Source organism: Solea senegalensis, linkage group LG16 (genome assembly GCF_019176455.1).
Source record: "Solea senegalensis isolate Sse05_10M linkage group LG16, IFAPA_SoseM_1, whole genome shotgun sequence".
Lineage (NCBI taxonomy): Eukaryota > Metazoa > Chordata > Actinopteri > Pleuronectiformes > Soleidae > Solea > Solea senegalensis.
Genome location: NC_058036.1, coordinates 13507324 through 13795681, shown reverse-complemented (window position 1 = coordinate 13795681; position 288358 = coordinate 13507324). Strand labels below are relative to the sequence as shown.

The following is a 288358-nucleotide window of genomic DNA, read 5'->3' as shown; positions in this document are numbered from 1 at the left end:
TTGATGTGACAATGTGCAGGCGATGATTAGAGAGTTGCGTTGACATCTCTTTACTGACATTGTGTGTGTGTGTGTGTGTGTGTGTAAGTAATATATATCAAGACAGACATCTCTAAAGCACTTTATTGTAGTGCGTTGTGGTTAATATGCTGCCGCTATCGGTTGATTCACGACGTGCCACACGTCATTAACTTGATTGATTTGATTTACAGAAAGGAAAAAAGAAAAGAAAAGAAGCATTTTTGTATTTTTTTTTTACTGGTGTATACAAGACACAGAACAAGTGAGCCAGACACAGACGGACCAAGAGAGGAACTGTGATGTTAGAGAGACGGAAATAAAACAGAGTGGTGCCCTAAAAGCTTTTCCTGAGAAAAGAGAACACAAGTCTACCTCATTTTCAACGACCATACCGACATAATGAACAGAAATGGCCACCGCTACGGCTTTTCTTCATTATTACATTAAGAAAATAATAAAAAACGGGACCGAACGGTTGCTATCAGATGCAAGATATCACTTCTACTGAAGTACTGTTTTGTACTCACGTCTATTTTTATTTCTAATTAAGTGCGTTGGTTAATTAAATCGTCACATCGCGGTGATTGATCGTGTGAAACTCTGTGTCAGGGCAGAATATGACGTGAGGAGCTGCTATTATGATATATTCCGTATCACTCGAAGGTATATATAGTTAAACAATTGTACGGCATACACGGTGATATCTTGGAAGATCTTTAACTATATTATTGTTTGTTATTTCTTTAGAGAGAGGGGCTAGAATTCTAAATCTTCCTCAAGAGACAATAAATGCCACGAGCAACAGGCCAGCTTATCGTTCCTCATAAAGTGCCTTTCCCACCATAGCTCCCCCCTCCCCTCCCCCCCGAGATATAAACAGTGCTTAGCGATACAGTTCTCCTCTAGCGCTACATTTTTTTATGGTCAAGTGATGTGAAGATTGCCAATCTGGGTTCTGATACAAAAAATACACACATTTGCAGATTCTCATTGCTGTTGGCACACAATGGGCTAAATAAGTTTCTCGGTGTGGAATTTTACGCTCTTTTGCGAGCGATTTATTGATAAAAACACACACGACGGACTTTCTCTTTAATGGAGGGTTGGAGATTATTTATTTCCATGAGATTTCACGTCCAGATGTATTCTGGACTGGAAGATAATGGAGTTTCTCAGCCGTGTTTCTTGTGTAATTCACTGAGGCTTAAGATAGCTTTCGCTATACTGCGCTGTTGTGTTGCCTTGACAGGTTGACGAACTGTCCCTTCGTGTCCAATAACGTTTATTGCTTGAGAGACACTCGACAGAATTGCTCTCTATTCGGAGCTGCCAAATCACAATTTTCAGCGCTTTTTGAAAGGCCTAAAGGACTGTCCTTTTGAGATAAAACCTTCAAAAAACTTGACTCCAATTATGTATGTATTTTCCCCTTTTGACGTTGGACCGTCTTCAAAGGTCAGATGTGGAGTTCATGCTCAAAAACATAGAGTTTTACCCGACTGGACTGTGTGGTTTGCCAGGTTTTCATCACAACGTAATGACCAAAGTATGAGGTGAAAAATAGACCCAGAAATCCCTTACGTTAAATCTTAAAAACTACTCTAGCTCGTGCAGAAAATATTTTAATGTTATCTCCTGACTTACAGTGAGAAGTTAAATATATATATGTGTTGCCAAGGCCTTTGAGTCTCATTACCGATCCCTCATTAGCCGCCTGTCTTTGACCCTTTAAGAACATCTCTACAACCGGTCTTATGTCCCATAATTTTCTCTACCTGTCTCTGGTGACTTGAGTAGAAGCACTGTACACCCAGGGTTAAACATAAGGTTAATGTGTCGTGTGAGCTGCAGTGGTAATTAGTTCAGATATAATCATATTGATTGACTTCCACACGCAGCCGTCTATTGAAAGCACTTAGACTTACCTGATTGTCCCTCTCTTACCTTTGTTGGATGTCGGAGCTGTTCACCGTTTAATGCCGAATAACCCCAGCGTGTCCACTGTGTCACTTCTTAATTGTAAGCTGATGCAACTCGTTTCATTTTCTTTCCTCCTTTGAGAATATTATTTCCAGGTAATAAGAAAAAAAAAAAAAAGAGATGGTATTTTACAGAGAAGGAGAAAATAACAGTACAAAGACAAAAAAGTCAAAGATATATTGGGTGCTTAGCACAGCAAAGACCTGAGATCAAATAAGATTATCTGCACGCAACTGTGTATAATAAAATAAAAATAAAATACAATGAAGTCTGCCTGTGTCTGTGTGAGTGCTGAGTGAACGGGGAGACTTGGTGAACTTTTTGTTGCGTGAAACTTGGTGTCTCTTTGAGCTGGCACGTCCTATAGGCCTGTGTCATCCCGTGACGTCTGTTTGTGTCTATTACGTCTCGCAGCTACTGTTTGTGTCCCCCCTGTGTGACACTCCTCCCTTCTCTCTACCTCCAGGGAAGCTGGCGCGGAAAACTGGGGCACAGAAGGCTGCCAAACGCTCGCGTCAACCACTGTCCAAACCAAATGCTTGTGCAGCAGGATATCCACCTACGCCGTGTTAGCACAGCAAGCTAAAGACCCGGTGAGTCACACCAATGCATAGCCTGATGTTCTTTTGTGAGAGTCTGGGGTGTCACAATGCAACTTTTACACCCGCGGTCAGGTCAGTGAGCTGGTGTATGTGACTTCCATGGCAGCTGCATTGCATAGCCCTTTAGAGCATTCTGTTAAGGTTGTCATTTATTATCTGTATGAATGAATGAATGCATGCTTTCTTTGGAGACAATGGGAACTCTAAGTGTTTTTTATTCACATTTTGAATGAGAGAACACTTGGTAAAGGAGTTGTTTCCGTGAGCTACTCCCTTGTGATGTAAAGGGAGAAGAGGCATCTAGAGGCAGATTTGGCTTAAATGTTTGCATCCTGCACATAACCTGTGTCTCTATAAATAGATTGTGTGCCTTGCGTTGTGTGTTTGACAAAAGTAAAGAGTCTTTTAGTAGTTTGGGATAATGTCGGATGGACACCCTTAGAAGTGACTTTGTGTTCCTGACCATAATTCATTAACCGTACACTACCGTTACACATAACCCAATTTCTTACTGCCACTTCCCTGCACACTTATTACTCCAATTTTTGCTCGTTTTTATCACCCCACTTTTCCTCATATCCCTCGCCCTCATTGTCACCTTGTTAACACTTTCCCGTCGCTCTCACTTTCTGCCACAGCTCTTTCCTGTTGCGGCCACAAAAATGTTCCCCTTTAGCTGTGCCTGCTAATTTGTCCCCACGCTTACTTGCACCTCATATATATACGCAAGGCCAATGATTGCATTAAATAATCAAGGAGAAGTGTAAGCAGATGGAGTTTGGCCAAATTTCTTTTTGGCCAAACAAGAATCTATGAAAGGTCTTTTTTCTTTCTCTCTCTCTCGCTCACTTGCTTAATGGTTAGTTTAGAAAATTGAGTCAGTAAAACAGATCCCTAAGCACTGGCGGTTAACTCCAGGTGTCACAGAGATGAGAAGTGATCGCAGAGGCACGGAGGATGTTGGAGAAGAAGATGTTTGACCGAACAGAAACGGCAGTCTAATCTTAGCTGGAAGGGAGAGCCGAGAGAGAGAGATGGGCAGTGCTGGCTGTATATGTAACGATGCATTACAAGCGGAATAAAGAGCTGTACGTTCATGCAGGCATCTATTATTGAGTGACCTTTACATTGTGTAACACGGCTTCCACGTGGCATTCACCGGTTGCTGTAGACATAGCATTTGACATGATTGTTAAAATGTCCCTGCCGCTGACATTTACTCTGCATTAAACACGGAAACTACATGTGATTTCACATGTGTGATTATACATGTTCTCTTATTTTTTCCTTGTTGATCTTTGATCTTAGTCACGTATCTTTGGTGTCCACGTGTCTGTGGACAGCAGTTTATCTGTTAGTGTTATATGCTGCTGGCATGAGGGTAATTTTTCTCCCCCATTATAAAATCCAATTTGACACATTTTCTTTGATGTGGCTCTTATTATTTTTTTTTTTAAAAATAAGAGCGTATGAAAGGACAATGTAGCTACTAATAAGCGAGATATATCCCTCGGAAATGGGGAAAAGCAGACTCACAATCATGAAATGGACACGAACGTTACTGAAAACCAATCCCAGCAATAAGGACACATGGCTAGCCCTTTAGTTTTTAACTCATGAATTAATAACATCTAATAATATTGTGCATTGAGGTTCCTATATCATACTGGATATGATTTTATTTCTTCTTCAGTATTCCCTGAATACCTTCGCCTCATTATTTTTTAAAGAGGGTTATACAGTAATATGGTGATGGCCTTTGGATGTGTTACTGTGATTGTTCATTATTGTGTCCCTCAAAGCTTGACTTATTTTTAGGAGGCTGCAAAGCCTGATAGGTAATTTGTGCAAATATCACTTCCTGTTATACTGGCAAAAAAACAAAAAAAAACAACAACAGGATAACTGTGACCTACAGTAAACAGCCAGATGTGTCACCCCAGCCTCCATTTCCGGTTCATTCTTTTTCCAACTGAGCTATATTGAATTTTTTTTTCCTCGCCACCCAGTTAGCAGGTCATCCGTGTTGAATGAAAGAGCACTAGGAGGGAAAGCACATCGACTTTTGTGACATTTTTGACACATCTCTGCAGAGAGACGTGTTAGTCATTAGTGATGTATCGTTAAACCGGTGGTACCGCCGTTAAACACAACGCCAGGAACCGGAAGGGATGGGTCACTGTTTGTGTGTCACTGGCACTCAGTCAGTCACAAGTTGTGGCTAGCGCTACTTGGTTGCTTTAGGGTGCTCTAGATTTTGCTTTTTTTCCAGCAGAAATTGGATTCTATACAAGAGGAGAGTTTGACACTGCCAGCAATTAAAATACAGACTACTATAAGTATATGCTTACACATAAAAACACACACTAATATACTGTGTCCAGGCTGTGTGGCTGTTGGAGTAGAGGGGAGTATCAGCAGCCCGGCTCTGACAGCTTATCCCAGGCCACGGCGCTGGGGACGGGGTTGGGGGGGTTGGTTGTGGTGGTGGTGGTGGTTTGGGCGGGTGTGGATTAACCTCTATGTTTAATAGAAATGGGAGGAGGGGTGGAGGGATTTAGAAGCAGTACTGCCATTATAGGCCATTTTTACAGTGGAGTGAAGGATAGCCAGTTAATCCTGTTTACTTTCTATATCCTCTGAGATTCGTGTGTGTGTGTGTGTGTGTGTGTGTGTGTGTATGTATACACATGCATTTTCCTGTGACTATCAGACACAATACAGAGGTTGCCACTTTACAGAAAACAGTGAAACAGTTGATTAAGTGAGGTCATGGAGCCATACAATAAGCCAAGCCACTTAATCCCCAGAATGACTACATTGGGAATACCAATCCTACAGATGGACTCGGCTGGAAGACGATCTTGGAGACTGGCTTTATTAAAGTCAGTTTAACATCTTGCATCTTTATAGTATCGACTATAAAGATGAGTTTATACCCGTTTGCACGTTTTTTTTTTAAATGAGTCACAGTTTTTATGTGCCACTATTTATTTATTTTAAGTCCCTTTTTTGCCTATTTTAACCATAAAAGGACCAGAAAATGTCCTTCGAGGAAGTGCTTTTGCCCATTTTTCCAGAATAACCGTCAATATCTGGCAGTTATTTACAATTGACCGCATGTTAAAATACTTTTTTGACAATTTAAAATGAAGAAAAACAAGTGGTTGCACATGAACACCATGATTTTGAGTGTTCAATTTGAAATTGGAACAGTTTAACTCATCTTTAATACAACATTTATTTGAGTCTTTGCCTCAATGCACAAAAACAGGCCAAAACAATGTTACAAGCTCTGACTTGCCGGCTTCCTGAGACAGCGCCAGTCAAATTACCGTTATAACCACACGTTGGCTTTGACATTACATTACATGTCATTTAGCAGACGCTTTTATCCAAAGCGACTTACAATGGAATTGAGTACAATCAGCCAGGGGTGGAGTTGAACTTGTGACCATTGCGACCATGGCGTCACACAGGGTACCGGTCTTAACCACTGAGCCACTCTACCCCCATGCAACTTCTCAGCTTTCAGAAAACTGTTGGAATTTTTCCCGACAGCACAAACTGTCGCGTAATTACGGTAATGCAAAGTGCACTTGTGCAAACGTGTTGCCTGCGATACGCTCGGTGTTAAGGGGTTTTAAACTTTTAAGCTGCAGTGTGAATCCTTAGAAGGTGAACAGGAATAAAACAAGGCAGACAGGGAAAGGTCATTACGCTGTTTCCATAAACTATTTACATTCTTAAAGCAAAGCAACAACATGTGAAGTGGTTTCTGCCTTTCCTGTCGGGAGCTTCTCACGTCCTCTTTTACCTGCCACGACGACTGCCTTTGGCTCAGTCATTAGATTAAGACTGATATCTTTAGCACCTCATCAAAATGGGAAAAAACCTTCACGGGTCTGTCTATTATTTGCTCTCTCGTTATCTGGAATGTGTATTTTGACTGGAAGCGGTTGAATTTGACGGGGGGTAAAGGACGCACCGCGCGGTGGCATGCTGCCCCTTTTTGAATGATTACAGCTACAACAGGAGATATGGTTTCAGGAGAAAACATGACGCAGGACAACAAGGATACAGTGGCCAAATACATTGTACTTGTCAACTTTAATTAACTAATGGGGCTTGCTCAAAATCTACAAGGGACTCTACAAGGACTTGCCTTAAATTTTTTAAAACCCTCATCATATTAATTGAGGGTTCGGTAGAGACAAGAAATAGGTGATGCGCAGTGTCTCTCTCCGGCTGAAGATGTATAATGATGGAGCATGGCTACAAGGACAGGTTTAGAGCTTAGTTAGATATTTATAAGTGTAGTCTTTTTTCGATATGTCGATGGATAAAATATGGTGATATTAAAGTATATATAAAAATAAAATAAAAGCGAGGGGGGCAAGAACAGGTTTGACATGACACTGTGTGTTATACAGATGGTGCCTCAGAGGGCACCTGAAGAAAATGTGTATTTTGCTGGATTCAGGTCTTCTAGGTGATTTTTCTACCTTTTAGCTTTACCGTCACTGAATAGCGTGTAAAACAGGAGAAAGAGCCCGAGCATAAAGCCAGCACTAGATGTGATGTATTCACATTTTAGTCACCGTGTCAGCTTTCTATGTTGTCACACGTTGACAGAAGACTCGCGGCTTGTCTCGAGGCCACTGAAGTCAGTGTGTCAAGCTGAATCATCCCGAGTCGGCTGAATTGATTCCATTGAAGCACATCACAGGTTATATTTACCTCCCACTATCACAGCTTAGCGGGGGCAATTGAATGGCAGGAACATAAGATTAGTGATATGTAAAGAGTTAAAGCGCTCCAGTGGCAAAGTCTGCCGGTGTGTGTTTCTGTGCCTGCACCTGTGTGAGGACGAAAGGAGCATGTGGATGCCTAGAAGTTTGGAAGTGCCATCTTTTCAAGGATTATATGGATAATACTACAAGGATTAATAATATAATACATTATGTATCCTGCTGCTGTATTTCACAGACTGTACAACACTTCTGCAGGTCATTTTAGGGAAAGCAGTTGAGTCAAAAGCACTCTTTAGCTCTTTAAACACTTAAAGGAATAGTTCACCAATTTGCATTTAGCTTTGTATGACGAGAATAGGGCTAGTATATTTGAAAAATGGTGCTTTCCAACCTCAGTTTCCCCTGAGTTGAGAAATATCTTCATTCTTTTTCTTTGTTACGTGCCCACCAGTGACACTTGGTCCTGTTAGCATAACTGTTAGCAAAGATGGCGGACACTGTTTACATTCTGGTAATGAGGTCCCGTCCCCCTACGAGTGGGTCTGAAAAGTGCGGAATTAGCGTTGCAGTTTCAAGGCTCGTACCAAGTGTCACTGGTGAGCACGTAACAAAGAAAAAGAATGAAGATATTTCTCAACTCAGGGGAAACTTCAAAAATACTACCCCTATTCTAGTAATACAAAGCTTTATCAATTATCAACCCTTTTTTTATGTCCATTGTTCATAATTGAAATACCAGTTCAAGTCATCAACAGAGCCTAATTTATCTTGACCCTACTAATAAACAAGCAATAAATACAGTGCACTTTAATATCAGCACTGTGCCATCATCATCATCACTGAATATTCTCTTTTTTTTGGTAATTCATTTATTGAATAAATCATTGTTTCCAAAAATGCTACCATTATAAAATAAAAACAAAAAACAAACAGCTTTTAGTGTATTATTACTGTATAACAAAACAAAAAAAAAATAACAAAAGTCGAGTGGCGTTGAATGCACTCAAGGATACACACTTCCATTTGCCTCAGTTGTCGTCCTGATATGAAGGACGATGGGGGGAGTAAGAGCAAGACAAGGTAGGTGGGGAGGTATGGGAGGAATGAGGGATGCAGTGAGGGAGAGAGAAAGGGAGTGGTAGAAAGATAGGTCGGAGTGGAGGGAGGAGGATTGTCAGCGAGAGGAGATAAGTAGGTTAAACTTCCTGAGCTCAAAATAGCTATCTTCTCCATCACATGGTAGCCAGGCTGCCCAGGGGAACCTGGTCTTCCACAGCAGAGCCTCAGCACACTCTGGTCTATTCTCTCTCTCCCTCTTTCTGTTTTTCCCTTTTCTCACCATGTTCACACACAAAACACAGCCTCATGCTGTACCTCCTCCGACTGCAACATGGTCTCATGTGTTTATGACAAGGCATTCTCCTTCTTTGTGGCGTCATTTCACACGACAAAACAGACTCTAAATCTAGTCGCGTACTCTAAGTGAACCAATAAAGAAAACACCGTTTGGCAAATTCTCACAAAAGTTACACATGTATTAATCGTAAATGTCAAGTAAGAATGTAATGAATTCATTTCCGTTTTGTTTGTATAGCTCCGATTTGTAATATGCTTTGTCTCGAGGCACTTTACATTGTAAGATCGAGACCTTGCAATTACACAGTGAGCGAGCAAGCGAGCAACAGTCGGGAGAAAATGAAGGCTACAACTATCTGCCTCGACCGGTTTTGGGTAGGAGAGTGGAGAGAAAGATGGGTGAAAAGACAAACGGAAAGGAAAAGAAGATGATAGAGCGGAGATAGAGAGGAAGAGTTGCATGCAACAGGTGTATTTCAGCAAACAATAACATGACTAGCAATTATGGATGGATCCAGGATGTGACATGCCTCTGGGATAGGTTTCAGCTTCTCATGTGATCCTCAGAAAAGGGAAAGCCGCAGATGAAGGATGGATGAGGATACTCATAAAAAAAAAAAACATGATATGAGCACAAACTCGGGGGGGGATTCTGTCACTTGTTGGCTAAACGCTCACTTATGACAAAGAACGAGAAAGAAAGAATGAAACGGAATTGGCTTTGTGTGCCAGTGTGTGAGAGAGAGAATGTGTGTATTGTTCTAATTCCCCGTGCATCCTCATGTTATATACTTTGACCCTTCACTCCACATAATATCAAACACGGAGCCTTATTCTTTGACCTTTCTCTAGATACAGATGCTTGTCTTATCTTGTCTTTTTTTTTCCCCTCTTTTCTGTGCCTCTTCTTTCTCAGTTTTGATCATATTTCACCTCCGTTCTTCTCTAATGTGTCAGTTTGTGCACAGTATTGGTATTCCAGCCTATTTCCTCTAGAGAAATTGACTTCCTTTGGTCGGGCCACAGAAAACCACTAAAAGGGAATCTTTTGCTCTCTCTTTTTTTTTTTACCTTCATGTTCTTTTTTTACCCTCCTGCACTCTGCTCTCTCTCTTCCTTGTGCTTAACTCTTCCCGCTCCATCTCTTTCTTTTCCATTTGCATTTATTTATCCTTTTCTCTCTTACTTACTTCTCTCCTCTTGAATAGACACACACACGTGCAGGTTCAATTGCTTGGCACACCTCCCTGGTCGTGCCTTTGTGTGAGCGTGTACTTTATTTCCAGTAAGCAACACCTTGGCTACGTCTGTGTAAATCTCTAATGAGAGGGACGTTTAGCCACCCTAGGAGGAAAACCGCGTGATTGAGAACTTAAAAGCAGGCCAACTCTCAAGCATGGCGGGGCGTATGCTCGCCGTGCAGCTTCATCTGTTCCACGCCTCATCCTTTCAAAGGCACCTCAAGAGAGGCAAAGTGTATGTCCATTGTACACCATGACCTAAAACAGTTAATTATGTGCTGCGGTCTTGGGCTTTTACCCTTGTACATGTGAAATCATGCAGCGGTAGCAAATAGGTGAACAGTGGGGTGCAAATGAGGATTTTGTTTGGCTTGTGTTACACTGGCTTGGGCATATTCTCGCCCGGCAGTGGAATGAAGTCCTTAACGTGATATTGTAAATGAAATTCTGGTTTACAAACTTACAAACGATGACTTAGCACATACACATGCCTACACCTACTTTAATTAAAGGTTATTTTTGAGTCCGCTCAAAAGGGCACCTTCCACGTACATGTTACTTTCGCTTGGATTTTAAGGTGCTTACTAATAGCTTGAGAATATTTCGTATTTTAGTCTGCATTCGTGAAGAATGGATATATACGGTTTTTGCGAGGAGGTCATTCTACGAAAAACCTCATACGGTTTTACTCTTCTACACATGAGCCGTCAAGAAACAGCCCAGTGGCGAGGCTCACTGTTGATGCAGAGAATGCACTTGACAGAGTGGAGTGGGAATTTTTAACATAATGCCCTGGAAGCTTTTGCTTTGGGGCCAGGATTTATCAACTGTTAATATGTTATCGAAATAGAACATTCGTCTTCAGCAAGGGACACATTTGTCTCATAGATGGTATAGATAACTGTTGCTTTCTCTGCTTTTATTTTGAAATCATTGAAAACCACTAGATTTAGATTTATTATAATCTTTTTTTCTTTTTTGCTGCTTATTTTAACCATAAAAGGGCCAGAAAATGTCCTGTGAGTAAGTGCTTTTGTTCATTTTCAACACCTGGAAGTTATTTACAATTTACTGCATGTCAAGAAGGTACAGTTAAAAGTCAAGGAAAATTGGATTTTAGCCTTTTATTAAAAAAAAAACCAAAAAAAAACCACTGTAGTTGTACGTGAATATTAGATTATGACTTTTCATTTTGCAATTTGACCAGTATAAAACATACTTCCATTGGAATTTGTGATATTTGATAAAAAAAACGATTAACTCTTTGAGGAAATTTTTAATTGCATTAAACATCTACATTTCAGGGGGCAAAAGTCGCCCCCTGGTGCCGATAAATACGACTAGGCTAACTTATTAGAGTTACAGGTTCAGTACAAACAGGCCTTATCACTGCAACTAAAATATCGGGCACAATAAATGTGCATGGTCATGTGATACTTGGATACGTCCAACACGCTGCAAAGAGAAGCCAAAACGATATGATCGGTGTACTACTTTTGACAAATAACACCTTTCACAATAGTGTCATTATATTTTATTCGGCTCCATCAAACAGACTTGTGCAATTCTAATTAAAAAGGTAATTGCACATAATTAACAGGCTATCATTAAACGGAGCTAGCAAAGGGGGCTTGCAACTGAGGGACTGTAACCGTTAATAGATAACGTAAGTGCAAAGCTGGAAAAGTGCCAACGATTCATTTAATCTGCGCTGGCAACATCAAAGTAGCCAGATTTATTCCAAATGTAGCTATCACTTTCCCTCGCTCATCAAATCTGTCTATAACTAACAGATAAGCCTGTGCACAGCACTGCATCTTATGGTAAAACCCTACATTTGCAGGCAGCAATTCAGACTGTTAGTCATGGACAAACACGGATGACTAACGCGCGGTGTTGTTTGCCTTTCACTGTGATTTTGCTAATGAGAATGTTTTTGTTCAGGAATTTCACTCGTCAGAGGAATATTGGTGGTCTGATTATGATATTTATGTATTTTTGAGTATTTGTTATTCACGATTTAAGCCGAGTAGAGTGCAAATACATTCAAAGAGTAAACACGCATGTTGACTTTGAGTAGTTAAGCGAGGCACAGTCACAAAAGAATTCCTTTTTACCCGGAAAAAGGCCACACCATAGAGAGTGGATAACACTCAAGGTCTTGCAGTCAAATATTAACTATCAGTTTTCCTTTCTCTGTCTCTCCTTTTCACTCTCTTCAGGACATGGGTCCTTCAAGTATACCCTCTGTACCCCTCATGGTGGGCTGTGGAGTTTCCTGCACCGCTCTGCTCATCCTGCTGCTAATCTACGCTGCCTTTTGGAGGTATGAACACACACACACACACAGACACACAAGCCACGTTGTCATACATGTGTCCTCAGCTGTGTCAGGACTGTACCGGGGCCTGAGGAGCAAATGGTTGAATTACAGCAGGGGTTAGTAATTAGATTTTTTTTGTAACACATGTGGCAGATGGCAAAATAAGCTAATAACTCTGCCATGTCCAAAAGAGTTGTTGTTCAGTCCATCACTGTGTCATTAATACTTAAATCACACGCCTGTCCCCTCTGGCTCTGTTTCTCTCTCTCCCTCTCTCTCCCTCTCTCTTCCTCTGCTGTGTAGGTATATCCGTTCAGAGAGGTCCATCATCTTGGTGAATTTCTGCCTCTCCATCCTGGCCTCCAATTTGTTGATTTTGGTGGGACAATCTCAAACACTCAGCAAGGTGAGGCACTGAAATGTGCCAAAAATTGCGCTGTCAAAAGATCTCAAAAGTGCATTAACGCAGCGAACCTACTCGCATGATTCCAGTAACACTGCTTGAGACTAAGTAGAAGCCCACATTTTCTTTGGAAAGGGACTGTGTGACGGTGACAATCGATCATGATCCTTTCTTCTTTTCTTTTCTTTTTTTTGTGTAAGGTCTCCGAATGTTTTTTTTTTTTTAATCTTACTTTTGCATTGTTTATCTTCTCTCTTCAGGGCCTTTGTACTGTGACTGCTGCCTTCCTGCATTTCTTCTTCTTGGCGTCGTTCTGTTGGGTGCTGACAGAAGCGTGGCAGTCCTATTTGGCCGTCATCGGCAAATTGAGATCGCGGCTCATCCGCAAGCGTTTTCTGTGCCTCGGCTGGGGTGAGCGTCCACGAGCCCTTGCATCACACTTCCCACCGAAATGTCTGCGGTGTCAATTTTGGCGACCGCTCTTTGAAACAGGCGTGTATTTATCTTTATACAAAAAAACTAATGGGTTATGAAAGCTTCCTCCATTTCTGACTCAGACTGATCTTTCCAATAGAATGAATTCTTCAGAATTCAATAAAACTGAACTTGGTACAAAGGTTATTTAAAGATTTCAGACATTTTAATCCAGTGTTGGTGAAATTTCAGCATAACATTTGTCACGCAGTATAGCTGCACCTCATACAGGTGCAGTCCGCGTCTGTTGCAAGGTTCGCAGAGAGAACGCTGTGTTACCCTTGATGCCTGGAGCATGTTACATCAAGAGAGAAGCTCGCAATTCTAAGCCCAATTCAAATTTTTGTTACCCCACTGATGCACTTTCCATTCCAGCTCTGCACTTAACACCGCTGCACTTACATGGTCTCGACAGCAGAAGCTACATCCACTTACCGTTCTTGAGACTAATGTTCAGATTTACCTTGAGACGAGATGAAAATCGTATAATACCATGAAGACAAATGATTCCGTCTGCTTTGTTCTGTTTTATCCCCCAAGATATCCCACAATGATATTCACTGAGCAAAACAGGCAGGGACGCTTTACTCGAATTATGCTTAAAATTCATCAGTATTGTCCTTTTTTTCCCCCTCTTTGCTGTATGTTTTGTTTTTGCGTGTTAAAGCAAACGTTTCACTGCGCTGTTCATTTAGAGTACAGACACCAGTCAGCCTCTGTGTCACTTCATTGAGCTGCCATTTCATTGTTCCACAACAAGCACCATCTTAGGGGACAATCAAATTGTGTGATAAAAATCTACACAGGCCTGGCAAGATGCTTTGAGATAGCTCGAGAAATGACAACTGCTAACACACGCAAGCACGCATGCACTCACATGCTGTCTGTTCATTTCACTTGATATTGATCCCACCTAGTCTAATCTGCCAAGTCACTGATGCCCTGATACAGATCAGGGTGAATGTATAGATGTTGAACAGTCACAGATAGAGAGATACTGACTGTGTGTGCGTGCGTGTGTGTGTGTGCAGTGTCAGCTATAGAACCACCCTGCAGACGTACAAATGCTCATGAAATGCATGAGCAAGGTGGAGGGGATCAAACAGCCTATCCTCCTCTCATCCCTTTTTGCAATTTTCCCCTCAAATTATGTGATTGAAATCTGTTGCCATGGAAACAGGAGATGGGGGTGTGCGTGTGTGTTTGACTGCATCTTTGTTGGTTTAGAAGGAAAGTGTGCATGCCTGATGTATTGACACGCGTTTCCCGTTTTTAGACACGCAAGATTTGCGTTGTTGTGCCACGGAAACTTTGCACTTGCTAGTTAGTGGACCGCCTTGGCTCCCCACCATCTTATTTGTTAATGTTAATGTGACTTTCTCTAATTGCTTTTCATTTGCAACCATAATCACAGCTTTGTTAATTGCATAAATGTTTGCGGAGCCGAGCTCGTTACAGGCCGAGGGTTCCTTCTTTTCCTGGCTGCGCCCTCGCTGACACTCAGTCTCACTCACATTTACACTCACACCCACTCCCCCGCGCTCACATACAGATTGCTTGAGTTAGCTAATTAATGCGTGACTTATTGACCACACCAAGCTCTTTCCTCACACTTTCATAAACTCGCTCTGCCTCACGTGCTCTCACCCCTCTGTGTTTCGCACACTTCAGGCGGCGGGCGGCGGCGTGCGCATGATGGCAGTCGCCGTCATGAATTTTAATCCTTGCCCATGTTTCTTGTCTGTGGTAAGACCTTTTAGAGCACATGCAGAGCACATGCAGGCTTACCTGCTGCAGTGCAGTGTCACATATGCACATATTACACATTATTGCATGGTTACTTGGCGTTTGAATAGTCCCATGGAGTTGTACACACCGGAAATGTATTATCTCCATGCGTCCCTATCTAGGGTTCCTTTCATTCCCTGTTTCACCACTTTTGATCTCACTCTCTGTTCCTCTGCAGGTCTTCCAGCTCTCGTCGTAGCCGTGTCGGTGGGTTTCACCAGAGCAAGAGGTTACGGCACAGCCAGCTAGTGAGTAATGTTCCCTTTTACTGCTTGAGCTAATATTGAATGAAGGTTTCAGGCTAAGGTATGGTTTTGTTTTACAAATTATTAAGGAGCGAGTGTCGCTGAACCAGTGAATCAATAAAGCTCAATGTCAATTTGACATTCGGTTTTCGTTCCTTCATCGGTCTATTCGGTTTCTTTTCTTTTTAAAAGGTGTCAAAGGGCAACTAGAGACTCTCCCAGCATGCAGTTGGTGAAATGCAAAACGTGATTTTAGATTAGTTTGTGCTCAGCTTTTTTTTTTTCTATTCATTAAAGACCCTGAAAACCAGGATTGAAATATGTTTAAGCTTTTCTCCGTCATGTCAAATAACCATCTTGTAATTTAACACTGGAAAAGAAGCACAAGTATCATTTAAATAACATCGCTGAGTATCATTTATGAGATTTCAATCGTCCAAGGCACTAAGGCCAAGGTCTGAATCTGCTTCACGAGAATTTTGAACCGCCATTGGTCGTCCTGTTGAGTAGACAGTAGTCTTGGGAATGGTATTGAATTTGAATAGTCAAAACCTCTGTGTTAGTTCCTGTTACACACGCACACAAAATCAAATTCACGTCATGAACACAAAGCAAATTCCAGCTTAGGAGAAAAGCACATGTGAACAGCTGACTCGCGCACACATCTCATTAAGATTGGGGGTTTTTATTCCCTGTAGAAAAAAAAAATCAATATCATTCAGGTGAAAGCATTATTTACCTTTCATGTTCTCAAAACATGCTGGTTAATGGTGCTGTTGACTGCATGAAAACACATTAAAATAAGCTCTCAAATGTGCTCTCTCTCTCTCGCTTAACGCTCTCTGTCTTTACTCAACATTTCATTAATAAGACTGTGTGTGTGTGTGCGTGTGTGTGTTTTCCTCCCTTTGCCTCCTCTTTATTCGGCCGCAATTACAGGCAAAGCCCTCACTTTGCTCTCGTGACATTACTGGAGGACACATTTAGACTTGTTAAGTCTCAATGGCTTTCGTACCATGTACAGGTTGAGAAAATGTTTCAGGTAGTGTGCATAATGACTTTGCTCAGCACTTCTGGCAATATTTACGGAAATAGGCACTTACCTGCCAATAGAAGTGACTGCTTTATTGCTCACAAAGGCTATTTGAGTAAATGTGTTTTGTTTGTTTGTTTCATACTTGTGGTTAAGAACGTAGAACCTTAAGTTATAAAAAAAAAACGTAAGCTTCCTTTATTTGAATGTGTATTCCCTCCGATAGTTGTTTTTATGGGTAAATCTGATTATGCAGGAGGAACAAAGCTGAAGGACTGAGTTATGACACACATGCATGTGCCAAAGTCATTTTTTGACTACATTTAATAAACATACATTGAGTTAGACCAGAGTCAGTGGAGTGATGTTGTTCATACCAATGATTTTTACAGTTTCTGTGCATAACAACATTTGCTCTGTTCTATTCCCTTAGCTGCTGGTTATCCTTAGAGGGCGGTCTGCTTTATGCCTTCGTTGGGCCTGCTGCAGTCATTGTGTTGGTGAGTCTGCCCAACATAACTTCTCTTCACTCTACAGTGGCACCAGTCTCTCTGCCTTTGCATGTCACATCATATAACCCCGTGAATATTCTGCCAAGTGACCCCCCCAAGCTTGTTGACCTCGGACAATTTTCCCCAGCCCCTTCACTTCCACACGCACGCGTGAGCGTACACACGCCCCGGGTATCCACGACAGAACGATAAGCTGACTCTTTTGACCCTTGAGTCAAAAAATGTCACTCCAAAAAAAGGCAACTAAAATCCCGCAGACACACAGGCTCACCCAGCAAAGCAACACATGTTCTAGCCCAGCAGCAAAAGCTGTCACTCACTTTATTTCATAAAATCAAATGTTTTGGGTTTTTTTACGAAAAAACTGCTTTTAGAAACAAATGTGCATTTAACAGTGTGTGTCTCAATTATGATTGTCTTTGTTTTTGTTAATTGCTGTAAAATTGATTGCGTCTCAGTCGTGTTTTATTCAGCTGACACTGTGGCTGTTTCTACTGTTAGTTCACTATTTGCCCTGCATAAATCCAGAGGTGGACATTTTCACCAGTGGGCCTAAGAAGTCTGGATTTTTAGCTAATAGCTGCCACCGGTGGGGTGCAGCGACGGCTACACATTGGCAAGCAAAGCTGCAGAACCGCTCTTGGGAGAGGAGTAAGGATTAATATAATGAATGTAATAACTACAAATAGAACCAATTTAAAATGCTTAAGGTATTGTAAATCATCAGTACGGTTAATAAAGTCCAATCCTAAGACATAGCATCTCATCTTATAAATGAGAGATTGACCAGTGGTACCTCATAGAAGTGAAACAGACCAGTGCAAAATGTCTTCTGGGTTAAAAGCAGTCCTACCTATTGTACATAAGATTATTGTTGCAAACCAGGCCATGTGAAATTAGTGAGACAGTGTCTTCCAACTTGGTTGTGATTTCTATCTTTCTCTTGCTCATCAGTTTAAGTTAGCTCATTAGTAATGAGTTAGGATTAGGGTTAGGACACTCCATTACAAGCCCCAGAGTTTGGTCAACAGGACATATAAGTTTGACTTGAATATTGTTGAAATCATTGTTTGTTTGTTGCCCATCACAAGTGAAATGTTGCTTGCCTTGGTTTGACCAACAGCATGTATGGTACATGTTAGGAAGGATGCATAGATAACGCTGAAATATTACAATACTATTATTATTTAAAATAATACACACAGTCAAAAGATTGTTTTGCCTATTCGCAATACTGCGTGAAAGTATCCATAGTTGTTGCTTTATGCTTAATGCGATCTTAGAATTCTAATGAAATTAAGGTTGGGGGTGTGTAATCTTCATGTGAGGGAGATGAAAAGTTTTTAGCTATCAAACCAAAGGACAGTTTGGTAAGTTTTTTTTTGTTTTGTTTTTTTTTTATCGCTGTCTGGTGTTTATTGGGAGGTTTCCAGCTCCCATCATTTCTGCCTCCACAATGTCAATGTGTACTCCACACCCCAGCTGTTATGTGTTGGTCCCTAGCCCCCTGGTGTTGTTGCTGAGGCCCCACTCTAACAAACAGCTGTAATGAGAGTAGGGCGTCGGGCAGAGAAACACAGACCTTCCCACAGGACTCTTCTCTAATTAATGAACCTGGCCTTGGGCAAATACCAGAGCAAGATGACGCTTACTCACATAGCTGTGGACAGACATGACTGGCATAACAATGGCGCTATCTGGCACATCGTAGGTAGCTGTCAGCAACAGCACATGAGAGGGAACGAGATCAGAGATACGGTTTCCAGCAAATTGTACAAGCTGCCAGATGCACCATACCGTCAGATGTGGCAAAGAAATAGGCCTCAAGTTTAAATGTGCTTTTGTGCGAAAGGCTTCAAAACCTGAACATTTGAAAGTCAGAGTTAAAGCTGCTCAAATACTCCTTTCTAGCAAATGTGTGTAAGCAGACACTCTGATACAGACCTTGATTTTATGTACTGGGAAATCAGAGGGAGATGTGCGATCACACACGTGGGATGTCGCATTATTTCCTTTCTCGCTTAATCGATTGGTCCATAAAATATCAGAAAACCTTAATCCATGTTGATCGGTGTTCGTCAAACCTGAAAATGAGGACGTTCTCAAATGTCTCGTTTTGTCCACAAACCAAAATGAGTCACTTTTAATGATTTATTTGTTATCAAGAGCAAAGAAATGAAGAAAATATTCGCATTTAAGAAGCTTAAACAATCGCAAATCTTGTTTTAATCATGAAAAAAGCTTCAAACCGATTCATCAATTATCAAAATAGTTGACAATTAATTAAGTAATCGATTAATTGTTTCAGCTCTAACTAGTTCTGCAACAGTAATATATCTTGATATAACCTTTAATATTTATGTATCTACAGTATATATACACATATGAATAAAGTATGTGTCGCACAATCAAACACGCTTAGAGGTAGAAAACATGCAATCACTTAAAATGTGTGAAATCATTCTGTTTTAATCAAGTGTTTGTTGTTTTCCGTCCCTAAAAATGTCCACTCAAGAGCAAAAATCTGTCTTTTGACATTGATCGCAACAATGATCGCCATCAACCGATATAAAATTGCTTTATCGTTTTCTTTTTTTCCCCCCACAGCAACTCCAATGAAAGCAGTGACGCTACACAAGGTCACAAGATTTGCTGACGAGTGTTTGTGACGAGTCGCGCGTCTGTCGGTGTCGCGCGGTAACGCGTTTGACCCTTGACAACTTAGCGGAGAGCACCACAGGGGTTAATACCCATCTTTCAGCGGATTCGGCCATCTGTCCCCTCACGCGTTCCACTCACATCAACAGCGATCCATATAAAATGTGTTGTTTTATTAAAAACGCTTCACAATACACTGGTGCCAGTGTTGTCACGTCATCGCGCCAGAGTTATGGATGTGACAGGAAGTGCGCCAGAAGTAGCACAGGGTGAGTGCAGATGTTACAGGAAATCCTGCGCTGGCATCTGTAAAATGAATAGCACCAACAACAAGGACAGCGGTAACATGATAGTCAATTCCGCACTGGGTCCAATTGACATAACGCGATAATGGTGTTGTGTAATGGCTACAATGTCAGCACTCATCAATACATGCTGTAAAAAAAGAGCGGCCGAAGTGGCGGGGAGGAGTAAGAACAAAAGCGAGGGAGATAAGGGGGATAAGTGGGAGAGATAGATGGGACAGCGTCAGAGGGTGGATGCTGGTAATATATACAAGGTCATCAGGCTGCAGTGGCAATGTGTAGCACACTTTAGCACACACACACACACAGAGTACAGCCCATAAATACACAAACAATAACACAGCATGAGCTTTTCCTCACTCATCTCTAATTACCATGTCGTCATCACACAACTATTCCCACACTCAGAAATAGTAACACATCCTATCCAAGTCCATACTTCCTGCTTCCTGTATTCAACGTGTCTGTCCTGTCGCGCAACGCACACATGACCTTAAAATGTAAACACTGGTGTGAACTCATTTTTAACGCCACGCTTAAAGGAACACTTCACCGATTAGCATTTAGCTTTGTATTACTAGAATAGGGGGTAGTACTTAAACGTGTCCGCCCTCTTTGCTAACAGCTACGCTAACAGGAGCACGTGTCACCGGTGGGCACGTAACAAGGAAAAAAATGAAGATATTTCTGGACTCATGGGAAACTGAGGTTGGGAAGCACTTTTTGAAAATAAATAAATAAAATACTACCCCTATTCTAGTAATACAAAGCTAAATGCTAATCGCTGAAGTATTCCTGTAAGCATCACGCTGGTTCACATCTAAATCCTTAGCGAGGGCATTTATGACAAGTACATGTGTTTAACTGCTGTTTTAACAAAGTGACACTCACACCGTCAGTCACACTCCACTCTTATGTTACATTTTGCTGTAATACACAACACGAAAATGAAAATTGTTTCTACACACGGATAATGATGATGATGAGTCAGTCGGGACTGAACCTTGAACATTAATGTGGTCATAAAATTCAAAAGAGTGAGGTGAAAAAGACAAGCCCTTCCCTACTTGATATAGTGTTAATAGAAAATGTCAAGTTTATGGCATAGTAACATAAAATCAATAAAATGGTGATAATAGAAGAGTGGTAAAAACTACATAGACTATTTTTACCCTGAAGTGAAGGCCAAGGAGAAGAGGGGAGTCTTTAAAGGTGATTTAAATGTTTAATGGCAACAGATTTCATTTCGCTCCAAAGTTTACCCTCGTACGATCACCCTCGGATTCTGGCTCATCTAAAAGCAGCCAGTTATCAGACCTCAGCGCTCAGGATTGAGCATGAAGAAAAACGAAGTTGACAGAGGTGAGAGGGTGCCAAACTTTAAAAACCAACAGTGAAATTTAAGATAAAATGAAAAAAAAAAAAACACAAAAACAAAGAGGAATAAAGAAGAGAAGATGACAGTGTGTCTACAGCTGCAGATAATACGACACTTTACTTTAACATTTAAGTCACTATGACATGTACAGATCTTGTCTGGGTATTTCCACAGGTGATACAGCTCAGTGCTTTTATCAGCTCATTCGGTAAAGCACGGACAATAAAAAGACATGATCCCAACGCGTGCAGTTTGGCACCGTTGCTATGCAACAAAGGTCAAAGGTTACAAGTGACACTGAAAACTGCTGAGATGCAGAAATGGATGAGGAAATACAAAGAGAACACAAAGACATGAATGCACTGGAGGGAGGTTTTTATGACACGAGGAGAGAAATAAATAAAAAGGGACAGAGCTGAGAGAATAAAAAAAAGAAAGAAGGATGCATATTAATGAGTACCATACATGATGAGCAGGCGGGGTCTGAACATTTTCCTTAATCAACCCCGAGAAGGAGACGCGTGAAACTATGGCAACTGGTTTTTTTTGTTGTTTTTTTCCCTCCGTCTCCATCTCACAGAAATCGTCTTGTATGACGAGAGGTGGTGTGAGAGGCAAGGACACACACACACACACACACACAACAATGTTAGATGATGCTTCCAGTAACATTTGCCAGTATCTGTCTTCACAAATATGAGCAGTTCTACTTCAGTATGCAACTTGATGCCAGACTCACACACACACACGCGCGCACACACACAGCATCTTGCAGAAGACAGGATTTATCTGTATTAATTCTGTAAGGTGATTTATGATGTTGGCCTCTAAAGGTTGGCAGTGTTCCTCTAATATCAGGGACCTTTAAGAAAATACACTTATCTTTAAAGACACAGACGCTCAGATGACTAATGGGACAGACTGTGATCTCACAGTGATCGCAACGGTAACTGCACTGTGCGCGCGCGCATGCATTTCACACCCAACTGCTGCATGAATGAAGATCCCTGCGCGTGAAGTGAGGAGCTCATGTGTGTGTGTGTGTGCATACGTGAGTTATTCTAAGCTTTATACTGTACCTCCTGGCAGCACAAGTCACATACAGGGTTTAGTGATGCCAAGGACACAGTAACCATGACAACTAGTCCCACACCAGCCATGAATGGATGGATGGAGAACAGTGAAGTTGTTTCCTTTATTTCTGCTGTACACTGAAAACAAACTTGCGCGTTCTTTTTTTGTGACGATAAAACAAATATTTTAGAAATCTAATGGCTTCTCTCAAAACTGCAACCACTAAAGTAAAAAACTATGATTTGACATCTTTTTGTGTAAAACTGTAAGATTGAACAATAATAATTAGATTTTAGCATGAAAAACATCATTTCAAGTTAAAGAGCTTCTACATACTGGCGTATTATCCGTTACATAAAAATAAAAAACTGATTTTTAAAATTACCATTTATTTAAATTTTAACCTTATATTGGGCGGTGGTCTAATAAATGTGTTAAGACAATAAAGAGCAGAAAATACGTAATTATGTGAATTCATTCAGGTAAATTCTCAGAGACTGGATCCCAGTTTCCATAGTTTGGGCATTGGTAATAACTGACACTGGAAAAGCAGCATTATGTTATGAGACGATTGCTCAATCAATCTTTTCACACACTTTTTTTTTTTTATCTTTGCAGCAAAGGAGGTCGTGTAAACTGAACTTCATGTTTAATAAATAGAGCATCGCTCCCTCCGGGCATGGAATACTTGAGATTTTCCTTGGAGAGGGTGTGTTAAAACAAACAGCAATCCGGTAAAAGACGGAAGTTAACAGTTCACAACACAAGTCAAATCTTGCGACTTTGGTGAATCCGACCTTTTCCATCACCAAACACAAGGAACATGACCACAGTAGACTTTACTCTTCTTTGAAAATAAACAGATTGCAGTGAGATGACTTGGAAAAACGGGTTGGATGGAGAGATAAGGATTAGTTTGACAGCATCTCTAGGAAACGGAGCCGAAATAATAACTGTATGGCTGAGAGGCAATAAGCGGGACAGAGGGGAGTAACCGAGGTTATATTGTTTAGAACAGAACCCAAAGATTTAAAGCCCCCTTCTAGCACAGCAGCAGGCTGGGCAATTGGGCAGTAAACCATCTCCCAACCTCTCTCGTGTGCATGTGTGTCTGTGTGTTTTTCCGTGCCCACCAGCAGCCAGAGCCACATTAACAGCGTTTCTGCTGATGATAAACTCAGATAAGAGGATATTCACTTGACAGACAATTCAATCAGATGCCACCGACACCTCACCACACACACACACACATGCATGTACTGTACACACACACACACACACACACACACACACACACACACACACACACACACACACACACACACACACACACACACACACACACACACACACACACACACACACACACACACACACACACACACACACACACACACACACACACCACACCCACACCCACACCCTCCAGGGTCTGCAGATGCAATCATAACAAGGTCTGATCGCTGCTGCAAAGAATAAGAAGCCATTTTAATTTGCGTTAAACCCTTTTAGAGAGGCTCAATTAACTTCCTGCATAAACACAACACAGTGACTCACACTTGATAAAATGTGAATGACGGTAAGTCTCGGAAATGATTGCATTTATTGTACTAACGCACACACACACACACAATATTTTGTGTCTGCCTGTGTGTGTGCGTGTCAGTGCAAAGTCTGTCTGGCTCCGATTTTCCATTCCACACTCTTGTTAACTGACTAACCTGCAACAAAAGAGCAGGAACACACAGGGTTGTTCATACATAACAGATGAGCCGCAAACCATTCACTGAGAGCAATTGATTTGCAGAACGCCGTTCAATCAGACTTTGCAATGTCAAACATGTTTTTTTTGGGGGGGGTTTTGTCGCTAAATCTCTTCGGTGCGACCTTGCCGTAAAAAGCGAAGCACGTATTCAGCACTTGGACAAAAGGGCGCTCAGCTGTACTCAACTTGAGGCCGGCGGCGTCTTTCAGCGGCTGACTCGCAGAGGGGGAGAAGACGTTTGGCGGAGAAACTTTCGCAGAAACGAAAAATCAAGGCCACCGGATTGACCAATTGCCGCGTAACCAAGGACATCGCGATGAATTAGTCTCGACAAAGGGGAGCGGAGAAGAAGTGGTAGCGGTGATGGACGACGGGGGGGGGTTGAGGAAGAGAAGAGAAGAGCATGCTGCGATGAAGTCGAGTCTACAAAGTAGAATGATGAGGGTCAAATGGAGGCGGAACATCTTCAAGCCTCAGTGCTTTTTCTCATCTGTGTGGATGTGTGTGTGTGTGGTCCAGGTATTACTCTTTATCGGTCATGGTTTGCCCTCTGGGTATAAATCACAAAATTCTTAAGTCCAGTGCCAAAGGTTTGCGTTGAGACGAGGTCCATCCGTCCATCTCCTACCACTTTATCCCCGATGAGAGTCGCGTCAGCTGACATAGGGCAACAGGCGGGGTCACACCGTGGATAGTTTGCCAGTCCACTGCAGGGGCCACACATGGAGACAAACAACCATTCACTCTCACACCTACGGTCATGTCCAGTTCACCTCATCCCCATATTGCATGTTTTTGGACTGTGGGAGGAAGCTAACTCCAGTTTGCAAACTCCAGTTTGTTCCTGTGATGGACTCGCGATCTGTCCAGGGCGTGACCCACCTTTCACCTTATGTCAGCTGAGATTGGCACCAGCGCCCCCTGTGACCCTCATGTGGAGGATAAAGTGGTAGAAGTTGGACGAATGCGCTTATTTTGCTATATTAGCAAAATCATTTAGAGACTGACTTGGTTTAGGTTACCAGAACATGAATAGAGACAGGAGGACTGTGTGTGCGTGTGAGTGTGTGTCAGTGTGCGTCATCACTTTTCCCTCCCTGTCATCATCTGACGCGCTGCTGGAACACTGCAGTCCACTCTACGTGCAGTGTTTCCACTTGCAGTGATTTTTAACCGTCCGATCAAACGCGAATGAGAAGCAGTGACTGACGGCTCTGGTTGTCCTTGATCAGATAACAAATAACTGATTTGAACCACAAAAAAAGAAAGAAAAAAAGAAAATCACACTATTATAATCATGTGTAAAATGAGGAACTGCTGTGGCAGAGTGGCCAAAAGTGACAAAAGAATACTAATGATATATAATACTTATGATATGGCAACTAATTCATAAATCAGACCACATTACTGCCAGTCACATAAGATATTTCCCACGGTTTAATGTTCTGCAGCTCAGATGCCAATAATGAATGAATCAGTGAGTTCTCGGATTATTCTTACTTTCTGAAATGTGAATATTTCCTTTGCCTTCTTTGCACAATGTAACAAAAAAATGATATATTAAAATGAATAAACCTGCAAAAAAAAGAAAGAAACAAGGGACTTGCATCTGTAAATCCTCCGTCCTCTGACATAATCATCAAAATCACAAAAGTCTCTTTGAGTGGTTTGAAAGTAACATGGCTTCTGGCGTGGCAACTCTGGGGTCTTTCTTTAATAAACGGCTCTGCGCTCTTTCTAACTGCCTTAGATGACAAGCAGCTAATCACACACCCAGGAAATCAAATGAGAATTTGAGGTATTAAGTGGCAACAATGTGAAAATGTTGCTAAGAGAGGAAGCGAGGCCACTGGGGGAGCGAGAGCGACTTATCAGCACAGAATAATTTCCGCGGTTTGTGTCGGAGTCGTTTGTGTGTGTGTGAAGATGAGCAGGGCATATAAATATTCTTCCTTCAGAAACAGACACTGCAAAGTGTTTGTGTCTGGGTTATATCTAGGCCCACTCTGTGTGTGTGTGTGTGTGTAGACTGCCTCCAATGTGCCCTGTAGCAAAATGGGATCCAAAAACAATGCAAACTACTGGATTATATAATGACAGCGCTGTCGGCAAAACAAGCCTACAAAAATACACACCCTCACGCTCACACCCGTTACATTTTTATGGGTTGTCATGAGAGGTTATGCATGTGTGTGTGTGTGACGGGCACAACCAATGTCACGCTGTCTGTGCCACAGACAGCGCTGTCAATCAGCAATGTGCCATATCAAATACATGTCATTTTCACTGCACCCGCTTTTAGTCAACGTCGCATATTCTTTTAAGAAGCGCGCACAGACGCCCCTCCCCCCGAAATAAAGAGCTAGAACTAGAATTAAACACGGAGCTGCAATTGTGGCGGATTCATTTAGCAACAGGAAGAACAAAAACGGACACATGGTGTATTTCCGTCCGAGTTCAAGTGAGTTGAACCCATTGTCGGCACTAACAGACACAAACACACTATCTGTATGCACAGACTTGACAATAGTGTATTCTTCATCATATAAGTCAACAAACTGAGGTCCAAACTGAGATAATCAGTCACCGTGCCCTCAACCTCACTACCCTGCTATTAACCCCTCCCGCTAACCCTGCTTTGGAATGTGAAGTGTTCAGCGCCGTCCGTGCAGAACCAAAACATGTTCAGAACTTGCTATAACAAGCATGCGCTCAGTGGGGATCACAGTCAGTGTGAAATAACGCAGAACGCATCACTCCTCTGGCGACGTTTGCGAGACACTAATGAAGACTATTCGCAAAAAAAGAAAAAGGTTTGATTGTTAGGTGATGATGTGCAGATCAGGGGGGAAAAAAGAGACAGGACGGAGCTGAAAGTACTCTGTGTCTACAGTCACTCCTCCCATAAAGTTCAATTGTATTTATTTTTAACCTTTATTAAACTTGACCCCGCCCACTGGGCAGGGATGTCGTTCTCTCGTAGTATCCTTTTTCCACGATACAGACGAAGCTGGCGTTACTATTCACACAAGACATTTGACCAAAAAAGTTTTTTTGTGTGTATTGACGCCGTGTTTGGGTTTGTTTTTTTTTTTTTTTACACTTTTCACAACATAACAGATCTCTAATTTAGAGTTTTATCCTGTTGCATCATAGCAGAGCTGTGTGTAAAAGGTCTTGGCACGGATCTCTCTCTCTCTAACACCACCCATCCACCCACATTTTTGCACAGCATACCGAGTGAGGGCATAATGCATTCCACAGCACTCTCACCTTAAAGAACACAAACTAAATGCCAAAGCCAAGCCTTACCTGAACTCAAACCTAAACCCAATTCTTACCCGGAGCCTAAAACCACATCTTGAACCTCAAAAAGCCCTTTCAAGTAATTAAGGATTGAATCATGTGTCCTCACAGCCCGCTACAGACATGTATACACACACACACACAAATACATTGACCTGCTTGTCATAGTCAGACTGGCCATAGGCAGCAATGGGAGGGAGCCTCATATGTCAATGTGTTGGTGGACTACGAGAAAATCCATAAAGGTTTTATCATCCACAGCAGGCAGAACTCATCAGTGTACACACACCAAAGAGAGAGCGCTTCCAGATGCTGCCACCTTCACAAGACAATGTTGGCAGAGTGCTTCATTATAACCACAACAACTAAAAGTGGAGCTTTTTAATTTGATGAATACAGCTGCCTACAGAAAAACTACATACACAGAGGGCCACAGGATAAGTTATGGAATCATTACGTGCCTTTTAATTCTGATATCAACACAGCAGCGAGAAATAGATGAAACTAAATGTGTAGAATTGGACTTTTGATAGTGTTATCTTGGCAAACAGGCGCAGCAGATGGTCAACGAATAGTACCATATTCGGACCGTGACAGGTTATTTATTAAACACAGTTAAAAACTGATCTCCGTGTTCCATGTTGCAATCTTCAGCTCACTTGGATTTCACAAAAGCGCCAAGATTCGATGAAAGACAACAGCAGCTTCAGTCGCAGAGCGAGAGCAAATATCACGAGCCTCTGCTGCAAATGTCCTCGTTTTCTCTCACATAAACATTACTATTAGTCAGCAAAAACCTAAAGGGCCATGGGAGTGCAGTAAAAGTGGTAAAAATGCAAACAGCCACTGCTGGGATTTGAGCCAATAGAAAAGCAGACGTGGAGAAATGTTGGAAATGTCAAGTGAGAAGGGTGAAAGGAAACGTCAACCTATATGTTTCCACTGCCTTACTGCAGTCAGCTGCTCAGAGGGAGCGAATTCACTAGATTCAAAGCCCTAAAAAGGTTAAAAGAATTCGCTTTGTATCAACAAAGGACAGACACAGGGAGGGAAGAACTTCACTGACATCATTGGTCACTCTGAAAAACAAGATCATCTGCTTTGTCTCTGAGAATCGGACGACATAATTCGTTTATTTCCAGTAAATATGAATCGACAACAAGCCAGAGATTCACAGCAAAGCCTCGACAGATTCCTGTTATATAAATTACTGATAAAGAACGGGATGTGGCTCGGCACTTCAGGCGTCCCCTGTATTATCTGCGTTTATCTTCCACAACAATATTCTACCGTCTTAATTAGTGTCACTTAGCAACCACGACTATTCATGTAGAGATAGAGGAAATTTACACTGGGTTTACTCTCACATCTGACAGTAACGCAACATTTCAATCACATACAACGAGGGGTGTTAATTGCAGTTAATTCATTACAGTCATATCTAGCGCGTTATGTTTCTTAATCGCGTTAAAGGACACTTTATATGGCCCTATTTTTAATTTATGTTTGACAAAAGAACACAGTGGAACGTAAATGGCTGCATCTGTTCAAGTTTGTCAACAATAAATGACTTTATAAAGCCATTTTTTTGTTATATATCAATCTTCTGATCTGCCACAATAATGTAATAATGCATTTAAATGAAAATACCTCAAGTTGAGGGCTTTTCTAAGTAATTTTTTACGTGCCATTAAAAAAAAAAAAGAGATCAATTAATTACAATTAATCTCCTGACAGCACTACATACAACCCCCTTGCCAGCGTGGAGTAGATTACATAGATTATGCCACCACCATGAAAGTGATGGTACACAACAGCTCACTGCAGGGAACAGAGTGTGTACAAGTGCCGTCTGCCAGGATTTCAGACTGTACACGGACCGCTTTACAATCGGTCTTACAAACGCATGCGTGTGTATTGTAAATCACATAAATCAAGTGCGAGGTCAGGTTTGTGTAAGAAAGCGAGAGCAGTTGCCATGCCGACTCCATGCATGTGCAAACAAACAATGGCTGTTGGCAACAGGAACAGGAACAGAAATGGCTTGCGAGCCCTGCGGGCATCTGTAGCAGCCTAGAGGTCAAAAAGATCATCGTGTAAGCTGCGATCCCGTCCTCCACTTTATCTACGCTGGTAAATATTTAATCAGCCCGGAAAACACAGGACACCAAGGCAGTGCTGAGCCGTCCTTCTTATTAAAACACACACGTGAACAACAAGGCAAGATCGCAGGCCTGTGGTTAAAGACAGATTAGCTAGAGTTACTTTGGATCCCACTTCACAGGGAGTGTGAATTTGTTTGATTCACAACAATCAAGGAAAGTCACAGTGTGCATCTGAGGTGCCGAGTTATTCTGCCGCTTCCCTTTTTTTTGGCATCTGAACGCCAAGTCTTTGTCACAGAGCTCTGACATGTGTCTGTAACTAGAACTAGAAGTGACTGAATGGAGGGAGAGTTAAAGTATGCCGGGGCTGCCTCTCTGTAATCCATTCCTACAGTCTTTCTGTGCTCTTTGCTCCTCCCTCTGTTCCCTCACCACCACTCATGCTCTTGACAGTACCCCCACTCCGGCCTTCTCCCCAATGTGCCCTCTTGTCACTCGCGCAGTGAAGCACAAACGGCACTCGCTGAGCACCTAGCCGCAGTGAAAAAGCCATTATCTGCACTACAGGGACTACAAAAATGTCACTGACACCATTGGAAAAGACATTAGCTCTTTCGGTCTCCTGCTCTCGTGCTTGGCAGGTGGGAGTTCACATTGGAGTGAGAATTGTACTAATTGTCAAATTAAAAGATGAATGAACCAATAGGTGTACCCTTCTTATGTTCTCTGCAGATAAATCTAGGCTGCAAAGCACATCAGTTTCCTTCTGACAGTCCTGAGTCAGACAGTATGCCACAGGTTTTTCCAAAACACCTAATTCTAGCACCGCTTCCCTTGAAACCGATGCTGTCATATCCATTGTTCCAGCTTTCTGAGAGCACATTTTCCTCCGAGCCATCCCAAAGGGCAAAGGAGATAATATGATTTGTTTCCAGAAATGGGCAAGTTTCCCACATTCTGAACATTTTTAAGCCTGGCTTTGTGCCACGGAGTGAAAAGCAGTGGAGTGCAATTATGTAAAAAGACAGAGCAATACACTGGAGGCCGCTGTAGCACTTCTGGTTTCGAGTCTAATTTAAACTGCACGGAGCTGACGTTGATGCAGCTTTCGCTGTCTCGTGCTGGACCATCACGCAGCACCTGACAGGTGTCACAGCATCATGGGTGAAGTCACAACTGAGTAGGTTGTTGCAGCCCTCAACAATGGAAGTTGATTTTTGATCTCATTTTAGTCTATTTTTTATGTTTCCTGTCCTGCAACTGATGACAAAAAGCGGCTTCAAGAAACAACAATGAAACCACGTGAAAAGTGACCTGACAGAGTGTCCTTATGGTCACATTTACCATAAGGTTAATGGCTCAAGAAAAAGCTCAAAAAAGAGACACAGGCAGGACGCATAGCTGAGTAATAGGCTGTTTGGGTGCTTATTAGGTTTCAGGGAGTCAGGGAGAGAAATGTCAGTAGACAGAAGAAATGGCTCATTAGTCCTGTGGATGCTTTCTCCAGGGACAGAAAACGGACTATCTGACCAACCCCATATGAATGTCTCTCACTCAATGCTGAGGACTTTCACTTAACGGACTTTACAGGTTATAACATCATGCAGCAAAAGCAGCGGTCACCATTGCTACCTTGATCCCCTCCCCCTCCTTGCTTCTCAGTTGCTCTCATTACCTCTGCTGGAGCCAGGTAACTCCCATGGCTAGAGTAGATAACAGCAGCCATTATCAGATTCCCAGCATTTAGAGAGAAGCTCAGCATTGATCACTGCGCAGCCTGCATGGTGCCACAACGGTCTGGGGGGTGAAATCTACCCCTAAAAAAACCCTGGATCTCACAGTGAAATATGTATATATATATTAAGAGGCTATATAAAAAGAACAAGCTGATTGATTGAAACATACGTTATCGTCTTACCCTATCTCACACTGTTTCTCAATCTCTTTTGAGAAACTTGAGCTAGCACTCTTCCAGACACATCAGACTGTTTGAGGACAGTAGTTAACAGCATTACACACGTAAACAGATTAGAGAAATACTCCTCAATCAATTAGCACAATATGTACACATACGGAATCACAATGCAGCGCAGGCTCCTGCTATAATTAAATATCGACTTAAATCGCAGTATAGTGATGATGATGTGATTAGGGGCGCACCGATCCCACAGGAAGAACTGGCATCAGAGTTGATACTGAAGCCAATAGAAGGATGGCCTATCTGCCGTGATGTGACAGTCCTGGCTGGTTTATAGTGTCAGTATAAAACTCAGTGCTTCTGTTATCAGCAGTCATAAAAGACCGGTAACTTTATTTAAGCGGCTCAGCAACTCCTAACCTCATAAAAAAAATGACTCAAAACACTGTGAGCTACCTTAAACCTTCAAAAAAAAAACACAAAAGCAGACTATTGAATCAGAGTTAAAGTATGAAAATCAGGATAACTATTTTACACACATTTACCGTAACTATTTTACACACATTTGGCAAGAAAACTGATAATTTACGATAAACTGGGATAGGGCTGCAACGATTAGTCGATGTCAATTGTTAAAATTTAAGGATTGGAATTGGTATCTATCAGTATTGGTCTGATATTGATCAAAAATCACTGGCTCGGATATGGGACAGATAAAAATGTAAAATCTGATACAATCCAAAAATCCTACATATCGCATGCTTCACTATGCACAGACTGTAGTAATGTACAAATAATAGCATTTCAGCCGAGTCATGTTTGGTCATTGTTTATTTCTTCTTTTTTGGAGAACAATATTTACAGTTGGAGAATTATGTCTTTAAGATGACTCAGCAGAAATGTAGAGTTAACAGCATAGTTCATAAATAATCTAAAACGACTGGATCGGACTAATATTGGACGAGGTTTATGATATCGGACACAAAAAAAGTGGTATCATCCGATCCCTAAAATTAAAATTTGTCAGATGCAGAATTTCACTGGTGAAGCATTGTCTACACAGCATATTTAAAAGACCATATTTGGCAAACCATGTTCAATAATTGCAATGCACTACAGGAATTGCTCACGTTGTACAACTGCTGTCTGAACCAGGGAAGAAGAAGATTCAATAAATCGTCTTATTAGTCAGCGATTTAAAAAAGTTAGTTGCGGCCCTACTAGGATAAAAATACTATTAGAAAATACTAAATCTGTGTTAACAGAGTTTTATGTTTCTAGTGAGGGGAGTCGAAGAGGAGGAGATGATGACCCAAACCCTACTGATAAACCAGCAGCTCTCAGACCTAGACCCTGTTCAGACCTGGTATTAACATCCGTCCTCAGTGATCCAATCACGGCACAAACAAAGGTTTTTAATAAGTGTGATTGCACAGACGTGTGTGCGACAGATTTTGATGCAAGGTCAGACATTAAACAGTAAAAGGACTGATCTTTTCATGTTAATGGTCAGTGCAGTGTAAAACCAATAAGATCAGTAGAAGTCCTTTGACTGAATTCCTTTCTAGTGCACTCAGCTCTGCTTCAGTCACAGCACACCGTTCTGGAACTCAAAGAAAAGGCTGCATGCTCTCCAGAGACTTTTTCCTCTGAGATGAGGCCAAATTGAAACAAGAAAGAACCAAAAGCAAGAAGTAACATTTCCTTGTCCTCTGCTACACGTCTTGAGTGTAATAGTCTACACAGCAGGAAACCAGGATCATGTTTCAGGGCAGGACAATAAAGCACAGAGGCACAAAGGCAGAAAACGAGCTGACTCAGTGATTCTCAGTGAGGGTGTGCACTTTCGTGTGCATTTGTCGCCGCACGCAGTGTTAACATCTCCGTAGGACATGCGGCATGCGTAACCCTACAATATTGACCCGGGCACATCACTATCACAGCCTCACTAGACAAGTCTTCAACATATTAAACTCCAGCCAGCTAATGCCCTCCGAGGGCCGTCAGCACAATTGCAAAATGAATAAATCAATGCTTAGGCACTCATTTGCAAGCCTGAGCATGATGTCGTTGGCTCAGAATGACGCGTTTCATTTTCACTTGTTTCCTGTTTCTGACGCATCTTATATTTAACGACAGGAGTGTGCAGGACCGACACATTTGCATGCATGTGTGTATGTGTGTTTGTGTGTGTGCTCCTGCCACGTACCTTGACAGCAGGTGTGACTCCATCCTCTCCAGTGCTCTGCCCATTCTGTCAAGATAACACAAGCAAGAACCAGTCAGTGTGTGTTTGATAAGTGTGTGTGTGTGTGTGTGTGTGAGAGAGACACAGAAGGGGGTAAAGATACAAGAGAATATTTGCAACAGCGTGTGGGAGGAAGCGGCGTCTATTGTACTGTATGCAGCACTTTGCTCCTCCACTGACAAACCTAATAATCTCAGGCTGACACACAAATGTGCATCCTTCTTCAGTTACCCAGTAGGTACAGTAAGCCTCATCGGAAAAGATAATCATTGTTATTTGCACAACGATACAGCAGAGGTGGGCATTTAGCGGTGAACATTTTTAAATTAAAAAGGAATATGCGTGTATTTATAGCACAAAGTACAGAAAGGAAATATTACAAAAGAAAATACACAGGTGAATTTCCAAACAAGGAAAGGCCATTACTATGTCAAGTCAAATTAGTGCATCAAATTGATGCACATTCAAAATCAAGTCTACAGAGGCCACACACACACACTACAGCAGAGCAGTTAAAAAATCCATCACAACCACACACACTGGAACGGAGGCGGAAAACACTGTATGTTAAACGCATAAAATCAAAGGACAAACAAGTGTAATAATCACTTCATTAATGCTGTTTGTTATCAGAAATGTAGTTAGATTTTGCACCACTGTGACGTTTCACCACCATTATTTATCTCGCTGAAAAAAAAGTGTGTTTTAAAGACCATGTCACACATTCACAGGCAAAGTACTTCAGGGATAAAAGATACACCTTTTGAATTGGATATTTACAAATTCCTTCGCTATAGTATATTGTGGTTTTTATAATATATAAAAATAAAAATATCAGACAATTCAATATTAAATGAATAATCAAAAATCAATAATCAAAACTAAAGCTTTTTCAACAATGCAGCTTAGCTGAAACTAGTAAACAAATGCTAATGTAGTCACTGATGACTGTGTAAATAAGTCTCTGATGATAAGAAACAGTCTCCTGATGAAAGAAATACACAGTCAAGTGTTCTGGCCAAGTGTGAGCACACCCAAAATTAAATAATAAACGCCCCCCTTTTTCCGCTTCATGCTTTATTTTTCCATTACAGAGGGGCGACCCTGACTTTGTCACTTCCTCCATGCCCTCTTCCTCTTCCTCATCCCCAGACTGCACAAAATCAGTCAGGCACTGCAATGACAAGCAGTGGCCTTAACAATCAAACACTAAAATGAAAGGGTAGAGAGCGTATGGAGACATGAAGAGGACATCTGAGCAGCTCCACTGGGCTCTAGTACACTGAAGGGAAAACTATTTTAAAAACAGATAGAACACAGACTGTGGATTTAATCTAATGTCATTTTAATGCCTCACAATTCTTATTTGCCTTTCAAGATTGGATTTGTTTGGCTATGGGATGTTCCGAGTTTTTAATACAGTAATACACATACTTTATTTTCATGTTGATATGTTATGTTAGATCATAATGACCAACTAGCTATTTTCTGTTTGTTTTTTATTGTCCAAGAACAGAAACAATAAAACAGACCACGTCACATCGTCAACACAAATGGACCCTCCCTCTCTGCACATTATGTGTGTATATCAGAATGTTACTGTTACAGAACTGTGTTTGGGCTTCAGTTTCTTCAGTTTTACAACATTCTATGTGTTTAGATTTCAATGATGGTGTCAAAAGAATGCATCTTTTACCAGAATGTTCTGTCATAAAAGTTGTAAAAGCTGTAAAAGTGAGGTGAAATGAGAGAAATGGAATGTCAGGCACAGATGTATTTTTTTTTTTAGAACACCCTAACTTAATCTGAACTTAAGAAACACGCTGTTCTCACTTCATCTCTTCTTTTATTTAGAATCCAAGTGAGGTGTGGTGATGACCTGCAGTCGGAATCTTAAGTGAGTGAGTGCAACTGTCTGTGTGGTCAACAAAGCCTTCTCTGCAGTGTTGCTCAACACATTTCAACCTCATTAGCTCTGCATGGCTGATCCAAGTGGCCCATTTAATGGTGCATTCCCTCCCCTGCACTTCCTCAATGAAAACACAGGCATGCACACACACACACAGTCAGTATATTGCCAATGTCAAAACAAAACATACTTTTTTGAAGACACACAAAGAGTCATCATTGCATTGAAAGAGCAGCCGAAAAGTATGATAAAAGCAACAACAAATTATAGAAAGATGTGTATGAGGTGATCAAATTCTGTTAAGCTATGCAAGGTGCCATTCAAAGCTGTGGATTTACGACACTGATGCACAAAGAAAACATCGTCTTCAGTGCAGGGTTGTGTTTTAATGCATACATTTAAATAGGCTCATAGTGTTCAAAAATCATCACTAACTACCACGAGGAAATATTGTGGTTAAAAAGTGACAACAAGACGTACAGCACAAACGTTCACGTGTGAGGATTTCACACCGCTGTATTAAATAAAACCAAAGCTCAGGCAGGAGAAGATTTCATTTCTCACAGCAATCCTGCATAATAATCTATCTCAGGGCACTGCTGATCAGATAAATATGTGTATTAACAGTGTGATTAGAGCAATGCTTGTCTGTATCTAGGCAACAAAGACACACCATAATCACTCTTTGTCTCTTTCTTTGTATCTCAGCTGCTAGGTAAGTATTGACAGCAGGTCACATGACTAATGTCCTCTTTTGGTCGAGGCCATAAAGGTTTATTTGTCTTTTTTTTTATTATACTCTGTCTCACGGAAATATGAACTTTAAACTCTGAACGTGAAAAGGAGAAAGAACTCATTTTCTCAGGGCACCGTTCATGGAGAGGGTTTTGTTATCACATGCCCACCAAACCCTCCACATGCTCCCATATGCTCAGGTGCTCCACAGGTCACACCCAGATAAACTGCAGCTGTGCCTACTCGCATGCACACACACAGAGCGGTTTGTGTGGCTATTCTTCTTAGGACACTCCATTGACTTCCAATCATTTTGACAGTCTAAACAAAGTCTCACCTTAACCATAACCATAACCAGTTAATGTCTAACTGGAACACAATTCAAGTATTGGGTCTGAATTTAACCAGTTTCTCATAAATGAGGTTCTACCTAAATGAGACCAGGTTTTAGTCTCTGTGTAAACTACTGGTCCTGACAAGGTCAATATTTTTGTTCCTACATGTCCTGGGGACTCTAACATTAACCATAACTACTACTGACTTAACATTAACCTAACCAGCATGTATTCATCTTAAAATGTAATAATCTACATTATGGGGACTTTTGACTTTTTGACTATTTGTCCCCATATGGAAAAAGGTCCCCATAATGTGAGTGCGTAAACAGATGTAGGTCCCCCACAACACACAGACAAAGCATGAATGTAAAGTGAGCCTGCACGCTCACACAAGCTCTTGACTGTACACTGCTGACCACACCTCACTGATAAAACATGGCTGTCATTCCACCTATTATCCCTACTTTCTCCTCTAAACCTCCTATTATTTGAGATAAAAATGACTTCCAGTAGCTGTTCAAAGTCTCTCTGTATGTCTCCATCATCATCAGCCCTTCACTACAAACACTGACTTGTGATATCACACCATACATTTTTCTTTTGATATACAGTATGAACAGAATACATAAATGTTTGAAGCCTCTGCTCAGCAGGCAAATCTGGGGCAAGATCTGGACCAAAATACGTAACGCAGAGCAGGCTAAGTACTAAATTACTGTGTGATACCAAGAAGTGAATGTCAAGCAGTGAAGATAAAGCGAATAAGCAGGAACAGGTTTGAAAAATAACACGCAATGAAAGAATTGCCATTGTTAAGAGTGGTGATTAAGAGAAGCTCATTCTGAAGAAAAGATATCCCCACAGATGCAACAACCACAAATCTAGCATCTTACTATGTAATTGTATATGAAGATCAAATTCACAGCAAGATCAGACAATAATGAGCTTACCATCAATGAGAAAATAAGCAGAAAACAATCTGAACATCTGGTTACAAGTGTTGATTCTTCCATTAACTGTTGGGTACATTTGATTTCCTGCACACCCAATGAAATAAGATTTCATAATTTCACAATCGCCTACGTGAATCAGTGAAATGAACAAAAAAAGAAACACCATTATTCAAAAAGAAAAGCTAATTTTGATTGGTCCATTTTCAATGTGAATAAATAAATTTAATATATACCTTCTCTGCAATGTAATCGTTCAATGCCAATTTAAAAAAAATAAATTAGAAACAATTCACATCTTGCATTCTTGGATGTAGTCGTCAACATTTGAATGGTCTCATGCTGTAATCTTGCTTCACACCTATATCACAGTTAATATTGAAGCTGTATTTAAATGACATTGCAAATCAAATCACAGCAGCAATATATGTCGGAGACAAATGCAGTTTGACATTTTAGCAAAATCATTCAACCTTGAGCTGTTGAGTAGAAATCTAACTAAACAATGACATGAGCATGATTCAGCGTTTTTAGTGGTAGCGACCAGTGCAGGTGGTAAAGTGACTCAACCAAACCAGGATGGAGTAGATTTGCTGAAGTGCCTTTATCAGAGATGATTCATTGAGGATTAGTTATTTCACAAAAGATGTGGTTTGGTGACAAATGAAAAAGCCTTGTTTAAACAAATATTTTTTGAATAACTCGGCAGTGAGCCGATGGTAATTTTCCGAGTCTGTTCTCTATGAGTCTCAACCAAAGTGTTTCTCTCTGTGCCGTCTCTTAATACGGTTAATATGTTCATATTACCAGGCTCCAGTGACTTATTTGATTTAGATCTGTTATGTTCAGGGCTGTGAGCACACAGAAATCAAATCACCAATTCCAATTTCCAAATCAGATTCATGTCAGTTCAGTATTGGCCCTTTTCCACTAGGGACCCACCTCGCCTTGGCACGGCACGGTTTAGGTTGCATATCCACCACAAAAAAAAGTACCTAGTCAACGTGAGCAGGGTCACTGCACGGCTGCATAAAACTGTGGTGACTTGGAAAGCAGTTGCTTTCAGTGTTACTGAATCACTAGAATCAGTTCATTAAAAAAGTGCTCAGTATTTGACCGGAGCACAGACTCCATCGGACTGTCAACGTGATCAACGGTGCTGTCGCTAAATACACCAGACTCCTCTGTTAAATATTGAGATTTTAGACATTTCCCTGGTAGTTGTTGGAGATTAACCCACAAGTTTTTTTAACTGATCTACAGTTCGGCAATGTTCAGCTCGATTTCTGTGTCGGACGTCTCTTTCTGTGATGGCACTCGGACCAATCAGTGGCCGGCAGTCTGGAGACGTCATGCACTTGGAACCTAGCTAGAGCAGGTACTAAAAAAAGTACCATGCTAGTGGAAACGCAACTGAACTGTGCTGTGCGGTAGAAACACGCCATGAGATTATTCAGAACAATCACATCAGAATTGTCTTTGAGCAGCACTGGCAGTGCACATTCACAAAATCAAACCACAATGGGGTCGAAGGCCGTCCGCTAGAACCAAATCTCAGCCACAGACAGAAAACTCTGTTTCTCAATTTCTTATCTTATGTTGCCGCAAACAAATAAGACATTTTCCGTACGTGTGCACATGTAGTTGTTGATGTGAACCGAAATCTAATCCAATCTGCAAAGAATCAGATTACAATGGATTTTGAACAATGTGACTGGTAATCTAAGACTTGTTGGACTCCCTCTGTTGTGTCTCTGCCCTCATGTTCGCTGGCATGGCCTCCAGTCTAACTATCTCTTTATGCTTAATCAATCTGAGCCCCAAGACATTTCCCTCTCTCTGCTATTAGGAACCAAAGTGTGCAGCTGGCTGGTAGGCTGGTGACAGAGAAAAGTGGCACTGGTCCCACTCTTGACTGGCAGTGACTGGTGGGATCCAATTCATTACTTATATTAGATTTTGGGGGGGAAATAATGATATACTGATTTAGCAATGTGGACTGCAAAGAACCTAACAAATGTGTTTTTCAAAGAACTGCGGCTATTACACACACAAAGGTGGGGGTATTTCTACAATATCAAACTCAGCACTCTTTGCAGTCTCTACACAACCATCTGTTAAGCTGTGAAATGCTACTCAGCCAACACAAATGCTGCAAAAAAAAAACCTGTGAATAGAGGAATCTGATGAACAAACTATGCCAGAAGAAGAGTGCTCAGGGAGCGCAGACCTCCGCCAAGGCTTAAACATGTTTTTACATTACAGAAGACTTTCAGTACTCCGATCCTGCACATACACGCCATATGTCGTTCAAATGCGTTGTTTTCACAGAGATGTAATGTTTTTGCAGTTTTGTCCACAATAAGAGATGACGATCCCTTGAAAATGTGATCATTTTTTGGTGGCATCATCAGTGGGCGGACTCCTGGGGTGGGATAATCATAAAGCGATACATCACGATATCTGTCTACCTGAAGAAAACAAAACGTCTGCTAAAGGTTCAAAGTGCACAGAGGGCAAAGGTCATAAAGTCTACGCATTGAACGTGGATGGATTTCTTAACGTAGCTTTCTCCACCATTATCAAGCTGTAAACTCCCTCTTCTTCAGCCAGGTCACTTCCACCCATGTTTCCCTCATTCATTTGAGCAGCGCCACCGCGAGGAGACAGGAAGTAGTGACGCCCGGGCAAGTGTAACTGGCAGTGACTGTTTGAAAACGATATATCACCAAATCGATATTTTGACCCACCTTGCATAGATTCTTACTAAAATTTGATCCGAAACATATCTGGGTGATCACCTACCCGTCACAAATTCAGATTGATCCATCAAAAACTGTAGACAGGACGTTGCTACGAGAAGGACAAACTTACAGATGACAACAAAAAACAATTTCCAACAATAGTAGTATTTATCTTCTCTAAACGAATCAATAATTTCTTCCTCTCTGGACAGCAATTGCTTTGCTTAATGACTCAAGATTCATTAACGTTGCTTAAGTATTTCATCAATTTTGGCCTCAGGTTTAACAAGCAACTGCGGTGTCGACAAATCATTTTCTCTGCATGTTTTTTTTTTTGAGCTGCATTCATTAAATTTCCACACCTGTCAAACCCTGGTGGCCGGGAAATGAGCATCACTCACAATGAATTGTGGAGCCGATCAAAGACATCTTGTGATAATGTGCACAGATTGTGCATCAGTGCAATCATGGATAAAAAATGTGTTAAAAAAAAACATATCGCAAAAGCTTTATAATCACAGGAAAAGTGCAAGTATGTCATCTTTAAATTAAGTAAGTAACCTGTGCCACGAGTTGCTTGGATGCAGCTCACGTCTGCCAATCAGTGCGAATGATGCATATTCACCAAGCAAACCAGTCTGTTCAAGAGGCAACGGAGCATCATGAATATTCTAACTGTATCAGAATAGCGAGGGTGCGGGTACACCACTGACAGTCAAGTAAAAGTACTTTCTCCTCACAGTCTGAGCTTGGAGGTGGGCTGATGATGAACAACTTTAAGACAAACATTATGTTTGGATAATCAACAGGTTCTAAGTTCTTTTTCTTTGACTTGCGTGGATTTGTTCTTTCGTATATTGTTTGGACCTACATTTTTTTATCTCGTTGAGTCAAGAACTGGGCAGTTTCAATAACAAGTTGGATGATTGTCATCCCTATACACCCGTTATCTTTCCACACCGTGTACAAGTGAAGCCTAAGTTCAACATTTACAATGTTCAGATAGATCATCACACAAGATTCCACCAGGATATTTACTTTCTACACTCACACACAAGGGAGAGAAGAGGTTTCTAACATGACGATAATGTTTAATTGAATTTCCATTTTCTCTTTTCTCTGAGGCTCCCAGCTTCATGGAAGCTGCCAAAAGTCCACAGTAAACCAATAAAGCTGGGGTTTTTTTTTTTTTGGTAACTTCACTTGGCAGCAAGTGCAGCGTGAGCACCTTGTCTTTGGTGCATGTGAGCTTTTATTTCACCTGCATTAAAGTGAACGTGGACACCTCACATAATCATAATTACCTCTGTCTCGAGCTGCACTAGTTCCATTGTGGGCCATGGCTCCGGGGTTTTCAGCTCAGCAGCTCCTCAGAATAGTCTCCAGGTGAAGTCAGTGAGAGGCAAGTGAAGTCCTTTTGTTCGGCTCTTTACTCAGATTAGATCAGATGAAGGTTCACTCAGACTGAGATTTACAAACAACTGTAGTCCTTCGTTTGGTTACTTGTTGCAAGTGATAATCCAAGTTGAAATCAAACAAAAAAAAAAAAAAAACAAGAACAGAAGTAGCGAGCGTCTTCTCCTTCCCCAGTACGCGCAGTGGCTTCTCGGGATTTGGGGTTTTTAAAGAGAGCAGTGCCCAACAGTGCGTGATCCAAGCTGCTCCACCAGGAGCTGTGCGGGAGTCCGATGCCACCTAAAGGAATTAAACACGAGTCCGTGGTGTCTCGACGGGTGACGTCTTTCCTCCCCCTGTGTGCTGTGCGATTTCTCCCGGGCTTCGCCGCGTTCCGCCTGCTCGGTGTGCGATGCTTGTGCGCAGAGAGAGAGAGAGAAATCTCAGTGTGGCTCAGTAGTACAAGCAGCACGAGTCAAGGCGAGCTGTTATTGGCAGACTCCAAGCAGGATTTCATCCTACCCCCTTTTTTCTTACTGGTTCCGCCCAGGTCTGATCCTGCCATCGTCTGGTGGAGGGAAGAACTGCAAATACGTAATGCAGGCATGGATGGCACTCGCTTCTCTGGGATGCTCGTGGTGCAGCAGGTGCACCAGAGGAGCAAAAGAATAGAAAACGGCATACATCTCGTAACTTTGATTAGATGGCACTGCAGGGTAATGCAGACTTTTACATTTTCGTGAAGCTTTAGAACCACATCACTACTTCATTTAGGCCAAAAAAACCATCACACAAACTGTTATTTGATGCATAGATATGAAGAGCTATACAAAGAAGGGAAATAATCAAATATAAAAGTGGAAAAAAAGAGAGAATAGGGAGTAAAAGAGAAAGCAGCTGTGCAGTCTGTGCGAATACAATATTCATGTAACTGAATAAATCAATTACAAAACCACGTATATGTTCAGTGTGTGCAGTATATGTTCAGTGTGTGAGGTAATAAACGCCTGAGTGGTGCAGTTACATAATGGAGTGTGTTCGCTGTCTGACAGAGAACAATAGTTCACACTGTAAAATGTAAATAATAGAACAAAGAATATCAAAATAAACGAGGACGAGGTCGTGAAAAGTGCTGTTTGCTTTTGTGTTGACGCAGTAATCCTTCCGCTGACAACAGTCATGTCATGGCCCCTGTAATCTTCAACGTATAAACAACCCTCCACCATCAGCACTTCTCTGCTTCATTCACTGCCGAGTGGATTTTTTGCACTTGGCCAGCCTTGGTTACTATTGGCAACTGGAGTGCATCAAACCGCCTCACCCTAGATGGATGTGATGCCTTTTTTGATTCAAATTAAAATAATAGAGGTGCGCATGCACTGAAGGGGAAAAAAACCCAAAAACACAGACTAGTGGCTTATGATTTGACACCTGCCATCTTGTGTGCGATAGCTTATCGTGTTCTCGACACATCCTCGGACTTTGTATCCGAGCTGTTACTATGCAACACGTTGTCTGCTCACTTCTGGAGTCCATTCATTTCTGAGGGTTGTTACTGCAGCTGTACACACTTTTCTATACACACAAAGTGTGCATGTGTGTCCAATTTCTTATGGATGGAACTCGTTGCCCTCCAAAGCGCCTGACAAATCCACACCACCCTGCAGAGAGAGTGCTCGTAACAGTGAGATGATGAAGGCTATCCATCATGCTCACGTTGTAGTTAATAATATTGAAGTCACTGCCATCCCAACGCTCACATTAGCCCATTGATTTGTTTCTATGATGGACAAGCAGCTGCTGAGGGATCACTCATAATGCTGCAGTGGTGTTATTTAGTGCAGCCTCTCTCTTCTTCTCTTCTCTTCTTTAGTTTACTGCTGCTCTCCCCTCATCTCTCCTCTCCAAGGACACCAGTAGATTAGCGTCACTCCCTCCTCCTACCCCACACTTTACATTTCGACCTTGCACTTGCAAGTTAAAGTGTGTAATTAAGACAATGCATAGGAATAAAGAAAAAGAAGACGATCCAGAGACCAGAAGAAAAAAAAACACTGGTGCCATAATATACAACATTATTGATGTATATTTGTTGTTATTCCGACTGCAGGGAATCTCTGCTTCTATTCATAGAGCGACAATGTCAACACAGATGACAGAGATGACTCAGAGGTATCTCCCGACCAGCGACAGAGACTGCAGGGATACCCCCACCCCACCCCCTCCATTGGCTAGAAATGAAGCATCATGGGAAATAATATGACTCAGTCCAGCTTAACATGGACACGCAATTGAGATTTCACCTTGTCTTGTTGGCGTACTGCTGGGGATACAAACGAGATTAAAGCAGATTTAGTTCCCGGGTGACAGTCAGCAAATTAGATAAACACGTTCATTTTCAGTGTCAGAGGATGTGGTGTGACGGCAAACAATGAATAAATACAACATAAGGATAAACACTTGGATGCAAAGGCACGTATATCTCTGCAGTGAAATGTGCAAACTGCATCACAAATTGGATTAGCTCATTTAATGGTGTTGTCGCTTTTCTCTGATTGGGTTCCTGTTGTTGAGTTATTCGCCTCAAATGTGATATAAAACAGTAATGGCATGACTGATTTCCCAACTTACTCTACGTGCAAACAGCCTGAATGTCTGCAGATATGCACCAAAATAAGATTAGCCACAAAATACAGAGAAATGATTTATTTTGAGAAGGCAGCAGCAGCCTGGAAAAAGTCTTTCTAAGAGTGTAATCCCCATGATATGGCTCAGTAGACCTGAAGTGTATCTAAATCAGATTTTTTATTTTTAGTCCACACGGAGACGAGTGTTCCCCAGCATTGTAGCTGAAATACAAAATACTGATGCTGGCGAGCAACACGGGTTAGACAGAATTCATTTTAGTTCTGTATTTAACAGAATGGGTTGGTCAGGTTGCATCAAGAGCACTCTCAGACCTTTGGTAATAATAATAATAATAATAATTTGTGCTTAAGTGAACACATGAATGAGCACATGTCTACAGAGATTCCCGTCATCAGTGGGGCTGCAGCTTGGAACAATTTAATTAGCCCCTCAATCGCGAAGCAGGAGTAATCATCCAGTCTCAGTCAACTGACGATGGCAGGGGAAGATGATATTATAGGATTTCAAAAGTCACCCCGTCTCACAGAGATGATGAACAAACACTGCTATTGTGTTTCAAACATCAATGGAATTATCATTTGTCACAGAAGCGGCTGATGGGACGGCATGGCAGCAGATGGACTCGAGTAGAATCGATCTCGGCAAGAGGAAAGAGGAGGACGAGAGGAGCAGACTGGCTGTAGATGCAACGCGTACTTAAGTACACATGCAGGTTTCTGCGGCTTGTTGTCATGCTACACCTCACCTGCTAACACAAGTGTAGTAATGGTGCAGTGTCAAGCGAACTCATGCATGTTGAGGCGTGAGTTTGTGTCTCTGGTATTTGGGCTGGGCCAAAAAGGCGGGGCTAAGCACAAGAGTCTGTGTAGGAAACTACGACAGAGGTCAAGTTCAACACAAACAAGCTGGATTACCATCACTGTGCTAGTCATGAGCTCCGCCAGTTAATATACACGTTCTCATAGTGACGGCCTTTTTTAAAGGCCTCCCATCACTTTAAAAAGTTAAAGTCAAATATCAGCGATGTTATATCAGTTCTGAGTCACCAATGGGCATCACTATTTTTAAGCATATACTAAAGTTACAAATAAAAATCTGTGACTTTTTATATATATATATACACACATATATATATACATACATACATAAAGTATGTATGCAATTTTCCTGTTTTTATCAAACTGAAATCTAGCTAAAATGTTTAAAATTGTGGAGAAATGACTGAAATTTGGCAGAATTTGTAGCTAAAATGTGTAAAATTGTGGAGAAATGACTGAAATTTGTCAGAATTTGTAGATAAAATGTGTAAAATTGTGGAGAAATGACTCAAATTTGGCAGAATTTGTAGCTAAAATGTGTAAAATTGTGGAGAAATGACTGAAATTTGTCAGAATTTGTAGATAAAATGTGTAAAATTGTGGAGAAATGACTCAAATTTGGCAGAATTTGTAGCTAAAACTAACCACACCAAATTCTCTCAATTGTATGAATTGCTGTTTTTCATGACCCCAGAGTGAGCCCTTTATATTCATAATAAGAACCTCCATCTTATCACAGTAGCAGTTAGCAGTATCATATGGGACAAACTAAAGATCTGCTGAGTCTTGACGCTAACTTTCAGCATTCAGCTGCGATATGCAACTTCAAAAATTTTATCCACTTTCAAGTCAAATCAGAGATTTGCAGTTCAACAGATTTTCTGAACATATTTGAAGGGATTTCTTATAAACCACATGCATGAGGACACTGTGCCATTTCCCTCCCTCCTCTGTCTTTGTCTTTTTCTCTCGGTTGAAAGAGAGGCAAAAGACAGCAGGGGGTGCCAGACGAGGGCAGTTCTTTCATGACTAACCTTTTCATCGTGAGGCGATGGTGACCTTTGCTTCTGAGGAAAGCACTCAACGCCACATTTTGTTGTTGTATAATATGAAATGGGAACCAACATTTTAAGCTCATGGCATAGAAATCCTCCTCAATCATTTCTCAACGAATAAGAGATTATTATTAATATCTGTGGAAGAAAATAGGACGTGAACATTATTTTGAGACTTGGTGTTTTGTCATTTGTTATTTTTTCGACAGTGATTCATTATTCATGAAATAAATTCCTCGAGCTGCATCAGACACAGTTATTGCTACGCAGTAAAACTATTGAGCATGAATAAAGTATTGTTTATTTGAATCAATGTCTTTAATCAGGAAGTCACACGAGTTCAAAGGATGACGTAAGAAAGATTTGAGCGCTGGATCGGATCACTGCTGGATTACACGCGCTGGTCTGTGCAGGAGAGAACTTTTTTTTTACTTTAAGTCTTGTGACAATTCATGAACTGTGAAGTTGCAATATCTGATAATGTGATTGTTGGTGTATATACTGTACTGTACTGCATGTTTCTCTCCTCTATATTCTGCTGCGTGATCAGGCTCTGCATCCTTTGCCATGACATGATTGTGCATGTGAAAAGGTGATGAAAATGTGAAGGTATGTCTAACATCAAACCAAACTCAATTTAAAGATTTTATCTTTAGTCCTGTAACAGAAAAGCTCCAAAAAACCTCAACATTGTGCTTGAAATGTAATAATATATTATAATATTATATAATATGTTGTTTTGTTTCCTGCAGATGCAACATTTTAAAGGTCCAGTATGTAACACTTAAGTGGGTTTATGGGAAGAACATTTACACTTAAGTAAGTGTAAAGTGTAAGTGTATAATCACTTTAAAAGTTCTTGTGTCTATTATTTTTTGCTCAGTTTGTTGATTTCTATTTCATTTTTTACAGGTTTAATGGTTGGATGTGTGATCGACATGACCCCCAGTGAGCCGTGACGGTACTGCAGGTGCTAAATACAGTCATTTAAATCTTCAAAATAAATGTAGTGTAATATAGTAAAATATCCCAATATCTCACCTAGGGCACCAAATGCATAGGTCCGGCCCTGTGTATGCAGTTTTACTGGACCACACACACCACACCGCTTTAAAATGGGCTGTGACTATGTTTGGGTTAAGTTTGGGAATGTCTGATCCAGATGAATATTAATTCTCAAGAAGAGGAGGAGGGGAAAAAAGCCTTAAAGCTGCAGCACCTTTTTTTTCCCTCCAGGTAAGGAGAAGGGGTGGACCGGTGGAGGGGAGAAGAAGGGAGCGCTGACACTTTTGTATTGGCTGACAGCGGGAGGTGAGGTGGAGGTGGTGGTGTTGGTGGAGGAAGGTGTGTGTGGGGTACTTACCTTTTACCTGGGAAAAGGAGTGCCACTCACTGTGTCATCGTCCGACTCGAAATCAGGATCGACTTCTCCTTCCTGCTGCAGACCGGAGAAACGCACAGGAGTGTGAACTGGTGGAACCCGAGCGAGCGAGCGAGTGCAGCAGCGGCTCCGAGCATGGAGCCTATCACGGCCTGGAGCGAGCAGAGAGTCAGCGAGTGGCTCCAAGGTGAGGTGACAACGTTTATCTGCCACGACACACACACACGCACGCACACACGCAAGAAGAAGCGACTCTGGCTCGGACGCTACAGTCACAAACAGAACAGAAGCGCCACATTAAATCCTGTTGGAAGAGAAAGGTGAAGGTGGAATGAGGAAGTGGCCTGAACTGAGGGAGAGAAGCCACAACAGTGTGTGTGTGTGTGCGCGCGTGCTGTTCACAAAACAAACTAAACTGTGAGCGTTCTACTTATCGACCTGTTGTTGTTACTATATATACGCATGTATATTCTACTTAGATCATTTACAGATTATTCTGATTTATTAATAATTTTAAAAAAGTACACGGATGTATATGAGCACAAATAATGTTATTATACTATTACACTTTTGGTGAGTAGTAGTTAATGTGAGAATGCGTATATTCATATATGTATGTTGTGCATTAACTGTGTAATTACTAATGACGGTACATATTAGTAAAACAACCCATAAATGACAGTGACATCAGTATTTTACGCATTATACTGTAAATTTCGTGCAGAAATATCTGTTTATACTGTGAAATATATTAAAATATCAGTTTACTGAAATTTAAATTAAATCTCTACTTTATATTTCACTGGTTTTTTAACAAATGTTTACTTTAAAACGACTGACTACTAATGAATTGACATATTTGTATGTTAGAGGAACACAAATGACAACATTTAAATAAGAGTAACATAAAAATATGAATTATACTGACAAGAATCACTTACATGCAGTGCATGGATACTTTCCTGCACTTTTATATTGTGGAATATATATATAAATATTGTTACAGTAAATGTGAGCTACATATTTGAGTCGTTTTTATGATACAAAGTAGCAAACAGTATATGAAATTGAGTTTTTCTGTAGAGCATTTAAACATCTATTGTATATCAATACATGACACTGATGTTGATTGAATTATGTTGTGAAAAAAAACATTTGAAATGGAGTATTACTATTATTAATATTTTTATTAAAATTCTTCTTTATTTGTAAATCACAAGACGGCATTTCAAACCTTTTTCTGATTTTATTTTGAAGTGATTTACAAAATGATTCTAAAACTATAAACTAAAACGTCCTATAGTTTATAGCTTATGACTACAAGTAAATGTATTCATAACGTCAGCATTGCTCACCTTATACCTCTGTTATGCCTGATGCTCACGCTGCATGTCTCTGCCTGTCATGTATGTGTTTTGATGCATGTGCTTGTGAACTGTGGCCAGGTCTGGATGCACCTGTGCATCAGTATCCAGTCACAGAGTGGCACTTGTCAGGTGTGGACCTGCTCCAGTTGAGCTCTCGGGACCTTGAAAAGCTTGGAGTTTATAAGATCGGACACCAGGAGCTCATACTGGAGGCTGTGGAGAAACTCTGCTCCCTGGTGAGTGAGGAAGCTGGTTTGTTTGTGTGTGTGTGTGTGTGTGTATGTGTATATATATATATATATATATATATATATACATGGTCTTGTGTGTTTGGTCTGATACGCACGCACAGATATATATTTCCCTACCGCTTTGAGATCCTGCTCTTGTTTGCTGTTGGACAAACAAAAGTCTAGAGCTGTAACTCTGTCGATTATTTTCTCGATTAATCGTTTGGTCCATAAAATATCAGAAAACCTTAAAAAATGTTGAGCGGTGTTCGTCAAACCTGGAAATGATGTTCTCAAATGTCTTGTTTTGTCCACAAACCAAAACGATTCACTTTTAATGACTTCTTTGTTATCCAGAAGCTTTAACAACCGCAAATCTTGTTTTAACCGATTATCAAAATAGTTGTCGATTAATTTAGTAAGCGATTAATAATCGATTGTTTCAGCTCTACAAAAGTCCTGCTTCACTGAAACACAAAACCTTGCTTTATTTTGCCCTGTATTTTCATATCAAAGTCAGGCTGCAACTGCAACCAGAGCACATTTGGACCACCAAAGCTCCGTCGGGAATCTCTATCATGTTTTCCTTCACTTAATTAAATTCCCTCCCCTGTCATGTTCCTAGACGTAGTTCAAAGAACACTTAAATATACATGTAGGTGAGTGTGTGGGGGTCGTTTTGTGTTTCCAGAGGGGCCCTTGTTTTGTTGGAAGGACTAATTAAGCTGGGCGGTGGTGGTGTAACGGCATCAGACTAAAGCTCACATTCAAACAATGTTAATACCAAGTGGCAACCGGTTGTAATGTCACACATTAGAACCTGAACTCCGCGATCAGCACCGTGTTGAACGTGTCGGGACGTTCACAGACGATGCCAGCTGTCAGTCACGGTGGTGTCCCACTCATTTGTGCCGTGCGTTATCGTCCATTTTGTTCTAAATGGGAAGATAAATGACTAAATTTAACATCACGTTGTATTGAAGAAGACCTGAAAGCATTAAAACCTGGCTCCTGAAAAAGAAAAGACAACCAGGTTATTAAGTTGTCTGACGACAGAAAAAAAGTTTGTTTTCTTTAACTTATACCACAGTTTTGCTGCTGAACAAATTGAGTCGGTAAGGTAGGCCGTCACTGTTTGTCACACTTTTAGACTCACAATTGTGTCGTCCTGTTACATAATAAATAATCCACTAATACTTGGAAATAAGTATCTCATTAAACACTAGGATCGATTAGTATTTGAGTGTCCATTTTTTTGCTAATCCTTCAACAGTAACAGCTCTTAATGCACTTTGAAATGGTTTAATTCGATTCTCAGAACAGGCAAATGCACTAATGTAGAACGTACAAACGACTGTTTCTCTTCCTCCCTCGGTGGCTTTATGAGGCGCCGACACTGAGCTCATTCACAAATAAAAAATAAAAAAAAAACTACCATCAGGATCTCACATGAAACGGAACAAACACGTTCAAGTAGACGGTTACATAATTAACAAATGCAGCACTCAAAAGGCCATGAAAAATTCATGGACACTTGTTGACGGTGAATTGTTCTTGCTTGTCCACCGGTAACAATAAAGCCTAATGTGTCCAAACCTCTCGGCCACTGATGAGTGGTCACCATGAAAAAAGCCAGCTGGAAAAATGAACAAAACATGAGAATAGTTTATTACCTAGGTCTATAAAGTACCGTCTTTCCTCACTGACATTAGGCGCATTGACAAAATATACGATGGCACGATAAAGTTGGCAGGATAAGTCAAAACATTACCTCTCTTGTTTCTGACAACCATATAACAATGCAGCAAATGTCACTAGAATAGAAAAGTACCTCTGACAGTAGGTTTCTAGGTCCATTAACTGTGATACAGCACAAAAACAGAAACACTTAGTAAAATGTCACGCAATTATGTCATTCCTCAAAAAATCTCAGCAGAGGAAATTGCCTTGAATTCTGCAGACTGCTCTACATGATCTTAAATGACTGCATTTTGTGAGAAACCACACTGCTTTTCCCCATTAATGGTCCAGTGTGTAACAGGCCTTCTGGTACACATTGAACACACTACCCATAGAAATGTTTGTGTCTAAGTGTGTTGTTCTTTTGAAAGGAAAATAGTTTTTGTAGCCTTAATTTAACTTGTGTTAAAGGACAGAAGGAAGAGGACAGGAAGTCCTTTAACCGTCACAGATAGGTTACTCATCATGGAATTTCAAGACAGGAATGCTCCTTGGTGACTTTTACGTGTGCGTCCACTCTCCAGACGTATGGTATCGGAGGCGAGAACCTGCGCGGACGGACCGAGAAGCTGCGCGCCGTCGCCCACACCCTCCAGATGGGCATCCAGAGCCGCTGGCGCCAGAACAGCTACGATGGCCGCAGCGCCACCAAGCTGCCGGGTGGAGTCCTGAAGGTTGTAGTGGAGCTCATCACCTCTGCCAAAGGGCTCTTCTTTCTCCTTAACAGGTTTGTAAAGGGTGGTGGGGTGTTATGTAACTGTTCCATCTACAGCACTTGAAATCCTATTTTGTCCTGCTGTTATTTTTACTCACACATGTTCTCTGCAGGGTTATAAAATACGGCTGTAGTTTTTGTTCCTGTTGGTTTAACGTAAAAAAAGAAAAAGAAAAAAAAAAGGGATGGCTGTGGGGTTAAGCGTATACGCTGAGTGGTGTTTACGTACTCTTCCTTCTCCTGGTTCTAATGACCTGTGAAGTGAAAGGACTGAACGTCCCGCAGTGAGACCTCACAGGCCGCGCTCTGAACTAACGTGAAAAATAATCCCTTTCCTTCTAGGTATCAGTTCTTACAGCTAAGTGGACATGCCACCACCAAGGACATATTCAGCTACTGCAGAGAGCTCGGAGAAATCGTCCAAAAGGTCGGTCCACTCAAACAAACGTTTCAATGTCTGTCCATCACTTTCTTTTTTTTAAATCAAATGCCTGTATTTCACATTTTATAAAAGTGTGACGTGTTTAACTGAAGAGGAACCACACATGAATGCTTGTGTCGTGTCTCTGTAGCGTTATTGTCGCGCGCGCTACATTTCAGAAGAGGAACAACAACCCGTCGCTGTCCGTTTCATTTATAAATCGAAAACCCCTATAACGAAAGTAGGAAAACAGAAGCCATGTTCTGCGGTGAAGTCTGAGTAATCCATTCTTTATCTTTACATTCCTGGCATATTTGGAGGCGGCCGTGTGTGTGTGTGTTGAAGATGTTTCGGTTTACACGTCTGTCAGAGCTGGGGTTTGTTTGTGTGTGTGTGTGTGTGTGCGCGCGTAGCCCTTTGTGATACAAGGAAGTTTTGAAAGAAACAAAGAGGAGGAGGAGGAGGAGACGAGTTGCTTTTTTTATATCTGGATGAGTAGTGAAATGGGTTGGAAGTTCTCACAGGTAGCAGAGCAGACAGGCCTGGATATGTTGCGGTGCCTAGGGGAGGGAATGAGAGAGGGAGGGAGGGAGGGGGGTAAGACAGAAAGAGGGAGGAGTCTCAAAGAGATTTTCACTGTGGCAGTTTTAGATGACTTTTGACTCCTGGGGGAAGGTGTGTATCAAACTCTCAACAGAGAGCCACTGGCGGAGCAAGAGGTAGACTCTGTTGCCACTGCAGTAGTGATGTTAGCGATAAAAACGATAACACAGGTGAGGAAGACAAGAAGAAGAAGAGGGGTTTAATTAGAGAGGAGCAGTGAGAGGCGGCAGGCGGTGGAAGGAGGCTCAGGATTTAGTTTATATATAGCACGACCACAGCCTGCTCTGCTCTGGACACCTGCCCAGCATGACAGGTACAGTCTCCAGCGCCCTGATTGGATAACTCGCGACAAAATGATGCTGCTTTTGGACTATATTTGACCATTCAAAATGGCGTAAGTGAAACTATTCTTTTGATTATTCATTACAACACAATATCTTAATTCATATTTCCCTGGAAAATAACGTTTGACACGTTTTAAACTTCGTTTAAGTTTTACTGCTTTATGAGATTGTGGCTTGAACCAGGTTTTTTTCCAGTTACACAACAACTGCCATTCACAGGAGTAACACCAAGCCTTCAGGACTTTCGTGTCAGTTTCTGTGCTGGTTGTATAGGAACAGTAACATTACTCTCATTGTGGGCTTGTAGGAACAGTGGAAAAGGAAGGAAGGGAGTATAAATGTCAGAGAAAGATGTAACTTGTTGCCTTCATTTGGAGGTTTGTTTTTGCCACCATGATGCAAATCAGATTTGAGCCACATCTGATACATTGTTATGGAGATGGAGCCTTTAGTGGGTTACATGTAAGTTAAAACCTTCATTGCTTTTTGTTGGCAAACTCGCTCAGAGAGGTTTGATAATGGCTGGCTTTGTTTTCTCAATTCCTGTAATTTAACTTTAGGTGTGTTTTTAAATGCAGGTGTTTTTAGAAGTGACAAGTAAAAAGTAAATTTATTCCAACAGCATATTAGTCCAGTGAGTGGGAGGTCATGTGTCATACGATTTAGTTTCGGTTGTGCTGACCTGTCAAAATGGCATGAGTCCTTGAAGATTTTTTCACCTCACCTGTTGCCAAACTTCACCCATTGAACGCGTTCAGGGTTTGAATTACTGCATTGTGCTGAATTCCATTCACAAAACAGCAGGTAATGGATATGGTAGATAGGTAGATAGATAGTAGTGCTTGGGCCGATAACCGATGCCAATACATTAGTGCTCTCAGTGACAACGTGTTAATTTTGGCGATTCTTTTAAAGAATTTAACACATTAAAAAAACATATGTATGTATATATATATATATACATACACACATATACACACACACATACACACATATATATGCATATATACATATACATATACGTATACATACATATATATATATATAGATACATATATATATGTATATATATACATACACACAAACAAACATTTGCTTTACCCTGTGTCCAACTACAGAGGTTGTTGACAAAACACAGAGTCTGCAATCACGTCAACAGCATCACAGTTACATAAAAGCCCATGCAGAATTACACACTAGAGCCAATGTGACTGGCTGAAGTTGACTCCGGGGCTGATTTCACTGCCTCTTTGTGGCATGTGACGCGTTGCCAGGAGGGCCACGACTTCACTCTCGCGTCCTTTTTTGAAGGAAACGTGCTTTCACGTCATGTAACCTCACATACTTCACATCAAAGAATGGCCGCTTATCCCGTTTGTGTCCAAGTGTGTGTTGTGTGTCCGCTCGGCTCGAGGGCAATCTAAGTCATCAGTCAGCTGGTGTTGTTGGTGATTGCACACTGGAGTTGTCGGGTCTTCACAGTAGCACACGCTCAGTCTGCTTTGAAGGAGGACAGCAGTAAGCAAAGCTCAGCAGTGAGAGTGAGAGAGAGAGAGAGAGACATACGGAAGGAGAGAGGTCTGTGCTGTGAAATGTGAACTTGGATTTGAGAATATGATGAATTTGGACGCAGTGCGCCAAGGTATGTGAGATTAAATGGCATTACAAAAGGAGAAAGCAACAGCTTTTCTGTTACAAACTCAGACTTTGACACAACAACCTTCTGGTAAAAGTATAACTAAGAGATTTTAATGTTTAACCTTGACTTCTTTTTTCAAACTACATTCTCCTGAGCCAAGTCTATGACTGGTGTTAACAGTGAAGTTATTATGAAGTTATTAAGACAGCAACACATGACAGGGACACTTACCACCGAACAACGGGCTCACTGATTTTGGGCTGCTGTCAGATGACCAGATTAAATGTGCGAGGATGGGAAATTAATCAGAAATGAGAGAGACTGGCAAAACAACCATCAACTTTTGTCATGTTTTGGGGCTAAAAAAAAGAAAAAGAAAAAATAGAGCATGGGAGAATGGAGTGGAGGTTTAAAGGGAAAGGGCAGAAAATGAAGAGGAGGATTTGGATGGAAAGATGAGAAGCAGGTGTAAACGACATCTAACACAGACACAGTATGTCCTCCAGTCTTTTTATAGCACGTCTGTGACCTGGTGGCAAATAATCTACTGGTGAAGTAAACAAGTTCGCAAACCAGCAAACACGACGGTCCTTGATATTCTGTTTTTCATATGTTTATAGAGTTGGCGATAATTGTAAAAAAAGAAAGGAATCAAATCTGGATCACGTGGGCCTTTGATCACAGTCTGTGTTGTCACTGCATCTTGATCTCTTAGTTTCGGGGATTTTGTGTTTTCTACATGGCTGCATAAATTCTTGGTGTCTTTTTTTTTTTCCTCCAGAATGCAACACCCACATAATAGCTCGTCTTTGTCTCATAGACAACGATGGAGAGAATAGCTTTCAGGCACAGGGCTGAAGTTAGCTTCACAACACAACACAGACCTTTCTTTTAATCAAGTAAAGTAGATGCAGTGCAGCGGAACCAAATGAAGTTAATCATCTTTTACAGCCGTGGGTTACCATATTAATTCGGTTGATTTAGATTTATTCGATGTATAGCTTGCACTGGAACGTCCCACATTTGTCACACAGACCCTGAACAGGATTGTGGCTAACCTGAAGTCAAGGCTGCACTCGTCCTATTATTTCTATTGATTTTATAACGTGTTTTGTGTCCAGAGCTGTATTTCTCTAACAGCTCTCTGACTTTGGGTCTTTTGTTCCGCTTCAGTAGAGAATTGAAAATACAGGAACCGCACTAGGAACCGCACTGATAGATGAGACAATTTCTCTTTGTTTTCGAGTCAAGTTTTGTTAAATCAACGTCTTCGTGAGAGCAAAATGAATCTCCTCTCCCTCACATGTCTCTGCCTCAGAGTGTGAAACACTGTGACCTCAAAGGCATCATATGCTTGATAAATATACCATCCAGTGTGTGTGTGTATACACAGACAGAAAGCGACGGTGTGTGTGCAAGCACGCAGACACAGCACACCATTGTGTCTGTAAATCATACGCTGAAAATCGGCGACAAGTGTTGGTTTGTGCTCTGTTCCCACCACGCCCTCCTGACGTTACATCAGTTTCAAGGCAGAAGTGCACCTGTTGCCAACTTCACAAAAGGTGTCATTTCCTTTAAAGACGAAATGCAGAAACAGGTTGTCCAGCTGCACGAGGGCCTCACGTGACCTCCGAAAACACAGTGCCCGTCGCACGTCTGAGTCCTGGTGAGCTGCGGGATGTGGCGTGTGTTGGGAGGTGACAACAAACCTCAGCTACGATTAGCACAAGTGCCATTTACAATGTGGATGTAGCCAAGGGTTGTAATTCAGTTGAGCATTAACAGAAGTGACCTGCTTAACAGGAAGTGCTTGTTTTGTACATGACATAGTCCATGTTTTGGTTATGTTAATGTTCTAGGCTTTGACGTGGACTGCACGTTGCTGGCTAACCAAGCGGAGGAGGTCTACAAGTCTAAAAACTAGGAATTGATTTTTGACTGAATTTATTTAGGATGTAGGTTATGGCCCATTAAAGAAACAATCCTCATATTACCATTATGGATTTTAATTTTGTTAATTTTACAAGTCAAAATATCAATTTTGGGGATATATCTCGGTCCTTCCGCGTGTGATAGGAGAATTGATTCGCCAAGGCAAATATCGATTATTTTAATGAAAAAATGAAGGCACTCTAAAGTAAAAAATAATTCTTGCACTATATTGATTATCACAGAATCATCATATTGTGATATTATTGTGGACCATGTATCATATCGTGATTCCCACCCCTAGTTTTCCCACATTTTTACACTTTTATTTACAGCTCTGGTACAAATGTAAGTATTCTTTTATTGAAAAAATTGTTATATATATCTTTATTCTTATTAACACTGTTGGAAACTTTACCAGCTCGGACCCTCATGTCGAGGATAAAGCAGAATATCTTTAAGCGCGTACAGAAGATTGTGCTGTGCTGTCTCCAATACTCGGACTAACACCCAAAGGAAAACAAAGCAACACAGAAAAACAAACAGACAAAGTTGTAATGACCAGCAGTCTTGACAGAAACCTCTCAGAGTCGTTCCCCTCCCTGCGGCCTTGTGTCACAGCCTTTAATTAGCACAGGAATCCAAACGGCCTCACTGTTGATCCCTTGTTACACTGCACAAAGATTAGTTTCAGCCATGTTAAAATCAAGCATTTCAAATGACGTCATAGGCTGTAATGGTATGTTGCATTTACGCTATTCAACAATATTATATAACATATACCATCCTCCTTTTTAACCTTTCATCATCCTCCTTTCAAATGTCTCATAGTCTCAATCAACACCACCATTTCCACTTCATTTATTCTAATGTCAGGAGGACACTAGCATTCACATACTGTACATACAGAGTGTGTTAACGTGTGCTGTTGGGGGATTAGTGTGAATCCTTGGATTAGGTGGATTTGGGGCACCGTTAGATGTGTTAATCTGCTGCTGTGCCACTAATTTAGTCAAATACTTGCAGTGTTCTGTGTGTTTTATTCCTTTCTCCAAGAGCATTGGTCTGACAAAAGCCTGGTAAAACACCACGAGACGTCTGATACGTTAGCTTTTTTGGCCGAAATGTGTGGCCTTTCACTTCCAGACTCTGAAGAGTTTCCTGTCAGATTGCCCCAATCTCACAAATTAATACATACTGTAAACTGCTGCATTTTGGTAAAGATTTGTGAAACTGAAACTGAGTTTGTGTCACTCATCCTACAGAGCGCCACAGTCTATGAAAAGGAAAAGGACATCATCTCGGTGGTAAGTGTGTTAACCACTCTTATTGTGTATTTATTTAGTTTTCAAGACAGATTTTCATTCATGAATTATGACGTTTGTGTTTCTCCCACCAGTGCCGTCAGTTAGTGGCAGTGTGTGACCAGATCCTGAACTCCAACGCCGAATCACTTCTCAGCCACACTGCTCAGCTCGAGAGTGTCGACCTAGTGCCCGTGGCGCCTGGTGATCAGCTGGTAAACATCGCCGTCTTCCCTTTCTCTGCTCTCAAGCTACGAAAGCTTGAACTAATTAGAATGTTATTTCATGTGAAGCAAAGACGCTTTTAGCATTTAGCTTCGTATTACAAGAATAGTAGTTTCCCCTGAGTTGAGAAATATCTTCATTCTTTTCTTTGTTACATGCCCACCAGTGACAGTCCTGTTACCGTAGCTGTTAACAAAGATGGCGGACACCGTTTACATTCTGGGAATGAGGTCCCGCCCCCCTACGAGTGGGTCTAAAAAGTGGAATTAGCGGTACAGTTTCAAGCCTCGGACCAAGTGTCACTGGTGGGCACGTAACAAAAAAAAGAAATATGAAATTACCTATAAATAAACAATTTGATTACGTGTAAAAAGAAACAGGTGGCTAATCAACAGGGCAACAGCTAATAACTATTTGATCTTAACTTGTTTGTCATTTAACTAGATAAGACTTAAATCCTCAACTGGGAGATTATGGTTTTGTTCTTTTTTTTAGGGTTCTGGATGAAAAAAACATCCATTTCATTAACATTATCCTAGGTTTTTGGGTAGATATGTTTTCTTTTATCAGCTCGCTCTTTGTTCTCTCTGACATTTTCCACCGCCATGGTCACAAAGACGTTTCCATCATCATTTGCGTCCACTCATTACTTCTTTCATCCAATTCAAGGTTCTCACTGAATCCACTGTTCTTTTTACCAGGGTAGAAAAAAACAAAACATTCTCTCACATCCATTTGTTCAAAAGAACTTTTTTTTTTGTCCTTCCTCTTATGCTCTCCTAATGACTTCTCCTTCCGTAGGTACACTGAGTACAGCAATTACAGCACTCCTTCTCGTCTGTTTTCTTGTATCCTTTCATTTTTCCATTTCTAAAGAGCATTTTCCTCCAGTGCATTTGTGCAGCTACCTTCCTCTTTGAGCGCTGAAACCACGACGTAAAACTCTGACTCGCCGTTTCTTATTGACCTTCCCAATCCTCTTCAGTGTGTATAAATATGGATGTTTTTAGCACCACTTCATCGCCACTAATGGTGTACATCACCATGAATTTCATTATTTTTCTTTTCCGTGGATGCACAATTGCCTATAATATACATGTACATATATAATATTCGTGTTGCTGCAGGCTTGTAAAAGGAGTGCAGTTTAACAAAACCCTCAGGAGTTACTTACTAGTAGAAGAAAAACCTGATTATCCTCAATTGACAGAGAGCAATTGATTGGTGTCCATCACCGATAATGAGGTCTGCCCTCCAAAAGATTGAGCACAGATTTAACTAAAGACAGGAAGGGAAAAGAGAGGCAGTAAAGAGTGAAAAACGTGATGCATAATTCATGACGAAGATGTAAATGTGCATTTAAAGGCTAGTCACAAAGGAGAGAGTGGAGATAAAGAGAAGAGATGCACTGTTATGGCCTCCCTTAAACAATATAAGCACGGCACGACCGAACAGAGAAGTTTACCCAATGAATAATTTGTATTTTTGTTACCAAACTCGTCATTTCAAAAACAAAGTGTAGATCATACAAACTAAACCCGGTAATAGGACTGTCGAGACTAAACCAACCAACCAACTTGAATTGTGAAGTGATGACAACTGAGGAGGAAGCCAACTTTTTACGTCATTTACAGTTCAAAAAAATGCAGCAGACATTAAATCAAATCAATGGTTTATCACACAGCTGAACTTTGTAGTGTCATTATTGTTAACTACACTGTCAACGATAATATCATGTTAACACATACAACAATAGTGTAAGTTCATATCATTAAATGTATATGCAAGACAACATAAGGAAGTGAAAGTGTGGTCATTACCACTAAAGGCATCACATCCACTTTGACTCATGCAAGACAATGGAATTCCATGACATTTTAAAGGCTCATTTTGGCATAGATTTTTTTTCAGTTCTTGAATTTCAAAGATTAAATCCCTGCATGATTCTGTTCTCACGTGATATTGATTATGTGATTATCAGGCCTGATCTGGGCTCATCAACCATCAGTTAGGGCACGCTGATGGCTAATTACATGCTGAATCTTGAATACATCAGGAGGGAGCAATGTACATTCTAAATGTCAAAGATCCTATTATATGCAGATGTGGAATGTATATAAAGTCATAACACAATCTCTCTCTCTCTGTTTCTCTGTAAATCAGGGGATTGAAATAGCGTCGACTGGCTCCAGTAACCACTACGTGACGGGAACTGCTGCCGAGGTCAGACTCTCTCATTTAGCTTTCTTCCTTCACTGTTGACTCACAGGCCACAGAGTGAACCATCGCTGCCATCGCAGTGCTTTTAAACAACCGTCTGAAAGGGCGGCAGCAGCAGCATGACTCAGTCCTCTGCTCCTCTTGAACTCTTACATCAGAACTACTAGAAACTACCGTTTGTCTTTTTGCAAAGTGCCATTGTTACAAATCTGCATCTCTTTGGGTCAGAACCGTCACTTATTTCGACACGATTACTGGGCTATGACTGATCAGACATTGACTTATCTCTCTGGAAGACACTATATAATGGCTGTAGGTGAAAATGCTGTTCTGAGATCATATTAAGGAGCGATATCACTTCTAATGGATTTAGATGTAACTGGGTAAGCACTGATGACCAACCACTGATCCATAGATGTTTTAAGTGTCTTTTTTCTTTTTTGTTTTATTTTAAGAAGGTAAATCAATGCAATGGGGCCTTTGTCTGCTATGACTTCTGCTGTGCAGTTAAAATGATATCATGAGCTCTCACAGGCAGAAATCCAGTACTTTTGTGTGACATGTTATTTTTAGTTTTTTTTTTACCGTCTTGAAATTGAAACCAATCTGAGCTCTTGTGCTGTAAATAACCTGTGGCGCCTTATTCCAAATGGTTCAGACAACATGTGAACAATCAGTGGTTGAAACATCTTGTTCAGCCAGTATTTATAAGCATCTATTAGTTCATTAGTGTATTCATCATTTATGAACGTATTTGTTGTTGCTGAGGGCTGGAGTCATGTAGCTACTGTATGTAGGACCAAGATTTTAAAAAGGTCAAAAGTAAGGAAATCGCCTTTTATGTTGATATTGTTCATTTTAGTTTAACTTGAAATACATACATGCTTCTTTGGGGAGAATTAAACCATCCTGCTTTTTCTGGGAAAGACACAGACCTCTCAAACCGTGGGGCTTGTAAAATAAATGAGTGATAGGAGGATGGAAAGTAACTATATAAGGAGGGCTTGTAAAGGAGGTAAGGGAGGTTTTTCAGTGTCTGAGAAAGAGGGAGTCAGATGTTGCTTTTCCATGACGTCAACATTAAAAGTACCCTGATCTCTCCTGCTCCTGCATCACCATGTTCTTGAGTAAGAAACACAACCACTGCCAACACACTTTGTACCACCACACACACACACACACACAGAAACCATCTGTATAATTATGATGTCAGCCCATTCTCACTGTTTCTCACGTCATAAATATAAATATCCTTAATTTAACCAGGTAAGAAAAGTCTCAATGAGATTAAAATCTCTTTTTCAAGAGAACAGACAATACAGAAAACGTCCACAACACGACACAAGCAAACCGCTCACTAATTAGATCTTCAATTAGAGCGGCTACATCCATCAAGAGACTGCTTTTCCTGTCATTTAGAATTTAAATTTAAATTCACCCAGGGTGATCAGTTCAGACATTATCAAGTCCTTTTGTAAGTCGTTCCAGGATGACAGGCGGCGTTCTTACTCTCAGAAGGTTAATAATAATAATAGTAATAATGCATTTTATAAGTGCCTTTTTGACCTTCAAGGACACATTACAAAAGGGGGAGCGGTCCAAGAATGCATTTATACATAAAAGTTAACCCGTTAACAGCGTTCTGATGTTTGGCAAACACAATACAGCGATGAATGTGATTTCTAGAACGGTGATGAAACAGAGGGCACAGTGATTTACAGTATTTACAGCTTTTTGAGGGATTGATTAGTTGTGTTCATGTAAAGTAAATCAGCATAATGGCTCCTGTGCCAAAGGCCCTTTTTATCAGGTCCATGGTGGCATTAGGAATGGACAAAAATGTAATATAATTACATTTAGAAAAATAGAGTTATTATTACCCATTTGGAGAATATAATTGTTTTGTGTGTATTTTTCAGCTTTCAGATGACGTCTTTGTGAAGATCTTGGCTGGGGATGAGGTGATTCAAGTCAACGACCAGATAGTGGTGAGTGATGCACCTTGTGGGTTATTACATTTGCGCATTTACTGGAAACTGTCTCAGCTACAAAGTGACCTACACAAAGGTTTGCCCCACGGTGCAGTAATGACCTGTGTCGCTGTATCAGGTGGGCTGGAGCAAAGCAAACCTTGTGAAGAAGCTGCGGGAGAATCCTAATGGAGTGACTCTGGTCCTGAAGAAGATCCCAGGCTCAGTGCGGCGCAAAAACCCTGTCCTGCAGGTCTCCTCTGTTCAGGTTAGCAATCCTTGATGTCCTTCTTGCCCTTTAAAGTTTCAAAAAAGAGAGAGTTGAGGTTCATACTGTTAAGGAACTTTTTTTTAATAAAAGTCAGGAGAAGAACAGTGGAATTATCACGGTTAGGTTAGCTCAGTATTTGATAAGCAAATATTTATCTGGATGTAAAGAAAACCAGGGGCCACATAGATTTGGATAAAGGTGTATAACATTTGTGATTACATCATTTACATGTTACAAGCACAAAAAAAAAAACACACTGAATATCATTATTCCAGATTATTCTTCACAGAAACTGAACATGTTTCTTACTCGTTAGCTCCTGTGCATCACAAGCCTGTGTTTCCTTTTTAATTATTTGTGAAGCCATAAAGAGGAAACCCCCCCCCAAGTCAATAATTTTATTGCTGAATACATACAGATTTAATTGTCTGTGTCTCAGTTCAGGATAATTACATCCAAGGGTGAAACATCAAAATCACGTGTGCACAGACTGGACTCACAGCATAGTTCATGTCTTGGGGAAGCTTCACTTTGACATCACATGGGAACCGTTTCCATAAACACTCGCTGCAGTCACTATGCCAACTGTTTGTCTGTCTTTGTGCTACAAACTGAATCACACTCTGCACACACACACTTAGCATTTCACACCCCCCTCGTGACCATTACCATGCTAATCTCAGATCTAACTGGTGGAGCAGAGTGTGAGGAAACATTAGATGTGAATCAGCTGAGTGTATCATCTCTTTACTTCTCTCACAAGATGCCCTGTGTGCCCGCATGTGTGTGTGTGTGTGTGTTGTTGTTGTTGACGACGACTCGTCCCCTGAGCCACAGAGTGCACGGATGGAGACCAGGAGAAGGCACCGCCACGATGGACGGGACATCCGCCTACATTCTCCCATACACTGGCTCATGAGTGCGCACATGTGCACAGACTTGTGGTCACGCTGACTTTGTTTGTTTGTTTGTTTCAGGAAGAGGAAGAAGGAGAAAGATCAGGGGAGGAGGAGGAGGAGGAGAATCCAAGGCACTCCATATTTGAGAGAGTAGCAGCTTCTGTCAGGTCTTTGTCTTTTAGGTGAGATTTCCTTTAATTATTACCTGTTCCACTTAATTAATCAAGGTCAATTTGGCCGTTGTAGGCAACGGTGGATTTTAATAATCAGTGCGATAAAGTTTCTTAATACTAATTCACTTAAGCGGAAGTAATCACCCGAGTATCGAACTGTGTAAAATTAAATAAACAGCGATTCATGATTACAGGTAATTATTGATTTCCTGTGAATAACTCTCAAGCTCAAACTGTTTTAATTTATTTGATTCAGTTATGAATCATTACATCTTCGGGTTAAACATTGAATCGACTCAATTGAATAATTTAAGGAGCGTGCGCCTGAGCCTTTGTTTCAAAAGAATCCCCAGCTTCCCTGTTGCTTAGTAAATTTGCTTTTATTATTATGAGAGTACTAATCTTCCTCGCTTGTCTAAATCAAGAGACTGCACAGAGAGTGATGACTCAGCATTGCTGTACAAAAGGTGTGTCAAAATGAAAAGGTACCTTGGAGGATTTTTGGACCTACAAATACAGTAGTGCTAATGAGCTATGTTTGAGTAGGTCTCTCATGCACCTATGCAACTATAAGAGATATAGTGTTTTAATTCCTCAAACAAGCAGGAAGGAAGGAAGCAGCCAGGGCCCAAGTTTGGTTCAATAATTTACCAGATTTACACAATCATTGGGCCTGAAACCATAGGAACAAACCCCTGTGGATTTTAATCTGGCAGCAGCAGGTTAGGTTTGCGATGAGGTCACACTACAAAATGCCTTAAATTCCAGCAGGCACACCCGCTGCCCACGTCTGACAGGAAATGAATAAATAAAAAGGAGGTTTGGAGTGTTGAAGAAAGAGATAGGGGCTATAGAGAGGCAGAAGGAGTTAGTGTTAAGTGATGGAGAGCAGACATGCTCCGATAAATGGAGGGAGTAGGCGGGGATGGTGGGGTTAGGTTTGTAAATTATCCCGTCATGTCCTGATACACCACATCAGATGGTTACATTCTTCTCCAGAGTTTTTTTTTTTTCTCTCCAGTCAGTCATTTTGTTTTCCCGTCACAGGAAAGCCATCCACGGGCCAGAGGTACAACAGCCTCCTATGGGACAGGAGGACTCTGAGTTACCCTTTGACAAGGAGCTGGAGGGGAACCTGAGTCTTTCTTCATCTCAGAACCAACAAGAGAGTTTGTCACCACTGTCAGCCTCAGGTAAACAACATGCTGCAGAGGAAACCACCACAGCACCGTGTGTGTGTGCAACTGTATGTCAACATCTCTTCAATAACATCATGCAGGACACCCTAGAGCACCTACTGGCCATAAACTGCTATAGCACACGAATATCACTCAATACAAATACGAATCAGTAAATTCACAACTCACGTTCTTTTACAGTCGCAGTAGGAAAACTCATGTGTTACAGCAGGGGTGTCAAAGTCAAATGATCTGGGGGCCAATGAGTGTCTAGTGTGGTCAAGAAGGGGCCGGCCTAGAGAACAAAAAGTGGGGAAAAAACAACTGTTGAAAATACTATGTATGATGCAAAATTAATATCAAAAACAGAGACATTTATATACGTAAATGATACTGTGGACAGCTGTAATTAAAACACCAAACTAGGACTGCACACAGACATGAGGCCGACTTCCTGTTGAGTTGAGGCCGTTTCGTCCCTGCCATTTGTGGCTTGGGCCCCAACATGCTTATTTACATATGTAATTGAATGTTGTATGTGACACATTTAATAATGTAACAATTATAACCGAATGTCTTATTATTACTATTATAAAAACATTGCTAGCAAACATATATTATTTTATATTCTATCACCTCGCTGGCAGCTGTGCCTCAGCTACATACTGTGGTCGTGGGCCATGTTTTACACACCTGTGTGTTACAGTTTTCACTCATATGATCAAAACAACCTCCCAGAAACATGAAGGAGATTATTATTTTAAATCAAACTGAAAGGTAACTTTTTAAATTGCAAATATGATAATTTAAGTGGAGCAGTGGTCAGTGAGGATCTCAAACTAAAACTAACAACTAAAATAATGTTTTTCATTTTTTTAAGTTTTATTTTTTTTACAGTGAATTACGACGAAACCAACCTCAGTTCACAGGACAGTACAGTATAGATCAGAAGTGCACAGCAGTGAGGTATAGACACAAATATGCACATATGGTTTTGATGAAAAGTATAGATATGACGTTATATACAAGATTAAGTAGATGAAAAACAGGTTGATATGACTATAAATGTGGCAAGAGTTATACCCTTTCATAAGTTTCCATTATAAACTACAGTATAATCATGTCTTAACTTCTACATCAGTAAATCTGCGATCGACCTCTGTGAACGCACACTTACCAGGAATAAGTTGCACGTGACTTCGCCAAGCCGCGTCCTCTCGCCCCGGTTTGAAGTCCGTGAAACGGTTTAAGTCAGGGTTAACTTAGCAGCAAAGGTTAACGGCCGCGTTCTCCCATCTTAATTCGACTTCGGTGCGACATAAAAACCAGAGAAACAGACAGAAGTGACGTTAAATCGCCCGGAACAAACAAAACAAACCAACACACACGGAGAGGCAGACATGGCCAATCAAACACAGGTGAAACACATCAGGGCGGGGCCTCAATCAACTGGGAAGACAGGACAGGAAGTCAAGTTAAACAAGGTACACACAGGGGAAAACTTCAAAATAAAACAGGAAGCAAAAGACGGAACTAAAAATTCAACGTAAAGAAAACAACAAAAAGTCCCAAATAAATGTACAATGGAAAATCCAATGTACATATGAAAAATATGATAAAATAATTTTAAACTATGTAAAGAAGAAAATCCACAGCATGTAAACATAATAACACACTGTAAATTTTTATTATTATGAGGCAAGTATAAGTCTTATTTGATGATGGTCTGCATTTAGAAATGAGTTAGATTTTCATAGACTGTTGGGTGCTGTATATGTGGGTCAGACTGGTGACACAAATTCAGTCTTGAATTACAAATGTGTGTTAAATCGAAGCCTCGTTTCTGTCAACACACAAATGTTCTCAGGTGACTTTGAGAGTCTGGACATCTCGAGGCTCTCGCCGAGACGCAGGAGTCCCTCGCCCATTTCCTTCGGGCCGTTCAGAAGTCCTTCACCCCGCAGAGCCAATCACGAAAGAGCGAGCGTCAGTTCCTGTCCTGAAATGGTGGGACACACGGTGAGAGGACTAATGAATGATGGTCTCAGTGATAATGGGGAATGGAGGTTTTATTAAACTGCATCTGAAACAATAAAAGACCTCGGATTGTCTTTTTCAGGGAAATAAAGAGACTAAGAAGAGCTCTACAAAAGGTAATGTTGTTATTTTTCATATTTATGTCCAGGTTCAGATAACGGTGTGTCGAGGGTCTTTCTGTGTGTGTGTATGTGTGTACATGTTCTCTTGTGTGTGTTCTCTGTAAGTATAAAAAACAAAAATTAAATTAGCTGTAAGTGTTTGTTTGTCTCTGTAATGCAGGCGTCAACCTCAGCATTATACCATTGTTAAATATTACTAGGTTTTAGTTCCAGCATATGATTTTACCACCACAGATGCTGTGGCAATCTATGGAAATTAGATTTGTGCCAATATTTTCAAGCAGAAGCAACTTATTGTTGCTTTGCTTCATGAAAAGTGTTGTTTGTTTGTGTTCTTCCTAAAATAAAAAAGGGCCAAGTGAAAGCAAAGGAATATTTTGTGTAGTGTAGTGCGCTATACTTATTAAATGTATTTAAATTATTTATTTCACGAGGATAATATATTCTATTGAGATTGTAATTTCTTTTTTCCCCGAAGAGCAACAAAGAAAAGTCATCCAAATTACAATAAGACAATAGTTTGAGAGTCAGGTAACTACAGAAACCTAAAAGCAGTGACAGACCAGTGATCCGTTATAAAGAATTAAGCACTTGTATCGAAACTAAGACCTCATACCTGACTTTGCCACCACATTTCATTCTCTCACAGGAATGAACACGGCTTTGAGTCGGCGCCGCGTTTCCTGCCGTGAGCTCAGTCAGCCCGACTGTGACGGCTGGCTGTGGAAGAAGAGGAAGGAGAGCAACGTCTTCCTCACCCAGAAGTGGCAGCGCTTCTGGTTTGTCCTGAAGGCGCCGTCACTTTACTGGTACACCAGCCAACAGGTGGGCGCGCACATGACAGTGAAATCAATTATGACGTCAATATTTTTATTACAACTGAGTGTTGTATTTCCAGCACGTTTTAAAACGATATTTATAAAACAATGACACAGCGGTTTGTTATTACTTTAACCGTTCTCAGTCAGTCTAACTCAAATGTTGTTTTTCTCTGTGCAGGAAGAAAAGGCAGAGGGTTTTGTTGATATATCCAGCTACGCCATAGAGAGCGCCGGAGAGCACAAGAGAAAATAGTAAGGATTTTTAGAGAAGAAATACTTTGTATGATTAAAGGAATACTTCATCGATTAGCATTTAGCTTTGTATTACTAGAATAGGGGTAGTATTTTTGAAAAAGTGTGCTTCCCAACATCAGTTTCCTTCCTTCATTCTTTTCTTTGTTACGTGCCCACCAGTGACACTTGGTCCTGTTAGCGTAGCTGTTAGCAAAGATGGCAGACACTGTTTACATTCAGGGTGGGTCTAAAAAGTGCAGAATTAGCGTTGCAGTTTCAAGGCTCGGACCAAGTGTCACTGGTGGGCACGTACCAAAAAAAAAAGAAGCACAATTCTTCAAAAATACTACCCCTATTCTAGTAATACAAAGCTAACTGCTAATCAGTGAAGTATTCCTTTCATGTAATAGTTTCTCTCATGGTGCATTTTCTCGTCTTTTTACTGCTGTTAAAGAAAACGGTGTCTATATTTCATGAGTTTATGGAATTCCATTAATTTTAACACGGGGGAGGGAATGGAGAAGTGTTTTCTCTTTTGTGATTCTCGTGCGTTGACGTCACGTCACTGACGGCCTCTCGGTCTGCTCTCTCTCTCCGCCAGCGTGTTCAAAATGTGTCACCAGAGGTTCCACAACTTCTTCTTCGCTGCCGACAATGTCACTGAAATGAGCAAGTGAGTCCCGCCACTCTTTGTTTTTCCTGTCGTCCGGGGCGCAACAAGCAGTGAACTCATTCAAGACTGTGTTGCTCTAATATAAAAGTTGTCATTCGTTTGTTTTCATGCAGACAGTGTAAGCACAGACGTTACATCACACTGTAACAGGTGTTGGCCTGCACTGCCTCCTACAGGTGGCTTTTTGTAACGCAGTTTTTAGTCATGACCATCTGATGTTGATATCTGAACATGTGTATATTAATTATATAATCAAGAGATATATTAGGTTTGTAGTTGATGCCAATAAAGCTTGTTATTTTAATTTCTAGGTGGATTAACTGTCTGATCACAGCCATACAGACACACAAAAAGCTCTGTAAAGGCCCCGACAGTGAGGAGGGTAAGTTCACCACATCACCAAAGAACTACTCTGAATATATCAATTTAAAAATGTTCAATTATGCAGACATAGTCTGTTATTGACAGTAATTATTATCAAAGATCTGTATTTTATCTTTGTTAAATAGTTTAAGGCAAGAGACCTGTGACAACACACAATGGGGAATACTTACTGTTGCTATGGTTACCTGCGTCGTAATCTGTGATTTTTGACACTTGCCAGGGAAAAAAAAAAAGAAAATCAGGAGGAGCTGAACGTTGCACATATTGACTGTTTGTATGCTGAAGTATAATAGCATTTTTGTTTATTTTATTTTAACACGCGTGCTCATGTGTCAACAGAGTGTTACAGTGAGACTGAATCCGAAAGTGAGAGTTCGCCTTCGCCCCGCAGAAGGAACAAGGTCAGTCGGACACGTGCGTAATCACACGTCTACATCGTTCACGGTGTCATTCAGACCCTAATGTGTTTATCATGGTCGTCTAGAAAGTGCAGTCCAACACTCTGCCACGCCCCAAGACAAAGACAACCAAGGTGTCTCCGCCAAGTCCTTCAACAGGGGGCAGCAAAGTAGCAGGTTTGTCCTCTCTTATTTGATTTTTCTTCTTCACTGATTCATTTCTGTTATTGGGTGGGGTTTTTTTGGAAAAAAGACAATTTTTTCTACTCAATGACATGTTGCTGTCATTTCTCCCGTCATTGTCGCACTCCTCCATCTGCGTCCCGTTCCTCGTGCGAAAGGCATGACAGAAGATGAGATGGGTAAGATGATCAACAACATAAAGGAAGGAGGAGTTTCTCTGATCGGCCAAGAGCAGCCGCTCACCCACGACCACTTTAGGAGGTCGTTCATCCGACGCAACAAGAACCCGGTCATAAACGAGAAGGTGCACACACTTCGGGTCCTGCAGAGCACTCTGAAGGTGAGGAGACAATCATTCATTTTATCAATATTTGGAGCTTTTTAATTCAAGAATATACAAATTCCATGCCAAATCCATGTAAATGAAAGCCCCCCGTTTTTCTCTGCAGGCAAAAGAAGCCGAGTTGCAGCAGATCAACAAGATCTTGGAGAACTCCGATCTGTCAGCCTTGACGTATCGTCAGTGGAAGGAGCACAACGAGGAACTAGTTCAAGAAATCGAGAAAGTGACTGCGCTCAAGGCCTCCAAAGGAGGAGACGACATAGCGGTGCAGGACATGCCTGCTGAGGAGGAGGTTGCCCTGGAAACTGTCGCTAAGGAAACAGCCGGCGCGGAGACAGAAGAAACATACAGACTGAGCCTGAGCGAAGGGGAGCAGTTAGTGGACGCAGAGGCGTCCGACGTTCTCCTGGAGATCCCAGCGAGCTCGCCGGCGTCCAGTCCAGCGTTCGAACTCTCTGTGGGATCTCTGCAGGAATCAATAAACAAGCAGCTGAGTGAGATGGTGGAGGGCGGAGAGCCCGCCGAGAACTACTTCTACATCTGACGCCAGCTGACTCCACGCTGCCACAATCACAGCAGAACAGACTCGTATCACCCTCTGACAGGATCACTTCAAAATCAACACGAAATCAAGTATCTCAGTGAAATTAGTGCGTGCACCAAATTTAAGCCCCGTTTACAACAGAGAACAATTTGCCTAGTGTCAATCTGAGTGAGCTCAATGTATATTTATATATATATGTTGTTCTATTCATTAAAAAGAAAAAGAAATCAAGTATAACTTTGAGAATTCAATGAGAATTTGTAATATAAATCATGCCTTCCTTTTGTAATGTGACATGTAAATACATGTGTTTATTGCCTTAATAAAAGGTACAGATCTGAAATATTTTGTCCCATGACAAAACGTGACCCTTCTCCTTATTAATGTAAATTTCATCAGTAATTAATAGTAATAATAATAATAATAATAATAATAATAATTAAAAGAAACATAAGAACGAGACGATTATCAAAATGTGTCAGAAGTTCATTCCCTTTTTTTGTCTGAATACAAACACAAACCAATCCTTTTCAATCTATGACGTTGGTCTTATTTAACTACAAGGTTATGAGGCGTAAATACACATATAACAATTCAATTCAGTGCAACATTACACCTGAACTCTTGTCACATCGGCTTTTGATCCTTTCAGATAATGTGACATTTAACACACAGTGGCCTTGTGTATGTGTGTGTGTGTGTGTGTGCGTGTGCTTTCATGATCTCCCTGCTTTCGCTTTTGTGTGGAAACAATACAAGTATAAAAATAGCCTCAGTATCATAGAAAATTCCTTCCTATATTATTAGGCAGACTATGCAAATGCATAGTGCCCCCAAGCCACCAGGGGGCCCCAAAGCTGCATGCCTCATCAGCCTCATCTGAGGAGCATAATGATGACCTGTCTTTATCTGTGGCTGTCTCATGTGGTTTTTAAATCCTCTTTTAAATGTAGGGTAGAAATAAAATAAGCTTCAGTGAAAAGCTGTGGCTGGTGGTTTAGTGACATAATTAAAAAATCAAAATCGTTGTAATGTCACAGGTACAAAAGCCAGATTTGATAGTGAAGATTCCTTGTCACCATTACCATTTCTAAACGGCAATGGAACTAAATCCAAGCCACGTAAAACATTTTCTTTCACATCTGTAACAACAGAGGTGAACGCATGCATCTGGGTTGTGAACCCTGAACTCTGAACTCTGGACAAAAGCGCAACTCTTAAGCAGCAGAGCTAACATAGATAATATTTTATAAAACAGAAGCTGCGGGTCACGGGATTTTGGACATACCTGATCTGAAGGTTTAGGAATCTCTCCATTGTAGTTTGGCAAACAGCATCTTGCATAGGGCCCCCACAAAGCTAGATACGGCCCTGCTCAGTACTCGTAGAAATGTGCGCGCGCAGTTTGGGGTCAGAAAACACACTCGTACCATTAACTTGTACAACAGTCCAACACATAAGACGCCCACTTGTAGCGTAGTTGGCTGTGAAAATAGAACCATCAAGGGTGTCAAGTTCTTCACAATCCCTACAGGATCTCATCCCTTTCAAAAAAAATAAATAGACATCGTCAGGTGGCTCCAAGCATTAAAAAGAGAAGACTGGGCTGATGCTACTGCAGTCAAAGAGGCTCGCGTTTGTAGCACTCACTTTATTTCATGTAAGTTATCATTTATCAGCTCTTTCTGTTAGATGAAGCAGAAAGTCTGGATTTCACAGAAATGTGTGTCAATGCACATACTGTACGTATATGAGACCTATGCTGCCTAAAGTTATGTTGTGGTCTTGGACATAGCTAGCTTGTTTGCTAGCTAGCTCACTAGGGAGCTAGCGCGTTGACAAGTAAACACGGTGTGCTAAAAACATTCCTTGTAAGAGTTAGAGAGGTAGCTGGCCACTTGCTAATATCTTCTACCCAATCTTTTATGGAAGCTGGGTCAGGCAGACTATTGCCGTCGGCTAGTAGCCTACTATAGGTTTTGTTTGCGGTCCTTAATCGGCAACGAAAGAACATATTCTGAATGATTCGGTGGAGGACCGTGGACATACATGCTCTTCGCTTACCTGTTGCGACGTTTTCTGACCCCAAACTGCGCGCGCATTCTCGCTAGGCTTGGGATGTTTGTCTACTACGAAAGGGTCTAGTGCAACATGTCGGTTCAAGAGAAGTCACGGCAGCTGTTGCGATCAGGCCTTTTATACTGGACCAATCAGCTCTGAGGATCCACCTGGACACTCATTACATTACATGTCATTTAGCACACGCTTTTATCCAAAGCGACTTACAATTGCATTTAAACATTTGGGTACAAATAAGAGCTAGAAGTAAGTAAGAGCTTCAAGTAAGCCAAACTATGAAGTGCTAATCATAAGTGTGATGTAAAAGTGTTTGTTTTTTTTTTGTCGTCGTCGTCGTCGTCTTACTCACTCGCACACACTCACACACTTGTCATTCAATCAAACATGAACACCTGCAACCCAGTGGTATATATTTTTTTAAGGTATTTTATTGAATGCAGAACACACCACCACACGTGAACACACTAAAACAGTATAAGAACAGACAGAGTCACCCACAAATAAAACGACACCCTGTCGAACACCCGCGTAATAAAGTGTGACGTACTTATCATACAAACATTTGCCGAAGAAATGCGCCGATCTGAATACAAAATATTAGAAAGCAGACTGCACATCATTTTTGGCGAACACGATCTAGGAATGCCGAAATATAGAGAACCATAAACCTCACAAGTATATATTCACAACATTTTTTATTCTTACAACATCATCTGCTTATTGAAATGTAAAACTAGCTCCTTAATCCATTTGAAGCCCTAACATGATGTAAACAACTGCTACCCTTGCGCTTCGTCACTCGCTGCACGAACACAAAGTCACGTTTCACAGTTTTGCTCGGAAAATACAAACAACGCCGCCGTGTCTCTCGCTAACAGTGCAAAGGCATGGCTACAAATGAGAAAGAAAAGGCGGCACAGAGAGATCGCGTTTCATTCACCACACGTTGGACTTCAAGGCAGCGGGAACTTGAACTCTTGTCAAACCACGGCGATCTGAGTGAATCTATTAAAAAGTCTTTGTGCTCCGTGATTCATCACTTTGGATTTTTCACGCTCCCAAATGATACTTCTGTCCGTGTCAAGAGACAATTCCTTCCGTCGTGTTCATACTTGACATTAAATTCCATCGATCAGGTGACGTTCTGGGGCTCAACGTCATTTTTAGTTGACTAATTTCATTAAGTGGCAGATTGATTAGCTGAGTCATGGGGGAGCGACTTCAGGAGCATGTCTGCATTTGTGCATCTTGTTGTATACAAGGTTCTTCATGTATCGTAGACTTTATAAAACAACGGACGTCGTTTTCTGGTTGTGGAACTAATTGTGGTCGAAATTCACAGACTTCACCTTCACGCAGGCACCTATTGGACATAACTAGCTGCCAACTGGCGTGCACTTATTCTGTGACGTCCAATTTTCTCTGGTTTCCTCCCACAGTCCAAAAACATGTAGATTTGGGGGTTAGGCAAATTGCACACTCTAAATTGACCATAGGTGTGAGTGTGGGAGTGGATGGTTGTTTGGCCCTGTGATGGACTGGCGATCCGTCCAGGGTGTTCTTAGCCTTTCGCCCCCACCCTGTGACCCCCCCTCTGGAGGGTAAAGCGTGAGAAGATGCACAGATGGGTTCATCATTTACAAAATCATGTGACAAGTCGCCCCCTGGTGGTGACCTCCTACACCCTGGACTTCACTTTTCCAACTAGAAGACGTCTACATTGTTATGTAAAGTCTCTAGTAAGTGACATCGTATATATCCGTGTCCTGCTTGTTGGTTATCCGTCGACATGAAGGACACACGAGACAGACGGGTAGGTCCGGGCAGGACGGGCAGGTCAGACATTTTGGTTTTTTGAAGCTAAACAGCAGGGCGCCACCGCCCAGCACCTGTAAACATGAACCCAGCCACCCGAAGTACAGCGAGCCGGCTGGATGCAGGCTGAGGTGCGGGAACCTGTGGCCATGGATGCCGCCGTGGCTTGGACCCGCCATCCCCAGTCTTTCAAGGTTGTGCGTGTACACCCCGAGGGCGGTCAAGCTCAGCAGCCCGGACAGCACCACCAGGAGGCCACCTGTTGCTGCGACACCTCTCAGGGGAAGATCCGTCCAGCATCGGACCCCGATACAGGCCAGCACAATACCGGTGCCGCACAGGAACAAGGAGGTCAGGATCAAACCTTGTGCTTGACGAACCCGTGGGTCTCTCTGGTACGGACCTGACACAGACCAGCACTGTTTGAGCTCAGAGTGCTCCACTTGCAGGCAGCTCTCCCAAAGTCCATCGGAGCGCACTAACAGCAGAGCATCCACTGACTTCACCCCCATCCTTTGACTTTTGACGCCTGGCCGCAGAAGTGACCCCAACCCTGTCGTGCCCAGTCGCGTCTGTCCCTCCCTCCACTGAGGAGTGATGGCGGCAGTGAAGACAAGGACCAGACCCAAAGGGGAGAACACAATCCCCATCACCATGGAGGCTGGAGTGTGCATCACAGCCCTGGTTCTTTTTGGGGTTTTTTTTTTTAACTCGCAACAAAACAGTACCTGTGCTCAATGTGCATTCCACACTGAGTTTGCCAAAGAAACACCGTAGCTGCTCCTCAGTCTTGTCGGTCGTCGCTCTCAGAATAGTGTCAATTTATGCCGAAGGAAAAATAGGCAATGCAACAAAAAAATATCTTCCTTTGTTTCTCACATTGAAGAAAAGTCCAGTCACAATTGTCTCATCTGAGGGAGACGCTGCTGATTCAACTGTCTGCAAGCAAGCAGAAGAGCCTAAAATGTCCTGAGAACATGCAAATATCAAATATTAGCAACAGCAAAATAAATAAATAAATTACAACGATAAGAGGAATTCAAGGCTTAGAAAAGTTCATCATTACCCGTTCGCAGAATCTCTCCTGCCTCCTGTAGCTGAAGATGATTCAGTCTGGGTGTCTAATAGTGAAATAGAAAACAAAAACAAAAAAAAGACTCAAAAATGGGTGGAGAGGAGAAGCACGTCACACTGAAGTGATGGAGACATGGAGACAAACGGAGGTGTCGAGTGGAGCAGAGACGAGCATCCGAGCAGCTGGAGAAGGAGCCTCTGCCTCGACTCTGCTCCAGTGCAGGACAGAAAAAGCCTGAAATCTCGATGCTGCTCTCTGTTGCTAGGATACGATCACGTCTTGACACAATAAGGTGTGTGTGTGTGTGTATCCCCTTCTCATACTCCCCTTGTGCACAAAAAGCCAACAACCTTGTGTGCCCAAAAGCAGGATGGCATACTGATGTCTGCTTCTGCCTCAGGAGCGATGGCCACATACGACCTTGGAGGAATTCAAAATGATGTTTGTAGCTTCTATATTGCAGAGGGGGGAACAAGTGAAAAGACCCACTACCTGTGTGCGACACACGCAAACACAAGCAGCCACATGTAGGATGACATATCGAGGTTGGAAATGTAGGATCCAGCTCATATGAGTGAAAATGTCACTGCAGACACACAATCACCTGTATGTATGTATATATATATATATATATATATGTATGTATATACATATATATATATATATATATATATATATATATATATATACATACATACAGGTGATTGTGTCTCTATATATATATATATATATATGATATATATATATATATATATGATATATAGTGATATGTATATATATATATATATATATATATATATATATATGTATGTATATACATATATTATGTATATATGATAAATTAGAGAAGACATACATGTCCAGATGTTCCCCCCCCCACCTCCCCCCCTTTTGCACTTTCAAATGTGTTATTTTTTTAAAGGTGACGTGGGGAGCCACGACTGAAATGCAAGTAACGCGGCAGGTAAACAGCTGCCACCACAACTCGCTCTGCGCTTTCCCTCGCGTCACTTGGATCGATATCAAACGCCGCACCTGTCAGGTCCATTGTCGTGGGGCGGTGATATATTGTAAATGCAAAGACTTCTCAGGGTTTGCGTGTGTCAGTGCAGAAATGGCAGGAATGAGCATCTGCAGGGGTGCAGCACTGGAGAGGCTGGCTGGGAACTGAGAATGATGAACATATTGAAGAGTATGAATAGGCTCCACACTTTCTGTCACACACACACACACACACACTCATTTATATGCCCACTCAAACTACTTACCATTAATGAGGGCTTGTGTGTTTCTCACTGCAGATCTGTGGCCGCGTCTCTGCTCCTGTCTGAATGGTTAACGTGTTGTTTTCTTTCTCTCTCTCTCTTCACTCTGGCAGCAAATGGTGCAAACACGTCTCCATTTTTCTGGCTCTTTCCTCCTCCTCCTCCTCCTCCTTGTCTAGCTGCACTTCAGCGGTCTCCTCATCTATCTCTGCCATCTCATTTTCTCTGTCTTGATGTCTCTGTTTGTGTTTGTGCCTGTGCGTCTCTGCCCTTTTCTCTCCTTGCCGCCTGCCTCTCTGTCTCACTTGCTGTGTGTGCGTGCCTGTGCGTCTCTCGTTGACTTGCAGAGGGAGGTCTGTGTTATATCCAGGACAGAGTGCCTCATGTCAGCAGAACCAAGTAGGGAGAAGCGACAAGCTTTTCTGTATATGCTTACACTTTGCTGTGCATGTGCTGCCTATTTTGGGGCATGCAGAACCAAAACATGAGTGTGTCTACATATGATTCTGCATATGAGAGAGAGAGAACCAATTCTCTTTAATGCTGTAAAGCAGATCAGCTATTTCAGCTGTTTCCAATAGGCACTTCACCTCAAAAGGCTAATTGTAATTGCACACACACACACGCATGCACGCACACACATTTTATGGACATTGTTTTGACTAACATTCATTTCCTGGATACTTATTATTCTAACCTTAACCATAACTACTACTGCCCTAATCCTAACTCTGACCCTAACCTTAACCTAAACCCCTAATCTCAACTAAACCGAACTTTGAAACATTTCATCACCTTAAAGAGGACATAGCCCGGAAGTGCGAATTAACACTGCGTTTCTGTGTGTATCTGCGTCATTACCTCATTTATGAAGCCCTAAAAGTCCATAAAAATCAGTTCAGCCACTGCTGAGAGCGCAGGGTGTGGTTTGGGTTTGTTTTCCTGAGGTCTACGAAGCGAAACGGCACTTCCGTTGACTAGTTACGTCACTGGCGAATTTCACCACTCTAAATAGCAGTGCCTCCTCGTCCGGGGACTACAGTCCGGGCATATCCGGTGACGTACTTTCAACCGTAGAAGAAGAAGAACTACTCTCAGAAGTGCCAACAACGTATATTACAATTTTTACAAACCGGAAAACTGTCTTTGTGTGCTTGTTTTGTCGTTTAGCATAAGAAATAGCCTTAGCTACAGGCTAAGCTACAGGCTAAGCTACACGCTCATTTGTATGTGTGTTTATCATCTCGGTCTGCATGACAATCTTTCACTTGTCACAGTGTCTCCTGACTCTGGGTCGGATTCCGGATCAAATGCGTAATGGATTACAGCGAGGGGTCGTGTAATCCATAACGTTACTCATTGTTTTGATAATTACCAGCGGTGCATCCGCCTTTCCAGAGGGGGAGCTGCGGGTCTGAGAGCTGACGTGCCAGTTACGTCACTTCCAGGTAACTGGCCAATCACAAGACAGTGGGAAAGCTCTCGTTGGCCGGCCAATCACAAGACAGTCCGTGTTCTGCGGGTGTGGTCTAGGACGTTTTTTACCGTAGAAACTGTTATGGGAATTATGCACCTCATGTAATACATGAAGACAAATGCTCAATGCAACCGTTGATGTGACCTGAGACCACTCACTCTTTGTATTGTTAATGTAACTGTTGGATGCGACTTTTGGCCAGTGACCATATGTATTGTTTTAGGAACTGTTTGAAGTAACTTGTGAATAGAGACAATGGGTCTGCGACTGAGGGCAAGGTGATAACAAACCCACAGAGGCGGGGGTCTGCACCTTATGGCAGGGTGATAGCTGACCCATTGAGACAGATAAATACCTTGCGATTCCTACAAGACAGAGAGTCTTCACTTTGTAACTGGCCTGTGTGTGTTGCTTTGTGAATGCTCCTCTTGTACAAGATTAAACCCTTGTTTGGACACTGAGCTGACTCCGATCTCCTTCCTATGGATCTCAATTCTTTTGACAGAAACGACTTCATGTTTGTACACCTCCATATCTCACATATAAGTCATTTACATTATGGGGAATGGATTTTTGTCCCCATAATGTGACTGTGTGAACAGATTTAGGTCCCCAAAACATATGGAATACCAGGTGTACACACACCCACATGCACACATTTTTCACAAAAACTTGTCAAAGTTGTGTGGACCAGCCTCACAAGGTCAAAATGTCCTCACAAAGATAGGTTTGCTTGACAGTCGGTCCATACAGCCTACTAAAGACACACACACAGGAGGGATCTCATCGTTATCATTTAAGTTTCATCCTGGCAGAGCAGTGAATGGCAGATTTTCAAATACATAGCAGTGTGCGTAAAAGACATGTACGTATGTACAAGCTAAAGGATAAAGCGGCATAGAAAAATGGACGGACAGACAGACATACAGCGCGGATGCTCTCATTGCTGTAGCGATAGAGCAATTTCCAATATGCACTTTATACTTTATGCTGATTTTAATTGCGTGCACACACGGGTGCACTCTGGAAGCCTCGCTCATCATTATCATCTGTTTGTTTCATTTATGAATCATCCAGGCCGCCGTGGAGTGGATGGTCAACTATTCAAATCAGATTGTCACACATAATAAATGGAAAAACTCGAGAGTCCACAGAGGCTACTGTGATTTTTCTTTATTTCATTAAAAAAAGGGGGGAGGCGGGCAAGATTTGACTTAATACAACCAGAATTGCCATGGGATAACAATGAAATATTACAGGGATACATGTTCGCTTTGAAATGATGCGTAACGTACAAGGAGAAAAAAAAAACAACACATGCACACAAACACACACATACTATGAAAGTCCTCTGGCGGGCCTCGGGGGTTTTAGGGATCTAAACCGCTCGCTGGAAAATACACACCATACAGTCAGGAAATGCCCACAGTGTTGGGCTAAATGTCGGTCACCGCTAACTCTTGTGTGGTTTTATGGGTAGAAATGTGTGACTTTTCTGAATGCAAGCCGGCATCGGGCTATTGTAGTCATGAAACTAACAGGAGCCTAAAGAGGAAGATACTTTTGGCAGTGAAAAACATTGTGAGCGGGATTTTGGGGGTGAGTAAATGCACCGTTGGCTCTTGCAGAAGAAATGACGAGTACACTGAAAGCAGCAGGAAGAGCGACCTGTGAACATGCTGAAAATACACTGCGCCTACAATAATGCGCAGGGAACTGTAAAATAAAAAAATAAAGGAAATTGAAATACATAGCAATTTTTGGAAGAATAAAAATGGGATTTCAAAATGCATATGGCTAGTTCATAAAACACTGTCATATTAAAATCTATTTACATTATATATGTACAGGGTGTTCATCATAAATGCTCTTACATTACAATATTAAATTCAAATAATAATAATAAAAAAAAATCAAAAGAAGTGGGGCAGGAGGTATTTACAAAAAAAATAAAATAAAAAAAATCAAGAAACGGTTTGACATTTTTATCTGAAATCCTCTCCTTGATCCACTTCTGTCTTTAATTTTGGGTCAGATCACAGCTTACATTGTCTCTGATTGGGCAGTGCTTAAAGAGTATGGTTTTAAACTGGCAGCTGTGTTGCCCGTCTGTTCATCCTTCAATCGAGCGAGTGGCCGACTCGCTCTCATACTTCAACGAGGGTGACCTGGAACTGACCGGCGACGACCTCGGACATCTCAATGAGGAAGGCCGACTGGTTGGTGTAGTGTTGGATGATGTTGTCGTCCATGTTGACAAAAATCCTGAAGAAAAGAACATATATATATATATATTAGTGGTGCACAGAAAGTTGGACAACCTGTTTGTGTTTCTGTAAGAACGCTACATGCAAATGTGATGTCTCTGTTTCCTGTCAGTGATCAGTCATTTATTTTTTTTAAAGGAAGCTAGTCAGAGAATATCTCCGGCATCAGTACAAGCAGTAAATCAGGTCACTCTCCTCCTCCTCCTTCCCAGCACTAACACTAACCTGTACGGTCTTTAATGTCTGAACTAACTGCACGCATTCTGCCTGCAGGGATGGGACTGATTAAAGACAAGAGCAAAAGAGAGGAGGGAGGGAACTGCAAGGGGAATGCAACCCAACCTGTTAGCTTAGCTGCTCCCGGTGCAGCGATAGCTCCGGGCGAGCGGCAGAAAAATCACCTCAAGCTGTTTACAGCCTCTGCGAGGAGGCACTTGTACAAAAATGAGAGGGATTCTCGAGACGCCTGCTAATAACGAGACTTATCTCACAAGCGGCCTTTTCTCTGACACCTTTGAGAAAATGAAACGTGGCGACTTATCCGAAAGCACTGGATCGCACTGGCGCTTTGGGTTTGGGTTTTAAGCGCAAACTCGTCTGACCTTTGTCAGTGGTTGGCTCGCCTGTCAGTCAGTGACAGGTCGTTGGCGACATCATAAAACCCTCTGATGTCCCAATGAAACAAGTAAGTAACAGTGATCGCCCCGTGACTCATCTGCCGATCTTAAGAAATGTTTTCTTCCTCCTCTAGTCACCTTTCTTTATTTTTGGAGGAGCTGCAATTAACAAATTCCATCAGGCCCGAGCCAAGCCAAGCAACCTACCAACCCGGTTTGTCAACGTCAGCTTCCTTAAAGGAGGATGAGATTAAAAACACAACCTAAGCCCTGAATTTATGCACATTGTCTGTGTCGAATGTGTGCTTTAATAAAACGTTGTCTAAAGCCAAAAAAAACAACCTTTTGTGTGTTTTTCCATTATTATTAATGAACCATTCTGAGCTTTGTGTGCGAGGTGACTGTTTGTTGCACCAACGTGTGCGTGAGTGTCATTTTGTGTTACATTTTACGTGTAAAAAAAGAAAACAAAAACACTCACCCTCTCTTGCATTTCTTGTAGATTTTCCCAATGGTGTCTTTTTGCACACAATACTTTTCTGAAATCTGAGGAGGGAACACAAGACGACAGTTAGCATGACCCGCCGCTGAAAGACAGACGATACACATGAGAGATAACGTACAGTGAATGTCTGAAATGCAGAGAGTATATGAAGTGGTGAAAATGACACTTACAGCTTCTCTTAGGCCTGACACTGTGGGCGAGCTGAGCATGAGCGCGTCAAACACTTCCTCAGTGCTTGTCCTCACATACAACAGAACTAACAGGAGAGAAAAAAAAGTAAAAATGAGTAACAAATTTAGACGACAAAGCCTCATTGGCTCATTATTGGGTGTTTGAATTCTCTAGCTACCTCTCTGTGGATCTTCTCTGCGGGCTTGCTTGCTTGGTGGGGAGCTGTTCTGGTCTCTGTCAGGGTACAACCTCTTCATTGAACTCCTAGAGGCACAGCGTGAATGTTCAGTGTTAGAGAAAAGCAGCCAATGAGCTCCTACTTAGCAACAAACTGATAACTTGGGACGGAAAGAATTGCAGACTCGCGCTTACCTCTCGGTCTCGTCCATGGGAGCGGCCTGGAGAGACAGAGAAGAGGAGATCTGATTAGACACAACCCCCCACGGATGAAGACATTGCTTAATGTCCCACTCTGCCTTCACAAATGGAATGTTATTGTGAGACGGCGTTTCCCGTAACCACAACAGACCCACGTAAGAATGGACACTGATGGAGAGACAGAGATACGACCGTCTTGTGCTTTATCAAAGTGGACCATCAAAGACTTGTTTCCGCCTTCGTCAAAGTGCAGGCTGTTGGGCAATGTAGGACTTTCGTTTCAGCGTATCCTTCTCTTTGTTCCACCCATTATAGTAAAATAAGTTTGACGATTGTTTAATCATTTAATGTCTCACATGCAGACATCCCTCTACACCTATACTGTGGGAACATTGGCCTGTCTGAACAGCACACTCCCCTCTATTATTGCAAGTGTGAGTGTGTGTGTATGAGAGAAGCTGAGGACATGAGGGTGGTGCACACTGAATGTCAGGTGTCAGCGTGCCGCTGCACCAGGTGTGTGTGTGTTTTCGTGTGAGCCCCTATGGCTTAATCTCGGCGTCTGTAGCTGTAGCGGCTTGCACTGGTGCCTGGTTTCGACTCCAATTAGTAAGACGGGGCTCTTCACATCACTTTCACTGACACCGTCCCCTCCACCTCTTTCCCAGCCCACTACATACTTTCCCACAGTTTATTTCCCTCCCCCCCCCGCCTCCAACTCTCTCGTGCCTGTCCTGTTGCCTGCAGGAACACTGAGGGAAGGGGGGCGGGGAAGAGAGACGCCAGGAATAATGAACTTGAAGTGAGAGGGGCTCCTACCATGCGCTGTAAACTGGAGAGGTGTGTTTCTGGGATAAAGAGGACGGGCTGGGTTATGTGGTCGTCCAGACTCTGGAAGAAGGTACAGTCACTGCCCATGGAGCTGCTCACTAAAGACTTGGCTAAAGGGGAAAAAGGGCCAGTATTAGAATTGGATGGATACCAGTATTTCTTTTATTTAAACCAAGCTTTCATTGACAACACTCACCGTTCAGCTCATTCACGTTCTTTCCCCTCCTCTTGCTCCTTTTCCTCTCCTCGTCACGCATCTTCCTCTCAGCACCCTGGAGACAACGCACGCACACGGTTAACAACAATGACTTTGACTCAAAAGGACGACAAACTGAAATGTGTATCAAACTGAAGCCGGCAACGCACCTTATCACAGAAGATCTTGACCTGACAGGCGGCTCTGTGGATGAGCTGGTTGGTGCCTGAGCTGAAGTCATACGTGTCGATTTGTAGGTTCAGAGGCAGACCTTTCACTCCCTTCTGGGCTGAGAAGTCTGTGCTCAGAGAGTTGATGCCAATGTACACCTTAAGAATAAAAAGAGGGAAGAGTGGAGTCAGGATGCCATTAGGATTTCTGAGCCGTGACACCTGTTGTGCAACACATAATGTCATAATGACAGGTTTGCAGAGACGAATGCCAGTGAAAACAAATGTAGAAGCGGGTGGCATTCACAATGGAATGGCGTGTTTTAAAGCGCTGGATATAAAAAGAAGTGTCTAGAAAAAGACACTTCTACATGTTTAGTTTACTCTCGCTTCCTCATTGTTGGCTCTTTTTAAACAGTTCAAGCTAAATATTAGGGAAATATTCTGTGTTTGGTGGCCCCACTTTGGGATGCATAAGCCATTGTGGCCCTTGCCCACGGTGGTGAAAGGAGCCTTGTGGCTAAACACGTATCCAGGATTACTCCCCTCCCTCCTCAGCCACTCCTCTCTCCTCCACCTCCTCCTTTCTCCCTTTTCTACCTTTTCCTCCTCTCTTCAAAGAACTGCCCTTCACTCATTCGTGTGATGGGAAGAAGGTGTATTTACCTTGGCTTCTTCACTGGGATTCCACACAAAGGAGAGTGCGTTGAAAGCCACCTCTTCTATGTCACTAATGCCACTGAACACTTCTTTGTAGTCTGCTGTAAAAGAAAAAAAAACAAAAAACATGTTTAAAATCTTTTTTTAATGCATTTTATTCTCGGGGTTTCTACTCGGATATCTCATGGGTATACACATGTGAGACAAACATACCGATGTCGATGACCCTCTGCTTGGCGGTGGGTTGCCGCGCATGCCAGTGATTCCAAAAGCGCAGCTGCATCTCTGGGCTCTTGTCATTCTCGAACACAGCCATCACGACGGTCTGCAGAGGAGAGGGGGGGGGGAATTGACGGGAAAAAGCAGAGAATTAGTTGCACACTCATTTGACTGAACGCGTTTCATTCATCACTCCAAATCCCCCTTTTCTCTTCACGTTGTCATCACTTATTTGCCATGAGCTGCTGTGTGTTTGTGTGTTTTCTTATCCTCTGATTCACTTGACAAAGAAAACGGTTGTCGCCTCCGCTAACCCTTTAACCACACCACACCTTCACCCCCTTCCTTGTCCGCTCCTCTTTTGTTCCGCTGTGAGCTGAGCTGAGCTCCGCTGCACTCTGGCCTCTTTATACCACTGTACGAATAAATTACACAGGGCAGGACACGGTAATTTTAATGGAACCACCCCAGTGTGCTGGGTGTCTGTGGGGAATTAGTCACAGGGGAGCTGGCTGCAAGGGTGGGACAAATAAATAGGAAGGCTTGGCTTGGTAGTATGCAAAGTATTTTTCGTATTTCTAAGACTGCGAAAAATTCTTTTTCTTACGTAATGTATTATGCAGCAAAACCCAAAAAAACACAACCTCTGGAGAATAGCTGTTCATCGCACGTGACTATGACTCACTTTGACTTTGTTGGCAGTGAGGCAAGCGCTGCTGTCCACTCCCTGCAGAGTGATGGGGTAGAACTGGCCCTTGTTCAGGTAGACCATGGGCAGCTCACTGGACTTGTAAGCGGATGCTAGAGGAGCTCCCAGGGAAAACTGGAACTCGTTCCTATACCTATCCGTGGGAGAGCCGGTGTATGAGCCCGAATAGACGGGGCTGGATGTGTCCTCGGGGAAGGGATCACTGTAGGGGAGAGTCTGACATTCACACAAAGATATGTTGTTATGAACAGAAAGTGGGGGGCGGAGGATCCAAAGATGCACAGGAGTCAGGGCTCAGCTTTCCAATATAAAGGCATAAAAGTTACCTCATTGCTGGGGTCGGGGAAAGCGCCCGTCTCTGGCCACTTCTGCAGCAGTGAGTCGAAGATGATGTTGAGCTCCTGTTTGTCATAAGTGTCGGCCACCACGCTGGTCAGGGTGGTATAAGTGTCTGAGGTGGTGGGAACGGCGATGGGCATGGAGACGTTTTGCTTGGATCCCAAGACATCCTGAGGATGACTGGGGACGCTCTCGGAGAGGATCTTCATGACGTTGGCGGACGCCTCCAGTGACGCAAGCTCATTGGTTGAATTCCTGCAAAAGGGGGACGAGGAGGGCGTGGGAGGGGGGAAAGAGAGAGGTGATTAATGGCGAGGTCAGCATGTTTCAGTGGCTGTGTGCACCGTGACGAATCAACCATGAATAATACAGAAGCCTGCAGACAGTCTGTGCAAACGTAAACGCACACCGGCCCTCAGCACACACAGCCACTGTGAGGCAGAAGAGAAAGACAAGAGTTTGAGCCTGGGCGGGAACTATTTGTCTCTTAATCCGGCTTTTTTTCTTCTCCGTGTTTGAGTTTCTCTGTTCAGAATATTTGAGGGGACAACACTGCGCCCCCAGCAATGGCCATTTCTCACCCACCTAGGAAGTAGCAGTAGGAATAAGGAGCTCAGTAATGGGTGGACAACAAGCGTCTGTTCGCCTTGTTGTGAAACACTTGAAGCAAGCCAGAGGTAATGATAGAGAGAGGATAGATGGATGGATGGATGGAAGGACCGGAGAGGCAGACAATGATTCCTGTGACTGTGTTTGACTTTAGGATTACCCACACACCTGTTAATGACCTCCCACAGCCCTGCCTTTCTCTTTCAGTGTTATTGACTCACTTTAATGCATTTAATCTCGTGATAACGGGGGATGAGATCGACACAAAAGGGAGGACTTTTATTTTTGGAATAAAAAAAGCCCCTGGAAATTATTATTTTCTAATGATCTATGCCTATGATTTACAGTCACTGTGTGAAAATGCACAAAACAACATTGATAGAGTCTTTGAAACAGATGTCTGCGAAGTCTAACCTTTCTGTCATCTTGTTGATGTTACTGCCACGGTTGCAGGAAGAAATCTTGTGCTCTTTCTGGCTCTGGAAAAACATAAACGTGTAATTAAAAGGTGATATTTATGTTTTCATTCTCCAGATTGGAGTATAATTGACGCTGGTTTTCTCACTGGCAACAATTCTACCTTGCACTGTTCATAAAGCATGGTTAACGCTGCCAGGTCATCCCCTGGGTGGAGTCTGGGTTTGGAGTGGTTCAGCTCAGGGACGGGACTCTCCAGGTAGGACCAGGAGTCCATGTTGTAGTTTGAGTAATGGTTGTAGTTGAAATTCTCGCTCTGAAAAACCAGTCCCAGAGTCCTGCACGGAGGAGGAGAAAGAGCCACAGGGTTAGACTGATGTTTTGGCAATGTAAAAAAAAATAAATAATAATACAGACATGAACAATCCCGTGGTACAGTAGGAAAATAAAATCCATTACTGAAAGTGTTTTATGTTCATTGACACACACAAGTGGACAATGCAAGCGCGAGCTGCAGCAGCCGAGCCTTGGAGCACTGTACATACTTGCCCCCGAGCGCCGTGGGGTTTCGATTGCAAAACCACAAAGCTGAGTAACATCCCTAAGGAGAAGTGGTGTCAGAAACTTTGAGAGAAAGACAGCGGCCACCCACCAACCCACATTCACGCACACATACCTAGTGTTTTGTGTTTTCCAGTATTGTGAAGGAAGAGTAAACTACATTCCTGAGTGTAGTATTAGCGCGCCTTATTTGCATAGATCTCAGAAGAGGTGACGAGATTTTCTTACTAAACAAACAGAAACCCACTGTGGGGAGCTCTGGTTTTAGATATCACTTGAAAACGAGCAAGTAAATAAAGCCAGGGAGGATTGTGAGGATTGAATTTGTTTGGTGAGACTCTGGATTGTCAATATCCTGTCAACTGCAAGAAACTTCCCTTTTATTTTGGGGTTTGTCTTGAAGTAGCTAATGATCAAACAGTGAGTTTGTTCTGGATAAACAGTTAATTAGATCTGCTGACAGCGGTTGAAGGGGGAAAAAAAAAGCCTTAAGAGGAATCCACGGGTTTCTCACAGGGATTAATGAAGAGCACAGGGATGCATCCAAACACAGCAAGAGTGGAAATGCACACTTTAACCTTTTAACTTTTGCATCTATGTCTGTCTCATACACCTGCTCTGAGATGCACCTGTCTCTCCTTCTCACACTCAACATGCAGCCTCATAAAAAAACTCTCCATTTCGCCCTAAAACTAGCAAAGGTGCAGATGTTTTTATGCAGACACAAGATCAGACTGGGGACGTGGGGGTCTTGGGTTTCGCCATTATGTAATTCAATGCATTACATGCTGCCATTGCCCTCTGTTTCTGTCCAACACCTCAAGAGGAGATTCTTATTTCCCGGTCTCCCTTTGTGCTCTGTGGCCTCAAGGTGAGTGACAACACAAGCCGAAACAGAACCACTAAAATGTGTGTGTGTGTTAAACCCATACCTATCAATTTCCCCTGCAAAACATCCCCTTTTTTAAAAACTGGGATCTTTCACATGGGGGTCTCATTGCAGCAACCAAGGGGAGGGGGGGTGTCCAGTCCCCCCAGACTGAGATCTAACTTAAAACACATAGTGTACTCATGCAAACATTTTGACCTGAGCCAAGGAAGAGGAAAATAAAAATCCAAATGGAGCACAAAAAGAAGATAATATTCCTTGGCAGTACTTACTCAGTCTCTTTGGTCATGTCTCCAGTCCGAGTGAGCTGGAATAGATTCCTTTAACTTCAGCTCTTCACTGTTTCTCTGCGGTTCTCTCTCGGTCTGTCGGTGCGTCCGTCAGTCTAGTCAAGCAGAGCAGTGACACACAGGTGAGTCAAGTGTTGTGATTCCCTCTGAGCGGAGCCCAGATTTATTTCATGCCTGCACAGTTTCCCTCTCTCCTCTGATTGGCTGAGAAGAGCTGAGAAAACAGGTGTCTGATAGGACAGGTGTAGATCTCTTAACTCTTCCCATGCTGGAGAGAAACTGCCTTACATGTGTATGAGCGAGAGCACTTTGCAAGACAATCCCAGACAGGAGTACTTTGAATCTCATGATTGTGGCGGATAAAGACGATCCCGGAGGTGTGAAATGTTCGCTAATGAGAATGAGAAAAAGGCAGGAGAGGTGTGGAGCTAAGCTTTAACATGTTAATAGTTTTCCAGTATCATTTTTCACTCTCCCCTTCATTTCCATGTCATACACAGGTTTTGGTCTCATTATGCTGGAGGGGATCAGGGATGCAGATATTGGATGTTGCTGTTTAAACTGCTGAGGAAAAGTGAAGTGGAAAACTTTATGAGTTTTTAATTCACTATATTGTTGAAAATGATGACACTACACACACTTGTACACTTTTATTTATATTTTTCATCTGATCAGATGGCATTACTCTTTAACACACACTGTTATGTGAGGTTAAAAAAAAAAAGCACTTACTTATTGTATAAAATAAGCTTTGTTTATATGTTAATGTTTGATATACTTCTGCAAGTGTGGCTGATTGAACTATACACTATTTAATACTTTCCTAAAAAGGAATTACAATTAAATGTAATAACTAGAGTTGAAACAATTAATCGATTCATCGATTATTAACTAAATGAATTGGCAACTATTTTGATCATCGATAATCGGTTGGAAGTTTTTTTTCATGATTAAAACAAGATTGTTTAAGCTTCTTAAATGTGACCATTTTCTTCATTTCTTTGCTCAGGATAATAAAGAACTCAACACCGGTCGACATTTTTTAAGGTTTTCTGAACCAAACGATTCATCGAGAAAATAATCGACAGATGAATCGATTGCAGCTCTAGTAATAACGTACAGGTGGGATTTTATTTCGGCAAACAGGTTATGGAACTAACTCATTTACACAATGTACAATACACATGTATTGTGATTATGAGGTGAAGCGCTAACTTTCACTATTACTTACCAGTGAAACGCGCACTTCCAAATACCGCTCAGTGCTTATTCTACTGGGAGCAATGAGACATGGTCCTCATGTCAGTCGTTGACATTATCTGCCTCCCACACACTGAGAGAGACACACACACACACACACACACACAGAGGCAGAGAGAGTAAGGTGTGTGTATAATTTTATGTGGCTGTTTATCTGTGCATTTATCTGTGTGTGTGTGCTGCTGTCACCTGAGGGGATATGGCATGGAAACACACTGGGTGCGTGCTGTGCAACCTGCCCACACACTCACACACGCTCACGTACACATGCACATAAATCCTGAGGGTAAACTCAAAAGAGAAAGAAGACTTTGTGATTATGACTCAACGCCATGTTCGCGGTTGTACTGTTCATTAAATACATTCCAAACTAAAAATCTGTGTGCCCATAACCCCGAGTTGCTAAATGTGTGTGAAGCTCAGTGGATGAGCCTCTGTCTCACTTTCAACGGCTCGTGTGGCATGAGAACGACCCCTCTGGTCTCCGGTTTCTTCTCTCGCCAAGCCTTTGTGACATGTTCTCTGTGTGTCCCTCATTAGTGCAGAAGAAATTAACACATCAAAACGTGAAGCCCCTTTATTCTCACTTTTATCCGCCACTCTCTCTCTCACTGCAGTTTAGCTTCACCAATCATCTGAACATCAGCTACACATGCTAAAAAAAACATGTACAACGACATACGGAGCAACCGCAGACAACTTGACTATCGATATCGACAAATTTGAAGCGTGTTATTTGTGTTTTGTCAAAGGATACGTTGTAAATAAATAATAATAAAAGTTCAAGATTGCCACTTGATTTGAATACGTTTGTATGACTTTTAGATATCATTCGATGTATTATTAATTTAATATAGGACATTTTTGTTTGGAAACAGGAGATGTTACTGTCAATGAAACTGTCAACATCAGGATTTAATAAATGTGACAAATGTAAACTAAATAACGTCAGTTATATACGATATAAAAGAGATTAAAGTGACAAGTGGTATTTATTAAATTTATGTCACTTTACTCTTGGATATTTTGTACTGTGGTTGCTGGTGTGTTTATACAGTGTTTTAGATTGTTTTATTAATATTCCTGCCTATATTTGAATATTGTCTTCCTTTCATGTGTTTCAGGGCAGATCCTATAATCAGTTTCAGGGCAGATGCAAAATTCATCTCTCGTATTCTATGATTCATATGCTATGACTGTCCCTGTCATAATTATTGCGTGATTGTTCCATTGTTGTTTTAGCACATTTGACCAAGAAAAAAAATCCCTGTGGGTACAATACACTTATTTTTGATTTGAATGATTGGATTTGAAGTTGAGCTCACAACCTGGCAAGTCCGGGTCAGGTGTCTGATTATTTCAGTGGCTCCACAGAAACCTGACAAGCTAAGATGGATGGACATCAAGCGACAAGCCTTTCATGCCTTGAAACTCGCATATGAAGTAGGAAACCAAGATCCAAGTGTCCTGGTGCGTTGTGTGACTGCTTGTGTGTATGTTCATGTGTGCCTGCCTTGCACCCATGCATGGTCACATACAAACAGACGTCAGTGCTGGCTCTACGCACCAGTGCTGCTGAGGAGCAGCACTCTCTTATCACCTCTCTCCTCCCACTCCATATCTCTCTTTCTTCTTTCCCTGTCTCCAACAAACTCTTCCTTTCACCTGGGGTTTCCTGTTCGTCCCTTTCCCTCTACGACCGGTTTGCCAGTGAGTCTCATCCTACAACTGTGGCGCACTCAACGCAGGACTTAACCCCGGGTAGATCATGCAGAGTCACGGAGGTGAAGAGAGCAACCAATAATAGAAGGCAAGTCTTTTGTCCTGTGGCCGATCCCTCACATCATTTAACACTCACAACACATATCTCTCCATCTCCTTCGCTTTAATCTCTCCATCTGCTCCAGTGCCTGGTTTGTCATGGAGGAATGTGTGCTGAGGGCTGACAGAGATATCAAGAGCCCCGGGCATGTCGCTCTGCCGCTCACGCTGCAGAGCAAGTGGTGCACCTGTTACCGTAAAGTCCCTGACATGTTTACTATAGCTGCACTGCTTCGCCTTTTCCAATAAATACCACCGCTATAATGCCCCGCTGTAGTCAAACAACAAGCCAATAGATTTATGCAAATTCTCTTGACAGTAATTGGCTTCCCAAACATTATTATCATGTCATCAAATAAGCATCTGTCTATATTTTGCCTCTTGCATATTTGTTGTTCTGTTTCCTCCAAGCCTTATCACTGCAAGTTATTTTCAGACTGACACGGCGGTGAAAAAACATGGCTGGCCCACACATAACACTGGACATCAGGATCTATGACACCACCAATGCTCTAATGTCAAATCTAATATTCTCTACATTCCCAGCAGCGAGGAACACCTGGAATTTAAATTTTTACTTGACATGGGAACTTCCTCCAGGCACCCTGAACATCAATTATTGTTGAAGAAAATGATCCTGTGCGCTTGCTGTTCGAACACCCCTCTTTTTTTTAAGCTGCACGATGAGCACTGACAGCGTTTTTTATCATGCAGAAGCCTTTGACACATATGCATGCAAATCTCCTGCAGAGTGACGGTAATAAGCCATAAAACTATAATTTTGTTAGATGAAGGAAAAAGCTAAAAGGTCACTTGCAAGACTGTTGACAGCCTGAATCATAATATTTTTTTCCGTCAGTGATGTGCTGATATATACAGTATAAAGGCCTATAAATAAAGTGAATCCGGAGACATTTGTTTCTAAATGCTGTGTTGTCCTCTAAACTCTGTCAATGTTGAGTGTTTGCTATCCTCGACCAGGTGCTTTGACCTCCTCCTACTTGTGATATCAAGGATGAATGGGGAGAACCCTTTAACAGAATGGTGCTGTCACTTTGTTTGGCCTGGACTAGAGAGGCTCCAAAAGTCTGGACACAATCTCTTCCCCACCACCACCCACCCCATCAGCCCCACTCCTCTCCACTATTCCACCCATCAGCCAAGCGCCAGCCACTCCCAGAAACTCCACACTGCCCCGAGTCAGGGAATCAGGACTCGGGGGAGGGCAGTGAGGTGGGGGTTGGGGGGTGGTGGTGTGTAAGAACAGGAGAAGAAAGGGTAAAATAGGAGCTGGTGTCAGTATGAAAGGATATGGCAGTGTCAGTATAAAAGGATATGGTAGGGGTTTTAACTGGGGATCTGACAGGAGGGAAGAGTTTTGGAGCTCTGCAGCCACTTTAGAGTTTCATCAGTTTGGAATTTGCACGCTGGCCGCCAAAGGTCAGAACACCTCATGCCGCCTGGGGCAGAGGTAACTGCAAAGGATTTCATTGCTCAGTAGAACTACATTTCTCTGAAACCCCGCTTGAGGGTAACTGTCGTGTCGCAAAGTAGTTTCCTGCATCATCATCCAGATCAAACAGAACAAAGAAGGCGAAGACCATATTCGTGTTTGTCTTCAACTGAGAGCCGTTGTGTAAATGATGTAAATACAAGAACATCTCTACTGTCAGGGAGTTCATTTTTCATCACAACAAAAGCTTTTTCAAGTCACCAAATACTACTTCTCTAACATCGTCAGAAGTCTTACGTACATGTAGTCCCATTCAGTGCAAACAGAGCAATTTAACTATCTTACTAAAACTACGGGAATATGGGAACTACAGAACTACGGTGGCCTTCACGTGCCAGAAAGGATGTCATTCTATTGAATCTGCATGATATGGTTGCACTTCAAAACATGAAGCGCCCGATACAACAGAACAAGATGGTGATAAAACTCTTATTTTAAAGATATTTAAATAAATAAAAAAAACTTTTTATTTTATTTTAAAGCAATTACAGGCTTATACAAATGGTATATTAATTTACTGCAAGTAAACCATCCTAAATGTAACAAGCAAATCAAGATTCTAAAGCACTTCACTTCTCATATGTATCTGTGTACGCATATTTCTCTTTCATTCTTGGGCCTGTAATGCATCTGAACTGGCCCACTGAGAAATGACCTGAAATGTCTTTCTGAACAACTCGGAGAGGACACTCCTCAGGCTGTTTACTTTCTTTATCTTGACATTACCTCTGCATCAATTCACACTGTCCTTCCAAAGCACAGTGCGGTGTTGTTTCGACAGTAAGACAGGCACGTAGGTTCTTTCCAAGCATTCGGCGAAGAAGCGTTTGTTTAGTCTGCTGATAATCTGTGGCGTGTTTGCATACACTAAGTCCTCTTTCACTTCTGTCTCAGACTATGTGTTTTGTTTTGGGAGCACTGGTATGAACACAGACCAATGACGTGCTAAGACAGCAGCTTCTGTAGCATGTACGCGGTACACTGTGTATAGCGGACATACTGTGGATGGACACACACCCTAACCATGGCCCTTAACACACACACACACATGTCCGCAATCAATGCAAACTTTTCCACAAATTAAACCTCTTCAAAGGAGGTAACAGTCGCAGACAAAAAACAGTGATGTTGATACAGATTGGTGATAATCTTGCCCGATACACAAACCACATATCTGTATAACATTTCAGTTCTCGCCGCTCTGCCGTGTTGTCTAACACATTATCAAAGAAATGCCACACATACGGAAACGTCTGCCAACAAACAGGATCATCGAGATCCGAAGCAGAAGCAGCAGCAGCATTGTTACAATTTCAATTTACCAGCTGAAACTAGTACTAGTCTGACATTACAGATAATTGCTGAATGGTAATATTAGAGCTGTGAGACTTAAGTTTACATTTTACACAAATACTGTAGCAAAACACTGCGCACGAAGGAACCCAATGGGTCAAAAATGTCAAGACATGACAGGTTAGGAAGCTGTTTGGATTCTCTCACACACACACAGATGTACGTAGTATTCAAAATGAGGACAGTCATAGCCCCTTACTCTTACCTTAACCATCACAACTAAATGCCTAACCCCAACCTTAACTCAATTATAACCCTAACCATAAAAGAAAGCACTTATGAGGGCCAAAATGTCCTCACTTACTTTATTTATAAGTTTTACAAACCTCACAAAGATACCCACACAAGAACACACACACACACAAACTTGAATCTTAGTGAGAACACATCATAACCGTACCTATCACGACTAAATGCTTAACCTTAACCCTTCACTAAAATATAACCTAATCCTAATACTTACCCTAACCTTAAAACCAAGTCATAACCCATAAACAGCCCTGTTAAGGTGTGAGGACCAGCCAAAATGTCCTCACTTTCACAAAAAGTCTCTTCTTGGGACACTGCATTGATTTCCATTCATTTGGACAGGCTAACAAAAGCATTATCCTCAACCTTAAAGGAATACTTCACCGATTTGCATTTATCTTTGTATTACTAGAATAGGGGTAGTATTTTTGAAAAAGTATGCTTCCCAACCTCAGTTTCCCCTAAGTTGATAAATATCTTCATTCTTTTCTTTGTTACGTGCCCACCAGTGACACTTGGTCCTGTTAGCGTAAGTGTTAGCAAAGATGGCGGACACTGTTTACATTCTGGGAATGAGGTCCCGTCCCCCCTACGAGTGGGTCTAAAGAGCAGAATTAGTGTTGCAGTTTCAAGCCTCGGACCAAGGCTCGGACCAAGTGTCACTGGTGGGCACATAACAAAAAAAAGAATGAAGATATTAAGATGTAAAAACAAGTAAATGCAAACCGGTGAAGTATTCCTTTAACTATAACCAGCCTTACCATAATTCAATTAAATTCAAATATTAGCCCTAAACCTAACCAGTTCCTGGTTAAATATATATATGTATATATATATATATATATATATATATATATATATATATATATATATATACACACAGACACATGCACACACACACTTATAGTGTCTCAGCCGCAGATTGTGGTCCCACCCAAACAGAGAGCAGGCACTGGGCTCATCTCCATATCAGGTTTCATTCTGCAGAGCTTAGACGAGAGAGCTCTCACCTGCAGCCACTTAAAGACTTTGAAATGGACATAATCAGTGTAGGTTGACCTGTGCAAAGCACATCAACATAGTTAAACACATAACATTTAATACAATAATGGTCCAGTTGGTCTAAAAAGTGTGACAACGTTCTTGCCAAGGTCACCACCAGGAGTCATGGTAAGCTTAGTTTATACTAGAAAATGGTAAACTGGGGGTTTTAGTGCATGTTGGAGCATTTTCTAACTGGCAAACCAGCAGAGTTGGCACTAACTTTAACTGTTTCCCGTCTCTTTATTCTAAGCGAAGCCGTGGCTTCATATGAGATTGTTTTGCTTGTGCAAAAGTTGGAAAGACAGCATTGGGTACGTTTTTAATAGAATTGGTGTATTCCTTTAACTGCAAGTCTTGTTAACTTGCGTGTACAGCAACCTATTTTTCAGATAATTACACACTGACGGATTATTCACGTGTCTATGGACTGAAAACACCGTCAGTGTATTCACCTTTGCCTAAAGTTTTGCTGTCAAAGCAATTCCGTCCCTGTTGTACCAAGCTCCACACATCACATCACACATTCATTTTAATGCCAAAATGAGAATGAGCCAGGTTTGCTCCCCACATCCTAAAGCCTGAAGCCCTCAATGCCCTGGAGAGATTATCGAGGTTGATAGTTTGGTTATATTTTCCCGCAGGCAGTAACACAATACGCAGGGGGTGTGAGTTCACAGCAGATACACTACAGCTCATATTCTCCGTCAAGAGATGTGATACAGCCAGGCGGACATTGTAGCAATTTATCTTTCACAGATGGTGACACTGACGCAATTGGATGACAAAGTCTTCCTCGTGTTACAATTGTTTGTTATGAGTCAAAAGTGGACGCGTGATTTTTGACATGGACGTTCACGTCCGGGTCAAAGTCAAGTGGAAACTAGAGGCAACGCTCGTGGGAAATGACGGAAATGATCAGAAGTGTGTGCAGGTTTGATCAATTACTACTTTTCATTTTTTTCCCCCTTTGCCTAATGATAAACATCTGTCTCTTCCACTCTCCCATCACCCCTCTCTGTTCCTTCCCTCCTCCTCCTCCTTCTCCTCCTCCTCCTCATCCACCCAGCATCATTCTCTGTCCCTCTTCCTCTATGGATGAGTGGTGATATTCCCGTGGGATAGTGGAGGAGGAGAGATTTCCAGGGACTGTTGCCTCATCTTCCCAAAAAAAGCAGGGAACATGTTCAGACCACCTCACCCTGACTTCAATAAAGAAACCCTCTGACAGAAACTCTTTTTTTTCCCACAGCCATGCCCTGTGTGTACACATTCCCTCTTTTTTAGAACACAAAAGTTTCTTTATTTCATTTTGGATTATTTGTTTTGTAGTGATGTACACGGTTTTCTTTAATCTTTAATCTCATGTCTTGTTCACAGCGATTTATCGCTGAACATTTTCTCTATCACATCTACAACTTTTCAATTGCTATTTTTATTTATTGTTGTTTCCTTTAGAGAAAAAAACGTTTACATTGATAATGACCCTGCAAAGTTGAACCAATTTTTCCATGTTCACCTGTGATACTTCCCCGTAATCTATTTCTCTCGTTCTCTCTCTCCCGCCCTCCCTTTTCCTTTCTTCATCTCGCGCCCAGTTTCACTCTACAAGTCTTGGCTCGTCGAAGAATTAGAGGAACCACACACTCCTTTTCTCCTCAATGCTCTGGAACAATGACAGCGTGTCCTGCTCATGGGCCACAGCAGGGTGCGCCCCACATCGCACGCAGGGAACACGGAAGGGTGACGCACACGTGCACAACCCCTGCCATTTTCGAGGCCAGAATCTGTTGCCCTGGTGATAAATTAATCTGCTTTTGCACTTTTTCAGAAGCGAAAAGATTACGTTATCATTATGAGATTTCATTCTCTTAATCCAACTATGAACCATGCAAACTGAAATAGGCGAATGGTGAAAAATCCGCATGGTGTGACCTTCAAGCTGAGAGAAGAAAAAGTAAAGTTATTTAACCGACTACTAAACTGGAACTTTTTTGAAATTGTAATTGCTTGCTAAATTTTATATGGTTGTTAAATATAGCCTTTAAAAAAATTAATCGATTGATAAATAAAATGTATTTATTTTATACCAATAAGTTGGTTTGACTCTTGAGTGTTAGTAATAATTTTCTTAGGTTATTAGTTCAAACTTGTTCAACACAACAATTTTGTTTTACTAGTATGATATATATACTTAAGGAACTGGTTAGGTTAAGGGCTAATATATGAATTGTGCACAGGTTAGGGTAAGGATTAGGATTAGTTTATGATTTAGTGAAGGGTTAAGATTAAACATTTAGTTGTGGTAGGTAAGGTTAGGGTAAGGCAAAAAACAGTGACACAAGCTTTAATTGCAAAAAACTGAATAGAAAATAAAAGTTAGCAACAATATGAAGAGTAAAAAACCCCCCCATTCATATTGTGTTAAAAAAAACAATCTTCTTTTCCAATAAGTTATCTCTCAGTTATATATAACTTTGTCCAACTGTTCTGAGCATTGACGAAAGAGAACGAGCTACGAAACCTCACCTCGTTGCAATGACAATAAAGATCTATTCTATTCTATTAATCTATGATCTAATGATATCAAATATCAAATTATCACCTCTTTTATCGATAACATGACAAACAAGTATCGGAATATGTAATTGGCACATAAACGACATTTCCTGAATACCTAGAATCAAGTCAAAAAAAGGAAAATCATGCAGAGGAGAGTGACTTAATGTTGAGTTTAGATGGAGAGGAATAAAGTCGATATGTGCACATGTCATCTTATTTTGACGTCAGCAATTAATTAAATGCACGAAAGAATGGGAAAGTACGCAAATCGCAGAATTAAAACTTTGTTGTGCTGAAATTGGTGCAGTGCTAATACTGCTAAAAGCTTTTGGGTGCTTCTATTTAAAAACCCAAGTCATAAATAACATGTAAATGGGAACACAGCGATTGAAATGATGTTCCCTCTCCATAAGTCTAGGATATTTTAGTCCACATAATCATTCTTTTTGACTCAGATCCAACACACATGCACCTGCTGTCTTATGACTGTAGCCTCTCCTGAAAGACAATTCACCTGCCAGTGCAAAGGAGGGGGGAGGAGGGGAGTGGAGGAGAGAGGGAAGGACAGAATGAAAAGAGGAGGTAGGGAGCGAGAGAGAGAGAGAGAGTCATGCCCTCAAGATAAATGGAGTTTATCACCCATTTAAAAGAAAACGCAAATCAAGGCAAGTGTGAATGGAAGGGTAGACAAGATTTGAGGAAGAGGAGGAGGTGTAGAAGAGACAGAAAGATGGGGGGGAGGACGGAGGAGAAGGAGGCAGGAAGGGAGGGAGTCGTCGTCTCCCACAACAAGTCTAACCTGAATCTAAAGCTAACAAGATGCCGTGATTGCAGGGTGCTGAAAATATGAAGGAACAACCAAAGACAACAGAAAAAAAAAAGAAAATTAAACAGAGGCTTTTGTTCAACCTGGGCTCCTCTCTCTCCTCGGGTTTCAGACATACAAGAGTTCTGTCTCTCTGTGTGTGTGTGTAAGTGTGTTTCTGTCCATCATCGACACAAACACATGCACACAAGGAGACAAACCCTCACTCCCAAAAAAAAAAGAAAAAGAAGGCCCCGGAAAAAGATGTAACAGACAGGATAAAGTTGCGTGCGGTCACCCATGTCTGGGGTCACGCTGCACCGGCAAGCACTCAGGAGTCATGCAGGTAGCATGTGTAAACTCAGTCATCAATGATACACACAAAACACATCCACATTTCCATGCATTCATAGGGTAGTATTTTTAGTTTCTATACGGTTAAGATGCATTGACGTACTAAGCAGCATGTTAAAGCTGGATTTAAGGACATCAAATTATATTTCTACTCTCTTATAACTGTAACTGTTATAGTATAAATTCATTCTTCAGTGAGTGATCAGATTATTATTATTATAATAATTATGTAAAAAAAAAAATATATATATATATATGGTAGAATCAAACACATTTCTCATAGTAAGTCAAGACTCAAGGAGGAAATGAAGGAAGTTATTACCTCATCTTATGCAATCACGCATGTATACGCACACTGTTGTTCACTGAAACACTTATATACAGTCAGCCCGGGTCAACAGTTAACACACGGTATCATCTTACACTACTTATTACTGCAGATGAGAGAACAGAAAGGTGATCACTGTCTGTGAGAATGGGGGCTCTCACAACAGTGTTTTTAACTGCCATAAAGTCAAGTATTTAAGGTTTGGGTCAAATTGCTTTGAAATTCACACAAATGTACAACAATGGTAAATAAGTATTATAATAAGGTAAGATTAACGCCGCTGAATATGAAACAGAGTCTGAGACGTTTAAATGTTCAAGTGTCACTGCGCGACAAAATAAAAATCATAAATTGACTTTTTATTCTACGCAGATTAACAATTATTACTTATGCCTCAAAGGCCATGGTTGAGCAAATTTCATGCTGCAGCATGAAAGTCGGAACAGCTTTAGTGCAATTTTTCAGTTTTAGTTTTTGGAAAAACAAAATGATTTAAGATAAATAAATAAATAAATAAATAAGTAAATACAAATAAAATATTGAATTTTACAGGGAAGAAAGTGTGTGCGCTAATCAATAAAAGACTTAATGGAGTTGAGGCAAAAATATAATTAGCAACCTTCTGACCCTCTCACCTGTGCTCACACAGAAAAAAACAAACCATAATTACAGATATAAGCACATATAATAACTAGGTGTGACGCACAGAACAGCATAGCTATACACGGCCACTGTAAGAGGTAACTGCTTTGTTGTTTTGTGGATGATCTCAAGTCAGATGGTTCGGTGCAACTTTCTTTCATTAGTGTGTCTGTGCGTTCAAAGGACTTCAGGGATAATTACAGTATGTTTGCCAATGATCACTGTGATTTTCAACAAAAATGGAGACTCAATGGAACTCAGAATTGAATACATGAAAGTTCACCGGGAGTCTTATTTGGCCTAAGCAGTAGATGAATAAAGTGTGATTTCTCTGGCAAAAATGTAACAAATGATTTCTCAGAATCAGGCCAATACAGAGAGTGTTTCATGGGACATTAGGGCTCCATGCAGAGGTGACCTGGAGCAGAAATCACCCTGTTACCCACACCTCCCAAGAAACATTACACAGGACCTTATTTAAAGGATCTAAAGCATATACATAGTTGAGGTGCAAGGTGCAAAAGGGTTGTCTTTAGTGTGTGGGGGTGAAATCAATTAAGCCAATCAGAGTTTATCTTGCAGGTGCCCCTCTCAATCCTAACTCCTAAAACTTAAATACATTTTATATTAGAAACTGACTTTTGATACTTAAGTGCAGTAAATGTCATATACTTTAAGACTTTTACGTCAGTAATATTATAAAAAAGTGACTTCAACGTCTACCAAAGTCATTTTCTGGTAAAATATTTGTACCTTTACTCAAGTATCACATGTTAAATGGTGAATATGGTGAAGTAAACGAGTCTCTGCTGAGGAGATGGCTCTGCACGCTCATGAGGTGAGGTCACTCTGTGCCAGGTTTAAGAAGAAGCCCATATCTGCTGTTTCAATTAGCACAAAACTAGACTAGCCATGGTGCGCAATGATAGCAATAAGTTGACAACCACTCATTTCTTTCTATGCTATATTATCTTTTTCAAGCCATACAGCATATGAGTGCTTCATGATTCAAATGCTGACACGCTGAAATGATAACGTTTTTGGGGCCTTGCTGGAGAATTTGAAATCAGGGTATCAATGCATTCTACTTTTGATCCGATCAGACAAATGAAGCAGGTTGTTGATTTGGACTGTCATAATCAGCCAGGTCTTGGGACCCTCTCTCGTTAGGCCCCAGAGAATTGCTCACTTTGCATTTCCTGTTTAATGCACCAGAATACAGACACCAGACAGCAAAGAGGGATAAGTCTCTCCAGAGAACAATCTGCGTCCTTTGTGACATTTCTTGATTCTGTTTGGCCAAAGGTTATAAAGCACACACGTGGTCAATGAAACCGGTCCCTGGAGGGATGCCCAAAAATCACCCAAAAAAATCACAAGTACTACCACACCCACGGTCATGAACCGATTCAACGAAAGTCAAATAACCAAATTAGCATTCTTTATAATCACGTCATTGTCGCTTAGGTCTCATTGTTATGAAATGTTCCTCACAAGCCCGGACTTGCAGAGGATCTGAGAAAAGCCTGCTCTTCCAGCATCGCTTTGTAACGTGTTAACATTCCAAGACAACATGGAGAACCACCTAATGGAGCAATGACTTCCTGTTGTATGGTGCAGTGCAGCGATGAATACATCCCCTCATTCCCTACTCCTATCTAACGTACACACATTCTTCAGTCGTTACAAAGGGATGCTGGTCTGTTTGGTTTTTTAAAACAGGCCTGGCAGTTATTAAATACACACTGTCATGCATGTCACTAACGTTCACGCATTCCTAGTGGACAGCGCCCACGCACCACAAGGAACTGGCACAATTGTAAGAAACCAATTACATTTTGTTGATAGTAAATGTTGAGTTGATTGTAAAATGTCATTCCCTATCGTGCGGAGACTACTCATCTTCCAGGTTGACAAAAGGTGTCGTAAATTTTAATTACAGGATGTCTAAGGCCCAAAAAAAACATCGTTATGAAAGTGTTTAATGCCTTAAAAAAACAAAAAAAACACAGGTTTTTCAACTGGGAGCCAGAGGTGTGAAATTTCGACAAACACACAAGATATCGAGGGAAAATTTGCTGTAACCTGAAGCAAACACATAGAAGCAACACAGAAAATAAAATAAAAATCTTTTTCTACATGACCTCTGTGCTGTAACAAGCACAGTGAATCACTGCTGCCTGTTGGATGAGAGCCCAGGTAATGATTAATGATTTCATTGATTTTGTCCCTCGTGATAAAATGTAGTAATAATAATAATTAAGTAAAAGTAGTTGATAGTTGTTTATATCATTTATAGACCGAAAATAAATTGTGAATTGTGAATAACTTGCCAAGTATCAAAGTGAATACATTTGAAAACATCATATATTTAATTTCTTTTTTTTAAGTAATCCGTAAATGACTTCAAGGAATCAATTTGATTATTTCATTCGTTCAGCTACAGGGAAAAAAAACAAATTAACATTTTAAGGTATTACCTTGGACTCTCAGTCTCCAAAAAAAACTATATTAATTAAGTGACGATTAAGCAACACATCACTATGTTGCATATTGTATATGACATTTATGCTGTATGTATGTACATAATACAAATCAAGCTACAGCTAGACAAACCTCACTACTACTACTACTACTACTACTACTATCAACACTACCACTACCATTACTTAATACTATGTAAACTGTCCATATTCTAAAATTGTGTTTAACCTGAAATTATGCAACGTGTCAATGTTTTATACACTTGGTATCATTATCTTCTCAAAACTTTATTTGAAAAGTTAATTGAAGGGTCTTTTCATCTCGAACACTTAATCTGAGACAATGGAAAAAGCCATTCCCCTGCATTCCATAAAACCACGCACCTGTTAACACCCTGAGGAACGAAGCACCTGTTCCACATCTGTACTTAACTCCTCTCCACACAGTTGGAGCTGTAATCAGTGCGTGCGCGATGGAAATCTTGGGTCAACAACACAACAACTCGTTCCAAAAAGATGTGAAGAGGTTGTGAACGAGATTAAGCAGTGACAGGCGTGGTAGACAAGAAAAAACAACTGTATTGTTTTGATTTAGCTATTGTTAGGAGTATTGTTTGTTTGCTGCTGAAGAACTGAACCGGCACTTACACTGGATTTGAAATGATATAATATCTACTTTGCATACTGTACTTTTTCCATTCACAAGATCAATTGTTGCTTTCTCTTCCATATGCCCGTACCGAACTGGGCAAAAAGGATTTCGTCCACTCTGTACCTTTTGCATGAAATATGTTGCAGAAAGATGGGAAACTATCTGAGTTACTTTAAATGCACTTGTTTTTCATAATGTGCTTGTAAATCTAATCTGGATATTCTTTCTTTTATTTGTTTTCTGTGTTTTAAATGTGTAACTGTTGAGTTTTTCCTATGTGCTGCTGCCTTTCTTAACCAGGACACCCTTGAAAAAGAGGCTCTTAATCTCAATGGGATTTTCCCGGTGAAATAAAGTTTAAAATAAATAAAAAATACTGCACTCTACTTCAATAACATGCAAAGTAGTGCTGCTTACTCTTTTTCAAAAGTGCTCACATATATTGATTTTAAAAATAAGTGCAATTTCATGACCTCCAGCAATAAAGATCATGTCATAGCTCTGAGCAAATAACTGCACAGGACAAAGTCATAGCAGGGTTATAACCCTAACCCTAACCCTCTATACTGTGAATTTTCTGGGACAGGATTCTCTTTTAAAACTATTACACTACTGTAATTTGTTATTATGTGACATCACAGACGCGCACTAATCAATTCAGCATAGTTTCACAGAAAGTCTGTGTAAAATCAGCTTTTTCCTTTCATTTCATTTGCAGCAAGGCTTATTTTGCAAAGAGTCACACACACAAATGTCAGCGTGTGACTGAAGATGTACAGTTTGCACTCAAACATGGAATTTGTGGCATTGTAAAACAAATTCTTCCATAGACTCTGCCTCCAAGGCAGCTCCAACAGCTGCAGTAACAAAGAAGGAGGTGTTTTAAATCTACGCATTTAGACGGAAACCAGTCATATTATCGCATTTACAAAATGATTGACGTTAAGTGTCACTGCAGTCAGTTTTAATAACATGCAAAATGGTGCTGCAGGATAAAAAAGAAGTGAGACTGTGACTGAGATTACAATGATGTGTTCATGAAGTGTTTTGGGGAATAAAAGCAAAATGCATTAATTTCCAATCGAATGATAATCTTTTATACCGTATACAGATTTTTTTTTTGCATTCTCGCCAGCTCCGTCAATAATCATCAGCTCAAAGCTCAGTCTCTGCTCAGGATGAGGTCTTGCAACATGGAATGTTTACCACAAAGGCAAAATACTTCATTCCACAAATTGCTCCTATGTAACTCAGCGATAAACAGTGTCACACAAAGGAGAGTGGAAGTTTTGAGATGGAGCAAAATTAAACGTCAGTCAAACAAATAATCCCAAAAAATGTGCACAGTAATGTCGTAACTTTATTTCAAGCACAACTGTATTTTCGAATATGGCGTTTCACTCCCTCTGCTGGTTTAAGTCTCAAACGAACAAGACAGAGCAACTTCTCTTTTCTCTGTTAAAAGTTTGGTTCAGTTTAACTCTTGAACAGTAAAAAAGCAAAGACTATATTGGAGGCTGTCTTGTAAAACAACCCCACAGTGGCATTATCACAGCAACTTGTTAGTATAATTTCATGACAATATTTCATTTAGAAGCAGTGAATCATCAGTTGCTCACATGAGACGTGAAAAGAAAACTCTGCTCTCTTTTAAATCAGCAGCTCACACCCTACATTGACCTACCTTTGTTTTTTTCACAGCTCCAGTTATAGAAACACTTGCTGACGTGTGTACCGTGTCCCTCCTTCGCTGCTGCAATGACACAAAGACAAGGACAAAAAAAATGTGATGCCATGGTGACACAGTCATAATCTTGGTTTTTCCAGGTGGAGCAGAGGTTGTCAAGTTCACGTCGAGAGATTAATATGTTCAGGTGATGACATGGCTTATGTGTCACTTAATTTATGAACATACAGTCATTTTGTAATGGATATAAAGCAGAGGAATAAAAAAAAAAGAAGAAAATAATTGAATTTGCATCTGGCTAATGTCACTTACAAGTGCTCAGAGATCAATAACAGCTCAATGGCACAGCCTAATGTCCAGGGGAGGTACTGCAAACAACAACCAAGAAATGTATTTACTTTTCATACATAGTAATGTGCTTTATGAGTAAAACAAAATCACCCCCATTTTCTTGCTCTCTAGTTACAATAACAAATATAAACTCTTAGCTCTATTATCCATATGAAACCAAATGATTGGACGTGATACTTTGGTTGGGATTGTTGTACTAAAAATGAGGAGAAATGGGAGTTTTATATGGCAAGCGGTTTTCTCATCAGTAGACAGGATAGTCACTAACACAAACCTGCATTGTCATTCTTACTCATCAAAACTAATAAAATATTTATAATTCAGTTTCTACTACTAGTCAGAATGATGTCACGGATGCCATTCATTAGTATGGGGTTTGTCATCATGCATATCTACAATATCCACAACTGATATGTAGATATCGCTAATTCCAGCATCAAATTTCTCAAATTTTGATCTTCTGCACTTTAAATTATTTTAATATTTGTAAAGTAAATTACGGGTTTATGCTGCACTATCATAGTTTATGCTACATTTTAGTCAAACTTTTTGTTATTTTTATTATATTTTATTTATGTTATAATTGGGTTTTGTTCAATTGTACATTTGCATGTTTCCACAATGTTTAATGTTAATTTGTTTTCATATAAAGCACATTGAGTTGCCCTTGTATTAAATGTGCTACACTAATAAAGCTTTATGCTTAAGATATCCTCAGATCGTCAGAATGAAGTTGTAGATATATCTGAACATGGAATTAGAAATATCTACAATTCAGTTGCAGATACGATAGTAGATATCTATATTTGTGGCATCATTTTGACTAGTAAAATCTAAGGCTGAACAATTTAATATAAATATTGAACTGTGATTGTTTTAACAGAAATTGTGATTTGATTCACGATATCGGAGGGAATGGTCATTTCAACATAATTATACCCATTTTCATTTGAATAACATATTTTAAATGATTATTGTGTGATATTGTTGCACATCTGTGAGAAACAAAGATGTTTTCTTCAGTCTGTAGCATATGATGTGTCTAGGTCAGGACAATATTTAATCTATAATGAATAATTTGAAACACATTTTGGCTTTAAGAAAATTGCAGTTGCAGGCCACATTATTGATTCAATTTCGATTAATTGTTGAGCCCTAATAAAAACTGAATTGCAGATATCTGAAATTGTAGTTTTAACTAGTCAAAATGACGTCTGTGAAGGAAATTCCAGATCGTCAAACTTAGCGCTGATTTTTGCCTAAATACAAAACAACGTTGTTCTGTGCTATGTTTGTCCTTTGGAGACTGTCTGTTCTCCGACTTAATGTGTGTGCAAATTTAAAAGACTGTTCTGCAATGTTATTGAACCTTTCTGTGGCTATTATATGGTAAATCAATAAGTTATTTTCGGGAAAGAGTTGCCCTCTTAACAATTTGAAGACACTTCCTGCTTACCGTCAGTGAGTGGTCACGTGACAACAACGTCGTAACCTACGTCCTGCGTGACGTCTCATGCTATTGTCAACGAGCGAGCTCAACCAGGAAGTTATAGAATCCTAGCTCAAAGAAGGGTTATTTTCTCATCGTTGAGCCGAAGAAACACAAATAAAATAGCGTTAATTACAAAAGGTAACGTCGAGAATATGAAACTGTTGATGTTTGAAAGTTCGCCCACTGTAGATAATTAGTAAAGTGCCTCTGAACAAGAGCAGAATGGATATCTTCAACATCAGTGGAGGCTCATACACGGTGAGACACAGATATTCATTGGTTTAATCGTATTTACTTTTACAAAAAATATTCAATGTATATGAAAAACGAAACGAAATAGCGCTGCTTTGTGTCACATCATGTCTGTCAAAAGTCAATAAAGTACTACATAGTACCAAGGAAAGAAAATATTTATTTTTAGAAAACAAATGAGAAATTTCTAGTTCTGTTCATTTGTTTTGAAGCAGTTTTCTATCAGTGTTATTAGTTGTGCTGTTATTTTTTTTACTGTTCATCACAGTGTGAGCTAATCACTTTAGTCTATTTAAACACATAACAACTTTGTTTTTTTTTCCCATCTGTGCATTCTAAACATGTTTTTCTTCTCTAGGAAAATCTCATCGGGACTTTACTCTCTATTTTTGGGAACGTGCTCGTTAGCATCTCCTTAAGTATTCAGGTACTGAGATTCTTTTTTTATAAAATAAAATTTAAAAATAATAATAGAAAAAAAAAAACCTCTTAAATGTACTTTCAGTATTTTTTAACTTCACCACTAAGTCAGTATCATTCACTTTCATGTGTAAAAATAGGCGAAAGGTCATGTTTTAAGAAATCGTACCTGACAGGCTGAGCTGTCTCTGCCGTATCATTATCGGCCTTCAGACAATGGCTTTGTGGACAAAATCATTTTATCATAAGTCATTTAATTAGGGCTGCAACTCACAATCTGTCGATTATTTTCTCGATTAATCGAGTAATAATTTGGACCATAAAATGTCATGAAATGTTGATCAGTGTTTCTCAAACCTGGAAATGATGTTCTCAAATGTCTTGTTTTGCCCACAAACCACAGTTTAAATTATTTATTTGTTATATGGAGCAAAGAAAACGAAAAATATTCACACTTCAGACGCTGAAAAAATAGAATTTTTTTTTTAAAATTTTTAAAGAACACACACAAACTGGTGACTCGATTATCAAAATACTTGAGGATTGAATCCAGCAATTGTTTCAGTCCTAATTTTAGTCCTACAGTCAATGTCTTCCTACACTAAATGTTTGCTCTAAGCTTTGTGTACTTCAAAAGTGTTTCTGTTTACCTTCTGTCATTCACTGCTGTCATACCTGCATACTCACAGAAATACAGCCACGTGACATTAGCTGGAGCGAAGGATCCACGTGCCTTCTACTCCACTAAAACCTGGTGGTGTGGTTTTGTACTGACCTGTCTTGGGGAAGGGGCAAACTTTGTCTCTTATGCCTACGCCCCACTCGCCCTCATAGCACCTCTCAATGCTGTGTCTGTTCTGAGTGAGTATTTTCAAGTCCATTGTACTACTGCTGGTGGAGAATTTGGAAGATAAATTAACATTGCAGGAAAAACAAACAAGCAGCTACTCACAGAAAGGCCACTGTCACTAGAATACATGGAAAGAGTTAATTGGAAAAGCTGTATAAAATCTTTTAATTTAGCTTTTTTTTTCATTTGCAGCTAGCTCAATTTTGGGTCTTATTTTCCTGCGTGAAAAATCTAAACCAAGTGACTTTGCAAGTAAGTTCAACATATGTGTATGTGACTGAATGAGTGAAAGAGTGTGTTCATATATACAACATACTGAACTATCTTTCTGTCTTAAACAGTACTGTAGCTTGAGGTAAAATTCTACCTACTGTGTCATATTTTCATTAACACCCTGCAAGATTTTCCTCCTTCACAATACTAGAGGCTATTAGTTATGTATTGTATGTTATTTCAGAGCGCTATGGGCTGTCCTTCCTGGGCTGTGTCATAATCATAGGAGGAACATACCTCTTTGTAGCCTTTGGACCAAACACTCATGAAAAACTCCAAGCAGAGAACATTGTGAGGCACCTCGTAGGATGGCCTGTTCTCTTGTATCTGGTAAGAAATGTTTATTCACACTGAAGCAGTCTCTACATAATATTTCTCATATTGTTTTCATCACTACACATGAATGAAAACTACACAATCCTTTTAGTGTATTGTGAGAAATATGTTTCTGCACTGTCATCATTTAGAAGCAATGCAAGAACACTGCTGTACAGAATATGGTGACTCCCTTGTTCTATTACTGCTGAGCTGGTCAGAGGTATTGATTCAGTTTAGTGTTTACTTTTGATGCAGTTAGAATGCAAACATCCTGTGCCGCACAGTCAGTGTGAGTCTGTTTGTGAACACTCGTTCACTTCACCTTATATAACGTGTACAATAGACTTTTCAACAGTGACTACTGAGATATCAATTCCTTTTCTGACACACCCACCCCCAGAATCATAACAGGGTTAAATTATCTTATGTACTAGTGTTATTTAAAAGCACACTTCTGCTGTAATCTACAGTATTGGTCTTACAGTGTTGCATTTCCATTTCTTTAGTTTTGTTGTCCAGTGATATTATTCAGCATAAATGTTTGTCTGTGGCTGTTAAATATGTTTTTCTTTCCTTCACTTCCTGACTGTTTTGTTTATTTGAAAGTAATTTATTGTTGCTCTTATCCTTACTGGCAGCTCCTGGAGATCATCACGTTCTGCCTGCTTTTGTACTTCTACAAACGGCGTAACACTAACTATGTCGTTATTATTCTGCTGCTGGTCGCCCTACTTGGTGAGTCTGCAGCTTTAAAGCCTGTCAATTTCATGCGGTCTCTTGGGTCAAGCTATTACAAGGCCTTAATGGAATACATTACCATGTTGTAAAGTTACTGAAAGTTTCGGTGTTGTGTCTCTAACTGTGCTCGTTGTTGGTACACAGGCTCTGTCACAGTCATCACAGTGAAGGCGGTGTCGGGCATGTTGGTACTCACCGCCGAGGGCAACATGCAGCTCGACTACCCCATCTTCAGTGTCATGCTTGTGTGCATGGTGGCTTCAGTGGTCTTCCAAGCCAGGTGAGATACTGGAAGACCAAAATAAAGTGTTTTTTTTATGAGTTATAAAAACAGAAGTCATTGTCTTTTTGATAGGATTCCTTCTAACCAAAACAAGGGTCATGGGACTGTTGCGTTCAGGTGCTCCTCTTCCATCTCCACAGAAAATGTTAGAATAATACCATGAATCTGCAACGGGAGGTGTAGTCATAAATCATAGGTGTTGCCAATATGTGGATATATTGCTCAGGACAGGCTAGACCTGTTGTTGGACAAATAACTCAACTGTATTTGCCAATTCTTTGCAAAAAGTGCCCTAAAAAACTTTACATGCATTGTAACCTTTTGAAATAGCTGCTGCAAGATCAAGCGTTTCCCAAAAACAGCTTGTGAAATCCTTGAAGGACTGAATAGTCACTGTCCACATTGCACGCCTTGATAAACATTTTTGTGTTATTGCCTCCTTTAGATTTCTCACCCAAGCCTGTAAGCTCTACGATTCCTCTCTGATTGCTAGTGTCAACTACATCCTCTCCACCACCATTGCTGTGGGAGCTGGTGAGTTGTGACATTCTCAAGGCTCTCTGAAGCATCAGAACATGAAAATCAGAACATCATCTCCTGTGTGTCTCTCTTCTGGTTTTAGGAGCGGTGTTTTACTTAGAGTTTATGAAAGAAGATGTCCTTCACATCTGCATGTTTTCATTGGGGTGAGTCATCATCCTTCACTGTTTGTTTTCACGGAAGAAATGTATACCATGTCACACTTGGGTTTTTCCCAGCAAAACAAATTATGGCTAAATTATGTCCGCTGCTTCTGTTTCACGGTCCTGGTAATATGCCTCATCTTCACACTGTCCTGAATTGTTGATGAGACAATTAAATAGAACAGAGACATTGATGTTGTTATTCGTCACAATCTGTGCTTCTTTTATTATCACATGCTAAGGTGTCAGCTGGTTAAAGAAATTCCCATAGAAAGTAATATTTGCCTTGATTTATTTTTTGATAATTCACATTGAAATATTTAAAGCTTTGACTGATTATGTTGTGCTTTGTACAGAACTGCGTTGTGTTTCTTGGGAGTCTTTCTCATCACCAGAAACAGGAAAAAGCCCAAGACCTTTGAGCCGTATGTCACTATGGACATGACTAAAGGTTTGTATGAACTTCACTTAAGAGCTAAAAGTTGTTATACAGTATATTTAGAATGAATGGAGATGAACTTTAGTTCGCAAAGTTAAATATTTAACATTTCTGAAAACTAATAGAAGGTAATTTAACACAAAACACTAGGCAGGAAACATTGTTGACGTTTTCTTGAAGTTTCAGCTCTGCAGTTCCTTTTTAGAGGATTTTCACTAAGAACCTTTTCATCACCAGGTGTGCCGACTATTCATGACAAGGGCCTGATGGTGCAACCAGAGTTTGGTGCTTCTTTCTCCTATGGGGCTCTGGTCAACAACGATGGAATGGCTCCTGTGACTCTACCAGTCACCGACCTTGAACAATCCCCTGACGGCCCTAACTCCACTCATATATCTTATGACCTTCCTGACCTGAAGAAAGATTAGAACCAAAGATTTCTTTTCGTTATCTTTCTTTACTCAGTTAAACCATAACCTGCATTCAAGGACCTTGAAAAACCAAACGAGTCATGGTTGGTCGTTTTCACACGTACAACAGACCAGCAATTCTCCCATAAGAAAGCGTCCACTGGGTGTTTATCACTTTGCACTTCTCTCCAGTTACGTTTTTTATAAGGGGGCAAGATGTCTGCTGTATTCATTCCTAAATGAAAAGAAGAAAGTTAATGCTTGTGGATGAAGACCGCAGAAAGGGGCTTACTGCCTCGCACTGTGACTTAGTTTGATATTTGCAGATAAGACTCACTCTCACGACTGTTAAACAGGTTTGTTCTCATTCACTCATGTATATGGGAACATGTAGTATCTGTACTCCCTTTCAGGATTTTAAGTTACTCCCTAACGTCCAGGATCAAGTAACATGAAGATGTAGCTGCAGATTTTTCAAACTTGCCAATGAACATTTGGATTTTTATTCTTTGCCTCTTCTACAAGTGGTTTTCACTCCACAGTGTCTTGTTCTCTGGGTTTAACTGTAGTTAGTGACTAAACAATGGGTGCAATTGTTTTTATTTATTGTATTTATTGATTTTCAACTTTGTTCTCAATGTGCCTTGAAAGGTAGCTTTACACTGGACACCGGTCAACTGCAGTAGGTCTATTCCTGTCAAGAGTAAATATAAATAATAAATAAGTTTGAACCTTTGAAATGTGTAAGTATTAAAAACGTAGCAGACTTACAAAGGTGGACATCTTACATTTTGAAGTCAAAAATTCTGATGACAAATTTAGAAAAAAAGTTTGTGGCTAATGTACATACAGTAAGACACATTTTGTCTCTCAGCTTTAATTTGACTATTACTATTGAGGAATTAAAGCATTTTTGTACATTTTATTTTAATGTTATTCAGTAGGGATTTTTTAATATAAGCTCAAAACACTTTTGACACTGCAATAAATGAAATATACACGCACGTTATAGTTACATTTTTGAAAATGTTCATGTTCATGTTCTCCTCATTCAGTTTGAGTTAGGAAGAGTACAAAGGCCACCGTAGTTTGAAGTCCTCCGTCTGTTGCACTCTGCAGTCTTACCAGTAGATGTCACTAATTCCTTCCCACTGGACCTTTAAGCAGCCATATTTAGTTAAACTAGACTTTTGTAAATTAGCTAAATTGTGTCTTTCATACTCTTCCTGTTGGCAGAAAGCACGGAAAGCGCCACACACAAACACCTCCCCCCCTCGGAACTATCCCTTTAAACCAGAGAGGCACCTCATTTTGTGTATTCAACAGGTGGATACAGTAAAAAGAGCTGCAAACCACCTGAAAATATGGAATATTTGTAAAGGTACCAACGAGTCGCACAACACAACAACTGACATGGATTTCTATTATTTTATCCCCACGTTACGCCTCAGCATTACTGTTTTAATCGCCACCAACCTTGAAGCGAAGCATCCTCCCTCTCGGTGGAGCCTCATTGGTCGTGTCCAGGTCTCGTCGGTGTCTCATTGGTTTCACCTGCGGGTGGTGGCGCTGCTGGAGTAGGCTGCAGCCGTGTGTTTGAGGATATAATGATAACAAACTGCTGAACACCAGAAACTCTATTAAACTGCCCGGACGTTCCTTTAAAATTCACATTAAAATACCCATTTCCGTCCGCGTGCTGTCAGTTGTTTGTGCCGCCTTCACTGACCGTAGTGAGGTGAGTCAATGTTTAGATTTGAAGCGATGCAAACACATTAAAACAGTAACTTTAACAGTATCGTTGAACTCTGCTGTAACTCTGAGATAACTTCACTCGTTTTAATCCTTAATATTGAAGACATTGTTCTAATTTTTCGTCATATTTTTGTTTTCTGTCGCGCGAGTCCTCGGCGTATCACGCAGGGGTTTCTTCAATTTATACACCATGCTATAGATGTCTGTGTTTGTATTGTGTTCACACGTCATTCTGGAGATGCCATGTATTTCTTAATGCTTGAAACATGTTTGATTTTTAGGTGTTATTTTGGTCTAAATACTGACGAGCAATGGCATTTTGTCACATGCACCTCTAGATGGCGCACTATGCCCAGGCTAGTACAGTGTTGTGGTTAGGCCTGACTTGAATTTTGTGAGACAAGCCATATTTTGATTGATAATCAATTGTGATTCATCTTTTTTTTTTTTAATTTATAATTTATTAGATTTTAATCATTTGGTCGTATGACTGACAGCTATTTTGAGGGTTGATGAAAAAATAAGAGGGTGTTTACATTTCATAAAATAAATAAATAATTTAATGATTTTTTGAAAGTTTGACATTCATAGCTTTTTAATGATTAAGGTGAGTTGCACTTGAAATAAGTTTATATATAATGTAGTTTTGCCTTGAAAATGCAAAAGCAGCAGTTTGTAGCAGACTTTGCAAAATAGTGAGACTATGTTGTTTATACATTTCTGCATTTTCTGCTATTGTAGTTTTAATTTGTTCTATCAGAGGTGGCTGGCTATTTGATTTATGTTGCTTAATATTGTTGTATAAATAATATCTACACCTCCAGTTGCAATAATCACTTATCAGTTGTATCCACAGGCAGAAAAGTGCCTGACTGAAATGGATTACTTTCAGCACAGATATCAACTGGGAACTTCTCCTGTTAGTCCTTCATATTATTTCATATAATGTAGATTTGACTCAGAATACATTTAGCTCTATTATGTTGTACCTCCATCAAAGTTTGTTTTGCAAAAGTAATTTTACTCATGATTTATTTTACTATTTTTTGTTGAGCCAAATCTTTCACTACTCTTTTCAACCTTAGTTGTACTTTACTCCGCTAATGCACTCACCTTCTAATCTATTGGCCTCACCTTTCTCAGTCCCAGTCTCTGTGATCCCCACCTCCCTGTCGGCCATCTACCAAAAAGGCTTCAACATGCTCCGAGAGACTTGCAAGATGTGGAGCAACGGCTCAGAGGCCTACAGCAGTGACCCTGAGGAGGAGGAGGAGGAGGAGGAGGAGGACATGGTGTTTGGGGACAATGATCACAATGGCGTGGTGGAGGAGATGATGGACCTGAGCGACCTCCCCACATCGCTCTTTGCGTGCAGTGTCCATGAAACTGTGTTCGATGAGGAAGTGCACAGGGTAAGTGTGTGTGTGTGTTTGTTTGACTCATCCAGCTTATTGTGTCTCTGGACTCTAAGCCCAGTAGCATGTGCATGATGTCATTCACTGCTTTTGCTCCTGTCTGTCTATGTCCAGTCATTGTCTCATGCTGTATTAGTTTGGCACATGCACACACACACACGCTGCGTTGCATTCACCCAACATTAACCATAACAGGTTAATGCCCATCTCTAACCTAACCACGATTTAAATACATCTTCACTTTCACAGTTTACATAATGGGCACTTGTTTTTTGCCCATAAAGAAGACAAGTTCCCATAATGTGCCTGTGTAAACTAGATTAAGGTCCCCACAACATGAGGAATACCTGCAACACACACAGTCAACATGAATACAGAAAAGTGAATTACAGTATCAGAATCCTGAGCCAGACTCTGAAGCCTCACATTGATCATCACTACATTTAGTGTATTATTTGTGACCACAGATGGTCAGACAGACACCTGCATTTAGAGGGCGTCTCTCTGTCACAACTATATCAGATGTATCAGAACAGGAATACATGGATCACTGGAGCAAAGATAATACTTTTTAATTTTCTGCCCCCTAATAACATTATGCTGTCCTGCAATAACCCCCTCCGTCCCTCTAACTGACATGTTTCACATCTCTTTTGAAGTCTTCCATCCATCTCTCTACTATATGTCTCTAAAGGACCCACCTCATCCCTTACATATTCTCTCTCTGGCTCTCTCGCCAAGTGTTCTTTATTTATCCTCTCTGTGTATGTAAATGCAAAGCAGCGAGGCTAAATCTGGAGCATGCACAAAATCCCTTTAAACGAATCACTCCTGCTTTGTGAGCTCGCTGTTTGTAAGCCCACTGCTCCTAGTAGTGGAGTCTGCCCTGTTCCCTCGCTTTTCTCTTTTTTTGCCTCCTCACTTTATTATGATTCACATTTCAGCTTTTAAGTGGAAATGCCACCCACACACCCTTCAGCTGGAGCGTGTCAATAGATTGTTCTCCGTATGGTTCAATTAAATGGGCTCAGCTAAAAATAGCCCTTTCTGACATTTATTTAAACTTTTGAGAATTAGGACAGGGTGGGACGAGGTATGAAGTTGTTTGTGAAATGTTCTGAGGCAACTTTATGAGGTTGTTTTTTTTGGGGTTTGCAGCGGTGCTTGTTTTATGTGTCTTTTGCACATGTAAACTCAGTGTGTAACTTGGTCTAAGAGGCATTTCACTGCCTAAATTCAGAGTCTCCAGCCTCAGTGAAGTACAGGAACACAGCAACCTACATTTCAGTGTCTTTGGGCTCTTGGCTCTGTCCCAACACCGACATTACCTTCTGCTCCTGTTCTCGAAGGCCTGCATGCAGGAGGGCTGTTTAGAGGATGTTTTTGGAGGAGAGAGGGAGGAGCGTGTATGTGCCCCAATATAAATATATATATATATATATTAAAAGCTTTGCAGGCCTTGAAAGCCTTTTTCTTTCTTCTACATGCAGAAAGACCCAGTGGCACATTTAAATCTGCAGTATTTTGTTCTGCTCACTAGCTTTTTAGTAGAACGGAGTGAAGCCGTGAAAGTACTTAAGATAAGATAAGATAGTCCTTTATTAGTCCCACAGTGTTGTTACTTACTCTTTGACAGTCGGATTAATCATGTCATGTTAGCCAGAAAATACAGAAAAAGTAGTGTATTATACAGATATGATTAGACACTGTAGTGGGTGTTTCCCACAGTTAAAACACCACAATGGCACTGTGGGTATGAATCTTATGCGGGAGAAAGAAACGTAATGTACAATCCAGGTTATTGTTGTTGTATGTGGATTATTGTGCAAAAGCAAACAAACAAAAGAACAACATAATCCTCTCTGGGCCACATTGGGCCTCCCAGGTGCATTCTGGTCCCTTACCAGTCATCTGATATGAATAATGTGTGAAATGAAAATCTGATTGTCATGAAAACAAGAAAACAATCCACTCAAATGACTAATAACACCATCAAACCAATATCTAAATATCAAACAAACAAATAGCTCCAACACACCGGCCACAAATTGTGCATTCAGTTACAATTACTTTTCAGTGTGAAGCACAAAGCTGCGTGTCATGTATTAGCCTTAAGTGAATCTTTTTGTCCTTTTTTTGTTCTGATGAACCTTCAAAATAGAAGCTGGAGAAAGAGTGAATCAGTCCATGTTGACTGCTTCTTCATCACAGGCCTATTCAGAGGCTTGGAGATGCACAAAACTCATAGCTCATACAGAAACATGAATTGGTCCTGAGGACACCCAGGAAATTAGTGTAAACTGTACAGTCATTTACAGTCACTCTTCATTCAGAAAAGGTTAGTTTTTCTTTTTCTTTTTATAAAATTGATTTTTATCTCTACTGTATAGACTTATGTAAAAAAAAAAAAAAAGTGCACACACTGAAATAGAAAAGATTCTTAGGGAAGCTTGGATTCAACCTGTGAGGAGATGTCACCACACTCTAGCGGCAGCTTTCTTACTTCCAGTATTGTTTCTGATTCATCTATAATAAACAGTGCGTCAGGAAGCCTCTCCTGTTGCATTAGAAATGGAAAAGAAAATCTAGAATACATCCAACAGAATAACAAACAGCACACTGGATACATTATTTATGTGTTTCCATTTGTAAATCTGGTTTCTAGGTTCTAGTTGTTGCTCTTTAATATTTATCCATTTGTTTTTATTTATTAAGTATTAAGGTTAAGGATGCATGTAGTTGTTTATTTAGGAAAATAAAAAAAAGCAAGTTTAATAAATGTATTTTACAAATGTGTATAAAGATGTTTCTATAAAGATGAGAAAGTGACCTTTCACAAACACTGCATTGCGCGTAATCTTTACTGCTGCGTACTTTAAATGTTAAAATGCTGAGTCACTGATAAACTTGCTCTGAGTGGGTTTGACTGTGTGGCCTGAGTTACCAACAGGATTAACAACATTGCATATAGTGAATGTAGCTGCGGCCAGTGATTCCTCAAAGGTAGACATGATTCATTAGTTTCCACAGGACACCAGCACGTGCAAGAATTACTCACAAGTGGGTGTGTGTGTGTGTGTGTGTGTGTAACAAGGCAAAGTGTTTTTTGTGCTTGTCAAGCTAAAGGTCAGAGGAGCCATTATAAATTGTCCCTCATAGTACCCGGTGTATATCAGGCCTAATCAGCACAGAGAAACACTTTAACTGCTGTCAAAGCCGTCTTCTCTGCGGCGCAATCAAACAAACACCATCTACAGGTTCAAGACGACACCAAACTAAATGATTTTCATCCTAACGGGAAACAAACTCCCTTCTGTCCACGCACACCAGACATTTATTTTCATAAACAGAGCTCTAATAATCCCTCAGGACACCACCTTCACCAAATGACTGACAGATAAACATGAGTAATAACTACTATCACGTAAATATAAAGTGGAGCATTTAGCATTAAAGAAAACGGACACTGACACTTTTACTTAAGTTAAAAAGACACCTAGTGCCCCCCAGGTCATTTGAGTTTGAGGCCCCTGCTCAAAATTGTGCCACTTAGTTGAATAACAACACATTTGAACTTAGTGATGGAGGCAGCAGTGGATCAACAGACATAGATTTTATTTGGTGAGCCTTTTGTTAAGTGGCTTAAATTGTTTTGGGGGGGTTTTATCCATTATTTCCCTACTGGCAGCAAGTGCGTGCAAGTGCCCCCCTTTCTTAGGCTGGTTCCCGCTAGTGGCCTTTATGTTGATTGTCGTTTTAGTCAGTCTTCCTTCTTCTTATGAACGATAGGTGATGAGTTGATGATGCGGGAAGAAACCTCACTGACGCAGGACTCGTACCGAACAAAGGGATTTTATTTGGTTACAAGTCAGGCATCAGACCAAGCTTATTAGTGTCAATCACTAATACATTTAAGGATTAAACATTAGCTGTGTTAATGTGTTCTTCCAAATTCATATACTTCATGATGTTAATTGCTAAATATCAGTACCACATACAGCACATACAGTAGACTGTCTTGTGAATGTTTTTGTTCACTTCTGTTAGGTGACCATAACAACTGGCCTTAGGTGAAAATAACAACCTGAAACTGGGTCAGGGGGGTGATTGACCTGCTTTGTTTAACACAACATCTCCACACAGTTATCCAGCATACAGAGGTGAAATACCTGATTTTTTTCTCCACCAGTTAGTCTGTACCGAAGAGGCCTCTTGGATGAGAGGTGAAACATCTCCTGGAGGTACAGTGATACAGGGAAGACAGTGGGTTGCAGGCCTAAGTCATTTTTCAATGTTTGTTTTCTTATCACCTATGTCTCTACAATCGTCACCCGCTGCTGTTCGGTAAAGGAGTAGTCTGCTGTTTTTGGCTGCTACACTGCATGGGCCTCGTTAGTGATATGTTTGCATGTGTCTGGCTGCAGACTATTTTTGGGTGCGTATCTCGCGGGGGTGAACGTGAGAGAGCGGGCACTTGGCAGGCTGAAGGTCAGGCATGATGCAATGCAGAGTGAGAAAGTGCTGCTGGCCTCCTGCTCCCACTGCAGTCTGGATATCGTCACTCTACTACTCTGACCAGGGCAGGGTCATCTTCCCAACCTGCTTTGTTTGTTTTGCTTTTTATTAATCAAGCAGTAGGAAACCAAGAAATGCAGGAAGAGAAGCACAGTTTGGCTAAGTTGATTTGTTAAGTTATTTAGAGCTGCAACAAACGATTATTTTCATAATCAATTAATCGTTTAAACATAAAATATGAGGAAATCTTAAAAAACGTTGATCGGTGTTTGTCAAACCTGGAAATGATGATGATCTCAAATGTCTTATTTTGTCCACAAACCAAAATGATTCACTTTTAATGATTTATTTGTTATCCAGAGCAAAGAAATGAAGAAAATACTCACATTTAAGAAGCTTAAACAATCGGAAATCTTGTTTTAATCATGAAAAAAGCTTCGGACCGATTAACCGATTATCAAAATGATAATCTCCTCTCCTTATGCTCCTTATGCTCCAAAACCTGACCGATGGTTTTCCACTCCATTTCAAACGGGCACTCAAATGGGACCTCAATGAATACCATTGTAAACGGTAGACTTTCCTCCAACTGAAAAACATGATAATACTGTGTTTTTTGGACACATGCCGTGAACAAAATAGATAAAACATCACCTCAGCATCCCCGCTGCCTGCTGTCGTTTGATATCAACTGATAGAGATTCAGTATCATTCCTGCCGCCACTCCATATTATTGTTTTTTTCTGCTAACACGTGGCATGAAACACGGCCAAGTATAATCAGGTTTTCATATGTCAACGTAGGAAAATCACAAATGTCATTCCGCTGCCCTAGTTTCAGGATGTTGCTATTGTTTATGCTCGTTATTGGTCATTTGAAATGTTCACAGACATCAGCCTTGGTTTGAGCCTGGTGTAAACATGGGTCTCGAGTGATGCACAAATGCACAGCTCTGAGTTTGTTATTTCAAACCTGGCATTAGAATGGACCCCCACACGTCTCCTGTGACCCGACTTCCTCGCTCAATATGCAAATACACATGATGTGCATGATTTCTGTCCAGACTGATCACGTAATTGATGCGTCTGTCTGTTGGTTTGTATGTGTCTGGGTCACGGTTAAAAGGCCACAGAGGCTTAGTGAATTGGTACATTACATGGCGCTCTACCAGAAAGTTAGTTTACACATTTTACCCGGTAGTAACTGTGTGGTACTAACTTTGGTCTCGACAATCTTATATCTTCTGCAGCCCATGAATGTTTGGAGAAGATTAGGCACAAACACCCTTATTTAAATGGAAGTCTATGGGAAAATGAGCCTACTCTTAACTTGATTTATGTCAGTAAATATTTTTTAGAATGAATTATAAATCATTTCAGTTGCTAGTTTCATGCCTCCTTCAACAGAATGTGTACAGTTTTGTAAATCCATTCCCGATCCATTTTATTGGCTACATTTGCATGTTGCTATTTGATTTTATTCACCTGCATTTATTGTAAGCACCTCAAAATTCGTATTCTCATTTTTATTACAAGCAGTGCTCATGACATGAAGGACATTACACATTATGCAGCCAGGGTATAATCCCATTTAAGCCCAATAAAATATCACTTATATGAGTTAATGTGATTTTATTACCTTGCTGATTTTCATGAAATGACCTCATGCAGCTAATCTAATGGAGTTACATAATTCTATGATGTCATGCTACTGACAAATTAATATTCTCATCATGATGAAATTGTTTTCTTATTTCAACGTACAAGTTTAAAGGAAAGAGTGTTACTCGTTCTCTGTCGAGCTCCTGTGACGTTATTTAAATCAAGATTATTTCCTGGTTCAGTCTAAAGTAAGTAGTATCCAGTGGGTGCTTTCAAGAGTATGATCTATTATTAAACTGATGCCAAGTGTACAGACTCGTGTGGATTGACGTCTTAACTGCAATGATGCAGTCCATGAAATAGACCGTGTTTGTGTGGATAATCGCTTTGAGGCAGGGATGTGTTAAATTAAGACGCTGAAATGAGTCCACAGGATCGTTAAGCTGATTGGTCTATTTTTGATTCCCTCCTTTCTTCAGCCATGTTATTCTTGGACTTGGAAATGCCTGGACTGTGGACTTTGCGTCTTGTTTTTTTTCTGTTGTTGTGTTAATTTCTCTCAGGAGTCATCAAGTGACTCTCTGTCTTCATCCCACTTTTCTCTGTTGCATATTAATGAGGGTATATTCATGGCATATGCAGTATATACTCAACTTAATGGTACCTGCCTGGGATTTGTGCACCAGAGGAACAGTGGAGAAATGTCTGTTTTTTTTCTTTTCCTTTAGTTTGTTTATAGGACAAAGTTTGCCGCGTCATTGCACCACCTTCGGCAGCTGTGCCACAGGGATCTAATGAGTGCTGGTCCTGTCATCAAACCAGTGTATAGCATATTTTCCCCTTGATTTCCCCCTGCTGAAAATAGCACCCACTTCACTGTGTTGTCTTTGAAGCTCAGAGAACGCCCCGGGTTTCTCTGCTGTTTCTTTGTCATTTCTAGTTTTTGAGCAGCATTAGGGATGAATGTGGATCAGAGAGTCCACCTCGCCCATCCAAAGATTTGACCTGATTTCAAAGTGAAGCATCAGCGGGCACCATTTGCACGTGTCGCTCTGCTCTTCCTCCTCCTCGTCCTCTGTCTCCAACCCCGCTCACACAGCTGTATATGGCAGCTCATCCTAAGCTGCTGGACTTGGTTAAAATACTGAACAGCTGCTGGTGGCCCAGCAGATGTGGGCTGTGAACCAAAAATATAACGCTGCTGCTGTGTGGACGGCGTCTGTGAAAGCTGTACATAAAGCAGCGTGTCTAATCGTATTTATTTACTTATTTGCACATTACGCCATTAATGGGTTTTCTAAAGCACAGATTTCCCATCATGCCCGACAAAATATCACTAAATAAATAACAAACAGCCACTGGACTTTTCATTTCAGTTAGTTATAGAGCTGCAACTCAAGATTATTTTCATAATCGATTAATCTGTTGATTATTTTCTCGATTAATCGTTTGGTCTATAAAATATCAGAAAACCTTAAAAAATGTTGTTGATGTTCTCAAATGTCTTGTTTTGTCCACAAACCAAAATGGTTAACTTTTAATGATTTCTTTGTTATCCAGAGTAAAGAAATTAGGAAAATACTCACATTTGCTGTTGTGAAGCCTCGGTTCATGATTTGACCAGCCCCACATCAGTGTTTGAAACTGGAAGTTCACAGATGGTCACCTGCAACCAGGCACCTATTGGATGCTGACAATCACTCATATGTGCCTCTGCTTTACTATTTTACGAGTCTATTTTCCTCTCAATGGGAACATAATTTACAGAACTAGAATTAGGATAATTTTCCCATTTACTTCCATTCAAACTGTTCCTTTCGCCCCCTGGTGGCTAACTGCTACTTCTGTCCTATTTTCTGGGGCTTCAAGACTACATCCATTTTAATATAGTGCCTGGAATTATGCCCTGACATGCCGTGTTCTTTATTAAATCAGAGAACGTCCCCTATACTGATATACTGCAATCGTTTTGGCAGATTTGTCTCTGTTCATGTTGCAAAGTAATAGTCAAAGCATCAGAGTTATAGTTTGTGGCATAGAGGCTAATTCTGTTAGGGAATGGAGTTACAGTCCTCAGGGAGTCGTCTGTCTATTAATTTAAGCTGGATTGCTAGAAGTCATGTAAAACTAAAACGCTGATGACATTTTCTCAGCGCAGCAGCGTTTGCTCTCCCTCCCTCACATTTTCATGTGAACTCGTCGACTGGGCTCAGAACAGACAAAATCACGGGGGCTTCTTGTGCTGATGGTGTCCGCTCATGATCAGCTCTTCATGCTCAGGTATTCACGCTGTCCTATGCGCCTGACAGGATCCCTCGTCCCATGTGTCCCATCCCTCTTTTCCCTACTCCCTCTACATGTTTCTCTGTTCCCCTCGCTGCTCTTTCTCACCTCTGTAGGTCTGTCCCTCTGCCCTCTAGACACTCTTTTTTTATCCATCCATCCACCCCTCTGTCTCTGCCTGGTTCTCTGTGCATGTACTTGGCTGCATGCTTTATAAATAGCTTGGCCCAGATTACAGCAGCTGCATTGGCACTGGCATGATTTGTTGGTTTGCCTGGGCCAAGTAAGGTAGGCTGGTATAGTGTGTGTTTAATATCTTTTGTGAGTACAAAAGAAAACGTACAAGCCTATCTTTGTGGGGACGTCGCGCATGGTCCCCACAACTTTTGGGGAGTCGGGGTGTCAGCCGGTTGGAGGGTCACCAGTGTGTGTTGGGTCTGTGTGCTGTGTGTGGAAGCATACCAGGGCCTTTAGGGTTAGGAGAAGGGATTAAGAAATGCGTTGTGTCTTATGATGTGTCCTCACTAAGGTATAAAAACATGCGAGAGTGTGTGTTCCTTATCCACATCGACTGCGGAGCTCTTGAGCTTTAATACAGTCATTACTTTCATTCGTCTGTTAAGGAATTTCATTCATTGTTGATTTTCAAATCGTTTGGTTGCGCGTGTGCATGCACCGACGGTGAGCATGCGCAAACGAGCCCAGTGAGATGATCTACTGCCCTGATTTCCTCGCCCCACTCTCCTGCAGAGCTCCCCTTCAGAATACAAATTCTGCTCGTCAGTGAGTCTGAGACACGGAGCTCGTCTGGTGCCTCCTCCTCCTCTTCCTCAGTACATCATGCACCTCGAACGCTGCAATAGCGACGTTTCTACCAAAGCTGTGTGGCATTATTTGTGAAGGCAGTTTGACATGAAGATACATGGGTTGAACAGAAAAGGTGTTCTAAATCATCTCTCATTATCACAGTTAGAAACCCCAGTTTTCCAGTCTTACATTTTGAACAGTCATAATCATGAGCAGTTGCTCTTCTTCAGTATCTCATTTCAAAGGGATAAAAAAAAAAGAAGTGTTTTTGAGCTGCACAGAGTCTTGTGCAAGGCATGTGGACTGTGATCTTAGAGATGGAATTGTGAATGGGAAGAGAATATTGAATGAGGAAGAGGAGAGCTGCAGAATGAAGCCGGAGAGGAGGAAAAGTGCTTCATCATCCACAGCAAACCGCCGACTGCGACAGGAGATAAAATGTGTCTCATCGACACCGTTTATCCTTAACTTAGCAATTCCAATCATTTGTACTTGTTATTTATGAATCAATGTTTAGCTTCTTTTTTTTATAACCTTTAGCTTAAATTATAGTGCATAAATTCCCAATGTGTCGGTCACAGTCAAACAATTGTCATATTAGTTTTCACAATGTTGATTGAGCCTCAGCTCCACATGACTATCTCTTTATTTCTTAGTATAGTAGTGTTAAGATCTCGTGTCACCTGCACACAGGAAATGATTTTTACATAAAAAGACAGATGGAGGCAACCTCGTGTTAGTCAATCACCATTATTTGCGTCTAAATTGAAACACAATTATTTCAAACGATCAGTCATTGACTTGAACAAATTATTGCACAAAAAAAGTGGCTTTAAACATGAAATTTTTAAAGAACTTTTTGAATTTACCTTAAAATACCTGTACATTATTATATACATCTTTACTCAAGCTCTCTGTTTAACCCAGGGATTCCACTAAATGCCTGGGACCAAAAAATCAAACACCATTACATCATTCAAAGTGTTATTTTCAGAATAAAAGCCCCCATTTTGAAATGTTTTTAATGGTTTTGTTTCTGTAATCATTTAGGGCCATCATCATAATTGAAACACAGGTTTGGATTAAATGCACAGAGTCTCCCACAAAAGTTCCAGAACTGAATTCTTGTGCATATTCATTGCACACTGTCACTCAGTCAGGCCTGATAGTATTGCTTGACAGGGCCTGTTTTCAGATGAAGGACACAGCATATAATGCTTCTTACCACCAACATGACCACAGATGAGTGGTGCTTTTGGTTTTTGAGTAATAACAAAAGAGGACAGTCTCTGCTGTGCCCTCAAAGTGTGGTTTCAGTATAAACTGCATCCTTATTTCAGAATTCTTCATGCATCTGCAAAGTATTTGCTGAAATTGAACAGGACCATGTGAGTTTCTATCATCTAGCTGTTGGCTCAAGGCTTTTTGAACAGGAGCAACTCAAAGGAGACAAAGCATAAATAAATGATCACAACCTTTTGGCAAGCAAAGACTACATTAGATCTCAGAAAACAGAGTGGATTTATAAGAAAAGTCAACACAGGCACGCCAGTTTATCGCCTCTGAGCTTTTGATTAATGAGCTGTATGGGGGATTTTTGAAATAATATCTGAAGCTGTCAAGTAACAGCTTCTGTAGTGCCGGCTCTTACTGTCGTGACTTGAAAGAATAAAAAAAAAAATCGCAGCAGATGAAGCAGCTGACGATGCTGTTCGGGCCGAGGCCACCGTGCTTCAGCGTCTGATTTGTGACATTTCTGGCATTCAGTGACAGATTGTTCCAGACTGGATAAGTGACTGATGCCGTCTATAGCTGGAGGAATGTCACAGTCATCCTTGCATATCTTCCTCAATCGCTCCATCTGCAAAGCATAGACAATGCCTTACAAGTGGACATAAATAGCCCTCACCGCCTCAAGCCTTAATATTAATGGCTTATAGGGGACTTAGCTGTCTCGGCTGGCCTGGCAATTACTATTATGAAATGGAGGGGCGAGAGAGGGAGAGGGTGAGCGAGATGATGGGGGGGAGACATTTTTTGTTTGAAAATTATGCAATGACTTCATGTTTGTGAGTGATGAGGTTTTTTTGTTTTTAAATTATTAACTTGCACAGTGGTAGCAGTGGTTAATGTGTCCTTATCAGCTACAGAGTAATAATGAACCGTGATACACTTCAATCCATTACAACTTAAATGAGCTTATTTTACAGTTTTCTTAGCCGACTCTTATCAACAAAATCAACAAGGCAGCCGCATCTGTTAACAGCCGTCCCCGTATAACCATGTTGTTTGTCTCGGTCTAATGCCTATGAAGCCACAGTCTGTTTCATCTGAAGGCAGCATTGACTCCACAGTAGGTAGATGAAAAACAGGGTTATGCTATATGATGTCATGACAGGAAAAAGAAGTGCAGTTTCGCATGTTTGACACGCAGTTTCAATTCATAACAAAGCACAAAAAAACATGTTCAAGATTTTGTACAGTCTGGTAGCACTTATTCGCTGTATTGCTGCGTGTTCTTCCGCTGCTTCTTTTGTGGCCCTCCGACGCCTTACGGGATTTTTAAAGCCATTTAAGGCACATCCACAGTCATTTGGTCAGAGAGAAAAGTCACGTGTACATTAGATTTCCATGTTGCATTTGTGCTCGGCCGCCTAACTCTTAAACCTGCGGTAACCTAGAATTAAGCAGCACTAAAACTAAACATTAGAAAATTAGGTCTGAAAAATGAACACATTAGATAGCAGAGATTGAATTATTGAATTATACCACAACTACACAACAGAGAGGTCCTTTTATGCCATAAAAATGTTGCATTAGGGAACCATGTGTGTAACATTAAGGAGAGATTGTTGGCAGAAAATTGAATATACTACCCATAGGGATGCACAATATTATCGGCACCATAATAGTATATAAACAATATGATTAATGACTACAACATTAGGCTAAATAGGCATCCCTAACTATGATAAGAAGATCACTACGTGTGTAATCACTTTAAAGTAAAAAAACAACAACTTTTTCCATAGTGTTAGAGAAAGACTTGTACATGTGTTGTCGGTAAAGGGCCTTGCTTTGCAGAGGCTGCCATCTCACGCACCAGTGTTTCTACTACAACAGCACACAAATCAGCTGGAGCCTGTTTTTTGAGTTTGAAGCAGAAGCTTATTATTGAACATCCTTTCCAGCGTGTGAAGTCCACCGTATCACGTTGGAAAGGAAGGCGTGCGTTGATGTAGATGTCCCACATTTGTCAGTATATGTGCTCTCACCATTAGATAACTCATAATCATCTGTCTCCACACTTTAAATCATCTCGGTATGACAATATAGCCCTATAGGATGATGATGTTATGTCTCTATCCCCTTGCTGTGGTGTCTATGGGCTCTGTTGGAAGACATTTTTATAGAGCTGATATTGAGATGACTTATAGTTGCCTAATGCACACAGAGATTGTCAGATTAAATTAATTTCGGTTTGGTTTGTGACACATTTATTCACCACGCACACACACACACACGGACAAAATAACGCAATAAGAAGCGGTGTAGACCGGACCGTGAATTCTGCAGTGCCCACCCCCTGCATATGGTTCGTCAGCCAGTGTAGTGGCGTAAAACACGACAAACGTGGGGATGGTGATGACGTCAATGTGGAGCCGGTGGAGGGCAGGAGTGAGAGAGAGAGAGAGAGAGAGAGAGAGAGACTTGGTGCAGCAGCATCACTGTGAGCAGCGCGTCAGTGCAGTGCAGAGTCCGGCAGCAGCTCTCCCTCCTCCCGCAGCCAAACGCAAAACAGTCCGCTTGGACTTAACCCCACAACTTTGTCGAGGAACCACTGACCCGACTCGTGTCTCTGCGGCCAGACAAACAGAGCAAAACAAAGACTTTTATTCTTATTTTATTTTTATTTTTTTTTCTCCCTGCAACCACTTAAGGGAATGCCATCGATAAATATGAAGCTGGAGATGGTGACCATCATCGCCTGCGAAGTGGACACTGAAGTGTTTACGTCAGACAAAATGCAGGTAACGGCGTTTTCACCTGACACGCACGCTGCGCCTGCGGCTCATCATCCTCCTCCTCATCATTATCTCGTTCACCCTTGTTGCGTGGTTGTTCAGCAGTTTGACTCTCTCTCTGTGGAAGTGCATGCATGTCATGACGTTGAATGCACCGCTCTCTCTCTCTCTCTCTCTCTGGCGTGGATTTTTATCAATGGGAGCCGCAGCCTCACCAAAATGCGCGCATCACTCCCGCGCCGCGTGCGCACGGACAGGGGATTGACGCTGTGTATATATTAACTGCATGCGTGAGACGAGGCAGACGCAATGCTGAAACGCGCATATAATGCGCCAATTGTTGTGTCATTATATAAGTTTTCATATCGCGAGGTCTTGGAGATGACGCGCAGGTTGAGCGCGGAGGGTGTGATGAATTGTCCATGCCAGGCACATGCTGGGGAAGAGTAAGTGAGCTGTAGAGGTTTTTATTTTAGTCGCAGTGGTGATCCGAGCTTCTCTGTTCCTCTGCTCTCACCTCATCCCAACAGTAACACTGCAGGTGCTCCACCACTGCAACAGCCACAGCCAAAACATTAACAAAACAATTCTGATTTCACTAAAAATGTCCAGTTAATGTAACACAATGTAGGGTTTACTTCTCGTAATGTGAATTTGTAATACAAAGCTCTGAAGCAAACCAGGTACAGTAAGTAGCCTTGGTTCTCAAACTGTGGTACATGTACCGTCAGTGGTACGCGAGCTTCCTCTGGTGGTACTTGGAGGAAAATCATGAATACAGTTCTACTGTATAAACCAGGGTATGTAATCGGAGTGGAGCTGAGGAAGTTTGACCGGAGAGTCAAAAATGAAACAAATAACAACAAATTGATTACTAATTAGTCACCTTATCTCTCGCTCCATCTTAATCTACTGTCACTCTACCGGTGTGTGAAGTTTATGTGAGGATGAGCGAGTGAATGTCCTTATTGGGAATAAAATCTGCGTCCTGTGAAAGTCCATAGCTGATGTCGTTCAGTCTATTTACACCTCTGTATTTTAACGTTGGTGATAAAGGTGTTATATTATCTCATGTATTATCTACTTTATGGTATTGGTAGTGGGTCAAAATATCAATTCTGTGATATATCATCGTCCCTTCCTCGTGCAATACGATACGGCATGGCAATATATTTTTATTTATTAGGATCGTTCATGATATTATTGTTATCGTGTATCGTATTGTGAATAATTCCACCGGTGTAACTTTGTCGCTTTGTTTGCTCCCTCGTGAGCGAGGGTGCAGACGTGTACTCTAAAGTCAAATAGTTGTAGTTCTTTTTGTGGCACGGACTCAAAACCTGAAGTTTCATAATGTCGATGCAGACCTTCAGGCTTTGACGGTTTGTTAGTCGATGTGCATTGTCTCGTCACAATGACAACAAAGTTTCTGATTCTGATTTTAATGTTAAAATACTTTACTGTAGATTAGAGGTTTTCAATTTTGTATCAGCCAAGAATAATTTTATGACAATTTGTTCAATTATAGAGCAGTCTACTTCGTAAATAAGAAATATAGGCCTATATACACTTCATTAGGTATTATTTGTACCCACTATTGTAGCCCGATGTGTGGTTTGATGTGTGTTCATCAATGGCGTTCTTTGTTCTTTGGTTGTAATGCGTGGTTATTAGAGTTACTGTCGCCTTTCCATCATTTTGAAATAGACTGGCATCGACATTTTTACCCAGAAAACTGCCATCCACTATTATATTTTCTCTTTTTTGAGTCCATTCTCAGCTGTTTCTGGAAAAACAACATATTCTGAACCTCAGCATGTTGTCTTGACCATGTCTACATGCCTTAACAATACATGTCATGTGGCTGACTGCTGTGTATATCATGGTAATTTTAAGGAATGAATCTAGAAACTATTTATGGAAGCCCTAACATGCTGCCCTGGAACCCCGGGTGTCCTCGGATCCCCATTTAATAACAACATGTGTAAGTAATCCAGCTGTTATCATCTGAAGGCGTGTTATTGATGCCATGTTGAATTAAAAAAAAGGATTAGGGTTATTGTGGGTTCTTTAAAATTCATTACAAATGGACTTGAGTGCATATACATTACTTTTTAGTTTAACAATAGTATAATGACGTTACAGTTTAGACTGTAAGTTTAAAAGACATAGAAGAAAAAGATCAATATCATCTTCTATTACTTTAGTGAAACACATTCAGTGTGGATGTAGTTTTAAAATACAAATACTTATAAATAAACTCAGCTCCTACAGTGTCAAGTATTTAGTGTGACCCACCCTGACACCTGGGCAATGGCACGACCCTGGCTCCCTGAAACCTAGAGTGGAACCTTAATTAATGGTTTTAGAGGTGTCAAACAAACACTCCCCAGGTCATCTGAGTCTGACAGCCCTGTGCTAGAGCATTACAAGAGATTTTTTAATTGTAAACTCTTAACGGAAACATTCCGTACAGTAATATTTATCTGATGTGTCACACATTGCAGGTATTTGATGTGCCGCCTGTCAGTCTCAATGCACGGAAACAGTCACTCTTGTATCTGTTCCAAAGTGAGCCTTCGGGACCCCACCTTTGGCACTGCGGCGTGCCAGTTTTAGGGCTTAAAAGGGCACACAGATGGTCTGCCAACGCAGCGCTCGGCCAATAAACCCTTTGGAAATTCCACGTCAAAGTATATCCCCTCACCTGTTCGTCTGCTTTGACTGGTCACCGAAGAGAAGAAGGAAAGCATGTGATTGTGCAGCTCAGGCTTGAGCACTTATTGGGATCATATGAACACTAAGTTGATCACAAGCACACAGCAAAGATGGTGGCGCTACTCTTTGCACTCATCAGTGTGAATGTGCTTTGCTGTGATGAAAACTGAATTCAGCTATTTCTTATTCCCTACAGAAACTTGCTCAGCCTTATCTGATCACTTTTTACAGGGATATAGGGTTTTACACTGTAAGGAGTGATTGTGTGTTTATATGTAGTTTAATGTCACTGAATGAATGAGTTCTGCACTTGCGATATAATACACAAACAATGCATGTCAGCCACTGAAACACACTGCTGCTGCTGCGTTTGCACTCAATGTTCATGACCATTTTTATTCATTTCAGATCAGCCAAAGTGAAAGATGCTGTAATTATAGGATATCGGTCCAAGGTAACGAGAGTTGAAGGAAAATAAGTGAAGGTCGATGTGTTGATTGTACAGCTTTTCTGCTGACGTCCTGTCCTGGCTATGATTTATATTGCATGTGTCTCTTAATTTACCACAGGAAACTTTAATGCTGCATCAGGCATCGTTTATTACGCTGTGAAAATCCTTGGCCTCTGATTGAGCTTTCCTCCCGGCCTGTCTGTTTTTATTATCTTTCAACAGGATCTGAGCCTGTCTGAGGCCTCTGTTTTTATTAATATCTCCAGATCTGAACACGAGGAACAATAACCTGACTCCTGTGTCTTTTTTTTCCACAAAGCACCGTCTGTGGGTGAACGAATATGTGGGTTGCTGCTTTTTATGGACTCTTTACAGAGAGATTAGGTAATGCCAATGCTGTTTGCTTGAGTGGCAAGAAGTAAAAAAAAAAAAACAAGCTGTATTTGTTTTATAAGAGGAGATGCTTTGTGAATGGCTGTGGTGTTCTGGAGCCATTGTTTTGACACGGTTGAAGTGGTTTGCCCACGCTTTGGCTCAGTCCCTGCTGGTTACAGCATTAGGCTGCAAACAGGGCAGATTGTTGTCATCATAACGGCAGAGCTGGTGGTACAGTAGAGTCTTGTTCCAAGGTGATCTGTGTCCACTTTGGAGAAAACAAAAGGGCTGTTGTGGTCATGAGGTTTGGCTCGGCAGAAGCTGTGGCTTTTTGATGCTGTAGTACGCAAGTGTTTGTCCCAGCGCTGCCATAACCTGGGAAATCTACTAGCATCAGCAGGAGGATGCACGGTGAAGGTCATTGCACAGTGACAGGTGAATGTATTACTGAGCACAGTAAATGTGACGCAACCCTTTACAGTTAATCTCACACCCTTGGTTTGGTGCTGGCGTTTACATCTAATTAATTATTCACTTGCCAGTTTAATGGTTTCACATGGTTTTATTTGCACCTTTATATTCAGTATGCGTAAATTACTTATTGTCCTGTCACCCTACTCTTATTCACTTACTAAACCCTCTCTCACACTAAAATTAGTATGTATATTGCGTATATGCAGGAGTAATCAGACTACTAATCGTATCATGCCGGTATGTTAGTCCAACTATCTAGCTCGATTTTAGCCGGGCTAACACATTTAAATAACTTAATTATTGTTTTAGTGTGACTAAAATCAGACTTTTATCATGCATGTAAACTCACTGAGTGATAATGTTTTACGGTGGTTACTATTTTGCATATTTGCTGACATGTACTGACACTGACATGTATATTTTATGTTCCCTCTGATGCCGATGAGAGCCTCAGCCGATAAAAACCCACGTGTGAATGCAGATTAAACGCGTTAAAACCTTGGATTAAACAGGTTTGTTTGACCTGTGGGAACGGGGTTAAAGTCTATTTTAATTACAGGACATTTAATATGTCCAAAAACCAGCTTGTGACACATCATTCTTGAGAATCCTGCCATGAATTACACGACACAAGCTGCATCGCAATCCACAAAGGGCGGTTGTGTTCGACTAAAGCGTGCCACTCCGACACACGAGAATATAGTAACGCTGACACAGTCACACACTCAACAGTGAGTCAGCGGACTCACAGGCCCACGTACACCTCTGTTAGCAAACACACACACACACACACACACACACACACACACACACACACACACACACACACACACACACCACTCCTTGCTTCAGGATGCCTGGACAAGTTTCCGTCCACCTGAGTCACTTTTCCTCTCTGCCTGTTTATCTGTTGCTGCATGTATCATATGTCTGTTCTCAACGCTTTATCTTAATAGAAATGATGTTTGTTTTGAGGACGTTGAAGTTATTTGATGACTAATCAGCACAAAACTGCTGACATGTATGTTTTTTAACCTTATATAATTGTTGCATGTCAAAAAATAAGAATAACAATAATAATAATGGAGTTGTCAACTAATGTGCATGTTATCTTCTTCATTTCTCATTTGGACCATCACGGTTGTTTAGTTTTGAAATTGCTGTCAAAAATTCAGAAGGATTTATTTCATCATCATAAGACAAAAACTTGCAGAAAGTCCTGATAACTGTGGGTGGAACACGGTTTTATGTAAGTCAGCTTGAAAAATGACTCACACTAGTTAACTGTAAAAATATTTGGATATAATCTCTTTTGAGAAAAAGGACTGATTTAATCATTTCAGTATCAGCTTAACTACAATCCAAGTCAGTCTCCTGATGGATGTCTTTGTATTCTATATTATCAATCAGCACTCATTTAGTTAGGCTGTCTCTGTATTGATTTATTGTTTACAGAAAGGGCATGGCTCCATGCTCATCAAACTCATGTTGAAAAATTAGATTTCAACATGAGCATGATCCCTGGCTCACATGTTAAAAAAAACCATCATGCATTTATGAGCAGTTTTTGGGTTGCAGGCAGGAGGCAGAGGAGCAGCGGGAGGACAGACAGGATGGAGGTAGACGGTGATGGTGTCATGTTATGTGCTGGTCAGAAACCAGATCTGCGTCTTGGCAAGGTTGAGCACCCCTGGGCTGGAGCAGTGGGCTCAGGTGTGCCTGTTCCCCTGGTATGGGCACCAGGCAGGTGTAGATGGGCAGCTCACATTGGCCTGAAACCCTAGAGAAGTGCTGTGGCTCAGGTGTCAGGTAAAGGTTAGCACTGTGTCCGTCCGGGTGACGTAGAACAAAGGACGGTCTCCCAGGCGGAGTGTCCCGTTACCATGTGGTCAAAATGACACAACTATGAAGTGATAAGATTAGAAGCGAAGAAAAGGGCCTTGCAGTGGAACGTAGAGGCCCTCAAACTACTGTGGAAGCCAATGAAAAAGACATACAATGATCGTCTTTGTCACTGAAATCGCTGGTTGAACATAGTTTTGCTGTCAGAATTTCCAATAGGATTTCCAGTCACACACAAATGACTCTGGAAAGACAAGGTAGTCATGGGGCTTGAAATAGCAATGTCAAATCCATTATGTTTAGACAGACACTGTGTCCACAGCTCACCGCCAACTCAAGGCGGTCTTTATTAATGTTCTGCAGTGTTTATCTACAATCATGCTGAAATGATTAGCCAATCAGCGTAGCCACAAACAGTTAACTGACTGGAGTATGATCATTTTATCATCTGTTTATTTTGTCCGTTTCATTATTTTTTCAGTCATGCAATTATGTGACTCTGTAACGTATTGTATGTACTGGAGTTAGTAGTGTAGACTCATTTGATATAGTATATCAATGTGTGATCGTGGTCTTTGGTTGTTTTGTTTGGAATATGTAGTGTGTTTGAAAATAGGCAACAATGAAGCAGAGTAGAAATGAGTAAATGTACCTGCTACAGTCCATGTACACTATGTTTCAATATTGAATGTAGACATGCATTACTTTTTATTCCTGTAATGCTTGATCGTCACTGCATCACCACTAAGGTGAACTGTAATTACAGAGAGAGAATCCATAGCTGTGTTTCCATGGAGTGGAACATTTTGGTTCAGCACGGTATGGTACTTGTTTTCTGCGTTTTCCATTAGGAATAGCACTAAAATAACCAGCCCCAACCGGTCCATACTTTGGTACCCTTCCAATGTGGTACCAGATTAAAATATTGCGGGATAGTTAGAGCGGCCAAATAAAGGATTGTGGTTTCAGTCGAAAGCACAAGCCTGACTCAGAACTTTACAATTCCAAACTGTACCTGACTCTACCAAACTAAACCATACCCTGATGGAAACACAGCACGTGTCTGTGGTGACATGACCATCTCTTCCCTACCTTTTTGTAATGTGCAACTATTTGGATTACTGTGTGTGTGTGTGTGTCTTTGTGCCGAAGTGATGCTGCTGACGAGGAAAAGCTCCTGCCTCAATAATAACCATAATGACCACATTGGCGGTAATAGGATTAATGTTTCCTCAAATGCTGTAAACTGATTTCAGTCTCGCTGCCAGCCTGTCCTGGAAGGAACAGCAGTGCAGCGCTGCACACGTCAGCCCTCGTCAATATTCCCCCTCCCCACTCCAGGTATTGATCCCACTATAATAACACTTGCCCCATTCACATTTCTCCCCGGTGCTTTTGCCGCCCTCACAATGCCAACGGAGCTATTAATCACGAGTTGTTTTTGTTGTTTTGTAATACCGAGGATTTGCTGCCGTCCTCACCGTAATGGCCGCTTTGACAGAGCCCATGATTACAGCCCGTGTTGAGTCACCACGTGCAGACGACCTCAGTTTATCCAGTGATATCAAGTCTCTGTTTTTCCTGTGGCCATGCATTACCTCATCCACGGCAGTCAGCATGTTTACTGCCGGTTAGTCTGTGGGATAGAGTTCTGTGTGTGTGTATACATGCCACAATCATGGCTGTATTTGCCTGGTCTAGATTTAAAACATTCAAATTAACAGACAGATTTTGAGAGTTGTCCATATTTGGTGTTTAAATGTACTTATTTAAATACTCGGTCTGTTTTCCATACATATTTTAATACACATATAGCATTTATAAGCATTTACATTCACTTACTCCATTAAATAAAAGTATAGGAGGTATAACTGCTGTGAAGATGTAACAGTTACATGAGTAAACTCATGATAAAAAGATTTCATTTGGATGTTTTGATGGAAGCATCTTCATATTTTGAGTGTTTATTTAGCTTCAGAAAGTGATCATATTCATGTTTTATCGGCTAAAATGGTCTGCTGTGTTTTAAACACAATACCTTTGTGTCACGAGTGATTGCTGTAATTGCATGCAGGTATAACCGTAATGGAAAGTTGGCTCCGGTTTGAGGAACAGTCATGGAAACAATATGGAATGTGATAAGCAAAAATGTAGTGGAACAGTGGACGAAGCATGCAGGTATTTTTTCTTCCAGCTCCATCTGTTACCTCTGCCTTCCTTGTCTGACCTTAGTCGACCAGCTCCAGTCTGACTCTTCAGGGAGGACAGTAATTAAAAATGGTGGTCCACACACTTAAAGAAGTACATTTTCTTAATTATTCTAATGTGGTCTATTTTTAGAGCACATTTTGACTCACCCAGAGGCTCCGTGGCCTAGTTTGTCCGTTTTCACCCAAATCCCATTGAAGCACGAGGGTCTGGATTAGACCGCGCTAAAGCCCGGCACGTGTCACAGAGACGGATGAGTGATTCAACAGAGGTGGAAAAAAAAAAGAAGAAATAAAAAACAGGACAGCCCTTCTTTACATTCCAATAAGGCTTAGTTAATCTTTTCATTTTGATCCAAAACACTAAGTAGTGTAATTCAACATAGAACCAAACTAGGTTGTGGATTATAGTCAAGGATTTCGGTGTACTGTACAAGCGTAAATGACAAACTAGATCAGAATAGAACATCGTGGCTCCATCACAGAATTTAAACGCTTTGGCTACAGACAAAGGATGTTTGTGCGTACAATTTTTACGGCTTAATGTTGTCTTTAAAATAGGGTTATTTCTGACTATGTGAGCCCAAAGACAATTATCCAAGTCGTCAGTGTGCAGGAGCTTTTCAGGATCATCACACTTCAGACAAGATCCGCTGTGTACATTACGTCTATGTTGAGCATGCTAACAGAGCAGGATGGATTTACAGCTCGGCTAATTGTCAGCGATGATGCAGACCCACTGGACAAAGTTAAACCAGCCTTTACATCAGAAACACTTTATATTCACGAGTCAACTGTTCCACACTACTGATTCAGGAAAAAAGATGCACCGTTCGTTCCTCAACTCGCTCACCGCCACTGTCCACCATGTGCCAGTGCACCACCCTGTCATTGTTCTTTATTGTCCTGTCACCAAGATGAAACCATGTTGACACCGCTCCAATAAACCCCGCGCCTCCCGTCTCGCTAAGCCCACTGATCTTTTTGTTCACATGCTTGTGTTCGGGACCACGCGCTGGCTCGGCTCTGCGCTTGCTGTCCTCCACAGGTCGCTCAATATGAGTCATGCCCACAGTCGTGTCCTGTTGCCACTGTGATGACAGCCTTTCCATTACCATCAGGAACATAACTGCCTCATTACCCAGGAGGCAATCTGCTAAAGGATAGTCCTGCAGCTTACCAGTGAAGTGGTGGCAGTTCACGATCAACCTTTACATTTCTCCACATGGGATTTTAGCATTTCTGTTCTTTTCTGGACACAAATGAATTGATTTATTTGACTTAAAGTTTATTAACTTGTATAAGTGGAGATTGTAAAAAATACATTTTGCAATTTCACCACTATGTTGGTTTGTTTTTTATAGTTAAATAAGCAGAGAAAAAAATCAAAGTTAATGAAGTTCACCACTATAACACTGGTGGCCAAATCATAATGTGCCTTGTTTTATCATTTACTTTCCTCTTTTTTTTTACAAACATTTTACAAAAATTTACAAAACTGTCATGTGCTATTGAAGAAACATGTTATAACTGGCCAGGGTTAGGGTTAGGGATTGCTGGCTGCTAAGGTTCGCACTGGATGTTATGTAAAGGTGACATAGAACAAACAGCAAGCAGTCAGCAAGAATGACCACGCTTGCTATTTCAATCAACCCAAGTTGTTTGCAATTTGAGAGCTGTGACTTCACACACACAATCCCACAGCCCCGCCTTCCCCCGGCCTCCACCCTAAACACATCAGATTTCTGTTGGTGGGAAAACAATGCCTACGAGTAAACTTTGCTGTGGGAGCATGAGGGTGGATTTAGTCTCATAAATTCTGCTCCTTTCCCCCACCTCACCCCATTTGTTTTCCAAATATAGCACTCTTCCTCTTGTTGTCCGTTACCTAGCTACTGAACGTGAAATAAATCATATTTTCATTCGGCTTCTTCAGTAGATGTTGTTATCTGCCTTGTTGAGGATGAAAAACAAGAATGCGCTGTTCCCTTCTCCATGCTCACCTGTCGTCCTACAGTTCTCACTCATTGTGGAAGCAGGTGCTTGTTGAAGCCGCTCCGTGTGTCTGTTTTTGTGTAGTGGTGAGATCACGTTTTGGCTCACAACCAGTGAGTGAACTGATTATGGAGTGAAATTACAGAGAGTAAGTTATTTTGAGTTTTGAGGCTGGATATGAAGAGGGGACGAGAGTCAGAGCGGCTGGAAGCTCTGCTCCCCGCGGTGCTGAGGCAGGCGGAGGGCACAGTGAGGTGGATCTGAGGGAGCGGGAGGAGGTCAGAGAGATACGGACGGGCGAGGTTGTGCATGGCCTTGAAAGCATGCAGGAGGATTTTGAATTGAATTCTGAGATTAACTGGGAGCCAGTGGAGTTGCTGTAGGATGGGGGTGATGGTGGTGGAATGAGGGGGGGGTTCTGGTGATGATGCAGCAGCTGAATTCTGGCCCAGTTGAAGTCTATGTTGGGATTTGTGAGGCAGACCAGAGAGGAGAGAGTTGCAGTAATCAGTGCGGCAGATGACGAGGCTGTGAGCAAAGATTGAAGTTGTAAGGGAAGGGTGGAGTAGATGGAAATATGCAGTCCGGGTAATATTATTGATGTGGGATTGGAATGCAACCCAGATTGTACACAACTGTCTACCTGACACTTAAAAACTCACTTCCATGTGGTGTTTTTATATTTTATAATGTGGAATTTATTTTATTTTATTTAGTTTTAACTGTAAAAGTCTTTGAGAATTTTTAAAAGCACATTACTGAATGAATTTAGATTGCATCACACGGAAAAAAGGTGTAGGCTCTGTTACTAGACAGCCAAAACAAACAACAACAACAACATTGGCAACATGTTTTGTCTACCTGGGTGTAACGCTTACATTACTGCTGATAGGAGACAAAGCCAATACATTAGTCGGCGTTATTTCACCACTGCAAAAGGGCTTTAGATTAAAGGGTAGGATAAGGGTTGGGGTTAGGCTTTAAGTTGTAATGGTTAAGCTTAAGTCTTGCGCCTTGTTTATACACTCATGGGGCACCATAGCGATGGCGCACGCAGTCAGAGCAGCCACATCAATATGCTTTGAACTGGGATAAACAGGAAGTTAAGTCTGCCAATTGTGTTTGACGTATGGTGTAAGACTTTATTTTAAACACTCTAACCATCTCTTACTTACACAGGTGGGTTTTGTTTTCACAAACCTCACGAGTGCGTTCGTTATGGAACGTCTTCCCTCATGTGGTTTTGTTAATTATTCCACAAATTCTCCTCCAGAACCATCTGATCATCGCTGTGACTCATCCAGCTGCATACAAATACAAATCTGCTCTGGCACTCCTCCCAGGCACCCATTGCGTGCCGGGTTGCACGTAGTTCCAGAAATGCAGATGTGCGCCACATACTGTCACGCCCTCTCGTGCCCAACACACCTGCAGTGATGACATCATTTCTGCAGCAAAGTATAAACCAGGCTTAAACCAGGGAACTCACTGTATCCAAGTGTGTGAATGTGATTGAAACTAGTCTATATCTGCTTACAGTCAACCTGTTGTCCCTCAGCTGTGCTTTGCTACTAATGATCTTACAACTATACTGTATCTGCCACATGTTTGACAGCATTCCCTCTGTGCGTGTACCTTTTATGTATTGTAGGTCGGTATCAAGCAGTGGTTGGAAACCCACTGATGAACTCTTGAGCACATTGTCTGCATTGCACACATATTTACTCACTCGCTAGGTTTCGCTCTCTCCGTCTCACCACACACATAAGGAGAACAAAAGCGAGCGGGTCACCGCATGGAGCATTGCGCTGGCTGACGAGCAGGCCACTTTTCAGCCGCGTGTAACTCAACACCGCTCTCCTCTTCCTCGTTTCCCCTCCTCTTCCTCCTCTCGTCCCCCCTCAGGATGTCCGCTCATAAAGACCACATCAATTAGTGATCAGCACGCTCACTTGTTACAAAACAATTGAGCAGGGTTGTATCATCGCGTGGTGCGGGGGCTTAAAAACAAACCATACATGCGATTATGGAACATGATCCCCAAGCTTTCCCACGTCTCAGCTCATGCCAAAACATCAACATACTGTAGCTTGTGTGCGTGTGCATGCATGTGCATGCGTGTGCATGCGTGTGCCTGTGGACCTGAAAGATTACCTGATCAGTTATCACACGTGGAGTTTGATGACATGTGGAGTCATAGAAGCTGACTGAGCCTCATGGAAAATTCACACATGGAGTGGGCTCTGCAGCAACAAGTGCTTTGTTGTCATACTCAATCTAATTACAATTAAATGTGGAGTAAGTTGATTTTTTATTCATCGTCCCAACCTCTGTTCTGTAAAAGAGAAATTAAAGCAACACAGTGTAGGATTTCGACAAATAATGTCTCAAGAATCGTTTTGATGGTACATCCACTTAAAACAGGGGGAATGTCACCTACACTGAGCCCGAGTGGGTCTGCATCGCCTGTATTGGCACTGTGGAACTTCCGGTTTCAGGTCAACACCTCAGGAACAACAAGGAAAAAATGGAAATCAGGTGTTCAGAGACAAAACGATCCCGACATCACAAACTCAAGCATCTACTGATACCAATATTAGTTATTTAAGATCATTTATGAACACATGAAGCTGTGAAAGACACATTTGTGCTGAGTCATTTCAAAGACATCATTCTCCAACAGAGTATCAAATATTTTTCTCTCAAAAAAAAGCAATAAACAGCCCTAAAATGCTTTTGCTGATTTTTATTTACATTTTTACACAGGATTTTTGGATTGTGTTGGATTTTAACATTTTATCTGTCCGATATCCGATCCAATGATTTTGATACTCGATACCGATTTCCATCCCAACTGTCTGTTAACATATGATGCATGTTTAAATATCAGCATTATCCATGTGACTGTCTAGAATAAAAAAAAAACATATCGGGTCACTGAAATTGCTGTGCTCACCTGAAAGCCTCTTCTAAACATTTCCCCACAGGCACAGTGTCCTGTTTTCTCCGTCTCAAAACACACGGGAACCCGACACCAGTCTAAAACGGAGATATGTGTTGCAGAGAGTCACTGTTAAACCGCTCTAATGAAATATTTTGTCACATTTTTCCGTCTGCTGTTTACACACAATTAGCGGCAGGAGAATGTTTGGCTAACAACTGTTTTCAGTCGATTGTGTGCCGTCTGTGGAAATGAGAGAATCAATTTTACATGAGCACACTTGGCACTTTGGCTGTCCCTTTGCATGCTAATAGCATAGTTATCCAGTGATTCTCCAAAGAATGCATAACAGCAGTCAAAATATGCACATTCCCCACTCGACCTCCTGCCCCGTGCGTCTGCTTGTGAATGCACCTTGTATGGGGAACTACAGACCTGACTAAAAATGGTATTGTGGCACACAAAGGTGAGGTCAGCGTTGAAACGAGGCCAACTTCCCCTGTGGCCTTTCAGCAAGCAAGGAGCAGGTGCAGATTTGCATGCAGACAAAAACTGGAAAATAAAGCATGAAAGAAAGGAGTTTTGAACATACAATAAGTGTCAGATGTGGCAAAAATACTCCCATTCTTTACTTAAGTAGATGTACAGATAGTCATGATACTGATGTAAAAAAGACTGTTCAACTCAAATAAAAGGTAAGAAGGTACAGGCGCTCAAATATAGTTAAAAGGGATTTATGTCAAATATGTACCACAGAAATGAGAATTATTTCATCCCACGGAGTACAGAAAGTACAGTTGTTTGTATTTAAATGTAGGGAGTAATTGTAAAATGTCCTCAGAAAAATGTACAGTAATGAAGTAATAGTTTGTGTCCGCAGTGTCCACCACCTTGCCGCAGAACTGTTTCACAGCTCGCTGAATCATTAACAGCTCAGCATGTGTCAGACAGAGGATGATGTGCAGTACATCCTGTATCTTAGACTAGAGGATATACACTGGCTCATGAACTTGTTTCAGTGTAGAGAAACACAGTTGAAATGAGAATAGGACTGAAGGCTTTTTACAAGACATTTAATATGTCGATGTGAGTGTGATTTGGGTTGAATTTATTCATCAGCATTCATTTTAAATGCATTAGTTCGTTAAAATATCGACAAACTTTGCCCTGGCATATCAGTTATCTTTATGGATGGTACTCAGTATCAGTATCGGACGGGGAAAAAAAAGTAAAATCCAATACAATCCTATACTTCGCATGCTTCACTATGCATAGACTGTAAAAATGTAAATAAAAATCCACAAAAGCAATTTAGCTGAGTCATGTTTGGACTGTTTATTTCTTCTTTTTGGGAGAACTATATTTGTTACACAGTTGGCAACCCAATGATGTCTTTGAAATGACTCAGCACAGATGTGTTGTGTTGCTCCCAGTGTTGTAATGTAAGGAAGTACAAATACTTTGTTACTGTACTTTTCACATATCTATACTTCGTTATTTACTATATTACTGACAACTTTTACTTTTACTCCACTGCATTTCCTAAATAAAATGTGTACTTTTACGATACATTTCGCTTAACCATCTTTGTTACTCAGTACTACAAAATAAAAGTTGAGTTGTTGACGTAATGCCCGTTTGTTGTCTCTAGCCGCTCAGCTGTTAGCCGCTCAGCTGTTAGCCGCAGAATTCGGCTCCAAGTGGACTGAATTCGGCTCCAAGTGGACTTAAACACACCAGCGGCACATTGTTTACCGTGTCCAACACCGCGGCTCTGGTCTCCACACCAACCGGTGAGCTAGCTCACTACCTTACGCAGATAAACCAGCCAACCGGTGAGCTAGCGAGCTTACGCAGTTAAACCGCAGAGAGCTTGTCACCATTCATGACAGAAGGTTAATGTTGTTTGAAGTTGTTCGGCTGTACCTATTATGCTTTTATTGTCAAGAAGCCACAATAAATGTCATATTCAAAATTGTAATTGCTCACTTTGTTTAGTACATTTTATATCAGAAATTTACTTTTGATACTCAAGTACACTAAATGTCAGGTACTTCTACTCAAGTAATATTCTAAAAGGTGACTTTAACTTCTACCAAAGTCATTTTGTCTTGTAAAAGTACAAGATTCTTGCCCTTTATATTGTACTTTATACAAGACATTTTCGTATTTCATCGTATACATCAAATATCAAATTAAATATTGAAGTTAAGACAGTCGGAAATGTCAGGCAAGATGAGACTAGGTGTGTGTGTGTGGGGGGGGTATTTTAACACAAGATGGAGCAAAGCGAGAGAGCTGGCATCTCTCGTCACTACACTGTCACTGTGTACCCTCAGGTAACAGGAATCCTTCCTCTATGTGAGAGCTGCTGTGTCAGCTGAACAAGAGAAGTGTTGTGAGAGTATTTTAGTTTTCTGTCCCCTACTGCTTGTAAGAGGAAAGAGAATCCGTTCTGCGTGTCACGTAGGACCGACAATGATTTGATAGTGGCGTTTAACACTGGCTGCACAGACGTGGCTTTCAGGACAGTGGGCACATGAATCACATCAAATCAAAATGACGATTAGAAGTAAGAAGGCAAGCGTTTGTTCATTTGACTGGCGATAGAATTGCTTTGTGCTGAGGTAAATTATTGCAGAGTGAAATGCACGGAGCAACATCTGACTTCAGGAGCACCTGCAGAAGCTACAGCCGTCTGAACTTTGTCTGTCTTCGCAGCCAGCACGTTCAATCAAAAATCCATCTCCGTTCTCGTAAAGAAGCGTGTGGTTGTCATGTTTCCGTCTGTGTTTGGAGATGGTCGGCTAGGAGACAAAAAAATAGCACCCTTGATTACTCGGAAAACATCTCTCACTCTCTCTCAGCGGTCTTTTTCATTTTCCTTTCACCCTCCTACTGAGTGGCTTGATTGAGTTCACAGCTGAGGGGGACAATTTGGTGCCCGTGGAGAGGACTGAGTACAAAACATAGCAAACATGGGAATAGGTCATATGGGTATTGTTAAAAAAAAAACAGCAGTCGGATGCATACGGAGATAAGGGCAGTGGTCAGAGACGGGAGAGAATTACTGTACGCAGGGATCAAAAGCGACTGTGAGTAACTGCATTTGAGGCGATCGCTAGAACATGACAGGAAGCTGGGAAATCTAATTTCCACATTATCTCAGTGGCAAATGAAATGGTTTCAGAGCAGATAGAGTCACGTCCGCCGCACAGATGGAGGTGTTAGTGATTTTTAACTAAACGATCCAAATTGACCCTGAAATGTTTCATCCTCTCGTGTGTTCAAAATGTACACAAAAACATAATTGTTAAACATTTAGGATTCAGACTATGTACAGTGGGGTCACACGGTGGTGTAGTGGTTGGAACAAGGGCCTTTCTGCATGGAGTTTGCATGTTCTCCCTGTGTGTGCGTGGGTTCTCTCCGGGTTCTCCGGCTTCCTCCCACAGTCCAAAAACATGCAATGTGGGGATTAGGTAAATTGGACACTCTAAATTGACCGTAGGAATGAGTGTAAGAGTGAATGGTTGTTTGTCTCTAGTTGTGTGTGGCCCTGCGATGGACTGGTGAACTGTCCAGGGTGTACCCCGCCTATCGCCCGATGTAGCTGAGATTGGCACAGCACCCCCCGCGACCCTCTGGTGAAGGATAAAGCGGTTAGATGATGACTGACTATGTACAGTGTTTTATATAATGATGGAGGATGGAAGTGTCAAAAGACAAAATAAACATACAAAATATAAGCAATTATGCCATTTTATATGCATTTCAGTTCATCCATGTATTTCTTTTGAGCGTATCTTCATACATGCATTATAAATACGTTCAAAATCGATCTCCAATCACGTTTCTTCATGCGTTTGTGTCTCCTCTGCAGGAGAGGTTTGAGGCGCTGTTTAGAAGCTACGATGAACAGACGACGTTCCAGATGTTCAAAAGCTTCCGGAGAGTCCGGATCAACTTCAGCACCCCAGAGGCCGCTGCCCGCGCTCGCATCGAGCTGCACGAGTCCGAGTTCAATGGCAAGAAGCTGAAGCTCTACTTTGCCCAAGTGAGTTTGAGTTAAAGGGTCTGGGAAAGGTCAGGCAGGGTCCTGAGACACAGACCTTCTAAGGAAGAGCACAGTTTATTTAAATGTACGGTTACGCCCTAGGGCATACTTCTCTTTATCACGTTCACAAACAAAAAAGTACACACACAGAGTCAGGAGGGAGAAAAAAAAAACCTCTATTTTTGTTGTTGTTGCTGTTTTTCACCTGATTCCTCCATTTAAGAGATATCATAACCCTCACAACACGATATATACACAGTTGATGATGATAACATTATATCATATCCAGAAAAATGAGATCAGAGTGGATCTGTATTTCCTTTAGGTGGAAGGAACTTCCGCTTATACCTGGGTGAAGGTGGATTTTAACCCCATTTAGCCTGGTTGTAGAGTCGATGTCATCGCTTTGTCATCAAATGACCTACAAACAATTGAATTCATTCTCACGCAGGAACTGTTAAAGTCACCTTGCATAATTTATGCCTTTATCACAAGGACAAGACCAGTCAGGACCCCTGCTGCACTCGTCCTGTCTTAGATTACAGCAATAAGGATTTTTACGGTTTAGGTAGACGCTACATGTGGGTATAGTAATTATGGCAATTGGCAGCTATCATAACATCACAAGCCCCTCACAGGAAGTGAGCCTGCGGTCCGACTGTGACTGCAAAACCTAATGTGCTTTTCCTGCTGTTAAGTATCAGGACTATGTTTTCAAGAGAGAAACTGTTTAGAGCAGTGGTTCTCAAACCGTCACGATCACATACCCTGGCATATGTATACAGTAGAACAGTATTTCTGATTTTGCCACCAGAGGAAGCTCACGTAGAAACAAGGGTTTAGAAAAAAAGTGATAGAAAATGTATTTACTCCTTATTTCGAGATCACAGATGATGTAAATTTGTACAGTCACTGCAGCATTAACTGAGGTTTCAGCCATGTACGCTATCCAGTCAAGTGTACAAGTTTATAAGTCAGTGCACAAAATATTCTTCCACAAAATAGAACATAATAATAAATTAGAATAATAAATAGACGGTAACAAATAGGTTCCATCACTTTATCTGCAGGATTTATCACCAACTCTCTCTCTCTCTCTCTCTCTCTCTCTCTCTCCAACAGGTCCAGAATGGCGACGAGGACATCGACAAGTCGTACCTGGCCCCTCCTCAGCCCGTCAAACAGTTCCTCATCTCGCCACCCGCCTCGCCACCGGTGGGCTGGAGCCAGAGCGATGACGCCACACCCGTCATCAACTACGACCTGTTGTGTGCAGTAGCCAAGTTAGGGCCTGGTCAGTACTAAACACTGGTGCCACACGTCCACACATATACACACATTAAATACACACAAGACGAGTCATTTATCTCCAAGCATTAGCCCAGATAAAAATCAGGAAATCATTTAACGCCCATCAGCAGCGTGTTGTATAAAGATTATATGAGCAGGAAGTTATCACAGTTTTTTTTGCCTTTTATAATTGCATTAGGAATTAATGAGGCTCAATGGATGGAAAAGAAATGGCTGTGTTCACATGACCCTGGCCAAGTAGTAGGAAGAAAACAGCTTGAAGCTTGAAGATAAATCATATCCACTGTGCAAGCCACCGTACGTCAATGTCAACAGTATTTAACCTTGACTCTCTGCACATCTAAAGAAATACTCAGTGTGTGTGTGTGTGTAGCTGACTTAATCCCTCCATTCAACAGCAATTGATTAATCATTGGCAACAACAGGTCGATCCTGGTCTCCTTTATGTGCCAGAGTGCTGTAGTCACAGTCATACTTGGCTTTTTAAAGGGGAATTATTTTTTTTGCCTTTAAGGAACCATAACTAATAAAAACAAAGGTCTGATAAATTAATAATATTTATTTACTCAAGCATTATTGTTGTTTTTTTATTATTAAAAAGACAATAGAAGATCCATAACAAAACAGATAGATAGATAGATAGATAGATAGATAGATAGATAGATAGATAGATAGTGGAGGCAGATGAACAATCAGAAGCGTCTGTGCGTCTATCTCTGCCTGAAATCAAGGACACATTGTCTTTGAAATGTTAAAATAAATGGAAAAAAAAGCATTGTCTTCGTAAACACAGAGGAAAACAGTTACTTCCCATGAAGAAGGCATTTAAATAACACTAATCCACACGCTAATGAAATGATAACAAAGCAAATGGGGTTCCACTGCACCACCGAGAGATCTTTCTGCAGTTCACACCCTATCACAGTTTTTTGTATTTGTGTAGGCAGCTCGGCTCGGCTCGGCCCGGCTCGGCTCAGTTAGATTTGGGAAAATGTGAAAGATCTTTTCCCACAGTCTTGTTCTGTGGCAGCTTCTCCGCTCTGTAATGGTGCCTCCGTCTGCCTCTTAGACACAATTTGAGACGGCTGCAACCTTTCTAAAATGTCAGCGAATGCACATGAAAAGGTTTGTCCATGTCAACAATGTCCCTCCGTGTTTGTGTGTGTGTGTGTGGGCATCGTGGAAAACATTCCCTTTTGAATCTGTATTCAGCTGAACACTCTTATCGTTTTGTTATCATCAAAAACACCATTTAACTTTCCACACACACACAGTCCAGCCCAGAGGACCACTTTTGACATGTCCTGCCATTACCATAGCAACACAAGGCATCAGGAAATGGCTTTGTTCCTCAGCTACAGATGCTGGCATCTGAAATCAGATTAGCGCCGTGCTGCAGTACGGCGCACTGACTCCCTCTATCAACTCCCCATGGTAACAGCAGGACTCTATTCACTGTCCATTTCCATGTTTGGCACTGCAGTGAAAAGCTGCTGTACCAATTTCCTGCTGTCTGCCAGCTGTCTGATCTCATCTCCATGGCAACTGTGATACAATCTCACAAGTGTGTGTGTGTGTGTTGGGTCCAAGTCCGCTGAGAGTGGCATCTGGACAAATGGCAGGACTATGTTTTTGTTTCCTTTTCAATCTGTGTCCTTCTCCCTGAATACTGAAACGTCCCTGAGCAAACCGGAGCAAACTCATCCCTGAATGAAGTCTTTTCCTTTTTTACCGACAAATGTAATAAAGTGCTAACCGCTACGAGTACATGTGGTCGAGGGACAATGTTTTTCTAAGTAGTTGAATATTTGGGCCAAAACATCATATCTTCATCAGACAAAGATCCTTAAAACGTCCTCAGTCCGAAACAAAAACCCACGTTTGCTGCCTTAAGCTAACGATAACGTGGACAAATGTGTGTGAGAAACACCCTCAAACATATGCACATAGTTATTTTACTCCAAATAATTTAAAGGAACACTTCAGTGACACTAGCAGTGGTCCTGTTAGCATAACTGTTAGCAAAGATGGCGGACACTGAGGTCCTGTCCCCCGACACTTGGTCCGAGGCTTGAAACTGCAACGCTAATTCCACACTTTTTAGACCCACTCGTGGGGGGCGGGACCTTGTTCCCAGAATGTAAACAGTGTCTTTGCCAACAGTTACGCTAACAGGACCAAGTGTCACTGGTGGGCACGGAACAAAGAAACTAATGAAGATATTTCTCAATTCAGGGGAAACTGAGGTTGGGAAGCACATTTTTTCAAAAATACTGCCCCTATTCTAGTAATACAAAGCTAAATTAAAAGTATTCCTTTAAATCAGATTGCTGACCAATTGCTGAACACTGCACTACACCAACCGTGTGGCCCCATTTATTCCGTAGTAATTGTTGCTTTTTCCTTTTCCCTCTATTCCTCCATCTCCACAGGTGAGAAGTATGAGCTCCACGCGGGGACAGAGTCCACCCCCAGCGTGGTCGTCCACGTGTGCGAGAGCGAGACGGAGGAGGACGAGGGGGCGCGGGCCAAGCAGCAGATCGTCCAGACCAGACGTCCCGACGGACCCCCCAAAGTCTTCAACTAGAGAGACCTCCTCCCCAGCAGCCCGGGGGGGCGCGGCCCGTGACCGCCCCCTTATATCCGCAACACACCCGCCCTCTCTCTCTTGCCTCTGCACTCACAGAGAGCGTCGACGCCCCTCATTTCAGTTCAACTACAAGATTTAAAAACAAGCCAACAAACATTGCTCAAAGACGGTGTTTGTGGGGAGTGTGGCCATGGAATGAGGCGGCTTGAAGGGGATGGATGAGAATCACATACACACTCATCACATTCTGCGGACAGCGTGGCGAGAGGCGGGGCACGCTTGCCTCCACCCCACCAAACCCCTTCCCACCCCCCTTCCCCTCCTCGTTTTCAGCAGGAGGGGAGGACTTACCTGTCCCAGTGTCCCAATGTTGACATCTCGTCTCACACACACACTCAGCTCTCATTGCTGCTCGTTAACTCTCCCTTTTCGACGGTTTTTATTTTTTATTTTATTTAACCGTGTTCTCATATATATATATATATATACAGTATATATATGCGTGTGTGTGTGTGTACTGTACGCATGTATACATACATGTGTTCACGTCTGCCTGTTTGTGTCTTTCTCATGGTTTCCTCATCACGTCTGTTTATCGTGGCTTCAGCTTCCATCAGGATCGAGTGACGTGTGACGTGTGATCTTCCCTCTCGTCTGCATGTATATAAGAATATATTACGGAGAAAAAAAATAAACACACACAAAAACGCAACTACTAACAAGATGTATCAACGAAAAAGAAACCTATTTAACAATCACACACAGCACGAAGCGCCATAATGTGACTAACAGAGTTGTGGTGGTTGTTGACTTTACGTCGATTTTTTTTTGTTATCTTCTTTTTCTCGCTTTTTATTTTGGAGAGTTGTCGTTTTTGGCTGAAATATTTCGATGTTTATTCTTACTTACTTGTATTTGATACCCTACACTTTTTTGCATGCTTAGTTATTTCTGTAGATGGAGGAGCTGAGGTGTTTGTTTTTTTTTGTTTGTTTTTTTATTGTTGTTGCTTGTGACGACAAGGAAACGGTGTGTGTGACGCTTCTGACGCAAGTGCATACCCCGGTCCATACCCCCGCGTCTTTGGGTGGAAAAGCTTAATGGGTTTCTTTCTTTCTTTTTTTTGTATGATTGACAGTTGAGTGTTTGGCTTGACAGCGAATTTGCATTTCTCGCTTTTCCGGCTTTTGGGGGAGTTTGAAGGATCAGAGGCAGTTTATTCCCCGTGTTCTTTTTTTCTTGTTTGTTGTAATTCACATCTTTTAAATATTTTTGTTATTATTATTCTGCTCGATCGAACCCACTTTCTATGTGTCAGGTTTTCTTTCTGAAACCTACTTGCTTGTTTTGCACTGAGAATCTCTCGACGTCTCCAAGCGTTTCCGGGGGCTCCCCGCGTCTCCTGCTGCGCGCCGCGTTACTGCGCTGCTTCTCTTTGTAAATACCCGAGCGTAGTACGGATTTGTGGAAACAGTCCTTTTTAGATTTTGTAGTTTGACGTGGAAGCATTTTTGCTGAGAAAAAGGGAAATTTTAGGAAGCCTCATGAGATATCAACCAAAGCATCCGTTCACCTCACACTGTCATAAGACTCAAAGACGCTTGTGTATTTTTGTTAACATGAGAGAGAATCGTTTATTTTCCCAACAAAACTGCTGTTGCATTTTTCATTTTATATTAAAATAATATTTTTTCTGCAGCATGTGGTTCAATAAAACCCGTCTTTCTTTTCTTTTCAATTTTTCCACTTCTATATCAGATTAAAGTGCTTCAAGTTCTCATTTATTGAAATTATTCATTGCTTTCGAAGCAACAGGAGCAAATGTTTTTTTTAGCAGGGATCGACGACAAGTGTAGGAACGATCTTTAGAATGAAATCGACATTAGCAGTAAACAAAAGTCCATCTGCATGTCAGCACTTTATTGTCAGTGTTTTGTTTCCTAAAAAACAAAAATGTGTCCGTCTTGAGACAGAAGTAGTTTTTCCCGTTTCTGTCTTGCGTCGCTGTTGTTATTCTTGTTTTTCTTTCATCTTTTTATCTCAAACTGAACACCTGGTTAGCCTTTTCACCAGCATTATTGCAGTGAGTGAAACACTTCTTTTTTTGCTTGTGTGTGTGTGCGCGCGCGCGTGTCTTCAGGCCTGTTGGATGTGTGGACGCATGCGACTGGGAAAAAAAGGGTAGAGATGCAGCAGAAGCAGAATCTGTGTCTTTGTTTTTGAAACATCCATTTTATCTACAGAGAAAGTCAGACGTTTGTAGGCATTTGTGTTGACAGCGCAGTTATCGAAGCGCACAGCCGATTGTATAGGAACTACTGAGGCGGATAATGATAAAGAGAAGTCAGTTTTTTTACTCTGGTCGTGGTACGTAAACCTGGGAGCATTTTGGTCGCAGATGAAATGAAAATGTATAATTATGTACATATGCCAAGTCTTTTTGTTGCTGAGGCCAGTCCCAGTGTGCACTTTGTCACGGCTTCTCTTTGCAGTGTTGTAATGGAAAAAAAAAAAAAAAAAAAAAAAAAAAAACTTCTAAAGATGCTCAATCAAATGCAACTGTCATTGTGTTGTGTTAAACAGTTGGACATTGGACTCTGTTTGAATGTTTCTGATATTTCTGGGGAACATCCACTAAAAAGGTCAATAATCCAGTTTGTCACTGTCGTACCGTTTCCGTTCCAATATGAATATTGTATCTTGTATTGTAGAAAATCCAGAAAACAAAGTAGCAAAACAAGCAATAATTTACAGTTCTATAATACCGGTATCTGTATTTTCTTGTTCTGTACTTATTTCTCAGAGATGGTCTCTGTCTCTTACAGTATCTGCTTCTATTTGTGTAGTATAATAGTTCTTCGTTTCACATACAATATACATAAAGACATATTCTTAAAAGCCATGTTTTAGTGTTGTTTATTTTAGATGTTTCCTTTTACTTCAAGGCAACATGAAAGAAGAGGAATGGCATTTTTATTATTTCACGTTATGTTTCCTTTTATTTGAATATTATTCAGAACATAATTACATAATCCTATTTACCTGGTCTGTAGAGGCCAAAACAACACAACGGACGACTGTCCATATGTTGAGCAATAGCTGTGAGATGAAGCGTACACTGGACACTGTGTGCCTTCTTCTCCACGACACAAAAAGCCCTCTCTTCTTTTTTTTTGGGGGTTCCTCCTCCTCCTCCTCACAATGACCCTCACTGTTAAACATGATGATACACATGCACCTGAGGTAAGCAGCAGATCAGGTTCACATGGTCCTGGTGGCTGTTAATGGATCCACTGACTCTAAATGTCTTGTAAAAAATGTACACTGTGTAGAATTAAAAACGGCAATCATCGTCTCCAGTGCTCACACAGGAATCTTGGCATCGCTCGGAGGCTTTTAGTGAGTCCTTAAAAGTGCATTACAGTCCAGTAAAAATACACCCTTTAATACCGTTAAATAATCCATTAACTCAACATAAAGATTGTCATATAATGAATATAGTGGAAACAAACCTTGTATCTTTTTCTCATGATTCAACCTACATGAAAGAAAAGTTGTAGTATATTATTGAATACAGGTAAATGTCTGTTCCCACACTGAATATAGGAAATGATCGTTTTTATGTCAAAGCAGACGGAGGCAACGGCAACATTGTGCTCGTAAAGTGAGAACAGAGGAGTTTTAAAAGTGAATTTGACTGTTTTACTGTTCAAAATCACTCAGTCGTGGAGCAATTTCATACAATTGGGGCTGCAACTAATGATTATTTTCATCTATCTGTTTATTATTCTTCATATAATATTATATAAAGTGTCTCTCGGGCGATTCTCCAATGTCTTCTTGTGTCCAAAAACCAAAATGATTCCGTTTTAATAATTTATTAAAACGGAATCAACCTCAAAGATAAATGGATTGATTATGAATGGAGTAATTGTTTCATCCCTGGATAAATGCTTCATCACATCCAGATTGTCACACCGGGACAAGGACTTGGACCCAATTGCACGACTCGGGAGACAAAGTGAGAAATACTCCTAGGAGGGAAAAAACTAACAAAAAACAGGGCTAAAGCTAACAAACAAACAAAAAACACTCTTTCGAGCAAAGCTAAGAAACAAAAAAACACTCTTTTCGAAGGAAAAACTACTAGAAACAACAAAGTCGCTAACAAAAGTAGAAAAACCTGACAAGAGTTCTCTGGTTCACAAGACGAGACGAACTGGCAACAGACCATACAGCATACACACCGTAATGAGGAACAGGTGGAAACAATCAGGGCGGGGCAGACAATCAGACTGGCGGGAAAAGACAAGGGGAAGTAGCAAGTTATATGAAACGAGAGGAGAGGGAAATTTCAAAATAAAACAGGAACCACAGGACAACAACTAAACACAACCAGCTTTCTTGGTCATGACACGGATAGCACCAATATCTAAAAAAAAGAATAATCAACAGGTTAATCCTTTTATTTCGAAAACTTGAGTACATTATATATCAGAAAATGACTTTTGATACTTTAGTGCAGTAAATGTCATCAACTTTAAGACTTGTACTTTTAGTAATATTATAAAAAAAAGTGACTTCAACTTCTACCAAAGTCATTTTCTGGTTACATATTTGTACTTAAGTATCACTCTAAGGTATTTTATGTAAGACTGAGGATAAATAAATGACCTGTCATTTCACCCTCAGTGGAATCGAATCCTATAATAGGCATGTTTACCATTTGTACTGGACTGAAACTCTTCTCTTCTCTCTATGAAACTTGACCTCCAGCTTTGTTTGGCCTGATGTTCTTCACTTACACGCACGCATACGAGGCCCTCTGAACAGCGCGTTCTCTCCAGTGCGCGAAACAGAACGATGTTTTGTTCCCGAAACACGTGAAAGTTTTGTTACACTTCCTCACAAAGGCACAACACTGACTCGCTTTATAGTCACGGGCACCACCTCGCCCCAGGAGGTAACATGAGGCTGGCACTGTGCCGGAAATGACGAGTGTCAGACAAGTGTGTCACTGGAGCTGCTGCGAATGGGACGAAGAGAGGCGACGGTTGGAAAGATGAGCAAACAATCGTCGTCGGCAACCGTGTTTTTGTTGTTTGTCCCTGTGTGGACAGAACTTTCACACAAGTAGTGAAAACACACCCAGTACCCTTTGAACATGTGTAGTTAATTTTCAACTACATAGATAAAGACACCTTTGTGTGAACATGGACAGGATGGCATTGAATCCACGTAAATCACAGGTGTATGTGCTCTTCCAAATTATATATATATATATATATGGGATAGTCTATATGAGATGTTGTCATCCTATCAGATGAAGGCAAGTCAAATTTTGAGAGGCAGTAGTCATGGTGAGAGCAGACTACTCTTTTGATCAGTGGACATGGCACGCCTAAGGGCCTGGCAGGTGGACCTGAAAAACCAGCTGCCTGAGATTATTACTCTCAGTGAGGAGCAGCAGGTGAGGGAGTGTGGAGCCTCTTCCATTTCCTCCTTCTCTTTCATAAACACTCATTCCCACAGAAACAACGCACACACACACACACACACACACACACGGAGGAATCGCGTGTCTCACCGGCAGGACTTTACATTCCACACCTGGAGGAGCTCACACACACACACACACACACTCACACACACACTCTCTCTCTCCCTCCCCAGACCTGTTGTGACTGTCAGGCGTCCACCAGTGGACTATGCCCCCTTCATTCAGCTGAGGGAGGGGGGCGCTGCACTGCTCAGGCTCCCATCTGGAGACGGCTTGGGCTGAAATCAAAGAGGAGACGTTTAGGTGAGTTCATATGCTTAGTCCCTGCCTTTTTGATTCCTTTCTCTTGCTCCGGGAGTGGACTTTGCTGTGTGTGAGGACAGACAACAAGGCGAGACAGCAAGTAGTGGCTCTCCGGTGAAGCTGAATAGCTTAAATTCCACAGGGCTTTGTGATTTCTTAGTCCACCTACAGTCGGAGTGCAGAGACATAGATGTGTGTGTGTGAGTGTGTGTGTCCTTTAACGATAAGTCACTGATGGAACTGTTTGTACAGTGCTGCAATTCAAGGATCAGCAGCATCACATGTGTGATGTATGGTTTTTATTCCTGGCTTTGGAGGAATGATGTGTGTATGTCTAAGGATAGAAGGGTTACCAGTTGTTCTAGTGTGTTTTACTAATGGCTCCGTACACAGCCATTCTTTTCAAATGCTCATATTAAAAGAAATGAGGCTAAAACTACCGGCTACAGTTCCTACCATGTGTTGAAGGAATATAATGTCAGAGACAGGACACAAAATGTCCAAATGCATACGTGCACTCAAGTCAAGTACTACTGTTTTGGTTTTATTGACGCTGACCCTAATTATTAACCAAAATTCAAGACGTATTAACGAGCCGCCAGAGCTTTTTTATCTGCACAAATTTCTTGTTTTTGTTTTTGTTTTTGTTAAAGATTCATGAGATTCAAGTCGGGAGAGATCAGAGAGAATCTTCGCTCACTCAGCAGATGATGAACACATAGTTTCTCATGCTTCATTATTCACTCCGATAAGCATCGTTAGCATTCCGCTCTTTTGTGCTAAAGAAAAACGGACACTCGCCCGTTCCAATGCGAGACATTGGACCACGGCGATATAGCTGCCGATATACGTCAGAGACAACGCCACTCCTTCTTTTAATTAGAACCCTCTCTGACGTCAGAAAACCGGGGCCACGGCCTGTCGTGTCAGTGCTGCTTTAATGTGATGTCTGGGGAAAAAAAACAAGTGTGTGTGTGCGTCTTATTAACCCGTCTTCAAATTGACTGCTCAAATATTGACTCAGACCGCTAGTTTGATGAAGGCCGTGCTTCCTGTGCCTGTCGTGTTGACGATAAATGGAAAAGAAGAAAGAAGTAGAAGCTGTCAACAACTTGTCAATGATGTTTCCTCTTTATTGAAAAAGAGGAAAGCCAATTGTTCCCTGTTCTCTGTTTGAGTGCAGATCTATAAATGATGTGTTTACTGAGGGCGGGAGAAAGGATATTAAATCGGCAGTGAAGCCGAGAGGCTGAAAACACGCCCGTGAGGAAAATACTGACATCGGAGCAAAAGTTCTTTTATATAAATGGTCCTTATATAAAGTCCTTTATTGACTCTTGCACAAGCTGTACCACGTGTCATCTGTGTCACAGTCTTTACTGGACGTCCAGTTAGAATATCTGCAGTAGAAATGTCTCCTTCTCCCGTTGTGACAGTAAGGATCGTTTCTGTGTCAAGGAGTAAAGGTTAATGAGGCTTTATTGTATTTGGATATGATGTAAGCCGCAATTGTAAGTGCAAATAAGAAGTCCGGACGTGGTGGAGTGACATTTTACAGCGCTATCGCCGCGTTTCATTAAACGGCTGTCTTTTCTCAGGCCAGAGGTCAGAGCTGGTTAAAAAGCAGACACGAGGAAGAAATAATGCTCAAATAAACCGTACTACAGCAGCAGCAGCAGCAGCAGCAGAGATATTTGCATGTAAAGCTTATATATTCTTTTGTTTTTTTTAATTACCATGCTCTTCTTTCCACTTGCTTTTATTAGATGTTTAACTATGAGTTATGTGCCATTAGGCAGCGCCAAGAACAAGGTGTCTGTATTCCAGGATGTGCGACTGAAGTCGTGACGTCACAAAATGACTATGTGATTAATAATTAGAGCTCGGGGTGTGTTAGTCCAAGGTGTTCCCTCAAATACGGGCTTCTCTCATCCTGACGCGTACCAACCTGCAATCATTGTTGAGTCGACGTGTGGGAAACTGCCACTCATGGCACGGCAGAGTTTGCTCAAAAAGATTCCATCGTGCAGAGGTTCCCTGACAGACAGCGGCGAATCTTTAAATGAGTAATAACATCCACTGAAAAAGACACGCTGTATTTGCTGCCATCTAATACTTACTATGAATATTAAGTGACTGTAAACATAAACATACATAAGTCCAACTAAATCAGACTTAAAGTGACCAGAAGATGACTCTGGTAGAAGTTAAAGTCACTTTTTAAGAATATTACTTGAGCAAAAGTCTATGACTTTTACCGAACTTAAGTATCAAAAGTACTTTCTTAAGTTTTAGAAGCAAAGACACTTAAGCCCAGGTTGAGGCATGTGTGTGCGCGCTATATAAATACAGACCATAATACCAACTCCTCTTCTTCTGATTTTATATGGTAGGAATGAATAACAAAGATAGAGCTTTACAACGCCGCTTTGTTTGGAGTGAATGCTCAAATCGGTCAGTCTGTTAGATTAGAGATTAGAGAGATAGAACTTTATTAATCCCGCTGGGAAATGAAGGCTTCAGCAGGAATGCACAGCACCATAAAATGTTTACACAACACAAAAAAAGGAAAAGGACAAACAAGAAATTGCAGCACACAGATACATCATTATTGTGTATGTACTATAGTATATTATATTATATTTCATATTTAATTGATGGTATTGTAATGTAAATGAATAGATATTTATATTGAGAGTAAAAAGCAGGAAAATAACAACAGCACCTTACACAGAACCCGTACATTAAACTGTGCAAAGACTTCAAAACATAGCATTATCATCAACAACAACATATTAACCAGCCTGTTTCCGTCAGCAGTGGCGTTATCAACCTCCAGTGTGTGATCACTTTGTCGTTTTATCACCTCAGCAAACAGCAAATCTGATATTTATGTCATTGCCAATCTCTGTGCTTAGCGGCGCGTGAAGACACCGCTCGCCTTGGTGTTTGCTGTAGCACAGGGAGCTGGATAACACATGGAGTGGCAAGCACCGGCCTTTTTGGTCGTAAAGAATCATTAGGAACCTCCGACACACAGTGAGCCCTTTAGAAAGAGTGCCGTGCTCTCGTGTTTGTCTTGTGAGGGTGTCACATATATGATATATATACATAAATGTGTCACACGCACAACACTCGCCACATTCAACAGTTTGCTGGGGAAATGCAAACGTTGCGGCGCCATTAATGGTTAAAGACTGTGTGCACGGGTGAAACACCGTTCAGTCATTCATTCATAAAGAAGACAGCGAGACATTTCTTATCTCCTGACACATTTGAACTGCTTTTATTGTAGTAGTTGAGGGTCAGGGTTAGTTAGTTAGTTTTTTTTTTTGTACAAATGTGGCATGAAAAGAGAGTGATTCTAGAGGAAATTGAATGTACTCGTTCGACGTGAGTATACATGATACTGTGATGTCAATATAGCCTGCTATCGTAGTGTAGGATACTGTAAATACAGTGGGAGCGAGTCATTGAACACATTTTAGTTTCTAATTCAAACATTAGTTGATTTAGATAGTGTTTTCCTTCTGTGGCCTGTCAGAATAAGGACATGTTTTGCATGCGTTATTCCACATTTAAATATGAGTGATGTAACTCAAGATAGTAATCAGTGTGTGTGTGTAGAATTTTATTTTATTAATCCCCTTAGGGAAAGTATTCCTCTGCATTTGAGCCATCCTAGAATTAGAATTAGGAGCCCAGGGAGCATTTGGGTTGGGTACCTTAGCCCTTTTTGACCGGGTGGGGATTTGAACTGGCAACCCTCCAGCTACAAGCGAAGTTCCCTTTCCACTTGGCCACGGGCTGCCAAATATCGACCACGGCAGGACTCGAACCTGCAATCTTCTGATCCGAAGTCAGACGCCTTTTCCATTAGGCCACGCGGCCGACATGTACATGGTATTCCTTATGTTGTGGGGACCTTAACCTGTTTATGTAGTCACATAATGGGGACTTGTCTTCCTTATGGGGACAAAAATTGAGTCCGCATTAAAACATCGTTTGAATCAGTAATAATTATGGTTAAGGTCAGAATAAGTCTCCAGGAAATGTATGTATGTCAATGTCCTCAAACCAGTGTGTGTGTGACTACCATGATATTTAAATGCCACATTATCAGATTACTACAACTGAACTCAAGTCCAAGATGATCCCGGTGATAATGAAATAATGAGTCAGATTATCGAGTCTTTGTTTTTGCGTCAAGAGGCCGAGGACGTCCCACGATGACGCGCGTTTGAGCGGAGGCTCAGTGGAAGTCCGTGTGATCATAATTACAGCGTATCAGACACTGCGAGTGTCGTTATTTTTTTTTATTTTATTAAGTTTGCATGTGTGTTTCCATCTCTTGCAAATGTGCGTCATGCAAATGTGCATCACACTGGATCGATACTTTTGACTCTGGCAGACGCTGAAGTCACTTTTTTTATAGTGTTACTTCAAATAAAAGTCTTAAAGTTGATGACATTTACTGTTAAAAAAAAAAAAGGTTAAGTTAAGTTAAAAAAGTGAGGCGTTAGGATTGTGCCATGGTGGCTCAGTGGTAGGGTGAGTTGTCATTCAACTGGAAGGTTGTGGGTTCAGTTCCTGTCCTTGTGCAAAGACATTTAAGCCCATGGTGACAACTGTAGTATAAAGCAGCCCATCAAGACAAAAAGCTCTATATAAATGCAGACCATAATACCAACTCTTCTTCTTCATCTGATTTTATTTGGTAGTAACAAAGATAGTTCGAGGAAATGTGAGTGAGTTTGTGAGTTTTACGAGACGATGTGAAACGACATGCCTTTACTGACGCGTCAGATCAAGGAAGGGAATAATTGCATAACAATAAAACCAATAACTTCATGTACATGTTAAAAAAAATAAGCTCTAGAACTCATTAGGACACAAACCTCTCCAGCACCTCTTATGCGTGAAAGCACAGTATAAGCTGTACCTACAAAGTAGGCTAATGACAGTTATAATGTGTGCATCAGTGCTTTGGAAACACAGCATCCTCTTTTTTTGCGGTTTTGATTTTTCAGAAGTCACTCAGCACGTCGCCCTCCTCCTGTTTGTCGTCTGTCTAAACAAGGAAGTCGTGCTACAGATTGTTGTCCAAGTCACTCTTCCATTTTTATATGATCAACTTCTCTGATGTTTATAAAGTGTGTTTACTATTATGTTTGTTTGTTATCTTGTTACAATAAATAAACATGCCGGTTTGGGGGAAGCTGATCTTATCTTATCTTGTTTTTGTTTTTTTTTTGTCTTTGTAGGTTATTGCTGAAGATGCAAACTTCAACTGTCTCACCTGTGACCAACACTACGCTACCTCAAAACACCACTGCCGTCACAAAGTCCCAAGAACAAATACTTATACAGAGTGAGGATGAATCACATGATCAAAATGATCAATAGCCACAACATCTGTTATTGTGTAACATAATGCTACTTTGACACAAGATTAATATTCCTGGAGGATGCACAAAAATGAGCTCCACCAAAAGAGAGAGAGAATATGTAACAGGAAAAAATTACAAAAAAAACAAGCTTCTGCATGTCATACACGTGTTAATGAGTGTTGTTCCCGTGTCTCTCAGGTTCTGGGGCTATGATTGCTGTCATCGTCATCGGTATCATCCTCATTCTCGCCATTCTACTCATCATCCTGAAGACATACAACAGGTAGCGCCACATTCCTCTTTAGCCAGGACAGTTCCTCTGTTTTGAATGACACGAGCCGCAAAACAACAGCGGTGCTATTTTTAGCCACAGGAACAACAAGTAAACAACTGATGTTTTCATTTTTTTCTGTTTATTTATTTATTTATTTATTTTTACCAGGCACAGTCAGATGTTGTCAATGAACAATGACATTCATCCTTATATTCACACGGTTAACACTCACTGTGTTATTTTTGCTTCTTTTCCATGCCTTTTAAACCTTGGATGACAGGTATCTCTTGTAATGAACAACTTTGGTGGAAAGGTCTACTAGAAATTAGATTATTGGCCACTTTATTAGGTACAAAGGACGCCTAATAAAGTGGCAGGAGTGGCACCCTGTGTGCTGCTATAGCACACGATGTGATGTGTTCACAGTTGGCTGCCTACATACCTTCTATGTAATGATTGGTTGTTTGAGTTACTGTTGCGTTTCTGTTATTTCAAACTAGTGTGGCCTTTCTCCTGGAGGCAGAATTGCAACGTACTGCATATTTTCTCTTTTTCAGACCAGGTTGTGTGTGAAAATCCCAGGAGTCTGAAACCTTGCCATGTTTTAAGTCACTTAAATCACATTTCTTACTCATTCTGAACTACAGCGCACTGTCTTGACCCCGTCAACATGCCTTTATGCGCCAAGTTGCTGCCATGTCAGCAGCTGATTAAATATTTGTGTTATCAAGCTGTTGAACAGATGCACGTGTTACGTAAGGTCTGGTTTTAACAAAGTCTCCTTGTTGTCAGGTTTACACATACATCCAGAATCCTGGGGTCCAACAGTGGCTCCAAACAACGTGGGAAGATGTCACAATCCACCGGTCAGAGCAACGTGCCGCTGAACACCATGGGAATCAACTCTGTGGCGGAGGGCATCACCAACTTGAGCCCTATCGCAGAGAACGGCTTCCAGCTGCCCAGAGCAGAGTTGAGCAGCGTGGAGGGAAACCACCTGGAGCAGTTCAGCACCACCAGCAGCTCCACCGTGGTCACCATACACGACACGGCGCCACTGGAGAACACATAGCACCAAGACTGTGGTCTAGTCTCACAGCAGGACTTGACTGGTGTGTCATCTTCATCCGTGAACACGTGCTGTGTGTGCTGACTGAATCCTGTGGACAATCAACGTGTGACCGTCGCGTTTGTGCTGTCACACTGTCTGCACAAACTGAGCCACTGCTGGTGACTACATGGATGACAGTGGTGTCATTTTGATGTCCAAAATACACATAATGAACAAAACCGTTCCAGACACAGACACATCGGGTTGAATGAAGGATATTGCATGAAAGAGGAGGTTATGAAGAGCTGCTTTTTTGGGCTCAGTCAGTGTTCAGAGGATAGATGCCATTAGGTTTCTTATTGTTAGTACTTTTTGTTGATGTTCCAACAATGTTAAGTGTGTATTAGGGAGTGACCGTATAGGTTCTTGAGTAAATGTAAAATTAGTATAGAATAAAGACAGTATGCCACAGAGGACAACCCAATGTGTAATGCTTACAATTATTTTATTTCATTTTTATCATGTAGAGTGAAGAGAGCACAGTGATATTCTGTGACACTTCTGGTTGTCAGCCTAACATACTGTTGTGAACCATTTCTCAAAAATACAACACCAAACGATTTTGCACTTTATTTTCTTCCTGTATTTGTATTGTGTGTGGTTTCTTTATTAAATGGAAATATATGAGAATAAATTCTGAATATTTCTTAATATGACCAACCTGTGCGTTATTTGTTCATAGTTGAACATGACATGAAACTGTGAATAACGTCTAAATGTAATTTGTCACATCGCCCTCTGCTGGTAGCTTGTCGTACAACCACATTCAAACACTGCCAAGCTGCATTCAAGATAGTAAATGTTGCGAAATGTAGCAACTCTTCATCGCCCGTGTTTCATTTGGTTTGTTATAATTTTAATAGTTTTGAGCTAATTATAGTCACTACCTTCTGTTAAAAACGAGCTTATTAATCACTCGACTTTTTGAAACTCACCACAAAAAAACAAAACAAAAAGTGAAGAACGATCTTGAACGCACCCAGGTGTCGTCTGTTTACCTGAAGATGGTGACCGTAGGTGAGCGTCTTATCAGAGATAATTCATTATCTCACTCACGAATAGTTCATTTAACGCGTCTTTATTTCAGAATGCACGAGTATATGTTAAATATCCGGATCACAAAACATAACAATAACATAAAAGCAGCCTCACAGTTGTCTACATTTTAGAGCACATGCTAGGGAAGAAAGCTAACTTAGGCTAACGTTAGTAGCTTCGATGGCTAACTAGTAGCTACCGCTCTAACTTAATTACAGGTTGATACGTGTTTATATGGCATATATATATACCTATATGACCACAGCGTAGTTACTGGTAAACAGAGGCGTCAGTGGTAGCAGATAAAAACAGTGAGGTACAGTCAGTGACAGGTGACTGAGTCTGTGAATGAGTCTCGGGGCGTGTGTTGCAGTGGATCTGCTGAGTCTGCTGCTGGTGTCAGTGCTGTGGGGCTGCACCAACCCTTTCCTGAAAAGAGGAACAGAGGGCATAGAAAATGTGGCAGAGACCAACAGAGTGTCTCAGCTCCTGGCTGAAGTCAAGTTTCTGTTTCTTAACATCAAGGTAAAATCTGGTATCAGATAGTACACGTCTTTATAAACAAAATAAATTGTTATTATTATGACACCATTGTACAGTGTACATATTTGTCCAATGTTTGTATAGTTGTTTTAATTTTTATATCGTGTTGCATCTTTTTGCCCATTCTTTACAATAATATATGCATGTGTTTTTACTTAACCTGTCTTACTGTTTAATAGTCTTGAGATGTATTTAAAGGACCTGTATGCAAGATTATTTATGCTAATGAATAAACCGATCATTACCCGATTAAGGTTGCCCTTGGTCGACCGTTGGTCGTAATTTTCACTTTTTACGTCTATTTTATAATGAATATTGAACATAACTTTGACTCCACAATAAATCGTTAACCTCTAGTTAGTTTAGGAATAAAGCTGATCAGTTCAACCTACAAGCACAAAAGCAAAGACTAAAGTGTTGCTTTAGTTTCCTCATCAGTTTGCTTACTGGCTGTTAGCATGTGGCTGATTTTGATTGGTTCTTCATATAAAGGGTTTAATTGTTTAATCTTGTCTTCTTCAGTACCTGGTCCCCTTTCTCTTGAACCAGAGTGGCTCTTTGATCTACTATTATACTCTTTCCACCACAGGTGAGACGACCACTCCAGGTTTGGAAACCTCACTTATTGGCATCATTTCAGAGCAGGCATTTTTGCACGTCATTGCAGGGAAAAGCACAGGTGTTAATTACAAACTGAGCCTTTGTTAATGTTTTTAGGAAAACCTTGACCTTTGCTTTGTCAAAATGTCTGCTGTGAAAAAAAGGGCCTGGACTAAAAAATCATCAGCAGGTGACAGGAATCACCACCAAAATACTTCCTTAAATTTATGCTAAATCTAATTTAGTCTAATCTGATTACATTTAATTAATAAAAAAAGATGAACTTCATTTCATTTTCAAATTTTTTATCTAGTCCATGGTATTAAAAAGCACATCCGACACGGCACAACTTCATTCATCATCAGAGATAATAAATGCTCATATTCTGTGATAGCTGTCTCGTTAGTGAGTCAGCTTTTTTGTATTATATCGTTTCAGTAAAATCCACACAGCATGTATTTTGAAAATCACAATTAAATACCAGTAATAATACAATTACTCTACGACTAGGGCTCCAACATTTAAATGATTAGTAATCAACTACTTAATTAATCACCTACTATTTTGATAATGGTTAGTTTTTTTTATTAATCAGTTGTTATTCAGAGCTCAGCACGTTGGATATTCTCAATTTGGTCCTGATTAGATTTTGTCTTCGTAAGTACATGATGAGTTGAATTTGGGCTGCTATTTAAAAGGAAATGTTATATCTGATGTTTTCTCACTTCTCTTTTTACCCAGAGTTATCGGTTGTTGTTCCAGTGGCCAACTCGCTCACATTCCTTTGCACTCTGCTCACCGGCAAGTTACTGGGTGAAGAGTTCGGAGGCAAAAGTAAGTCAGAGGTGATATAATAGTGGCTGATTACAATGTAAGCAAGACAAAGAAGATTCACTTGGTAGTCACTACCTTCCTCTGCTTAAAATGGCAGCACTGGTTATGTCATGTTCTTTTTTTTTTCTGTCAAATCCTTCCCCTCACACCTCACTATGTGCAGGTGCTGTCGCTGGAATGTTTCTCACCATGGCTGGGGTCACTCTGTGTATTATAAGCTCCATCACTGACAATGACAACACTGGGATGCAGAATATGACTCAGTCTGTGCGCTGATGGAAATGATGGCATTCAGCGCCTTCAAGAGATTAGCAGGAAAAGAAAGACGGAGTTGGAGCAGGACCGGAGGGGCAATTGAGATGCAGAAAACGTTTCCTCAGAGCAACATTTCTGCCGAATTGTGCCTGAATGAACTTGTCGTGAGTTTCAGAAGACCCGGTCAGAATCTCTTAATGCCAAGTAGACGGGGAAGTGAGTTCACGATGAGTTCACCCGAGAGCTGCGTTAGATTTATGGCTCTCACATTGAAGTTGGTGGTTGTTAACTTTTACTTTTAAGCACCCTGCTGCCCTGCCATGGTACTGGCATCTGCATAAAAATGGAGAACACATTTAAATAAGGCTGGGGTTTGAAATGGACCAATTAGATGTCTCCTCTTGGATTAAAAGCGACATTGTACTATATAACATTTGCACAAATAGCAGTTAAGTAGGTGGATAATGCAGTTTTTATATGATGCAGTATTTAAGTTTAAGTATTTAAAGTTTTCTCTTTAAATTATGTCTAGACAAATTGTGCCATATTCAGAAATAAATCATTGCACGGTAATGTACTGTATATTTTTTATTGTCACAGTATTTAACTGATGGAGCACTGTACAGATGACTTTGTTATGTTGCATCTTTGCAGCTTGTCATGTCAAATATTTTAATAATAATTTGTTGGCAAAACACACTTCTTAATATTTTTTTTTTTCACCGTCACACATTTGTACAAATACAGCTATGTGTAAAAATGTATTTATTTATTTATTTATTTACATCTACTGCATTAGAATTGTCCTTGAAAGCAAGCTGGACACAACATCATTAACACTAATGCAACCAAATCCAGTCCAGTTTTGTTTCTCAGGCATGTTATCAGTGTGGCCGTGTACGTACACGACAATCTGATCAACAGTATTACAGCCAAATCATGTTATTTGACACGTAGTCCTCAGAGGATGAGTCATACTAAGTTTAACCGATGCCCTCACTTCTTCTCTGGCGCCACCAGCAGGTTGACATCAGTGGTTGTCAGTGACGTGTGTTTCTTTGGTGATAGCCTAATCTAATCATCACTAGGTCAATGTTTTAACAATTTGGACTGTGATCAAAGACTTGAAAAGCTGTTAAGTAATATTTAGCACCTCTTCGCATATTAATATACTAAATGTTATCAATCATGTTTAGTACTAAAAGCAGTTTTATGAGATGTGTGCAGGCATGCTTTCCTCTCTCGTTTCGTCTTAATTTATTCCAGGAAGATCACATTTTTATGCCTGTCAAGTTTCCTAAAGAATAACATTATACATTCATGTTGTTACTTGGCTCATTATCACAGTTAAAATTCTACAAATGACAACATTCATGTCCTTTCTTCTGGTGAACAGCTTTCTGTGCTTTGGGTCCAGCTGTTTAGGCTCATGATGCCGAGGTGACGGCCTTGGTGAATCCTCTTTGCTCCTGTTTCACTTGTCGTTCTGACTGTGGTTCTGTTCCACTGTATTTGACGGGACTTCCTGTGGTTTGTCCTGTTGAAACCGGACACACATTGTCATCGGGCCACAAATCATATTAATGCCAATAAGAATCAAGAATAAGAGTCATTCACTGATGAGCAACGTGAGGTGGGGGGAACATAGGATACCTTTTCTTCCCAGTTCCCTCCCTGCGAGGTGATTAATGAAGGTCTTGGAGACATGTGCTTTTGTTCTGGTTCCTTTTGTGATGAAAGACGCATCAATTACTGCCTAACATTTTTGGGTTCAATCCATTAAATGACAGCCGCTGGTTGTGTGTACCTGTAGATCAGCAGCAGACGTGTCTGTCCAGTTCTCGGAATGTTCTACACCGTTTTGTTCATGCGACTGTTCCTTTTTTAAAGAAGAAAAATACTGTACGTTCACACAGAATGTCAGATGTCGCTGATTATTTAAATGTAGCCGCCTACACACTCGCACTCTATACCTGTTATTAAGTGTGTGTGTGTGTGTGTGTGTGTGAGTGCTTTAAATGTACTGCCTTGTTTTGGTTTGTGGTTTTCAATATTTTAGATGGAATTATGTAAACTATTCATTACTGTCAACTCTGTAAACTACAATGAAGCAATGGCACCGTGACCTAAATACATATATGAATTAATCATGCGGGCCATCATCATCATTGTGGATCCATCCTCTGGAATCAGTCATTTTCTAAATTAAACCCCTCACTATCTGTATAATATGAAGAAAAAGTGACCGAATGTAAAAACAACAAAACAAAACACAGTGGTTTGTCCCATTTCATGATTTAGATAAAAACAAAACGTGTTAATGCCTACCTGCTGTGTGCTGCGGAGAGGCTCGTCTGCACGGTTGACTTCTTCTTCATTCTCCACTATTTCGGCAACTCTCTTGAAGATGAAACGAAAAGGAAGATTTACATTCATGAAGTGTTTTTATTTAATTTTAGCCCAGAAAGAAGACTGTTGAGTTAACCTTGTCAACGGGAAGCTCTGTGGCTGTATTTTCATCCTCCTGCACCTCCTCAGCTCCTCGTACCTCCTCTCTTCTCTTCCGTCCGGCTCCTTTAAATACGCTGGGCTGGACTTTAATAAAAAAGACAATACTGATTATATACTCAACAAATAGACATGTATTGACGGGCCTTAAAGGCGATATCAGTCCTCTCATGTGGTGAAACGAGCTCAGTAATGCTATCAAAGTGACAGAGTCTCTCTTTATTTTGAAAAAACTCTTGGAAGACTCATCACTCAAACACCGTCTTTATAAAGTCTCTTAACGCCACTAGCCTGCTGTCATTTGCCTCAAGTTCTCTCTACTACTGTGCTCTTTCTTCTGTTCCTCTGATTTCTCTTTGCGCCGTAACTCTAACAAATGTTCTACAATGATTGGGTTGTTAATGTTTCCCATTTGATCCCTTGTCAGTCTCTTTGAAAAAGACGTCTGCCCAACGACTAAATATGAAGGTAATTTAATATACAGTTAGATTTGACTTGGCTCCTGACCAGATCCTGTGAGTTGTAGTCTCGACAGTCCTCTGTTCTTGCGGATTTTGACCGGCCTGGCGAAGAATGCAAAGGCCTCATCTGCTTCCTGTCTCCTGCTCCTCTGCTGTGGGGCTTGTGGAGGTGCAGCCTCATCTCCTGTTGACTTCACCCTCCGGCCATCTGACTGAGAATAACATGAAGGGAAATAAAGCCTTCTTAATAGTGGATTGGATATTCTTGGCAGCATGTGCACAAAACAAAGTTCAAGTCCCATTATAGCTGCTGTAGTGGGAATAATAGTGGGATTTTTTTTTCCTGCTCACATCTGGTGAATTGAGGAGAGCTGAGTCGCTGTACTGATCTGCTGGACCGCTCCCTGCTTTCCTGTTCTGAGAGAAAAACGCACAATATGTCATCTGACAGAGAGTTATTGAAAATGTTGTGAAAGTGCCCTGTAGAGTAAACTGAGGATACCTCCGTTCTCCTCAGCAGTCGTCTCTTTCCTTGGTAATATCTATAAAATGAGAGAAAAGGCATTGTTTTGTAAAGATAGTGAGTGCACATCATCTATTGTCCATGTTCCCTCTTGTCTGACAGTCATTCTCGGGCCTTATAAAGGAGAACAAGCAGCACGGAGGCACACAAACATGTCTGTTTGCGCACATTCATCGGAGGAGCTCGCATGACAATACCTCTCCGTCGCTTTTGAGACCCACAGCTCCACATATGGAAGTTTCTTGAACCTCTCGGTTCCCACGGCAACATAGCAGTGGCCAGTCTCCAGCTCCCCAGCTGAGGACACAGTCACCCCTTCCAAGGAACACAACCTGTTTGAGTGTTAGAGAGTGCATTTAGTGGATTCCCTCTCTATTCCACAGAAAGCGTGTGTACGTCTCTGTCAGGTTCACAGACCTGCGCACAGCTCCAGTTCGTAAGCAGACTTTCTCTGTGACCATACTCAGAATCTGCTCCAGGTCCTGCTGCATGCTTCGAGGAATAATGAATCGAAACGGCGGACACAGGAGATCTCCATTACGGAAAACGCTGGACAGGATTATTCAAGCATTTATAATTAGCAATTATCACCCCGAGTCTGTCTAAAACATTACTTGTATACCTACAGTATGTGCACACTGAGTTTTTGGATCACTATAGTTCTTCATGTCTGTACTGACCAATTTCACCCAGCATTCTACAATTCTGGAACTGAGGGAAACTGAATGTCTGATCATATTTAAGTAGGTAAATAAGATGTTTTGTTTCAATATGCTGGTGATAGAGGAGCAGTCAGTGGATTAAAGTTGGCACTATTTATCATCTGGGAATCATGAATGCCTTCACTACAATCTAACAAGTAATCGGAACTATCCAAATTTTTGGGTTTAAAAATAAGAAGATAATAATTGTACTCACTCTGACTCTGCTTCCAAAGATTTGATGATACACTTTTTTAAAAGTGATCTTTAAACCTATATTCTTACAATTAGATATTCTCCATGCTGTGTGTGAGTGTGTGTGTGTCGGCGGTTATCCAACTTACTGTATAACACAAGGCACAGGTATAAACTTCCTCCATTTCGCTGAGACATTTGGCCTCTGGGTTACTTTAGCCTGAAGGGGGACAAATCAGATATGTGGCACATTAGAACACCATAATGTTGTCATATCCTCTGCTTTATTGAATATTCCCTCAATAGGTTTACATTATCCACGTTCTGTCACCCCAAAAGTGTAATTACTGATTGGCTATTCTGCTCAGGTCGGCTCAAATGCTGCAGCCATGGAAACTAATCTCACTCCGCGGCGTCTTCAGTGACACTGTAACATGCCGTGTCTGATCTGAGGGCTTCTCTCAAAGCAGCTACCCACGTTGTAGCATCTCAGTGAAATCTGGAGCAAGTATTTGCGTCTGCCTACATTAATCAGCCTAGAAAAAGCCACTCACTGGTAATCTTTCCTCATTGTTGTTCATTTGACGGGTCAGACATTTAAAGGAATACTTCACCGATTAGCATTTAGCTTTGTATTACTAGAATAGGGGGAGTATTTTTGCTAAATTGTGCTTCCCAACCTCATTTTCCCCTGAGTCGAGAAATATCTTCTTTTTTTTTGTTACATGCCCACCAGTGACACAGTGAGGATTTTTCAGAGGGCTATGTTGCTGGAAGTGATGTACTGAGAGCCAAAGTAACCAAGGACTTAGCTGAATAATCTGGCCGACGACGCCTATGAAATATAGCATTAAACGTGACATTTTTTTGTACATGTTTTATGGCCTTACTGGGTCCTTGCCTAACCCTAAACCCCTGCTCTTTTCCCCCTGAAATGGAGTTGTTTCTTGTGCGTGATATACTTAGAAGCCGTCTCTTTTTCCACTTTTCTGAGATTTCTCTCAAAGTCCTCTATTGTAGTGAAAACTTCGGGACTTCTAGCTTGGGGAATAGTAACCCTCAGTATGTCACTTCCGGCACCACAACCCCCCCGAAAAATCCTCATTCCCAGAATGTAAACAGTGTCCGCCATTTTTGCTAACAGTTACGCTAACAGGACCAAGTGTCACTGGTGGGCACGTAACAAAGAAAAGAATGAAGATATTTCTCAACTGAGGGGAAACTGAGGTTGGTAAGCACACTTTTTCAGAAATACTACCCCTATTCTAGTAATACAAAGCTAAATGCTAATCGGTGAAGTGTTCCTTTAATGCTTTTACAGTACCTCTGAACAGAGAGGCCTGCCCAGACATGTTCGTCGTCTAATAACGTCTTTGTTTCTCCCGCAGGATCAAACGCTCTCTCACACAGACACGCTTCCCGCATTGCTCCACAGCAACCACAACACTGGCATGTAAGACTTTAAAACCCAAGCCTCCACATAGTACAACTCTGCATTCCAAATGGCAGGCACCCAAGGCACACACAATCACTCAGAAAAGTAGCACTGCTTGTTGACACTCGAGACGACTCGGCGTCCAGCTGCGGGGGACACAAAGTCAGCACTCCTGAGCGTGAAGTGGTGTTTTGTGTGCGCTGCTTTGAAGTCATTTCTTGTGCGTTTTAGGAGTCTCCGCCTGCATGCTCGTGTAACCTTCATCACCACGCCCTGTCTTCCTTTTAATTGAATGAGACCAATTTAAGTCTAAAATTGGCACGGCAGCGCCCCCTGCGACCCCCTCATGTGGAGGATAAGGCGGTAGAAAATGGATGGATGGATGTGCACATTTGAAGTGACACAGGATCAACAAGACGGCAAGTATAAAAAAAATGACCTAACACCAAGAAAAAACTCTTTGAAATAAAAAGAAAGAAAGAATATTAAGCTATTTATTATAGGGCTGAACAATTCATTGACATTTTTTAATAAAATCCCTATTTGAATATGACTGGAGGTGCAATTTTTCTGTGTGTGTCAAATTAGATTAATTTAGATTAATTATTGTCCTATAACTAGACCTATACACATCATATTCTACAGGGTGAAGAAAACAGTAATCATTTTAATCATGTTATCCAAATGAAAATGAGAATAATTATGTAAAAACTACCATTCCCTCTCCGCAATTAGATCAATCGTTTAGCCCTAATTTATAAACTGTAATAGTCCAACTCCTGGTGACAAGACATATTTCTCTATTTAAGCATTTTTATTTTTAAAAGTCCTCTAATACAGTCAACTGCCTTGATGAAAGCAATCATAACCTCTGATTCTCCTAAGGACTTTCTGGTTCCTGACGATATCCAGCTGTAATTAGTGAATCTAACATCACAGGAAAGCCTTGAAAAGCCACGATAAGAGTGGAGTGTTTGATGGAGAGTAATCATGAGCCTATTATTTATGTCAGTTGACCAATGCACACACTCACACCTACAGTAAGAGGTTTTTCCTGGACCTGATTTCATATTTAACTTGGCTGGTGTTCAAATGGTACATTCCTGCTGGTTAGACTGGGATTAATGAGTGACAGAATATAAAAGCCTACCTGGATTTCTTCACGGGCAGCAGGGTGCTTTTTTGCTCCTACGTTCAGGTAGCTACACATGAAGACAACAGATTATGATAAAGAGAAGCCACATCTAAACATCTGTATGTATGTATTTAGATACACTAAGCCTACATCCAAATGACCCCAAACATTAGCTCTTGTGTACTCACTCCAGCTTCTTGAACTTTTCAAATCCAGCGGCAACGTACTGGGATCCTGTCTGAAGGTCCTGGAGGTGTGTGACCTTGTGGCCCTGCCTGGGGGTGTACAGGGTCCTGACGGCGAGCGGCGCACCAATGTTCTCGGTCACTTCGTTTAGAAAAGCCTCCATAGTGGCCACTTGCCGCTGGTTGACCACAAACCTCCGGCCACCGTAGAAGGGGTCGCCATTCCTGTACACCAACACGCTCTTCACAGGCGGCAGCAGAGTTGTGGCTGCAGTGCTGGCAGCCATCTGTGAAGCACCTGTTACTGCCAGAGCCCAAACACATGTAGTAGTGAGTACACACACACACTCTCACACATTAATACAAACATATGATGTTTGGTCCATACAGACACTGCTGAGTGAATCACAAGCCTGGCGGACGATGAAGCGGCAGAGACAGCGGGATTGAAAGGCAAAGGTGAAAATGAGTCTCCCTTCTGTTGTTGTGCTGTCTGGACTCCCACTCGCCACGCTCTGCTCCTCTCTATCTCCCTACACACAACCACTACTCCACCGATGGCGGTGAGTATTTCCTGGTTGCCATGGCAGCATGACCAGCAATGACTGGCTTTGCAGGTCAAACCATCAGCAGCAAGCACAACAAAAGAGACAGACAGAGGAGGGGAGAGTGGGAGGGTCACTGTGTTGTAGGCTGAATCAATAAGATCAATGTGACCGGTTGGGTTTACTGTTAGTCGTTACTGAACGCCGCTTTTTAAATGATGACATTTGAAATAAGGAAAAAACTATTTACTATATTTTTTGCTTCTTTGGCTTCGTCCCATGGCGTCTCTGTGACGACATTAATAAGGCAACAGCAGCCGAGTAGGAGACTCCCGTGTGTATATTAATAGAATGAGCGTGATGAGTGAGAGCTCCTTCATTGAAGTCTGAATGGGAAATTTGAGCTTCTGTGAAACAAGACACAAACTTGTTTAAAGCCAGGGATCCTCCCACCGGTGCTATTCAACAGAGCAACATCCTACACAATAGTTAACTACCTCAGCCTCTACTGATTTATGTCATGAGGACAATAAGTGAAACCACCGCACTGGAGGAAATCAACAGAAGAGAAGCCGTTTTTTTAGAAAAAATAACATTTATTCAAAAAAAAAACAAAAACACTGTACATGATTCATCGAGCACACGATCAACGCTTTTGTAGAAAACTGTGTTGACTGACAGCTGTCGAGACTCCAGTCCCACATTATTACATTCACTTGGTATTGCTTCTGCTGTCAGGACATGGTCAGTCTGTCCTTCAGAGACAAATACTGTTGGAGAGGGAGAGGAAAAAAAAAAAGAAGAAAAATGAAAATTATCACACTGTTGCTGATGCACGACCACAAATCTGAAAATAGTTTTTGGCGTTATAGTTGGAATTATTACAGACATACAGGGCTGAAACAATGTAGTTTACACTAGAATTTTATTTAATACCAGAACAGATTGCAGGAATCTCAAATGCATGTATATTTATATAAGTTGGCTACTTTGCACTTTGCCAAGCAAGGTGATGTCAATAAATTGCTTCTGGCGCTAGCATTTGCCGCAAATTTATTACGGTTATTATTCTGATACGAACAATGCCGTGAGACATGCCTCCTCCTGGACCTTTTGTTGTACTGACTTGTTTTCAAGGCCACTAAATAAATTCTGGCTTGCACTGGAGGCAATTGTCTTACAGCTGGAGACTGCCACTGCTGAAAGACCGTAGGAAACACTACATCTCTCGCTTACCTTTTTCCTGCTGTCAATGGCCTGTTGTAGCCAGACCAGCTCCATGGTCAGCGTGTTTCTATGGAGACGCAAGGCCTCCGGTGTGCGGGGCACCTCCTGAGCCGAGCAGTACTGCCGGAGACCTGGATATAAGATGGTAAATTTAAAGAGACTTGTACGCTACGCCGGACATGAGACAAACCAGACTGTTCAAAAACATTCCATAAAGACATCCATCTATGTGTATATACAATAATACATTTACTTATAATTACCTTCATAACCTTTTAATCTGTCTGTTATTTTCCCAGTTTGTTTAGGTTCATAAAATGCATATATAACCTATTATTCACACGCAAAAATCTGCCAAATTGTTTTAACTTTAGGAAAAAACTCACTCAAATTATCAGAATAGCTTTAAAATATTTAAGTAATAGATTGGATTATTGATCTATAGCATAAAAAGATTCTTACACAAAACTAGTTTGAAAGTAAATGTGTAAATTAATGTGTTGATAGGCATTTTTTCTTATACTTTTATAGGTTTAAAAATGAAAGTTTAGGCTTTTCTCGTCCAAATGCAGACATAAGTGAGTTCATAAAGATGACATATGATTGTGAAAAAAAAAACCCAACATGCAATATTGTATTTCCTCTTATATTTAGCATAAACTATTACTGCCAAATACATTTAACTTTTAGTATACCAATTTTAGGCATCACTAGGACAACACTTACCCTGGTGATGGTGACTGTTGCTCACATCCAGCTCCAAACTGCTCCAGATGGTGGTGGAGTTTCCTGTGCTCTCCATCAGTCCTCCATCTTTATCTTCTTCCTGGTCCTTCTGTCTGGCATCCTCCACATCTTCCCCAGCATAGCTGCTGGGGAAACAGTCTCTTGAAAGACGGGGTTTGCTGTTGGTTTCCGAATCATCCCTCTCAGCTTCTGTCTTCTGTGAGAAGAGAGTCTGATCACCCCCTCTGTCCGACGATAAGGATGCTGCCGATGCTGCCGGGCTCTGAGGCCTGGCACTGACATCTAGCCCTGGATCTGAAGGCAAACTCACATCACTGCTGGGTGGAAATGGGTCGTCCTGATGTTCATTAAAAAGAAGAGAAATATGTATTTAAAAGCTCACAAAGACAACACTTTGACAATTAGAAATTTGACCAATATGGGTCTTTCCATTATCTGCACGATATCAATATTTATGCTAGCACCTTCTACAGCTTTTATTTTATCGTTATCGGTTATCAGCCCAAGCACTCCCGATATATATGCATATTGGATATCGGCAAAAAGTGCATCACTAATTTTTTGTAATACATAATACACAAAGGACACCAATGTAGAAATAAAATGATTTATGCCTACATTTAAAAAGCTTCGTCTGAGCCTATAAAACCCAAATTATTCTTAATTTAAAGCCACTATAAACGTATACAAACATACTTATGGACAGTATATTCAAGAAGTGAAACGAATGAGTTGTACTTCAAATAGTTCAGGTAACTTACAGTGTCAGTGAAGTGGGGTGTGGCGATAATAATCGTGTCCTTCCACTGCACGTGTGTCAAGTCTCCATCGATCTCTTTCACGATGTCTTCAAAGTCTTCTCGCGCACGGGCCAATTCCTTTCTCACCAAATATCCACGTGCACGTGCCTACAGGTGAGGGAAATACGTACAGTAACGGTAGCAATATTAGCTAAATCAGCTGTTTAACACGCGTTAGCAAAAATTAGCTATACGTCAACAAAACAGTAAACAACTCTCCAAAAGTACTGAAACCTGGAGCACTAGGATGGAAAAACAACGAGATTTAAAAAGCATTACCTGAAACTGGACGAGTGTCTTGTCCAGTTTACTCCAGTCCATTGCTATGGCAACGTGACAGCGCTACATCGGAAAGCGGGAGATAAAACTTTTTTAATCTACTTCTGGTGTCAAACTATAAAATTAAAAGCACGCCATTGTGAAATGTTACCGTCGTTTGTAGTATAACTTTTCTTTGTTACGTGCTACTTCACTTATGTCTGCATTTGGACGTGAAAAGCCTAAACTTTCATTTTTAAACCTATAAAAGTATAAGAAAAAATGCCTATCTACACATTAATTTAATTTAGGCGCTGTATAACTTTGTATATTGCGACAAACAAAACTGAAACATAATTTTATGATGTTAACTGAATTTAACTGCGCAAAGGAATATCCGAAATAGAAGCGTAATGACGTTTATGGTGTTTTATTTTGACAAACGTTACATGAATTGACCCGGAAGTATTCCAGTGTTTTGAGTTTTGCAATGTTGCTACTGCTGCTCGTCACATGGCACTTTATCTCAAAGTTTCTCGCTACAGCTGCAGATAATGAACTCTGGTTCAAATCAGAAGACTTTGTTCCAGACATGGGGAGCCGCCGTCTCTCAAAGCACATTTGGCCAACCGAAAAAAGGCGCTAAAGGCGATAAAGCCGCTGGGCGGCGGAGAAAAATCCCAAGTACAGGCAGCACAGGTAAGGTGGCTCCATCACAACCTCCACGTAACCCTCTATGGAGTGAAACGGGACATTCGTCAACATTCACAGCAGAGACCCCAGTGAGGACAGAGGAGCCTGCACCTGCGTTTGAATATGAAGATGAGGATGATGATCTCATGGTTGTTGCTGTGTACGAGGCTGAAAAGAGCCTGCAATGTAATAATACAAACTTTATTCAGCATGACAACCCAGTAGGAGCAGAAAGCAGGGCCCTTTCTCCAGCACTATCAGGTGCCAGGACATATCCTGACCTCCCTGGGTTTGACAGCTCCTCGGCTAAGGTATGGATCTACCCCACCAATTACCCCATCAGGGAGTACCAGCTGAAGATGTCAGAGGCTGCTCTGTTCCACAACACACTGGTGTGTCTGCCCACTGGTCTGGGGAAAACCTTTATAGCCTCCGTGGTCATGTACAACTTCTACCGCTGGTATCCGTCAGGGAAGATTGTTTTCATGGCTCCCACGAAACCCCTGGTGGCACAACAGATCGAGGCCTGTTACAAAGTGATGGGGATCCCTCAGGCTCACATGGCTGAGTTGACAGGTAACAAAACAAGTGGAGGTAGACTGATAGAAATAGTGTGGACAAGTAATCAAGCGGCTCTTTGTAATAACTGTTATCGGCCAGTGTTGGAGTTAGACCCATTAGTCAGCTGTTTCATGTAATTGCGCTGACCTTTGCCCTTTTAAAAAAGAAAAAAAAAGAAATCAGTAGTAGATTCATTATTTAATTAATCAGCTAGTGAATGCTTATTCATCTAAGTTTAGACATTTTGTTCTCAAAAATGATTAAAGGTCCAGTGTGTGACATTGTGCAGATATTGAACACACTATTCATAAGTCTCTTTGTACAAACGCTTAAAAATAAAAACCCAAAGGAGAAGGAGGATGAAACTACAGACAGAGTTGAAGTGTTTACATCCTTTCTGTCATGCAAAGACCAACATAGTTTCCCGTTGAGCTTTTACGTTAGAGAAAAACAGCCAATGTGAGATGTTAGTCCAATTAAGACTGACAATATTTTAGTCAAACTAACTTGTTTACATGACATAAAAAAGATGAATTATTGTCTTAGTCTGACTAAAATCTGACTAATTCTTACACACTGCACCTTTTAAATCTTTTTTTAATCACAAAGATTATTATAAAAATATTTGACATGCATATAAGGACACTGCCTTGTTGATACAGTGTCCTAATAAATGTTAAAATTAGCTATGTTATGTTAAATTAGGGAAAATGATAAGCATCAGCATCAGCCATAGAAAAACGGTCAACTTCTAATTAATATGATTTAATAAGTAGACTAACTGTTTTGTATTTGTGTGAATTTACTAATTTCTGCTCTCAAAATTGATAAATGCTCAACTTTATTTGTCAAAATTAAGTTTTTGATGTTTCATGTATTTAATATTTGGCTTCTACATTATTTTTGTTTTGAAGTCTAATGTTAAAACAAAAACCTCTTCCGTCTATTACTCATCATTAACAAGAGAGCGTGTCCCACTTCACAGGTAGCACCGCAGCGAAGCAGAGACAGGAGATATGGCGGTCCAAGCGTGTCTTCTTCCTTACCCCTCAGGTCATGGTGAATGATTTGTCCAGAGGCACCTGCCCGGCTCAGCAGGTCAAGTGTGTGGTGATAGATGAAGCCCATAAAGCACTGGGCAACCACGCTTACTGTCAGGTACCCAAACTTTCCACTGATGACCACAACTTGCAATTGCCTTCATTTTATGTCAGCGCAGTGATGTCTTAAGTTAAGTCATTTATTTAGATAGAAGGGATATAAGATGGATGGATAAAGAATTCTGGACTTTTTTTGCAGCATTGCCACTTACGTTTTACATTTTTAATTTGTGCTGCCTGCTCTTCTCTCTCCTTTTCAGGTGATTAGACAACTTGGCAGCCAGACTCTGCAATTCCGCATCCTGGCTCTGAGTGCAACTCCAGGAGGGGATGCAAAGGTAAGAACAATATAAGGTTAATACAGTACTTGTATAATATAACCTCTGGTCTGATGTTCCTATGTCTGATTCCGCCATTCCTCCCTGCAGGCGGTGCAGTCAGTGATCTCTAATTTACTCATCTCCCACATTGAGCTGCGTTCAGAGGAAAGCCCTGACATCCAGGCCCACTCCCACCAGCGCAGCGTGGAGAAAATGGTTGTTCCTCTGGGGGAGGCCCTTTCTGCTCACCAGGGGCGCTATCTGCAGGTAGGCTGATGAACTTTTTTTCTTTTAATCCTAACACCTGACATTTGGGGGAGACACAGTAGTGGACAAGTACAATAAAACTTAATGTAAACAAATCTACTTCTCTATTTAAACCTTCCTGGTTGAGATGCCACAATACAGAGAAATTGCTTTGCTGCCATCTTGTGGTCATTCCTCACAGTTTTGTCTTAGTAAAAGAAAAACAACCAACCTTATAATTGTTTTCTCTGCATCACACGTCTTTCATCTCACCGTGTGGTCTATGTCGGGTCAGTGAATATTAAATGAATTGATTTGTTGTTGTTTGACACGCGGACGCTGTGTCCTGGCTTACAGTGTTGATAGACTCTCTGGATTATTAATGGTCTCTACGGGCTCCCAAGGGTTGGTGCGCTGCATGTGCAGACTGTTAAATGTGCAGCGCCATCATCTATCTCTGCTGGCTGGAGAGCTGGAATGTGACAGCTGCATTTGAAATGTAATACCTGTTGTGTGTGTGTGTGTGCCCTCCCTTCTCTCTGATTCTCAGTTGTTAGATCAGTCAGAACATCTGACCAGAAGGTAGTGTGTGTGTGTGTGTGTGTGTGTGTGTGTGTGTGTGTGTGTGTGTGTGTGTCCAGGTATTACTAATGTTGTGGGGACCTAAACCTGTTTACACAGTCACATTATGGGGACTTGTCCTCCTTGTCCCCATAACGTAAATTACTACATTTTAAGGTGAAGATATGTTTTAAGGTTAGGTTAGGATTAGGATTAGGATTAGGCCAGTAGTAATTGTGGTTAAGGTTAGAGTAAGTCTCCAAGAAATGAATGTAAGTCAATGCAATGTCCCCTCAAGTCATGAATGTCGAACATGTGTGTGTGTGTGTAACCTGCTTGTTAACCTCCTGCCCTCCCTTCATCTGACCAGTACTAATTTGACCACTGTACTCAAGTGTAACATGAGCATGACTGCAGTCCTCCAAGTGGAATTTAAGGATCAGTAATCAGTAAAATGAAGCAATCATGCAGACACGGCCTTTGGTCTGTCTTTTCCAGTCCAAATACAGAGAGAAGCATCTGTTCATACTGTCTAAGCATTTTGATTTTGAATAAGAATAGATTGAAGTTTTACAGGTTACAGCACATGGTGTAATCAATGTCAGGCATCCATACCATACAGTACATACTCATTGGCCACTATATTAGGCACAGAACAGCTAACAGTGTGTCAGGAGTGGAGCCTGGTGTGGTTCTTCCCCTTCACATGGATCGATTTTGCCATGTTGCCACGTGATCAGCTGATTACAGGCAGCAACAGGTGGTTGAACAGGTGTACCCTGTGGCAGACGAGTCTAAGCTGAAAGTTAATTGTCCAGAAATGGCTCTTATTTATTAGAATTATAAATATTCCTACATCTGTGACTTAAGGGTGACAGAATCTGCTCTCTCAGAGAAAGAAGCTGTTCATCACACATTGCATGGGTATGTTAATGCGGTGTATACAAAGCACTGTAATGTAGTGTTGTGTGTCACTCCTGTGAGAGGTCGTCGTGTTACTATATCCCAAGTAACAGAACTAGATCCTCCTATGAAGTAGCTAATGCAACGTGTCTCAGAACAAACTTGGGTGTGACTCGCTTTGTTTGTTACATGTGACCATTCTGTTTTTGTGTTTGTGCAGCAATAACCCCGGATGTGTCCACAAAGTGGTGTATTGGTTGGTTTGAAGCCCGGTTCGGCTGAGAGCCTTTCTGTATGTGAGTTTTCTCCTGGTTGTCCGGTTTCCTCCCACAGTCCCAAACCATAGGACACTTTAAATTGAGCATAAGTGTGAGCGTGACTAGGTGTTTGTCTCTGGGTTAGGGTTGTGTGATTGTGTGAGTAACACCTTAAAAAAATAAAAAATAAATCCAGTATCACTGTTGATGTCAAATGACAAGCACAGTTTTATTGAACAAAGACAACCACAGTAGCTGTTGTTGTTGCTGCACTTCAATCACAGTACTCACACTTTAGCAAAAAAAATCAAGCGAAACATAAAAAGGAAAACGAATTAGATACTTTGACGTGATGTTCCCACGTAACCAGGTTTTGAAAGGGGGAACAAACCTACTTGTATCATGGCTTTGAAAGTGTTTGCACGCTACAGTTGTAATATCAGCTCATCAATCATTAAATGCTTAATATATTCTTGTGATTTTCTTAATGTCAATATAATGACATAATGCCACTTAAAGGCCGACTCTGTAACTTTCCCAACCCAATGATAAACTTACTTCACTGTTTTATTTTGCAGTTTAAATAAGATTAAACCAATTTCCTCACAGTTTGAGCTTTACTGTTTAATATTTACACATTTCATAATAATAATAATAAGAATAACAATAATGATAATAAAAACTTCCTGCCTAATGGATTTCATGCCCCATTCCTAAGAACAAGATTTGGCTGGTTCAACTTTCAGTTTTATTTCAGAGACATTTCTTTGAACTCAAAGTGTAGTGGTATGTATGTTTTTTTTTGTTTTTTTTAATATAGCAAATATAAATGTACATCTTTCACTTTGAGTTCAAAATATCCATATGATGGAACTTTAAATAAAGATTGAACTAAAACAGCATTTAACTTTCATCTATCTAATTAGAGTATAGTCACAGTAGAGGTATTCTTTGTGCTCATATGTTCCTTACACCGTTCCTACACAGAAGCAGCAGTATTCTTAATACAGCAGTGAATGCATACTCGCTAACATTGACTCAGAGAAGCCAAAGAAAGAGCATGAGAAAGAGGTATATACTATTCCTGTGTGTGAGTGTGCCTTGAAACATGAGGAATGCATTGGTTTTTTTTTCCCAGAAGAGAAGAATGTACATCGAAGTACTTCATGATTGTCGTTCAGCAGTAGAAGTTTTCAACATTTGGTTTCTTGTAGGGATTCATTTGTTTTCACCCTGTCGGCTATACATTCATACACAAAGACACATGAGCAGGTTCTATTCACGCGTGTTTGTTTGTTTGTCTACATTATTGTGATGAGTGTATTTATGGTTCCAGCCATCAGTTTTACTCTGAATGTTGTCTGTCAGGCTGTGCTGCGCGCTCCATCCCCCAAACAACAATATCTGCATCTGAACACACCCACACACATTAACAGGATGAGGTCAGTGGCACAGCAACTGTGATAACTGGCGTGTTGACTATTGTTATCAGTTAAATATTGCACCTACTAGCAACATATGTAGTGACTGGCATCACATAGACTTTTGACCTATAGTGAATACAAACAGCATGTCAATAGAGACATTTCAGAAAGCTATAGAATGACGCAGAAATTTTTTTCTTATGTTGAAAATTGAACATCACCCCACTTTACAACATGTTGCGGCTATGCAACAAACACAAGACTATAATGAGTCTGCATATTCACTGGAGCCTGGTTCTGCTGTAGAGAAGACGCGCGTTGCATGTTGCAAGCTCAATGGGTACACAGTTCACAGATTGCTCGCTATTTCTAATGTAACAAGAGAACACTGTGCCTAGGAATGGTTTTAAGTCATCACAGTGTAGGAGCAGGAGATGAATGCTACACTTTACTTTAGCGTTTGGGTTAAGTCCATGAGCATATGGCAGTGGTTTATGGATGAAAGGACGATGTATGGAAATGAACGAGAATTCACTAAGATCAGAGTAATGGCTAAGTTGTTGTTGTTTTTAAATCAAGATCCAACTGCTGTGGTTGGTGGTTGGTTCAGGTTGAGGTGGTGACTACAGAGGACATCACACCTGAGGCTGTTGATGACCTGGGACATTGTTAAGGGAGTCTTTATGGGCTCAAGGTCACAGGTACGGTCGTTCCTCAGTGTCGCTCCAGGAACCAGATCTCATTCTGACGGTTACTGTGAGCAGGGTTGGTGTAGCCAGCCACGATGAACGAGTCGTTGACACAAGCATCAGGAGTGTCCAGCATCTCTGCCAGGGCATCGATCTGGTTGACGATGGTCACTTCATTGGTGGGACCAGTAAAGGCCCTGGAAGCAGAAAAACAACAATGATTCTTGCCCTGCTGGTCACTAATTCATTTTATCCTGGCATTGTGGCAATAGCAATTTTTATTCCATTCTCCATTTACCTTGTGTATACGATCATTGGGGGCCAAACATCTATGAAGATCTCGCCGTCAGAAGGCTGTGGGGGCTGGGCCTGATGCTCAATAGGAAGGTAGTATGCCACAGTGACCTCATGGGAGATCACAGAATGGTTCTCATTTGTGCGCACCACTGTCACGATAGGGAGGGTCATGCCCAAGTAGTCACCTACGGAACAAAAATAGAAGCCGTCATTATTACATGTGCTGGATTTGGAGATTTTCCTCAGAAAATAAAAAGTGGACCAAAGCTGGGATTCAAAAGGTCAGACTGTGGTTGCGTGTGCTGGTTGCTTCCTTGTTTGTGGACTCACCTAAAGAATTCTGCTGGCAGATATATTTCATTATCCTCATAAAACCATAACAGATGCTCTGCTCATAAGTGTCCTCACGCAGGGTTATACAAGCCCACTGGCCCTTTTCATAGTGGCGTTTCTCATAAAGCAGTTTCCCACACTGAAAAAAAAAAACAATAAATATGATGAAGCGAGGCTTTATCAAGGCTGTCACAAAAAATATTTTCAGAGTTAATTATTGATCGAAAAGATAGCCAGTTTCCCATCATATAAGAGTAAATACACCTACATATATTAACATTTCTGAATCTGAAATCAGAGAATATAAAAATCTAATCAATTGTTTGTTGTAGGGGGTCTTATGAAACAGGTTTTCTCGAACATACTGTTAACCCCACTGTTTCAATGTGCTACTTTGCCACACGGCACTAGAACCTACTTTAAGAATAGTCATTATCCTTTGTTTAACCAGGGTGTCCACTCAGGTTTTAGTGAACTAATTAAATCAAGTTAAACCAATTAGCACTGTTAATTTATAAGCCCCCCAAAGGAGTTTACATGGCTTTTTTGTCTTGAGTCACATTTTTTAAGAGGCCTGATTTACAATTTGTGCGTAACGGAGTGTTCATCTTTGTAGAGTTGCTGTAATGTAAAGTATATTTTTATATTTTAAAACCCAGTTCTTTTTAATTAGGACACTAAAATGAAGGTTGAACATGTATAAGTTCACGTATAGGACAAAATATACATCATAAAACCACAATGGCATTAAAAATTGAGTCTTGTATAGACTGTGCCTACAAGATCATGTGTTTTAGTTGATTTGGGCGTTTTGCATCATTGCTGTCAGCTTCTTGGATCCAACAGTTAATTGTTATAAAAGGCTTGTCATGGTGGAGTGATGACAAATAACTAAGATTGGCTTCATCTACATTAAACTAGTGTAATTCTGTCTCTAAACCTTTTTCCTTGTCTTATCGTGTATGAAAATTTGCAAAGAGCAAAGGTTATATCATTCATTTGTCATCGTTAAAGCAGCAAATGTCAGTAGTAGACACCTTTTCTCTTCGTCCAAGGACGTTGAAAGGGATGTGCTCCCTATTGCTGCGTCCTTCGTTGTTGGTGGTTAGCTGCTGAATGGGTTGTGCCATATCTGTAAGACAAACAGAGTGTTCAGTGAGTTAAAATCATGATCTATATAAAAAAAGTAAAACAAACTGTTGACATGTAGAAAATAAGATTCAAACTCTCCTTATAAAAGTGAAAGCAGGTGTTTTTAGCCACAGGACTGTTGTCATATAATGAAGCACAACCTACATTTTTACATACTGCATACACTGTAACTTATCTCCACTCACACCATATTATGTGCACTCGGAGTTTCCCCTCTCCTCCACCTCCAGTAAAATGCTCCAAGGTGATGCAGATAGTTTGTGTGAAAGAAGGCTGACAGATGGGCAGACCTGGCCAAGTGCTGCTCCAGGATGTCACTCGGATGTAGCACTAATGGAAGCTGCCCAAGGCCAGATATAGACTGGTATTAACAGAGGCACACTACAGTAGTGTCTTTGCTGTACTTTACATGTCTACCTTGTAATGTTCTCCCTTAATTAACAGTGAGTGAAGGTGTGACATGAGTAGATTCTTGTGACACTTGATACTTATATTAGAGGACATAGAGGCAAATTATATATTTACAGGTGATCAATCATCTGACCACGTACAAAGTGAACGTGTTTGAGTGTTTACTAATAACAGATAAAGGGACGTGGCTCTGTTTGGCCAATAAGCAACATCTGACTAAAAATAAAGATGGTATCTTCAATAGGGGAGACAAGGATGGGAAGAAACCACTACTACACCAAAGTGCTGTTGTCCATACCTGCTAACATGAACTGCTAACACACTTCAGAAACAAGCAAATTAATTTGCCTCGATCATTAATATTGATGTGCCACTAATCATTATCACTCATGTACAAATGAGCATCAAAAGCTGCAATTTTAAGATAAAAAATAAAAATAAAAATAAAAATGAATAATCTACAATAACTATTAGGCCATTAGATGAATAACTATTTTGAGTTGAATGAATGCTGCCCACACAGCCATGGCATCCTCATGAACATTAAAAGTTCATCTGAGTCTTGTGGCAATTTGAGAGCACTCTTGGCCTGAATATTTGGAGAAATAAATTCCATCTTGTTTACAAGCAACAAGGCATCCATGTGTTCACATCAGTTGATGACATCTTCTAAGTTGACCTCATTTTACTCTACAATGAGCTGTTATGAGTAGCTCTAGTAAATAATATTATCTTTGTGTCCATAAATGGTTTTACTGAGAAGGCATGAAAATCAGACTTTTACATGCTACCAATATTTTGTTTGCTAGGATCAATGATCCTCAAAAAAGGATAGATGTTTTTTAGGTATCTTAGTCCTCAAGTTTGCTGATGCAACAATACTGATTGCCTTGGATATGTGAAAAAAATATTTTGGTGGTATCTTTTGACAGTATTTAATCGTAAACAATGATGTTTATAGAGTGGGTGTTTATATGTTAACAGCTGAAAATCAACCACACCCATCTCCAGTTGACTCTATCCTAATTAGAGCAAAAGGGTCTTGGCCAGTTCCCTGAGCTTCACTATTGTGGTGCGGGATTTAGCAGCTACAACCCGAGTACACGTTTAGGCCAGGTAGATAATCCCCCATGAGTCAGAAAGCCCATGCAAGTGATTTAATTTATTAAGTGCTCAGTTAGTGGTCTGAGGGCTGTGTGGATGTGAGGACGTGGTGGTGCAGGATTTGCACTGAAGACAATCACTAAAAAAATGACAAATAGCATAACCTGTATGTCAGGCTGCCCCCAAATGCATAAAATTATAGTATTTTTTTCCTATAAAGTGTTAAACCTGAACAAGTTTGACCATATGAAATGTTAAATGAGACAATTTTTGTCACCTTCAGCCACACACATTGAAAATGTATTCATTGCTGTGAAACAAATAACAATTTAGTCTTTTGGGGTATATTGTCCAGATGATTGTCCAGATTTGTGAGCCCAATGATCCGCAGTTATGAATTAGATTAAGAAGGTTTTAGAGTCCAAACAGCCATAGCTGTCTCCAGACTCAAACCAGACACTGCGATTTAATTTACAGACGAATTGACATTTCATTCAGGTACCATATCTTTAATGGTCAAGAAAAGTCAGTCTCTGGAACTCTGTTACTCTTATTTTCTTCTGTTTATGTGGTTCATACTGGTAAATCCACTCTTTGAAAAGCAATATCACTGCTTCAAAAACATAACAAACAAAGAAGCTCTGACTACAAGAATATAACCTACAGACATTTGTCCTGCTTTGACAGTGATAAGGCACAGCTCTACTGCATGCTGACGCCAGACTCTGATACCACACTGGTCATCTTTTCAGTTCATGGTCAAACAGCTCTTACCACATTCCAATTGGGTCACAATTAATAGATCACACGTGTGCACTGACATTAAAACACATGGTCCAGTGGACCCACACACTGCTCACAGTCGTAGAGGCAAATGTGAAGCATACCACGGACTAAAGGTCTCTGTATTCCTTAGTGATCTCCTGTGTCATCCACCTGAATGAGCAGATCAGGCAAAATAAACAAACCAATCTTTTTATTTTTTTCTCAATATAATTTACTATGGTAGTCAAGTCTTGGAAGGTTATTTGTGCTACTTTTTCAATGCAGTCATAGCCAGAATGAATATTAGTGTAGTGAAAATGTGTGTATACATAGAAATGTACCCAATGGACCAAATTATTTTAAAAAGCCACAGTTTAGTGATTTTCAACAGGTTTGAAGGGTGACATGTAACAATGTGACCATTAAAAGGTGCAGTTGTTGCTCTCCATTTTGTCTAGATGAGAGATTGTTTATGTTGTTATCCATAATTAATTAATTGGGGGTGTTTCCAAGATGGCTGCCAAGTGCTAACACTTGCCGATTAATTTTCTCCCCATTTTTCCTAGTAGTATTACCACTATTGTGTTATTATGTCTGTGCCATTGCAACTATATACCTGATAGTAACAACTGTTATCCTCTATAATGCTGCTTTATAATCAGGCCAAGTCAATCTATCTGCATTATTTTTGTTTTGCTGCAACTAACCCTTTTTTTTCATATAATCTTACAATTATTAGACAACAATTTCTTTTAGTAAGTGTGTCCATAAAATGTAGGTTGATGTTTCCCAAACATTTAAAATGATGTCATGCTCAGTTTATTTGGTCCTCAAACCAAATATATTCAGTTTACACTCACAGGAGCAAATAAACCCCCAATAAAACCAAATTAAATTACGGACATTGATGAACCAATTATCAAAATAGTTGCCAATGAATGTATAATAAATGACTAATAATCAGTTATGGGTTGTAGCCATGTAAAAAATACAACAAAGTGTACAAGCAGTACATTCTTTTATTAGACTTTTCTCCAGTTTCAGTAACGGAGGTATTATTTGTAATGTATGTGTATTTTACGAGAAGATTCCCTCAGTGGCGTCATGACCAGGCGACAAACAACGCTTTGTTTACCTCGTACTAATGTACTGTTTGTCATGTTTTTGACCTTACATTGAATAGAATAGAGTTTTAAAGTTTGAATACACGGCTGTGTGAGAGGCAGTGGATGTGTTGACTTGGCTGGAGCTGGTCTAACTTTATCCCCTCTGCAGTAACTAGGTCAATGTACACGGTGGTTAGCTAGCCCAAGATAAGTCAAAGGTTAGTTGTTTTTACCTGTCTGAGAGCTATTTGCGATACATATACAGTCTTTATACTTTACTTTGTATATGTGGCTGTTAATGTCAATATTTAGCTTATTATTTACTTAGTTTTACCTTGAGCAACTTCCACCTGGTGTCCCCTGGCCACGTCCTGCCAGTAATGCAGCAGCCGGTCGTCGTCTTCCTCCGTGATCTCTGCCTCCTCTTCCAGGCTGCCGTTGCCCGAGTCTGACATTCGATCTTCGGAGAAAGACTCCAGATCCTCCAGCGTGATCATCCCACCTCTGTCGCCCCCGCTGCCGTCAATACCACCACCACCGCCGCCGCTCATCTGACAGCCACCTCGGTCCATTTCTGCTCGTGAGATTGATACGTTACGAAAAATTAACCTAAAATTGTTGACTAAAATGAAAAGTAGGTTGCACTTATTCACAAAGCGAAGTTAAATGTGCGCCTTTTTCTTCGAAACTCGGTAGGACGACGACTAATTTCTGGTCAAAAAACGGGCAGGGCAAAGCGTTCTTCGACGCATTCAGGCATAATTACCTTCGGTGCGTTATATACGACGATAAGGACACATACTCAAGTGCTCACCCTACTTTTTATCTGTGTAAATAACAAATAAACAAAAGAAAAACGAGGCGGGCACCTTTGCCTCCGCTGAGCAGCGCGACGCTCGCCTGGTCTCCGCCGGCGGTGACTACAGTGTTTATAGGGGATGAGGGCGGGCCACGTGACGCTGCGTTATCCTCTGACTCCTCCTCCTCTCTCCTGCTGGACAAGACCATTCATTACAGAGACCCCGACCCAGGTACACACATCTCACCAGGTTCTGTCAAGTAGAAAGAACTAAACATGCAGATTTGGGAATGAGGCAAATTGGGCGCTGTAACTTGTGAGAGTGGCTGGTTTCATGTGGTCCTGTGATGGACTGGAGACCTGTCCAGGGTGTACCCCTGAAACTAGGGCTGCAGAATGCATTGAAAATGTGTTGTCATGCACAAATACTGTACATACTGCAAAAGACAAACAAAGTGTATGTATTACGTGTAACCTAATAATATAGTGTCCGTTTTATGCTGCTGTGTACCATCTGCTTCAACTTTCATCATGTTGCACGATCAGAGATGGTTTAGATTCTGGTTCAGTTATTTAAGTTACGCTGTCTTTCGTTCACCTCGGACCAGTGTGGTCATTCTCCTCTGACATCAACGCGGCAGTAGAATCAACGGTTTTTGAAATACTCAGACAACCATGTACAAAGTCACCGCTCTGTGCCGTTCTGATGCTGAGTTTGAAATTCAGCAAGTCTTCTCTACCATGTTTACATTTGCTAATTAGATATTAAGGTCAGCAAGCAGTTGAACTGGTGTACCGATGTTGGATGTGTATGTCCAGGTACATATACACACGTCCAAGTAAAATGTAGCAGCAGAGATGATGGTAATGAATTTTCTTTGCTGCTTTGGGACATGTTTTCTTTGTGTGTGTGTGTTTTCATCACAGTGAATGATCTTTAATGAATTAAATAATAAATAGAGCATTTTACAGACACAGAAAACAAAAAACAAACAAACTTGAAATTGTGCTCTAGGGAACAGACGAGGCAGGATTTAGTCTAGTCTGTGTTACTGCAACATCCAACCACCATGTTGCAGCCTTCAACGTGCACGTAGCCAGAGGCTGTTATATAATTCTGTGTGTGTGTGTGTGTGTGTGTGTGTGTTCTATTGGTAAGGCAGGCTTAATAGCCTATGCAATATCATCCTTCCAGCCACAAACAATTATTCTTTTGTCTTTTCATCTTGTTGCCTTGATGCATTATCCTCCCCTATTTACCCCCTCTTACCCCACATTATCACCACAACACACACACCAAGTCCCTGTTAATGCCAACATACACGACCGACTAGTTCAGCTTAGGGTAGTTTCAGTTATTAATAGCCATCTACTGACTTCACCATGTCACTTAGCTCCATGCCCTTCAGCCAGTCAGCTGTCAGCATCTACCGAGCATGCTCAGTACAAGTTGTCCTCTTGTCTCCTCTCTCATCTCCTCTCTTCTACTTTTGTTCCCTCTTCTCTCTTGTCCTATCATCTTGTCTCCTCTCCTGTTAATTTCATCTCATCTCCCTCTTCTTACTTTGTCTCCTCATCTTATGGTCTTGTCTTGTCTCCTTTCCTCTGGAACCTTGTATTAATTACCATCAATTTTACCTGTAGATTACCCTTGTCTGTGAACACATGAAAAAAATACCCCCATTCCCATTCATAGCAGTGTTTGTGAAACTCTTCTCCACCATGTTTGTTTTTAATTTTCCATCTCTATCGCCTGGACTCACGCCTCAGTTTTCACCTAATAAATAGCGATTATTTGACTGTTTTGCACCTTTTTTCCTTTGACATCTGATCTGAAGCACATTGTACTGTCACGTTATCTTTGGAGTGTGAACTCGCTTTCTTGTATAATCATTGTGTGTGTTTTCTGGTTTCTTGGCTTTCTCTGAAGTAATATAACAAAAAAACGGTTACAAAAAGGCTATGGATATGATTAGTCAAAGTACAGGAAAAAAACGGTTACACAAAGACATTGTAGCAGGAACGGCATACTGTTTTCTTTTCTTCTGTTTTTTTTAAATTCACTCTAAATTCACTCCAACCAGACTTTGACCTCTGTAATCTCATAATCCAGCTCTGAATGCTGTATACACATCCCCACCTTGTGCACCACTGGTCAGTTCACTAGAGAGGGATATGGGTGGTGGTGAGGGTGGATTGTGTGTTGTTAACCAGCTCTTGGCTGTTTTTGTTTGTTTCCGTCCTCAGTAAAATGATTACTCACTATACTATAACACTTGGATTTGTGCTACTTGCTACCATTTTTGCACATTTCTTTGTGTCAGAAACGGATTAATTGATATTAGAAATGTCATGTGAATTGTGTCTTGAAGGTGAACTCATCTTCTCTGGCAATCAGTGTAAGTGATCCACACTCAGGCTTAAAACATATCATGTGAAATGAAAAATGGGCTCAAGCAGGACATTTAGGACTAGGTGATATTGCTGTTGATGTTTTCTTAAAGGTCAGAGGAATTACAGGTGGTTATATAAACCTTTTCTTTTGTCTTCTTAAGCCTTGTGAAGTTCGCTCCCATTTCACCTCTGGGAGAAAAACACAGAGGTGCAACAGGACAAACTCCATTCTTTCTTTTTTAATATCAATTATCGTCAGTGGTGGTTGGGAAACGTCAACGTATAAGTTAAAGTTTTAGTGTAAAATAAATAGAGTAGGTTTCATTTTTATTAGAATAGTTCTGTCTTTGTGTTCTGTTTTGTCTTAAGCTCACATACTTTCTTTGTGCATCACACCTAATTAAGTTTTGTGTGCATTTCATAAAAAACCTTTTACAATTCAAAACAACTAAATTGCTTGTGAGCCCCCCCCCCCTTTTTTTTTCATTCAGGGCAGCATTTTCTTCTGTTTGGTTTCCAGAGCAGCAACTCCTCTCAGCTGAAATTGGAATTGTAATGACCCAGCCTCCCATTATCTATAGTGGGAAGGATGAATAGATATTGTCAAAATTGCGTGTTTGATAAACTGCCTCCATCTCTTCTCCCATTATGAAGAAATGAGGCCAGGGAGAGGCTGAATGAATCCAACACATTATAGTGTTATTCAATGTCTTTTGTTGAAGTGAGGGTCTTTTCTATCAATAAAGCAGTATCTTAAAGTGGTCACGCAGAGGTTGTGTATGTTGTGTATTTTCCAGTTTACTGCTGCAGGATGCTCGCGACATTACCCCCAACACAGGAAATGGCCAATTACTGATGACCTACATACGGTGTGTTGTTTTTCCGTACAGGTGCTGGAGAAATTCATGTCTCGTCTTGTCCAGAACCGGGTGATGTCCCACAAAGACCTGAAGACTCTTACCAAATACCAGCTCATCCTGGCCAGGGACCAGTTTCGCAAAAACCCACCTCCGCAAATCAAGGCACGGACTCTGTGAATGATTGGATCGTGTTTTGTGCGACACGGCGTTAAATGATATGATACACAGCCTTTCAGCCTCACTGGCAGGTGGCGTTAGCATGTAGTGCAGTAAAATCCTAACATTAAAACATGCATAGAGTTACATACATAGGCTTCACCTTTTTAAGATTATTTGACACCTTGGAGTCTTCTGTGTAATCTTAAGTTCTGATGTGACCAGTCCTCTCACAGCTGTCATGTCCTTCTCTCCTCTACAGGGAGCACAGTTGGGAATGCTGGAGGGCGACTTTGCCCTCTGCATCAGTCTGTACCATGGCTATGAGCTGCTGATGCAGATGGGGCTCCGATCACTGTTTTTCTACATCCAGGGAATCATGGACGGTTCCAGAGGTCGGTCACTTTCCCTCCTCATATTTGTACATTTTACTGTCACTGATTTGGCTGCACACGTACCCTGTGTTCATACAGTGAGTGATTTGGATTGAGCACTGTTCATGTGTCGTTTGCTTCAGAAATGTCCAGGGCGAGGAACGAGCTGCAGAGGACGCCCGTCTTCATGGACCTCTACTGTGAGATGGAAGCAATGTTTGTAAAGCCATCTGCTGGTATGAGAGCTTTTTACTCATCACAACATTTCAGTTACATTTCTGTCTGTTGGATGAGACGTTCTTAAAGCTGCAGTACGCAACAGTGGTGATTTTTGTTGCCGTGACGTCATTATTTTTTACTCTGCTTGGTCTACGTAAAACAGGAAGGATGTATCATCGTTTGTATTCCGCGTCCTTCGTCTGAAAACAGGCTTTATCAAGCAAAACTAGCAGACCTGAGTGTGTATCCTGGCAGCACAGTGGTGGGCGGAGCAAACGGCAACTATTCCGTCAAACTGCTGTGTTTTCATTCATACTCCAACCTCTTTGCAGCTGCCTCCTTTAACTCGCGCTGTATTGCTTCTGTATGTTTTGACGTGAAATAAATTGCTTTCTGTGTGCAATGTGGGCGCGTCACCAGGCAACAAGAGAGCTAACGACAACTATACTGAGAAACACAGATAGAGTTGTGTGGAGCTGATTAACTAACAATGCTTAATTAGCATTGTGTGCACTAATTTGAGCCCGGTTTGTTTATATTTAATATCTATGCACTGCAGTTTTAATTTGGTTTGTTTCGAGTACCAATACACCTGCATCCGGTTGACTCTTGTCCTCTGTGATTTGTCTTTCTAGGTCCAGATGAGCCGTTCATTTACAGTCACCCCAAACTGGAGAAACTGGAGGGGGTCGTACTGCAGCACTTCAGTCTGTGGGCCGAGAGCTCAGCAGACTGTAATGGTGATTAACTTACTTCAGTGCTGTGACTCATCTGTGGACTGATTGTTCTGACGTTGATATGAATGAATAATTGTCTTTGTGTTCTAATTACAGCGTTGAAAAAGCATTGCATTGACGGAGTTTAAATCCATGTCCTTGTCCGTGTACACACAGAAAACCATTAACTTCATCCTAAACTTGAAAGCAAACATCAAAATAGATTTTGAAATCAATGTATTCACTTTATTAAATCAAACTATTGTATTATATTTGGAGAAAAAACGATCTCAGATGTTCTCTGCGTTCAAGTGTTTGTTCATTTTTCTCTGTCTTGGGTTCATGTCTTCGTGCAGAAAACACACGCGTGATGATATTTTCATCTTTCCGGGAAAGCGTTCAGGAGATCGCAGACATGTTGAACCGCCATGCCCCGATGATCAAGGTCATGACCTTCATGGGCCAGGCCTCAGCTGGGAAGGGGGTCAAAGGGTTCACCCAAAAGGAACAGCTGGAGGTAAAGTCTAACTATTGTGATGACACTTATCGTTGTTATGGTTTTAACCATAACAATTACGTTATAACATTTTCCAGTAATAAATGTCCAAACCTGCTTGAGAAATTAAACTCATTATGAAGTGTTAAGCCCTGGAAAGTCAATGTATTATTGATTCATCAAAGCTTAACTGCAGGTTGAATTATAGTAATCATTGTAGATAAGACATAGTCACGCAGTAGTAGAAAAAAAAGTCTGTGATTTCACTGCTCCGTGCCTGACATCGCTCTTTCTTCACGCGTACATTGTGTTCCGTTTCCCCTGAATACACTATGTAGGAATGTGCTTGCATGTACAGTCTTGTCATGCATGTGTTAAAAACAGACCAGACACTATTATTAAGTGAACCACTGTATTTATAGCGTTGTTTCTCTTGTCACTCATGCTTTAGGTGGTGCACAGGTTCCGGCAGGGAGGCTTTAACACACTGGTGTCGACCTGTGTCGGGGAAGAGGGGTTGGACATCGGAGAGGTGGACCTTATTGTCTGCTTTGATGCGCAGAAGAATCCGATTCGCCTTGTGCAGCGGATGGGACGTACTGGACGTAAGCGCCAGGGACGAATTGTTGTCATCCTGGCTGAGGGACGCGAGGAGAGGGTGAGTGTCGGCGAGAGCACAAAGTGATGCTCATGTCCTGACTCGTGCGACCATGTCCCCAAAATGATCTAAATGGTAGCTTTTGTGACCCTCAGACGTACAACCAGAGCCAGAGCAACAAGCGGAGTGTGTACAAGTCCATCATTGGCAACAGAACTGGGTTCCACATGTACCCCAGCAGTCCTCGCATGCTGCCGGAGGGATTAAACCCCACCTTGCACAAGATGCACATTACGTGTGGCCAGTTTGACCAGCGGGAGAACAGAAGGTCGTCCGGTGGAGGTCGGCGGTCCCACTCTGAGGGACGCGTCTCACTCATCCACCCTCAAAACCTGAGTAAGAATCTCTGCAGGAGTAAACACTCACTGGCCACTTCATTAGGTACACAGAGCACCTTATATAACGCCAGGAGTGGCACCCAGTGTGGCTTCTGCTATTGTAGCCCGTCGTATGTAACAGGTGGTTATTTGAGTTGCCTTTCTCCCAACCAGTCTGGCTGTTCTCCTTTGACCTCTGGTATCATCAGAGCATTTTTTTAGACCATTTTCTTGTAAACCTTAGAGATGGTTGTGTGTCCCAGGCCCAGTGGTTCAGCAGTTTCTGAAATCATCTTATCCATTCTGATGCTCAGTTTGCCTTGATCATGTCTACGTGTGATTGGTTGATTAGATATTTGCATTAACAAGCAGTCAAAACAAGTGTGCCTCATAAACTGGCCGGTGAGTGTACAGCAAGAGGTGAAAAATGCTCCCTCGATCGAAAGAACCAGACCTGGGTCTCTGAAGCTTGTGTGTCGACTGTGTCAGTTCGGCAGGGCAGGGCAACGTCGGACGGCTTCCTGAGCAGCGCAGAATATTCCACGTGGGCGTCCACCCTGAGACTACAAGAGGATGACGCTCATCCGACCCTGAAGCAGTCGCACTTCATGTCCATACCCAGCGAAGCACCACCTCAGGTTGTCTTTCTGTCCGACTTAATCTTTGTCTTCTGCACAGATGAAGAAGAAAATAATTCACTTAATGAGCTCCAGTTGCACTTACTTACTTAAATAGATAAAAAAATAAAGGTAACAGTCTACATCAACACAAGTTGCCACAACTGCCTAATTCTAAACCTACAACATTCCACAGCCTTGGTTTTGAATATGATTCTTCGTTTACAATATTACAGCTATTGAAATATGCATCCAAACCCCACCAACAAAGAGTTTAGGACAGTCTAAACAAAGCATATAAGCATATTTTAAAGTAGCTATAACATCCATCTACACAATAAAAAATTATAGTCAAGCAACATACTTGAAGCAGTAATACCTTCTAATAAACATTACAGCATCTTAAATGTTGACTATATGGACTCCTTTATTCATACATGAGTTACTTGGGGAATGCTTATATTTCACTGAATTTTGTTTATTTCTATTTTGTCTTTTAATATTTAAATAATAGGAACTTAACAAAAGTGGACGGCCGTCCAGAGAGTTGTCTTTGTGGGAATGGAGACACTGGCAGCACAAGGTGCTTCCCACTCACACTGTCGATCATTCACTCCGCTGCCAGCACTTCGTCAAGGTGATGGAGCTCATAGACGACATGAGAGAGGAAGATGAGGTAAGACGAGGGCAAGTGTGATTTCACTCACTCTTACTGTTACAGTTACAGCAAAATGGAGTTGTATCATGCGACATGAAGGAAAATATCTCAGCGTGCAGCTTGAATTCCTAATTGTGTCAATTAGTTAACCTGATGAGAGGATGACTGTGCATCAGTCACACAAAATCCCCTGGTGTTTGGCGAAACGCTTTCAGAGAATGACGTCAAACATCCTCCAAAAACATCCACAGCGTATTCCATGTTGACATGAAGAGGAAAAGCAACTTGATAAAAAGTCAATAACCACACGGCTAAAAGGGGGTCAGCTGAGGTCCATGTGACAATATGACGGTGAGTCATTTTCAGGCAAATTTTCCGCATGAGAAACAAGTTCTGTGGTGAAATATTTGCTGTGGCTGAAAGAAAATGTGAAGAATGAAAAACAAATAGTGTGTTCTCTGTATTTAGAGATGTGGTCGACATTGGTTCTAGCTTTAATGGAGACATGCATAATTTTCCTTCCTACAGAAGTACAGATGCTCCTTATGGATAGTTGAATTTTCTTTGTCTGAGTGGTCGTAGTCGATGGTGATCTTCTTGTAATAATATGGATCTGTTGTATCACATTTCCTGCATCGACTCACACTGTTGCTATAGTTTGGTTTAATAACCAATATCAGACGGGTAATTGAACCATGAGGCCTCTCTGTCCCACCATCTGTTATGTTGTACGTTCGTGTCATTGATAAGGCATCTGGATTTGTCCAAATCCTTGAAATTAGGTCAGAGATTATGGTGAGTGGGCTCAGCTTCTAATGTTGGGAAACCAGAATGTTTCTTTTATGCCAGTGGGATACTGTGAATTATTTTGTTATTGCTGTTATTGCAGTAATTTCAGGTGCATTTTCTTCATAAATTGTGCATCTTAACTGTAAGTTCAATAAATGCAGTACGTTATTGAGTAAAAATACTCATAATTCCCTCATAATTGTATTGAAAGTTTCCTGAAAATGTAGTAATTAGTAGTAGTAGTAATTAGTACTAGTATAGTTGATTTGATGTTGTTTGTTTGTTGACGAAGTATAAACTTATATGTTCCTTCCCCATTCATATCACACACAACTGGAAATTAAAATAAAGACATTCATTATTTTTAAGAGACTTTGAAAGTAAGGCCCGTGTATAATCATGAAATGAATTTCCTATATATTTACAGGTGCTGGTCATATCATTAGAATATCATCAAAAAGTTGATTTATGTCAGTAATTCCATTCAAAAAGTGAAACTTGCATAATGTATACATTCATTCCACACAGACTGATATATCTCGTGATTTTTTTGCTTTTAATTTTGATGATTTAGCTGACAACTAATGAAATACCCAAATTCAGCATCTCAGAAAATTAGAATATTGTGAAAAGGTTCAATATTGAAGACACCTGGTGCCTCCCTCTAATCAGCTAATTAACTCAAAACACCTAATAAGGCCTTTAAATGGTCTCTCAGTCTAATTCTGTAGGCTACGCAATCATGGAGAAGACTGCTGACTTGATAGACCATTGACACCTTGCACAAGGAGGGCAAGACACAAAAGGTCAGAGGCTGGCTGTTCACAGAGCTCTGTGTCCAAGCAAATGAATAGAGAGGCGAAGGGAAGGAAAAGATGTGGTAGAAAAAAAATGTACCAGCAATAGGGATAACCGCACCCTGGAGAGGATTGTGAAACAAAACCCATTCAAAAATGTGGTGAAGATTCACAAAGAGTGGACTGCAGCTGGAGTCAGTGCTTCAAGAACCACCACGCACAGACGTATGCAAGACATGGGTTTCAGCTGTCGCATTCCTTGTGTCAAGCCACTCTTGAACAAGAGACAGCGTCAGAAGCGTCTCACCTGGGCTAAAGACAAGAGGGACTGGACTGCTGCTGAGTGGTCCAAAGTAGCGTTCTCTGATGAAAGTAAATTTTGCTCTCATAACACCTGAGCAGTGCCACAGACTGATCGACTCCATGCCACGTCGCATTGCTGCAGTAATTCAGGCAAAAGGAGCCCCAACTCAGTGTTGAGTGCTGTACATGCTCATACTTCCCATGTTCATACTTTTCAGTTAGCCAACATTTCTAAAAAACATTTTTTGTATTGGTCTTAAGTAATATTCAAATTTTCTGAGATACTAAATTTGGGATTTTCATTAGTTCTCAGTAATAATCATCAAAATTTAAAGCAATAAACACTTGAAATATATCAGTCTGAGTGGAATGAATGTTTCACTTTTTGAATGGAATTACCGACATAAATCAATTTTTTGATGATATTCTAATTATATGACCAGCACCTGTACGTATATGCAGCAGTAGGACACGGTCTCATAAGTTATTTATTTTTAATATTTTCAGCAAACAATGTTTGTTTAACTTATCTTCCAATTGTTATCCATAACTATACTAACAGGTAATTGCTGAGGAAAATCAAAATGGCGACAGTTTATATGGCATGATTCAATTGGAAAAGCACTTTATTTTGTCACCTCCGTCAGGTTTTATATCTGATGGTGTTAACGTTAAGCTGACGGAGCTGAAAAGTGCGTGCCCACTGCCCGTGAGGGCTCTAAGCCTCAAATAAGTTAGGAAAGTAAGGTTCAGGTTTAAAATATTTGTAATCAGTTTCCTTTTTCATCAGTTTTGTCATCACCTTTTGTCTTTAAAAAAAAAGAAGAGATACTTTCAATTAACACACTTGTTGAATTCATTAAATCAAAATAACATACTTTTTATACTGTGTCAGACGGAGTTGACAAAAATCAGGTTATGTTTTAAAACATCAGTTTTTAAATTGAAGAGTAAAAAGTGCTTTTGATCTTATATTTATTTAAACTGATGTATGTTCTTACTTTGCTTTAATTCATGGGTAAAGTTGTTCTTATATATTACCCCCCTTCCCTTTTAAAACATTAATTGAAATTAGGTTATTTCTTGCTTTGAATATTATTTGTGCAGTTTAAAACTGAACCAAAACCAGAAATTTGGAAATATAAGGAACTTAACGAAAATCCAGATTTTATTTATTTGATTAAATAAGCAAGTCTGTTTTTGGTCCTTATGTCCTTTTATTGTACTTATATTGTATAATTTCTTTTCACATCCAACACACATGTGTATGTCTTTGTATTGAAATTCCAAAACATAGTTCAATGGTTACTTCTGCATGACACACATCTGGACTGAGGATTTCTTACTTTTCCCTCCAGAAACTTCAGAGAAGGGAACAGAAGTCTAAACTTTACACACAAACGCACACAAGGGCCATTCATTTGATTCGGGGCCATTTTGTGTCTGGAAGCCTTAGAAAACCATGCTGTGTTTCATTGTGCTGCTGCTGCTGCTGCTGCTGGCTCTTTGTGATGATGAGACACATGACAGGCAGGCAGGGCCTCCTCCTGTGATTATGTAACTGTTCTCTCAACTATTACATAAAGCTAGGAAGCTGGAAGTAGGTCAGGCCGTAGTGACCTAGATGTATGGTAGACTTGGCTGAGGAGCAATGAGTTGGAAATCAAAACAGATCCCAAAAAAAAGGAACTTTGTTTGAGTTGTTTAAAGTGCAACACGGGTCTGTATCTGTCAGTTTAAGTACATTACTGCTTCTAAACAATACTTTATACTCTTGATTGTCTGCTTTAGTCAACCAAATACAAGACAATATGAACATTTCGCTGCATTTCACTGACTTTCCAGACTTTTTGTTTGTCTCCTTTGTAGTTTTTTGTTTTTTGTTGTTGTGGACAAGCTAAAATCTACATATTTTCACAGCCTGTAGTTGTTGTTGTTGATTTTTCCTCTGTGTAGCAGGTTCATAGCAGCTTTTAACGATATTAACATTATTCTTTCCAGAGTTGGGAGAGAAAAACAACAACATTGCCAAACAGTTAAGTACAGTTTGAATTAGGTCAGCAATTTAAGGACAAAGGAAGGCGGTGGAATGGTGAAGTTGTGCCTCTGCACGTTTGGAAACCGACAGATTAGCTTTCCTTCCATGTTTGCGTTGTCGTGTGCTCTAAAGTTTCCACTGAACAACAGACATGAACTTATTATAGGTCATTCTCGATCTGGACACATAATCTGATTATTATCTAATCCTGTACAAATGATTACGTTAAATCCTCTGTGAAATGCATTAATTATTTTTCATCCTGAAATGGTGGTAAAAACATTGATTTCCCTTCATTTCCTGTCCGTGTATCTAAATGTTCCACTCATTAAAGCCTTTGTTCCAGTTTCCAGTTAAGATTGTTAAAGGAATACTTCACCGATTAGCATTTAGCTTTGTATTACTAGAATAGGGGTAGTATTTATTCATTTCATTTTCTATCTTCATTCTTTTTATTGTTACATGTCCACCAGTGACACTTGGTCCGAGGCTTGCTAATTCCGCACTTTCTAGACCCACTCGTAGGGGGACGGAACCTCATTCCCTGAATGTAAACAGTGTCCGCCATATTTGCTAACAGTTATGCTAACAGGACTGTCACCGGTGGGCACCTAACAAAGAAAATATATCTCAACTCAGGGGAAACTGAGGATGGGAAGCACATTTTTTCAAAAATACTACCCCTATTCTAGTAATACAAAACTTAAATATATATATACATATATATATATATATATATATATAAACGAACTAAAGTTTGGTGCCTTTGTGAAATTTAAGAATTACAAAAAGAAAACTATTGCCATTTCAAGCTGTGAAATATCAATAGTACTGTGTTTATCTGTTAACAAAGGAAACCTGGCACGGGTTAGGCTTACTTATTTACTTATTTTTACCTATTTGAGTCCCACAAAGCAAACTTGAGAAAACCTGCTGCATAAAAAAAAAAATGAAACCACTTTAATGAAACCACCTAACACTAAACAGAAAAAGAAGCGTTCACATTGAAAGAAATAATGGAAATACAATAAAAACGAGGGTTGCCGTGGCCACTTTGTTTTGAATCCGCCACAACATTTCATTTCTTGATGTGTTTAGTACAAATTGGCATGTTTTTTAGGACGACGTGACAAACCCGCTCGGACAAGTCCGCTCATCAGAGGTTTAGGGATTTAAAGATTTAGGGTTACACAGAAAAAATCAAAAACATCAACGAGAGCTTGTTGCATCAAAAGAAACATTCTCATATCAGTGGTCAAATATTATACAACTTGTAATTTGTGTTACTTATTTGTTTTACTTGCCAGTTTTGTACAAACACCATAAAGTAACCCTTTTTAAAGAATACTTACTCAGAAGAACATGTAGAAAAACATGTCTTTCCTCATTCTGGTATGTGGTTAGCGTTGATTGACAGCAGAGAGTTTCAGCCCAGTGCTTAACCACCGTGTTTGTTTTTAATTAAGGGCAATTTTCTCGATTGACATTGGGACTTTTCGTACAGATGAAACACTTAAATGAGGGTTTTCTGTTATTGTTCAAATTGTTCTGTTTTTTTAATCTTCTTAATGTGACATTGTGTCAAAATGTCTTCTGTCTGGAAATCGTACGTAATTGTTTTTCTCTTTTCGATAAGGCAATTACAGTTTACGCTGTTAACACAGATTATACCAACCTTATTGTAATTTTAGTGACATTTCATATTCAAAACCAAGAGTTTGAATTTGTGCTGAATTATTGGCTGTCTGATTACATCATGAGAGCATGAATGGAGGCCTAATTTCTAATCTTAAAGGGTCTGTTCACTCAAAACCAAACTATTTTTCTCCCCATTTTTTTAGTTTGTTTTAATATGTGTTTAAAAAAATGAAAGTAAAAGTAAAAAAAAAAAAAGTTAACTAAAAAACTAAAACTCTTTTTGCTATTTTCCAGTGCTTTTTATTAGTAAATTAGCAACGACTGTAAAAGCAGGTGTGGAAGAAAAAGAAGCATATACTTTTTCTGATGATCAATGTTAGTAACTACATCAATAATGACATCGCGTAAGATATAAAACCTGAAATTATTATTAAGAAAATATAAATACTTATGTAAATGGAAATTGATAAGTGGAAAAAAGCTACAAAATAAATCATCTCGAATCCAACTTTTTAAATGAGAGTATTTTACTATTATACTCTAGTAGTGCAGTATTTAACTTAAACAAAAACATTTTTCTGTGTAACTGATGAAATATAAATTCCTAAATTATTTTAAAATGTTATAATTATTACTTATTTGCACCTCAATAACATTCTGTCTCTTTGTACACCATGTACTAACTGAGGACAAGAGAGGGCGTGTCCTGCGCTAGTCTTTGATTTGAGTTGTCGGCTTTACAGCAGCCATAAGAGGTGTTTCAGGTCAGAATTTGTGGTAATGTGAAGCGCAAACCACAGTCTGGCCAGTAGCCAATGAAAAAGAAGCATTTAATGCTCGTGAACTGAACAGAAAAGTAAAGCGGTTACGTTGCCTCGCCTGTGAAAAATATTCAGTCGTTCACAGGAACTGCAGAGAGTGTTTCACACACCTGTCAGACTTGAAATGTTCTCCTGTAGGTTTGTTTGTCTCGTTAAAGTAGATAGTAATCTTATCTGTAAAATGTATGTTATGTTTTTAGTTATAACCTTTTTATAGATATATAATAAATTATTTTATATATGTATATATATACTGTGTGTGTATGTATATATATATGTGTATATATATACATATATTTATATATACACATATATACGTAATATATATACATATGTAGATATATATATATATATATATATATATATATATATATATATATATATATATATGACCTTAGAATTATAGTGCAATAGAGATATTCATGATGATATTTCACTGAATTTCAAAGTAAAAGTGCTTGTTTTGACATGGAACTGTGTATTGTTTACAATAATAACATATTTCGGATGCAAAAACACCCAAAATCAACTAAATAATAATGTGCACAACTGTAATTAAAACACCCAACAAGCTCATATATTATTTATGTCATTTTATGTTGAATGTAATGCATTTAATAATGTGAAAATTTGTAATAAGACAAATGTCTTATTACAGCAAATATACAAATATACATTTAGCATTATATTCTGTCTATATTCTTTCACCTCATGTTTTCATTATAACAAGATATTAATTGGTGGGCCGCATGTAATTGATGGGGGCACTAGTTTGACACCGTCGCTCTAGAGCATTTGGGAATCGCAGGGTACGTCGCGATACGATACACGATTCATGATACCAATATTATCACGATACGACTGTGATAATCGGTACATCGCGAGACGATATCTGTCTATTTATTCACAACATAGAGAACAAAGGGCATAAAGTCTGTGTGTATTGAACGTGGATGGATCATCTCCTAACGTAACTTTAACGCCGTAAACTCCCTCTTCTTCGGCCAGGTAACTTTTGAGCAGCGCTGCTCTTAATTACAATATCAATATTTGCCATCTACAATACTGTACTGTACTGTAAAGTAAACAGCAGGGCCTGACCAACCCCAGTTACACTTTTAAAAAAGAAGAAACTTTCTCGTGTCAGCTGTGAAAAAAATCCTTGTCCCGAAAACTGACTTTCACGCACATGCCTCATTATTTTTTGTGACGCCCCGGGCCGTTTCCTCTCTGAAGTGCAAAACCGAATTTGACACAGCGGCACATGGTGTCATGGTTTCATCACCGTCCTCTTTTCGCGCTTGTCTTTCCTCACCGTCTTGCACGATGGGTCACTTTTTGCGTTTCCTGTGTGCAGAACATTGGCTTCCTGCTGCTCACATGTTCAGTGGCACCCAGCTGGGCCAAGTAGGACGCCACTCTTCATTTATCATTTCCAGGTCAAATGATCTGTCATTATATTGGCGTATGTTACATGGAGGCTTAGGTGGTGAGGTACAAAAATGGAGGGATGGGATTTTTGTTTGTGTTTGTAGTTTTGTTGCCCATTAGAATTTGTTTTTTTTTCATTGGACAAGAAAATATCAGTCTAAATGATGTGTCTCATGTATAGCTGCTATGTGACATGTTTTCATAAGACACTTCACACTGAACAGTACATCTTATGTAAAATGGTCTGGCTGATCGCAGCCCCTTGACCTTGTTTTTTTCCCACTGGCGGATCTTTTCTCACACAGCTGCTTCTCTGTGTGCTTATCTCGTTTGTGTTTGTGTTCAGGGGGAGTGCCGCTACGAACGGGAGCTTCGTCCTTATCTCCGCCGAACCGACGTCGCCGGTCGTGCGAAGAGCGGCGAGAAGACGCAGAAGAGTGCCGCTAAAACAACCAGTAGCAAAACCAAACCGCCTCACTCGACGGCGTCTGCTCTGGGCCGTATCGCGGAGGAAGCGGACAGGGAAAAGACGCAAAGGAGGAGTTTACTTTCGATGATGGCTGTGGCAAAACACACTTGTCCATCTCCTTGGGAAACTCAAACGGCATACGACTTTACAGATTATCCAGGGCCTGAGGCGTTTTGTCCTCCTTGTCCAAAAAATGACTCTCCAGAAGCTGGCGGGAACGATGACTGCGTCATAATTAACGAAGATGTCATGGAGTCAGAAAATACAGTCGAGAGAGAGCCTCGTCAATCTGTCAGTATTTCACAGCTTGTTCCGAAAATGGACGAAGACGAAGATGTTGAAACACAGGCCATGTTTTATCTTCCTAAATGGGATTCAGTACCACCTCCTCCACCTCCCTCCTCTGCTGACCTCCTGCCAGGGAAAGGCGAGAGCCTGAAGATCATCCTGGCCAACGTAGCGGAGCTCCTGTCTCGCTCTCCACTCTCACCTCCTGCAGGTTTAGAGGCGGACGTGGCTGCTCCGTCACTTCCTCCCTCTCACCAGGAGATCCATTATCCATTCCAGGTCAGCTTTACCCTGGGTGTAGATGAAGATGACGATGAAGAAATGATGGCTGATGACGACGACGACGACGGTGCCTCGCCAATGAGAGCCTCACGCCAGTCACCTGTGGGTGAAGAGCAAAGCGAAACCTGTCGTGATTCGGTTCCCGACGTGGCCGCTGACAGTCCGAGCTGGGATGAGGTTTTCGGGGATGAGGAAGTAGATGATGATCATCACGTGAAGGAAGGCAGCGTGGAGGCAGAGAAGAGACAGAACGACGACGGACAAATGAAGAAGGAGCATTCAGCGGTCGCAGCCTCTCCGTGCGGCTCTCAATCAAACGAGAGCATGGATCTGTTCGGCGATGACGAAGCCTTCCTGCAGATGACCATCCCAGACGTCTCCACCCCTGGCATCACACCCAGGAAGTCTGACGTTTCCCCTACCACAGAAAGTATGTCACATAACACCTCAAACGCGCATAAACCGACAAACCCATGTCGGGTGATAGCCGATGATAACACTCTGAAACATGATACACACACAGCAGCACCGCCATGTAAACCCATGACAGACTTTTCCATGACCGATGAGATCGGTGATTGTAAGTCTCCCACGGTCCAACACAAAGCTGAGTCATTTGAAAGTTCCCGCGATCTCTTCCCTGTCAACTTTGACCTCGGTTATTCACTCGAGGAGTCCTCCGAGGATGAAGCAGACACAGAGTGTGTGGTGACTTCTCCACGGGCTGAAGGGCAGGCAGCTCCTCCAGTGTCTAACTCCTCCACTCCGTTCAACCGCAACACCAGAATGCCTGAGTCGAAGTTGTCCACGCCGCACATGTTTTCAGGGCAGAGACATAAAGACACGTCCCCTCTAACTCTGATGTCTGAAAGCGGAGCGCTCCCGTCTCCAATCACATCAGCGGGAGTGAGGAGGACGCTGCTGCCCGGGCCTCGCACGCCGTCGTTACTCTCCAGCTCGAAGCGGCGGCGACAGACGGGCTGCGAGGAATCGGTGTGTGTGCCCAATCCCCCTCCTCGCACAGGTGTGTTTGAACTTGAAATGTCTTCATGAAGTGTCTCCATAATCTGGATTAAACCTAACCCGCATGTATTCTCTGCCTCCTCTTAAGTAGTGGAGTGCAACAGTGACAGTGAAGATGACATTGTGCTTCCTAAAAAGAGACAGAACATGGTCAACCCGCTGTCATCTCCTGACGTGGTGAGCAAAGCCTCTTCATGTACAATTTAGAACTTAAAAATTATTTACTATATTACTATATTTTGCTGTTTGCAATCGCAATTGTTTTTTTTTAATCATTTGGTCCATAAAACATCACATAATTATGAAAAAATTTTCACAATCCCGTTTGATGTACAATCCACATCCCTGAGGCACTTAGTTGTTTACCATAGAAAATTGAGGCAAAATAACCAGGGCCGTCAATCGATTAGAGCTGAAACGATTAATCGATTATTAATCGATTACTTTTTTGATAATTGATTAATCGCTTCAAAGCCTTTTTCCTGATTAAAACGAGATTTCCGATTGTTTAAGCTTCTTAAATGTGAGTATTTTCTTCATTTCTTTGCTCTGGATAACAAAGGAATCATTAAAAGTGAATCAGTCTAGTTTGTGGACAAAACGAGACATTTGAGAACATCAACATTTCCTGGTTTGATGAAAACCGCTCAAGGTTTTCTGATATTTCAAGGGCCAAATGATTAATCGAGAAAATAATCGACAGATTAATCGATTATGAAAATAATCGTTAGCAGCTCTACAATCGATTAAAAATAAAAAAGAACTAATTAAACAAAAAATTAATTCTGCAATTAATAAACCTGAAGCTTATAACAGATATTTATTTATGTAAAATCATGCAATGAATGTAGAATTGACACAAATAGTATGATATATTAAATCCCCTGTTTGAGGTACAATCCAAATCCCTGAGACATTTAGTTGTTTACCATAGAAAATTGAGGAAAAATAACATCTAATGTTTGTTTGTATACTACAAAGAAACGACAAACAATAATCATGAGCTTCTGTAATGCCAAGGAAACAGCAGCAAAGACGAGAGAGACTTCTGGTGTGGATGACTGCAGTTGTCATGACAACCAGAGAAGACGCATTTAAGATCCTGCAAAGCCTCTCAGAAAAAAAAAAAAAGACAACAAATTGACATGGTTCACTTGTAGAGGCTTCAGACAGGAAGTGTTTATGTCCATTGTAATAAAAACACGTCTTGTTGCCTCCAGTCCAAGATCAGCGACGTCGACTCGCCGCTGTTTGTGAACAGGAAACGTGCGGCTCCACTCAACACCGTGAGATTATATTTCACACACGTTTCTTTTTTTTTTTTCTTTTTTTTCATTTTCAACACAGTTGACTGGAATGCCCTGGTTCACACTCATTTGCTCTTTTCATTACTCCCCAGTCGGATGAGACGGGAGGCGAGGCCGATTCTGACGACGATTTCCAGACCCGGCGTGTGTTCAAACGCAAAAAAAGCACGTCACAGGAAGCCGAGAAGAAACAAGCACCACAGGCCAAAGCCAAGGTTTTGTACAGCAACTGATGATTCTTTATTCTTTATTCTATATTTATGATGGTTGTGGTCATTCCACATGCAGTTGATGATGCACTGTAGTGTCATTTAAACCTTTCTTTCTTCCACGTGAAGTAGTGTTTGTGGTTTTTCTAAATCAGCCTTTAGTTGTGTGTGTGTGGACACTTTCATCCGCCTTGACGTTTTCCGTCCTCCCTGTCAAAATTTTTTTTGCCACGCATAAGAAAGGGCGTCAGTTCCTGCTCGAGGAGGCGGAGCTGTCGGAGGACACAGGCGGGGCAGATGTGTCGTCCGACGAAGACGACGACGAGGAGCAGAACCATTCTCTCGATGGGTTCGTGATCGACAACACACACTTCTCCCAGGGACTGAATGGTACAAGACTCACCACTCAGTGATTGTGTCGCGTCTGTCATGAACGGACAGCAAACTGAGACATCATATATTTTATTTTTTTCAAAACAAAGAGTAAATCGTTCCATAAATTTGGTAAATGGCATCATTTTATTTATTTAGCCCAGTCTGAGGCCCAGCTGCAGTACCCCTAATGTCCACCAGAGAACTGGAAGAGCACACGTTTCAATCACATTCGAGTTTGTTAAAGTATTTAAACCGAATAAGACTTTTAAACCCCAAGCGTCCTGTTTGTTCTTCCATTGTCCACAGACTCGGAGATGCATGGAGTTTACCTGAAGTCTGTGAGAAGCCCTGCGGTCGGTGGCAAGTTCAAAATGTCTTACAGGAACCATCGCAGCAACGTCTTTTCCCAGGTAAACTCGCAGCATTTTGTGACTGAGTGCAAACAAAACAAAACCAAAAACCCCAATCCCTGCTCGTGTCCTGTGCACAGGTGCCTGAGATGGATGAAACGTATGCAGAGGACAGCTTCGTCGTGGGCAGTGAGGTGGAAGAGGCTCAGAGCAGCGAGGAAGAGGCAGAAGACATTGAACTCATGCCCGAGGACTCGTATGTGGACGGTAGGAGACAGTATGCCACCAGGCGGCGTGTCTTTCTGCACAAGGTCAGAGCAGGAGCCGGGTCCAGTGCCGAGATCAATGCGAAAGCTCCAACAGAGCAGAGAGGGGAGGCAAAAATGAAGGGTAGACGTGTTATACGCATCAACGACTCTAGTGATGAAGAGAAAGAGAGAAGTGTTACAGCAGTGGGGGGTGATGAGGAAGCACGGTCGGAGCCCAGCAGGCAGCAGACGGGCCCCTCCTCGTCCTCCTCGTCTTCAACCATAGCAGCGAAGGTCTCGTTGTTGAGCAAAGCACAAAGGAGCTCAGAGGCTGAAGAACAGCAGAGAGAGAGGTAAACAAACACGGGGCACGGTGACACAAATGCATCCGACAGGTACCAACGACCGGAGCGTTGTCTGTGTTCTCCTGCAGGTGTCGCCAGAGGCTAGAAAATCAACATCTCCTCTCTGACCAGCTGGACTTTGTGTCCACATCCTCCAAGAATCGGCTCAAGGTGAAAGCAAACGAGATGGCATGTGTACACACTCCCGGTGATACGGTCACGATCTTATATATAATTATTCCTCAAACTCTTTATTAGGATACAACCAGAAAATACAGGAACTATGTTTGGAGTATCTTTTAATCTTGAACAATAACATGACTGTGGCTCTTAAATCTTAATGGAATGGAACCCCAGTTACACCTGCATCAGTCCCAGTTAAAATTAAATTAAATTAAATTAAATTAAATTAAATTAAATTAAATTAAATTAAATTAAATTAATAATAATAATAATAATACAATTAAAATTAAATAAATAACGTTAAAGTAAAGGTAAACACCAGGTTTATTTAAAACATGCAACCAGTTGTACCAAATGGCAACCGATCGTGACGTCGCACGCAAGAATTGGAACTCCTGTTTTAAAGGCTCCAGAATCTTGACTTCATATATATTTATATGTATATCATATTTCTACACTAAATGACAAAATAATGCACATAATTTACATCATTAAAATGTTAAGCGATGTTATAGTAGCATCATTTTCCCATAGATGTTATTTTTGCAACCAGTGGAGTCGCTCCCTGCTGGCATTCCAGTGTATTTGTGTGTGGATATAACGTCACAACCCTTCTTTTTTTTTTTCTAGTGCTGAGAGTGCTTGTTAGGAGTGGCTTTTTTTTTCAGCGTGAAAAACAAGTGAAGTGAAGTCAGCTGACGGTCATGCACTGGACTCCACGGAGTTCACGTCAGAATATTACCCAGGCAGCATGTTGTCACATGGACAGATGAGCTGAAAGAAGCCTGCTGTAATAGACATTACTGGCATTAGACAATCTCCCCAAAAAAAGGGTCAAAAGTGCAAAAGTGCAATGAATCTATTAATTAAACTATTTTGATTTGAGTATTTTCGGATTTCATTGACATTTTCCCACATTTTCTGACATTTTATGGATCAAACAAATACTCGGATGAGTCGGGAAAATACTCGACAGATGAAGGGATTAGAGCCGCAACTAACTATTGTTTTTATAATCGATTAATCTGTCGATTATTACATCGATTAATCGTTTGGTTCTTAAAATATCAGAAAACCTTAAAAATGTTGAGTGGTGTTCGTCAAACCTGGAAATGATGATGTTCTCAAATGTCTTGTTTTGTCCACAAACCAAAGTAATTATCCAGAGCAAAGAAATGAAGAAAATACTCACATTTAAGAAGCTTAAACCATCGGAAATCTAGTTTTAATCATGGAAAAAAAGCTTTGAACCGATTAATCGATGATCAAAATAGTTGTCGATTAATTTAGTAATCGATTAATTGTTTCAGCTCTAGAATGGATTATGAAAACAATGGTTGGTTGCAGCTCTGAAGGCCACTGAATGTATACAACTCCTGTATTTTCTGGTTGTATCATCACTAAAAATGAAAATGTTCCCGTTATTAAACATTCATTTTTCACTCTCCAGGCCTCGGCTGCCTCTCCCTCAGAGCCTCAGGCCCAGAGGTCAGTCTGTGGGGACGCGTCGGCCGGCGAGTCCACCGCTCCGCCGGCGTCCGTGTGCATTCTGGTGGACAGCCGCTGCCTCAGTGCCAGCGTCGATTTGATGACCAGCCTGCGGCAGCGCCACGCGGCCGCCGTCCACGTCTGCTCCCTGGACGGCAGCTACTTCATCGTCAGCAACCGCACGGCGGTGGAGAGGCACAGCCAATCGGATCTGGCCGCGCAGCAGAACAGGAAGCGCTTGGTGGAAAGGGTGCGCGGCTTACAGCGACTGTTTGAGCGCGTCTGTCTGATTGTGGAGAAGGACCGAACCAAGCCAGGTCAGTGTGTAAACTCATGTCAATTTTGAGTGTCTGCCTATGAAAGTATGGACGAGAGGACAATGTCTTCTTCTAAATCTAAAGCTCAGATTTAGGGTTCCTAATTAACTGATTTATTGGATGAAACCCCATGTCACAGGCGAGGCGGCGCGTCCGTTCCAGCGAACGCGCTACTATGACAACACATTGGCCGCGCTGGTGCGGAGCGGCGTTCGCCTGCTGTGGAGCGACGGCACCGAGCAGAGCGCCGGCCTGCTGGCCGACCTGGCGCGCCTGGAGCAGCGTAAAGGTCAGGGCATCAGTGTGCCGCTGGAGGTCAAAGGGCAGCACAGGGAGCAGGCGCTGCAGCTGTACCTGAGCCTCCCATCAGTCAGCCACGTCCACGCGCTCAACATGTGCCACAATTTCAGCTCAATCGCCCAACTCATGAACAGGTGAGAGAGCAACAGTGTTTTTTCCTATCATGGAATCTTTCCCTCAATTTTACCCATAATACACTAGTCAGGGACAGTCGGTAACATAAATCTGTTCGTGTGAGGGCAACAGAACCGACATGTAAAACAGCAAATGAAAAAGAGTAGGTGGGGATTGGATCTGAGGACGGATCGGGGAGGGGAGGTCATTCTAACATCTCCTCCTCCATGTTTTCCTCCTTCAGCTCCATTGAAGCCATACAGAAAGGAGGATGTATGAGTCCGTCCAGAGCCGAGGAGGTTTACCGCTTCCTCCGCTACTCCTGCGACACCTTCCTCATGAAAACCAGTTAGCGACCTGAGGGATGTAGACTTCAGGAATTAAAATGAGCCAATGAGAGGTGAAAGTCACTCTGCTTCTATTTGACGTTTTATCTTTATGATAAGAGATCGTCAGGATACTGGTTTGCTCTTTTTGCACATGACATAAAAGAGGAAAATGAACATAAGGCTATTTAAAACTATTTTTTTATGGAACTTTTTATTTCACTTAGTTGTGTTAAAGACTGATTAAAATAACACAATATGTACATTAGACTTGAATAACTTATTAATTTCTGGTAAACAAATAAATAATGGAAATATGTTTACAACTATACTCAGAAATTAACAGTGTTAATTATCTTAAATAAAGCAATATTTTTTGTATATGATTGTCACTGTTTTTATTAATTAATGTGGAGATCAACTGTAACAAGAACTTAACTGTTTCAGATTGTGAGAGGAAAAGTGGCTTTTATTTCACTTAATCTTCAGAACTACAGAAAGAAAGAAAAAGAAAAATAGGACATGCTGCTGTGGTACAAGACAAGTACAGAACACAAAGACACCGTTAGAATCGTTAACGAAATATTAAATTAAATTTTTCCCTCCACCAATTATGACGAGCAAACCCAAGATAAAAGTGAATACATAACCCCCAATTTCACAGTATGAACATTGCTCATTGGGTTCAAAGTTGTAGTTTGAAATCCCAGTCTACACTTTGACACTCACTGGTAAAGACAGTTAAAAATCATCAGCATCAGCAGCAGTAGTAGTAGTCGTTTTCATACGCAGGAAAATAAATAGGTTTTTGACATCTGTGCCACCTGCAGGCGAGCTGATGTTTGCTTGTGCTCAGTTAATGTGTTTTGTTAAAAGACTAAAAAAAAAATCTTTTAAGACAACAGAACTTTACTGTTCTGTCTTTGGTGCTGAGACTTTTGGCAAGTGTTCAAAGACATTGGACATGCCGTCTTTAGGTAAAACAGCTGCACTTTCATAATATCACAAGCATCAACAACAAAGGATAGACTAAGCAGCTGGATCAATGACCGACAAACATCTGCGACTGTACATTTAAGTGGCACGGTTGGTACAAAACAGGTCTAACAGCACCTCCTTGTGGACAAATGAAGCCCCGCCGACACTGTGCCTTACATCTAATGACAAAGTGAAAACTGAAAAACAAAACAAGCCTTTCCTTTAGCTCACTGTAACAGTTGAATTGAACTAGTGGTATAAACAAAAATATAAAATCCATTGCATTTACAGTAAAAAAAAAGAAATTAGAAAATGTGAATGCTGAAAATGTAACCGTATGTAATATAAGGTGCTTTCATGTTTGGACACTGTAAAATATCCAAAATTGCAACATGATTAACTGCATTAGATCAATTTCTACAATATGATTGTGTGGAGTACTAAAACATAACTAAAAACATACAGAATCTGACCTACTACGTTTACTGCAACGGCTCATCGTCCTAGCCTGTAAATTAAATGATGTATAACTAAATAAGTGAAGTAAAAAGAAAGAAAAAAGATGATAACCTCACACTTGATGTCAGGCAGCCGACTGACTGTTCATACTGTTGTAACTTAAGAAAATGAATACAGCCATATCTACATAAATGTACATGTGTATTTATGTATACTATATTTGTTTTTACTTGTAACCACTACAAAACAAAGTTGGAATACTGAGTTCACGTGAAGATAAACGGGGCAGGAGCCTGATTGAGAAAACATCGTGGATTAAGCACCTTTGTAAACAAAAAAACGTAATAAATTACATTCAATTAATTGATTCAATGTTATGGAAAGGGGACAATAATGTGCATTAACCCTTTTTGTCAATCTCTATGCACCTCACTCCAACCTAAGGGAAGCTGTTAAAATAATTACACATACAAATCATGACCTGAACACCATCGTAGAAGCTGTATTTCATGATTTCTTTGACACATGTAACTCTAAAGTCTCTCAAATTACTTAAAATTCAAACCCCCGCGTCTTTAAAAAGAGATCATATTTACAAGTGCAGAATGCATCTCAAAATACAGTATATATGTATATATATATATATACACATATATATTATTTAAATACTACATGGTCACTTGGCTGACAAATCGGATCGTTCCATTTATACTCGACAGGTTTGCTGAGGACTGTAGTGATTGCTCGCTGCTGCACGGTGACTTACATGCTGTTTGCCTGCGTCTGTGGCTGCAGAGGCTGCAGCTGGACAGACGGTGGCTCAGAGTCCTGAATGCTGCACTCCTGTCCCTCACGCATGTACAACAAAAACAGAGTCACGGTGGCAAACGTGGTAGCGTTCACCGGAAATGCTCGCAGCAGCGTGGACGTGAGTCCGCGCGTGAACACTCTCCACCCCTCCTTCTTCAAGCTCTGCCTGATGCAGTCCATGATGCCGTTATACTGGTAGACGCCGCCGACGCCGTCGGCCTGCAGACGTGACTTGATCACATCCACGGGATACGTGGAGATCCAGGACGCGATGCCCGACATTCCCCCAGCGAACAGCAGCTTGGGGATCATGTACGTGTCTTCTGGCTCACAGCCCAGGGAGCGCGTTAGCACGTCGTACGTGAGGAAGTACACGCCGAAACCAGGGGTCTCGCGCAGCAGGGTGGTCACCATGCCACGGTTGATACCGCGGATTCCCTCTCTGTTGTAGATTCTCACCAGACAATCCAACGAGTTCTTATACAACTTCCTTTTAGACTTCTTCTCTCCAGTCCCCTGCATCTGCATGCGCGTCTTGGCCAGTTCCATCGGGCAGCAGATGACGCACTGGATGGCTCCAGCGGAGGCTCCAGCCAGGAACTGGTGGAGCGGTGTGTCGCGGCCAAGCTTGCGCATGGCATTGCCCTGGACACCAAATACTATGGCATTGATGAAGGTCAGTCCCATCATTGGAGAGCCGATGCCCTTATACAGACCGAGTGTCTACATTCACAAAGACAAACAAGTGAGACCCCGAGGGAACATAGTAGAACATCATCTCAGTACAAACACACACACACAAAATAGTAGATTCTGCCTGTCTGGCGATCCCTTAACCCTCGTCTCAGGTGAAAACTGAAACTGGGAGGAGTGAACGATCTGCATTGTTCAACTTAACAACTCTCTAGATCAGTATCAGCCCCAGAGGGTAAATACCTGGTTCTTCCCACTAGTTAGTCAGAACTGAAGAAGCTTCTTCACAAGTTCGCAGTTTACAATTACAGAATTGTCAAACCAAGCTTTCACTTTTTAGAATTTGGGAGTGGACCAGTCAGTTACAGAGAAGCAGCTGTTGGGGATGCCATCAAATAACCGTTATATTTTGTTTTGTTTTACAGTGTTTATTCTACTTCTACACTGTTAGCCTTCAGCTACTTCATTAGCACAACATTTACTGTAAAGACCAAGATCACAACCTTTTGCCAGTTATATGGATTAGAAAAATGACAGTTCACTTCTCATCAATAAGCTAATCATTTCGGTGTATAATACATTTATGAAGAGTGAAAAGTGTCAAAAGGATCATAAACGTGTGCTTGTTTTACAATCTCATCATCATCATCATAACTAATGCTCCGAGTTATCATTCAAACATTGGGAAACCGCAATCTCCTCTCATTCCCTTCACCTGTCTGACTTTTAAATTAAGCAAAAGAACAGTTTAAACATCTGCTGGAACAGGTAATGATGTACCGTCTCCTTTCTGATTGACAATGTTGAGAAACTTGAGATCATTTTTGAAACCAAAGAAAAGCCCGTTTTCAAAAATATCCACCTAAATGTGGACACGTGGACGAGGCCTAAGACCAAGCATACTACACTTAGCTCAAAGGGCATGGTGTCCAAATCTTTATTTAGCTCACACAGGTCTTCAATATCCCTGGCTTACAGACACCCTTTCACCCCTAACGTCCCATGTTAGGAACGCTGGGCTGATGAGACAGTAACCCGACACTTAAATCAGTGCACTCACTGACCACACTTCTCCACACGTGTGCATGGTGAAAGCCGCACACATGTATTAAATGCAATCCAAGAATCATGGGACTATAAAGTGGGAAAACATTACACGGTATTTACTACATTCGCATCCTTACCGACTCTTGGCGTATGATGGATTGGAAGCAGTGGAATGTTCCACGGTAAAGAGGTCTGTCCACATTTTGGACTTGAAGCCGCACCTGTGGACAACAGACCTCGTGTTAGACTTGTATGACGGAGTGAGTAGTCCACAGAGAAGACACATCTACAAACCACATACTGTACTCAATTTTAAAAAAAGGGGGGAAACAAACAAGCAACAGTATTTGCAATAGTTTCTTTTCAGGGCAAAGGGGATGCTGGGGGGGTGGGGGTGCAAAATGAGGGGGACAACACAAACGAAAAAAGAAAGCAAGTTTTTAAATCTTCTTATATCTTAAGACAGGACATTGGGTGAGAGAAAGAAAGACCTTGGACCATACTTACTAGGTCACATTTCCGTGGAGAGGTTGTTTATTTCTCTCTCTCATCTATAACACAGTGACACTGTTGCTGTTAAAGACAGCTTCCCCCCGGCCCCCAAAACAGACACCAGCTCAGGCAGAAATGACATTGACTGCAACGTAAACAAGAGCTACAACCAAACCAATCACCATCTCTGTGTGCATGCTGCATTGTATGCTAGATTTTAAACTTCCTTGTCATTTTCCTATAAAATCATGCAAGTGGAAAAAAAAACTGACATTACAAGAAAATTCTAACAGATTTATATTCAGTTTTGACTTAAATAACAAATGCTTGAGTGTGTGATGGTAGCCGAGGGTGCGCTGTCGAGTGGGTGTGGGTTTGGCCAGGAAAGATCAGAGGCAGAGTGAAAATATGGACATAAAGTTTTATTTAGGCTTGAGGGAGGAAAAAAAATCAAGCATTAAGTGTCCATGGGTAAATTCAAATAAATCAATAAAATTAAAAAGGAACAAAAGTAAATCAAAATTCGGCACAAACTCAAAGGTCGGCAAAATGATAACAAAATTCCCAATCTGCTCATAATCCAATACAGAGTTACAGAGTCACAGTGCTCACATGCAACAGGGTCAAGACACCACCAAAAACATAGACGGGACGCACAAACATATAGCAGGTGGCCAGCACCATTTTACATTTAAAGGGGAACATATAACCAATAATTAGTACATAAATAACAAGACAGACTCTAAACCAAAGTACATGTTCTTAGTGGTCCAACAGAGACAGATTTACAAAATAAATAACAAACAGTCCACTCTCTTGCCCATGGAACAGGACACATCACAGAGGGGGTTTGATCAGGACCCACCTCTGTCATCCCCATGGTCATACTGAGTGTGGACTAGGCCAATTAGGCCCGGAACCAAATAAATGTTCTCGTTTCTGGACGGCTCCTTTTCACTGCCGGACCGACGCGGTCAGACTGCGGACCACAACAACGCCCCAGCACAACGGGTAATCCATGTCCGTGTCCGGCTGCTCCGCACTCGCCCCGTGGCAAACGCTGCATGAACGAGCGCGGCTGCTAACGTCCATTTACAAGAAGGTGTGTGTGTGTGTGTGTGTGTGTGTGTGTTTCATCAGCCTGGAGGGCTTCTCTGTGCGGTCGCTCCGTAACCGTCACACCCCCCCCCACCTCTGGTCTCACGCCGGCAGGCGGGAGAGGTAGTCAGCAGTGGCATTGCTCCGCCCCGGGATGTGCCGGATTGTGAACCGATACGGCTGCATTGACAGGTACCAGCGGGTAATGCGGGCGTTGGAGTCCCGCATGCGGTTCATCCATTGCAGAGGCCGATGATCTGTCTCCAGGAGGAACTCGCGGCCCAGGAGGTAGTATCGGAAGGCATCAAGTGCCCATTTCACTGCCAGACACTCCTTCTCGACCGTAGAGTATCGCGTCTCCCTTGGAAACAGTTTGCGGCTGATGTATGCCACCGGATGCCTCTGGTCTGATTCACCCTGGAGAAGCACTGCACCTATACCTGTGTCAGAGGCGTCCGTCTGTAGCACAAATGGCTCTCCAAAGTTGGGACAGTATAGTAGAGGCTCATTACACAGTGCATTCTGAATGTCTTCAAAAGCCTTCCTGGCCTCTTCGGACCACTGCACCTGGACCGGAGAGTTCTTACGTGTCAGATCGGTAAGTGCAACTGCCCTCACAGAGAAGTTGGGCACAAATCTTCTGTACCATCCAGCCATGCCCAGGAACGACCGTACCTGAGTCTTAGTCTGAGGCAAGGGGCATTTCTGGATAGCCTCGAGTTTCTGCACCTGTGGCTTGATGACACCCCCGCCAATCACATAGCCCAAATACTCGGCCTCCCTCTTGGCAATGGCACATTTAGTAGGGTTAATGGTGAGACCTGCGGACTCAATCCTCCTCAGAACATCCTTCAGGTGCTTGACATGGTCTTCCCATGATGTGCTGTACACCACAACGTCATCAAGGTAAGCTGCCGCGTAGCCATTGGTGCCGGCCAACACCTGATCCATTAACCTCTGAAATGTTGCGGGGGCTCCATGCAGCCCAAACGGCATCTTGCAGAAGTGGAAGAGACCCCAGGGCGTCCGAAACGCCGTCAGCTCCCTGGCAGCATCACTAAGGGGAACCTGCCAATAACCTTTTGCAAGGTCCAAGGTGGTTACCCACTTCGCAGGTCCCAGAGAGTCAATGAGGTCATCGATTCGTGGGGTTGGATAAGAGTCAAATTTAGAGACAGAATTGAGATATCGGAAGTCAACGCAGAACCGGAGGGTCCCATCTTTCTTGGGCACCAACACGACAGGGCTGCACCATTCACTCTTAGATCGTTCAACGATGTCCATGGCCAACATCTGGTTGACCTCCTTCCTCAACCCGTCAAGAAGCCGCTCGGGGATGCGGTAGCTCATGCGTCGGGGTGCTGCACCTTCACACAGGGTGATATGATGGTTTACCAGCTTGGTGTGTCCTGGCTGCGCCTGAAACAAGGCTGGATCACAGAGATGTTTAATGTCCATTTGCTGAGCAGGGGAAAGATGGCTGAGGTCAAGGGTGCCCTCTGTTGGTAAAGGTAGGTACTGCTCCTCCACCTCATCCTCCTCTGGCACGCGTCGGATCATGAGCACCTCAGCACCGGTACGTTCCCGCCACTCCTTCAGGAGGTTGATGTGCAAGACCCTTCTTGAGTGCCTCTGCCCCAGTTTTGCGACCTCATAAGTTGTAGATCCCAGCTTACGAGTAACCTCATAAGGGCCTTGCCATTTTGCCAACAGTTTACTGGAATCACTTGGCAGCATCACCAGCACCTTGTCACCTTCAGCAAAACTCCGAGAACGGGCTCTCTGGTCGTAATAGGACTTTTGACGCCGCTGGGCTTGTTCGAGGTTCTGTTGCGCCAGTTCCGACATACTCTTCAGCCTCTCTCTCATCTGCAGAACATAGGAGAGGATATTCTGTGGCTGCGGTAAGTCCTCATCGGGCATCCAGGTCTCCTTTAATAGTGCCAGGGGTCCGCGCACTTCACGGCTGTACAGCAGTTCGAAGGGTGAAAATCCAGTAGAAGCTTGCGGTACCTCCCGGTACGCAAAGAGAAGATAGGGGAGCCAGTTGTCCCAGTCTGCACCAGTTTCACTCACAAACTTGCGTAACATTTGCTTGAGAGTCTGGTTGAACCGCTCAGTCAGTCCATCGGTCTGTGGATGATAGGGGGTAGTCCGTATGCCCTTTATCCCCAACAGCTGGTAGGCTTGCTTAAGGAGCTTGGACATAAAGTTGGACCCCTGATCAGTGATTATAGCTCTGGGAAACCCCACCCTCGAAAACAGCTGCACAAGACATGTGGCTACAGTTCTAGCCTTCACTGCTTTCAGAGCAAAGACCTCAGGGTACCTAGTGGCATAATCTGTGATGACCAACATAAACCGGTTCCCAGCTTTACTGCGCTCAAGAGGCCCTACCACATCCATCCCTAACTGCTCAAAAGGGGTCCCTACTACAGGAAGTGGCTCTAAGGGGACCTTTGGGGGACATCTGCTGGCTGTTTTCTGGCATTCTGGACACGTTTGGCAAAACTCTGCAATGTCTTTGGCCATATTTGGCCAGTAAAAATAGCGGTTGATTCGGGAGAGGGTCTTCTGTCTGCCTAAATGGCCTGCCCAGGGGATCGAATGGCCTAGGTCAAGGACTACCCCTCTAACCTTCTGAGGAACTACGATCCTCGCCTCTGCCCCTCCGCCTTTATACAGCACACCATTCTTAATGGCAAACCCCTGTCTTGAAGATTCTTCCCCATCACCACTGAGCTGCTCTGCCTGGGTCTGCAGGTATAAGGGGCCAGTGCCTGGGTCTTGCTGCTGCATTAAGCTCATATTTTGGGGGATCTCTAAAGGAACCTCCAACTGCTCTGGACAAACATCCTCCCGACCCTGAGCCACCCCAAACTGAAACTTCTCCCGTCTTTTCTGTCCTTTGGTTTTTCTGGTCTTCCCAGGCTGGGCTTCAATGTCTGCATTGTGGAAGGGCAGTACAAAAAGTGGTGATTCTACCTCACTCCTCTTAGCCATGGCCCTTGTCACTGTCATATTACACTCCCCTCCCACAGACACTAAATCCAGCAAAAGGGGAAAATCTTGGCCCAAAATTAATTGATATGGCAAATTATCCACCACACCAACCTCCAGTAAGTAAGTCTGTCCAAAAACCTGTACATACACACTTGCAGTTGGATACACCCTTTTCTCCCCATGAACACACTTCAATTGGGTCATCACAGAGTAGTTCCTGAGCTGTATGGGGACCAAGGCAGACGACACTAAGGACTGCATGCTGCCTGTATCTACCAGTGCCCTAACCTCCCGCCCATTCAAGACTACAGCATGACAAGGGAGAGCTGCCGGCCTCTTAGGGGAACTAGACCTAGGTACTGTGCATATGTTAGATTGGTTGGCTGGGTTATTGGGGCATTTTGGTTTTATATGACCTTCCTGTCCACACTGGTAACACACTGGTACTTTGGGGCCACACACTTTCAGTGCAGGGTTTTGTTTAAACGGAGCACCCCTATCAACCACTGATGTTCCCTCACTGCTGGTTTTCCTCAGAGGTGGAGTCTGTCGGGGGGGTCTATTTGAGTCTCTACCCCCTCTCCACTGAGCATACGTCCAGGCCTGGGTTTTCCGTCGGGCCGCCACAAAGACATCTGCCAGAGCAGCAGCATCCGCAGCAGTTGCCGGGTCGCGTTCCTTAATCCACACCTGGAGATCGGGAGAAACCAAACGCAGGAACTGTTCCAAAATAATCATCTCCCCAATGTCCTCTTTGGTGCGGTGTTGTGGTTGAACCCATCTCTGGTACAGATCGCGCAGACGGACGTACAGCTCCTTCGGGGTCTCCTCCTCGCCCACCTCAGCTCCTCGAAACTGCAGACGGCAAGTCTCCTGGTTGATGTTATATTTCTCCAATATGGCCTCCTTCAGCAGTGTGTAAACGAGGGCGTCATCCTGGTCCATATTAACATAAGCAGCCCTAGCCTTGCCCGTCAGGAGGGGCGCTAATCTAACTGCCCAGTCAGTTGTCGGCCACTGACACGCCACTGCAATTCTCTCAAACATCACTAAATAGTGTTCGACATCATCAGTGTTACTCAAACATTGCAGTCTCGGTTCTCTCTCTATCTGAGCTCTACCTTGACTACTTGGCCGGTGGCTGCCGGCTGATGGGGATGGACGGCCACCCATGGCCAAGGTTCGCTCTGGTACCTCGGAGACCCCAGCGCCATAAGCAGCAGCCTCGGCAGGTACCCCCGGGTCTGGTGTGGTTCTGATATACACCTCCCGCTGCAGGAGGCCGAACTGATGCTGGATCGACTTCCACCGAGTCTCCTGACGTGCTGCTTCTATCTCCAGATGAGCATCTCGTGCCTGCTGCCGAGCCATAAGGGAACGAAACATATCCCTTAGCTCCTGCAGGGACGCATCTTCGGTAACCTGAGTTAATTCTGGTTCAGGACCATCCTCGATTTCGCCTCCAACGGCGCCGATCTCCAGGGGAACAGGTCTCCTCTCGGTGGGGGCACATTTCTTTGGCGCCATACCATCCACAGCAGAGGGCAATGCCGAAAAATCCGCTCAAAAAAGAAAAAATTACTCACTACTGTCCTCTACTGGCCATCCCACCACTGCCACCAGTTGTGATGGTAGCCGAGGGTGCGCTGTCGAGTGGGTGTGGGTTTGGCCAGGAAAGATCAGAGGCAGAGTGAAAATATGGACATAAAGTTTTATTTAGGCTTGAGGGAGGAAAAAAAATCAAGCATTAAGTGTCCATGGGTAAATTCAAATAAATCAATAAAATTAAAAAGGAACAAAAGTAAATCAAAATTCGGCACAAACTCAAAGGTCGGCAAAATGATAACAAAATTCCCAATCTGCTCATAATCCAATACAGAGTTACAGAGTCACAGTGCTCACATGCAACAGGGTCAAGACACCACCAAAAACATAGACGGGACGCACAAACATATAGCAGGTGGCCAGCACCATTTTACATTTAAAGGGGAACATATAACCAATAATTAGTACATAAATAACAAGACAGACTCTAAACCAAAGTACATGTTCTTAGTGGTCCAACAGAGACAGATTTACAAAATAAATAACAAACAGTCCACTCTCTTGCCCATGGAACAGGACACATCACAGAGGGGGTTTGATCAGGACCCACCTCTGTCATCCCCATGGTCATACTGAGTGTGGACTAGGCCAATTAGGCCCGGAACCAAATAAATGTTCTCGTTTCTGGACGGCTCCTTTTCACTGCCGGACCGACGCGGTCAGACTGCGGACCACAACAACGCCCCAGCACAACGGGTAATCCATGTCCGTGTCCGGCTGCTCCGCACTCGCCCCGTGGCAAACGCTGCATGAACGAGCGCGGCTGCTAACGTCCATTTATAAGAAGGTGTGTGTGTGTGTGTGTGTGTGTGTTTCATCAGCCTGGAGGGCTTCTCTGTGCGGTCGCTCCGTAACCGTCACAGAGTGCTTTCATAATATTAGAGCAGTTCATACTTTCTTTGGCTTTGCAGTTAATCACAAATGATGACAGTACTGGATTAGGGAGGGCCTTGGTTATGCTATTAATGGCAATCCACTGACATAATGCTAATAACACAACTGTAAACACACTTGCACGTGATTCATAATTCCAAATCGAAATACATCTGTCCTAATAAAAGGACTAAAGTAACCATATGGCCCATTTCTCTAGGTCAATCGTGCCATTCCTGTTGGTTGACTGTAACCTTAAGGTTATCAAGACACAAACTCAGGCTGCCAACAGGGTGGACTGACGTAAAACATTATTCAGCACTGGATCATTGCCTCACACAAGTAAACAGTAACAAGAATTGAACAGACACCCACCTTGACAGTGTCAAATGGATGTCCAACCAAAACACCAGCAGCACCTTTTAGGAGAAGACAAGTTTTTAAAAATGATACGTGTATATATATATATATATATATATATATATATATATATATATATATATATATATATATATATATACATACATACATACATACATCTATCTATCTATCTATCTATCTATCTATCTATCTATCTATCTATCTATCTATCTATCTACATACATACATACATACATACATACATACATACATATATATATATATATATATACACATAAAGAGTATTTACAAATCCTGAACCAATAACAGAACCAGACCTTCACTGTGACTTTGATTTAAGGACAGTATATGAACAGCCCATCATTAGACCAATTTTAATGGACCCAGAGATTACAGTCTACTTTACCAGAATCTACTATAAACCTGCTGCGACCACACTAGAATTATTACTTTTACAAACATAATTTGTATTGTGTTGGTATCAATATGGCCCATTTTGACTTATTTTATTTTAACGTTTTAAGTGCGTTATATATGATTATTTATTCAGTTTGCATTACATTTTGTTCAGCACCGTCACATGGGTTCACAATCTTGTCCATGACCCAGCAACTTCTGAACCCATGCCTGTGGGCTTTGACTGATTACCCACAGATAATGGACATGTAAATACAGTCATTGTGTACCTGCAGGTTGTGTATTACAACAAAGTCTGTGATATTAGGGTATTAATTTAAGGTCTGCGTAAAAAGAAAAGTCTTTTACAGAGTACTGATAGGGAAGTGTGTCCATGACTGTGGTGAGCAAACATGTAATTTTGCCCATTGTTTAGCTTTAAATTATTGCAATGAATCCGTTTTATTGCAAACAATGCAATAAGTAAATTGTGATGGCTGCACCTTGTTCTTTTTTGTCCTTTAAACATGTAATACATACGTGTTTTTTTTCAAGCCATGTATAATAACCAGTAATAATAGCAATTAGATCAATCGTAATTCGATAATTTCTGTAACAGACAGTTTGGTCATAATTGAATGTAATGCACTTTGTTAAAGGTTAGGACAGTGGAGTGTATTGACACTGTGGGATATTAAGAAGCCTTGTAGATGTTTGCAGTTCAGTGTTTTCTGTAGATAATATGATAAAACTTGACGGTAAAACACAATGCAACTCATCTACAAGACTGTGGGCCTTTATCACGCCATGGCCTCAGTGACTTTTATCTGGGGTCCTTGAGGTTTAAGGGAGGACTTGGCCATGGGCAAAGACATAACAGGTGTCAAAACTCCCAGGGTTTGGAATAAAGCTTCACTTGAAGCAGGCTGAGCAAAAAGGCATAATGGCAGAATGGTGGACACAATATCCTGATAATTTTAGCACAGTTTTGACACAAAAGCATGACATGTTAGAGTGAGCTGGGCGTGGGTTTGTGTATTAAAGATGCAGACACCACTCCCTGCCTGAGGGAGTCAAAAATGTGGAATTTTCACCTGACATCATGTCCGGGAAAACTCCGAGCTATAGCTAGCTTAGTGGGTAATAAATATTAACCCGTTAATCTCAAACTCGTTTTTTTTTTACCAACGTGGCACACGTTATTTTATCGAGGACAATCTCGGCAGCATGAGCTGACGGAAAAATACAGGATGCAGCTAATGCTAAAAGCTAGTCGTCAAATGTTAACTTGTCAACCTGGATGCTAACGTGGCTAACGTGGCTAACTACTTACCTCCAACGCAGCCCGCAGCGAAGTCCAATGCCATTCCACTCAAGAATAACCCTGTGTCAAGCTAACACTGTGATAGAAACAAAAGTGGGCTAGCTTTCTCTCTTAAAAGGGCACTTTGTATTCAGAGTCTGGCCAATAAAGATAAGTACAGACCCTCCCCAGGCAACAGAGAGCTCGTCCCCTCTGTTTAGTTTCAGACGGTACTGATAATGATGCTGAGCAAAAATAGGATTTACTGAAGGTACAGACCGATTACTCTGAGTCTGAACCCTGACTGAATGTGTGCTGCTGCTGAGATGATGATGTGTCCTCTTCACGCTCACTTCAGAACGCGCTTTTCCGTCCAACCTTTCTATTTCTGTAGAGGTGGAGAAGAGGCGGGGAGCTGGACGTGAAGAAGAAGAACAAGCGTGCTTGGCCTTTTTAAGACGAACCAATCGAATCAGTTGGAGGGAGACAACTCCCAGCGGCTCATGTCCGCCCCTCGCGCCCATTGGCTGCTGACGCGCAGACAGGGGAGTAAGTTTAGTGTTGAGCCTCCAGTTTAGAGTCAAAACCAACAGTACTATCGCTGTCGTGGACAGTCGTCATCACTGTGACTGATGTACTGTCCCACTGGAGACTGAAACAGAGTGGTGCTGGTGGTGGTAGAGTCCCCATCACCAATGAAGTCCCCAGTCCAAGTCATTAAGGTTAAGGTTGTTCTAAGATTTATTTGGGTTTGTTGCTCCACTGCCAAAAGACCCAGGTTCGAGCCCTAGTTGGAACAAGGGCCTTTCTGCATGGAGCTTGCATGTTCTCCCTGTGTGTGCGTGGGTTTTCTCCAGGTTCTCCAGTTTCCTCCCACAGTCCAGAAACATGCAGAGTGAATGGTTGTTTGTCTCTATGTGTCCGTGCGATGGACTGGTGAATTGTCCAGGGTGTGGCCCTGCCTGTCATCCTCATGTGGAGGATAAAGTGGTAGCAGATGAATGGATGGATGTTGCAGCGGATGTACTTTTTCTTCATTGTGCAGAGATAACAAAACAAAACATAGCTGGAGAGGACACAGGCATGAAAGTCATTGTTTTAGTCATATAGAGGATCACTTACTGATATATGATGTTACATTTTAAAGCCAATATAATCCGCTATTATGGTACATCCTTGTGTACTATCTTAAGTATGTTTGTAAAAGTGCTCTAGTAAGACGACAAATAAGCATTGAGAGAGAATATTTCTGTTACTGAAGTGTTGTTTAATGTTCCTGATCAGACCATGCTGAGTGACAAGATTTGACTCACATCTCTTTTTTTGACAAGTACATTTGCTTTGGTTCCTTCTGTGTAAACAGATAAAGAAATACAAATTACAGTTGACGACAGTTATTGTCAGTAAAGGAGGATTTCTGATCCAACAGTCTGTACAATGGGTGTGCAGATGTGTTATTATTAATCGCTTAACACATATTTGTACTTCACTTTCTCTTAATTTGTACTTCCTCTTACTGGCTTCTCCAGGGAAAAGAGTGGGTCTTAAGAGATATTACAGCAGCACTGAACATTTAAACACTCCATGAAGAGAAATTTACACATTTAACAAGTGGCATGACAAGTAAGCAGAAAACTTTGACCAATGCCATGCTTAGTTTTGACACAAAAAGGCATCCATCATCTCTAGTTACTCATGATTACATTTGTCTCTAATTCTGGTGCAAACTGTTTGAGGAAAATGTCCATCTTCTTTTAATTAGTAATGATGTAGATTTTAAATAAAAAAAGATGGATAACTTATTTGTTCTTGTCTCGAGAACGAGATAATGACATCTCAGATGGGCTAGTTGTTAAAATTTAAAGGTCTTGGAGTCATAAACTGCTTGATTGTCTCATCTGTGACTTGTTTGCGTCTCTCTTGATGCTGGGAAATCATTGGCTGCAGCGTTTCAATCAAAATCTTCTTCAGTTCTCCTGTGAGAAGAGCTCCACTTGTGTAGTCCTGCAGTGAGAGGAGATAGGGTGAGTGTGCAGACAACCATTAACAAAACAACAGAGTCAAAGGAAAGATAGAGAGAGCACAGAGACAACAAAACACGTGAACAAGTGTGATTACAAAGGCAAAGAAGTCTTGAGAGCCATGTTCTCTACGTCCTCACCTGTCTGATCTTCTCCAGCTGCTCATCATCTTCCAGGAAAAAGGTCAAGTACATGAAGGAAACGTCGACATCTGCGTTTCCACCGTGCTTCCTGTGCTCTTCCACTGTGTCTTTTCCTCCAGAAAATGCGTGTTTGTTGATCTGTGAGTAATCGTTTCACAAGTCGGATCAGGCATTCAGCAAACACAGATATATAAATCTGAGAGGTAAATACTGAATAACAACTACTAACAGCATTACCTTGTTTTTGATCTGCTTGGGTGTGTCTGTGAGGAAGATGGACGAATTGGCGTCACTGGCACTCATCTTCGTCTGTGCCCCCTGCAGGGCAGGGAAGAAGGTTGAGTGCAGCAATGCTGGTTTGGGATAGCCGATCCTTGGAGCTACGTCACGGGTCATCCTGAAGTAGGGGTCCTGCATGAATAAGAGGGAGGAGGTCCTCAATGTCATTATAAACTATGAATGACACTATATAGTAGTACAAGTGCAGTATTGTCCTGACCTGGTCTATAGCACAGGGGATAAGACATTGTATGTCCTTTCTGCCTCCAAAGATCTGTGGGAACGAGTTACTGAAGGATGGGGCTGCCTGGATGGCTGGGAAGCTGATCTTTCCTGAATGAATAAAAAAAAAATCACAAGACCTAACATCAGAAATCAGTTACAGAAAATGATTATTTTATGTATATTGCATAATTCAAAAGGACTGAGTAGAAACTACTTTCGCTACATTGAACATTCCAAACTATTGTGGGAGTATTTTAATGGCTGTTTAAAGTTTGAAGTCATTTTTGGTCAATGCAGACTTTCTTACCAATGCAGTCACTGTCTGTGAAGCCAAAGATGCCTTTGACCTGGTTAAATGTAACATGCTTCTGGATCTTAACCACATTCCTGTAGAAGTCTGGGGATGCACTGTAAAAACATGAATTAAAAGTAATGTATTAAAAGAAAAACAGTGAAATTGTGACTTTTATCCTCCTTCGAATTGTGGAGCAACTTTCATTTCTAAACATGGATTCTAGCAGCAAAATCTGTAAAGACAGGAACGCGAGATCAAAACTTTTCTGCCATATTTTACCCCATGTAGTCGAGGTCTGAAAAAATGAATGTCTTGTTGACATCAAAGCCACAGGCAATTATGTCCTTGGCATTTTCCACTGCAAAGCGGTGACACTCTTCCACTGTTAGATCCTTCCACAGATACTTTTCATCATCAGTTAGCTGGATTACCAGGGGAATGTCAAACACATCCTGAAGCCACCTGACAAATGGAAACAGGTTTTAGTTTAGTAGAAACAAAAAAGTAGTCTTAGGGTAAAAAATTTGACAATTTGGCAAAGGAGCACTCACTTCGTGAAAATGAAGGGAATAAGGTGGCCAACATGCATGGCCTCGGAGGATGGACCTCTGCCAGTGTAAAGGTAGAAGGACTTGTGTTTCTCATATGCATCCAGGACCTGATTCATATCTCTGCCCAGAAAACACACACAAACCAATTAGAAGACAGTGATTTATTGAAGTGTCGTATTCACATAGAATCTACTTTTCTTACCATCATTTCATTTGTTAAATAGGGAAAATCTCATTGCTTTTCATTTAAAGATTTAGAGCAATGACAGTGATACTATGATGAAAAAGGTATTCATTTACTTGTTTTTTTCTGAAAGAACCAATACAAGTCTTTGTTGCATTGTTCGTAATAAAAAACAAAATCTAACATGCTTACCTGTGTGAGAAGAAGATTCCTCTTCTTAGAAAGCGGTGCGGTTTCTGTCCCGAGACTTTCTCTATTCTGTCCACCAGTTCTTTTTCTACTTTACTGCTGCCAAACCTCACTAAAGCAAGACATGACACATTATGAGTTATTATTCAACTTAAACTAACTTTAGACAAATGTGTCTTAAGCCCTTAAAGTGAAGGCCACACTTTTTCTATCTTACCAATGAGTTTGTCGTAATCTACCCCCTTGGCATTAGTGGTAGAGACGTTCCATGGGTCAACTGAGTCTTCGCCATCAGCACAATCTGCTGCTGGCCCATTGTTGGGGACAGCAGTGTTTTCCGAGGGTGGACATCCTGCTTTGTAATCCTGACCTGTCATCTGTTTGTAATCCACTTTCAACTTTAGCAGCAACTGGACAGCAGCATCGAGATCAGCCTGAGGAACCCGTCACAGTCACTGAGATTATATTCTCATTGTATCATTTGACCCAAATTACATGGCCTAGTTTAGAGTGTTAGTCTTAGTTACCATACTGTGTATTTTTTATTGTACAATTGTTTAACCAGTCCTCAGAATACAATTATTGATTTAAGTAAATAGCTTTCAAGCACTTACCTTGTCAGCTTTGGCTGTTTTCAAGGCCCTGACGTTGTCTCCTTGAAGATTCAGTCTTTCATAGAGCTCCATTGGACTATCCGTCCCTTCCCTGTCTCCCTGACAGTCTGTCATCTTCTTCACACTGCTCAGGAGACAGCATCGACATAATGAGTGAAATAACTGGTTCCAAAACATGCGTCATCATCAAAAACACGACCTGCATTTAACAGCATGTAATTGCTGCCACGACTGTTTGACAAGACTCCCATATGTTAGCAGTTGAACAGCTGACAGTCCGATAATATCTATTTTATTTTAGTGTACCAGATGCTGTAAATTATACTTTTAATATTATAGCGAATAACAGAGTAATAATATGTAATAAAAACAGCCGGTTTACCGCACAATCTTCACACGGATACTACTGGACAGCTTGCATCAGCCTGAGTAAGGTAGTGTTCGGGTCAAAATCTTCCCAAGCAAACCGGCTTCAAAAGTTCCGCTTCTATTTCGATAATGTGGGGTAACAAAGTCACTTTATGACCTGTGTTGAACAGTTTTATTACAAAGGCTTCTTGTATAGCATCGGATTATTTTTTTTTACACGAAACAGAGACTCATAACCACACTTTTACTAAATATTCACAATATCGGAAGTCGGAACAGCCAGTGTGTCCTTCCGACTGTTTTCAAGATAAGAGTTTTTCCACGAGAGATGAGTCTGACTTGAATGGAAGAGTCGAAATATGACTTTTATTTTGAAAGCAGGTGTTAACGCATGGTTTTGCGGGATGTTGATACCAGGTCAGTGTTTGTTGTGCTCACAAGTCGGATAAATCGATGTTTTTTAGCCCGGGCTGATGGTACAATAATGACAGATTCACTAAAACGCTTTTGTGTTTGCAGGATTAACTGTGATTCAAGTCAGAAATGCTTGTGACCGACGTTAGCTCACTTTGCTATACTGGTAGCACTTAAGATACAACACCTGGACACGTTGTTAGCCATAAAGATACCGTTTGTTTTGATAACGCTTAACGTTTAAATCTGCTATAAACTCGCTGGCTAGTTTACCCCGTTGTTAATGTTGTTATTTGTGTTACGACTGAGTAAAATAGCGTTTAATGCGCAACACGAAATTACAGACTCACGAAAGGACCATACTCTTCATCTCCACATAAGCCCACAGTTGATTTTTCTCTTAACATTTCTTTTACATGCTGCCTCGATAGCAGTTAAATTGCCAAAAAACAGTTTATATTATTTTAATGTTTACAAATCTTCACGTGGATGTGCTACATTTAGGCGCATACATACAAACAACCACTAGATGTCACCCGTGGGTGCCTAGTAGAACTACAAGTGCATTTTATACAGTTATACAGAATATACAGTTGTCTATATCTTTACATGTTGCTTTTGACCTCTCTGTTTGATCTACTTTATCTGCCCTCTCAATTAATTTCCTATTGGTGGAAAAGAAAAAAAAATAGGTTTCAAAAAGTTTAAAAATCAGCTGTGCTGTTTTGCTGTATGCATTGTTGAAATCAGCTATTGTCCCTTTATTTTTAACCAGAGAGAGTGTCATGGAAAGATGTCTTCATTGGTGGCCTATGAGGATTCAGAGTCAGAGGATGAACCTTTGGATCCAACAGAGGACGGAGCATCAACTTCTGTTCAAACTGGATCCTTTAAACAAAATCAAGAAATCAAATTACGTTTCAACTCGCAGGTCACACAGAGAGCTCAACTTTTTACCCCAGACTATGACTGGACGCTGCTGGGAAATCATGAAGGTATTCCAGAAAAAAGCCCTTCCCTAGCGCACGTCCAGTCACAGCCACAGAGCTGTTTTGATCAGGAGATAAACTACTGCGGTAGCAGGGGAGCAAAACATAAGCCATTTGAAGACACTGCAACTTGTCAGAGTTTACCTGCAACTCAGGGGAATAGCTGCCCTCTGCAAACTTTTTTTCACACGCCACAAAGATTTGGTGATGGGATGAACCCAAAGAGACAGAACAATGTCCCCTCTGGTGTCAGACCATATATCCCTAAGAGACAGAGACTTTCCACTACAGTAGAGACTGTGGACCCAAAGTATCCAGCAGAGCAAGTCCCAGGCAGTCAGACCAAGGAAAGCCAAATTCTCTTAGATGTGTCGGAGAGAGTTAAGCCATACCTTGCTCACAAGCCTGACACAGCGGGCATACCAAGGAGGCTCCTGATGCGCCTGGAGGGCCACCAAGGCCCAGTCAACACTGTGCAGTGGTGTCCCATGCCTCATCTCAGTCACCTGCTGCTGTCTGCATCCATGGACAAGACTTTCAAGGTAATGGCAGCTGCATTCACAGATTTAGGAGTTTAAGAGTTGTGCATTGGTTTCTATTAGGTTCACCAAACAAGACTGATTTTAAATAATTTATAGAATTTTGTACAGTAACTCCATATTTTCATATCATACATATTGGTCACCCTTCCTCATGCTACTACATAATATGCACATGGTGGTCTGGAACACACAAATATATCTCTCAGTTTAGTCTCTCAGGCAGGTGCCAAGTGCATCAGGGATGTCTGAGTGATCATCACTTTACCTGATATTAAGTGTAATTGGCAGGGAGATAATATCTACCCTGTTGTCTCAATTTATAAGCGCACCATGCACCACTTTTAGAATATCATATCTGTCATTGTCAGTTGAATATGTGTCAAGAGCCATGGGACTACATATTTCCCCTTCTCTGTCTTTCTGTCGCTCTCTTTTTTTTATACTGGTGTCAGCCTGTGGCTAACTATTTATTTCCTAGTATATTCCAATCACCCACCCCACCAAAATGCGTAGGACTGTGAATATTTAATAATTTAAATATGCATTAGAGGTTTTGCATAATCATACAAGTGCAGCAGCATGGCAGACACATCTTCTGGCACCTGTTTGCAGCAGATGGTGGAGAGAAGGAAAGAAGGGGGGAAGGAAAGACTTGGTTGTTTGTATGCAAGGATTTCTTTGTCTCTGTTTTAGGCTGCTGGACTCATGCTTGTGTGAACCTAACTAGTTGATGGAGGAGCATGTGAAATGCTCTTACTTCTCGGTGCACATGATTTGATCATTTTGAATTATAGGGTTTTCAGCTGATCTTTTTTTTTCTTTCTCTTGAAAGTTCATACTGTGCTCAGAAGTTTCACTAAAGTTTAAGCCAGAATCCGACATGCTGCACTTCAATGTGATCCTGATTATTATTCAGCCCTGAAATGTTTTTAAAACACACACATGAGTGCAAAAGATACAGCACAATGAAATACTGGTAACCATAGCAACAATATTTTAGCTTTCACTGTGTCTGTCAACCACTTTACTCTCACTAATAAGTCCATACAATGGGATATAGCAAATATAAACATAGAAAAGGAGACTCAAGAATACTCAATGAAGACTAACGTGTCTGAGAGCACCATTGATATATTTTTCCAATGAATCAACAGGTTATATTTTAGGTCTATTATTGAAATGGTCTTGTCACATTTCTGTCCCCTGTTGTCCACCGTTCAAAAAGATGCAGAGTACAAATTCTCAACAAAGTACTGAGCCCCTGAAGTCCCAGAAAGGGTTATTTTTTTATTACCAAGTGTGCACAATATAAAAATAAATCACTATTGTGGGACTGCTTTGAAGCTTGAAATATGGGAACTGTCTTGTTTTATTTTTTTTTATTTTTTATTTTTTTAACACATTAAATAATGTATTGTTTCAGCTGGTAAATAAATTAAAGATGATTTGAACATAGTCATTTAGAAAGAGTCTTATAATTTCAGCAGGTTCAGTATAAGGGCAGTAATGCGCTCCAGAGTGCACTGGTTAAGTTGTGAATGTGTCATTGTTTTCTTGTATAATGACAGCTTGTCATACCGTATTGCTTCTTTATTGACACATGATGTCCATAGCACTTTGGCTACAGATCGTCTGTTCTGGCTGGAGACGAGGGGAGGGGGGCATACTCTATGAATGACTGTCTCCTTTGTAATTGCATTTCTTCACCGACATCCTTCAGGCTTTCACGTCCTCCCTCTCTCTCCATCCTGTCCGTCAGCTCCTCAGAGACGGAGTCAGACCATTATTATTCCAGCCTGTTTGCTGCTGTTGTCGCCATGGCTACGGCAGGTGTAAGGCAGCACTTTTAAGTTGATAACACGAATACCAATTTAGTTTTAATTACTGGGAGTCATTAAGGAAGCAGATTGCCCCAATGAGTCATCTGTGAGGATCCGCTCTGCATGTCTGTTAAGTGGTCGGTGAAATTAAGGGGAATGCACATAAACAAGAATTCATTGTCACCCGTGCACAGGTCTCGCATTGTACACACGTATAACAATGGTGTGTACACTGAGTGGTGCACACCAGTAATGTTGTAAAAGAAGCTGCCTGTAGACATCTTAAGCAACGTGGTGTGTAAGGGTTTAACAGATTCCATTATTAGCTGCTGTGTAACAGATTTTTATGTTACCTTGAGATGGCAGTGTTTCCCTAAGTCTAACATCCAATGAAGTGATTTTGTTCCACAGCTTAAATAGGGTGCATTCCTCTTAATATTCAGCACTTTTTCAATCAAACGTGTGACCTTCTCTCTGTTTTTGCGCTGGTGTTTCTGTTTTTAGTTTTCATCCTGAAGTCATCTCTGGCATTCTGTTTGTTAAACTACTGCTGAATTGATATTCCACTGTCCCCCGTCTACCTCACCGTCTCCTGTCTCTCCTGTGGGAGCTGTGGCACGGTGTGTCTCGGTGTGTTTCATATGCTGCATGGAGGAGTCATCTTTAATAATGAAACAGAGAAAGAGGCAGAGATGGAGATCTTCAAAGTTTCTTTGTGGTACTGGCAAAAAAAAAACCTTCATCATTACTGTATACTGGATCTCTCCTCGGTGGGCTTCAGATCAGACCACCTGCGGGATTTCAGCCTGGGCTTCATGGAGAATATTTTGTCTTTTGACATGTCTGACAGAAAGTAATTTATCTATAACGGCATGCCATCTAACGAAAACATGTTGCAATGTTGACCAGCCTGTTGAGTTAAGTGATTTTCACTCAAATCAGATTGTATTTGTATAGCACTAAATCACAACCTACATTATCTCAAGGCACGTTGCATCATAAGGCACAGACCTTACATTATTATAGAGAGAGAATGTGCAGCATCTGCCTCGCCTGGTTGGGATAAAAGGAAAAATAGGGGACAGAGGAGAGGTGGGAGACAGAAATGAGGGGGAGAGAGACCAGGAGTAGTTATATATCATATTATATCACTGTGCAAAAATGCCACACCTGTGATTAAAGAGTAGAACAATCTGGCAAAAACCCTCATCGGTAAATCATTTTGCACTTCATTCACACCATGATAATGGTGGGGTCATGGGGGTCACAACAGCAAAGGGCAGGTGGCTGCACTTCTCTGCTCTGTGTCTAACACCCCACAGGGAATGGATTTAAGGGTCAATCAAATTAATTACAAAGGTTGGTTTTGCATGTAAATCAGGAAGTTTTAAGATTGAAACTGCAGCTTTAAAGCGTAACTAAACCCCCTCCTCTGCAGTGAGCTCTGCCCAATGCCTGATCTAGACAATTGCCAAGAAGTGGGCTGAGAGCTGAGTGAGGGAAGGGAGGGGGAACAGTGAGGTGTTGTGGTCTTGCAACAGTGGGAGGAGTCTGGGACAACGAGACCCGTGCTGATAAGACAAGAGGGCGATGAAAGACTTCATTAGTGCATGCAAGCATGGCCTAAAATAGTGGACGGCCTTATCCAAATGATGCCAGTCCTCTTGTAAATGAGAAGGAAACTAGTTAAGTCTTACGACATGCTCTTATATTATACTTGTGTTTGTTTACTGTTATGGATGCAACAGTTGGTGTGTCACATTTTAGTCAAGTTGAAGCACATGGTTGGAATTGTTCCGGGATCAAACACTGCGTATTTCACACAGGTGTGGGACGGAGCAGAGAGTGGGCGGTGTCTCCGGGATTATACCTGTCATTTGGGAGCAGTGCGGGATGCCTGTTGGACCCCCTGTGGACGACACCTTCTCACCGGGTCATTTGACAACACGACTGTGGTCACAGATGTGGAGACAGGTGAGCAGCAACACTTTCTGCACAACGTGATGTCACGGAGCAAAGTACACTAAATCACAACAGCTGCCGCGTGCCTTTATGTTCTCCCCAAATATTGCATGCCTTACTTTTACGGCGCTTAAACCTACTGTAGCTCGAGCAAATATTTCTCCAAACAATGTATTATGGACAAGCTCCACTTCTTGGCAACCTCACTTCCAGCAAATGTAATATTTTGCCAGTAATTTATGTGTGGGATGTTATTTTAAATTGCCTCTGGCCACAAAACCTGGTACAGATCTGTTGTAAAGTTGCAAAGTGCCCTCTCGCTCTGTCGTCATGACCCTTTTCAGCACCAGAACCTTTTGCAGTTCACATTTCTTAAGTAAATACATGAGCTGTTCCATTCCAAACACATCCTTCAAATGCAGCCAAGAAATAATTGCTGCTTTTCTCACAACTTATTTGAAACATTTGTTTTTCTCATAAGTTTGCTCTGGTTCCCAATTTATGAATAAAATTGACCATTTCAGATTTGAAGTAATGCTTTCATTCAATGACGTATGTCAAGTTTTGTGTTAACTATCTATGCTATTATGAAATACTTCAATTTGAAATCAGGAATATTATTTTGCCGTTTGTTTCTGTAAAATGATGGAAAATCATCCGGTCACACGGTGAATTATGTGTGTACAGTCTCATTTAGGGAGCAGCCCATAATGAGGGTTTTATGAAAGCTATAAAAGATGTGGCACACATCTCGTTTGCTTTCTCTGTCTCCCAGTGCACCGACAAAACACGCATTCTTACTTTCTGAAATATTTTGTAGACATTTTTATCTGAAAAAAAAAGTTGATTCAACTTTGGAAATGCAAAGCATGTAAAGGACGAGAACATAGACTGTATGTATGTAAGTGGACGTATGGTTTGCCACTGAATCTTAGCAGGAAGTACGGATATACTGACTAGCCACCAGGGGGCCACTCTCTTGGTTGTGTTGGAGTAGAAGTGCATGGAAAAATTAGCCTCTTTCTCTAAACGTTAACGGTCCTCTCTAATATTCCATGAGGTCGAGTTTGAATATGAAGTTCTCATTAAGAGGACTATAGATGATCAAGCCTGGGACATATGAGTGGACACCAGTGTGAGGGACAGCGTGTATTGTCCAGTAGAAGCCTGGCTGCAGGTGACCTCTGAGAATAAAATCTCAAATCGGGAGTTCAGATACTTATGGGTGACATCGTGAGGGGTTGCCACATGAATGACAACAGCTGTTATAAACAGTCAGCCACAGATAATCGTTCTTGTCCAACAATAAAGATAAATATTGATGAATTTCTTTATGGCTGATATTAAAAATGTTATTAGGAGATTCTCTGATAATAATCTCATCTCTCTCTGATGCTGACACACACACACACAGACTCACACACACACACACACACAGACTCAACAGGCTGAGACAACATACAGTAACAATAGACATTGTTCTGAAGCACTGTGGCATCTACAGCGCTCGGGTCAACACAATGCTGTGATGACTTGCTGCCGTTAGCACTTCCCCTCTCAGCATGCCTGTCAATATGCCAATAAAGCCTACGGATAATAGCTTGGCCAGCCCATTATACACACAGGCAGCTCCAGGAAGGAGATCAATAATGGATACATCACCACAGGAGCAGCTACCATGACCTTATACGGGAACGTCACCTACCACAACCATAAACAAACGAATGTTTATTTTAGTCTTACACTTTGTTCAGCTCAGTATGATGTCCTTATAGGTTCAGCTTTGAAGTACCGCCAGATGTTTAGTAAGCCCTCACTCATCAATCCTCGAACACCCTGTCTTTTTTTTAATGACACATAACGTCCCAGTAGTCAGAGTGCGAAAGGTGGGGCCCTTTGCCAGTCCATCACAGGGCCACATACAGTTGTGTGCAAAAGTGTTTGCCCCCTTCCTGATTTCTTATGAACACTGACCTTAACTGAGGCATGTGAGGCCTGCAGTTCTTTAGATGTTGTTCTGGGTTCTTTTGTGACCTCTTAGATGAGTCGTCGCTGCGCTATTGGGGTAATTCTTGTCGGCTGGCCACTCATGGGAAGGTTGCTCACTGTTCCATGTTTTCTCCATTTGTGTTTCTCTGGAGTCCCAAAGCTTTAGAAAGGTCTCTGTAACCTTTTCCAGACCGATAGATGTCAATTACTTTGTTTCTCATTTGTTCCTGAATTGCTTTAGATTGCGGCATGACGTCTTCCTTTTTTGGGATCTTTTGGCCGACTTCACTTTGTCTGACGGGTTCTATTTAAGTCGTCTCTTGATTCAATACGTCTGGCAGTAATCAGGCCTGGGTGTGGCAAGTAAAGTTTTCCAAAAAATGTGAGCTGATGATTTTACAAGGGGGGCAATTACTTTTTCACATGGGGCCATGTAGGTTTGGATAGTTTTTTCCCCATAATAAATGAAATCATCACTTAAAAACTGCATTTTGTGTTAACTTGGGTTGTCTTTGTCTAATATTTCAATTTGTTTGATAATCTGAAACATTTAAGTGTGACAAACATGCAGAAAAATAAGACTGTATGGCGTGTTTCCACCAGCTCTACTCGCCCCGGCACGGTTACGTTGCGTTTCCAGGACATGCAAACTCCATGCAGTAAAGCCCTTGTGCTGACCCGGTCTTCTTTTCCTCTTTGCCCTTAACCTTTCTCATTTATATCATATTGTTATATTTATAAGAGACAACCGACTGTGACGTTACCTGTAAGAATCTGAACTGCCGTTCTGAAGCCTCCAGATTCATAATTTTCGCCAGCGTTATGTTGACGTTTTTGGAACCGGACGTTCAGAGGTGTCATCTGCAACCTCACTTCAGCTGTCAATCACACTGGTGACATCATGGGCTATCAAAGAAGATTTAGTAATTAAGAAAATTTGCTCCTAAGGAAAGGGGTTTTTATTGACCTTATAAATCAATCATCTATCCTCCATTCAAACTGTTGTTTTTGCAATCAGGAGAGTCTCCCCCTAGTGGCTAATCAACATATTCTCAATACATTTTAAGTAAACTTCATGTTTCATTGGGTGGGGATATGAAGACGTGCATTGCACACAACCGAGCAATAAGTATGCACCGGTAATTTAGCTTAGTTGCATTTTATGTGCCAGCCCGGGTTTCTGCTCAGCTTTAGTGCAAATGAAAGTGGTTAAGCTTGGACCGAGACACTGACCCTGTAAAACCAATCACACAGGCTGCATGCATATGATTACACTCGTTACACTGACGGACGCAACCGTTGGTGCAATTATGAAAAGGGAAATATTTGAAAATGTAATGTAACTGCAGGTATTTGTGTTAGCACTCACTGTTATTGAGGGAGTCGAGTGATTGTCGTGTCAGAGTGTATGTAACGAGGATTAATTTGGTCTTTATACTCTTCACTGTAATGTGTTGTCTATTAAATTTAATAAGGAAGGGAGCTGGGCCTATTCTGTTTGATTGAGCTGTGATTGGAGAGGTGCTTAATGGTCAGCAAGGGTCTTATTTCGCCACAGTATACCATGCCAAATACTGCCTCAGTCAGTGTGTTCACACGGAGATTGATTTACAGGGGAGCTCGCGCATGTGGTTGCATTTTCCCTGGCCATCTTTACGGTTGTTTCTGTGTCCACTTTAGTTGGTATATCCACTCCCACTGGACCACAGGAAGGCTGTCACAGCTGAATAGCAATTGTAGAGGGGGAGGAATGCAGGAGAGCAAGAATACTGGAGGAAGAAATCAAAAGAGGGAGAATAAATTCAAAGAATGAGAGACGGGCAGAGTTGGTGTTGGGGATTGGAATAAATGAATTTCATGTGGAGGGCATTAGTGTGAAGTGGCAGCTGTTGTCCAACCCTTTCATGGCTGTCCTTGGAAAAGCTGCTTCGTGCAGGTTGGCATACAAAAAACCCATAATATTCCCATACCTGCAGGCTGCCATACGTTTGTGTGTCAGATCATGCATGTGTATGCAGGACTCGTGTCATCTGCCCGTCATCAAGTCATTTAATTTGTAACAATCGATACAGTTACCAAGAGACAATGCCACTGGAAACATCTGCATTTGACCTATACTTTTTAAAGTATATTAGTTTTGCTTCATAGATCCAGGTATTAAACTGTTTGTGACAGGAAAAAAAAAATCACTTGTTTAAGATATTTAAAATCCCATGTTTTCATGGATAATTTATACATGGAATAACTAAAATCAGCCATTCGTTTAAAGCAGCTCACATGACAAAGGAAGGGTTCCCAGAGGTCTATGGATGCGATGTTTTTCAAGACGCCTGCTTCCTCCAGGAATTGCGCTTTTCAGCACACCCACGCTAGAATATCCACACAGTTTACAGAGCACTTCAGTCACACACACACACACAAATCTTGGTGGGGAGAAAAAGTGAGGAATTCTGTTGCTGTTTGAAAATACAAACCACATTTAAAGGACCATTATATTGTACTTTTAAGCTTTCAACCACATTTGTAGCTCAAAATACAGCACATGGATGTGTTCTCTTCTGCCTTCCTATGTTTTTTGCCTGTGCTTTCTTTATTAACTTTTGGTGTTTTCTATATTTTGAAAATAGATATTAGATGCAAACATTCAATTTATTTAAAAAAAAACATCTAAGATATGTGTTCTTAACCTTTCTATATGTGCAGTGACTACACTCTGCCTCGACAGATGTGGTAATGAGACAGTATATCCATTTCATCCCTGCTCCCCTCTGCTCTAAGACACTTATCCCTGATGTCCCCATCACCCCAATATCCTCTTCTCTGTAGTCCTCCACTGTGTGTTGGCTCTACAGCGCGATCGCAGCTCTTTCAAGTCTACAAAGCAAATTACAGCAAGGGAGGGACATGTCACAGCGGTCCGCTCTTATCTCCCCCTCTCAAGCAAACTAATTAATCTTACTTAATGAATACATGACAAGGCCCAATTTATTATGAGCAGAATGTTGATTTCTCATGTTGCCAAACATGGGTTTTCAGACCTCGATGATGGATCTGCTCCACCATCGCTATGGATGAGCCAGTTAAGCAGCGTGTAAAACTCACAATCAATGCAGTTGGATGTGGGAGTGAGCTAGTCCATCATTTAGTGAAAGAAGTCTAACTTTTGCTATGATTTATGCACTGTGACTCATTCTGTGTTTCTGAAATGGCTTGGTAAGAAAATCCCGAGCAGTTTGGTCGTGGGCCTGAGACTGTTTTGGATACGGTCTTTGTTTGATGAATTAATGCGATGCTGTTGAAGCCTGCGAGGTTCTGTGCTGCACACAGCTGCTGGCTCATAGTCTGGCTCTGGTCTCTCATGTAGTCATCTTTGTGGTTTCCCAGGGAAACTGATTTTTGGTCGCACCCTGTCAGGCTTAATTATGGCTAATCTCCTCATGCATTCGTTTTTGTTTTGTTTATAAGTGCAACATTTTTTTAATTGATTTAGACGACGACGCCTCTGGAATCAAGTCGCTATTGTAGAAACTCATTTATAATGTGCTGCTGTCTGGAAATGACAAATTCACTACAAATAAGCAAGGCCGTGCAGTTCTTTTGGTCAGTCATGTTATCTGTGTTGTTATAGACGTACAGTTGTTGTGGTTCTAGACTTCTTCTGTTTATCCAGTTAGGAGATGCTGGGACCAATCAAAGCACTGAGTGGTTTTATATTCTTCTTTTACAGAGAGCTCTCTGTGGACGCCACGGTTTGGTATTTACTGACTTGTTGGACCTTGTATAGCGTGTGAGCCGTCCATTTAATTCACTTTCTCAGATCATGAATGCACTCGTAACACAATGCACAACAAGGAAGTGTTCACAACTGGTAGAGAATGCAATTTATCATTTTAAAATGGCATCGCTCTTGTTTGCTTCTCTCCCATTTCTCTCATGTGTGTAGGGCAGCGGATAGCAAAATTGGACAACCAGTTCAAGGTGATGTGTGTGGCCCTGCATCCCAGCAATCCAGATGTATTCCTGTGCGGAGGTCACAGTTCAGTGGTCAAGGCCTGGGACTCACGCAGCTGCAAGGTCAGGCTTATTAACCTCCCCTCAGTTTACCATTTTTATTGACTTTAGTTCACTGTTGTTTGACCTTTTTATAAATCCAAGCCGTGGTGGCTGTGAACATCTCCGCGCTCACAGCTCCCTCCTACTCACTCCGAGTTACGCTCCAGTACAAACAAGGTAGACCACATTTGGCCCCGTGCAATGACCTGCGCTGTATTGCACTAAATGGATCGCACGTACGAGTGGCGCTGCAGGTTATCTCGCTAATTATTCAAAGTTAATTTTGATTGGATTCCAGACTCCAAAATTGTTCACATGAGGCCGCAACCTAATATCGCTATTACGGCTAATGGACTGTTTTATATGATAATCCCATTCACATCCTCAGAATCTGGATGCTTGCATGTAATTCTTACTGGCAAACTGAATTATTGCCCAGCAGGGTTTTAGGTTTAACACACACCAGGGATTACCTTGGCCATTTGATGCTGATGTGAATTGCCGAGTACAGACCAGTGCTCAGCAAATAGGTTGTTAATTCTATTGCATCCTGGCTGCCTGTCAGTCTTAGCCCTGGGCTCTGTGTGTGTGTGTGTGTGTGTGGGGGACTAAAACAGTCTTAGTCTTACAAAAAGACGAGTAGATTAGACTAGTAGAGTTGGATGTTTGAGATTGGTCAAACATGTTATCTGCGCTTTGTACAGAGTAAGACCTAAGTATTTGTTGACTACGCAGTTAAGGGTCAAAAGTTAAATTGCCTGGTGTGGCTGTTTGTGGCTTGCTCAGCAGCTCTGAAATGAAATCTAATCTGATCAAACACCCCGGCAATCTGATTTGATTAGATTAGACTGTTGAAGACAGGTGGCTCTCAGAAATGTGTTCGTCCAGATCACGACTGACTGAAATTGTTGTGTTTTTCTGCTTCATTAAGCCATTCGTTGCTCAGTTTTTGTTACAAGATCCTCATGACGACACGCTTTCATAAATGAATCAAAACTGAACAGCCTTCAACATTATTCATTTCTGTTTGTGTGTGTGTGTGTGTATCCAGATGGTGAAAACGTACAAAGCAGGGATCCAGCAGACCTTGGACATCCTCTTTCTGAGAGGTGGTATTGACTTCATAACAAGCTCTGACTGCGTGAGCCGAGATTCTGCAGACCGCACTCTCATCGCCTGGGACTTCCAGACTACGGCCAAGGTCTCCAACCAGATTTATCATGTAAGCAGATCTGTGTGTCAGTGTACTGGTACTGCACACTGTGTGGAAATCATCCAAATAAAAGCAGTTTGAATTTACGCTTCAACGGGAAATCACACGTCCCATCGAAGGTACACTCATGAACATGTGTGAATCTTTTTGAAGCATGGAGAACTGGCATATTCTGACAGTTTCAACAGTGCTGGAGGCAGCTTGTACTCGTATTTAAAAAATATTTTTTTGTGTTTTTGGCATCGGTTTTTCCTGCAGAGGAGTTGAGAATTGATTGTGCACTACAGTGAGTCTCAGGAGTCCTTCAAATTCTCAAAGATTGACCAAATAACAGGGAATTCGCTCCATGCGATAGATAACAAACCACTACAACAATTAAATGTTGTAACACTCAATGTTGCACTGTTGCAATCAATCAAAGATGTTACAGCTGTGCTGATATTCAATGTAACATTACAAGTACAAACATCATTTATTAGTTGAAAGAAAGAACACATTTTTGTTTACCAGTTATTTGGCTCCACCAGCACAAATTGTTCTGCGTCTGGGTTGCCTTGACTGTTGCATAGCAACACAAACAATGAGCATATACCTGCTAAACTCTAGTTTAATTAATACTTTTACAGCAGGTCATGGCCCACTACCTTCGTTTATGTACGTTTATTTGTGTTTCCTTTTTATTGTGCAACCAGAGAAAGAAGTGACTGTTCTGTTTAGAAAGCTTTCACACCTGCAAGACAGAGCATGTTTCTTTTTGTTTTTGGTTGTTCACAAATGCGTTATAAACCATCGTGTGTGTATCAGTATGTCACCTGTGCTCTCACCGCCGCGATCTCCCTTCACCTCATGTCCTGCATCAGACACTTTCTGAATAGCTGCAGCTTTTAGGCTGCGGTTGGTGTAACATATGCAGTAGTGTCCGTGCCTCTTTGCACACACTGGCTAACATCAGGAAGAGAGCACCAAGGTTTACCAGAAGCTGTCAGTCACGACTGTTACCCTCCTGCAGTGCAAGCTGGGGTGGTAAAATATTTCTCAGGTAGTTTTCAAAAGATTCTACTGGGGAAAGGAGATTTCATCACTCTTCAAAGAACCTGCTCGCTTCTGATGAGCATTCGTTATTAAACTCATATTATCTGTTATCTAGCCGAGTGTGAGGCTAGCGACTGACAGTGACCTGTGAGTAATAGAGTAGTTAGATAGTGTGTACATAGTGTACCCTTAATCAGTACACGGGGAATGCCTCATGTCTAATCAAATGACTATTTCATAACCAAGTGGCAACTGGTGATATCACCCATGAGAATCTGAATTCCTTGGAATAATGGAATAATAATTGTCTAATAATTGATGAATAATTGTAAGTAATTGTCAGTTTTCCTCTAAATGGGAATATACTTATTATACTTACGTATATACAAAATTGATATCCTGTCTTACTGGAGGAGACCCGAGATTACAAATCAATTGAGAAGTGAGCTAATTTTTCCAAAGACTGTCATTCATATGGACAGTTGCCCCCTGGTGCTAATTTAATATATCCTTCGTCAGTGTTACATTAAGTGTTTTTCAATTTTATCCACCCACTACACCTGAGACTTGCCAACATGCCACCTAATCAATGGTTTGATACAGCAATGTCAAGTAATGATTTCATTTACACCTTTTGGGTTTTTCCCCTCCCCTCCTTTGGTTTCCAGGAGCGATACACATGCCCCAGCCTGGCCCTCCATCCGCTGGAGGAGTCCTTCGTCGCCCAGACCAATGGGAACTACATGGCGGCGTTTTCATCGCAGCGCCCCTATAGAATGAACAAGAGGCGGCGGTACGAAGGACATAAGGTCAGTAATGACTGTTGCCTCTGGGGTGGGAATTTAAGTGGGCCTGGTCAATAGAGAAAGTAACGCAATCGGATGTTCACACTCACACACACATACACAAACGTGAATGCATAGATGAGGCCCTCATTTTAATCTGCATATCATGTGATGACTTGTATCCCACAATCTTTTCTCTTCCCCCTAAAGAAATGCACAGTAGAGCGCAAAATGTCGACCGTAGAAGGCAAACGGAACATAATTATAAACATGCCGAGCTGCTACTGTGGTGTCTGGGATGTTGATTCAGGAAAACACATTCATATCTCGTTCTCTGTCTGTCTTGCCCAGCGGATGTGACCCTGAGTTAGAAAACACAACAAACCGAGGACACTATTATTTTCCATTATACGTTACATGGAAGCAAACAGGTCTTACAATAAACAGGTGTGTATTTGTAGCCGGGCAGTGTTGCACACAACCTTTACAATGATTACAAAAACTTTATTGCTGCTTGAACGCAGCAGTCAGTCAAGTTGATGGTGACACATATTACAAAGGATATGTTGAGTGTTATTTTCCAGTCTGTCTCACATGGTCATTGGTACATGAAAAGTTACTGATCCCTGTAATTGTCTCTCCTCTTTTAACCAGCCCTACAGATATTCTTTTACTTCTGTGAGTTCAATAGCTAACATTTTCAAAAATGCATTGAAAAATTTGGCCAAAGACGGAATGAGGCTTCAGCTGTCTGAGTTACACATATTGACTAGTTCCAGAAATGAAGCCTGGTTTATAATCTGGTACAAGGGAGCATCAGTAAAGGCTCTACATGTTTTCAAGCACAAAGTGTTTGAAAAAAGGTTGTACCTTTTATCTATTTACTAATGTAACCACTATATGCATCAGCAGACATATTGTTGACTTCCTATTTGGTGAGACAAATTCTTTTGTGCACTACCTTGTGTTTCGGAGCATATTGATGACCATAATGCGTCTGTGGCTGCTTCTAGGTCACACACGCGCAACCGTGCCTCTTACGAGTAGAAACGAGATTTAAATCTTCGCATCGGCACATTTCAATTTCCTCTTTGATATGTAGTTTTTTTTTTTGTGAGCCGCAGTAAAGTGACAGCAGTAACATCCGGCAGCTCGACGCAGTGTTGTGTTGTGGATTTGGTCACTTGGCACAGCTGCTCTCTTCCAGGAGCGCACTGTTCCAAAGTCGTGTGAACAGCACAGTCGCAGCACTCTGAAGGAGTTGAAGGTTAAGGTCACTGCAGAGTTGAGGGTAGAGTTGTGTCTTTTGTGTGTTTTACTTCAACCGGTTTTTCCTGAACTGCACATTTTCCTTCAACCATAGTTTTACTGGATCAAGATACATCTAATGTATGTGTGATATTATTAAGCTGCTAATGTTTGAAGACCTGAAGCAAGTCTTAAAACCTGATAACTTTAGTTTGAATTAACTTCATTAGTATTGGGTGTTACACATTTAAGTCATCTTGTCAACCATTTTCTTTTTTCCCAGTGTGAAACTGGCTCTTGGTAAATGTCTTATGCAACTAATATTTTATGTTTTATTTATATTTTTGTCAGGTATTTACATGTAATGTAGGAAATTCTGTATAAAAAAAGCAAATTCATTATCATTCAAATTCAAGTACACATAAAACATTATCCTGCACCATTAGCTTAATATACCTTTGTATCTTGGCAGTGCGTAACCTTCAAAAGGACGCGCTGGTGAATTTGACATCTTTCAAAGAACGGTGTGTCCAATTGTCCAATAAACAAAAAGTGTCTTGTCTAAGGACATGTAGACTAGTGAAGCTGGGAATTGAACCCACAACCTTCAAGTTGAAAGATGACTCGCTCTACCACTGAGCTACCATCGCTCTCACACGTGTGTACGAGTGGCACATTTAAGTTGAGCATGCTTCCAAAGTTGTTTACACCGGTGAAATGTATACACGGCCATGGTTAATGTATGCTAACAGCCATGGTTAATCTATGCTAGCGGCCATGGTTAATGTATGCTAACGGCCATGGTTAATGTATGCTAGCGGCCATGGTTAATGTATGCTAACGGCTATGGTTAATGTATGTAACGGCCTGATTAGTTCTTGGAATCTATTGGAAAATGTGAAACTGCTGGGGATAGTTTCCATGGGCTTGAAATTGGCGCGCCTTTGTTTTGCTAACTCGTGAGAAACCTGGGGTGGGAGATGTTACGTGCTGCTAATTTTGTTAGCATTTACACTAATTTCCAGTCAGCGTAACGTCGGCCACACACCATAGCATAGCGGGCCGATGCGCTACCGTGTGCTAGCAAGAACCCTGATAAGGTTTAACATATCTATTTCACATTAATGCAAAAGCACTGTGGTTTTAACAAATAATCCATATGTTCCTGAGAAAAGTCAGCCTTTCTTCCATTAACAGGGCAACCATGAACTGATAATAATAATAGTTTTCTTGGCATCAGTGAATCTAAGCTTCCTGAAAATGAACCTGCTGTTGTTTTAAAGGGGACATATTATACCCTATTTCCCCCATTAAAATAGTTCCCTGGTGTCCTAATGAACATGTCAGTGACATGCTTTGGTCAAAATACCATAAGGATGAAGAATCTTAGTAGTTCAATAACCCTGCTAAACCCGCCCCTTTCAGAACGCTCGGTTTTCGTGCATGGTCCCTTTATATGCAAATGAGACACAGGCAAACACACACCCACTTCTTCCAGGGGGTTTCTGATTTGTCCTCTTTACAGCGCTATTTGTCTCCCCCTCCCTCCACTAGCTCTCTGACAATATCAACATGTCAGCGAGAGTGCTGTCACAGGAAGAGACGTCCTACATAAGGATCGAGCCGAACACTGTCCAACTGTAAATCAGTTAAAAACACTTAGGAACAGAAGATCAGCGGTGACACAGAGAGTGCAGCACCGCTGATCGCCACCGCTGATCGCCAGCGGCGCGCTGAATAAACTGTATGTTGCTGTACACTAAGCGGAACCACGAAAACATGACTGAGTATTGTTTTTCCACACTTTGGCGACTGGTAGGGCCCCCAGAGTCCCAAATATCAGTATTAAAATGGTTAAAAAGTTGATTTTGCATAATATGTCCCCTTTAAAGAGCAAACCCATCATTCAGTAAAGAGAAGGACGGTTGTTTAGAATGTTGTATATGTTTGACCAACTAGGTGGAGGGATATGCGGTTCAGTGTGAGTTTTCTCAGGATGGAACCATACTGGCCTCGGGCAGCGCCACCGGCTCTGGTCATTTCTATGACTACCACAACGCCCGGATGCTGCACACTCTCCGCGCCCACAGCCAGCCTTGTCTGTGTGTGTCCCAGCATCCTGTCCTACCTGCAACTGCCGCCACCTGTGACTGGGCTGGTGAGATCAAGATCTGGCATTGACCACTGTGAGAATATGAAGGGAAATAAGTTCTGAGATGGAGCAAGTTTGCAAATATAAAGACTATATTAAACTACAAACTTGTGCACTGCACATGCATCTTCAAGGCTGTTATCGCTGAGCATAAAATGAGACATAAGAACCCTTATCTAATGCTTTTGGAAAGAAAAACACAGTTTTTACATTGCACTGTATGATGTGATATCTCCTATAATTTCCAAAACCACCCACATTTTCATTCCTTTTGATAAAAACTCATGTTGGCAGAAGAAAAGTCACAATCCTATAAACATAATATTCATATTTTGCTCATCTTGCAAATCAGGGAAAGTCATAAGATGAAAGGAAGTGTGAACAGCGAACGATTGTCGTGGATTTTATGGTGGTATAGTGGTGGTAAAGCAGTGTAGCTGCACAAACACACACTCACTCACACACTCCTCATTTTTTTCAAAATAAAAATGAAATCATGTCTTGGCATTTCTAGTGTTTTTCAATGAATGTTTTGTATTAACATCACCTTTGTTCTCCCTGGCTATGGTATGATTGTTTTTTGAGAGCATCATGGAGACAACCACATATATTAAAACTTACAAAAGTAGGACGATATCTGTCAAAGTTCTGTCTGGCTCTTCCACCTACTCTGCTAGTCAACAACAAAACAGTGAAGTACAGAGTAAGGCTTGTGATTGTCTTTCAATTTTTAGTAAAATGTCTAATTCTCTAATACATGTTTAGCATTTAAAAGACCCCTAACTGTCTCACACAGCAGAAATCTGCCCTTGTTTGTAATATTCCTAATGTTTTGATGTTTTAGCGAGTTTACATCCTTGTTTAATCATCAGACATGTTAGGGAAGAAAAACAAAGTCGAGGGTGAACTTCAGTGTGTCTTCTCAGGAAAGAAGAGCAAGATGGACTTCAGTCGGTGGATAGTAGAATTTTTCACTTTAAAAAAATGGTGTGTTTGATGTTTTTGGGAAATCTAACGGGCAACAATTGTACTTTAAATCCACAGAAATCCATGTCTCTTTTCAAGGTAATGGACTATTTTCTTTTTAATGACGTCATCTGCTTTACCTGTCTGATATAGCTTTTTATAAGAGGACGGAAATATTTGCTAGTTACCCAGTGATTTAAAGTTTGTTTGTTTTTTTTCCTTTTTATTGTGTGCATTTTATAACTAGTCATTGTGTTTATAGTGACAAAAATAGCCATCATCCTGCACTGCTCCCTAATGTCATCAAACTAGGTGATTTGTTATTTTTTGATTGAGTGAGCTATAGCTGCAGAAATTACAAAATTAAATGTGAGGTAGAATTTTGTGCAAAAATGACTTCTGAATTATGATATAATATATAATATATTATTCCTGCCAACAGCAAAATCTGAAAAAAAAAAGTGTAATTCACATATAGGCTGTGGCTTAACTTATGTTATTTCTACTCCACCTATCACCCATTTACATTATCTTTTAATGTATATATACATAAAATAAGATACCTGGAAAGCAGTGATGTATTTCCCGACACCCATCTTTATTAAGTAAATAAACATACAGCAAAAATATATAACCATGCATCAGACAGACACATATGTTAACATTTAGACAGCTGACCTGTTGTTCATGGAACAGAGCTGGAGGTAGGACAGAAACACTTCAGCCTCTTCATTCGGGGTCAAAACATTCATTAAATATAACACCAACTGAAAACATTTCTTTTTACACATCCAACAAAAACAAAAAGAGCCATTATATCCTCCCCCCTGTTCTATGTACAGTGTTTAACTCCGGACCTTTTCAAACTGTTCATTACTTTACGAGGACCATGATTGGAGATTTGTGTGGCCTGTTGGCAAAAGCAAGAAATGCAACGTTGAAATCGTTTATAATAAAACAGCCTTAAGTCAGTTCCCAGATCTGTAGGAATGGGAGAGGTAGAAGCATGGCATAAATAAATAAACAAACAAACAAACAAATAAATAAATCAAATCGAAAAATCTTGGCATGTCCACTTGAGGGCAAGGCTGAGTTCATGTCATCTTATCCCTGTCACTATTCCTCACCGATCTATAGAGCTACACAGGCAAGAAGAGATTCTCCCCCGGTCTAACGCAGCACAAACGTTGTGGGGTAACGGGGCAAACTCTGCAACTTTTAATACATTAATGTTGCCACTTCCTATGTATGCACTGTATATAAATATACTGTATATATACACACGCACGCACACACACACACACTGTCTGTTTTCACAGTGTTTTCTCTAAAATAGCCTAACCGAGCATGCTGTTTTAAAAACACTAACTGTACAACTTTTGTTTTCCTACCTGTTCACTCTCCCCCCTCTCCTTGTTGTGCATACATTGCAGATCTGCTAACTTTGCCTGGAAAACTCGTCTCCCCCCCCCAATTAAACCCTGCTGAAAACTAGAACAACCAGCCCTTTTGTTTTGGTGTGTGTAACTGGTGCCAACTGCGGTGTTTGTTTGTTGGAAATTCTGCGGTGCGTGCCAGATTTGTAGACGAGGAAATGAAAATTGTTGTAATTGTAGAAAATGATCCTCAGTCTAAAAACAGACTTCTTCCTCTTCCCAAACTGTCTTGTGTGTGTGTGTGTGTGTGTGTGTTATCTGATTGGAAGAACTTGCACTGCATGTAGTAACCGTAGCGACAGTATCAATGGTGTGGGTACATAAACAATACAGCAGATATCGACTATGTGCACAGTTGTTGGATGCTGTAAAGGAGACTGTCGTTCAGTCCACAGAACAGGATTAAGGCAGTTTCACAAGTGTCCTGGTGTAACATAGCTACTGTGCAATTCAGTCTGATTTAATTTCTTGCTCTCATATAAAAAAATAGGAAAAACAATATTAAAAATCTTGGCAGCTCATATCTGGATTCTCATTGAATTACTCTTTAATCATGTCTTATATGTCCTGCGCATTTTATGTGTACTCTTCTGGTAAAATCCTATTTTCATATGATCCTACAAGTATGTTTTATTTAACACGATGAGAGGTCTTTCTTCGTTTTTGTTCCCCAGCGTTTTGATTGTGTTTAAATCCAGCATTAGGAAGAAACTCAATAAGTTGTGTCTTTTTCTAAACGTTATATTCAGTGCATCCAATTTCCCCTCTGTGGTGCTTACAGATCATTTCTCTCAGCGTTTTACTTATAAATGGGTTTTTCCACCTTGTGCATTATACTGCATGTATTTACTTTGAGAGAAATTGGAGAGTGGATAAATGTGTTTGGCAGCTTACAGTCAACAGGGGCGTCTCTGCTTAAATTCTCCCAAAGACGAGTTATTTAATGTCTATTGCACCTAAAGTCCATTGTCTGTGCTGTATGCATTAGAGCAAAACTCATCACCCAAAAAGGAGCAAATGCTGTAGCTCAGTATGTTTATGGGTATGTGTTGAATGTCTCGGGGAGCTTGGAGTTCTCCCAGAGGCTCTAATCATCACCATCGCTTCCAAACATACTGAAAAGCTGGTCTCCTGGTCTCAGTTGGCTACACTCTGTGACTCACAATAAAAAATAGTTGCAGGCTGCATGAAACGTGCCTTGGCTAAGAGATAGAACAGCAACATCTTAATACCCCATCGCAGAGTATGTGTGCTGCAAGGAGACGTACAGTACAGTAAGTAAAGAATTATCATCATCATGCATAAAATGAAAAGCTCTCGTCCTCTGTTCAGTTCAGTAGTGTACCGTAAAGCTGTGCCTTGGTCAAACTGTCTTTCCTCGTCAGTCCCGTGCTGCCAAATTTTTGGTATCTTGGAGAAGTTTTCTTTGGGAGTGCGGGGCCAATACTGAGAGCAGAGCTGGAGCTGGGACGAGGCCGGACGCTCGGCCGAGGACTGGGGTAGTGTTGAAGACTTGAGGCCTCCAGTGAGCTTTGATGTAAAGACTCGGCCGAGCTGTCTGCGCTCAGATTTACGTAGTCCTTCTTGGCGCTGCTGGACGCTGTCGCTCCCACACTGCTCTCCTTGTCTTTCGAGCTCCCTGAGAGGAACAGACTGCATTCTGAGTCCTGACTGTCATCCTTGGCTCTGTACAGCACAGAGGTTTTCTCCTGCTTGTGATGCTCTGTTGGTTTAGGAGTACAGCTAGGCGAAGGGGCACCGATAGCAAAACACTGGTCGAGCATGCGGCTGTGGAAGACTTCATCTCCATCTGGGAAGCTGCTGTAGAGAGATCCTTTGACCTTACTGGAGGGGCCCATGGCAAAGTGGTGCTCAGAGAAACTGTACGGAGAGACCCGACCAGGAATGTTACCATAGGAGGAGGAGAATGTGTTGATGTCTTCCACGCTGAGCTGTCTCCAGCGGGTGCTGAGGTCATCCTCGGGGACCTGGATGTCCAGAGCTCTGTCATGGGCTTGGCCCAGTCCAGTTGTGGAACCCATACTGTGAGAAGAGGCCAAGCGAGGGGAGCTGGGGTGGTACGGTTCACTGAAGCATGAAGCTGTCCTTGTGTACGCTGGTGAGTTGCCCTTTTGTGGACTCCTGGGAGCTGCCATGTGCTGGATGCTGTGAGACTTAGGGAAACTTGGACTCTCTTTTTCATACGAGGACATGCCTTTATGCTCATAGTCACCACTGCCACCGTCTCGCCATTCCATATAGAGCCCCTGATGGGAAGAGGACAAGGTGCTGCTGGCAGTGCGCCCACAGCCGCCAATCACTCCGCCCTTATCATCTGAAGCGAGGCTGAAGCTGGAGTAGGAACTGGAAGCCGGGAGGCTGCCAGTTCCAAAGTCATCATGGTGATGGAAGGAGGATGGAGGCTCATGGTGAGAGAAACTTCCAGAGTGGTAGGCCTCTTCTTCCAGGTTGCTATCGGTGGAGTTCTGGGCGTGGAGTTGAAGCAGCGCGGTGCCATGTAAGTCTACGCTTTGCCTCCGCTCCGTTTCTTGCCATCGCTCAGGGCAGTAGAGGGCAGTGTCGCTGCAGTACAGATCGGAGGTTTTGTAAGCAATGCGGCGGTTCAGGTGGTCAGTACTTCCTGTTCCTGTAAGAAACTCTCCGTCTTGCCGTTGCGGGCTCGGTGAGCGCGTTACTGGGCAACTGCTTCCTGGTTCAGGCTTCTCCAGGACCTTGGCGATTAGTGACGTGGGCACAGTGTCAGTGTAATTGGAGTGGCACATTGCAATGGTGGCTCCGCTCCCCCGAGTATGTTTCTCCATATGGGAGCTGATGCGTTCCTGGAAATCCAGTGGCAGCTGAAAGACAGATATGCAAATAGACAAAAGAAGTGTGATGAAGATAGGAAATTAAAGTAGTTGACAATAATGCTTTCGTTAGATCCTGAATGAACCTTTCTTTTGCCAGTTTATTTACCATGAACTGTTCCTCACGGATGTCAATGAGTCCTCATAGTTTAGAAAGCAATGTATTCTTGCAAAGCCCACACAGTCCAGTTCATGTATGTATGGCTCAGCCCCTGTAAATGCTGTCATGCTTTTCTTTTTTCTGTGCATTGTTCATTTTATTTCAGATTTGTCATTTTGTCAATTGCAAAATGGAGATGTCTTAGATATATCTTTTGAAATCTTTTCAGCCCTCTCTTGATCTCCTTGTCTCTGCTCTCGCTGGCTTATTGTCCCACAGACGGACACATAATCTGGTTTGATTGGCTCATGTTTGAATAAAAAGTCTTCCCGTCAATTACGAACTGCTTCTTTGTGCCCGTTAAAGCGTGTGACGGTCAGTAGGAGCTTTTCTCTTTTCTCTCTCCACCCTTTCTCTATATCTTTCATCTTTCTCCTCTTGCTGTCTCAACCAAAGGCCCCTTGTTTCCGCTCCCTTTTTGTCTTTCTGTAAGTGTTTCTACCATCAAACACATCGGGCCCACAGGGAATGGCACCGGTTCAAATTAAACCAGTGCTCTGGTTAGAAAAAAAAAAAAAATAAATAAAAAATACTGACTTGGCTTTGCGAAGAAATAGAAGCTCACTTCATCATAAAATAACCTATATCTTTGAAGTCGGGGCTATTTTTAGCAGCTCTTGCCTCCAGAGGGACTATATGGAAAGGAGGAGGGGCTGTGAGGGGGAGGGTATGGGAGTGAGAGTGGGTTTTAATTCACATTGCTGTGAATCATTAGCTGCTATATATCACAAGTGTTATTTAATTGTCACACAGTCCTGCAGCGTTCATCCATGTGGCAGTGCATATTCTTATAGAATTGAGTGGTTTAGCCATGTGATCTGTAATGTTCATATAGATAATCAAACTTGGCGATTAACTCTTTAAAAGGCTTTCCATAGGTGCAATAATTCATAAGTGAACGTTTGGCCACATTTTTCGACGTGCCTAAAAAAATTCTGAACAGAAGAGTGAAGAGAAACTGTTTTCAGTCTTTATTCCTCATTTCTCAGCCAATATGTTATATGTTCATATGATGTGTGAATGGGAGAATATTGATTGAACTGATGTTGCTGCAAAAGAGTGGTCAGCAAACTGGTGGCCCATCAGCATCAGTATGTGGGCCCGGCAGATGATTTAACAAATATCACACGAAAAGTGAACATTTTATATCAAGGTCAGAGCTTTTTGTTCTGAAAATTTTTTAACTTATTCAAATACATTCTGTTGCTAGAATTGACAAAGTAAAAAACCACTGCTGTTGTCATGGAGACAGCCAGGTTTGGGAGTAAATGTCTGTAAAAAAAACGTGTCTCAAAGAAGAAGCAGTAATTCTTAAAATTGAAATGATGTACAGTAAATATTAACAGTACGAGGACGTGTCTCAGGCGCATTTGTCTTCATAACATGCTGCTGATTAAAGACAACGTCCACATTAATGTGAGTTTAAGGGTTTTTGTTTCTGACTGAAGACGTTTGAAGGCTCTTTTTCCGATGAAGATAAGATGTTTTGGCCCAACTTTCAGTTGCTTACAAAAGAATTGGCCCTCAGCCTCATTTACTTGATGATCCCTGCTGTAAACAGTACTCCAGTCCGTTATCAGCCGTGCTTTATCATGTAGCTTTTATTCTTTTGTGCTTCAGGTGTCATCTGAGGCCAGCTCTCATTCATTGGTTCACTCATTTATGCAGGGCCCAAGCGCAGACAGATGGGACTTCAGACAGGTGACCTTCATCAGTCTGACTGAAGAGGCACAACCACTGTGAGTCTTTTCAGAGAAAAACACTCAACACGGCTTTTAATGGTGCACTGCTCTCCATTACAGGAACAATTCACAGCACAGGTTTGGTGATAACCTTTAATGGATAAAGCTGTTCTAATGATTAAGGTCTGAACTACAGCTGTAGAATTTTAGTTATGTAAAAAAAAACTGTATTGTATGAAGACATAAAATGACCATGATATGTCATCAGAGTTGAAGTTAAATGTCAAGTTTTATGTCGTGGGAAAAGCGTAGAAGCATATACATATGCAGCTAGAGTTTGCAGCTTAAGTTTACATTTTTTATTTATATCCCCTTTTTTTCATGTTTCCTAAAAAAAATGCTCTTTAAAAACCTTTTCCAAACGACCAGTCATGAAATTCTGTAAATGTTGATTTTTTTTTTGAGCGTCGACAAAAAAGATTTGGGTTTTGATTGACCATCAACTTTTCCTGATTTAAACCAGGCTATCATCTGCTAGCTTTGATTTATATATTTCTACACTACATGGTCCCCCCACGCCTCGGCACAGCACAGCTCAACTCTATGCGGTTTGGTTGTGTTTCCATTACAATATAGCTCCTCCTCAATGTGGGCGGAGTCATCGGAGCGCGGCTACGTGAAACTTAAGTGACTTTGTCTTACGCGCGACACAAACACGCAAACTAGTGACTTGTAAAGCAGTTGTTTTGGGTGTAACTGAATCATTAGAATCAGTTGATTAAAAAGATTTGTCCACAGAATCGCTCAGTACTTCCTGCATGACCGGAGCACAGTCACTGAACGGGTCGTGATGGGGCTCACAATCACTGGCTTTCAGCAGTGCTGGTCAGCTGTGCACTAAGTACACCAGACTGTAGAGATTATTTTTTTCCTTAGGATTTTTATGTTGTTTTAATTGATCTACAGTTCGGCATTGTTGGCTTTGATTCTCGTGTCGGACGGTGCGCTCTTGACTCCTCCAGTGACGACACTCTCTGACCAATCATTGGCCGGCAGTCTGGCGACGTCACGTGTAGTATCAGCTCAGCTCACTTGGAACCTCACCAGAGCAGGTACTAAAAGAAGTACAGGGTACTGTTGCTAATGGAAAAAAAACTGCCGAGCCGAGGCGAGTCGTGCCGGGACCATGTAGTGGAAAAGCGGCTTAATGGAGCCAGGAGGAGTTTCATTGATTTTCTGAAGTTATTTTCCTCCGTTTTCATAACTGCCTTATCTAATGTACCTCCAGGTTTCCTGTATGTAGTCAGGACAAGTAACAAGTAAGTGCCGTAGAAAGAAAAACTTGAGATTCCTCCATTCCTGTCTCTCCGCAGCGCTGTGATAGTTAATCAGATTTCCACAAGGGCCAATAGATGTTCTGCGCTGGAACTTTAATTTATTTTTATTAGGCCTGAAGATAGTAAAAATTCAAGCAGATGTTGTCAGAAGACATTGGAATAAGTCTTTATGAGGTTTTACGTTACAGAAAGATGATTTTAAATCCCCAGTCAAACATTGTGCTACAGCACAAATTTGAATTGGCATGTTGGTGTTGGTTGCAGTTGTAGTAGTATAGCCGTGCTGGGAAGCTCGAAGCTCACCTCAGACATCTTGTGTGCTCTGTAGTGAGACTTTGAGCAGTGCAGTAGCTGAGCAGCCAGGTTGCAGTCTTTCCTGTAAAGGTCCTGTAAGAGGCAGAGACATTAATCACCGACCCCACGGGTGAGCACTTGTTAATTTTGTCAGGAGATAGATCAAGTGGATTTTTGTTCGAGGGGGATTATTATTAAGGGGGAAAATCTGCAACATTATATAATAAGGCTTTCTAAATGAGGCTTGATTATTGTGTGTGTGTGTACAACAATACATCTAAAAATAAAACATCCATTCATTATTTATGAGGTGCTCATCAATTAATCATGGGAAAACGTGGCAAAAACTGGGGTAACATGTTGTTACATTGTACATTCATATTTCCTGAAAGGCAACATTTTTAATACAAAATCTCCGGAATCCTTTGTACAAGAATGGGAGATTCATTATTTAGTGGTCTCTGAAATAATAGTAACGAATCCATCCAGTGAAGATTGTCGAGTTTAATTATTAACACGTCATTTCTCACCTTGCCCTGTTTCACTGAGTCGACGTCAGGGCTGAGCATATTAATAACCACCTCTCTTTTTTCATTTGTAATATTTCCTCTGTCTTCCCATTATAGTCTGTGCTCATTTGAATGGAGCTGCGTTCACTTATCTCCACCTTCCAGTGTTGGAAGCTGGCGTCGTGTCATTTATCTCTTCCTCTGTGCTTTCTTTCCGTAGTGGATGCTTTTCAGATGTGCAGTTGAGGAGTGAGAGCAGAAGCCCGGCGTTCTCTGTGATTTTGTGCATGCATGTGTTTTTGTATGAGTGGTTCCGCTGGTTTTCTTTTAAATCCATCCTTATATAAAGGTCATTTCTTGCTGCACTGTAGTCTCCTCCTGACAATACATCCAATAACATCAAAGGCCTCTCTCTGACAGCTGTAACTCCCCCGCCCGTTAACCATCACTGCTTTTCAAATCCCTTTATATTGTTTCATTCTGTCGCCTGGGGGACATTTGGGTTCCCTGCAGTTATTGTGGATGTTTCAAACAGACCATAATGAATATTAGAAACCTCAGTGAAGTCTTAGTTATTGTTCGCTGAGTGGTGTATTTCTCACTATTCGATTAAATGTATTTCTCACTTAAAAGTATATAAGAAACAAATGCTGGTGTGACTGCAGGGGACCTGAGGAAACTACGGTGGCCTTTGCATACCAGAAAGGATGTAAACACAAAGTCACAGCTCTCTTCACTCCTCCTTTGTTGATTTATGCATGTGTTTTTGTGGCTAAGGCTGTTTTTCATTCGCGTTGTAAGTGTCCGTTTCATACTGCATGTCCCGTTTGGGCTGCGCTAGAAAAGATGGCTGCCTCTGTCTTAAAGGAATACTTCACCGATTAGCATGTAGCTTTGTATTACTAGAATAGGGCTAGTATTTTTGGAAAATTGTGCTTCCCAACCTGTTTCCCCTGAGTCGAGAAATAGCTTAATTCTTGTCTTTGTTACGTGCCCACCGGTGACACTTGGTCCTGTTAGCGTAACTGTTAGCAAAGATGGCGGACACAGGTTTACATTCTGGGAATGAGGTCCCGTCGCCCTACGAGTGGGTCTAAAAAGTGTGGAATTAGCATTTCTGATGGTTAGGGTTAGTGATTATGCACTTATCCAAAAAATACAGTGCTTAACAAATTTATAGGAAAACCTCCCATAAAAATGAGGAAATGTAAATGTAAAGTCCTTCAAAAACTACAAATGTAATTGTTATTTATTGGGCAAACAACAAACTGAATTCGCCTTTTTATACTCGACTCACAGGGCTAATTAATTATGCGTAACATTCGACCACTAAAACAAAATCTTCTGTTCAAGAAGAGAAAATAAAAAAACTGTAATTTAACATCTTAATCAAGAAATAATCATGTTTTATAATAATTATATTTTAGCATTAGCATTATAAATGTCCTTTTGGCTACATAATGGTGTAATAACCATTACAGATACACAAAATAATGATTTTGATTATTACCAATTGTTAATGTAGGGCCGGTGGTCTAATACTTTTGTTAAGCACTGTATCTGTAGTATATTACATTTTGCCAATAAAAATCCTAAACGGGATCTTAAAGCATAAAAAAGTCATAGTATTGTACATAATACTATGACACATAAAACCTTTCTCTGTAATATACACGTTAAAATCAAAACTACTCTAGAATGTATCACCCGTTTCAGATCTAAATGAACCTTGACCCCAATCAGCCTGGACAGATCTGTAGGGAAAACAACCACAGAGAAACCCAAAGAGAAATCTAACCTAACCCAGAGCCCTGAGTAGAAATATTAGTACAACCTCTAAAATGAGAATTTGTCACGAGCTCCGAGCCTCGCATCTACAACTCTTAATTCTACCAACCCCTGGGGAAGCCCATTGATCTTATCATAATAAAAGAGTTTATCCCTCTATCTGCTGTCGCTCAGTCAGGCTCAAATATCAGAACAAATATGGCAGTGTATATGTGATACAGCTGTGAGAACTCACATTGTCCTCTCTGAGTTTATTAATGGTGATCTTGGCTTCCATGAGGTGGTTGTTGAGGACGATGATCTCGCGGCTGAGGGCTCTCTTTTCCTCTTCATGGTGCTGTGACTGCAGTGGAAAAAAACGATGGAGGAACAACAAGTTAGAGAAAAAAAGAACGGAAAGAATGACGGAGGTAGGCCGAGTAGATGATAAGAAAAGGTGAACAGGGTTAGAGGAAAGAGTTGAACGGTGAGATAACAAGAGAAAGATGAGGGGGCCAGTGTTGGAGGAGCAACAGAGGGGGAAAAAAAACCAAGATGATAGAGGAGGAGAAGAAAAATGAGAAGACGAGAGTCGTAAGTTACTATCAGTCTGAAGCTGGTGCTGGCAGCAGGTCTTAATTAAAAGAAGATTACATTGCCAGAGTTCATATCATATCAATTACTCTGGGAGTTAGAGAGAGAGGGAGAGAAAGCGGGGGAAAAAGACTAATGAAACACTCATCCCATTTTCAATTATTAGTGTGAAAGAAATGCAAAATGACATTTCAGTGTCCCTAGCAGCGGCGCTGATGTTTGTGTCAGCACCTGTGAGTCCAACAGTCCTGAGGTCACACTCAGGGATGTGTTTATGATTCATGTCTCCGAAATCAAATCAAAAATCAATCCCTTAATTTTACTAATGGCCTAGGATTCATTTAGGGATACAGTTTGCATTTTTTTAAATGACACAAAACTCCACTGGGTCAGTCCAGACGATGCAAATACAATATAGTGTCTGGCAATATTAAGAACCACAGGAGAATGTATTTCTGTTTTTAATATGTGAGTGTGGAGCATGGAGGTTTGCATCTGATGTTCATGCAGGAGCTGATATTGCATATTTTGTCACTAACATTTACACTTTTATTAGCAATAAACGCATTATCGCCTTACCTCAGTTTAACTGACCCTATAAATAGTCAACTATTGTCATACCAGAACCATAGTTGTAATCAATGTTTGTGAAAAGATGAATTGGCAATTCAATTCAATAATCACAACTTTTACTCATAATAATAATAAGGTGTTGAAATAATTACCCAATGAAGTGTGATTCGTTTGAAAAAATGAAAAAAGAAGAACAAGAAAGCAAAAACAGCAGATTTTTGCTAATTCCTAGATCTAACTTCCTCTTTGTTTTTACAGCAGTTGTGAGTTGTAATAGATGCATCACTGCCACCTTGTGGCCCAGGGTGTGGTTCAGCGATTACGATGTAACCGACGTTTTTAAAATCAAAGAAAATATAGCTTTGTTTCCTCAACAGATTCGTTTAAAAGACAGTTTAAAGGTTAAAACCCTGATTCCCTGAAACTTTCCTCTGCACCTCTGTCAGATGTGTTCTTTTTTGACGATATTTATGACAATCTTTTATTTCACAGTAGAGATCATATTATTAGATCGTCTGCAGTTAACACAGCGACCTCCAGGGACCAGTAATGTAGTAAGACACGCAGTAGTAGCAGCAGCATCAGCAGCAGCATCAGCAGCAGCAGCAGCAGCTGTTGACAAATGACCTGCCTCTGAGCACTCGCTCGGCCTCCCACTCCCTCACCTCTGATCTCTCAATAGCGGTGATTGTTTTGAAATTCAGGGCTACACAGGGCTACATATCCAATCTAAGAGGTGGCAATTACTGTCAGTTTAAGCAATAGACCAGCTCGGATTTTCAAATCCAATTCTTTTAGGATCTCATTAATCAGCTGTCAAAACACACGGCTCTCCGGCACTCGGTCATTCCGCAGCTCATTCCTCTGGATGACTTTTCTTCTGTGACTGTACAGACGACCACATCAGGATGTGTTTAATAACTCAAATATGTCTTTATCTATGATATGATGAATGTGTACGAGAATCAGTTCTTCACACAGACGAGAGCAGGCGTAAAAAGGTGCTTTTATTTGTGCAAGACATATATATATATATATATATATATATATATATATATATATATATATATATATATATATATATATATATATATATATAGATATATATGTATATATCTATATATATAGATGTATATTTATAGATATATATGTATACATATATTTAAATAGAATATATATATAGAATATATTATTGCAGCTTCTCTTGCCCTTAAATATATAAATATAAAAATATAATGTAAATGATACTGTTTGTCAGTGGTAACACTTTACTTTAAGGTCTAATAACAATATGCTAATAGAATTGTTATGATTTTGTAATAGGGAAGTAGTATTAGTTTACTTCTAAAATTGGACACTCTAAATTGACCATAGGTGTGAGTGTGAGAGTGAAAAGGTTATTTGTCTCTATGTGTCCCTGTGATGGACTGGCGATCTGTCCAGGCTGTGACCCCGTCTATCGCCCTATGTCAGCTGAGATTGGCACAGCTCCCCCTGTGACCCGCATGTGGAGGATAGGTGGTAGAAGATGGATGGATGGATGGATAGTTAATGGTAAATGGTTTGTATTTATATAGCACTCTAGCACACTAGTCTTGATGACGACTCTTTAGCCTCCTTAGATTTGCCATTCACCCGTTCACTCGCACTATTATCAGGGTTAGGCTGATAATTTGTAATTATAAATTTGGTTTGACAAACCTTTTCCCGTGAATGTACTACACTGATGTAGCCTGCAGTAATTCTTGTTACCGAGCCTTTACTTTGAAATAACAAGGTACCAGAAACGAATACCACTGATGTCACTATCATAATATTACCCCCCTGTTACAATTATAACATAGCTTTAGACAAAAAATATTTTATGAGTAGCAGGTACCTTGCTCAGGGGTAGACCTGGTGGGGACTCAGACTGGCAACCCTCCAGTTACAAGCCAGGTTCCCAGTGGTATACAGTACATACATAACGGCATCAAAGAAAATGAACATGCACATTTTGACATAAAGAGATATATTTGTCTGTAACTAGTTAGTTGGTTTGGTAGGTAGGTATTTTTTAATTCTCTGTGGCACATATTTATTGGTCTAAATCAATGACATGAAGACAGCTTTTAGAGTACGTTTCAATAATTGCTGAGGGCTATTTGTTGAATGGAGTTGACACCGTGTATCTGATAAACACAATTGTGTTGTGCTGTAGTTTTCTGCTACAGATTCTGTCTATTTACTGGACAAATGAAGCCGAAATCCCGGGAGACGCAATTACTGAAAACTTTGCTTTGGAGCAGAGAATGGAAAGCTCCACTTCAGCTAAATGGGGTCTTATTTTGAAAGGGTGGTGTGGGGGAGGGAGGAGATAACAAAAACAAATCAGATACTCTAACCTAATTAAAAAAGGGATTTTCAAATCAACACAGCGACGATAATGACTCCCTTTGAACAAAGTTGGAACAGATTTGAGAAACAAATACGGTAAAGTTAAGTGATGGACATGAAATCTATTATTCTATGCAAATATACAGAAACTTTAGATCTATATCTAAAGTTTTGTTTAAAATAAATGTAAAGTAGTCCCTGGCTGTAATTAAGAATATTTTGTTTATGTAAACGTATGAATTTTTTCTCTTCTGTGTTTTCATTTCCCTTTATGTGATTAACATATGTAACATTAATGGCACTAATCTGTGAGTAATAATAATAATAATAATAATCTCTGGCAGACACACGCAAACAAGCCATGACTTGGTTCATTTAAAACAACAAATGCTTTTATATTCTGTTTATTTTTTCCACATTTCTCCTTCAGTCTATTTCGATCACACGTCGTGTTTTCATATTGTATAATTGGATTTTCAGCTTTGCAAACAATTACTGGCCTAAACGTCCCACAATAGAGCTTTAGCTGCAGCAAAGAGCTGCTAAGAAGCCTTGGGGATTAGACGACGACCCTGTGCTACATAATCATCAATTATTCAGATTGGTTATGACGGGAAACCGATCGATATATCTGGATATACATGGAATGCAATGCATCTTCTCTACGATGCATTGCGGCCATAATTCACTATTGATGACCTCACTGATTAATCTTTCAAATGAGAAATCATTCATGAACATAATACGGCCTCTAAATTATGAGAAATAACAACAAATGTCAATCATGGACTGTCTTAAAATAATTAACTCTATTCTCTAATTATCAGTGCTGAGCGTGGTTAAACGCCTTGTTAATGAAATGTTCATTAAAATGTTAGTTTAAAAATACACCACTTTAAAGCTTTAAAGGAATCCATTCGAAATCTCAATGTTTTAACAGTAATTTGCTGTTTTCTGCTGTAGTTACATGTTTATATTTTACCGACATGAACAGGATTTACCAAGACAACATGAGAAGTGAAAATGAACTCAAATGAAGAAGAGCTTCTGAAAAGCTGAATATTATCCTTTAATTACTTGATTAAACGTGTTATTAGACTAACAATGGGACTGAGTTTAGTGGTGACAGCAGCTGGTCAAGTCATTATCTCTATGAGGAGAGTAGTTACTGACCAAGACTGAGTTTCTGTCTGTTCCAGGATGACTTTGTCAGCTCTTCTTGCAAATGATTGACTCTATAATGCAGGGGTGTCAAACATATGGCCCGGGGGCTAGAACCGGCCCACTGCAAAGTTCAAACAGAAACCTGTGACTAAATGTTTCAATGTAAAGGGAAACATTTGGAGTTCTTGTTGTTTATAGTTTATCATGGTATTGTATGCGGCCCCTGAACTAAAGTGAGTTTGACACCATTTAGCTTTCAGCACCAAGGACAGCTCCTTCAAAACCGACAGATTCTGGTGTAGACTCAAATTGTTAAATGAAAACTAAACCGCGCACACCTGTCTTTTGTCAAACGGCCCCATGTGCAACAGTTTATCAGCAGATCAGATCAACGCTGACTGAAAACCCTCCAACGTCATCGTCATCATCATCACAGCACGCTTTTTTGTCACGTCTCCCCTTTGTTAATCTTTGCTTGGCTCTTTATGAAATACTTGTATTCGGGGCTGTTTTTTTTAGCTGACCTTGCCGGTTCAGGCCGCTCACAACTTTTAATTACTTGTCTGATTTGAGCGAAGCTGCCTTTGTACTGCCTGCACTGTTGTCTACAAAGGGAACACACACACACACACACACTCACTCTTGAAATGTCATTGTGTGACATCACAAGCATCCCAAGGAGGTCATGGCTCTAAAAATAAATAAAAAAAAAAAACGTCATATTTTCTGCTGCACGGACAATCCTTTAAAAACAAACAAAACAACAACAACAAAAAAAACCCCACCAGGTTTTCAACTGCATTTTCACACGACTACAATACACTGACAACAATGAGCGACGGTGGGAAACTCTCAGTATGTTCCTAATACAACAAAGCGTGAAGGATTACACTGGGACTCCACAAGGACACACAGTGAGACAGATTGTGTTGCGAACAGCTGTCGCCTGCATGTATCATGCCGTATTTTATGTCTATGTTGATTTATTACCACTGTCAACATTAATGAGTTCACAGAGAGTTTGTTTTTGTTTAGTACTTGTCGAGTCTCAAATGTAGAATTTCGTAAAACATCTGTAAAAACATCACATTCAAGAGAATTAGTACCAGAGTGTCATTTATTTATTTGTCGGTTTATTTGTTATAGTTAATGAACTCCAGTAGTAAATAAAATGCCAGAAAGAACGTCAGTTCTCTCCAGTAGTGCCTAGGAAGGTAACAAACAGTAAAAATAAGTGTGTAAATATACATATTATTCTTATTTTTGAGCCTTATTAAAGATAACAAGTTCACAAGTAATTTTTTTTCCATTGTGCTTCTCGTTTGTCTTGTATAATTAGTCAGCCCTAACAGTGTTAACTTTCCCTTTAACCACGGGAGATTCCCGTTAAATGTGTTGCTGCTGCAGAGGAAATAAACGAGTCAGAGACTTTAAAGAGAATAGTCGGAAAAAGCATCGCTGTGTTTCCAACCTCTGAGGAAAAGAACCCTCCCTCCATATTCCATCTGCCTCAATAAGTCATGACCACGTGACACAAACGCACTGCATGAATGTGTGAGCGAATGTAGACATGATTTAAGTAGCCATTTTGAGGACGTTGGTAAAAGACCTTTATGGAATATTAACATTTACTGAAATATTGAGGAACTTTGTGAAAACTTTGAACTTTTAGCTTATTTAGATGTGAGATATCTGGGAAATCATCTCCATCTTCTATATTCATTTGACCTGATTTGTACCTTGCTTGAGGCGAATTAGGACCTTGGACTTGCTTGAGACTTGAGGGTTAAAACTCGCATACGTGACTTACCCATCTCTGGTGAATGGGTGAATGAAATGTAGTGTAAGCAGCTTTGCGTGCTACATGAATACAACCCATTTACCATATTTAATATAGAAATATCCTTTCATTTCAAGTATCTAGCTGAATCCGCGCCTTGCAGATTTACTGTTGTTCACACTGGCTCAACACACGAGCAACTGACTGCTGGTTCCTGATGGCCTTCTTCCATTATTGTGTGTGCTGCAGGCAAACGAGCCGCGCGGATGAAACGTCTGATGAGATTATGATCCACTTTAATCAAAGTAGTGTAAGTTATCAGAAATGGTCCTCGCCGTAGAGCCGCCTCGTCTTCTTCGCTAACTGGCTGATGAGTCCCAGAGCTCAGGCAGCGAGAGGGGAAAACTCTCAGGGAACTCTCAACCATGATGCAATTGGACAGCTGCTGCTGCTGAGGTGATCAGGACGGCAGTTAGCTGTAATAGTTTTCTAACAGGGTTGCACAGCAGAAAAGACCAATTACTTTGGACATTGATTGCGCTCCCCGTCTTTGATCATGTAATTGCTCCGAGAGAGAAGAGAGCGGCTCTGCTGCTAAACAGGTGTGTTCACATCGATTCGTTTTTCATTTTTCGGATAAAAGATAAAAGGGAACGAGAGAGAGAGAAAACATCATCACTCTTCAAATCTACTTGTGTGTGAAACCATGACTCATCATCATGTCATTTGTTATAATCCCTGCATTTGAGGATGTTTCTGGTTCTTAGGTTTAATCTCAGTCAGACTTTTCCGCTCATCTTCCCTTTCAACGCGTAATTCAATTATGTTTGTTTATGCAAATGATGTTAGACCTGTTGTCTCCTCGTTGAGTATTTAGCATGAAAGATAAGCAGACTGTTTAACTACAACCTTGTTTGGCAATACCGGAGAAACCAGCAAAAGCGTTTTTTCAGACCTTTCTGCAAAATGACTGAAGGAATCCACAACTGACAATGTTGGGACGAGGAACACGGTATCACTGGCGGTATTCACACATACCATACAATAGTGCAATTGTTAAAAAAAACCTATGTAGCCTACAACCAATTATTTAATACAAGAAAAAATCCCATGATTGAATAAGCTTTTTGCAGCCCTTCAGCATTCAGAGATGTCTTTTTAATTTTATTTACTGGTTGCTGTCAGGAAGTCAAGAGGATTTCATGTAATACAAAAACAAACGCTTCTAAAACTGAATATTCCAACAGTATTAGCACTCTGCAAGAGAAGAAGCAAAGAAAGAAGAATAAGAGAGCAGACGTTCTTGTAACATTAAAGATGCAAACTGCTGTAAAATGCCCAGAGCAAACAAACAAACTTTTCTCTTTGACTGGAAACATAATCATTCTTGAGAGACAGTCACTTCTCGGCTTTAAACTGTGTTAGTGGATGAAGCTTTTCGGACACGCACTCAAACTGGTGTGGTTTCCTAAAATACTACAGGACTTTATGTAAAAAGGTTCCAGGTCAAACCTTAAACCACTAGGATTCAGCACGATTCACTAATATGAACACAAACAAGCGCAGCAGTCACAAAAGTGTAAGCGGTTCGGAAGGAGAAGGGGACTGGAAATGCAGTTAGTCACACAGCGGCGACTAACTGCGGTGAAGTCTGTAGGAGCAGCAGGAGCCTGAAGGCTCAAGACGCCTGGAGCATATCTGTTCACTTCAGCTACTCTATCATCATTAAGGTCTGTGAAAATAACCACCAACAACAGTAATATCAGAACGGGACAAAATAGTGGATCGCAATGTAAATGCCTTGAATTTACAATTCGAAAGAGTCTCATCAGGAAAAATGTGCAGAAACATAAAAGTACTTCTATTTACTATACATACTTATTATCATACTAAACCAATTCATCATATTTTTATATCCAAAAATTTCCATTAATATTTCCATCTAAATGTAATGATTATCTAACTGAGATTCAACTAAGTAACTACTGTAACTGTTAAATATTGAGATTTTAGACATTTCCCTGGTCATTGTTGGAGATTAACCCACGTTTTTAGGACTGTTCGTATATGTATATATGTATATATAGAGTATATATATGTATATATACATAATTTATACCATTCATTATATTAAAAATGTCTGTATTTGAATCCATCAACTGACCTTTACCCTCTACTGACAAGGAAATGGAAGGGGAAATGATTTAAATGAAGATTTGCAGATATGTACACGTTTAAATCATAAAGATGAAGTAGTATTAAACAGTGTTGATAAACCTATCATTAGGTACGGGATGATAGCACTTTTCTTTCTCTGAGTATCTACCAGTAGCGATATTTGCTGAGTCACTTCAAAGACATCATTCTCCAACTGTGTAACAATTATTGTTCTTCCCGAAAAGACAAAATAAACAATCCAAATGTGACTCAGCTAAAATGCATTTTTATCTACATTTTGACAGTCTGTTCACAGTGAAGCGTGTGAGAGATGGGATTTTTGGATTGTATCACATTTTAAATGTTCTGATTTCTGACCGATACTAATTATCTTCATTATAAAATCAGGCCTCTTTCCTTTATTTATTTGGAGAAAATAAATTCCTTGTTTCGTCTGCTTCCTCACACTTTAGAAAACCAAAGGTTTTGATGATTTTGCGTCAGAAAACAAACCAACACTGATACGTTTCGGTAATGTGGAGGAAAGAGAGTCCTCTTACCGTCCTGTGCATCTTGTCCTCCAAATCCTGGTTGATCCTCTGTAGAGCTGCATAGCCACTCTGGATCCTAATATGAGAGAAAAGGAAAAGACGCTCCAACAAGCTCTGCCAATGACTCAGATAGTTAAAATCAGGGAGAGAGCAAAGGCTGAGCTCTGCTTATAATAAAAAGAGAGGGGAGAGATGGGATTTGTGCACAGCGTGAGAAGATCGAACTCTGGGTGATGAGGAAAAGTCTCCTGTGCATGACTTAAATGTTTCTCTCCAGAGTTTTAGACAAAAGTTTCAAGTTTGTTTACCAAATGTATTTATACCATGGTCACAGATCTTTGCGACCACAGGATTTTTTACTAAATGCATAGCAGAACTTGAATAATGAAAGAATAAATTACTGGTTCACTAAAAATAACACAGTGCTGAATTTCTTATTATGAACACGTTGTGGCGCTCGCTGTGATTATGGAAAGTAAAAGAGAAGTAAATACTGGACAACCTCAAATTATAGTCACCTTTTTTTTTTTTTTTTGATGTTTTTCAATATGTGCACACTGAAAGTTTGAAAAAGCCATTCAAACCTTAGCCAAGACGTAAACATGACATGTGAATATTCAGTTTAGAATACGTAAGCTTTTGGCATCTTATATCAACATCAACAGCATGAATGCCATTTTATTATGAATCTATGAATACCTGAAATACCTGAGCCTCCATGTTGTCACTGAGCTGCCAGCGATGTGTACGTTTTTACGAGGGTTTATTGGCAGAAATTGAATATAGTACCCATAGGTTTGGTTGTATAAGTGTATAATTGGTTATAATGAAATGTAGTTTGGGTTTGGGTAGCCTTAGAATAAGCCTTTTTAATGCATTTTAGGGCCTTACTGCCATCTGGATTGTTTATGCTTATACAGCAGCATAAATGGATGGTGAAGGGCACCATATACCCCACCTGAAATCCTCCGTGAGTCTGCAGTCTCATCATTAGATGTCACTAATGTGATCTAAATTACCACTGAATGACACATGCAATAAAGTAGCTCACAGAATCACATGCACGCACACACACACCTGCGTAGTTTTTCCGTAAATTTCTCCAGTTCCTCCTGAGCTCGGCGGAGCTCCGTCTCGAGGTACTGCCGAGTGGACTCAAACTCTGTTTCCACCATCTCTAGTTTGTGGGTGGTGTAGGACAGGTGCTTGCGGAGGTCGTCCTTATGGTCATGGAAAGAGCTGCACGGGGGACAGGGGGAGGGGAGGTTAGAACAGGTTTTCGAGAAGAACAGCGATGTTTGCGCGAGAGAGAGAGAGAGAGAAGGAGACAAGGAAGTATAGAACGGGCCTCTGCGAGTGTATGAGTGAAGAGAAGAGCATGAGATGGAGTGAGACCAAAGTTTCAACGTCACCACCACCACCACCATCATCATCATCATCAACAACAACTAAATGCCAGACAGCAAAGCAACATTTGACTTGTGCATTTAAAGCATGTTTGAGCGCGGGGGTGAACACACACTGACAGGCTTGACTCAGGGAATGGCTGTTGTAATGAAAGGCTAGAAATGGGAAGCAGGGGCATTGTGTGCCCTGGGAGATTAAGCGTTTTGCCAGACTGATGGATATGTGGCTCACTGAGAGGTCTGATGGCTCAGCGGTGCTTTACAGCAGACACAATGAGAGCAGCCCCCACGTTTACCTCCGCCCAGAGCCTCGGTTAAGATGGAGAAGCTTGCATGCTGCTGAGGGAGGACGAACTGTTTCCCACTGATATACCTTTATGTCAATAGAAGGTGCCTAACCTAAGTGTTTATAGCCACCTGGTTTCGGCTCTCGGTTGATGAATAAATCAAGAAGCAGTCAGCGCGTTCGCTTCCAAGTAGCAAAAACAACAACAACCGATCAAGCAAAAGAACCACAAATGAGTAATTGGGAGTCGTACAGGTGTTTTCAGGCTAAGGTAGTTGCTCTTAGGTTATCAAATTATCATTTTATTCCCAATAAGTATGAGTTTGAGTGCAACATAACCTATTTGAGCTTAGTTGTGGTAATCTGTGTCAGACAGACAGACTTAACTTTGATGTGGAGATGAATGATGGGAATGAAAACATGCCACATTATGTTCCGAACAGCGTCTTAATGGTCGTGATCTCTGAATATGAATCAATATCCATTCAGTCCGATGTCTTCAAACACGCCGACTCATCTTACCTTCTTTTCTGGTGTTTGCAACCATTTCTCTGGGTTTTCAGGGCAGTTTTGCCAATATATATTTTTTTCATATTTTTCTCTCTGCTCCAGCGCTCATGTGTGTGTCGCTGTTGCCTCTGCAGCTGCTGCGGCGGCGGCTGGCGAGGATGAGGAGGACACTGGCCGACTGAACGCTGCCGCCACGTTTGAACACTAACCACAAACCAACAGTCAAAGCTCTAAGTCTTGCCTGGGGAGGCAGATAGGAGTTGGCTATCTGTGTTGACCCTGGCAAGAGAGCAGAGAAAGAACAGCTTTGAAGTCCCACAGATTTAGCAGCACATTTACTTCTATTGACTCCAGGGGCAAAAAAAAAAAACAAAAACAGAAAGCTATTTTGGAGCAGAACTGGGGGATCAATTAGATTAACTCCAATAAATAAAGAAAAAAGAAAAAAGATCTCAAATAGTATGCTGTAGTTTGAGACAAAGAAAATGTAACAGTGAATGTAGAAACATTAATTCTTTATTTGGGAACAACTGAAAAAACAGCCCCCTATAGAAGAGTGAGTTATTTACCAGCTGACCCAGAGGTTATTCCTCAATAAGCCGTGGTCGTGTGATGAATAAGCGTGCATTTCCATTTCCATCCTTCATCATTGTTTTGTGGGGCTGGGGCTTGAACTCGGGTCTCGTCTGAATCATAACAGCTTAATAACCTGCCACGGGCGATCATGAAATGCCAAAATAAACCTTTCTAGGTGTAGATCGCTCTTGTTATGCGGCCGCGTCTGACGAGTGTTGGCTGTTATAATTGCAGCGTCTTCTCATGCTGTGATTGTCAAATATGGCTTACATATAAAGCGACGCCGTCAGAGCGTTTGGGAAGGTTGTAGTTTCAAAAACAGAAAGCTATTTTTATTGCAGGATACTGGAGCATATTTTAATTATCATTTTATTTATCCATACTGTATTTCCATGATGCTATAAATATGCTATACCTTTGTGCGCTGTCTTTTTCATATTTTACCCCCTATTTAATGTTTTGGAGTGGCAACACCTCATTTGATTACCAAGTACCAAGTGCATCGTAAAAAAGCATAGTCTATGTACCTGGAGTACAGATATTTCAGTAAGTCCACATATTTGGCTTTTAAAGGCCACTATATCCTGCTCTTAAGAGCCATTAATGCATAAATACAGACAGGGGCTGCCTGCAGCGTAACTTTTTATCTGTCCCGGCAGAGTGGCAGGATAAGAGTTCAAGAACAAATTGGAATGAATGTTTTTGTCGCCTGCTGCATTTTCTAATGGCACCGTTGCTTATTATTTTTAATCTCCCTTCAACAGTAGCTCTGGAAACAATGACAGTTTCTGGAAACACTGTTACGGTTGCTATAGTCATTTTCTTATCTGCAAGTCACAGAGGGAGAGCGAGAGAGAGAAGAAGATGAAGAGAAATAGAAAAAAAGAAATAGTTGCTGAATTGGTAAGGAACTGCGGTTGTACAGAATTCATCCTCACATGCACACACACACACACACACACGGTGCAGTGGGTATGAAGTACTGTACCCTCACTGTATCTCAACACTTTTCCAGGGAGATAAACAGAAAATCCTAGAGCCTCAGGTGTTGGTTTGGCAAAGCTGGTCCTCAGAGAAGCTCACGATAGACTCACTACTGTTTCTCCATTGCTAGAGAAACTCAAAACAGTAAAAAAAAGATGAGTCAGTCAAACACACGAGTAGCCTCATCAGTGCTATGAGGATTCAAACGTCCGGATGGAAAAAATAAAGTCAGTCCTGTGTAAATGATACACTCATGATCAGAGAATGCACACGACCCGGGAGTGCACCAGGGCTGCAGCAAAAGTTTCAAAACACCATTCTAATCATAATTCGTCCTCTCTTTCATTAAAACACATATCATAGTCAGGCACTCGAGTTTAATTCAGAGAAAGGAAAAGAAAGAAAAAAAAAAATCTTAATGGAAAAACTACAAAAGGTCACTCACTAGCAGCAAGCATCAATCTTGAATCTAAACCACGGAGCCCTTATGTTGCCTGTGGGCTGATTTACTAGTAATGAGCCATGGGAGGTGAGCGAGGCAGAGGCACAGCCTGCCAGCGACACCAGAGACACACACCAGAGACACACACCAGAGACACCAGAGACACACACCAGCACACACCAGACACCAGCACCAGCTACACCAGAGACACCAGAGACACACACACACACCAGAGACACCAGAGACTACCAGCTACACCAGAGACACCAGAGACACACCAGAGACACCAGAGACACACACCAGCTACACAAACACCAGATACACCAGATACACCAGCTACACCCACCAGCACACCAGAGACACACACCAGAGACACCAGAGACACCAGAGACACCACACCAGATACACCAGATACACCAGATACACCAGACACACCAGAGACACCAACTACACCAGACACCAGAGACACCAGAGACACCAGAGACATCAGATACACCAGAGACACCAGCTACACCAGCTACAGCTACACCAGAGACACCAGAGACACCAGCTACACCAGAGACACCAGAGACACCAGCTACACCAGCTACACCAGCTACACCAGAGACACCAGATACACCAGATACACCAGAGACACCAGCTACACCAGCTACACCAGCTACACCAGAGACACCAGAGACACCAGCACACCAGAGACACCAGCTACACCAGACCACACACAGAGACACCAGAGACCAGAGACACCAGAGACACCAGAGACACAAGATACACCATTCGCAGAATAACATGACATGCCAAATATACAATCCACATTACATTTACAAGTACCTTTTTGTAAACAATTAGCCCTAATAGTGCTGGGATGATGTTTTAGTGGCTTAAGTACAGTGATGTAATGTAACAAAGTACAAATACTGTGTTTCTGTACTTAAGTAGAAAATTCACGTATCTGTACTTTTTTTAATTTATATTTCTAGGAACTTGTACTTTTACTCCACTACATTTCATCTAACTCTCTTTGTTACTCGTTACTACTAAATAAAACCAGAAGAAGAAGAAGAGTTGGTATTATGGTCTGTATTTATATAGAGCTTTTCTAGTCTTGGCTTTACAGTACAGTTTTCACCCATTCACACGCTGCAACATGGGTCAAGTGTCTTTGCTCAAGGACACGTATAGACGAGCAGAGGCAGAAATTGAACCCACAACCTTCCAGTTGAAATACAACTCGCCCTACCACTGATCCACCACGGCTCGATCCTAACTCACCCATCAAGCCACTTTACAGCACACACACACACATGCCCAGGTTTTAAGCGACGTTGTCTTGTTATGTTGTCACCCCTTTTATTGGGTTACGTGGTATTTTGTGACCTTTAAACACATAAATCAAGTTGTCTCAGCACACAGACTCAAGGGCGCAGTTTTCAAACCCGAGGGCATGGATCGCGAATCCAACAATAATAAAGTATAAACTGTTCCCCATGATGTTTTACAAATGTATCTTTTTCCCCTGCCAACCCCAGAGTCTTCAGGGTCTTCAGGGTCTTAGTCTTCAGAATCCAATACAAAACATTGCTCTCAGGTCCCAGCAGTGTAATAAATTTTAGAGTGTCATAATTATATCTCATATAAAGTACCTAAAAGAAATGCTTGAGTAAAAGTACAGTGTTTTACCAGAAAATTACTCTAGAAGATCATTTTGCATCACAATTATGTTTTTGTTGTTGTAAACTATCTATCAAAACACTTTTACTTTGAAATGGTGTGCAATATCATCCTAAATATTTGTAATTGACAAATCATGACGGGTTATCAAGATACAATTTGAATTTTTAATTACTAAACAGTTCATTTTTACAGAGCTGTTGAACTTTCTTTAACCTGAGCAACCAGACTTGACCAGACTAGAAGCTCATTTTGAGTTTGAGGCCCCGTTCTATAAGTAAAAGTCTTAAAGTATATGACATTGACTGTACATGTTGCAGAGTCTCCTGTTAAATTAAAGTTCTAACAAATAGTTCTCATCCAACTTGTTTACTTGAACGTAATTCATTTAGGTGTTACCCAGTAATGTAAAGAGTTTGTCGACCGTTTTATTTTTACAGTGTAATTTCTTTAGACTTTGGCAGTTTATTCAAAACGTATTAAAAATGACAAATGCAGTCAATTTGAACAATTATGTCTGTCTTTATAGGCTAGGACTCACCAGTTCTTATGTGTGGTCAATTATTTAATTTGTGAATTGGTGAAAACTGTAGTGTAAAGCAGCTCATCAAGACTAGAAAAGCTCTATAGAAATATAGACCATAATACCAACTCCTCTTCATCCGATTTTATTTGGTAGTAACAAAGATAGTTAGAGGAAATGCAGTGGAGTAAAAGTAAACATTGCTAGAAATATAAATAACAAAGTAAAGCACAGATATGTGAACTTTGTACTTAAGTACAGAAACTAAGTATTTGTACTTTGTTACATTACAACACTGTACTGAAGCCACTAAAACCACCAAACAAGTTGAATTAAAATATCAAAGAAAATGTCACTGACTGACTGTTACCGTACAGATACTGATCATAGAAGTCAGGAGGTGAATTTACAGTAAGGACAGAAGTATCACATCTGACCTGATGTCACAGCACAAGTGATATCAATCATGGTCCAAGGTTTACAGACTGTTTGTGTTCACTGTCGGAGCTTTTCCACCATTATGCTGTTTTTCCAACACAAAAAGCTCCTGGGGATAAGCGAGCTGATAATGAATACTTTCTCCTGCTGGGCTGTGACTCATCAAACTCCCTTCACTTCCTCGATCCTTTGTATCCTCGCCTTTTAAAAGGCCTGTTGGTCTTAGCAAGGAGGTTTGATTAGTGTGAGAAGCTCAGAAGTGTACTGTGTATATCCAGTTTCAGAGGACATAGCAACCTGTTCTGATCAGGAATAGTGTGAGATCCGTCCACAAATTGTCAAAACGGATTGCCCCCCTGCTGCCAGCAGTTGAGATCAGATCACATTGGGGGCACAGCAGGAGGCTCCACAGGGGGGTCCTTCTCACCTCATACAGTGGTCTGTGTGCTTTCTCTCTTTGACATCTCAACCCATTAAAAGTGCGAGTATAAACCTTTAAATAGTTGGTGAAATTGGGGAGGCTGCAGTTTGTGCGTAAGAGTGTGACGTCGTCATCAAAAGGCTGGTAGTTTGATTCACTTTCTCCGTTCAGGTGTCCTTGAATGAGACCCTGAACCCCGCACTGGCCCTGACAGCTGTGCCGTGCGATAGCTGAGTGCTAAATATAGAAGAGCTGTGTTAAGTACTTAATGCGGTTTGGTACTCGCAGCTCAAAGCACTTACCAGTCTAGTTCTGCATAGGGCAATGTACATATATATATGTATGTGTGTGTGTGAAAATGGCTGGATCAAATTTGACACAGTACAGGAGGAGATTTGTAAGCATTGCACACGTTAAAGGAGCAGAAAGTTTGGAACACATGCTTGTTTACTCAGCTTGAACAGTAGCTACAGAGACCTGGTGGGAAGTCTCCTGTTAAATTAAAGTTCTAACAAATAGTTCTCATCCAACTTGTTTACTTGAACGTAATTCATTTAGGTGTTACCCAGTAATGTAAAGAGTTTGTCGACCGTTTTATTTTTACAGTGTAATTTCTTTAGACTTTGGCAGTTTATTCAAAACGTATTAAAAATGACAAATGCAGTCAATTTGAACAATTATGTCTGTCTTTATAGGCTAGGACTCACCAGGTCTTATGTGTGGTCAATTATTTAATTCATTTTTTTAGTACTGATCAGTCCAGTGACCAGACGATTAAACAAGTATGAGGTTGGTCTTAGGCTAAAATTGAACTTTAAAATGTGCTGCTCTACTACTCTAATGATAGCTAATCTAATCTAATCTATTTGTTTCTACACAGCATTTTATTCTACACTTCACCCTTTCAAACAAGCAACAATAGTCAGAGACAGAGAGAGTAGATGATGATTCACGCAATATTTACTTAAGTGTGTTCAGATCACATTCTGGGTTAAGATCTCTCAATTTCTCCATTGTTAAAATTCACGGAAAGAGAACGAGTTCAGTTCTTACTCACGTTGCCACGACAACACAGTCGTGACATACCTGTGTTCCCTGGCAGTGTAACAGAAGTGATCGCCTGACAGACTGTTAAAATACGACACTATGGAGAGAGAGAGAGAGAGAGAAAAGAAACTGGTCCTCCTTTTAAATTAGATTTTACAGTAAATGTATGGCAGAGAGACAGAGAGCAGAGAGACTACTTAGTAAAAGCATTGCACTTTGATTTGCTCATGCCGATGGCAATGTCCCATCTGGTTTCTGTCACTTCCCACTTTGGTGGAGACAAAGACGTAATGGATTGCTGTGGAATTTTCCACAAATACAAAATAAATGACAGTAAAGTGGCGAGATTTTCATTTAGCCTCATTTAGCCTCACCGCCACTCGCGTTTATTTCAGTCCAGTCATTTCCAAATACCTGCAAAATGACATTCTCCTCAGCGTCCAGCTGTACTCTCTGCGAATAAATGTCAGTTATTTTAGCGTTGTTACTGTGATCTTGTTCAGATATTCTCAGACAATTGCATTCAGTTCATATTAGCGCTGTACTTAAACACAGCCAGCAGTTAGACTAGACTTTGAACTTTCTGAAAGTTGGACTAACACACAATGGGATTGTTAAATTACAATTGCATGGATGCATTTGGTCGGACTTAAGCTGTGCCTGGGGCTCTGCACATGAGCCACAGTTCCCACCCCCCGGGTTTAGACTGGGAAATATCAGAAATCAGTACAGCGAACAATAAGACGACAGCACCAAAAAAAACATGGAATAATCCAGGCTGGTTTACTGTGTATATGTAAATGTCTGGATTAAAGCTTAATTGTCTACAATATATCTTCACTTCTGTAGCACCTTTCACAAAGTACTTCACAGTAAAAGTGCAGAGTGGCACAAAAAGACAATTTAGGCAACATAGCATGTCGTATCATAAATACATCACATCAAAATATAAAATGTACCAAAAAAAATAGTACAACCAAGGTATTCAGTCAACTAAAAGCTCGTCTAAATAACAGTGTATTTCGCTGGAAGAGCATTCCACAGCCGACCAGCGACAGGCAAACAGGAAAGCAAGGTCACAACTGGTTTTGTAGCGTTATCATCATTTACAAAAGAGACATCATGTGCTATTGACCTGAAACTAGTGAGAGACCAGTTGTTTTTCAGTGTAACTGAATCAAATCACTAGAATCAGTTAATTGTTCAGTACTTTCTGACACGGTCACTGGACTGAAATACAGCGGCAGGGTTTGTGGATGCCGTGCGCGTTATTGTTTGAGATTGACACACGTTTTTAGGACTTTTAAGTCTTTTTAACCCATCTGTAGTTTCGGCTTGATTTTTGTGTTGGACATCTCCGGAGCACAGACTCCGTCTGGCACAGTCACTGGACAGCAGCAGGGTTTATGCAGCTCGCGATCAGCGAGGCTGACCCTAAATACACCAGACTCCTCTGTTAAATATTGCGATTTTGGACATTTTCCTGGTAATTGTTGGAAATTAACCCACATTTTTAGGACTGTTAAGTCTTTTTAGCTGATCTACAGTTTGGCACTGTTCGGCTCGATTTTTGTGTCGGACGTCTCTTCCTGTGACGGCACTCTGACCAATCAGCGGGTGGCAGTCTGACCAATTATCGCATAGTACTCGCTTTTAGAACCTCGTCTGAGCAGGTGCTAGTGGGAACGCAACTTAACCGTAGCGAGGCGAGGCCGGTGGAAACATGCCATTAGTCTTTCATCTATTGTCTATTTTCCTCTTAATTGTAACATCATTGACAAAAGAGACATCATGTGCTATTGAAGAGGACCTGAAACTAGTGAGAGACCATTAACTCCTTGGGAAAATTTTAAAGTTAGTCAACCAACCTCTGAACCTGAACCTGAACCGTCCCTTGTGTAGAGAACAGTTAGATGTCGTACAGCAGGTGTGGAGCACAGGAAGCTACAAAGCTCATGATGATGTAAAAAAAAAAAAAATCATCTTTGAGCCATTTCCTCTTATCTTTTACATCCAAGACTGGACATATGGAAATCCACCCAGCAGGAGGGAGGCAGTGGTTAGTGAGTAAGTAAGGCTGAACATACGGCACCAAGCATGACACTCCAGGGTGCAATGAAGTATTTATTGAGGTGTAATGGGTGCAGTTTCAGTCAACTCGTAGCTCATAAAAGCGCCGCGTGCTCGTTTGACTTGTTTGTACGTGTTTGACAAAAGGCCTCTGCTTGTTTTCCGCAGCTCGACACAACAAAAGCTGTATCAACAGATTGTTATTGCTGTAATAGAAGTAGTCTCTGAACCGTGGCACTGAACAGCGGAATGGACGCTCACGCATTAATGAGCCGCACAAACCAAACCACATAATTAATCAGAGCCACAGCGAGTTTTTAATGAGCTCACCATATAGAGGCTCTACGTTTGAAGCGCGTTACTTTCTCCATTTTATACGTGACACCAAAGAATAAAACATATCACAACAGAATGCATCGTCGAGAATATCTGCCTGTTAGAAAAGGTCCCTATAAAAGACCCACACACACACTCATAGAAGACATTTCGCACTTTCTCACACTCGCATGCTTCTCTCCTGACAGACTTTGTGTTTATATGACACTCGGGGTCTTTACTGTGCGCGTGCTCCCGAGGCTTAGCTGCTCGGCTGAGCCCGTCCTCTTGGCTTTTGACGCAGCTGTATGAATGCTCTCTGGCAGACTGATGTGTCTCCAATAGTTCCAGGGAGCCATGCGGTTGGTGAGGTGTGGGGAAGTCTTTGACGGCTTTGACGGCTTTGTGGTTCTCCGGGGGTTCAAACGGGAGACTACACATGCACGTATACATACGCTTTCGATGACAAAGGCGGAGGGAGTTCCCTCGTCATCAACCTCCAGGTGCTACAGTCTCTTGATTTCTGTCTCTTGTATATAATTAGACAGACATATAATCAGGCCAACCTGACAAAAGCTACACGCAACAAACTGGTATTCCTCAAAGTGTGAGAGTGAAGCAGAGTTGGCCAGCGATGACAACAGGGACCATGGGAAATATAACTGATGAAGGTAGAATTAAAAACATTTCTGTAGACCTAATTAAAAGTCACAAGAAGTTCTTGCTAGATCTTGCTTTAGTCTTCAAATAAACTCCGACAAGCAAACTGTAACATGTCCTCGTACACGATGAGCTCCGCTAGACGCCGCACAGTCTTGTGCAGGAGTTCAGCAAGTTCAGCCTTTCTTTCCTCTGTCTGACTGGCAACCGGTGAACTCACCTCATCATGAAGACCCAAGTCATGAAATGAGAGCGAACATGTAAAACACGAGGCGTACTATGGCGCCTCGGTGATCTATTATTGTATCAGATGCTTGTAAATCTCACCAAGAGGAGTGTATTTTTTGTCCGTGGGTGCTAACTTCAGTTCAGTCGCATCAATCAACGCGACAGGCCCTCGATAATGAACTGTGACAGGAAACATTTGAGACAACGGAGGAGGGTCGGTGAAGCCGGTGATCTGTTTGGACAGCTTTCAACACGTATTAACTCAACTGTAGATCCATTAGTAAAAGTATTCAACCGGTAACATAAGTACAAGTAACCGTATTTATGTGGTATAATGTCATAGTACACATTTAACATGTTGAATACTTACGTGAGAACAGATATTGATGTTTGGACAAGTCAACACTTATAATATTCGACTCTATTCTATCGTTTCACGTGCGCGAGGCACAAAGAAAGTTAAACTAGTTCATTACAAGCTAACGCAACTCAAAGTTGTTTTTTTTTCCCCACACCACTCCACAATATTGACTTAAGCTCCTTCTGTTGTGCAGAAAATGTGAAACTCTTATCAAAGACGTGTCGCGTCCCTCTGGACAGAACCTTATCAGATTCGCTTTAATTATGAAGAGGACAGGACTAGAAAAAAAAAATGGAGGTGAAAGCAATTAACTTCTCAGTGTTGTGATCATGTTGTGCTGACATGCAGATCGGAAAGTCACCTGAAGGCATCAAATGGAGCAAGACGTCCTGAGTTACCAGTAATCAAGTCAACACCAGCATTAATGAGCTCTTCTCTCTTAATGGTAATGGTGGAGAGTTTGGTTTTAATGAGAGCAACCCAGCGAACAAATGTAATAATATAATATAATATAATATAATATATTATATATTCAGAAATGATTCTTGAACCAGAGAAATCCAAATCACAGTTGCATCAACTAAAGGAAACCCCCATTGACTTCAACTAAATCAGATTGCATTCAACAACCTGACTTGTCTCGCTGCAGAGATTACAGAGGCACAACACTGTAGTTTACTTACACACATTGCACAACGCGTATCCCTGAATATTGTTGAATGCACAACTCTCAACACAAACCCCCCCCCAACCCCCCCAAACCTCGCAGACTATGCAACAAATGGACAGAACGGCACAACGGCTACAAAGGGAAGTCACAACATTCATTATTTCTCACATGTGTGGCAAAGCCACTGCACACACTTGTCTCTTAGCCACTAATAGGACCAGGCATGCACTTCTCCGCTCTCTTGCCTTACCGTTTATACGCTTTTCGCCTCATTTTCAGCAGATAAGATCACAATATTCATGTGCCTGTGCATCCCCCTCAAAAAAAAAAAGCCTCCTCTAATTCTGACTGGAGACAAGCTGGTAGGCAGAGGAGAGAGCGAGCGAGCGAGAGAGAGAGAGTGAGGGAGAGGGAGCTGAGGAGTGAATGAAGCAGGAGGAGGTGTTTGGCAAGAGGAGGGGTCATGGGAGTGATGGAGAGGAGAAGAAGAAGAAGAAGAAGAAGAGTGAGGCGTGGTGGAGGTGTCACAGCCAGGGAAGAGCAGAAGTAAACGTGAAAGTGGCAAACCTTGTGTCACGCTGCATCTCCCCATCAGACTCCTGGTATGACGAGAAGAAGAAGAAGAAGAAGAAGAAGAAGAAGAAGAAGAAGAAAAAAAAAGGAGGAGAATGAAATGATTAGATTTATTCATCAAGCAGATTTATCTGGCGCCAGCGCTGCCAATGCATGCTGCAGAGTGGTTCTTATCTGGTGTTTAACGAGCTCTCACAGTGGCTGTGTCTCTCGGCAAACAAATATATCCATTATTTCTCACCCTCGGCACACGTACTATATCAGCATTGAGAGCATTAAGCACAAGAGGGAGGAGGGAGGGAGAGAGAGAGGGAGAGAGAGAGAGAGAGACAGAGGAAGAAATGACAGATTAGCAGTGCTAAGGAAAAAAATGCTGCGTGCTGCAGAAATGGAGAGAAAGTGCCAAAGGCTGAGAAGCAGACGTACATACTGTAGTTTGTTGAAAGGAGGGAAGAGAAACAGACGAGATGAATGACAGAACATGGACACTGCCAGGGGGAAATGTTGGAGAGGGTAAACAGTGTAGAATGTGTGAAAGTCAATTCAAAAGAAGAGTGCCACTTTTTGGTGCAAATGAAGTCGTTTTAGAGAGTGGAAACAGCGAGTGAAAATCTGCCTAGCAGCACCTGGGAAAAGTTCATTATCATTGTTTCTGTGTGTAAAAACGACACAGTGACATTTATGGATGGTTTTTGTGTGATGGTCATATTTCACATACAGACATGAACGTGGCATAAAACTTCTCACATGGCAAGAACATAAACACAAGCGTATGAATAATAAAAAAAACATCTGAGAACGTGGAGGTGATGCCTCACATTGTCACATCGTCATACGAACAGAGAGGTGAATGAGATAACGGGCCCTTAATGTTTGCATTTCTTTGTTTCAAATGAATTATGCATGTTGTGAATTTATTTACCATTTACATTTTCACTCAGGCTTAACTCTGTGGTGCAGAAGCAATTACTCAGTGCTGTCCATGGCAGAGGGAACATATTATGTGCAGTATATGTGCAGTATAAGTGCAGTACATGTGCACTATACGTGCAGTATATGTGCAGTATAAGTGCAGTACATGTGCAGTACATGTGCAGTATAAGTGCAGTACATGTGCAGTACATGTGTAGTATAAATGCAGTACATATGCAATATAAGGTATGCAGTACATGTGCAGTATAAGTGCAGTATGCAGTACATGTGCAGTACATTTGCAGTGTGCAGTACATTTGCAGTATAAGTGCAGTACATGTGCAGTATAAGTGCAGTATAAGTGCAGTACACGTGCAGTACATGTGCAGTACAGTACATGTGCAGTTTAAGATGTGCACATGTGCAGTTTAAGTGTAGTATGTGCAGTATAAGTGCAGTACATGTGCAGTATGCAGTGCAGTACATGCAGTACAAGTGCAGTACATGTAGTAAGTGCAGTACATATGCAATATAAGGTGTGCAGTTGCAGCAGCAGTATAAGTGCAGTACATGTGCAGTACAAGTGCAGTACAAGTGCAGTACATGTGCAGTATGTGCAGTTTAAGTGCAGTATGCAGTATAAGTGCAGTACATGTGCAGTACACATGCAATATAAGATGTGCAGTACATGTGCAGTAGTGCAGTACATGTGCTGTACAAGTGCACATGTGCAGTATATGTGCACTATATATGCACTATATGTGCAGTATAAGTGCAGTACATGCAGTATGCAGTACATGCAGTACATGCAATATAAGATGCAGCATGTGCAGTATAAGTGCAGTACATGTGCAGTACAGTGCAGTACATGTGCAGTATAAGTGCAGTACATATGCAATATAAGATGTGCAGTACATGTGCAGTATAAGTGCAGTACATGTGCAGTACAAGTGCAGTACATGTGCAGTATACATATGCAATATAAGATGTGCAGTACATGTGCAGTATAAGTGCAGTACATGTTCAGTTGCAGTATGCAGTATAAGTGCAGTACAGTGCAGTGCAGTATTGTGCAGTATAAGTGCAGTACATGTGCAGTACATGTGCAGTATAAGTGCAGTACATGTGCAGTACAAGTGCATGTGTATATGTGCAGTATAAGTGCAGTGCAGTACATGTGCAGTACATTTCAGTATAAGTGCAGTACATGTGCAGTACATGTGCAGTATAAGTGCAGTACATGTGCAGTACAAGTGCAGTACATGCAGTATATGTGCACTATATGTGCAGTATAAGTATAAGTGCAGTACATGTGCAGTACATTTTCAGTATAAGTGCAGTACATGTGCAGTACATGTGCAGTATATGTGCACTATATGTGCAGTATAAGTGCAGTATAAGTGCAGTACATGTGCAGTACATTTCAGTATAAGTGCAGTACATGTGCAGTACATGCAGTATAAGTGCAGTACATGTGCAGTACAAGTGCAGTACATGTGTATATGTGCACTATATGTGCAGTATAAGTGCAGTATAAGTGCAGTACAGTACATTTTCAGTATAAGTGCAGTACAAGTACATGTGCAGTATATGTGCACTATATGCAGTATAAAGTGCAGTACATGTGCAGTACATGTGCAGTGCAGTATAAGTGCAGTACATGCAGTACATGTGCAGTATGCAGTACAAGTGCAGTACATGTGCAGTATAAGTGCAGTACATGTGCAGTATAAGTGCAGTACATGTGCAGTATATCACAGGAACTAACAAACAAATAATCATAACAATGTGACTTTACAAGCACTTTAAGATAAACTTCATTCAAATTCGTTTGTGTGGGTGTTACAAACAGTGCTGGTGATACAGCGTGATGACTCATACATCTACTGAATGAGACAACGCTCAGTAATCCCCTCTGTCCATTCCTCTATCCCAGCAGCCCTCCCTTCACGGGGAGGGCAAGCCTAGAAAGACAGCAGGAGGAGAATTGGCATTCCTGGAAGGCATCGCAAAATGGCAACACACAGCCACAGCCCTACTCTATGGATGTTGCTGTGTAAGTGTTGTGTGTTGCTAGTAGGCTTTCATTAACATGAAGCATGTTTATGTTCCTAAAAATGATAAATAGACTACATTTATTTTGCACTTTGCACTTTGACGTCATGAAATCATCAGACATGATTGGCTGAATATACAGCGATGTTGGACGTGTTTGATACCTCGTCACACAGATATGAGGACATTATGGGAGTGAAACTATATTGAATTAATGCGATCTTTCTTTTAAGGTAGGCTCCTTTATCATTGCTGCTAAAATGCTTTAAAATGTCATAGGAAGCCTTGGAATTTTTGATATGGTCTGTATTTTTATAAATATAATTATTTTATAATTATTATTATATATATAATATATTATATAATTATTATTATTTCTAGTCTTGATGACCTCTCAAAGATGCTTTCAGTTCAGTTTTGCCATTCACCCATTCACACCCATTCACTCACACATCTATGTGCATTTTCTATTACACATATTATAATTTCCAGACAAAATGTGACCCTTTTTTGAATCAAATTAAAAATGAATAAATATTATATTATATTATGTTATATTATGTTATGTTATGTTATGTTATGTTGTTATATTATATTATATATATTATATTATATTATATTATATTATATTATATTATATTATATTATATTATATTATATTATATCAGTTTCCTTAGTGGCATCTATTTTAGTCAGTTAGACAGTTCTAATGCAGATCATGTTTTTACTTGTTTTCAATGCGAAACAAAGCACTATTTGTGCCATCCGTGGAACCTTCACGGATCATCTCAACAGTTAAATAGCCCACGCTTATTTAACTACAGGGTATTTTGCACATCTTTAATAAGTTAATATACAAACTTTGCACACATATATGCGCCGTTTCTTCCACTTTGCCTCCACATGAAGTGCAATAGGAAACACCTTTTCCTCACTTCTCCTCAGTTTGTTGAAAGACTCTCAATTTAAACGTGTGAAAAGCTGCCATTGAGCCGTTTTCTCTCTTCATACTGAAATGTGCTCCTTTCACTGCAAACACTCAGCTGAACAGTTGCTAGGGAGCTGCAGCCCAGTGAATAAATTCTAATCAGGCCACTGCATCCCTGTGTCAAGATCCATTAGCGGTGCGGTATTAGTAAAAACGTGGCATGCTGTGAAAGTGCATTGTCAAATACGAGTACATTTATAGACCCCATGCTCAGAAAAAGAAGGAGAAATTGATGAAGTGAGTGTGTTTAAAATATTAATATAAAACCCACCTTCACACAGACAGCCAAGCAGCATCATAAGATTTTTTTTGAAACCCCAGGATATTTTTTCACTCCAGGCTCTGAGTAAATAAACAGTAAATAAAGGTGGATACCACATGCCGAGGGGACTAATACTTCCCCACCTCAGTGGTGGATGTTTGGGGGCAGAAAGATACGAATGCATTTAAAAGAGGCTTATAGAGTTATATTTGAAATTGTGGAAGTGCAAATATGGCAAGGAACAACTCAAACTGCATGTTCTACACCATAGTCAACAACTCTCTGCTCATAAGTGCAACATTCATTCATTCGTTCATTCATCAACTGCTTAAATACCTCAGAGCAAAATGCAAAATACACAAATGTTATACTTCGCGTTGTCATGGGCAACAGTCGTTTGCGTAAAGGCAGGAACTTTTCTTGTCGAGTCAGGTGTTTTGAACGCTCAGGTTTGCATCAGTGTGGTGTCTATATCGTGGATGAAGGTCTGCGCCAGAGCTACTCTGTTTGAGTCTTGCGATGAGTTTTGCAGCTTCGCCTCCGCGTCTGAAAGTCTGCATTACGGCGTCCTTGGATCACCACATCGATGATATCAAATTATATTATCACAGTCACCGCAGAAAACCTAAAAAAAAACAAAAACTGCCCAATTTCACACAAATAAATGCGGATTGAAAATTGAAATCTTGTTGTCCTTGAAACTCTAAGTAAGAAATAGTGACGCTAAATAAACAAATAATACCTTTTTCAGCTCAGAACAAGTGCAACGCTCTGGCCTCCTGTAGGTAAAGTGGAGATTTGTCGAACGCTCTGTTTTGACTGCAGCCTTCTTCTCTTCTTTCTTAGCAAAACATCCGTCAACCATTTACCAGTCTTTCAAAAACAGTTCCCGGAAAATTCCAATATGCAATTAACCAACCAGCAGTTCAAAAGTCCCTGCAAACGTATTCTCCGTCTCTTTTACTATGCTATATTTTATATCTGTCTCCATCTCCTCTGTGAAGCACTTTTCAAAGATCTGGGCTCTTGTGAAATGAAATAGTCTACAGCACAATGGAAAGTCATATTTTGAATTCTCACGATGAATAATCATGTTTGAACGTTTTTATTTTTTTGTATAGGGAGGGGCGATGTGACGGGCCAATTAAGAGAAACAGAAAAAAACCAAACATGAATGATTCACATCTCATAAGCCTGAGAGGAGCCTTATTCGGCTCACAAGGGGAAAATGTGACGCAACACGCTGTATTAAAGCCTTGAATAGAGACTGAATGAAATCTTCACAGTCTTGTTTAACACTTTTATCATCATTAACAACAATTTACATGTCCTCGTACAGCAACATGTGCACACATGACAGCCAGGTGCACGCCATGTGTGTTTCCCTTTGAAATAACGTCTTAGACGTTTATTCATAATTACCTGTATTGAGGTGACTGTGCGTGGTGTGATAACATTTTGTGTAAATCAGCAGTCTTTGTGTTTCGTAAATTGAGGTAAACCAATTTTGGAGGTGTACTCACATGCATATTGACAGGTCTGGGCAGTGAGGTGGACCTAAAGGACATTCTGGGAAATCCCTCTGGCCACCTGAAGATAGGGCAGGGGCTATTCCTTCCACCAGAAGATGATTGAGGAGGAGGGGGCGCATGACTCATGTGTATCACTTTCTTCTCTTTCTGCCGTCCTCTTTCTATGCTTGTGTCTTTCTCCCAGTAAGATCTTTCTCTCCCTTTGTTATTTTCTTTGCCTTTGTCTCCCCCTGTGTCTCTCTCCCAGGGGCTCTCTTTTCTCTTCTCCATCTCGTTCCCTTTCTCTGTCCTGAAGCCTCCATTTCTCTCCAATGGATCCCTGGTTTCCCAGTCCTTCCCTTTCTCCATACCTTTCTCATCCCTTCCTTTTCCCAGTGTGCCATTAGCTACCATTTCATCAAGTCTCCTCACTCTGTCAATATCTGTCTCTAAATAAAGTCTCCCAGTGGAGGGCTGCGCCTGGACCTTCGTACACAGCTCCAGGTTGTGCTCTTGGTATGAGTGACTTTCCCCTTTAGATGTCCTCAGCATGTCCCTGGGCTCCAAGATCTTACAGCTGGGTAAAGTCTTGCTCCATTGGTGGATAGAAGAGTTAATGTCCTTTGAATCGTACTCCCTGATGGTGTGGAGGTTTGAACTTGTTGGGCTGTACCACAGGTTTGTTGCCGCCGCTGCTGCAGACGGTGTCAGAGGAGGGTTCATTGGTGTTTGATGCAGTGCAGTTGTTAGTGGGGCTGATGATGATGATGCTGCTGGTGGTGGTGGTGGAGACTGGTAGTGATGTCGGAGTGTGGACTTCTGTTGTGGCGGTCCACCGTTGGAATTCAGCACCCTGTGGGTCACCTCATTCAGAAACTGTGTAAATTTATTTCTGTCCTCGGTCTTCTCATGTGGTTGTTGAAATGAGACTGTAGCATCACGCCTCTGAGACGAGGAAACACTCGGAGTTCCTGCACCTTTCCTTGGTATTGTGGAAACCCTCTCAGGAGCGCAACCTCCTGTGCTTTTAGTTTTAGCAACAGGGCAGGAGAAGATAAGATTCTGGTATATAATTTCAGGCTCAGCTATTGCAGGAGCCTGGTCAGTGGTGCAAGACTTCCTACCTGAATTCTCTGATGTCTCAGTGCTATCTTGCTTAACAGGAGTCCGTAGCAGACAGGTGGCCCCTGAGCTCCAGCTATTTGTGTCCCAACTTTCGTCATCATCACTGGAACTGCCGTTGCCACTCTGTTGGCTGCAGCTGGTACTCCATTCACTGGGACTGGGGCTGGAGTTGTCCAGGCTGCCAAGAGACCGCCTCTTCATCTGAGAAATTGATCCTCCCATGTTGGGTGAAACACCTCGGAAACTGGGGAGGGATCCTTGAAGACTCGGTAAAGATCCTTGAAAACAGGGAATAGACCCTTTAGAAAGGGAACCTTTGGGGCTTGGGCTGGTACACCTGTGGAGACTAGAAAGAGATCCTTTGAGTAAAGGTGAGGATTGGCGGCGCATTGGAGGGTCTTCCTCTTGGTCACTGTATGGTCCAGAGAAGACGGGGCAAGACGCGGTAGACGAACAGGAGCCACGGTTCTGACGGGTTGAGGATGTTCTGGATCCCGGTTGGCGCCGCAGAGTAGCCATGCTGACTGCCCTCCTTCCCCTACGTTGCACTGTTTTCGGTGAACCGTTCTGCACAGACTCGAGCCTGACACCATCATCTGAAATGGACACGCACAAGTGGACCATGTCAGTCAGGCTCAGCAGAACTGATTTCCGATGTTTTCTGGCCTCTGACTTTGCCCAATCTCAACTGTCTGCCCCAGTTGTCCCAGGCCATCAACAGTGCACACAAGCTGTCGCAGTGTGACACACTTTCTCTGCTCCAGCAAAGAACACAACGCGATCACAGGCAAGAGTCTAATAGTCATTTGGATGCCGACCAGCCAAGTTTCATTACCATTCATATGCTGACACAGTCAATTCTATTTCTTTCCCATTTTAAAATAGCATTATAGATCAACGGCTGCAACTTCAGTGCTTGGCTTCTGAACATCATCTGTAATGAATTTGTGTATCGACACGGATGGGGTTGGAAAGCAGCCGCGTATCCAGGTCAGAGATATTGACCACTTTGCCACATGAAATCTGCTTTGTGGGCAGCAGGCATGCAAAATGGCCACTGAGTGATCCATTCGTAGTAGTTTGTGTTTTTATTTAGGGGCGGTGTGTAGATGGACAGAAA

At 41.2% G+C, this 288358-nt stretch overlaps 16 protein-coding genes, 1 long non-coding RNA gene and 1 other non-coding gene across 30 annotated transcripts in view; 8 read left to right on the top strand and 10 right to left on the bottom strand.

Annotated features, from left to right (window-relative positions):
- LOC122783142 (adhesion G protein-coupled receptor B2-like) overlaps positions 1–18268 on the top strand; it is a 58547-nt gene extending 40279 nt beyond the window's left edge. The window contains 7 exon segments of the mRNA XM_044047784.1: positions 2468–2594; positions 12177–12280; positions 12581–12683; positions 12941–13091; positions 15121–15190; positions 16654–16765; positions 18236–18268. Of these exon segments, the coding sequence (XP_043903719.1) occupies positions 2468–2594; positions 12177–12280; positions 12581–12683; positions 12941–13091; positions 15121–15190; positions 16654–16765; positions 18236–18268 (700 nt within the window).
- Positions 18269–47440: 29172 nt separating this feature from the next.
- Positions 47441–70776, top strand: cnksr1 (connector enhancer of kinase suppressor of Ras 1). The gene is made up of 21 exons (XM_044047467.1): positions 47441–47650; positions 48909–49066; positions 51325–51527; positions 51858–51942; positions 57720–57761; positions 57854–57973; positions 60147–60206; positions 62123–62191; positions 62313–62441; positions 63422–63525; positions 64564–64709; positions 66562–66713; positions 66814–66847; positions 67503–67678; positions 67853–67926; positions 68510–68581; positions 68893–68963; positions 69305–69366; positions 69450–69540; positions 69705–69886; positions 69996–70776. Exons 1-21 carry the CDS (start codon positions 47599–47601, stop codon positions 70431–70433), a joined length of 2520 nt encoding a protein of 839 aa, XP_043903402.1. The 5' UTR covers positions 47441–47598; the 3' UTR covers positions 70434–70776.
- Positions 62408–66183, bottom strand: LOC122782894. The gene is made up of 3 exons (XR_006361985.1): positions 65872–66183; positions 64884–64989; positions 62408–62469 (listed from the first exon to the last, which is right to left on the bottom strand). It is a non-coding gene; the product is annotated as an uncharacterized LOC122782894 (long non-coding RNA).
- A 2146-nt stretch (positions 70777–72922) lies between the features above and the next one.
- Positions 72923–77012, bottom strand: cldn23l (claudin 23-like). 2 transcript variants are annotated; one of them, XM_044046969.1, is made up of 3 exons: positions 76671–77012; positions 75394–75448; positions 72923–75296 (listed from the first exon to the last, which is right to left on the bottom strand). In XM_044046969.1, exon 3 carries the CDS (start codon positions 74999–75001, stop codon positions 74249–74251), a length of 753 nt encoding a protein of 250 aa, XP_043902904.1. In that variant the 5' UTR covers positions 75002–75296; positions 75394–75448; positions 76671–77012; the 3' UTR covers positions 72923–74248. The 2 variants fall into 2 exon arrangements, with proteins under 2 accessions (XP_043902904.1, XP_043902905.1); XM_044046970.1 differs by lacking the exon at positions 76671–77012 and having other exon boundaries at positions 75394–75953.
- A 3242-nt stretch (positions 77013–80254) lies between these two features.
- Positions 80255–105091, bottom strand: grhl3 (grainyhead-like transcription factor 3). 2 transcript variants are annotated; one of them, XM_044046865.1, is made up of 17 exons: positions 105035–105091; positions 104720–104788; positions 87955–88067; positions 86396–86570; positions 86230–86294; positions 85194–85461; positions 84844–85083; positions 84153–84264; positions 83946–84040; positions 83280–83438; positions 83110–83185; positions 82902–83023; positions 82077–82102; positions 81883–81968; positions 81704–81789; positions 81510–81574; positions 80255–80409 (listed from the first exon to the last, which is right to left on the bottom strand). In XM_044046865.1, the coding sequence occupies exons 3-17, from the start codon at positions 87969–87971 to the stop codon at positions 80292–80294; spliced, it is 1710 nt and encodes a 569-aa protein (XP_043902800.1). In that variant the 5' UTR covers positions 87972–88067; positions 104720–104788; positions 105035–105091; the 3' UTR covers positions 80255–80291. The 2 variants fall into 2 exon arrangements, with proteins under 2 accessions (XP_043902800.1, XP_043902799.1); XM_044046864.1 differs by lacking the exons at positions 104720–104788; positions 105035–105091 and having other exon boundaries at positions 87955–88101.
- Positions 105092–106594: 1503 nt separating this feature from the next.
- Positions 106595–111967, top strand: nipal3 (NIPA like domain containing 3). The gene is made up of 11 exons (XM_044046779.1): positions 106595–106823; positions 107176–107244; positions 107927–108098; positions 108280–108339; positions 108545–108690; positions 109317–109413; positions 109561–109696; positions 110145–110233; positions 110322–110385; positions 110739–110833; positions 111059–111967. Exons 1-11 carry the CDS (start codon positions 106788–106790, stop codon positions 111247–111249), a joined length of 1155 nt encoding a protein of 384 aa, XP_043902714.1. The 5' UTR covers positions 106595–106787; the 3' UTR covers positions 111250–111967.
- Positions 111968–112420: 453 nt separating this feature from the next.
- rcan3 (regulator of calcineurin 3) lies at positions 112421–149075 on the top strand. Of its 3 annotated transcripts, none has more exons than XM_044047024.1 (5): positions 112421–112969; positions 114130–114398; positions 144519–144692; positions 145815–145986; positions 148436–149075. In XM_044047024.1, the coding sequence occupies exons 2-5, from the start codon at positions 114186–114188 to the stop codon at positions 148588–148590; spliced, it is 714 nt and encodes a 237-aa protein (XP_043902959.1). In that variant the 5' UTR covers positions 112421–112969; positions 114130–114185; the 3' UTR covers positions 148591–149075. The 3 variants fall into 3 exon arrangements, with proteins under 3 accessions (XP_043902959.1, XP_043902961.1, XP_043902962.1); XM_044047026.1 differs by lacking the exon at positions 112421–112969 and adding an exon at positions 113839–113905; XM_044047027.1 differs by lacking the exons at positions 112421–112969; positions 114130–114398 and adding an exon at positions 127326–127638.
- Positions 149076–153895: 4820 nt separating this feature from the next.
- Positions 153896–161822, top strand: LOC122782813 (non-compact myelin associated protein). Its single transcript, XM_044047346.1, has 4 exons — positions 153896–154396; positions 159661–159767; positions 159985–160069; positions 160853–161822. Exons 2-4 carry the CDS (start codon positions 159674–159676, stop codon positions 161130–161132), a joined length of 459 nt encoding a protein of 152 aa, XP_043903281.1. The 5' UTR covers positions 153896–154396; positions 159661–159673; the 3' UTR covers positions 161133–161822.
- trnar-ucg lies at positions 158215–158287 on the bottom strand. The gene has a single exon. It is a non-coding gene; the product is annotated as a tRNA-Arg (tRNA).
- A 128-nt stretch (positions 161823–161950) lies between the features above and the next one.
- Positions 161951–170680, top strand: tmem234 (transmembrane protein 234). 2 transcript variants are annotated; one of them, XM_044047347.1, is made up of 6 exons: positions 161951–162188; positions 162583–162734; positions 163275–163341; positions 164094–164186; positions 170218–170282; positions 170496–170680. In XM_044047347.1, the coding sequence occupies exons 1-6, from the start codon at positions 162176–162178 to the stop codon at positions 170550–170552; spliced, it is 447 nt and encodes a 148-aa protein (XP_043903282.1). In that variant the 5' UTR covers positions 161951–162175; the 3' UTR covers positions 170553–170680. The 2 variants fall into 2 exon arrangements, with proteins under 2 accessions (XP_043903282.1, XP_043903283.1); XM_044047348.1 differs by lacking the exons at positions 170218–170282; positions 170496–170680 and adding an exon at positions 164350–165014 and having other exon boundaries at positions 161962–162188.
- On the bottom strand, positions 165015–172241 carry dcdc2b (doublecortin domain containing 2B). 2 transcript variants are annotated; one of them, XM_044047343.1, is made up of 14 exons: positions 171973–172240; positions 171588–171888; positions 171415–171466; positions 168979–169049; positions 168351–168482; positions 168131–168265; positions 167913–167952; positions 167762–167827; positions 167457–167622; positions 166927–167036; positions 166770–166841; positions 166249–166320; positions 166095–166166; positions 165015–165978 (listed from the first exon to the last, which is right to left on the bottom strand). In XM_044047343.1, the coding sequence occupies exons 2-14, from the start codon at positions 171869–171871 to the stop codon at positions 165916–165918; spliced, it is 1335 nt and encodes a 444-aa protein (XP_043903278.1). In that variant the 5' UTR covers positions 171872–171888; positions 171973–172240; the 3' UTR covers positions 165015–165915. The 2 variants fall into 2 exon arrangements, with proteins under 2 accessions (XP_043903278.1, XP_043903279.1); XM_044047344.1 differs by lacking the exons at positions 166095–166166; positions 166249–166320 and having other exon boundaries at positions 171973–172241.
- A 482-nt stretch (positions 172242–172723) lies between these two features.
- Positions 172724–175322, bottom strand: iqcc (IQ motif containing C). The gene is made up of 5 exons (XM_044047345.1): positions 175183–175322; positions 174865–175011; positions 174083–174440; positions 173366–173487; positions 172724–172899 (listed from the first exon to the last, which is right to left on the bottom strand). The coding sequence occupies exons 1-5, from the start codon at positions 175222–175224 to the stop codon at positions 172864–172866; spliced, it is 705 nt and encodes a 234-aa protein (XP_043903280.1). The 5' UTR covers positions 175225–175322; the 3' UTR covers positions 172724–172863.
- A 110-nt stretch (positions 175323–175432) lies between these two features.
- fancm (FA complementation group M) lies at positions 175433–210999 on the top strand. Of its 4 annotated transcripts, XM_044047589.1 has the most exons (25): positions 175433–175860; positions 175933–176430; positions 177401–177573; positions 177776–177853; positions 177944–178102; positions 191167–191298; positions 191555–191687; positions 191810–191902; positions 192521–192625; positions 192958–193118; positions 193549–193755; positions 193851–194091; positions 194562–194710; positions 195204–195365; positions 203511–205227; positions 205315–205403; positions 206447–206512; positions 206626–206748; positions 206982–207132; positions 207424–207527; positions 207608–208068; positions 208149–208230; positions 209693–210047; positions 210187–210481; positions 210706–210999. In XM_044047589.1, exons 1-25 carry the CDS (start codon positions 175716–175718, stop codon positions 210812–210814), a joined length of 5988 nt encoding a protein of 1995 aa, XP_043903524.1. In that variant the 5' UTR covers positions 175433–175715; the 3' UTR covers positions 210815–210999. The 4 variants fall into 4 exon arrangements, with proteins under 4 accessions (XP_043903524.1, XP_043903522.1, XP_043903521.1 ...); XM_044047587.1 differs by having other exon boundaries at positions 175433–176430; positions 205318–205403; XM_044047586.1 differs by having other exon boundaries at positions 175433–176430.
- On the bottom strand, positions 180013–188001 carry soul3 (heme-binding protein soul3). The gene is made up of 6 exons (XM_044047592.1): positions 187850–188001; positions 187418–187657; positions 183583–183677; positions 182543–182684; positions 182214–182397; positions 180013–182112 (listed from the first exon to the last, which is right to left on the bottom strand). The coding sequence occupies exons 2-6, from the start codon at positions 187653–187655 to the stop codon at positions 181941–181943; spliced, it is 831 nt and encodes a 276-aa protein (XP_043903527.1). The 5' UTR covers positions 187656–187657; positions 187850–188001; the 3' UTR covers positions 180013–181940.
- Positions 211000–211745: 746 nt separating the features above from the next.
- On the bottom strand, positions 211746–224349 carry LOC122782971 (mitochondrial basic amino acids transporter). 2 transcript variants are annotated; one of them, XM_044047591.1, is made up of 5 exons: positions 223956–224346; positions 222221–222264; positions 215282–215325; positions 214912–214995; positions 211746–213757 (listed from the first exon to the last, which is right to left on the bottom strand). In XM_044047591.1, exon 5 carries the CDS (start codon positions 213722–213724, stop codon positions 212987–212989), a length of 738 nt encoding a protein of 245 aa, XP_043903526.1. In that variant the 5' UTR covers positions 213725–213757; positions 214912–214995; positions 215282–215325; positions 222221–222264; positions 223956–224346; the 3' UTR covers positions 211746–212986. The 2 variants fall into 2 exon arrangements, with proteins under 2 accessions (XP_043903526.1, XP_043903525.1); XM_044047590.1 differs by lacking the exon at positions 215282–215325 and having other exon boundaries at positions 223956–224349.
- An 822-nt stretch (positions 224350–225171) lies between these two features.
- Positions 225172–229046, bottom strand: LOC122782599 (tryptophan--tRNA ligase, cytoplasmic). The gene is made up of 11 exons (XM_044047011.1): positions 228809–229046; positions 228427–228550; positions 228030–228246; positions 227816–227924; positions 227440–227559; positions 227168–227350; positions 226901–227001; positions 226589–226701; positions 226327–226500; positions 226087–226227; positions 225172–225929 (listed from the first exon to the last, which is right to left on the bottom strand). The coding sequence occupies exons 2-11, from the start codon at positions 228538–228540 to the stop codon at positions 225771–225773; spliced, it is 1431 nt and encodes a 476-aa protein (XP_043902946.1). The 5' UTR covers positions 228541–228550; positions 228809–229046; the 3' UTR covers positions 225172–225770.
- A 99-nt stretch (positions 229047–229145) lies between these two features.
- wdr25 (WD repeat domain 25) lies at positions 229146–248356 on the top strand. 2 transcript variants are annotated; one of them, XM_044047010.1, is made up of 7 exons: positions 229146–229212; positions 229985–230740; positions 234387–234534; positions 240455–240585; positions 241616–241786; positions 243478–243618; positions 246802–248356. In XM_044047010.1, exons 2-7 carry the CDS (start codon positions 230003–230005, stop codon positions 247021–247023), a joined length of 1551 nt encoding a protein of 516 aa, XP_043902945.1. In that variant the 5' UTR covers positions 229146–229212; positions 229985–230002; the 3' UTR covers positions 247024–248356. The 2 variants fall into 2 exon arrangements, with proteins under 2 accessions (XP_043902945.1, XP_043902944.1); XM_044047009.1 differs by lacking the exon at positions 229146–229212 and adding an exon at positions 229229–229271.
- A 181-nt stretch (positions 248357–248537) lies between these two features.
- On the bottom strand, positions 248538–287881 carry LOC122782597. Of its 2 annotated transcripts, XM_044047007.1 has the most exons (7): positions 286126–287881; positions 280380–280411; positions 268285–268446; positions 267217–267283; positions 258269–258376; positions 255746–255829; positions 248538–252254 (listed from the first exon to the last, which is right to left on the bottom strand). In XM_044047007.1, the coding sequence occupies exons 1-7, from the start codon at positions 287860–287862 to the stop codon at positions 250725–250727; spliced, it is 3720 nt and encodes a 1239-aa protein (XP_043902942.1). In that variant the 5' UTR covers positions 287863–287881; the 3' UTR covers positions 248538–250724. The 2 variants fall into 2 exon arrangements, with proteins under 2 accessions (XP_043902942.1, XP_043902943.1); XM_044047008.1 differs by lacking the exon at positions 255746–255829.
- Between the last annotated feature and the right edge of the window lie 477 nt (positions 287882–288358).

Excerpts from the sequence above, each read along its gene's own strand:
- cnksr1 (XM_044047467.1), top strand. The coding sequence starts at position 47,599 with ATGGAGCCTATCACGGCCTGGAGCGAGCAGAGAGTCAGCGAGTGGCTC. Across the intron at positions 62,442-63,421 it reads TGCAGGTCTCCTCTGTTCAG|GAAGAGGAAGAAGGAGAAAG; the intron begins GTTAGCAATCCT and ends TGTTTGTTTCAG. Across the intron at positions 69,541-69,704 it reads AGGGGGCAGCAAAGTAGCAG|GCATGACAGAAGATGAGATG; the intron begins GTTTGTCCTCTC and ends CTCGTGCGAAAG.
- cldn23l (XM_044046969.1), bottom strand. The coding sequence starts at position 75,001 with ATGCACACTCCAGCCTCCATGGTGATGGGGATTGTGTTCTCCCCTTTG.
- grhl3 (XM_044046865.1), bottom strand. Across the intron at positions 81,969-82,076 it reads CCCATGGACGAGACCGAGAG|GAGTTCAATGAAGAGGTTGT; the intron begins GTAAGCGCGAGT and ends CTGTGCCTCTAG. Across the intron at positions 81,575-81,703 it reads TGTCAGGCCTAAGAGAAGCT|ATTTCAGAAAAGTATTGTGT; the intron begins GTAAGTGTCATT and ends TTCCCTCCTCAG.
- nipal3 (XM_044046779.1), top strand. The coding sequence starts at position 106,788 with ATGGATATCTTCAACATCAGTGGAGGCTCATACACG. Across the intron at positions 108,691-109,316 it reads GGCCTGTTCTCTTGTATCTG|CTCCTGGAGATCATCACGTT; the intron begins GTAAGAAATGTT and ends CCTTACTGGCAG. Across the intron at positions 110,386-110,738 it reads ATCTGCATGTTTTCATTGGG|AACTGCGTTGTGTTTCTTGG; the intron begins GTGAGTCATCAT and ends TGCTTTGTACAG.
- rcan3 (XM_044047024.1), top strand. The coding sequence starts at position 114,186 with ATGCTCCGAGAGACTTGCAAGATGTGGAGCAACGGCTCAGAGGCCTAC. Across the intron at positions 114,399-144,518 it reads TCGATGAGGAAGTGCACAGG|GAGAGGTTTGAGGCGCTGTT; the intron begins GTAAGTGTGTGT and ends TCTCCTCTGCAG. Across the intron at positions 145,987-148,435 it reads AGTAGCCAAGTTAGGGCCTG|GTGAGAAGTATGAGCTCCAC; the intron begins GTCAGTACTAAA and ends CCATCTCCACAG.
- LOC122782813 (XM_044047346.1), top strand. The coding sequence starts at position 159,674 with ATGCAAACTTCAACTGTCTCACCTGTGACCAACACTACGCTACCTCAA. Across the intron at positions 159,768-159,984 it reads AGAACAAATACTTATACAGA|GTTCTGGGGCTATGATTGCT; the intron begins GTGAGGATGAAT and ends CGTGTCTCTCAG. Across the intron at positions 160,070-160,852 it reads ATCCTGAAGACATACAACAG|GTTTACACATACATCCAGAA; the intron begins GTAGCGCCACAT and ends CCTTGTTGTCAG.
- tmem234 (XM_044047347.1), top strand. Across the intron at positions 162,735-163,274 it reads TTCTGTTTCTTAACATCAAG|TACCTGGTCCCCTTTCTCTT; the intron begins GTAAAATCTGGT and ends TGTCTTCTTCAG. Across the intron at positions 163,342-164,093 it reads TTATACTCTTTCCACCACAG|AGTTATCGGTTGTTGTTCCA; the intron begins GTGAGACGACCA and ends CTTTTTACCCAG.
- dcdc2b (XM_044047343.1), bottom strand. The coding sequence starts at position 171,871 with ATGGCTGCCAGCACTGCAGCCACAACTCTGCTGCCGCCTGTGAAGAGC. Across the intron at positions 167,623-167,761 it reads CTCTCCTCAATTCACCAGAT|TCAGATGGCCGGAGGGTGAA; the intron begins GTGAGCAGGAAA and ends TGTTATTCTCAG. Across the intron at positions 166,167-166,248 it reads CGTCTGCTGCTGATCTACAG|GAACCAGAACAAAAGCACAT; the intron begins GTACACACAACC and ends TCATCACAAAAG.
- iqcc (XM_044047345.1), bottom strand. The coding sequence starts at position 175,224 with ATGGACTGGAGTAAACTGGACAAGACACTCGTCCAGTTTCAG. Across the intron at positions 174,441-174,864 it reads CACCCCACTTCACTGACACT|GACGACCCATTTCCACCCAG; the intron begins GTAAGTTACCTG and ends AATGAACATCAG. Across the intron at positions 173,488-174,082 it reads CAACAGTCACCATCACCAGG|GTCTCCGGCAGTACTGCTCG; the intron begins GTAAGTGTTGTC and ends TCTTATATCCAG.
- fancm (XM_044047586.1), top strand. The coding sequence starts at position 175,716 with ATGAACTCTGGTTCAAATCAGAAGACTTTGTTCCAGACATGGGGAGCC. Across the intron at positions 178,103-191,166 it reads ACCAGGGGCGCTATCTGCAG|GTGCTGGAGAAATTCATGTC; the intron begins GTAGGCTGATGA and ends TTTTCCGTACAG. Across the intron at positions 205,404-206,446 it reads CGCTGTCATCTCCTGACGTG|TCCAAGATCAGCGACGTCGA; the intron begins GTGAGCAAAGCC and ends TGTTGCCTCCAG.
- soul3 (XM_044047592.1), bottom strand. The coding sequence starts at position 187,655 with ATGGACCGAGGTGGCTGTCAGATGAGCGGCGGCGGTGGTGGTGGTATT. Across the intron at positions 183,678-187,417 it reads CCAGGTGGAAGTTGCTCAAG|ATATGGCACAACCCATTCAG; the intron begins GTAAAACTAAGT and ends TTTGTCTTACAG. Across the intron at positions 182,685-183,582 it reads TCCTTGGACGAAGAGAAAAG|TGTGGGAAACTGCTTTATGA; the intron begins GTGTCTACTACT and ends TTTTTTTTTCAG.
- LOC122782971 (XM_044047590.1), bottom strand. The coding sequence starts at position 223,989 with ATGGCATTGGACTTCGCTGCGGGCTGCGTTGGAG. Across the intron at positions 222,265-223,955 it reads CGCTGCGGGCTGCGTTGGAG|GTGCTGCTGGTGTTTTGGTT; the intron begins GTAAGTAGTTAG and ends TTCTCCTAAAAG. Across the intron at positions 214,996-222,220 it reads ATCCATTTGACACTGTCAAG|GTGCGGCTTCAAGTCCAAAA; the intron begins GTGGGTGTCTGT and ends TGTTGTCCACAG.
- LOC122782599 (XM_044047011.1), bottom strand. The coding sequence starts at position 228,540 with ATGACAGACTGTCAGGGAGACAGGGAAGGGACGGATAGTCCAATGGAG. Across the intron at positions 226,702-226,900 it reads CACAGACAGTGACTGCATTG|GAAAGATCAGCTTCCCAGCC; the intron begins GTAAGAAAGTCT and ends TTATTCATTCAG. Across the intron at positions 226,501-226,588 it reads TCCCCTGTGCTATAGACCAG|GACCCCTACTTCAGGATGAC; the intron begins GTCAGGACAATA and ends TTATTCATGCAG.
- wdr25 (XM_044047009.1), top strand. Across the intron at positions 230,741-234,386 it reads CCATGGACAAGACTTTCAAG|GTGTGGGACGGAGCAGAGAG; the intron begins GTAATGGCAGCT and ends TATTTCACACAG. Across the intron at positions 240,586-241,615 it reads GGGACTCACGCAGCTGCAAG|ATGGTGAAAACGTACAAAGC; the intron begins GTCAGGCTTATT and ends GTGTGTATCCAG.
- LOC122782597 (XM_044047007.1), bottom strand. The coding sequence starts at position 287,862 with ATGGTCCACTTGTGCGTGTCCATTTCAGATGATGGTGTCAGGCTCGAG. Across the intron at positions 280,412-286,125 it reads CCAGACCTGTCAATATGCAT|GAGTCTGATGGGGAGATGCA; the intron begins GTGAGTACACCT and ends TCGTCATACCAG. Across the intron at positions 258,377-267,216 it reads AGGACAAGATGCACAGGACG|TCACAGCACCATGAAGAGGA; the intron begins GTAAGAGGACTC and ends TTTCCACTGCAG.